We start from the raw sequence: 228,730 nt of genomic DNA, 5'->3' as shown, positions 1-228,730 counted from the left end.
ACTTGATGGCCTGAGGACCCCAGACCGCAGCACTCCGGCGGAAGTTCACCACCTGCTGCGAAAAAAAAATGAAAGAAGTCTTCAGATTAATCCAAATTAATCCAAAGAATCAAAGGCCTACTTGGCCAGCAAAATTTTTAAAACGCGAACAAAATATTTACTTGGCGCGATTTCCTCCGCGGGGACTTCGACTGCTGCGTCCATCACGAGACTTGCTGGCACTTTGTCGGCACTCGAAAAAAATCCTGATTGAGCAAGTTTGACATTTGCTTCAGCAGGCAACACTCACACGCTTAAAGAAAAACCGCTTCGGCGAAACGCGGCGAAATGTCATCGAGGTTCCGCCGTACACCAGCAGGTGTCGCCCTTGTGCAAAAAATGCTCAAACGGAATCGAAACGGAACCCAATCAGACAATCTGTTTAGAATATTTCGAACCAATTTTCGAAGCGGAATTCGAAGCGGAATGAACCCGTCAAGCGGAGAACGATTTGATTGGGGATTAGCTCTGCACATTTTTTACCAAAACGGTAACAAAGTGTGTCGTTCCAAATTATCGTGTTTTCGCAAATGACAGAAACTATCGCTTGTTTACATTCCCGCGAGTAACACCGAATCACAAAAAACGCCGAATTTAAGGCTTCGTCGCTGAACTGGTGCGACATCGACTTGGAGTTTGAACCGTTCGCCGCGGTTAAATTCCGTCCGTCCGACAGCATGGAAGATCCGCCGGAAAATTCGGATGGCACCTCAATCGCTGCGGTGTCATCGGAGGATGTTGGGGAAGTTCACGGAACGGAGTCTGAATCGGAGGAGGACGAACTGGCCGGCGAGTGGGAAAAAGCGGAAGAGGAATACATTGGAGTTGATCTGCAGGAAACCCGGGACAGTCCCAACTTTGAGGGTTTCGCCGATTTGCTGAGCACGGAGATTGAGGTCAAAGAGGAGGAGATTGAAATCAAGGAAGAGGAGATTGAACTCGATCCCGATCTACTTCCGGCGGAGGACGAGGAGGGAGAGGATCCGTTTGGGGGAACGATGGAAGCGATGGGAGGCACTTCGACGGACACGGCTGATGAGGGGGAAGATGAACCGGCAAGAAAGCAACAGAAAGTGGGCAGGAATGTGTTGGTTAAGCTGCGGCAACCGGAACCGAAACGTAAGCCTGCTGTCCCGAAGGTGGCGAAATATCCACAATTTGTTCCCGGTTTGATGGTCAAGCGCAACTCGAACCTGCAGTGCTTGGAATGTGGCCTCTGTTTCAATTCTCCGTATACTTTTGCAGCGCACCGGAAGCAGTTGCACGTTCAGCTGCCCGAATTTCTCCATGCGTGTTCGTACTGTAAGCGGAGGTTCAACGAGAGGGAGGATTTGCAGCGTCATTTGCTCCACCACACTCGGTTGGAAACGTTCCGCTGCTCGGTTTGCCACTTGGGCATGAACTCTTCAAAAGCCCTCGTAGATCATTTGGTGAGGCATCGTGAGCAGGACGAGAATTGTTGTAATTTGTGCTTTAAGGTTTTCACCAGCCCAGAACAGCTGGAAGCGCACAACGTGGAACTGCACACAAAGTTAGCGAAAATCAGCAAAACCGTGTTGCCCTCGGATTTTGTCTGCTTCGCGTGTGGCAAGATGGAAAAGCACGCCAAGGACCTTCGCGCTCACATGCAACGGCACAAGGGTCAGGTCCGGTGTAAGGTTTGCAGCAGCGCACAGCACAACATGGACAAACTGTACCAACACGTTACAAAGTTCCACCGAGATACCAGAAAGATGACCTACGACTGCTGTCCCAACTGCAGCGAAGTGCATCTCTCGCACCAGCAGATGATCGAACACAAAGAAAGCTGTCTCCTGCCGCCTTCCCTGTACGGTCGCTTCCGGCTCGAGTGCCACATCTGCCAGCTGTCCTACTTTGACGTGGAACATTTCGAAACCCACATGCGACTGCACGCCGCTCTCGGCCAAGAATCGGACCGCAAACCGTGCCGGCTGTGTTCCTTCTTCGCGAAAAACACCAGCGAGTACGCGCTGCACATGACCCGCATGCACGGCTTCCGTGACACGATCGACTCGCTGGAGCACGACTTTGACAACATGCCCGGACTGAAGTGTATCGCGCCAAAGTGTAAGCAAATTGCGATCAACTACTTGCCGGATGTGCGGGCGCAACCGGACCAGTGGAACCGCCTGCTGTGCACGTTTCAGCTGCCGATGTTCTTCAAGCCGGAACCGACGTACCGGATTTGCAGCAACCATTTGGCGGTTTTCAATAGGTCGGCGGATTAGTGGAATTGATTGGAAGGAAAAAATCAAATAAATACAGGATACGCATTCTCAAAGTGTGTTATTTTCCTTAAAGATTGAAAATCTGGCATCCCTGATATGATATATTCATACTAAAAATTTTGAAGGTCACATCTTCACTGATCTCATATTCACCAGTCAGTTTAAACGGTGAGAAATGTGTCTTAAAATTGAATTTCATATTTTTTGAGAAACATGAATAAAATTGATATGATTAAAGAACAAGGTTTCCATAAAAAAAATGCTAACTTTTCAAAGATAAAATTTTGCTTGAAAAATTTTTTAAAAACGTAAGCAAATTGATCATTCAGCTTAAAAAGATCTTTGCATTTATTTTTCGAAAAATAAAAAATGGTTTAAGAATTTTGCGACCAGAATACCAAACTTTTCAAAGAAATTGTATTAATAATAAATTAAAAACTGAATAAAATTTTCTACATTGTATACTTTTATGTATTTGAAATCAAGGTTTTTAAAATATTGAAATTAAGATGCACAACATCGCAAAATGTGTTTTTTTGTAAAACAAATTCAATCCAAACTAGTATTTGTTTCAATAAAACTTTAGGCTAGTACGCAGCTCGGAAGGAACGCAAGGAGTATATGTAGCAAAACAATCCAATTGGGCCAGGGTCGAAGGGTAAACAAAGAGTCTATCCTGATCGTTCCTAATGTAAAATTCAACTGACGTGAGCTGGTTAAACTTGTTGTATACACTTCTTCAACATTGGTCAATTTATGTCAACATCAAATAATTTAGATTTTCTTATTCGAATGCGGCTGAAAATTGTAAACATTTGAATAATGTTTGAGGACCTCGTGGCGCGAGGCCCTCGACAGCTTCGGCTGTCGAACCCCAAGTTGTTATGGGCGTGGTTAAAATTCCCACCACATTAAGATATGTTGAAATAAAAAAAAGGAAAAATAAAAGCATTAAATAATAATGATTCAAAAATTTTAAAACAGTTTAATTCAAAAATCAATAAATTTTAAACCTTGTTCTATGTTTAAAAAAAAGTTAGAATAAATTTAGAATAGGGTTTTTTTTCATTTTTATCGAAAAAAATGAATAAATTGACTAGACAACTTTTTTTATGGATCAACTATGGTTCCCTTAGAACGAGCTGTCAAGCAGAACCTTTTCTGTCAAGATGAGCCGGGAAGCTAAAAAACATGTTAAGTCATTTGCGGTCGTACAAAGGGTCATTGTACTTCTTTTTTTAGCTTTAGTTTAATCGTTGTGAACAATAATATCACAAATTTAAGCTGAATTTCAGGACCCAATTAGGATTTTACAAATATTTATTTGATATATCCCCCTTCAAAACCGGCCCGAATAATCAGGGGGCAAAAAATATTTTTTCGAAAAACTTCTAAATTAAAAATGCATGCTGAAAATAATTTAAAATGCATTCCCCTACGTTAAGGATCATTTTAAAAATGGTTGGGTTTATTAAAAAATCTCAATTTTTTTAAATTTCGTTGTACAGTACCGCAAAAAAAAAATTTTTTTTGCCTATATTTTTGTTTTTCTTAAATTTAACATTTTTTTGAAAACTAGGAATTGCAAAACAACTGAACTAGTGTAAAATGCATTTTAAAACATTTTTTTCATTCGTATCTTGAGACCATGGCTTCTTATTTCACTGTTTGTTTGCAAATATTTGCTTCGGCCTTATATAATTAAAAATAACATTTGAAATTTACAATTTAGTAACAAAAATAAACTAAAATTAATTGAAAAAATTAAATTTAAAAAAAATCAAAATTTTAAACAATTGAAAAAAGAAATAAACTCAATTCAAAATGTTTGAAATCTGAGAATTTATGGAAAATACAGTTCTTACTTGATTGTCCAATGTTTTCGCCTAAATTTTACCATGGATAAACTAAACGTTTATTTTCCTCTAAATTTGGGTCTCTAACCTAAAATATGAATCCAAAAAAGCTCCTATGTTATCTAATTGTCTGTATCTAATAAAGCGCAATTTTTTTTTACATTATCAAATTTTGTGAAGTAAAAATCAAGATTTTCAAAATTAAAGTTTTGAAAAATTTACGGTATTATAAATTTTAGCATGTAACGATTTATGAGCTCAAGAATTTAGAAACATTTTGACTCAAATTATTTTTTGGAAAAAAACAAGATTTTTTTTGAACTTTTGCATTCTAGATTTATTAATTTTTGTTTTCTTTTTATCCTTTTCTTCAGGTAATATTTTAAATGTTTTATAAACTAGTGAGTAATTCTCTACGGTCATTTTTTAATTTTAATTATTGTATTTTTTTAATCCGGCTGAAACTTTTTTGGTGCCTTCGGTATGTCCAAAGAAGCCATTTTGCCATCATTAGTTTGTCCATATAATTTTCCATATAAATTTGGTACCGTAAACCGGGGTGACTTTGATAGGATTTCAATTTGTTTTTAGAATATTTTCCAACAGGTAAGGTTTTTCTCAAGATTATTATTTTTAAAACATGTACTGGGGTAGGACACACAAAGTCCATGCACTATTTTGGAAAAAAAAGTTTTTTCAATGGTGTTTAGAAAAATAGTTACGTTAAAAATTCTTAGTTTTAATTCCGGGGTGACTTTGATAGTCAAAGTTTTTCTTGTTAAAATCATATTTAAGATGTTCAAACTTTATTTGTACGTTAAATGTATCATTACTAATGTAGCTGATATAATTTGTAACAAAAAAAATCAATGTTTATGTTAAGTTAACTATTGGTTAACTAAGTATATAAGCTTTTAAACAAAATACATATAAATTTCAGGTAAAATTGTTAAAAAGTTGGAATTTTGCCTGAAATTTGTTAAAACTTGTTTTGTTTATAAAATTATCGATTTTTATTGCATTTTATACTGAATTCGAAGCACGAATCACAAGTTTTCACATTTTACATGAAATTTGTTCAACTGAATTTGCCTATAAATTTGGAGATTTTTTTTGATTGTGTTTCAAAAACACATATTATGTATTATTTACAAACTTATTTAACCTTCTCCTAGTGGAAAATTGTCCAAAGAATCCAAAAATCAATTCCGTTTTCCGATTGAAAATCATGTTCATTGAGAAAATCATGACACTTTGAGAAGTTTAAAATAATGACTTCCATCAACATTTTCTTAACTATAGTTAACTTACTTTATAAAACTTTCAAAAAAATATGAAAAGTTCTTCTTGAGGTACTTTTAACACTTCTCTACCACTGTCAGTATGTTTCTGAACCATTCCTTACGTATTTTAATTGTACTCTTAATTTTGCGGAAAAATCGCAAACCTATCAAAGTCACCCTGGCTATCAAAGTCACCCCGTTTTACGGTAACTGTCCTTACAAAAATGATACATGAAAATTCAAAAATCTGTATCTTTTAAAGAAACATTTTGATCGATTTGGTGTTTTCGGTAAAGTAGGTATGGATAAGAGCTACACTGAAAAAAAAATGATGTACGGTAAACATTTTTTGGGGGATTTTTAATTTCACTTTTTGTCACTAAAACTTGATTTGTAAAAAACACTATTTTTAATTTGTTTTATTTTCTGATATTTTTTAGTGGACATCAAATGCCAATTTTTCAGAAATTTCCAGGTTGTGCAAAAAATCTTTGATCGAGTTATGGATTTCTGAATCTATACTGATTTTTTCAAAAAAATCGAAGTATTGGCGGCAAAAATTTTTCAACTTAATTTTTCGATGTAGAATTGCAAAATCGAATCAAGAAGTACTTTAATTAAATTTTTATAAAGTGTACCGTTTTCAAGTTATAGCCATTTTTAGGTAACTTTTTTGAAAATACTCGCAGCTATTAATTTTTTAAAACTAGTGCCCAAGTTTGCAAATATTTAAATGTTTACTTTGTTGATACGACCCTTAGTTGCTGAGATATTGCCATGCAAAGATTTAAAAACAGGAAAATTGATGCTTTCTAAGTCTTACCCAAACAACCCACCATTTTCTAATGTTGAAATCTCAGCAACTAATGGCTCGGTGGTAAAATGGTAAAATATGAAACATTCGTGAAATTTCCAGATCTTTTCGATAACAATATTTCCAATTTTTTTAAATTCAAGACTGACATTTCAAATGAGCGTAATATTGTTCTAGTGTTTAAATTTTTAGAATGTAGAATTTCCGAATTTTAAAACTGATGTTTTTATTTTTTTTAATGGTTTTTTTCCAAAAAGAAAATTTAAAATTAATTTGAAATAAAAAATCTTTTGCTAAGGCCGTTGCAAATGTTTTTGTCACCCTGTCCTGTTCAAAACTGTTTATTTTTTCAAGAAATTTCAAAATTTTATTGGAAAAAAACTAAAAACAAATTCGAATGCCTTTTCTGTGTTGATAATTAGTCTAGACTCGATTATCCGAAGGCCTTGGTGGAATTTCACATCGGAAAATCAAATCACAAAAAATATTTTTTTTTTTTCGTTGCCTTATTTTTGATTGTTGAGTTTAAGTAGGTATGATCCCTAAACTACTCTTAAGTTACTCAGAATTTTTAAATCCAAGATGCCGATTACACTGACCAACAAAATTTCTGTACTTTTTTTTCAACTCGAGGGGAAGCATGAAGTTTGGATTCCCCACTTTGATTTTTTCAAAATTATTTAGACAAGGAAGTGAGCAAGCAGGTCTATAAAAAAAATCTCCTAATTTTAATTTTTAATTTTATTTTGCCCTCTTTTTTGACATTATCAAAAGTCAAATTATTAGCATTGGTCTTTTATTAGGTGAAAAAAAAACCCAACAAAACATAAACACAATTACTTTTTTCTTTTTTTATTCGTTGAATTTTTATTTCACTCAAACTATTCGCACATTGTCACGTAAAATGTCGCATTTTGTCAGCGCACAATCTTCTTCTTCTTCTTCTTTGCTCTGCTTATCATCAGACTTTATTTCCACTAAAACTGAAAATATTGGACATTATTTTTGCTTCCGCACAAATCCTCCTGCCATTCGACGCTATTTGGTGAACGAACTCTTCCCTCCCTCTCTTTTGTGTCCGCTGCTCGAGGGAATGTTGTTATTCTGTGCTTAAAAACTGCTGAGATCCCGCTTACTTCTCCGTGGCTCGTCCGGCGATGGACCGCAGTAGCCGGTTCCCGCAGAAGAAGGTGACAAGGGCGAGGGGGATGAGGTAGCGCAGCGTTTCGAACATGTTCAGCTTGAGCCAGAACACACCAAACAGGGCCAGGATGGCACCGAGACCGAGGTGGAATCCGACGGCGCTAAGGGAGAACGGGAAGTTGCTGACGTTGGTGCGCAGTTTGGCCCACAGGATGAAGAGCAGGGCGAGCGGGGCGATGCAGAGCCCGGTGAAGAGATCGGACACGACGCGCGGCGGGCGCTTTTCCGGGACGCGGAACTGGTGGATGATTTCCGGGCGGGGTTTGCGGGCGGTGTTGTCGGATTCTTTCGGGGAATCGCTGGCGAACTTGATGTTGACATCGGCGACGAGCCACTTGAAGGAGTTGGAAATGAGGGCGTCGCCGACGATCAGTTCGATTGAGTAGGTGCCGCTCTTGTAGCCAAAGTCAGCGCTGCGTGCGCCGACGTCCATCTCGAATTTGTACGCCTTGGAGGAGTCCGCTTCGGCGACGAAGATAATCTCCTGGCCGGTGGCCTTGTTCCGGAGCAGGACAAACGCCTGGTGCACGTTCAGGGGCTTTCCGCTGGATTCGTCGACGAGCTGCGTGCGGAGGACGATCTTTTGCTGCGAGTCCGCGGCCAGTTCCGTGTCGAGTTTCTTCGAAAAGGTCACCGAGTGTTTCTTGACGGCCGACGTGCTGTCCGAATCGCCGACGCCAATCTCCAACGAAGCGACCTTCACCTTACCGAGGACGTTGATTTTCAGGTTCTGCTTGTAGCTGCCGGTTTCGATGTCGACCTTGTACTGACCGCGAGCCGGGTTGAGGGCCTTCAGGTTGTAGATGAACACGGTCGGGTCGGAATTTGTCGGAACCAGGTTGACCTTGCTGGCGAGTGCTTCGTTGGTGGTCTTGGATGTGATCGTGGTGCTGACGACGGCCAGAGCAGGGCTTAAAGGCTTACCGAGCAGGTCGCTAATCTTAACGCCAAGAACCGGCGATTCCGGCTGCAGCTGGCCATTTCCAGACAACGCAATGCACACGGGAGCGATCGTCTTTTCCGCGGTCAAAGTGTTCAACGCTTCCAGCAAGATGCTGACTCCTTTCGGGGTTTGAACCGACGTGCGCGACAGGAAATAGGTGGCAAACTTGACCGCCTGCTCAGCGTTGATCGGAACCGGCTTCTTCAAACTCGACGCCAGTTTAAATGCGCTGTTCACAACCAAAGCCGTAATGCTCAAACCGCCCTCAAATTGCAGCATCTTCCCATCGACCTCATCGGCCTGCACGAAAGCCTCCTCAACCCGGTCAAACGCGAACGCTCCGGAAGCTCCAATCTCCGCGGCAACCGCAAATCCATGCCCCAAGCTGTTCAGCGTATCGTCCTTCTTCAGCAACGCCTGCAGATTCTTCCCGACCTGCGTCTTAACCGCGTCATCAATCGCCAGCCCAAGCGCCTTGGCCGCAAACAGATTAAAGTAAATCTCCTGCGCCGACCCGGCGTCCTTCCCCAGCGAACCCTTAACCGCGTCCTTCACCTTACCCGCGATCGCCTCCTTGCAGGCCAGATTCTTCCACGCCCCCGCCAAATAAAAGTTCCGCTCAAAGTCGTTCAGCTTTGACTCGCCGTAAACGGTCACCAGCCGCTTGCACGCCTCCACCGTCTTATCCGCCGCGGACAATCCTCCGCTGGCCGTGGAAAAGTAAACCGCCTGCAGGTCGGTCGATTTCAGCCCCCTCGGCGAAAATCTTCCCGTACCGGTCCTGGTCCTGCGCCGTAATGTACTTGGACACGGTCCGTGCGGACAGGGCCACCGAGGCCAAACAGCCGGCCACCAGCAGCAAAAGTGCTGTGAAGAAAAAAAAAGGGAAGACATTTTTCCAAGTCACGAAGCCGGTTTTTCTTAACAACTTTTCGCAGGCATTCCCGATATAAAACGGGACAAAATCACCATCAAATCGGAACTCACCTATGGCTTTCATGTTTTTGGTAATTTTACGCCCACCAAACACTCAAATAAATTGGTAAAAAGGCTCGATTTGTCCAGAAAGATTGACCGGTTCAAGTTGTTCCTGCTCCACCGCCGCGGACACGTCAGACAGCAAACGTTGTTCGATCGGGAGGAGGACAGGGAAAGCAAGAAGAAGAAAACGAACGTTTGACAACTGCAGTGAGGAAGATGTCTGTGCTAGCAGTTTGGAAATGTCTGCGTCAGGTGTTGGTATGCAAGAAATACTTCGAGGGGAAGGACACTTGTTTTGATTTATTTAAAACTTAAAAAATAAATAGTAATTTAATGTTTTCTTGCTAATCTTTGCAAAATGTGATCAACTTCAGATTCAGTTAACACGGCTGCAAAATATTCTGTCTGTAAAATTTCTCTTGGTAAATTTATGTAAGCTCCATACTATTTGATAATAAAGTTTGGTTAAACACTAGCTTAAAATAGAACTAACGTGATTGCCTTGTCAAAACTTAAACGGATATTTAGAATGTTATTATAGTTTTGTGCGTTCCAATCTCGAGAAGGCCTCAAGCATTAGAAAAATTTACTCCAAAAATGTATCGGGAAACCTGCTTGATTCGTTCGAAACTTATAGAGTGTTTTTTTTTTAATTATTTGGTAAATCGCAGTCATCAGACAACTAATTTTTGGAAATAATAAATCGCGATTAAAGCTCAAAAATTCCGACAGATGGCGCAAAGCATCGAAGAATGACGATTAAATTTTCGCTGTTCGGTTACATAGGAATGCAAACTTAAAATTGAATTTACAGCTCTTAGAACAACTTTTGAGAAAAAATTCAAGTAGTACTGTAGCGACCTACATCTTTTTCACCTTAGATGAAATCTTCGACGCAATAAAGTGCGATTGGACATGGAGGGGATAATTACCTCACCCGCTAATTGATTGGTCAGAAGGTTTCGGCAAGTAATCCGAACACTTCTGAGTGTTTCCGAAACCTTCCGAACCCAAAGGATTCCAAAAAAGAGTCCACATTATTTAACAATTTTTTTTATTTTTTAAAGGAACTTCATACTTTTCCGTTCCAAGTTTTTCTAAGTTCTAACCAGTTGAACCTCAATTTTCAATCGATATTATCTTGAAAATTATTGATCAGATTTTCAATGTTAAAAAGTGAAACTTGTGTAACATTTTCTCAACTCGTCGAAAAAATATTTTCACACTGTTAAAAAAATGTGATCTAAGCCCTAACGATAGTAACAGCAACATTATTTTGTTCCCTGAATAACAAACATTACACTTATGATAACTTGGCGGTTTAGCACAAAATTGCGACTATTTGAAACTAATCAGAGCAAGAATTCTGACTGTGTGATTTATTAGATTTTTTTTGAGCGCGTTGATGACCTCGACAGGAAAAAGTTTATTGAAAGGAAAAATCAAAATGACACCGAACACGAAAATTTTTGTTAGTCGTAAACTCTGTGGTGAATTTGATTGGAAATTTAAAAAAATATCATTATCAAGGCAAGAAACATTTCATTTTTTTTCAGATTATTAGACTTCTGTTTTCATAAAAAAAAACTGGTTCAACAGGGTTGGGGGAGGTCGAATTAAGCTTAGAAAAGTATTACTTACGGCCTGAATTTTCATTGGAAAAACTTGTAAAATCGATTGTAAACTATTAAAGGAGTATTAAAGAGGTATTAGACTACGGCAATCAAACAAACAAACTCGCACATTTTGACAGTTTTGTGCGTTGTTTGTTCGCCAACGTTTGTTTGCAGAAATGTCAGCTTGCATACATTTTGTCTTGTTTGCGTGTTTGGCAAACTGTCAAACGCGAAAAAGCGCGAGTTTGTTTGCTTGTTTGATTGCCATAGTATAATAGCTCCTTCAGTAATATATTGTACAACGTTTATTTATGCATGTTTTATCATTTAGGGCTTTTATTTTTTTAGAGGTTTTTGTGACTACGAAATTTTTATTTCATAAAATCGTTCATTTTTTGTGATAGCAACACTGCCACACAGTGCGGACTCGATTTTCCGAAGCCTCGATAATCCAAAAGGATTTTTGCTTTTAACATTAAATTTCAGTTCTGCGACCCCATTTAAGTAAAATTTGAATGGTTGAGATTGCCTATTAAATTGATTATTTTGCAATAATTAGTTTTCAAGTAATGTAAGATTTGAATAAAATAAAAATTTTACGCTACACAAAAAATTACTCAAATTCAAAGGAATTTTTAATAAAGCCGAACATGCTAAACATGATTTTTAACGCAAAGGAACACATTTCAAATTGATTTCAACTGTTTGCACTAAAATTTTCATTGTAATTTTGAAGTGATAAACCATTTTTTCCCACGATTTGTTGAGCCGATTTTGAGGGTGACAAAAACTTTGGAAAATAATTGCAACAGGCTTAGGCCATTTCAAATTTTGTTTCAAGACTTTGTTTGATGGGGGCAAAACAAATTGGGTCCTATAATGAAGCTTAGATTGGTGATATTATTGTTTACAGCGATAAAGCTTATTTTTCTGAGTACAATTACCCTTTTTACCACCACAAAGAGTTTAAAATGGATTTTTTAAGCAATTTTGAAAAATTAACCTCGCGGTCCTTCTTGACAGAAAAGTTCCTACTTGACAGCATGGGGACCATAGTTGATCCATCGAAAAAATGTTGTCCTGTCATTTTTTTTGCGTTAAAATGAAAAAAAGTGATCAGAAATGGTTTTTGATCGTGTTTTTTTACCGTTGTACATAAAAATTGACATAGGGCTTTAGTACCCAATTATTGAACAAATTTAAAATTAACATTTAACAACCCTGGATTGTTTTTAAGGCAATTTTTGTTTAAAAAAATTAGGCAATTTTTGATTTTTTTTTTTTTGCTTTTTGGATGTTTTTGGATACCTCTGACCCAAGGCAATAGAATCAAATTTTGTTTGTTGGACATTTTTAAGAAAAAACTCTAGACTTGTTAAATCGATTGTAAACTGTTCATAATTCATTGTAAAATGCTTATTTATGTTTTTTTTAAATCAAAAAGATTTTTTAAGCTTTTATAAAATTTTAATTTTTGTACTAATGGATCGATTAAAATCGTGAAAAATTAGGAACATTATTTTTCACAGATCATTGATATTTTGTTGATTTTTGACAGTAGCTTAACTGTTGTTATTTATAACGTATTTTGTCATACTTTTTGCTAACAAATTTTGAAAATCAGGCATGTATCAGCCGTTTTTCCGTGCTCCGATTATCCGAAAAGATTTTTTTCCAAGGTCTTCGAATAATCGAGTTTGAACTGTAATGTAAAAGTTTTTTGTGATACTCTCTGCTGATTTTTTTTATTTTTTCTTCTTTTTAAGATTATTTCAAGCAATCCTGATTAAATTTACACGAAACTATCAAAAAGTCATTATCAGCCGCCACCCACTTCCTTCCCCTCCACCCAGCTATAGGGGAATCCTCTCGCAGCTCTCCCCAAACCCCATCCCACGAGTGAGTGCAATCATTCAAAAACCGCTGCCTCTTCTTCATTAGCATACGTGTTGTTGTGTGCGCCAGTGTGCGTAGTAAATAGAAAACTCTCTCACGCTCTCCCTCGCGCTCTCTCTCTCTTTCTCGATATGTGTTCTGTTTTGGCCTTATGATTCAGCGTCTGGCCTGCCAAGCCAATCATTCGAGGTTCGCCGCCCGACGAGAGCAGTCGCGTTCTGGATTTTTTGTAGCCGCTCACTTCCCCGGTCAACACTGTTTTTCCTTCTTCGTTTTTTTTTCGTTTCTGTTGCTAGCTCGAGAGAGTGAGAGAGAGAACGAGAAACCACCCTCCCCGTTTCGTTCTCGGCCGTGGTTGTTGTTGTCGTCGTTACCTCGCCTCGTCTCTCCCACCCCCGCGCGCGCTTCCTCGTTTTACTGGGTGAGTGTGTTTTGATTACAGCAGCAGCGAGTGTGTGTGAGAGTGAGATCGCCTCTGCTAGGGCAAGTGCATCGCGTGCGAGAGAAGAAGAAAGCAAGAGAGGGAATTCCTCCGTCGTCGTCGTCGTCGCTTGCTCTGTTGCTTCTGCGTTAATTTTTCGCGCTCGTGTGTGAGTGTTTTTTGGTGGTGATTTTTGAGACACAGGACGACCGGGACCAGGACTTGGTTTTGTGTGGCATGCTGCGATGGGTGGGCAAGAAGAAAGTGTAGTGTAGTCGGTTGATTAAGGACAAAGAACTGAACTGCCACGTGTGTGCGTGTGTATGTTTAGTACGCCGTTTATGCAAATGAAAGCGAGGAATTTTTCGCTCGAGCGTGAAAATCCAAATTTTGATGGAGTGGAAAACAAGTAGCAAACAGTGAAGAAATGCAGCGAAAAAATAGAGAAGAAGGAAAGACTTTGGTCGCGGCTTTGGTTCTGTTTTGTTTGTGAGGGCGGCGAGTCATCACTAGCAACAGCGCCTCCTAGGACCATCATCATCATCGTCAATAACACAAGCCAAATCATTCGACCTAGCAGCTTTTGTTCCAGTTCATAAGGTTTGTTGAAATAAATGAAGTTTGATTGTTTTACGCCTGGAGTAAAGTGATCAACTCTTCATCACAGTGTACCAAAAACTTGACCCCAGAGACAAAGATGTAAAGCATTTAAGGCAGCTGTATCAGTAACAACTGTGGTTATGTAGTGAATGTAACGAAATAAGGAAGAGTGGGGTGACTTGATGCGTCGATGTTAAGATTTTTATTAGGGTCTCCGTAACAAATATGCGAGGTTATAGACAGTTGGGCAAACCTTATTTAAACTCCGTGTACAAATCAGTCAAATATTACGCAATTTTTTGTCAGGAAATATTTCTTGGATTTTAGATTATTTTATTTATTTCAATTAAGCCGTTGCGAATATTTTTCACGTCCGCACATAGAAAGCATTTCTGTAGTTTTTTTAAAGGCCCAATAAACCATATTTGTTTTCTTTTTTGGTGTTTTTAAATACCCCTGACTCAAGGCAGATTTAAAGATGTTCTATCCAAAGCATTTTTAAATTTGATCATTCATAAATTGATCGAGATCCGCTCAAAAACCTGATTTGTAGAATATTAATCCTAGATTTAAAAAAAAGATATTTAGATTCAGCCTCCAAAAGGTGCATAAATAACACTTAAGTGCTTATAACTTTTGACAGAGTTGTCAGATTTTCATTATTTTGAACTCATTGGAAAGGTCTTTTGATGACCTATCCAACGGCATGTAGCAAGATAAATCCGGACAACGTTTTCATCAAAATATCCGAGATCCGGCTTCCAAAAATTGCATAAATAACACTTAAGTGCTTATAACATACGATAGGTCTTTTGAGCTTGTTAAAAATGTCATTTAAATACCTTTCTAAAAATGTAAAACATGGTGGGGTTTCTTTAAAAACTCCCCTTTTTAAATCTTCCGGACTTTTGTTAAAATCTTTTGTTTAGCATAACTTTTGAAGTACTTTACTAAACTTTATAATTTTCAATGGCGACTTGGGGTCCCACAACACGGATGAGACCTAAACAGACAAAATCGATAGAGCTAGCAAGAGCCGAGATAAACCAGTGCATTTTTTTATCAATATCCCACCACAAACACAGACATTTACTCAGAATTTGATTCTGAGTCGACATGTATACGTGAAGCTGGGTCAAGGTATTCAAATTAAGAATTTTATTTTTCGTGAATTTATAGCCTTTCCTCATTGAGGTGAGGAAGGCAAAAATAAAATGTTTAGCTGAAAAATTGTTCCTTTAAAAATAGCGAAAATTTTAAGATGTTGATCCTTTTTCAATAATATATAAACATATTATTTAGAAACATATTTTCATGAGCTCTCAGTGGAAATTGTCCACTTGTTTATTGAGATTGCCCCTAACATTATTATTCAACTAGTTTTCAATAATTTTCTTAAACTTTTTCTTGAAGAGATTTCACAATTTCCCAAATTTTCAAACTAAAGGTATAAATAGATGTTATCTTTTTAACAAAATAAAATCATAGAAATTTTAGAACTAATTTTAATTGTTATTACACAAAAGAGAAAACCTGTTTTAAGCCATTCTCTATCAATTTGCTTTTTGGTCCTTTCGTTTTTTTGTAATATTTGTTTAAATAAAAAAAAAAACAAATTATTGTGTAATTCCATCGAAATTCTATTCATATTCGTTTTTGTTGGTGGGTAATCGAGTTACAATGAGTTCGTATTATGCACTTAACAGAGTTTTGATATTCCCTTTGGCTGTGTGTTACACCATAACTCATGTTGGAGATATTATCTAAAAAAAAAACTATTGGATAAATTTTAGTAAAAATAAAAGGTTTAAAAAAATACTATTTATTCTATACTAATCTTCCACTAATTCAATTTACTGACTCATTTCCATCTTCACTTTTTTCATTCACAGTGACTCGGTTTGACGCAAATTCCACCGTAAAAATGCCCTTTCGTTCGAGCGGACTTTAGTTTGAGCGGGCAACTTGTTTTTGCAGCCGCTGCTACTATAGCCGAGTGCTTCCAGCCAGGCCAAGCAAAGAAACCAGCAAACTAAGTAAGAAGTAATAAAACAGCAGCACTAACAGAATGCACGAGATCTCGTCATCATCATCGCCACTATCGGCCGTCGTCACACGTCCAAAAGTGTAGAAAAAGTCTGAGGTGGTGCGGAATCTCGCGCGAGCACGCCAGACGGTTTCACCTCCCTCTCTCAGATTTCTGGCTTCTTCTAAGCATTTGCTTGAGGTGCAAAAAGAAATAAGCGGCCAAACCAGCAAACAAGCGAAAAGAGTTGCGAGGAGGAAAGTCGTAAAGTTTGGAGCCCCAGTGTGGTGTGGAGTGGAAGAAAATGAGTAGAACAAGAAGACCCCCACCTTCTGGTTAATGCTCTGGCAGCGGAGCTCCAAACTCGAATAAAAAGTTGCGTTTTTTCTGCTTTTTGTTGTTGTTTATGGGTACGACCAAGAAGCGAAGAAGGAAGAAATTGCTTAACGCGCGCGCGGACGACGACCGGAAGAAGCAAAACATATCTCGGAATTTGTACCGGCGTGAGAGTGTTCAGAAGGTGAAGGAAGAAACAAGAAAGAATCGCGCGATAACTACTGTGGAGAGTAATTTCGCGTTTGATTGAGAGAGGGGGGAAGCTACTGTTTGGGGAAATTTCGCCGAACCCAATCGAGAAGCTGAGGAGCATCATCCAGAATGGCACGCAAGAAAGGAGCTACTAAAACAAGTAAGTTGTTTTTTTTTCATTTTTTATATTGTTTTGTTTGCGAATTTTCTCCTACTGTACATATAATGCTAAAAGATTCTAAGATGGAAACAATTTTCTCATAAATTGTTTCCAAAATTTTGTTCAAAACAGTTTTTTTTAAGTTATAAGTTTTTAAGTTAATTGCGAGGATAAAACTGACACCGCGAAAATATTACACTTTATATTCACATACCAACACAACACTGTGTTCATCACATATATTGAACTTATGGCGATCGTCGAGTCTTGCTGGCCAATACTGTAAAGACATGGATTTGTTCAGTATTAGAATTCAGGATCGATTCCCGTTATTTTTTAATATTTTTTTTTTGTTTGAACGAGTAATTTAAAATCTAAGAGGAAATTGCTCTCAAACTTCAAACTTCCCAACAAAAATTTGCAAAATTTGCGATTTTCCTAAAGTTTAACGTCTTTTGCGATCTGAAAAAAAAAGAAAATTTGTAAGAAGCTGAAATGTCAATAATGGATTCAAATATAGACGTTATACAATATAATCTAAAAAGTTAACTCACTTGACTTGGAGACGGTGATTTTAGCGGATTGCAGACTGGGTTTCGCCATGTGATGCGAAGATTGTCAAAGACCAATTCCGCCCAAATCAAATTTTCGCTACGATGACAGCCGTCAATTGCCGGCCGCTCCCATCTCCACCGCGCACCCCGGGCAGACGGTAATGACAAAATTCATACCATTTCAATAACAAATACTGTTAAAATAACAGAAATTGTTATGGAATCTTCATGAAAAATCCATTTTTGCATAAGGGTATAATAACAGTTTATGTTATCATGACAAAATTTGTTATAGGTCTGATATTGGTTGAAATCCAAAACAACTTTGGAATAACATTTCTTGTTATGGAAGAATAATCTCCAATTAACAAAAAATAATAACAAAGATTTGTTCGAAGAATAACTAAAAATGTTATTGGTCTGTTATTACAATAATAATCCAATAACAACAAAATCATAACGACGAATAACAAATCTTGTTATAAATAACATATAATGTTATTGGCCTAGTATTTTCAAATAGCAAAAAAAGTTATTCCCACGTTATTTCCGTCTGCTCGGGACCGATGGACCGGTGAAAAAATAAGGATTTGAAAGACGGGAATTATTGATGCTTCACTTTTTTAAGAGGACAAGGGAACTTCTCCACTGTATCCCTAAATAAATTTCGATTAGATGTGGACAATGTTTGGGAAAGTATCGCTCTAAGACAACTTGATATAACCATGGTGGCCACCCAAATCTTTAAACCGGAAAAGTCGGGAATTCATCAAAATCCGCCAAAAATCGGGAAAAATGTGGGGATTTGGGATTTTTCGTCAATAAGTCGGAAATTCCAAGCAAAACTCTTTCAAACTCTTGAATATTTTTGTAATATTTTGTACAATTTTCAAATTGACTTCACTCAATAATTGAATTATTTTACTCAGTAATTTACTTTAAATTTAAGGTTTCCTTTACAATTTCAATCTGTTTGAGAATGCAAAGGTTTTGATTGACATTGATAATCTTATTAAATATTGGATGCATTTGACACAGATTTTCATGATTTTTCATGGATTGAAAGATTTTTATTAATTTTAGTTTATCAAACAAGAGATAACATTTAACTTAAAACAACAACAAAGTTAAAAAAAACTAGCATTAAAATAGAGCCCACAATTATGGCCAGCGTAAAGTTATGATTCTGTTTCATTTCAACACAACATAGAACAAAAGATTCAACTTGAGTTTTGCAATGGTTTTTTTGTGGTTTATTAAGTCATTTGATTTTTTTTCCAAATGTTTCCCCTGACTTTTTTGTGAGTATGGTTAAATTACTATACATAAAGTTTGATTTTTAATTATCGGTGAACATAAATATCGAATAATATTAAATCGTTTTTAGTTTTGAATGAAAGGATGAAAAAAACTGTTGTAAGTTTTGAAAACATGAAAAAATATTGACATCGAAATAAAAATAAATCTAAGAAATTTTGATTTAAGTTATTGCAAATATGTTAAAAGAATTTGTCTCTTCACCAAGCTCTTAACGCGTATTTTGTTAAATTTGTTGTTAAGTTTCGGGTTTTCTTAGAAAATTGACAATAGTTTGATTTGTTTTTAATTTATTTAAATTTTTCTTTTTGATTGTTGATATTTACTTTCTGATATTTCTTTTGTTTGGAATCATATTTAAAAAAAATGCTATTATTTGAGTTTCTAAAAAAGTCTGGAAAATGTCGGGAATTTGAAAATGGGATTTGAGTGGTCACCCTGTATAAAAACTTTTCAGATTTTTAAGCGAAGATGGCGTTGCGAATGGTGCACGCCCGAAATGTCAAAATCGAGCAGTGGTACCAACACTACAAAACAAGTGTGCCATGGCATGACAGCCACACATTTTTCCTAACGTTGGTACCACTGATCGATTTTGACATTTCAGGTGTGAACCATTCGTAGCGCCATCTTCACTTAAAAGTCTGGATAAATTTTGCATTGGCAGGGTGGTCACTAAAATCCCATTTATCCGACTTTTCTAGAACTTGAGGTTATTGATTGTAAATCTAGAATGGTCTTTAAAAAGTGAATGTCAACCAAGGAACATTTTTTTTTAAATAAATTTTAAAAATCATACTATAGACAATTACAGTAACAATAGAAACTTATCAACACAGAAAAAAAATCAATTCTCGAAATCATGAATTAAGTTCACGAATGTGAGAACCACGAAGGAATTTATTCATGAGTATGGTGCATTTGCACCATAAACGTGCATATATTCCTTCGTGGTTCTTGCATTCGTGAATTTAATTCACGATTTCGAGAATTGATTTTTTTCAGTGAACAAATGTTTAAAAAAAATGCTTAAATTTTTTTTTGAAGAAGAAAACTTAAAAAATTAATACTTGATTTTATTTGCGCTTTAAAGATGATTAAAGAGATTATTTTCTAAAGTTTCATTTTAAATTTTGTAGATTTTGATATTCTATTTAGGCCGTTTGCAAATATTTTTCAAAGTTTATGAAAATCATGCTTTGTTTTTTACACAGTCATAAAAAAATATTACGAAAATTACAAAAAATGAAAACATATTTGACTTGAGTGGCCATCCTTATACAAATGTGAGGAAGGATTTTTTCTATCATGTTCATTGAAAATTCAAAATTCCAAAACCCCAGACCTGTTAGAATGGCAAAGGATTACCTAAATTGTTATATGACCAAAAGGATTAACTCAGAAACAATGCGGGACAACACTTGAAAAGTGCACCTTTAGCCATTTACAATCACAAAAGAGGTACCCATTCTCGGTCTAGTTCAGCCCTACATCCGACCCAGACAGGCCATAAAAAATCCACTTGTCAAGCCGCTCTCGGATCCCAGTCAGACTTCTAGGAATTCCTGCCCGAAAAAGAAGAAAAAACAGCCCAAAAGCACACCTCAAGTGCCCTTCTGCCTCTGTGAAGTTTTGTGCCGCAGAACGGTCCGGGAAATCCCTGCGCTACGACGACGCACCACACGAGAAATGCCAGAGGGTTGTTGATACCTGGGGGTCCCCGGGCCGAAGACAAAGGAGGAAGTAAACACACCCTCTCTTGAATACGCTACAAAGTGAAACTTGGTTCTACCTGGGTTTTGTAATCGCGCCGAAAAGACAAAAAAAAACGACGTCATTTCTGGCCAGGGAGAGCGAAAGAGAGCGCAAAACGCCTCATAAAGCAGGGTCAAATGACTTTTACCTTCTTCGCTGGGTGCGAGAACGGCACTTCTACTCTACCTTTCTACCCCGCCGAGAGTGTAAATCCACACACAACGTTCTCATGATGATGATTCTCCCCCCCTGGTGTCCGCCCCCTCATTCTTTCACTTGCTGCTCTCTCTCTGCACTTGCATGTACGCCGGGAATCCCCTTACGTAATGTGAAAGAAAAGCTTGCTTGCTTGCTCTGTCTGTGTCTGCGGATCCCCGAACGGGCTAGGGTTTTCATCGAATTTTCATTCGCGACCGACCGACCGAGAGTCGTCGAGTCACGTTTCGCCCTTCTGTTTCAGCGCGATCTACTCCATGGGGTACTCTACATAGAGCCACACCACGCTCTCTTTCACTTGTCTACAAGTATGCGACGACGACGGAATTCCTTGTCGAAGCAGCTGAGCTAACCGAAAAAAAAACAACACAAACATACACGAGCTGCGAGAGCGCGATATGGATATTGGAAGCTCGGTCGGTATTCGTGTGACGGGGATTCCGTGCAGCGCGATATACCGGTGGGAGGACACTGTAAGAAAGAACAATGGTTGAACGCTAATATGAAGACGCCCAGCGCGCATGCTGCGATGCTTCGCGGCAGCGCAGTTGGCAAGGTCGCAGGTCATTCGTCGGCTTTACTGCTAGGTTCAACTCCCACTGTACTCGCATTTTTTTTTCAACGGTGCCACTCACTTCCACACATGCAAAGCAAGCTGTGACTGACTGACTGAGTTTTCGGTGGATGGCGGCGAAGTTGTTGTTGTCGTCGAAACCAGCCACCGCAGCACTACTAGACAACTGTCTCATGGGCAGCAGTTTCAGCTTCAGCTTCGTTCGTGTTCTCTCTGCTGTTGTAACTTGTTACACCCACAGGGCAGAAGCAGGAGCCCAGCAAAGGCAAATTGCGAACTTGCTTGCGCGTCGATAAAAATAAATCATGACATGCTGATTTGGCGGTGGATACCACCAAACAAGCCCCGTTGTTGGAGACTTTGGAGAGTGAATGCAAGTGGAAGGCATATGCATTGAAATACCGGACGGAACGAACGAGGTGACGCCGAATGACCGACCGAGCTGCGATTTATTCTCTGTTTGGTTTGAGTCATTTTGCGCACATTGCGCACCACCCCGGACTGTCGGAGTGAATATTACTTGCGGAATCATTGTTCACAGCGTTCGAAAGTGTGTTGTTCGAGTGGTGGTCCAGATTTTGTCATGTTTGGACAACGTAAACAATATGTTTTAGATTGTGAATCTAGATGAGGGATCATTTTAAACGAGTACAATTATCTGTTTCGTTTTTTTTTCTGCTTCTAAAACTTCGTATTATTTCAAAAAAAATTAACCTCGTTCAAGTAGTTTTTTTGTAGTAATATGCCCATTCTAAAACTTCCTTACACTATATTTTGCCACATTTGTGTGTTTTCAAAAGTCACTTAAGGCTGGTACAAATATTTTTAAAAGGTTTTTGAAATAGCTCCCCCCCCCCCCATAATCTATGCTTTTCTTGTTTTTGTAACATTGAACACTATTTTCCGTCAGATTAATTCCCTAAGGTAGTCTCTAGAATTTTTTTTTTAACTTTTGCAAAGTGACATGGAACCAAAGAGTTTTTTTTAATCAAGTATGTTGGGCAAATTTCTGGATTAGATTTTTTTAAATTTAAAGCAGGGTGAATTAAAATTATTTTTTAAATCTTCAGTTAAATTTACCAAAATTTGTTTTCATAAAGCTAATAAAACATGATTGTTGTTTGAATAAAACTCTATTACCCGAAGCCTAATAGAGTTATCTGAAGTTCGACCGGTTATCCGAGCTCTGCGACCCCATTTTAGTCAAATTTGAGTAGTTGATTGCATGTTACTTAACCAAATCCATTTTATCATTATTTTAAAATTTACAAACTACTTTAAAAAAATAAGAATTTCAAATTTACAAACTACTTTAGAGCCTTTTTGGGGTCATATTTGTGCTAAACGACCCAAAACGAATACGATTAAAACGATAACGGAAAAAGTGATTTGTATTTAAAAAAAAAGTTTCCAAAAAACTGTCCACATGGATTCATCACAATCAAATAAAATGAATTTTCTGATGGGATAGTAAATAAAAAATCTGGCAATATGAGGATTATCACAATCACTCAAGGGTAAATTCAGGAACATTTTCTTTAATACAATTTTATAGAAGAAGTTCATAAAATTTTGCTTAAGAGCAATTTCAGCTCAAATCAGGAATTTTTTTGGACTTTTGTACACGACCCTCTCCGATTTCATTGAAACTTTTTAGACATGTTATCCTAGGCCTATATAAGCCATTTTTTTTGTATATGGAGCCAGTTGTACTCGAAAATAACATTTGAAAATGGCGTAAGTTATTGAAATATTTTTGTATTTTGCAATTTAATAATCACTGTATCTCGAAGCCATTGCATCGTATCACAAAGTGGTAAAAAACAAACTGGTAGGAAATTGGACGGGCTTTCTGAAAAAAAAAATACACTGAAATAAAAATACACGCCACTTCTATGAGATTTTTGGATTTTTAAGTTTAAAAGTCAAACTTTAAGGTTGAGGAAATAGACTAAGATGTTACAAAAAGACTGACGAAAAATTCAGGATGGTATGTCTCTCTTAAAAAATACAAAAATCATTTACTAAAACTGTTTTTTTAAAAAGTGGTCTAGACGTCAACATTTTCAAAAACAATTTTACACAAAAGTCTCCATATTGACCTTTGTCCTATGTTAAATCCTTGTGAAAATACAGCGATTTTAAAAATAAAAATGTTGAAAAATAGGTTTTTTAGTGGTTTCTGGCAATTTCTACATGACAGACTTGATTTTTCAGTCTCGTAAATATTTTTTCTGGAAAGCTCGTCCAATTTCCCATAAGTTTGTCTTAGACAGCTTTTTAATTTGACTCGTTATAATATTTATGTAAGCTTATTTATTATCCAGGTTTCTATCACACTGAAAAAATATACTATTTTCAGTTATGAGCAATGTAATTAAGCTTGTAAATCTAATTGAAATGCTGTCAAAGACAAATTTTAAGGAAATTGGGCGAGCTTTCCGGTAAAAATATTTAAGAGACTGAAAAATTCAAGTCTGTCATAAAAAAATGTCCAAAAACCACTAAAACCCTATTTTTTCAACACTTTATTTTTAAAACCGCAGTATCTTCACAAGGATTGGACATAGGACAATGGTCAATACTTTTATGTAAAATTGTCTGGAAAATCGATTCCCACAATCGGTTTTTGAAAATTTTGACGTTTAGACCACTTTTCAAAAAAACAGTTAAAGTAAATGTTTTTTGTATTTTTTTAGAAGAGACATACCATCCTGCATTTTTCGTGAGTCTTTTTGTCACATTTTATTCATACAAAAATTTTAACGAGAAACAATGGTGACATCATTTTAAAATTTTACTTTTAAACTTAAAAATTGAAAAATCTTATAAAAGTGATGTGAATTTTTCTTTCAGTGTTTCTTTTTAGAAAGCCCGTCAAATTTCCTACAAGTTTGTCTTTGACCACTTTTTGATACGATGTAATGGCTTCGAGATAAGTAGTAGTAATTTTGGTGCAATTTATCAAAATTTCACTAAAGTACTTTTTGATTGCAAATTCGATTTTACATCGAAAAATGAAGTTGAAAATTTGTTGCGACCAGTATTTTGATTTTTTTTTAAATCAGTATTGATTCAAAAATTCATAACTCGGTAGAAGATTTTTTGCCCATTCTTTAAATTTCTGAAAAGTTGGCATTTGATGTCCCCTAAAACATATCGAAAATGAAAAAAAAAATAGTTTTTTTTTTGCAAATCAATTGACAAAAAATGAAATTAAATATCACCATAAAAAAATTTTAACGTGTATATTTTTTTTCATTGTAGTCTTTATCCATACCTACAACTTTGCCGAAGACACCAAATCGATCAAAAAATTCCTTCAAAAGATACAGATTTTTGTATTTTCCTATATCATATTTGTATGGACAGCTGCCAAATTTATATGTACAAATTTATTATGGCAAAATGGCTTCTTTAGGCATACCGAAGGCACCAAAAAAGTTTCAGCCGGATTAAAATAAAAAAAAAATCAAAATTATTAAAAAAGACCGATTTCGTAGAGAACTGCTCTGTTGTTTTTTTCTTCTAAATTTCAATTACATTTATTTTTTGAATAAAAAGTTAGAATTACTAAAAATTATGTAACAAACAGCTAAAATGACATCCAAAACTGTTTTAAGAACGTAAAATAACTGTAACTGTAACATAGTTATTCACCATTGATAATTGAAATTGAGTTATTTTTCTATAATAAATTCTTATGTTTGAAAGTTCCTCTGAAACAGGTGTTCATGCTTGTGTCTTTGTTTTGGGAAGATTAATTCCATCTTGATCGCAATTGAACCGTTTCATTATTTTTGCATTCATCCCTTAATTTAGAATAGATCTGCGCCAACGGCAATGTTAAATTCACAACCGTCTAATCTTATTGTAATCCCACCACCAAAAAAAAAATTCACCCTGCCCAAAGTAATTCCGATGACGTCGTCCCTACCTACCACCAATCCGTCACTTGATATTCCCGAGTACGTTGGCGCGGCAAACCCTTAAAATAACATCAACAAACGCGCTCTCTCGAGTGGTAATGTAATTTCAGGTTGTAAACCTGCGACTCTCTTGGTTCAAAAGACACGGCGATATTCGTTCGTTCTATATTTGGGATTGGCAAGATTTATATTTTTAAAAATGTCCCCGCTCTCTCTCTCTCTCGCTTTCCCCTATGCGAAACTGTCGCCTCTGTCAGAGGAAAATCGCCAAAGCATGCACCTTTCTTTCTGTTGCTACTATTTTCCGCGCCTCATCGGCAGAAATTTCCCGCGATGCGACCCACACAGCGCGCAGCGGCGTGGTCTATTTTTGGGATGAGAGAAAAATATCAACACAACAATAATTTCCCCTTCCCCTCTGCCGGGCGCGACTTGGCGAAAGGAATTTGCAAATGCAGAAGAAAAAAAAACGAAGAGAAAATCCTCTGTCAAGGGGTGGAAAATAGATGAAGAAGAAGAAATTTCGGAGGGTTTTCTCGTCAGGGTATTTTGGGAACGATTTGCTTTGCTTTTGAGGGGGGAAATTGTCGTGCGAAAAGGTTGGTTCTTTGACGCAAACCTGCCGCTAATCAGGTAATTGCGTAATATATCATCCCCCTCTTTTGCATGGTTTGCTTTGCAACTGAGCGTTGAAGAGGTGTCTTCTCCGTTACAGCTATTTGGTTAGGGAAGTCAGGGATGAAAAAAAACTTGTTTTAATATGAAAATAAATTTAAACTTTAGTTTCGATTCGATTCGATTTTTAATTGTCGTTTTCAAAATCGACAACATTGAGTCCAACACTGTTTCCAATTCGTAAACAGATGTTCTCTCAACCAAGTATGACGCACTTGCAATCGATGTCATCGAATGTGTTTATTTCAGGCGATGAAATATCTCCAAAAGCTGCGCAAACTGCGTTGTGGTCAATTCCCAATCCCGTTGAGGTTCCGCGAAATGCCAGCTAATTCTCCCAAGCGCGAAGAGCTGAAACCGGATGATTCATTCTCCAACTCCAACTCTGCTGTGAGAACTCCGTGCGGTGACCAAAGTCGCGTCATCGCCCAGCAAAGTCAAGCTCAACTGCCGGTGTCTCCGCGCCTTTTAATGTAGTTAATCGCTGGATGGATTTCCTGGGGACTTAAAGGTGCTGCTGCTCACTTGCCACGGTTTTGTGGACGATAGACAAACAAGTTTTCGATATATTTATTTCTTCATATACACACACGCTTTTTTTTTTACTTTGGTGGGTTCTTCTGGTCAGCGCGACACGCGGAACCGTGGTCTCCAGAGAGAGAGAAACGAAGAACGAAAATTTTGAAACGAACTCCCCAAATCGAAGGAACAACGAAAAATAACAGCTCAGCTACGTAAGCGTCGTCATCGTCGTCGTCGTCGTCGGTCTTTGCCGAGCTTGCACCACAAACAAGCGCGTGAGTCAGTCAGTAACACCCATATTTATTGTTATTGGTATTATTACTGGTTCTGGGTGTATTCCGATACCCCCTTCTGGAAAGGTGCGCCAGGGTTGCTCTTTTGTTTTAATCGTTTAGGAGTATTTAAACTATTTGTTGAAGATTTCTAGAGTTTTTTTTTCAAAGTGCAAACCTTTTCAAAAGGCAATTTTATCATAACTTAGAATAACAAATAACTTGCTAATTTATTTAAGATTTTCCTTTTTTAAAATTGAAATCAAAAGAGCGATCCAAAATAGGTTAAACATCTTTTTGAGCTGACAGTTTAGCAACATTTTGAAGTTTTAAATAATAAAAATCCCATTGCGTTATTCATAAAACAAAAATGGGGCATTCCATGTTAACTGAGTATACTTTTGGACTCGACCTTCACCGATTTGGACCAATTTGGAGGGAATGTTCATCTATCGATAGTTAACAGAAATCCCAAGTTTGGTGCTGATTGGACCATCCCTCTATTTTTGGCAGCAGTCTGTCCTATGAATTCAAATCCGAAATAAGTTTCTCACATATAAAAACCGAACCGAACTATCATCCCTTTTTGTTGAAGCATGTACTTCAAAGTGCTGCGCAAAATCAAACTTTTTTCAGTAAAATCGCTGTATCTCGCCAATAGTTCATTTTAGTTTGAGGTTCACATTGATTTTTATGTAAAATTGTCCGGGGAACACGATGGTGATAAAATAAAAAAAATAAAAATATAAGGAATTGGTCAAAACTGAATTTTAATACTTAAAACATTAAAATATAAATTACGGGGGCACTTAAGGGTTAAAATTTTATTTTTATCGAATTCCTTGTTTTTTAGAAAATCGTCAAAAAAGAGAGCGGTGCCAAAAAAGAGGGATGGTCCAATCAGCACCAAACTTGGGATTTCTGTTAACTATCGATAGATGAACGTTCCCTCCAAGTTTGCTCCAAATCGGTGAAGGTCTAGTCCAAAAGTGTACTCAGTTGACATGGAATGATCCAAATGTAATGCAGTTTTTATCTTCTAGCATTTATGAATAATTATGTAAAGTGTCAAATAAAACCATTTCCCAAAACCTTATTAATCTGCGATATAATTTAAGATGGTTATTTTTGAAATGGTTCACCTAAATCATCGAGGTCTTAAAATGGTTTTATTCTTTAAGATTAAAAATACTAAAATTTGTGTTTTAACTATATGTTTAAATTTATGTTTTCATGTATATGTTTAATCATTCAAAAAAGATCAAACAAATATCATTCCAAATTCAAAATCAAGATTTTGATCATTCTTGATCTAGATCTAAATCTTTTATTTAATTTTGCCTAAATTTCCTACGATAACAACATTCTAAGAAAGTTTAATTTTAATGACATCGACAATCGTAGCAAATATTTGGTTTGTTGAACTAAATAATTTAGGACGACGACGACTTAACTATATTTTTCTAGTCGAAATCTGATTAAGAAAACCCAAATCTTAAAAAATAATTCTTTTGAGCTTCATTTGACATTTCCTCTTTCTCGAAACATTTTATTTATTTTTCATAAAACGAATAACCTTTTTTCGGGTTAGTTTGCGAAAGGTGTTTTTATCCTTCACGACTTCCATTCCAGTGATTTTTTTCTCAAAAACAACCTTTATGTTAATTTAATATTTTTTTAACATTCAATATTACGTCCATTCAAAATGTTAGTTTCAAAAAAAATTAAAAAAAAAACATTTTCGTAAAGATCAAACAAATTTACAAATGTTTCTATTTTCAACATTGAAAATTAAACCATTAGTTGCTTGAGACTTACAAACTACAATTTTCTTGTTTTTTTTTATTCGCTGTATTTAAGCAACTAGAGATCCAATCTTCAATGTCACTAAGGCAATTTTATTGGAAATTTTCGAAAAAATATTATCAGGAATGGGCATTATTTTAAAAATTGAAAAAACGAAAAAATTTCGGTCCAAATTAAACTTTAAGTTGCTATGTCTTGAAAACGGTGCATTTTATCAAAAATGTATAATGTACTTTTTGAAGAGCAACTCTCTACAAAATCGGCCGATTTCGACCATTTTTATTTTTTGTATTTTTTTATTTGACTCAAACTTTGTGGGGGCCTTCCCTATGACCAAATAAGCTATTTTGCGTCCTTGGTTCACCCATACAAGTCTCCATACAATTTTGGCAGCTGTCCATACAAAAATGGTATGTAAATATTCAAACAGCTGTAACTTTTGAGTGAATTTTCTGATCAATTTGGTGTCTTCGGCAAAGTTGTAGGTATTGTTGAGGACTTTTGAGAAAAAAATATGTACACGGAAAAAAAATTGAGGATTGTTTTATCAACTTTTTTTTCACTAAAACTCAATTTCCCAAAATACGTATTTTTTGATTTTCGAGATTTTTTGATATGTTTTAGGGGACAAAAATCCGCAACTTTTGAGCCATAGAGAAACATGGTCAAAAAATCTGCCGCCGAGTTATGAATTTTTGAAAAAATAGTGATTTTTGGAAAAAATCGAAGTTTCATGCAGAAACAAGTTTGACATTATTTTTTAATGCAAAATTGAATTTGCAATCGAAAAGTACTGTACAGATTTTTTGATAAGAGCTCCGTTTTCAAGATATAGCCACCGAAAGTTTGATTCTAGGGAAATATTTGCAGTTTTTCAATTTTTTAAAATAGTGACCAAGAGTGACCATTTCTAAAAATATTTTTTTTGAAAAGTTCAGAAAATTTGCTATAGAATTGTCTAAGAGACATTGAAGATTGGACCTCGGGTTGCTGGGATAGAGCAGCTTTAAGAAAAAGAAACACGAAAATTTTGGTTTTGGTGTTCCTTTCAGCAGTGTTTTACATCGTAATTCAATCGAAAAATTATTACTTTTAACTATGGAACAGACAAGAGTAAGAATCTATTCTTAATTTTTATAAAATATCATTTTTTTTATTGAAAATAGCAATAAAATCACAAAAAGTTTCATGAATCGTTCTGAACATGATGTGGGCGTTTCTGCATGCAAAAATAGGCCGATGACCGAAATATGAGCGAAACCCGTGCATGGGAACCCATTGGAATATGGATTTTATGTTTTTGACTATTTATTTATTAAAACAGGCGAAATTTTTTCAACATAGCCCTGGTGAAAATTTCAGGAAAATCGGTGCAGATTTGGTGGTTTTGTAGAACAAAATGGCACTTTTTTTAAATTTAAATACATAGCATTTTTTCTTACTCTTGGTGACACCTTTGTTTACAAGCAATAACTGTTCCAAAATGGATTATGATGTAACACACAGATGTAAGGAACTCCAAAACTCTGTTATGTACCTCAAAAGAACTTATTGTATCTTGATCATTCACCAATAAAACCGAATTGAATTGAATTGAAATACATAGCATATTTTTTTGCTGTAAATCACGAAAAATTGTCAATTTTTTTCTACAAAATCCCCAAATCTGTTAGGATTTTGCTGAAATTTTCATCAGGGCCATTTTTACTCCCAAAGACGCCTACTACGATTAAAAATTGCATACCGGAGTCATTTTGTGCATGGATTTTTAACTCATTTTTTGGCAAAACAGTTTGCCCTAATGGTTACATCTCAGCAACCAAAAGCCGTTTTAACAAAGTTTCAAAAAGCAAAATGTAGGGAATTTTCTCAGCTCCTCAATTTTTTTTTATAGTGGGCAATCGTGGTCATACAAAAAAAAACTGCGACTTACTTGAAAAAAGTCACCTTAAATGGCTTTAACTTGAAAACAGCACTTTCGTTTTTGTTTTGTTTTGTTTTTTTTTTTTTTTTTTTTTTTTCAAGGGAATCAAAGATTTTTTTCCCTTTCTGGAATTACTCGAAAAGATGTCATTTTACGTTTTTTTTGGAAATCATTTTTTAGCGACAAAAAGTAATTTAAAAATCAGCAAAAAAAAGTTTAAATAAAATAAACAGGGTTTTTCATGGATTTCCTCATAATAACCCTACTCATCGGGGAACGCCGACTCGAAGAATATGATGAGGCAAGCCCAAGAAGTGGTCCCTGTTTCTTGCCCCTTGCCTTGCCCTGCCCTGGTCATGCCATGCCACTCTAAACTGCGTGGCACTCGTGTGTGCTGTGCTGATGCTCGGTGGATTCGGTCATCAAGTTCCATAACCTGTTCCAGCAGCGTGTTGTTATATTAATTCGAATGGAGAATCACGTTCATCTCATACTTCTTCCCTTCCCCCCTCGTTGCGTCTTCCTCCCTAACTTGTGGGATATGTCTCACATAATTATCAATGCCGGAGCCGATCTCGGTCTTGGGTTGTCTCTTTGGCACCGTCGCGTCGTCGTCGTCGTCGTCGTCTTTGGCGTCCGGAGTTGGAGTTGGAGTCGCTGCTCCACCGTCATCATCGTCATCGCCGCACACACACTCTTGGAGAACCACTCCAACTTTACTTTGAAGTGGCCAGGCCGGTTTGCCCCAGTCTAGCCTAAAGGTTCTTTTTTCTCGGTAAAACGGACAAAAAAGAGCTTTTCTTTCATTTTTTTTCTCTTCATTCCTTTTCCTGCAGCTCCCCCGCCCCCAACCCCACCTTCCCCCCCTTGGGTTGCCAAAACATTTCTTGTTTCTGATCTCGTTTTCGTCGTATTTCTCTCGTTCGCGCGCTGGGGAGATTCCCTGCCACCGCCGCCCCCCTTCGGACCCTCTTCAACCATATTTTTCCTCCAGCTGCGAACTTGGCTTGGCAGAAATTCCGCTCCGGGGTGGCTCAGCTTTACACACAGCGTCAGTCAGTCAGGAAAGTGGAGAGAAAGAGAGAGAGAGCGAGACGCCGAAATAAAAAGCTGCTGTTGACTGGTAAAGGTGGGGCTAGGAGTTGAGGGCGGCCAGGAGGGAGGAAGACGCCGGGGGAACACTGGGGACTGAGGCCAGGTTCGGTTCGGTGCGGTTCGATACACAAACTCACTCATTCGCGAGCTCACGCGCGCTGTTACTGCCTGTGTAAGTGAGAGCGGTGGGTTTGAAAAGTTGATGGCGATAAAAAAATACTAATATCTGCACATTACCTCACACTTTTTTGACATGAATATTATTACAGATACCACAAAGTAGAACCACAATTATTTAAAAAAAAACATTTTTTTAATATCAATAATGTTTAATCAGTATTTTTTTCGAATAAATATTTTATAAGGCTTTTAATTTCAATATCTTTTTATTATTCTAACTTAGCTTAACAAATTGTCAAACAGAAAAATTTCCGATTTTTGATTAATAACAAACAGAGCCATTTAAGCTTTTTTGCATGTATTAATTTGGATAAAACTGGATTGAAGAAAAAAAACGCTTATTTCTCATGATTCCCTGCATCAATCTTAATGAAACTGGTTGCAAGAGATGAGAAAAATTGTTTGCTTTAAAATAATGAACATCAATTTTTGGGCGCGCAAAAATTGGTGAACTTTTTCTTATAAAAATATGTTTTTCAACACGAAAAAATGAGTTTTCCCGTATATATCAATGAAATAACCAGTTATATAGTTGATAACAGATGTGTTCACGTATATTCAACAATTTTTATTGATTTATGACATACTTTCTTGCCAAATAGTCCAAATGACTATCTTTTTTCTAAATTTACAGTTTTCTCATAGAAAAAAACATACACATATTTTACAATATTGTGCGCCGAATTGTTGGAAATAATTTTTCTCATCCGAATTCGGCATAAGTTTTATAAAAATGTTGATTATTGAGGTTTTGCAGCGCGACTGTGTTTCAAATGTAGGTGGCGCCAAAATGAGGTTACTTGCCAAAAATCGTATTTCTTTCTGCTGAATTGAAGAACAAAATCGTTTATTTCTCATAATTCCCTGCATCAATCTTTATGAAACTGGTTGCAAAAGACGAGAAAATTTTTTTGCTTTAAAATAATGAACATCAATTTTTGGGCGCGCAAAAATTTGTGAACTTTTTCTTCAAAAAACATGTTTTGGAACACGAAAAAATGAGTTTCCCCGTATATATCAATGAAATAAACATCAATATAGTTGATAACAGATGTGTTTACGTATATTCAACAATTTGATGACAGACTTTCTTGCCAAATAGTCCAAATGACTATCTTTTTTTTCTAAATTTAAAGTTTTCTCAAAAAAATCATCCAAATATTTTACAATATTGTGCACCGAATTGTTGGAAATAATTTTTCTCATCCGAATTCGTCATAAGTTTTATAAAAATGTTGATTATGAAGGAAAAACACAATCATAGGTTTACACTATTTGTTCATATGTGTCTTTTAGCTGTGCTCTTTAGAGCAACTCTCTAAAATTTCAGCCATTCAAGTTTTTTTGCATGTTTTAATTTGGCTGAAACTTTTTGGATGCCTTCCTTATGTCCATAGAAGTCATTCAGCATCATCCATTTACATGTTCATATAATTTTCCATACACGTCTTGCAGCTGGTTTAAACAAAAATGGTATGTGAAAATAGAAACATCTGTATCTTTGAAAATATTTTTAACGATTTGGTGTCTTGGGCAAAATGTAGAATGTAGACCACAGCGAAAAAAATGATGCATGGATCTTTTTTTGGCTGATGTTTAAAATATTTGCCAAATAAAAGAGATTTTCTATCTTTATTTTTACAAATGCCATCTTTGCAGAAAATTCCAGAAAAGGCAAAAAAAAATAATAGGCAATCTGACATCTTTTTTGAAATGTAAAATCAAATTTGCATTAAAAAATTACTTTATTATAACTGATATAACTGCGAACCGTAAATTTTGTAAATGTGTTCTTAGAACTTGGAATTTGGGAAGAATTTAAGTCAAGAAGAAAATATGACGCTTGATTCACAAAAATTAAGATAAACATAACCAAACTTTTTTTTAAGTGTATATTTTGTATGGATTTGATACTGTACATATAAGGGTGGCCCGATATGGTCAATTTTTCAGAACAAGGTTTTTTCGGTTACTCCCCAAAATTTGGGAGCGATTGGTTTCGTCCATACTTTGCACATTGAATTTTAATTTTGTACGGGAATATGTTTGGAAAACCATTTTTACTTAATTTAATTTACTTTTAGATATTTATTATTTTTATTTACCACTAAATTTTTCAAACCAACGCATTAGCGTTGTAATTATAGTTCTCTAAAACTTTCCCGGAGAAAGTATTGTGCTACCTTGGTCCTGTCAAAAGATACAGCATGCTCAAAACGAGCAATAAACACTGTATATATTTTTCAAGTTTTTTTTTACGTATTTTTAATAGTTTTTGTCACCCCCCTTTGGAATCAGTTCTCGAAAAATCAGGGGGCAAAAAAATATTTAATGGAAATTTAATTTAAATGTATTCCCCTCCAATTTCAAATGCATTCCCCTGCGTTTAGAATCATGTTTAGCATGTTTGGGTTTATTCAAAAAATTTATTGATTTTTTTTAATGATGGTTGTGATTTTTTTTGTCGCTAAAATGTTTGTTTTTATCAAATCTTACATTTTTGAAAACTATTGATTGCAAAACAACTGAACTACCAGTGCAAAATGCATTTTAAAACAACTTTTTCATTGAAAAATTTCATGATTTTACTACTCAAAATTCCGATTTTTAAATTCCTGGCAAAAGTATCAAAACATGCTGAAAAGTTATTAAAAAAAAATAGTTATTTAAAAAATAATTGAAATAAAGCAAGTAACAGAGTAAAAAAAACTGAGCAAAATGAATTATTCCGTTACCAAATTACCGAAAGTAACTCCATCCACCAGCCCCACCGTGAGGGGCTTGCCCCGTCCATGAAACCCCGAGTGGCGGTGCCACTGATGATGATGGTGAGGCAACAACTTTTCGACGTAGTTGGCGAGGCAGCGACATTTGGGGTCTGCCGGCTGAAGGCCGCCATCGTGTCCTCCCCCACCGCTCTCCCTTTTTCTCCAACTTTCCTCCTCTCCCCCTTGTCCACTGCTTTTCCCGCCTCATTTCGCTCATTCAATCGAAAAACGACACTCGCTCAACTCCCTTCGATGGGTGGGGTGGTGGTAGAGTGGGGGACAAGTGGGGGGAAAGACAGGGTTTGCTTACGTCGCCGCTCTGAAATTGATCTTTCCAGTGTGTTGGTTCGTAGGTTGTTTGGCTTGTTGGATCGTTCGTTGGTTCGTTTCGTTCGCTTGAGACACTCACAGACAGCTCGGAGAGGGCGCGCAATGCATAATACGGAACAGCCGCCGCCGTCGCCGCCACCACACAACAACAACAACAACAACACAACAGTTTCAGTTTAGAGCGAGGACGAGGAAAAAGTAGTAGCAGCAGCAAAAAGAACCCAGAAATCACTGGAACCTGTTGATAGTGTGATGGTGGCCATCGTAAATGTGTGTGCCGGGTTGAGCTGGGCTGAACTGGAGTCACTTCCCCAATCCCCCTGCACCCCCTCGAAGTAACTGTTGTAGCCCCCTTCGCGGCAGGATTCACGGCGACGGACCGACGACGACGAATGACGAAAGTGTGTGTCTGATTGTGTGTTGGAGACTTGAAAAATAAACATACGCTGGTTGCGGCCGCGCGTGTTTTTTCGGGGGTTTCACTTACTGGAGGAGAGCTCATGTGTTTGGGCTGCTTTTTTTTGACAACATTTTAATCAGTGTTGTGACTAATTTAGACTGATGTCGTTTTATTTCCTTGAAAATCCATGCAAAGAATGTAATTTAAACTAGGGAAGGAACTTCATACAATTATTCTTGTTTTTTAATTGATTATTTTTGTCACCAACACAGCAGGTTGACCGAGCCACGTAGCCCAGTGGTAACGCTTCCGCCTCGTAAGCGGTAGATCGGGGTTCAAATCCCGGCTCGGGCCAACACAACTGGTGATCTTTTCCCTTCTGGAATTGATTACTTAGTAAAGGGAAGGTAGTGTATCGTCACAAACTGGACCTTAGCACGACACCTTAAGGAGGCGACCTATGGAATGTTAACATTAACCCTAACATGATTTACTTTTTTACTAACTCAGCAGGTTAAAGGCTGTATTATAATCGATTTATTTTTGTTTTCAACAATCAGTATAGAAAAAAAAAACAGAAAAAATATAAAAATTTAAACATTTGACTCAACTAAACATCTGGAGTTTTTTTTATTGAAAAGGTCCAATAAACCAAATTTTCAGATTTTGCTTTTTGGTTTTTTTTTAAAAACCCCTGACTCAAGGCACCCAAAAAGCAAAAACTGAAAATTTGGTTTATTGGACCTTTTCAAAAAAAAAGTCCAGACATTTGAATATAAAAAGGGTTAAAATGCATATTGCAAAATCAGTTGTTTTGCAATCACTAGTTCTTCAAAAATGTAAGATTTGACGAAAAGAATAATTTTGCGAAAAAAAAACTTGTTGCGATACTGTGAATGGGATTTTTTCTAAAATTCAAAAGATTTTTGAACAAACCCAAACATGATAAAACTCTAGAATTTTGTTAAAGGTCTTATAAGCTATTGTTTTTCATATTTTTATAGTACCTTTACAAAAAACTCTAAAACAGATTTCAGCTGATTGTATTTTTGTTTGTTTATTTTTTCAAGTTTTTGTTTTCCCCACTTCAGAAATTTCCCAAAAAAATCAGAGGCAAAAAAATATTGCTGATAATTAAAATGTAAATTTGTGTAGTAGGTACTGATTGCAAGCAATTTAAAAAAACATTGCATTACTTTTATTATTATATTTGTAATCAAATGCAGCACTTTTGTTCTTTTTCTGCATTTTGGATTTTTTGTCTACAGATCAAAAAAAAACCAACAATTTTAGGAAATAAAATCTGAAGGCAGTTTCAAAAACACCAAAAAAAGCTAAAACTAAAAAAATTGGTTTATTGGACCTTTAAAAAAAAAAAAAAACTCCAAAAATTGACCATAAATTCATTGATATTTTGCTAATTATTGGTAGCTTTTGATAGCGCTCAAAAATTTTTAAAGTTGGGCTTGAAATTATTATTTTTTAAATTTGTATCAGCCTTAGATAGGCAGGTTTTTATGCCCTCCGTAAAACGACGTTACACAATTTATTGTTATTCGAAGCTTAAAAAAACGTAAAAACTCAGTTGCTAAAAGAACCAAAAATATTCAAAAAGCCTGAAAGTGTACGTACAGTTTTACCGGTTAAAGAATTTTGAAAATCTCGGGGACTTCCAGAATGTCGGGTAAAACAAGAATGGATAATAAGTCTAACTTTTAATACACTTTATCAAGCTATAATTTTTTAATCACTTAAAATCATTTAAAATTACTCAATTCCAGTTGATTTTCAGGAAATATTTCACGAAAAGAAATTTCAAAAAAATGTGTAAAATTCGCAATACTTGAAGAACACAAAAACTAAAATTAAAACAACGCAGAAAAATTATTGATATTATTTTTTTCAGTATAAAGCACTTATATTTTCATAGACAACGTAAACGTCAGAGAATACTACAGTTCAGACTCGATTTTCCGAAGCCTCGATTGAGAAGTAAGAAGTCTTTTTGATGGAATCTTGATAGCTTTGATATTTTTTTCGCAAAATGAATCTTATTACTTTATAAATTCCAAAAATGTTTGTTAAATGTTTATTTAGTAATTAAAAACACGAAGAATAATATTTTAATGCTCATTTGAGTTAAATTCAGGATTTTTTCAAGTGTTCAGAAATGGGAGATTCTACAAATGCTTAGTTTCAACTCAACATTTTGGCCTGAAAATTTTTAAAATTGAATTTCGATACTGACCAATTTTCATCTGAAACATCCGTATCTACTGTTCCATCTATACTGTTTACAGTTCAACTTAGTAAGATTTGAATTTGAGCGTGCAAAATTCCGAAACCGTGAAAAATAATCAAAACCCCGAGGCTAGAAACTCGCCAAAAGTGTCTCGCCGACTCGGAGCTGGGTGACACGTTATCGCGACATGCGTTGTCAGCCCCGCGCGCCGCACAAAAGTCTCACTTTCCGGGGCCTGCGTTTACGTCATCACCGGCGATTGCGATTTCGAGCCGGGTGGCGGTGGCGGCAGGCAGATGAGCCAACAACAACTTTGTGGGTGCGCAAAAAAAAAACAACACACAACAAATAGAAAATGGTGTCTCGGAGGGCACACTGTAAAAAAATATTTAGTTTGATTTTTTTTAAATCACTGAAAAAATTGCAATAAATAAAACAACATTCCATATTAAAAATAATAAAAAAGTGTTTTTCGCAAAAAAACAAAATTGCACACGACAGCCGCTAGGCCAAACAAGGCGACAAACGGCGATTTGTTTAGCACCACTCACTTATCGCTTAGTCGCCTGTAAGCTAAGCCACAGCCGAATCCGAAACTCTTGGTTTACACATTTGCACTTGGCAGTCACCCACTGGTGGTGTTGGTGGAATACAAATCCGATCGAATCCGAAGTTCACATCCTCCTCCTCCTCCCTCCTTTTCCCCTTTGCGGGATTTATTTTGCCACAAATTGCGAGAGTTTGCGAGTGTGTGAGTGTGTGCAAATTACGCGATTCAAGTCGCCCTCGCGGCTGACTAAGGCTGGCAATAACAGGCCAACAGAACGTCAATTTGAATGCAGCAGCAGCTGGTGCACCGCGCGATGGAATTCCTCCGCTCTGTGGTCGTCGTCGTTGTTGTCGTTCGCGCTCATCTGGTGGACGACCGGACTATAAATAACAGGGCGAAATGAGCCGAATTTCGCTGGAATCGTTCCAAGGATTGAACCGGGGACAGTTGCCTTTGTTAGGGTGATATTTTCTGGGAATAAATATTCGTTTTTATCGATTTTTTTTTAAGATTGATTTCAAAAGTAGGGGATCAAGATATAATTCGATCGAGCACCTATGATTCGTATATCAGCTTTACGGCGTTAAATGACTGCTTTTGTTAAGTTATTTAGTATTAAAAATCGGCTAATTGGATGTAAATAGGTCTCTTACCTTCCAAATATACGAGAATTTCTCATAACTTAAATTAAGAATGTCAGGTTTTATGTTGATCTGCAAACAACAATTTTAATAGTTTTAGTTGTATTTGAAAACCCTTTTTTCCCAATATGCTTTTCCTCCAACTCTATTCTTCTACAATAGTCTCTACAGAAATAATGTACGTTTCAAATAAAATTTCTATTTCTTTTTCCAAAATATTTATATAATCAAAGAAACAACATATTTTTTAATTTATCATGCTAATTCTTCAAGCCGAATGAGTACAGAAATTAACAGTGCGAGGAAAAAGCTACCGCACATCTGGCGCGCCGGGGAATCGAACCCCGCTCTTTCGCATACCGTGCGAGCGCGTACACCACTTCGCCAACGCGCCGTGCTTGCCGAGGCTTGAAGGCTTGAAGAATTAGCATGATAAATTAAGAAATCGCGTTGCCCTTTGCTTAACCTTCACATATTTTTGTTACAATTGTTTAGATTTTATTTGGATTGATTTATTTATTATTTGTATTCGTAATTATAATAAGGAAATTTCATTCTTCAAAAATCTTTGAGCACATTCAAAACATACTAAAAAACAAAAAAATGTAAAGCTATCATAACATTGAACAGGGAAAAATATGATAAAACTCAATTTTCAATTTGAAGCTTATGCATCAAATTCCGTTGTTTTTCCAAATTCCTTTGGCATAATCACAGTTATGTTTCTGCCAAAAATCTGCAATACATCTAGGAATACATGCAAATATGTTTACGCATATTTTGCAGACTTTTTCCGTTATGTGGTTTCACATAACGAGATTTCCAAAATATTCACTTTTTCTTTTCACTTTACTATACAGTCAAGACTCGATTATCCGATTTGCCGAAGTTTAGATTATTTGAAGGTTTATATTTATATCATAGACATAAAAGTCTAGTCATATTTGAGTGGTTAATTGCCTGTTAGAATACCAAATGCATTTTCTCAATATTTCATCACCGCCATTTTGCCCGCTATCTAGAATTCGAAAATTAATTAATAATAATTTGTGAACACTCACTTGATAATTATTTCCTAATCTTCAAATGTGATTTAATCAGTTGACTTTTAATGTAACCCTCTACTGCCCGAATTTTTTTTCCATTTTTTTATTTTTCCCGTGATCAGGAGGTTATTTTGAGCAACTTTACTCTACGAAAAACTTAACTTCTCTTGTTTTTTGTTTTTCCTGTTTTATTTTTAGTATATTAATTTTTATTTATCTTGTTTAGTTGAAGTTTGTTTTTGGTAGTATTTGGCCTATTCTACCACCTAATATAATTAGATTTTTCCTACACCCAAAACTGGTAGCGCTAGTCCGAGAGAATGATGGTCTCGAGTCGAGAGAATAGTGGTACCATTCACGGACGCAGAGAACACAGCTCGAGGTGTGCGATAGAACTATTCTCTCGAGGTTCATTTGCAAAAAAAGTTCATCCGTCAAACAAAAAACCAAAAGTGTCGACAACGGGAATCGAACCAGAGATCTTTGACTAACCAATCCAATGACTTAGCTGCCTCGGCCACCACAGCTTGTGGTGACCATGGAGAAGTCAGAAGTCGATGTATGACACTTGTTGGAGATTTATGGATTCAACTAACGAATGAACTCATTTGTTATGATGGTGTGAGTTGGTACCATTATTCTATCGATTTTGGCACTGAGCCCTCAATAAATTTTGAGAGAACGATTATCTCGATTCTGAATTTTGGGTGTATCTATTTTTTCACGTTTTAATGTCACTTTTTCAATTTTTTGCTTGTTTTTCACTTTTTCTGCTATAGAATGGCTTCATCATCATTTAAATTGTAAAAAAAAAATGCGTAGAGACATAGTCAAAAATTACAGCATACTTCTTTTCACTGAAAATATAGGAAATGTTAGTAAAAAACACAGCCAAAGTTGACCCCTAAAAATTACATTTTTAAAAACATTGGCACATAAAACAAGTTAAACTTCCAACCCTAGAGTTTTTTTTTTTAATTTAAAGAGTTCTTCTTTCCAATGCTTTTTAAAGATCAAAAATTGGTTGAAAATTGATTTTTGGCGATTTTTTAGATCGAAGCCCGTCTAAATGCGGGGTTAGGTTGTAGAGGGTTAATTTCAAAAACTTACACCAAAGGTTTTAATTTATTGAACTTTTTCTGGAAAACGTTTTCTAACGTAAAAAGATTGATCCATTTTGAAAAATCGAAATTGGCTCCAAAATTGCTCATCAGTCATCACAAACATTAATCTTCTTTTTTCGTTTATTTTATTTCAGGTTTTTGTCACCCCCTCCCCCTTCAAAATTTTATTAACAAATCATTGGGAAAAAAACAAAACTTTTTTAACCTTGTGAAATCTACTGTAAACTATTCTGAATACATTGCATAATGCTTACTTATGTCTTTTAAAAAAATCACAGCTTATTTATGTATTTGTAATCAAAAAAGACTTTTTAAACTTTTTTCCAAATTTTGAATTTTGGGACCACAGGCGAAAAAGTTAAACAAAAAAAAAATATTTTCATAAATTCATTGACATCTTGATTTTTTTTATAGAAGCTTAACTGAAATGATGTATAAAAAATTTTGTGATTCTCATCGTCAAAAAATACTGCAAATCAGGCTTTGAGTTTGATTTTGTTTTGGAACCACCATTTTTGAATCACCTTTGAAGTGTAGAACATTTGTTAACAAATTTGATTTATCAAATTTGGCATTTTTATAAATTTATGTGATATTCTAGTCAATCGACCTTGAAATGCAAAAAAAGATGATACAGCAGTCCTAAACTATTGCATCACCCTAACCAAAATTTTGCAAACCAAGTGAGGTGTTGGCAACAGTCCTTTCCAGGAAACGATACATTTGGCAACTCCCACCTGAAACTCGTACAAACAAGCTGGGTCATCCACGTTTCGTGGAATGGTCGTTCTCCCCTTGTCGTCTGCTCGATCAATTTTAACGTTTGATTCAGAATCAATAAGTTGCCCCCCTCCAAGATCGCCTGCTGTATTTTTCGAACTCGTTCAAGCTTCAAACGATCTGCTTATTCGGTTTCTGCGATCCCCTCTAATAGCCGCAAGGAGATTCCTTTTGTCCTTCTACAAAGCACACACTCTTCAAACTTTGAAGGTTAATTTGGTGCGCTTGACTGCACCAGAAATAGCACATTTTCCAATCGCAGGACCTCTCTCGCTTGTTTTTGCTTTCTGGGAAGCACCACAAAATTTGTGTATTTTTTTTTCCTTCGCTTCGAACGGAGAATTTCCTGAAGCGTCAGACGAAGTCGCCAGCGCGGCGGCGGCAAGCGACACGACGCGGCTATCCCAAGAAGTGTCTTATTTTTACCTCTCTGTCCGCTCCGTACCAGCCTTACGGCAAGCGAAAAAAAAACAAGAAAAACAACTCATAGAGAGAGGATCACCCGAGATGTGTTTATATACTTTCATCTTCTTGCTCTCCCCCGTGCCCTGACGACGACGAGGACGGATTCTCCTCTGCTGCTTGATCTCTTCCTCCTGTGGTGCGAACGCATTTGCCAGCGAAGATCACCGTGATCGTCGTTTGGTTTGGTTCGGTCCGACCTTCCCATTCCGTCCTCCACTTGATCGCATGTCGAGTTCTCCTCCTACCTCTCTTCTTCTCTTTTTTTTTTTTTTTGGTCGACCTGGAAAGAATTAAAGCATCTCATGAAAACGAATCAGCAAGTCACTGCCCGCTCGGGCACCGTTTAGCTGCCGATCCTCGACGTCTTCTTGGTTTTCGTCACGGTGATCTTTGCTTAGCCCCGATGGGTTTAGAGCTCTGCTGATATGATCACGTTGAATTCGTACGTCACTTGTTGGCTCGGGCTGGGATTCCTCTTCTTCCTGTTTCGGGTGACGGCTTCTCAGGTTTTATGAGCACTCCAAGGTGTTTTCCCTTCTACGTATTAGGGGCTAACCGAATTTGGTTTATGATTCGGTGATTACTTCAAGTGGATCACGTTATGCAACCGTTGCAGAATTGGTGCATTTCGCACAAGATCAACCACTTCAGGATAATGTCGTTATTTTTGTTCAAAATTTGCAACAACATTTTAGCAACTTTTGACGTGAGATCGATTTCAGCTTGTACTCACCTTTTTTCCCACAACTCCACGACCTCGCCATTTTTGGCCGAAACCGGAAAGCAGCTCGCAAAAATTGAAGCATAAGCGAAAAACCGGCCCCAAAAAGAAAGAAAGAAAAAACCTGGTTAAATTACAGCAAAGTTTGACGGCCGAGCCGCTGCCGCCGCCATGCCGGCGAGGTTACGAAAAAGAACCGTTTTCAGGCAACCTGACCAACAGCAGCAGCAGCACAGGTAGAAGGCTGACCACGCCACACAATGAGATATCCAGCATCCAGTGCTGCTGCTGAGGCAGGCTGAAGAGAAGGAGCAAAAATTAAAGACGTGTATATGGACCGGATTGATCACCGGAGCGAGCAGCAGCAAACACCTTTCGAAACCAGTTTTCGAGGAACGTACGGGGACCTCCTCTCTACGGTGTGGTTCGTCTTGTTTTTTTTTTCATAACTTTTCGAGCTTTTTTTGCAGAAACACTATTTTTCAGAAGAAATATGGGGGAACATGAGTTGAACGTGTGTTCAAATATGGGTTGCAAAATTTGGCTTTTTTTGTTCTGATTTCATATTTTTGAAAATAACACTGTATCGAATTCGTGTCTTAGCCAAAGTTGCAGATATTTCTTAGGACTTCTCAGAAAAAGAAACTTACACATTGAAAACAAATCCTGTTTTTTTTTTTATTTATCTAAATAAATAATTCCAAATAAATTAAGTGACCATAACTGCCATTATTTAAACTATAGCACAAGATAGTCAAAATTCAATCTAATTTAAAAAAAAATAGTTTTGGGGCCACAGATTGCAAAAACACGATAAACGATTTAGATAAACAAAAATGTTATGATTCAATTATATTTTGCATCACAAACATAAGTTTTTTTTTAATATTCTCTACAACCTTTCCCGGCTTCTAGACGGGGTTTGATCTAAAAAATCGTAAAAAAAAAACAATTTTTCAACAATTTTTAATCTTTAAAAAGCATTTTAAAGAAGAACTCTAAAAATTTTAGAAAATTTTAGGGTTGGAAGTTTAACTTGTTTTTTTTTTTTGTGACTTTGCCAATGTTTAAAACAAATAAATTTTAGGGGTCAACTTCGGCTGTGTTTTTTCAAGCATTAACTATAATGAAATGTGCAGTAATTTTTGTAGTGTCCCAGGCTATGGCTCTACGCATTTTTTTTACAATTTGAATTATGATGGTGCCATTCTAAAGCAGAAAATTTGAAAACAAGCAAAATATTTAAAAAGAGACCATAAAAACGTGGAAAAAAGATAGGCAAAATCTAATTATATTTAGTGGTAGAATAGGCCAAATACTACCAAAAACAAACATAAACCAAACAAAATAAATACAGATTAAAATACTTAAAATAAAACAATAAATACATAAAACAAGAGAAGTACAGTTTTTTCGTTAAACAAAATGTGCTCAAAATGACTTCTTGAATACGGTAAAAATAAAAATTTACGAACAAAAAATGTGGGCAGTACAGGGTTCAAGCATTTTGTGATAATTTGTGTTTTTAAATTTAAAAATTATGCATTATATTGAATTAAAAATAAGTTTTTTATTCTCTTACAGATTTTTTGTTTAAGTGCATCATTTGTACGAAAAAAGTTTAAAAAATAAATACTTGAAATTTTATTTTCAGTCAAAAATTCCTGTCCATTCCTGAAAATATATGTTTAGAAAAGTTGAGAAAATTCCTAATAAAATTGCTTATGAGGCAGTGAGATTGGACTTCTGGTTGCTTAAATGTAACGATGAAAATTTAAGTTTTTTTTAAGTCTCATCCAAAGAGCCTTTTATTTTCTAGTATTAATATCTTAGAAACTAATTATGATTTTTTGAATGTTAAAAAAAGGAAACATTTTTGAAAATTTAAAATCCTTCGAAATATTATTTTTATTTTTTGGAGTCAACTCTACCATTATAAATGTGCGTGTATTGACTATTTGATCGTTTTGAAATGTTAGTCTTGATTCTTTTTTTTAATCAAATTCGAGGGGCTGTTTATTTTAAAAACGCTGCACTTTCTAAAAAAAATCTTTAAAGTACTTTATTTTAAACTAAGCCAACAAAAATTTGTTAACTGTCAACAAAAAATTGTAAGTAAAATTTCTATTTTTCCAAAAAAAATATTAATCAAAAACTCCTAACACTGCGGCTAGTTTTTTGTCAATATTTATTATGACTCAATAGTCAAATAGTAAAAAACTGTAAAATATGGATTTTGAGATTTTTTTCCGTGAACCATTTTTTATGAATAGTTCTCTTCAATACTTACAATTTTGTCGAAGACACCAAACCGATCAGGAAATTACTTCAAAAGATACAATTTTCGAATATTATTGTACCGTTTTTGTATGGACAGCTGCCAAAATTGTATGGAGCCTTGTATGGATTAACCAATGACAAAAAATTGCTTCTTTGGTCATGGAGAAGGCCACCAAAAAGTGTGAGCCAATTCAAAAAATATAAATAAAATTCATGTCCGGTGTTGTCGGACAATTGCTCAAATACAGTTAAATGTTTTGTAAATGTTTTGCTGTTTTTTTTAAATTTGCTTTATTTCTTTTGTTTTGAATTTTATGTTTAGTTTTAATTATTAATTAATCAATTATTAATGTTAAACATTATTTTAACAATTTTTGTATTTCTTGATTTGATATAAAAAAAATAACATGAAATTTACTGCTTCTGAAAAATCAAATTCGAAAATGTATAAAGTCATAGTCGAAGCATGACAAAAATGTTTGGAATGGAAGAGTCATTTTCTTAATATAATTCAAGTCAAACGTTCAAAACTGTAGATATTTCAAAACTAAAGTGTAGAATGTTATGAAAGTTTGGGTTGTGATGGGTTTAAAAATGTTAGCATGAAACATGTCAACACCCAAGTAACATTTTTTCGTAGGAGTTCTACAAGAGCTCTTCAAGATAGCTACAGCATAGCAGTTTGGACCGCGGTAGGATAAAATTCTCTTCAAGTACTCTTCCAAACTCCTGAAGAAGTTTTGAAGAGAATTTTATCCTACCGCGGTCCAAACTGCTATGCTGTAGCTATCTTGAAGAGCTCTTGTAGAACTCCTGGGAAAAAATGTTACTTGGGAAGTGAAATTGCCGATTTCGTGTGATTCTATAGAGATAATAGTTAAATAAACTTCAAAAATCAATCATAAGCTAACAGAATTACAAAAAGCTAATTTGATGTTATCAACCACGTGTTTGTAAAAATTGCGCCACAAAATTAATTCAATCTAAACTGTCCTTCAACCTTCAAAATCATAATTCGCCAACGATTACAGACTCTGCCAGGCGCACGCTTGAAGGCCGCCGCCACCGTCGTCGTCTGTCGGAGCAAATTTAGCACGACCCGCTCCAGCGAGCCTAGTTATGCCACAACAACCATCACCATCGCCATCGTCATAAACTGAAACTAAAATCAAACAAGTGGCAGAGCCGGGCCGGTCTATTTTCTCTCTCTTATCACCGCGACGATGTTTGCCCCTACTCCCCGAGTCCGACGACGACATGACTAATTCAAGAATCACGCTTATCAATTTCCTGTCCCCTTCCTCCACTACAGTCCCAGTTCAAACCGGTCCTCGAGGAGGCTCCCCCCTGTGTAAGTTTAAACCTGAGTCAGTGGTGCCTCCCTCTGGAGCCACCGCCGAAGAAGAAATTTCAGGCCTCGCAAGCAACACTTTGCATTCTGTGTACAAAAACGACGTATGATGTGCTCTTCTTTTGCCTCAACCTCAGCAGCAACATCAACACACAAATTTAATTCTGTTTCGTTGGTCGTTTTATGCGAGTGAGTCGAGATTATTCGTTTGGCGCCAACCCGACGTGCGGAGCCGCTACAGAGAGAAGGAATCTCCGACGTAAAACACACTCACTCTTATGTATTTACACATTAAAAGAGCGCTTAATAACATCGTGCTGTGTTTTGCCTGTAGTCTGGTAGGTCTCTGGCAGTAGAGGTATATAAGAAGAGGCCTCTGAGAGAGACCTGTACAAAACACAGACAGGCTCGGCATCATCATCGTCATCTGGGTGTAGAGTTGGTGTAGACCAGACTCGGGAGGAACATCCCAGAGATATGGGAAGACTCCGCGGCTGACGACGATGATGATGATGGTGACGACCGGAATGTATCTGGAGTAATATTCAAAATTGGTTAATATTATCAAATCTTCAATTTTTTGAACAAATTTCCTTAAGAAACATCTAGACAGTACTAAACTTTCTTTCAAGCCGGGGACTTCCGTCATCGTCATCGACAAATGAAATCGTCGTCAGCATCATCAAGACTTCGTCTTGTGTAAAGTCATCGGTCACTTTTGCACGTTTTTCCTCCTCTTCTCCGTGAACATCTTCGGAATAAGTTAGAAGCTGAACTTTTTTTTTCTTCGTCCGTTATTCGCACACACACAAACATCACAGAGGAGCCTTTTAAAAAGCTGTTGCTCCTTTGACTGTGTCTCTCTTCTCACCCATGCTGGGCTCAAGCAACAGGAGACAACTTTTTTTTTATTTTGGACTTTGGGCTGTTGCTTTGTTTTTGCATGTTGGCCTCTGCAGCTCAGCTGAAGGTTAAGTTTCATGCTGCTTAGCGCCAACACGAGGCGATGGTGGTGTGTCCAATGCCACTGAGTCTGCTTGGTGACGAATTTCTAATGAATTGTTGTGCATATGTTTTACACGTGAACCACTGTGGACTGTTTGGGGGTTTTGTTTATGGAAAGACTTTGGCAGAAGGTCACTTGTTGAACGTAGATTAATTCTTAGTTTTTACGGATTTACGGATTAGACGTAAATAATAAGACTAACTCTCAACAATGACTATTCTTAATTCCAGCGTCTCTTACATAATTATTTTAATAATTAATAAATCTAGCCAAATAAAACTAATGCTTAGGTACATATCTAGATTTTGTGTTTCATATGTTCATTTGACTGGAAAACCAAACCATAAAAACCGCACATATTTTATTTCATGTTTTGTCCTCTGAAAGAAAAGCAAACAGGAAAAATTAGATTTTCTCTAGACCTACAAAATAGCCTAAAATGTTTGAGTCACTCAGAGACTATGTGTCCAATTTTAAATGTCAAAAAAATGGAAACTACAGTCCAGACTCAATTATCCGAAGGCCTTGGCAAAATTTCATTTCGGATAACCGAAACTTCGAATAATCGAATCACGAAAAAAAGTTCTCGTTGTCTTACTTTTGATTGTTAAGCTTTAGTATAAAAATAAGAAAAATAAAAACAATAAAAAAAATAAAAACAAAACAAAGCATAACCCCTAAACTACTCTAAAGTGGTTAAGAATTCTTGAATCCAAGAAGGCGGCCAGAATGGCGGTGATGAAATATTGAAAAAAAAAAAAAATAATTTCATAGACAACGATTCATTCAAAATTTGACTAAAATTAAATCGCAGACCTCGAAATTGATGTTAAAGGTAAAGATTATTCGAAGTTCTATACAAACCTCCGGATAATCGAGGCCCCGGATAATCGAGTCTGGACTGTATCGTATAATTTTGAATTTTGGTTGAATTAATTCCTTTTTTTCTGAACATACGGATCAAAAATCGTCCAACTACAAGCGAAACTTATTTGGATACCATGGAGATTTTCGCTTGTCCTCTTAAAAAACATCAACACTTCCCATTTGGAAGTGGGCTTTAACAACAAAAGCAAAAAAAAAAAAAAAAACTTTCATTTGTCGTGTTCTTTTCTTATCTACAATAGCCATGAAGGATATTTTTTTAATTTAGAAAAAAAAAACATTTTATAATTTAGTGTTTTTTGTTACTGCAGTGCAGCGTTTTTTTTAGAGTGCAACTATGTCCTACAAATTTGTTAAGCATACAAATACAAAAAAATGGATGTTTGATCGTAAGGAGTTTGCTTATGTTGGTTTTTTTTTTCGTAAAATCGCGATAATTCTTGTTACAAAAAATTCATTTAAAAAAAACGACATGTTCCATTTTGTTTATACAGTAGCAAAAAAATGGCAGAGTTTTTAGAAACTATTTTGTTTTTTTTTTGTTCTATAAAAAATGTTTTTTTCGGAATTTTGAGTAAGCCATCAAATCGGGCGTATAATTGACATAAAAGCCCCTTTGGCATTAAATTTCCAAATCGTCACCAATTCAGGCTGCAAATTTATGAAAACTAGTCTTTAAATGGTCACATATGAAGGATGTTGTACAGCCCCACAGTCACGAGATATCGAAAAATGGACATAGGATTCGTGATCAGGGATCAATATCACCCCTTTGGACTAGAGCGTCCAATTTCCCGGGGTTACAAAATTCCCGGGAAACGGGAAATTTTCAACAAATTTCCCGGGAAATCCCGGGAAATTTTACATTTAACGAATATTATTCTATTACTGTTTCTGATTAATCTTATGCAACGAAATTGTATAGAACAGCAGCTTTAATGGTTAAAATGAGTGTGAGGATCAATTAATGGCTTAACTGCTTGTAAACAATCATGCAACTTTGAAAAAATATATAAACTTTCAAATTTTTAAATCTTTCAAATCGTCCCAAATGAAAGAAAATATTATTAGTATTTTTGTTGAGAAGGATTTTTTTTAATCAAAGTGTTTGGATAGTGTAAATCTATGCTCCACAACCATAACATTGCTTTTAAATTTGTATCAATAAAGCTAAAATTAAAAAAAAAAACCAAAAAAATCAACTTGTGAATAAATGAATAATCATTGAATTCACCTTAAAAATCTAATTTCTAGCGCTTTTTAACTTGAAACACTATTTCATGAAATCACAACTCTAAGTTTTCAAATATTTGGAGCGAGTTTTTGAAATATAGATGCATTCTTAGGGTAAATTTCATATGATACGAAGTTGTTTTTTGATGGTTTTTCATGGTTTTATGATATGATTTTAATTATATGGTATTCAGCCTAATAAATTAATTAGATTAAGATAATTTTGAGTATTTGAAAGTAGTTGTAATTCAACGATATTTTTTAATATATAACCCTCTTACGTCCTTGGTAGCTCACGTGCTTCATAAATTTATAACTTCAATCTGTAATTTCTCGAATACTTCGAAACCATTTTTTTCTCACACAAACCATTTTAAATAATTTAATTATATCAGTTCAATTTCCATCCAACATGTTCAAGGTAAAAAAAAAGTCAAACAAATCTCAATGCTGATCTTGGCCGAAAGATGTAAATATCTTATTTTCAAATGATATTACAAAAAACCATTAAAAAAGGTTGTCAAAACTAAAATAGTTTATATTCATTCCATAACAGCGTATGTTTTGTGGTCCAACATATAATCAAACATAGCAAGCAAACAATAGTCCTAGTGGTGAATGCTTCAGAAATATTATATTATCTGAATTAAACCTTGACATGAAATATACAGAAATAAATAAAATCAAATCAGTTTCTCCAATTACTATTATTTGTATGATTTCAAAACATTGGTGCCAAAATGGTAGGAAAATGAATACTTCTGCTTGTATTTCGGGAATTCCCGGGAAATTTACAAATTTCCCGGGAAACGGGAAATATTTTTTTCCGGGAAATCCCGGGAATTCCCGGGATTTTTTTCCCGGGACGGGAAATTGGACGCTCTACTTTGGACAAAGTTTCATGCAAACCGAAGAGGAGTCGATTTCGAGTAAATTAGCAAAGAATGGCCTATTTTCAAAAACTTCATATTAGAGCGTCGACAAATTTACCGGGAAATTTGAAATTTATCAAAAACTCTTCTGACCCTGGTTCTGATTAAAATTTTGCAACAAAAATGTGTAAAATAGCAACTTAAATGGTCAAAATAAGTGTGTGGTTCAAGTAGTGCATTGACTGCTTGTTGAAAAACATACAACTTCAAGATACTATGTTTTTTTTTATTTATAAGTTTTATAATGTTAAAACATAATGATTACAATTTTTTGTTGAAGAGTAGGTATTATTTTTTTAACAGTGTTTGGATCGTAAGCAAAATTAATCCATGTTTGAAAACCATAAAATTGCTTTTAAATTTTTCTAAGTGATCAGTTGGAGAAGATTTGATAAGGAATAATATTAATGATTAAGTTGAAATGAAAAAAAAAGTGCAGTAAATATGTTTTTCATAGCAAATATTTTTCCCATGGCAAATCTGACTGGTTTGAGCTCATAAATAAATAGATCTGCTTTCTACTTGAAATACCATTTTAATGCGATTACAACTTAAAGTTTACAAATATTGACGAGTTTTTGAAATTTGTTTGCCTTTTTCGGACCCCTTTTATAAAATAAGAAGTAGTTTTTTTTAATTAATTAGCCCGATAAATGACCGCGGTTAAAAAAAATCTTAGCTAATAAAGTTGTTTACTAGTTCCATACCTCATAAGCCCATAAATTTCCAGACGAACTGATAAATTAAACAAGAGATGTAGTTTGGATTTGGTAAAATAAAATATATTTCTTTTATTATTTTTTTGTTAATTATGAAAAATGTTTAAAAAAGTTTCGAAAATGTTTACTTCCGCTTAAATTTTGGGAATTCCCGGGGAATTTCCAATTTTCCCGGGAAACGAGAAATATATTTTTTCGGGAAATACCGGGAATTCCCGGGATTTTTTTTCGCGGGACGGGAAATTGTAAGCTCTACTTCATATCAACCGATGTGATCGAAAATTAGTGTTTTTGAACCATTGAAATTCGAAAGAATAGTTGCAGAGTTATCGTCACTCAAAAATTCAAGCTGTTTTAGTGATGTAGAGAAAACCTATTTTTTCCTGTTTACTTGACAAAATTTTAGGGAATTTTCTGGTCATGACTTCTACAGGAAAATGTGCCGCATGTTTAACAAAAAGTCATTGAGTCACTTAAAAACGGTGCAAAATATCGACGTCGATTGCAAATTGGATTTTATATCTAAAAATAAAGTCATATATATTTTTTTTCGTCATTTTTTTTTATTTGGTTAAGTTTTCGAAGAACACGATTTCTTCGAAAATTGACAACACTTCCAAATGATTTTTGACAAACTGAAACACATTCAAAAATGAGATTTTTTGATATTTTGCGCAATACATTTTTGGTGTGTAAAGTAGAATTCAAAAAATAAGTACCTATCAATTTTGCTGAAGACACCAAATCGATCAGAAAATCAAAAATGTCTAAAGATAAATAAACAAAACTGACTTTTTTGTCAATGCTATTATCATTTTTTTTTTTTTTTGCAAAACTAAGTTTCTAATATTGAGGTTTCGGTTCACCGTTGAACTCAACGCAACAATATTTCCATCATACAAAATCGTCGTCATCGAATTTGCTTTAAAATGTCTAGATCCACTCGGGTCGCTTTACTGTCAATGTTTCTTATTATTTCCAAAATAACATTACCAACTTGCCTGCATTTCGATCGACATCTGGCTGCAAATGCGTTGATAATTTATCTGTAACGCAAAAAAAACGGTGATATCGATCAACGCGATAAGCCAACCTTAACCCCCTTACTCGCTTTTCCCTGTGCCAAAAGCAACGACGTGCGTCACGACGACCGCCACACTGATAACAATGCTAAACAAACTCGAAACAACAACAACTACAACAGCTCGCGATGTTCCACAACGGTTTTATCGCCATTCCACCACGGGGCGTGTGTCTCGTACTTTGGCATCAGGTTAAGCCGCGGGGTTAATCAGCTGTCCGAAAAATACACACTTATACTAGTAGCAACACACTCACTAAACCATGCTTTGTTTGGTTTTCTCTCTTTCTCATTTCCGGCGACCTTCCAGAATCCAGCGGCGGCGGCGGCGGCAGAAAAGCGGCAACAGAGACGAAACAAACCGACAAGCGGGACGCCAAAGTGAAAGGTGAGTCAAGGGCTGCTTTGTTTTGGATTTTTTTTTTTGTGTGTGTGGTGAAAATGTGACTCGAGATTTGAACTCGGGTTCGTTGATTGCCAGTTAAGAATTTTTCTAAAGGGATTTCTCTTTCAATTTGAATATCTACACAAATGTCCACTTTATCTAGAGCAGTAAATTCCGGCAGGTCGCCATCGGCGGCGGCTACAAGTAGACAACCGCGTAATAATATGTGTACTTTACTACACGATAACGCAAAGATAACCTAATCAAACCGACTAAGTTACAGCGCAGGGTACTGGTATAGTTTCGCGCTCTCGAGAGTCCGAGCTGTTTTTCTTTTTTTTATTGTAGCCGTTATTATATCATCTGTTTGCGATTATTATCGGGGAGTCCGGAGTTCCGCTATGGTGACCAACCGGCGAGATTCTTTCCCACCACCGCGTGAGGACCGTCTTCATGCGATATGAGCTGATAAGTTTTTTTTTTTTCACTTGTGTTTCTTTGTAAACTGATTCCATAGCAAATCACATGTATGATTTTGTTACAATTTTTGAAGAAGTTATAAAGAAGAATTTGCCGAGTTGGGTAAATATGACGAGTGCTGAAAAAGTCGAGTTTCGCTACAAATTGATTCTTCAGCGGAGAAAGATATTTCTTTTTGTAATTTGCATTGGATTTCCTCAGTGAAGTAACATCGCAGCGGTTTATTTATATTTGAGTGATTGCCTGCGATTGCACCCTCATTCAGTGGTGACCAGAGAACGAGTAAATAATGTCCATTTTGGTTCTGTGATGGTTTAGTCAGGGTTCACCGCCAGCAGTGTCGCCTTTATGCGCGTAGATTGAGCTATTGTGATCGTGGTCATCTGTGTCATAATAATAAAGTTTGTGGTTGGAATAATTTTCTGTATTTTGATTTTCTGAAAAAAAATGTCAGCAATATTTTTTTTAAATAATTAATTCAACCTTGACTTGTGCCTCACAAGAATCTACAAAGTTTCAACATGAAAACTATCACATCACACCTCCCCCAACGTATTGCGAGTCGCGTGAACAAGTTGTGTCCACTCGGTACAACATTGCCAATAACACCGCGTCGGTCGGTCGGTCCGGCAAGGCAATAAAAGTGTAGAAAATTAAATTAGCGATAACGTCTCTTTTTCGCGCATTCGTCGATGACTCTATATCTGACCGCGGGCAAAATACCGTAGGGAAGCACCAGCGCCGCAACAATTTGACGTTTTACTTACTCACTGGCTGCCGCCAGTAGTGTACATCCACAGTGCACAATACACACAGCAAATCGCTCTCATTCATGGTGAATGTTTTGAGGATTTGCGAGCGGCAGTAGTTGTACATGTGTGTGCGCATACCAACGATCTTCAACAGGCAGGCAGGCACTGTGTTTGTAGAGTAGAGTTTTATTTATTCACTTGATACTACTTGGGGCCAATTCGGCAGACGATGTCTTCCTCGATGGGGAAGGGGAGGTTGGGGTGACTTATTTTGTTTCTTTTGAATTACTGTTTCTTAGATTTTTGTCATTGTTTTGCTGTTTTGGCTTTTTTAATTTTGTTTTGGATTTAGCTTTTGTTTAAAAATTCCAAAAGAAGCCACTTTTGAAAAAGTAAAATTTTGAGAGGAGAAAAATGATATATATATCTGTTGTATTCGGAAAAAAGTAATAGATATTGTCAAGAACCATCTTGTAAAAAAATCTACTCTCTCGAAAATGTCTTTTTAGACGTAACTTTATCACGAACAATTGGAGATGTGCTTATTTATTTCTAAAAAACTGTTGATTTAGCGATTTTTTCTAAGCCAGCATTTTTTACTAAGGTCGGGAAAAACTGCCGAAATTCCAAAAGTTAGGTTTTAGCTGATGTTTACTATTTTTTCGTTGGTTGCCGCTTGTTCCACCCAGGCTAACTGGGTTCAGCAGAAAATTCCGCTGTTCTGTTGGAGATTTTTGCTGATTTCTTCATGGTATCTGTTTTTTTTTCTTCTCAAAAACACGTTCAGTTCAATTAATTATTTTAATGGAAATGACAACTAAGCTACTCTCCGAGATTTCGGCAACCCAGTATTTTTGCATTTTTTAATCCGGCAAAAAATTATTTTTGGGTGTCTTTCGCATGCCCAAAGAAGCCATTTTGCGTCATCAGTTTGTCCTTATACATTTCTATACAATTTTGGCAGCTGTCCATAAAAAATTGTTTGTGAAAATTAAAAAATCTGTAGTTATATTTTGTAGGAATTTCATGATCGTCTTGGTGTCTTCGGAAAAGTTTTTTTTTATATTTTTATCCGAAAATTTCAGGATGTGCAAAAAAAACTTTAGTCAAGGTATGCTTTTTTGAGAAAAAATAATTATTTAAAAACCATAGAAAAGGTCAAACAACTTATTGAAAGGGCTAAAAACACATGTTTTTGTACTCCCTTTATATTTTAAACATTGAAAATCGGATCATCAGTTCCCGAGGTATCGGTGATCAAACCATTGTACAACACTGAGAACAATTTTTTTTCTCTTTTTTTCTTTAATTTTTTCATGGTCTTATCTCAGCAACTGTACCAAGTTCAACAAGGAATATGTAAGGAATTTTGTCAGCTTGTCGCTATTTTTTCAAAATGGGCAAACATGAGCAATATTTCAACAAAAATCACTGAAGCACTTCTTGATTTCTAATTTTTGTAAAATTAAAAAATTAAGGCAATTTTATCAAGCTTTTTTTTATTTTGTTTTTTTTTTTTCAAAAAAATGACTGTTGGAGTTTTTTTTAAATGTCCAATAAAACTTTTTTTTTGTTTTTTGAGTGTTTTTGAATACAGCCTTAATTCAGGAGTTTCAAGAACATTCAAAAGCTTTAAAAAATTGGTTTATTGGACCATTATAAAAAATCTCCAGACTATGCCTAAAATTATTAGCCTGTTTTGGAATTTTCTGAAAAGTGGCATTTAATGTTCCCTAAAACACATAAAAAATATTTTTGGAAATCGATTTTTTGTGACATAAAGTGAAATTATCAAATTTATTATTCGTATCGGTTTTTACAAAAAACAGCTTGGCTATATTAAAGATTTTCATTTGATTGACAAATTAATTAGAAAATTTTAAATTATTTTGACTTTTGACATTTAAAATGAGTTTGCGAACCATCCTGTAATTTTCATCTCATGCATTAAAAAGTTGGCAAACCATGCATAAGTTGCCAGTAATCGATTTGAAGCCTTTATCCGAATCCGAACTTCGGATAATCGAATCGTATTGACTTTTAAACATCAAATTCGAGTTCTGCGATCCCATTTTAGTAAAATTTAAATTGTAGATTGCTTATTAAATAATAAAATGCCTTTTTTCATTACTTCGTCACCGCCATATTGGCCGCCATCTTGGATTAAAAAAAATGTAAATCACTTTAGCGTAGTTTAGGGGTTATACTTAAGCTCGACAATCAAAAATAAGACAGCGAAAAAATTTTTTTTTCTTGATTCGATTATTCGAAGTTTTTTTCCGAGGCCTTCGGATAATCCAGTCTAGACTGTAAGAAAATTGCGGAATATTCAACATTTTCCTCAAATATTGTTGGAAAAGTGGCTAAAACTTTGAAACAGTTTATCAAAGTATGTTTGAGTTATAGTTTACACCGTTTATTCCCATAATCCCCTATGCTGACTTGCTTTCTTTTTATATCGAAGTATTTACCAGGGGAGTGTCAACAGTGGAAAAATTGGCATGATTTTTAAATTTTATTTGAGATTTCGTTTACTGTCAAAATAAAACTTCAATTACAAATTAGTTAAATTGAGTTTTGTTGTAATTTTTAAGCTAAAATATATTAATTTAGTTCCATAAAATTACCCACATTGACAACCCCCTGCCACCACCACCGAGTACACCACACAGCCACGAATTGAAAAATTGATATTCTTATCAAAACACGAAAAGACGACGACGACGACGACGGCCCAGCGACTCGACGGCGCACGGCTCAGCTCAGCAGTTCAGCTCGGACAGTTTCGTCGTGTGGTTGGTTGGTTGATTCGTGGTGCTGCTCCTCGCGGTTAAACTTCGTCCGATTATAATTTGAAAGTGTGTAAATTTTGGTTTTACGAACATCAGTTAATAGTTTAACAGTGGAGCGAGTTAATCAAGTGCGTTTGAGTTTATTATATTTGGGTTTGATGTTGAATTAAGTAAAATGTGTAATAATTTGGCGAAATTTGTCTGTGCAAAATTTGATTGATTCTGCGCCGTTATCGGGGCACCGTCCCGAATCGTGTGGCCTGACGTGAAATTAATCATCCAAAGTACGCTGAAATGTGTCGAAGAATCGCGAACGAATAAAAAAAATTAAATAGTAGCCTGAATCAATACGAGCTCGGGAACTTCGTCGTCGTTTGATAATGTTATCTCTGTGCGGAATTGCGAGTTGTCCCGCCCCGTCTCGCCCTGTCCCACACCGACTTGCAAGTAGCTCGCGATAAGTCGTGTGATATTTTCACGACTCGCGCATGACTACCGACTTGACGTTGAGTGTGGCGAAGATGCGCCAACCTCAACCTGATGGGACAGGGGAGGAGATGATAGAGAGTCTCGTCGGTCGAATCGCAAGTGGATCGTCGCCGATGTGGCACCATGTCATCATCAGCGCGCGGATTCGCGGACATTGTACGGCAGCAGCAACTACATCACCGTCATCATCACAACTGTGAGGCGCACTATCACAGCAGTTAGAGAGAGGGTGGAGGGACAGTGTTTGAATTATAAACACTAAACTAACAACAGACAGACTGCGGGAATGGCAAAATAACTACGTATTGGGGAGACACCCCCTTAACAATCATCAGTATGGAGATAACAAAAATTCTTTCTCTTTCGCTTAATTAAGAATCAATGCCCACATTAAAGGAATCTCCCCTATAACAATTCGGAAAACACCATGATTAAGCCACCAACTGCGATGACCAGTAGGGTAATTCGCCAATTATCGCTCAAGATTTTTCGGAAAACCCCTTTTTTTATTTCCCCAAATCAGCCACGTCAGATAACGCAGCAAAAAAAGGAAGAAATCTCTCCTCCCAGATAACACATGCAAGTCGCGGGGTGCGATAAGACCGCGACTCTTTTTTTTTGGTATCTCAAAATTAGCACTGCGCACATTCGGCGGAAGCCAAAAATTCCGAACTTGAATGTTTACCGGTGCGGTGGCGATGTGAGCGGGGGGATTCCTCGCAGGAGGTTATTTGCGGTTTTCGGTGGTCAGCTGAAAGGCAGATCCGAAGGCGCACCATCTAACTCAGTCGTTGTGATAATTTGTCTTGTCAAGAAACGGCGACGATGAAATGGGGGGGGGGGGGAGGGACCTTCCGATGATGTGTACTCACTCCTGCAAAGACGAGCGCTTATTAATGTGTGTGTGGCGTTGAGCGACATTGACTTTTGTGAACTTGATTTCTTTAATATTTGAGGGGCAGAAGTTGAGAGAAACAAGAGCATAAATCAATCAAAACGAAAACTTATTTATGAATGTAAGGAATGTTGAATTCTTGAATTTCTTGAAAACTTATAAATATAAACCGAGCCGATTGATTAAGTTTCCCTTAAATTTTCCTTTTTCATTCAATATTAATTCAACGAATCATTTTCGCTGTTAACTTCACGCAGTAGGCCTGGCCGATTAAATGTTTGTGATGTTTCTATGGCTTGCATTGCAAATATTGAAAATGACAAGAAGAATGCTGGATGGTAATCAACCTAGGGCATACTCCAGACTACAACAAAAATGTCACAAGGTTTAATGTCAATTCTACACAGTAAAAAAATATAAATTTGAGAGGTGTAATTTTGAATGGTTGAATTTTAGCTCTTTTATAATGTAATTTTACCTCAAATTAGACTAAACAAGTGACATTACACTAGAAAAGTGGTAAAATTACAAATTTTCAGAGGATAAATTACACTTTTTTTCTGACATAAAAGATGTACCCCTTCCCAGATATAATATTACCATGATTTTTTTAAATGTGTATTTTGAAACGGAATTTTTACTGTTTATTGTATTTTCATTTTATTATTTTTATTCATTGGATGGCATAAGTAGCCATTTTGCATCACTAGTTTATCCATTCAAGCTCTACATAATTTTTGGTCATGCAAAATTGGCATGTTAGTATTCGAAAATCATGAAACGGGATTTCCTGATGGACTTAGTGTCTTCGTCAAAATTGAAGGTTCTGATTAGGACTTTTAAAAAATATATATATTTAACGATTTTGTTGTCTATGAAAACTTTAAAAGTCATTTTAAAGATGCAATGAAAACGACTCTACACATTATTTGGATTTTTGAACAGGTCCAATGAAACAAATTTTCAGCAAGATATCAAAAATATAGCTTCAGATTTCTTCATGAAAATTTTATACTATTTTTGAGATTTAAAAATTATTATTTTTTTTTGAAGGACTGAAACTCTTTTATATGAATTTTAAAATGTTGAGCTTGATTTTCCTATATTAGACTGACAGTTGCTTGCTCAAGATTGGTTGAGGAAAATTGATTGAAACGGATGTTTTTTTTTATAATATATAAAACTAAAATTTAAAATTTTAGTATTAAATATTTTGAAAATCTCTATAAATCCGTTTTGTTACTACTTTTCCTACCTCTGGCATATTTATCATCTCAAAAATACCAGTGATTCAGAAGCAGTTTTGCAATTCCGTCATGAAAGGCCTTACTTTTCCTGTCGTTCTCCAACGACGAAACAGCCTACTTTTCTGTACCAAAAATAACAAAATAGAATAGAAACATTTTTCAAAACAAATTCTGAAAAGTTCTACTTTTCAGCACCAAAATGGATGCTGAAAAGTTGAACTTTTCAACACTGAATAGTTCAGTGCTGGTCCAGGTCAAGAGGGTGGCAAAAAAAAATCATACAACATTTTTTAATCGGGCTGATTTCTAAAATTTCCAAACTTTAAGTATCACACAATGCATTAACATCATTACAGTTATGTTGCTATCAAAAATTTTCTAACAAATTTTGTACCGATTTGTACCGATTTACAATTTATTCTGAATTATTCTAATTTTAGTCAATTTTATTTTGCTCATTTTTTATTTGGAGGATTTGTCCCAAATTTTTCTTTTTTATTTGAAAAAGCAGAAAATTTCACAAAAGTTGAAATTGAAAATCGAACCAATAGTTACCAAGATATCGCAAGGTGACAAATGAAGGTTAATTCGATGAAACTGAGAAAAAATATTTTTTGTTTCTTTGCTTACAAATGCACATGAAGTACATTAACAAGAAAAGCAATCCACCTAGAGTTATTTTTTTAAAAGGTCCAATGAACAAAATTTTCGATTTTTGTACGTGGTTTGAAACCGTTTCGAGTCAAGGTTATTAAAAAACGCCCAAAAAGCAAAAAAAAATTGTTTTTAGACTTAAAAAACAGTTTTGTTGTTATACTATGAAATAATACAACTTTTTTTTTAGATGTCCGGTAGAGGTAGGATTACCAGGTTGCCAGGTTTATGTCAGAAATTCAATTTAAGAGACTCTTCAAAAAAGAGTTATGACACACCGCTTCTCATCAATACTTTTAGACAAATATGAAAATATACACGGCAGAGCCTCGCTTTATAAATGTACGACTCGTGCTGAAAAAATCTATTTTTTGGGCCTTGGTGCAAAATAGTAGTTTATGCAACAAGTAGCAAAAAGATAAATACGACGAGTGCTGAAAAAATCAAGTTTTGCAACGTGTTCCATACAATATTTTCTGCAATTCCAAAAAACACCCTTTGAATAGAATTGTGAGTCAAATGTCCATGTATTCAGCCAATCAACCGTTTAAACTAAAATAATGTTGAAAAAGATTACTTTTCGAAACAATTGCTGAAAAGTTCAACTTTTCAGCATCCATTTCGGTGCTGAAAAATAGAACTTTTCAGCATTTGTTTTGAAAAATGTTTCTATTCGATTTTGTTATTTTTGGTACAGAAAAGTAGGCTGTTTCGTCGTTGGAGAACGACAGGAAAAGTAAGGCCTTTCATGACGGAATTGCAAAAACTACTTCTGAATCACTGGTATTTTTTGAGATGATAAATATGCCAGAGGTAGGAAAAAGTAATAACAAAACGGATTTATAGAGATTTTCAAAATATTTAATACTAATTTTTTGGTTTATGTATTATAAAAAAACATCCGTTTCCAATCAATTTTCCTCAACCAATCTTGAGCAAGCAACTGAAAATAACCAAATTGAAACTATTCACAGTTGGTCAGTGCCTCGATCCGTCACAAACTCGCAGATTTCGCCTGCCATATTACATTGCACCCGCTATAGTGCAACAGCAGCAGCAGGCAAATTCGCGGGAATGTCACTAGCGTCGGGGGCGTTTCGGAATGAAGGCGCGCGCAGAGAGCCAAGAACTGAGACACACTGGCGGTGTACTTGCGCGAGCGAGCAGAATGATTAGTGGGAATTGTAGGGAAGGTTGGTTTTTGTTATTGATAAATTTTAGATTGTTTCATGTTTTTTAAATTTTTTATTGAAATTCAAAAAAAAAATCTAAAAAGTTAATTAAAAGTTCTACCAACAACTAGCGATGCTCCCCTAAGCTTCCGCCAGCATCTTGGCTCAATGAGCTCTGATCTCAGCTGAGCTGCTCTCGCTGTCTCTGGGGAGTGGTGGCATCCCCCCAGTGGAGGTGGGCGGTGAGGTGAACAGTAGAAGTGGGGGGAGGTTGTAGGTATAAATATTTCGCCCACTGAGAGTGTCATTTCCTACGAATGTACGTGCCAATTCTCGGAAATACACTTCTAGGGTAGAGTGGAGGAGGAGGGTTGAGCTCAGCTCAGTTGTGGGGGCGTGGGAGGAGGGTGGGCGGCGAAGAAACAACTTGCCGCGCTGGCTTCGACTTGGGGTTCAACTTTTTGGGGTGTTTTTATTATTCTTTTTATTTCTTCGATTTGGTATTGGTACACTCTCCTCTGGTGGTTGTTGTGGTGCTACGTGTAACGTGATCGATTCAAGTTTTTTTTCTTTCAAAAACTCAAGCTGAATCGGCGGCGTACCGTTTGAATGCGCGCCTGCGAGGAGGTTCAACAGTTCTGTTTTTTTTTTCGCGTTCATATACACCTCGTTTGTTCGGTTCGATGAAAATCAGCAGGAAAGCAAAATTGGTACGAAATTCGCGGCCGCCGACCGAACATATGCGCAAGTGTTTTGGCTTTGGTGAATGTGTGTATGGGTGGGCAAGAACGTAATTCCTTTGATTGATTTTTTGAGACGATGGGAACGCTCTGGTTTTGCACCAAATAACCAAAATCATCTTCAAAATGTGGAAAAAAAAAAGTATTTTGCCTATTTTTTATGAAATTTTTTTCTGTTTACAGGACATAAAATGTGTTAATAGCCTCATTTATCTGCATTATCAATTTATTTTGCTCTACAACGAAGCCAATTTTTGGCATAATTTGAAAAATCTAATATTCCAGGAGCCCAATAAATACAAAAATGTTAACGAACTAGATTGAACAAAAATCACTTTAAATTGATTTTTGCAATTCCATCGTAAAACTACTTACTTTTCCTGTCATTCTTGAACGACAAAATAGCCTACTTTTCTGTACCAAAAATAACATAATAGAATAGCAACACTTTTCAAAATAAATGCTGAAAAGTTCTACTTTTCAGCACTCAAATGGGTGCTAAAAGGTTGAACCTTTCAGCACTTGTTTCGAAAAGTAACACTTTTCAACATTTTTTTGTTTTAAACGATTTATTGACAACAAAAGTGAAAATTTGACATAAAATTTCACTCAGTGTGTGTTTTTTGGAATTGCAAAAAAATTTGTATGGAACTCGTTGCAAAACTTGATTCTTTCAGCACTCTTCGTATTTATCTAACTCGGTGAACCTCGTTGGATAAATGTACGACTCGTGCTGAAAAAATCCTCTTTTTGCAACTTGTTGCATAAGCTACTATTATAGGTTCATATTTTTTAGTTGGAAAATTTTCTTAAGGGCACATACAAACAAAAAAGCAACAAGAACAAATTATTCGTGGATTACGAATCAATAAAAAAATGGTTGATCTAGCTACAAAGTTAGTATATTTTGCTAATTTATCAGCTGGAGAAATGCACGGCAAAAAAAGTAGAATTTTGTAATGTTGAAAATTTGGTTGGTTAAATATTACCTTTTTTTAGTAATATTACCTAAAAAATGTGTAAAAATGTGAACCTGATTCACCAGAAACTGATAAAAAATCATCATTTTCTGTTTTTTTCTAAGTGCAAAGCGCCTTGGAAAAATAGCTATATTTTTTATAGTTTTTAGTGTTAACTTAGGCCGATGCAAATATTTTTCAAAGTTTTTGTCCCTCGGCTCGGGCCGGGTTCGAGGGGGCAAAAAAATAAAAAAAATGAAAATATTGAAATAACAAGCCATAGTTTCAACATTTGCACGGAAAACTTGTTTTAAAATGCATTTTACACTAGTTCAGTTGTTTTGCAATCATTAGTTTTCAAAAAATTTAAAATTTGACGAAAACCAAAATTTTTGCGAAAAAAAACTTTTTGCGATAATAAACATCGAAACTTTTCAAAAATTCAAATGATTTTTAAATTAACCGAAACATGCTAAAAATGATTCTAAGCGTAGGGGAATGCATTCAAAATTAATTTCAACTGATTGCACTTAAATTTTCATTGAAATATTAGAGTTTTTTTAAAAAAATTTTTTTGCCCCTGATTTTTGAAGGGGGACAAAACTTAAAATAAAATTTGTACCAGCCTTAACTGGCGCAGCTAATTGTTTTAAATAATATTTGGGTTAGCTTAATTAATTTGCTCACTTAACAAACTCACAAACTTAAAAATTACATTATCCGAAAAAATACAAAAATACTGAAAATTCAATGATACACAAAAATAAAAAGACAAAACAAAAAAATTCAAATATTCAAAAATACAAACATAAAAATACCAAAAAATACCAATGGCATCAAAAATACCCAAAACTACGAAAAAAATACCAAAAATATTAAAATATTAAAAATACCAAAAATTATAAAAATGCCAAAATACCGAAAATACCACCAAAATTATAAAAATACAGAAAGTATAAAAATATAAAATACAAAACAATAAAAATACAAAAATACCAAGAATTTCGAAAATACAAATTGCATAAAGCCAATGCAAATTTTATTTAAAATAATTGCACCAAGCCCCCTCCCTCTTTTCAAAATTCTCAAAAAGGGAAAAAATAACTCGTAAAAATTTAAATTTTTATTGCAAAATCGAAATATTTAGAGACCCTAAATATTACCTAAAAATGTATAAAAATGTGAACCTGATTCACCAGAAACTGATGAAAATTCATCATTTTCTGATTTTTTTGACACGAAATCTGTCACCACTTCCACATGAATATTATGTACTATCATTTTTTTCTGTTTGGATGTCAGTTTTGAAAACTGGTTGTTTTGATTAAGTCAATTGTATCTCTTATTTTGCTTTTTTGGCTAGGGTTCATAGATGGTGCAAAGCGCCTTGGAAAAATAACTATATTTTTTATAGTTTTTAGCGTTAACTTAACTGGCGTAGCTAATTCTTTTTAATAATATTTGGATTAGCTTAATTAACTTACTCACTTAACAAACTTACAAACTTAAAAATATCATTATCTGAAAAATACAAAAATACTGAAAATTCAAAGATACAAAACATACAAAAATACAAAACAAAAAAAATCAATATTCAAAAATACAAATACAAAAATACCAAAAATACCAATGATATCAAAAACACCACAAAAAAACCAATAATATTAAAAATACCAAAAATTATAAAAGTCCCAAAATACCAAAAAAATACCAAAAATACAAAAATATTAAAATACCAAAAATTATAAAAGTGCCAAAATACCAAAAAATCAAAAATACCGAAAATACCAAAATTAAAAAAAAAAAACAGAAAATATAAAATTACAATAAATATAAAAATATAAATACTAAAAATATAAAAATACCAAGAATTCCGAAAATACAAAAAAAACAAAAAGAAATATAAAAATACATATTGCATAAAGCCAATGCAAATTTTATTTAAAATAATTGTACAAGCCCCCTCCCTCTTTTCACAATTCCCAAAAGGTCAAGGGAAAAAATAACTCGTAAAAATTTAAATTTTTTTGGAAAATTTTGTGAAATCGCTTGCAGATCAGATAAGAGCTGTTTATCTTTTTACCACAGATCGGAAAAGACTTGAAACTTAAAAAAAAAAACATAAATTCTTTCAATTTTCCAAATTTGTGACAGTAGCAAATCTGCATTGTCGTATAAGGCAGTGATTATTTATGTATTTTATTTTCGATTCAATCCGGCTTGATTTTATTTATTTATTTTAAATTTCCAAAAACCTCTTCTTTTAATGCTTTCTGCATGGACAAATCTTTTATAAAACGTTATGAAAAAGTTATGAATTTTGAAAAAAAAAATCAAGATCGTTTTAATTTTTTCTCAAAAATAGTTTGTTTTTGGTTAAACTAAATTTGTCACCCAAAAGTTTTTTTTCTAAATTTACCATTTTACCAGTTACCAGTCGCAAAGAAACTAGAAAATCAAGCTTCACTACCTTTTCTAATTGTTAACCAAATTTTGATTTTTACTGTTTTAAAAACAAGTCCAAGGAAGCCAACAATCCTGCTAGGAGTCCCACCGAAAACCACGTTTGTTGTTGTTTTTTTTTCTCCACACTTCTTTTCGCGCACATGTGTGTGGTGTATTTTGTGAGCTCCAACACACACATACACACATTAGCGCCAGGAACGAGAGCTCGCCAAAGGTATTTGCCTTTTTATTTTTGCAACTCAACGCGCGCGCGATCATTCCTCGATGCCGTCATTCTAGTTTCGCGCGCGGACTGTCTGGGGCCAATCCGCCGCCGTCGTCGTCGTCGTTGGCGATTTTTAGAAAATAGTAATTTGTTAACCGTTGGTCGTTCTGCTTCGTACAGGCGCTGCCGCTGGCGATATTATTTTATTTAGTTTCGTTTCGTGCTTTAGTAGCAGCAGCAGCAACTAGCCAGTTAGTAAGTCGAGAGTGTAGAGTGTAATGTGTGGCCGCGCAAATGTGTGACGAACGGAACGGAATTTGAACCGCCCTTTGGCCGCTGCCGCGCGATTAGACAGCTCTCTTGTGTTGTGCTTTCTGGGTTGAACGTCGGACGGGCGGGCTATCTCGCGAGCGATTAAGTGACTCGGTCTACACGAGAGGAGCTTCATTCTATTTGCATGTAAACACGCAGTAATTATATACATGTACGATCGTCGTCATTCAACGCGATGTGCTCGTTTTTTGCTGCTGCTGCTCTTCAGTGATTCCTCCTCCAAGTACTGAATGAGCGTGTGTCTTCCAGAATCCCGCTCCGAGCTTTACTCTACTCTGCTGACGTAGTTCCAGAGCAACCTCCACAGGCGGAGCGTTTGCTGTGTACATTGACGCATTCAGTCCCAGCTCGGCCCGAGCTGGTGTTGTTGATCTTCTCCCGCAAGATCACTCTGTTGACACGCGTTACGTAAGCTTCTGCTTCTGAACATCTCGCGCGATGATCGCTCAGCTGTGCAAGATCTGTAAAGCGCCGAAAGTTGTCACCTTTGTTAACGTCAAAATCGCGGTAGGGTGATGATTTCCTTCAAAAAAAAAGTTAAGATACCATGCGACTCCATCAAACAGAACAATTCCGTGGAGACGCCTGGTGACTCAACGAAGAAATCATAGCAATCAACCATTGATTGAACCACCCTAACCGGAGACAATCTGTAAAGTTCAACGAAACTTCACCGAAACATGCGAGCACACGAAAAATTGTTTCAAACAAAACAAAAAAAAGTGAAGAAAAAAAATCCGTCAACAACCGATGAATGCCAAGTGGCGACAACGACGACGACGCACCAGCCCAGAGTAGAGTGGGAGCGCTCGCCAAATTCGAGAAATTGAAAATCAAGGTCAAAGTCTGTTCACATGTCGGGCTCGGCGTTTCGACGGTGGCGGTGGCGAGCGGTTTGCTATTACTTCAGTGTGATTATTTCATAATTTGCTTGGCGCGGTTTTAGGTGGTGTTTAGGTTGGGTGGTTGGATGGGTGGACAGCATTTGCTGTGGAGTTTGTAGCGGTTTGGAGACAGTTGAATAGTGCAGGTTTTAAAAGTTATACCTGTAATTACATTTTGAACGTTTCGAGCATTTCTATACGTATTGCAGATTTTTTCAGATGTTACTATGAAGCAAACGTAAAAAATCCCAGGATGAAGATCTTTCTATAAAAATTTTATGTTTTTTATATCAATTTAACGGATTTATATTCATTTGAAGATGGCACTTAGATTGGTTAAACACACCAAAAAAGCTTTTTTTTACACGGTTTCATCAAATTATGGAGCTTTTTTTTCTCTACAGAAAGTTAATTTATTTTTTTTTCAAATTCTTTTAAATTTTTTGCAATGATTTTGCATGTTTTTTCAAAAGCTTTTAAATAAACAAATTATGTTCATGCTTTGTCATACAGTAATCCCATATATTTGAAATACCGTTGTGGTATATTGTAACTACTTTTCTTTTCAATAATTGTTCTATTTCTTTCCCATGCTATTTAAGCAGTGATCTAGATCTATAATCTAACCCAAAATTTGAAAATGTCAAAAATAAGTTTGTAGCCCGTTCAAAAAATTATTCTTGATAATTAAAAATTTCTAAGTATTTTTCATTCAAAAGATTAGAAATTTTACCATTTTTTCCTGAGATCTAGCCGATCAAAAAACAATTTTTTTATCTTCGCATGGCCATATTTCAGCAACAAAGTTTAAAAATGCCAAATGTTTTTTTAAATGGCACTATTTTTTTAATGTAGAAACTGCTTTTTGTTTCAAAGAGTTACAAAAGCACCTATAAATTGAAAAAGCAGAACTTTACCAAAATTTCATTTAAGTACATTTTGATTTCAATTTAGAGTTTACATTAAAAAAGTAAATCATGAAATTTTTTTTTGTTCAAGTTTTTTTTAATATCTCATTTTTTGTAAAAAACTCATAGTTTGATGAAAATGTTTTTGCTCTTTTTATAATTTTCTGAAAAGTGGTGTTCTATGCCCCCAAAAACATACAAAAAAATGAAAAAATTGAAATGATGTTTTTTGGATATACATTTTCAAGTGGCAAAACATACGGTTTTTGTTTAGTTTTATACCTAAAACTTTGCCGAAGTCACCAAATCGATCATAGAATTTTTTCAATAGATATTTGTATAAAACTGATATGGACAAACTGATAACGCAAAATGGCTTCTTTGGACTTACGGAAGGCACCCAAGTAGTTTCAGCCAGGTTAAAAAATTAAGATTAAAAAAAATGCCAGTTTCGTTGAAAGCCAGTTTCGTTGTTGCTCTTGTCTGTTCCGAGTTTAAGAGACAACTTATTTATTTATTTATTTTTTAATCAACCCTTTCTGGAATTTTCTAAAAATATGGCACACAAAAAAGAAACACACACACAAAATAACCTATGATATTTTTCCTGGCAATATTTTTTTTGACTGACTGAAAAACGTTTTTGATAATTGATAAGACCAAACCAAGATAAAAAAATCGAGCTCATCTGTTCCGAATGTATGGAATAACTTAATTTTAATTTAAAAAATGTTTTGATTTTTAGGATTATTTTTAATTTCCAGATATATAATTCTATTTCAAAGATTTTTCATTCTAAAATATTTAAAAAAATATCAAGGGCATTTCCCAAAATCCGAATGAACTTGTTCGAAAAAATAGACTTAAAGATTTTTTATAATATCATTTCTTTAAAATAACAAATAAAATGCTTTTTTGCAATTCCGTCGTGAAACTACTTACTTTTCCTATCATTCTTGAACGACGAAATAGCCTACTTTTCTGTACCAAAAATAACAGAATTTGCTATTCGATTCTAAAAAACCCGATTTAATCCCACCTGGGGTGAGATAGAGCCTTTCTTACTAAAGAATATAACAATGGTAGAACCTTTTTCAATTCATAACATCGACTTTGTTTATTTATAACGTCAGCACAAAAGAAAGTCTTATGATGAAAGCAATGTATTATAAATGATATGATTTCCAAAGGAAATAAAAAACGCAATTTTCACCAAAAGAATATTTTCAATCGTACAATATGTTTGTAAGTTTGTAATCAAACAAGCGTTTATGACAAACGCGATCATAGCAAGCTTCCCTTGCGCCAGTGACAACAAACACCGCGGTTTTGGTTTTTTAGCTTCGGTACGAGCACTTTTGTGTGTTGGTATTGTCCGTTTTTTTCAAAGGTACACGCCGCGCGGCATTTCAGAATGTGCCGCAGGCACTGTTGCCAGCGATGTTTTGCCCGCGAGCGAGAAGAAGCTCTAGCTGGCAACGAAAAAAAAACAACAACACAACGCTTGAAGTTATACCTCTACACCATCGCCTCTTTAGCACAAGGCGCCGTGTGCGGTGAGCGCGAGTGTGGAGAGGAAAGGAATATAAGTTCTCTCCCTCGCTCGCTTGCGATCAAAGCTTTCCTTTTTCACCCAACAACAAGAAGCAAGCCAAGAACTTTCAAAGAAGATCCCCACTTTCTAAAAAGATCCCCACTCTCTAAAAGCTCTTTCAAATTCACCTCAATGTTTCTCAAGATTTAATCTTTTGCCTCTGATCTAGATAAAATATTAGTTAGGACACAAACCTCTAGACCACCACACAACAAAAATAAATGACAGAATTTAAATCGCATAATGGTCTCATGTCGCAGGTTTCAAAACAAATACTGGACAGTTATGCATATAATGATAATACTAAAGAGCCGAAAAATATACGATGTCTATAGTAGCAAATGAAAATCGATAGGGCACCCAACACATATTAGAGTATATTGGATCCCAATAACAAGACGCGCCAGCAGTACGCGCCAGCATTAGAAGCTCAACTTGACAACTTGTCGACTTGGCGACGATGCGTCTAAAATCGATGCAGTGTGATTTTTTGACGATTTTTCCGAAGAAAATTCATGCTGAATCGACATATTTACGAAGATGAAAATGACGTCCAGCCTTAAAGTAAAACCTATACCTTTCTTTAGTAAGAAAGGCAAAAAGTAAATCGCTCTAAAAATTGATCCGGATTGCCGATAGATGTCAAATTTGTTTCAGATGCTCACTCATGGTCTGTACTATGGATGTAGAAAGAAATTTCGGATAAAATCGGAAATGAAGAGTGTTGGCAAAGGTCACCAGGTGGGCTTTTACCTTTTTTTAGGGATTTTTTTTTCTTTTGGTAGGTTAATCAAACGGCTCTAACTCCAGAACCAGATTATGGATCTGGATGAAAATTTGGGAGGTTGTAGAGCTCGAAAAATGCAATTTTTGAGATAAATAAAAGAAAAGAAAATGAAAAATTTTGACCATATTTTCATTTGAAAACTGTGTATTTTGTTGAAAAGTCTGGCCGCATCCGAAAACAGATGGGTATTTCGAAATTCGGTCTCAAAATGACCCTTGTTCAGCACACCAGCTTTCAAATGCACTTGGAACAATCAAAATCGAAAATAGGGAGCCGAGGATTACGCGACACAAAATTTGGCAAAAAATTTACCACACACGGACATCACTCGAACTCCACGGAATTTATTTTCTCAAAATTCGAGGGTTGGAGATAGGCGAGTTCTGTCAAGGTGAATCGATAGAGCGTCTAAAATCGATGCAGTGTGATTTTTTGACGATTTTTCCGAAGAAAATTCATGCTGAATCGACATATTTACGAAGATGAAAATGACGTCCAGCCTTAAAGTAAAACCTATACCTTTCTTTAGTAAGAAAGGCAAAAAAAATGATAAAAATGCTAAATGCTGAAAAGTTCTACTTTTCAGCACTCAAATGGGTGCTGAAAAGTTGAACTTTTCGGCACTTGTTTCGAAAAGTAACACTTTTCAACATTTTTTTGATTTAAACGATTTATTGACAAAATACATGAAAATTTGACATAAAATTTCACTCAGTGTGTGTTTTTTGGTATTGCAAAAAATGTTGTATGGAACTCGTTGCAAAACTTGATTTTTTCAGCACTCTTCGTATTTATCCAACTCGGTGAACCTCGTTGGATAAATGTACGACTCGTGCTGAAAAAAATCCTCTTTTTGCAACTTGTTGCATAAACTACTATTATAACATTACTGAAAATAAAAAAAAAATTGCAATCTTATTAAGAAAAATCATTTGAGATTATTTTTATACAATTTTTGTTAGACCATTTTGAATTGTTTCAAACAAATCTCCGCTTATAGTTCACTACAAAGAATACAAAAATGTAATCATTTGTCACTTTTGTGAATTTCCCATTCGTTTTTTGTTTTTACTTTCGAAAACAGATAAACTTCAGAATATTTTTGATCAATTCTTTTTTTTTTTCAATCTTTTACTAAAACGATATTTGTTACCATATTCAAAGCATTTCGATTTTTTGTGTTTAATTAATATATTTGGCAGATAATTTAAAATTTTATTTAATTTTTTTCTCATGTTTCGTGTCTGATTTTTTTCTCTGACTATGTCAGTAAATGCTTCAAGTTCATCAAGGTATGATAGATTTTGGCTCTTAAAACACGCTCCAAAAAAGTGTAGTTAACGCAACAAACTGCAAAAGAAGTATTTGTCAGCGTCATGTATCGAAGTTCTCCGAGCTAGTTGAATACGACGATTGCTGAAAAAATCAAGTTTTGCATAGCTTGGAAATCCGAAAAAAACCATTTGAACTGAATTTTAAGTCAAATGTCCATGTGATTAATCGAATTACCGTTCAAATCAAAACATTGCTGAAAAGTAATGCTTTTGTATAAAATGCTAAAAAAAAATCAACTTTTCAGCATCCATTCCTGTGCTGAAAAGTATAACTTTTTGATTCTGAAGAGAAAAGAAGGCCGTTTTTTGTTTGAGAATGATAGGAATAGGAAGTAGTTTCACGACGGATTTGTCTTGTTATGGGTCGTTAAATTAAAATATGCTCTAAAGTTATTTGGAAATTTTCAATAAAAAATGGCGCTCAGAATGGCGGTGATGAAATTTAAAAAAAAATGTCAATCAGTCACACAAATTTGACTAAAATGGACGCAGAAGTCGAATTTGATGGCATTTTTAAGCTGTTTACAAAATTTTAATGTTGGGACCACGGATCGGATGTTAGTTTTGAAAATCATGTTTTTTTTCGAACCTAATAACATTTTCATGATTCTACAAATACCGTCAACATCGTTCGCAGCTTACAAAGCTTATCACTCACGATTCCCAAGCTCAACCACCGCGCGTCTCCTCCGCAACGACTCGTTCGATTCGGTTATGGTAATTTCGTTTTTTTTTTTTTTCAAAACGCTACCGCTCTCCTCAAGGTTCTTTGCCAATTGGCACAGCCGCATTTCACGGCAAGTGTGTGTGTCCGATCGTCAAATCATTGTGTATAAATATACAGTTCGTGGGGCAGCAGGGTTGATTCCGTTTACAACGTCGTCGTCGTCCAACTGACTGACTGATGGGGAACTCTCTTTGCAAACGAAACTCTCGCGTACGAACGAATGAATTTAGAGCTTTTAGCTGCTGCTGACAAGTCTACAAGTGGGTTGTGACTGTGTGGTTGAATGTTTGTTTTGCGTCGTCACACATAGTCAAGTCAGACCAGGCCTGGCCTGATGATGGTGGCGACCCAAAGGGAGGCCCCCGTGGGCGGAATTCAGTTGCGACTGCACAGCTGGTCGGTTTGGCTTGTTTGGACCATAGTTTAGATCAAGTGTCGCACCCGACTGGTACGGAGGTTTATTTACAACTTGTTTCTCTTTCTCCCTCTTCCGCAGATGATCCGGGTGGAGGAGCACTTCCGCCCGCTATGGAAATAAGCAACAGCTGTAGCGAAAGCAAAATTACGTCAGTGAGTCAACAGCAGCAGAGCCAGAACACCAAACCTAGCACAAATTTGGCTGTCGTCAGCAGCAGTGGTGCGTCGAATTCCTCCGATTTAAAGTACCTGCACAAGAAGTTCAAGCGGATCGCCAGCGCCAGCCTAGGTGAAGTTACGTCAGCTTCTGAATCTAGCAGTAGTGGTGTGGCGGTCGTTCCTTCTACCGCTATCAGCAGCAACGCTGTCGTAGCGCCATTTGAACCTGTTCAACGGCCACCGTCGTCGTTGACGCCGTCGCCAACATGTGCCAAGCAGGGAGTAGTAGTTGGTAATTTAGTCAGAAGCTCCGTCGAAGTCTCAGAACAACAACAACAGCAACGTGTTCAGCCAATCGTCGATGAGACCAACTACAGCAGTCGCCTCCAATTAACCCCGTTGAGTAGTGTCGGCGGCGACCACCAGAACCTACAGCAGCAACACAGTAACGGTGCTTCCTTGAATTGCGCTAACCACATTAGCGACAGTAATAGTTTTATCAGCAGCAGCAACCATATTCCGCGGGAAGAAAGTGAAGAGTTCAAGCCGTACTATCCCAGTGTAAACAATAACAGTGCGTTCAACACTAGCAGTGATCCGAGCGAGAAGAACCAACCGTTATCAGTCTCGTACGAAGGTGCCAATAGTGCGGCGTTGTTCTACGCCAACGGTGGGCCAGTGGGTAGTGAAGTGGTGTCGACAAGTGCGACGGCGACGACGGCCCCCGGCCGGTATGTGTGCCCGTACTGCTCGATGAACTGTAGCAAACCGTCCGTCCTGCAGAAGCACATCCGGCGGCACACGAACGAGCGGCCGTTCCGGTGCGACCCGTGCGGCATCGCGTTCAAGACGAAGAGCAACCTGTACAAACACTGCCGGTGAGTGAGCGTTATAAGTTGAATTTCTCTTGTGTGGTCTGCGATTGTTCTGTGCATTTGCATCGCAGTTTTTGGAGTGGATTTTCGTTTAAAACTGTCGATTAGAAAAAACCTTTTTTTAAGCACCGATAAAGAGGTATTTATTATCTGAAATATTGATTCCTAATTTGATGGAATGTCTATTTTAATTATTGTTCTGGGATTTAACTTAAATTGACTTCCAACAACACGTACATGTAAGTCAGCTATAAGAAATTAATTAACAGTAAATATTTTAAAAAAAAGTATGTCCTCAAATTAAAACGATTTGTTTTGCAAAAGCTGACCATACATTAAAAAATGAGTTATTAACAGTGCCGTTTTCAGTTTAACAAAAAAATCTCAAGTTGATACGTTTCAGGAAGAATAAAATAAAGTTAATAGTAGTTTATGCAACAAGTTGCAAAAAGAGGATTTTTTCAGCACGAGTCGTACATTTATCCAATGAGGTTCACCGAGTTGGATAATTACGAAGAGTGCTGAAAAAATCAAGTTTTGCAACGAGTTCCATACAACATTTTTTGCAATTCCAAAAAACACACACTGAGTGAAATTTTATGTGAAATTTTCATGTATTTTGTCAATAAATCGTTTAAATCAAAAAAAAGTTGAAAAGTGTTACTTTTCGAAACAAGTGCTGAAAAGTTCAACTTTTCAGCACCCATTTGAGTGCTGAAAAGTAGAACTTTTCAGCATTTATTTTGAAAAGTGTTGTTATTTGATTCTGTTATTTTTGGTACAGAAAAGTAGGCTATTTCGTCGTTCAAGAACGACAGGAAAAGTAAATAGTTTCACGACGGAATTGCAAAAATAATATTACCAACTCTCACATTTTCATTGCAAATTCAATCATCTAACTTTTTTTCCTGTGTTTAGGGGAATAATTTTGAGCAAATTTTGTTCTACGAAATTCTCTTGTTTTTTTTTTATTTTTCTCAATTAATTTTTAGTGTTTTTCATTTTCATTTATCTTGTTTAGTTTTTGGTTTCTATTGGTTTTTATAGGCCTATTTTATAAACTCCAATCATTATCTTTTGTCTTATTATTTCAGACAATTTTTCGATTTTGTTGGGTGTTTTTCACATTTTTTGATATAACGTTAACATAATCGTGAAAAAAAAACTGTAGGGAGTAATAGTTTTACTTTCACAACATTGTCAAAGTCACAAAAAGCATGTAAAATCATCAAACCTAAGATGTTCTGAAAAATCAAATTTCTCCTTGCCAATGCCTTTTCAGGATCCAAAATTGGATTATTAACTGATTTTTGAAAATTATGTTTAAATCAAAGCAAAGCCCGTCGAGAGGCTTGGTTGGGTTTAAGAGGGTGAATGCTGAGCAATTCGTAATTTTTATGTATTGGTTTTGATGAAACTTTGTGTGAAGAAAATATGAGCAAAGAATTCAATTTGCATCATTATATTTATTTACTATTTTATTTACTAAAAAAATCAAAATATAAAGAAATAATATTGCGCGAAATAATCATTTTTGAAAAATCTCATTTTTAATGTTTTAGATTACAAAAAAATCCATCTTTTGAGCTATGCAACAAATCCCACTGAGAACATTGGCTCGAGCCTGGAGCCAAAATTTTCAGTGGGATTGTTCAAAATTAATTTGGCAGTGTTGCCAATTTTACGAAAAAAAAATTAAAAAGATATGGAAAAATTAAAAAAAAATAGTTTGACTTTATTTTTAAGATGTAAAATTAAATTTGCAAACGAAATATAAAGAATTAACATAGAATTTGTTATCGGGATACACTAAATATTGTTTTTAGATTTTTTTATAAAGTGAGTTTTTTTACCTGTACAAATCAATATTTTTTTCGAAAAGATCTGGAAATTTCTCATACATCTACTTAAAAGTTATTGAAGTCTAAAAAAATGGTTTTGTATTCTTTTGTTTTGCCTTTCTCACCTTACTGAGGAAAGGCTATAAAATCACTCGAAAAATGAACTTCTCAATTAGACCTCCTAGACCCACCTTCATGTATACCTATCGACTCAGAATCAAATTCTGAGCAAATGTCTGTGTTGATCAAAAAATTGTCACTCGATTATCTCGAGACAGGCTGAACCGATTTTGTCCGTTTTGGCCTCATTCGATCCGTCTTGGGGTCCCATTAGTCGCTATTAAAAATTATGCAGTAGAGTTAAGTACTTCAAAAGTTATGCTAAAAAAACAATTTTGACTTAAGTTCGGAAGATTGTAAAAAGGGTGGTTTTTGTAAGAAAACCTGTCATGTTATACATTTTCAGAAAGGTATTTGAAAGACCTTTCCAACGCGTCCAAGACATTGAAGATCTGACAACCATATCAAAAGTTATAAGCACTTAAGTGTCATTTATGCACTTTTTGGAGGCCGGATCTCAGATATGTTGATGAAACCGTTGTCCGGATCTCTCATGCGACATATCGTTGGATAGGTAATCAAAAGACCTTTTCAACAAGCTCGAATTGGATTGGGGATCTGGCTACCCTATCATAAGGTGTAAGCATATAAGTGCCCTGCAATATGAAGACTATCCAATCTAGTGGTATGAATAATGAGTCAAATTGATAAAACACTGAAAACATCGCCCTTTTGTGTCTATTTTGGAAAGCACCCTTTAAATGTGAGGAAGGCATCAACCCCCTAGGGTGGATTAAGTTACGTTTTTTTTTTAAATTATTTTATTCAAATTTGAATAGTTGATTGCATATAAAATTGAAAAAAAACGCTTTTTTAATATTTCATTACCGCCATCTTGGAATTAAGAATGCTAAACAACTTTAGCGTAGTTTGGGGTCATATTTAAAAGCTCGACAATCAAGATTTTTCGAATCGGATATCCTAAGTGATTTTTTCTAAGGCCTTAGTAAATTTTTCCAAGGCGATTAGTCATTAAATTTTACATTCTACATGACATTTTTATTTTGTTTTATCATTTGTTTTATTTTTTTAAGTGAAAAAACAATATTCAAATCAGTATTTTGTACCATTTCTTACATTGTGCATTGTCTAAAATTTGTCAAAACTAAAAGTTCTTGAAAATTGATCATTTATCATCCGTATGCATGTTTTTTTTTTAAATGAGACAAAAACAAATTTTATTTAATTATGAATTTGTGGTGGCGAATGACGTGTGATTCTTGTTTTTTTTTTTATAAATTCATTGATTTTTTGAATTCAAGAATCGTAACTGCAATAATAAGTAAAGAATTTAGTTTATTCTTTGATTAATTTTTGTTTAATTAGGTTTGTAACCTTAAACTTTTTATTTCGTATCAAGTTCGTAACGGATTTGTAATTGATCATGTTATGTTTGTTGAGTAAATCTAATGAAGGGGTTTTCAGCATTTTATATTTGTAGCTTATATGTAACTTATTTCATATTTTGCCAGTGAGTTTCAATAAATTCAAAACTTTCTAAAATAAGACAATTTTTAATCCAAGCGTATTGTCTAAAATAATTATTCGTGTTTTATAATTTGTTCACCACTTTTTTCGTCCGGTTTCTTCTGAGAAACTTATAACTGAGATAGTAAATAATTTTCAAAATTCCATCAAAGATTTTTTTTTTCATTTTCTACTGTATTGTGCTACTAAGAAAGTTGAATCAAAACAAAGAAAATTGTAATTCTAAGAATAGCATCCCAACCAACTTCTAATCACATTGGACAAAAGAAGCCCGCTCCCCAACCGCACATGCATGCTTGCTCCTCACACACGAGGATGATAACAATCGACGACCACAACCCAGCATCACCAAACACAAGCCACAACCAGCAGTTGAGTAATGCGTAACATTCTTATCAGCACCAACACATCCCATCATTCCAGATCCCGAGCGCACGCATCCAAGAGCCAGGGCGAGGACATTGGCGTGAACCTCGACGAGGACGGTTCGCTCGGCGGCTCGGACATTGACGACAAGGAGCTCAGCAACAGTGGGTCGGACATTGTGATCAACCGCGGATCTCCGATGGACGACCGGGTCCACTCGCCCCAGCTGCTGGTGGAGAAGCCGTACAAGCCCAAGTTCCACAATGCGGCACTCTACACCAAATTCGATGCCAAGCTGGCGTCCAAGTTCCAGATCACTGGCGGCGGCGGCGGCGTACTCGGACAGATCGTCGTGACCAACCACAACCTGCAGCAGCAGCACCACAACAGCATTGGATCGAGTGGGAGTGGGAGCGGCGGCGTCAGCTCCAACAGCAACAGTACAACGAATCTGAACACCAACCACAATTCGGCGCCATCGACACCTCACTATTTGGTAAGAGCTGTGTGATGATAAGGTTTTTGAACGTTAGCTAACGCTTGCTTTCCTTTGCTTTTAGAACGGCCAAAATGTGGAGTCACTGGAGCAGCACATCTCCAAGCTGATTTCGGACAACGAAGCGATCGTCGAAGTGGTGGAACCTCCGCTGCAGAAAAAGTACCACAAAATTACCGGAATTACGCGGGGCATCTCCGTGAGCAGTAGTAGTGGTAGCGGAAGCAGCAATAGTCACGATGCTGGATCTCGGCTGGCAACGGCCCTGCTTCACAAACGAAACAGCGAAGAAGAGCAGTTGCAGCAGCAGCAGCAGCAGCAGATGCTCATTCCCCAGCCGCAGTACGTGGCCACCGTGATTCCTAGCGAGCAACAAGTTGTGATAAGTAGTAAGGGTGGTAAAGTGAACGCTCCTAGGGTAATCAATCTGACCACCCACGGATATCCCGTGGTCCAGAATCATCATCATCAGCCAGTGCCGTTGATGGTCCGGCCAGTTGCTGCTTCCGGAAGTAACGAAGTGCAATACCAACAACCGTTGAACCTGTCAAAACCTGTGCCAAGTGAACCACAATACCCGCCACCGATGGAGTACGAGCAGCAGCATTCCAGGAAACGATCTGCTGAAGTTCTGCAGTACAGTCGAGAGCAGAGTCCCTCGTTTCCTGTGGCTCAACAGCAACAACAACAGCAGCAGCAGCAGCAGTATCAAGTGCAAGCACCTGCTCCACAACCGGCACCACCACCTCCACCTCAGGCTCAGCAAACGCAACCTCCGGTTACGGTGACGGACCATCCCAAAAATCCGGAGCGGTCGATCATCAAAGATCTGCTGCTCAACTCGCGTGGTTTTGGGGTGGTCCAGAATCCGGAGAATGAAAACGCCGAAAATCTGTTCACCTGCAAGTCGTGCAACATCAGCTTCCGGGACGCGGAGATTCTCAAGTACCACACCATCTGCTACTGCCAGGGAAACAGCAGCAACCTGAACAGTCCCTCGTCGAGTGCGCCCATCAGTCCGGTGGGATCGCCCTCGTCGTCGCACTTTATGCGTTCCAAATCCGCGGCCAGCGATCGGTTCAATCCGACCAGTCTGAAAACGTTGGCTCGCGTCTCGCTGAATCCACCCTCGCGGAACCCGTCGACACTGTCGAAGCTGGCCAAATCCCAGCTGAAGTTGCCCCGTGGAAGACCGGAGAACATTGCACTTCCACCGAAGGAGAGTTCCAGTTCGAGCTCGACTGCCAGCGGCTGTCCGGTTCCGGAACCGAGTAGCAGCAGCAGCAGCAATCCGATCGTGGCCAAAATTGTCGACGTGGTACAAAATCCGCTTCCTTCACCTGGTCCCTTGCTGGGCAATACCAGGCTCGTAGATTTCCAAAGCCACGACGGAGGTCGATCGATGCCGCCGGAGCCGAACGTGATCGTTTCGCACGTGGCCAACGATGTGCCGCTGCATCGGAAACATCAACCCAGCAACGAGCCGCACGTTCTTCGCCGAGTTCAGCATCCAAGCTTACAGCTGTTTGGAGGAGATGTCGAAGTGGTCCCTCGTAACGATGAACTGCGACGACCTCATCGGTACACGTCCGGCGGAACCATCACGTACTCGCCCGAGGTGCACCCGGAGATGCACGACGGTCCGGCTGGCCGAACCGGAATGCACTCTGGCGGTTCGTTCCTGCAGCTGTCGGACAGCAACCGAAGCGTATCACCCGCGCCGGTCGTCAACCACGCTACTCCAAAGCTGATCGTGACCATCACGCCCACACTGACGCCATCGTTGACCACGCCAAACTTCTTCCAGCATCATCAAAGCTCGTCGGACGGCGCGTCTCAACAACCTCAGCAACCAATCACGCACTTCCACTTCCCACCGATCAACTCCATAACGGCGTTCAACCCGCTGACCCTGCCGCAAGTGTCCCCCGGCCAAGCATCGCAGATCATGCACGGTGGCAAGTTGATTCCGTTCGTTCAGGGAATGCCCGGTCCCAACTCGATGCTGGTGAACCAGCATGATCAGCAACCAAAAAGCAGTCCTCGCATCGCGGCCAGCCCGAGTCCGAGCGTGCTGCAGTCGATCTCGATCTCCACCGGAAATTACTACACGTCGAGTGCGAAAATGCAGTCGCCTTCGCTTCTGACGACCGTAGACGACAGCAGTCGTGGCAGTGGCAAGATGGCATTTCGTGTAATGCAACCGATTAAGAATGGGATGGCCAAAGAGATCTGGTCTCCGGCCAAGCTGGAACAGAACAACCTCGCGCCGAAGAAGAGTTTCAACTTTACTCGAATCGCGGACAACATCAGTCCGAGGAAGAAGGAAATCTACGAAGTTCCTCCACCAACCGCCGTCAAGAAGGAAGAGATTCGGTACTTTAACTTTGAGAACTTGATCTCCAAGTCGGAAATTCTCATCAAAACACCCACGACACCTGCGCCGGTGGACTGCAAACCGGAACCGATGGTTGTCGACCCACTGCCACCACCGCCACAGGTTGTAACGAAACCCAAGTTCCTACGGCCCAACTCACTGCCGCTCAAGCCGGGGACCTTCACGCCCAAGCGACACCACGGAATAACGCCAACCCACAACACGATGCCGCTGATTTCACCGGAGACGCCTCGGCAGTCCAAGTCCTGTCGGGAGCTCTACTTCAACGGTCACGCGTACACCAACATCGGTCTGAAATCCAGCACGAAGCCCTTCTACTGTACAGTCAACAAGACGCAACCATTCTACGTGCAAACGCAGAAGCAACTGTCGATGTACAGCAACTGGCAAGTTCACCCCGAGAACGATCCGCACCCACTAGGTTTAAAAGCCGTCGTGGTCATGTCCCTGTACGACAGCAGCCAACAGCGCGATCATCGCTACTCGATCGCCACCAAGCAGCTTTCCCTGGCGGTGGTCAACTCGAGTTCCTCCACCAGCCTGATCATGTCCGCCGTGGAAGCCAAGACCAACTTCCCGACCTACTCCAAGCAGGTCCTGCCCCCAGTATCGGCCCAGAACTTTGTCCCCTTCGCGGGGGGTGGTTCTTCCTCCGGCTTCCATCCGGCGCACAACGACGACAGCATGCCTCCGCGCAGTGAATCGTCCGAGCGGACGCTATCCGGTGGATTCGAGAGCACCGAAGAGTACACGTACGTGCGGGGACGCGGCCGGGGCAAGTACGTGTGCAAGGAGTGTGGCATCCGGTGCAAGAAGCCATCGATGCTGAAGAAACACATCCGGACGCACACGGACGTGCGGCCGTACTCGTGCCAGTACTGTAGCTTCCAGTGAGTATTTTTTGTTTCTTTTTAAGTTTTATTTGCTATTGGGCAGTGGAGGATGTCCAAGCGGACATCGGTTCTGTGAGCGGAGTGACAAAAGTAAAACACCTTTGATTGGGCTTGCTTCGACGCTGTACGAGAGACACGCTTTGTCGCAACATCTAATTATTGCAACTAACAGACTTTTAATCACTTTCTACACGTGGTTTCGAATAAACTCGCGCACAATCATTTGCTTAACTGTCAAAACAGATTTTTCCTCCGCGATCAAACAAACGTCAAAGTCACATTACACGTCCATGTGGTTTTACCCATTTTAAACATATCTATTAGATGCACTGTTAAAAATGTTCACAGCGTAGTTATGACCGGTTTTGTTTCATTTTTTTCTTTCTTCTTTCTTTCCAGCTTCAAAACCAAAGGCAACCTGACGAAGCACATGAAGTCCAAGAGCCACTTCAAAAAGTGCACCGAGCTGGGCCTAAATCCGATTCCGACGAGCGTGGACGACGACGGCGGGGACATTGACATCGAAGGCGACCAGCAGTCGATCTCGAGCGAGCGAACGTCCACGATTCCGGGCGACTCGGATACCGGCTCGGACAGCGACGGAGACGACAGTGACTACAGCGACGAGTCCAAGAGCCGGCTACCGGAGCATGAAGCGGCGCACTGTTTGCTGTCGCTGTCGATGACTCCCCCAACTGGATCTCAGCAGCAGCAGCAGCCGACTCCTAAGAGCTATCCCAGTCCTGTGATGCAGTTTGCCGCGGTTGAGGCGTTGATGTCGCCGCAGCCAATGTTGCCAGAGCCATCGCAGCCAAGTCCGCGACGGGTGATTAGTTTTGGGAATACGCCGAAGGTGGAGTTCAGCATGCTCAAGCACGAGCAGTACTACTCAGATCCGAATCTGACCAAAAAGAAGCGCGAATTCAAGGACGACGATGGCGCGATGCCGATAGATTTGACGAAGAAGACGAAGGAACCTGTGGCGGAACCGTTGGTTTACCTGCAGCAGCGACCTCCGAGTGCGCCTCGATCGCAGGTGATTGTTCGCGTGTCGGACGTGGTGACTCCCATAACGGGTGCGGCCAACCTGCTGACCACGCTGGTTTTGAACACGGACAAAATTCCCGTTACGAGTTTGATTGTTCCGGGTGGGAAGGAGTTTGACGATAGCGTGTACTTCCAGGAGTACATTAAGCAGCGAGCGCTTCAGGACAGCCGGATGAAACAGAGTCAGATGAAAGGTTTGAACAACAATCAGTACGAGGTGGAGGCGGTTCCCAGTGCCAAACAACAACCGACGCCGCAGATAGAATTGCTGCCAACGGTCATTCCAGCCGCTAAGGTCGAGAAGTCCTACCGGATATTCAACGGTAAAAACGAGCAACCAAAGCAGGTCATCGAACCGCCGATGGTCAATAGAATTGAAATTGTGCCCATGACCACGGTTACGGAATTGGCCCCACCCCCGGTGAAACCCGTGTCCTACCCGAGTCAAGAACCGAAAGAAGCGCTCCTAGCTGATCCAGCGGAACCGAGCGTCTCTCGAATGGACACGCTGGCGGAGGTTGCTGCTGGTAGTGTGAAGCTGGACTCCGGTAGCGAACCGGCAGGCAGACCACGAAGTGACAGTTTCAAGGCCGTCAACGACACCGGCAAGGAAAGTGCCAAGAGCGTCGCGTCGGAATATCTCAAGCTGACCAAGTCGGTCACGTTGCGAAAGCGGGAAGACAGCGAGAGTGGGACGGCTTCCGACCAGGACGAGGGCAAAGCGATCGCTGCTGCCGCGCCTATTGTGGCTCCGATCGTTCCGCCGGTGGTCGTTGTTCCTCCGGCAACGGCGTTGCCTGCTACGGCGGAGATTGGGGGAATTGTCGCTCGAACGGTTGTCGTGGGTGAGGACGGCTTCAAGACAACGCCTCCGGCGAACGAATTTGCCTCGTTGAGTCACTTCCAGGAGGACGGAGGTCGGCCGGTGTGCGAAGTGTGCAACAAAAAGTTCCAGAAAATCTCCCAGCTCAAGATTCACATGAACATCCACTACATGGAGCGCAAGTTCCGGTGCGAACCGTGCGGAACCAGCTTCCGGTCGCAAGGGTTGTTCCTGAAACACGAACGATCCGCCACCCATCGGAATAAGGTCTCGATGACCACGACGTTTGGCATCGCCACCGATTCCAACCCACGGCCGTTCTACTGCAAAGACTGCGACGTCGGCTTCCGGATCCACGGACATTTGGCCAAACATTTGCGCTCCAAGATGCACGTGCTCAAGCTGGAGTGCCTCGGAAAGCTCCCGTTCGGAACGTACACCGAAATCGAACGTTCCGGCACGAACCTCACCGAGATCGACACCACGGACTGTGAAAATTCCCTCTCCAGCCTGAAGCGACTGGCCGTCCGCCTAAACGTAAAAGATCCGGCCAGAGTTCTGCCCGGCGAGGGCGGTGGGGCCGCCATCCCGAGCGGCAGTGGCAACGAAACGGACAGCTGCGACGACGGGCAGTACGAGAACGATTCCGCCGGCGAGGACGCGGACATGGACGACGAGGAGCAACCCCAAGTCAACAATAACCACTTGAACAACCACATGAAACGTAAACCTGATGACAGCAGTACAAGCAACGATTCTTCCACCGAGGAGACCAAACGGGCCCGGTTCGAGGGCGTTCCTCCGGGGGCGGCCACAACCGGTGAATCGTAGTGCCAACCACTATTTATGCTGAACAGTGCCAAGAGATTGAGAGGGAGAGAGTGTGTTGATTAATGGTCTATTGATTAACATTTTATAGTGATTTAATCTGTTTTGGATTAAGGAAACCGTTGCAAATATTAGTCTTTTAAGTCCATTTGTTCGCTTATAGTATCTAACGTTTCAGTTCTAGTTCGTCACATATTAAGCGCATTAGTGATATTTCTTTTGCCCTTTTCTGTTATACGCGTGCAGCAAAAGTCTGTGTTGTTTCGGAAATATGTTTTAGAAATTTGTTTTTTATTGTGTTACCTTATAAATATTTTCAAAAAATCTTCGATTCTTTTCGAATTGTCTTTCAAAATTTCGGATTTGCTTGAATTGTCAATTCAATTCCTATAACGACAGTGAGCAAGAGGGCAAGTCTCTTGCTTTACTTTTAGTGCTCGGGCCATTAACTGATGCACGAAGTGATTTGTTAACATTTTTCGACTCTACCAGCAAACGTCAAACCATACAAAATTATTGCCGGATCTTTTCCGGACCAGCTGCCACTTAACTCGGTTCTGGGCTGCTGCTCTGAAATTTCGCTTCGGAATTCCCGTACATTCCGGGAATCGTCTTCCTGATCTTTCCGTTTTCTCCACAACAAAAGTAATTCCGCGATGAGAGGACGGGAGAGCAAAGAGAGTTTCTCTCTTGTTTTCCTAAACCGCGCTCGAGTGTAAACAACTGCACTGTAAATTGATTTTACTCAATTTATACTTGAAGTTGGAACTTATAACAATAGAAAATGCTTCAACATATTTTCGAAACAATTAATTATTTTCGTTTGCGACGCAATTACAATTGAACATATAGCTTTAAAATATTGTTAAGTTCTAGATTCTGTGGCAATTGAAAAAAGAAAAAAAAAACTTTAAAATATAGATGTTTAAAACCGCATATGTGATCACTTTATTTGTTAAAAAAATACTCTCGATATATCTGCATTCGCGCCGCACGGAACAGGTCGAATATGATTCGGCCACAATTGTCCGTTGAATATTTTGAGAAAGAACGCAAAAGCGGGAGCAATTAGTTCTTCTGTTGCGTTTAGAGCTCGGTTAACTTTACGATTAATCAAACATAAGCAAACCATTGAGGTTTATCTGGGAGATGATTGCAACAAGATATATATTATAATGGAACAATTGCAACCACCTACTGATGTATTTTATATTCTATATATTGTACGGTAACCAAGACAGAAGAGAGTTTATAAATATTGCAACCCTTTTGTATTAGTTTACACGAAACAAGAACACCTACACACGATTAGATATGTAACTGATTTAAGCGGAATCGTCGGAATACCCAGTAAAAATTAAAGAAAAAGGTCAAAAATATTCATATTTATACACACGACACCCTGCGGAGCCAACGTAAGAATATCCATATATTTGTAAAGTTTTTTCAGAGCAACAACAAAAAAATATTCGCAGCCATTTTATAAAAGCAAAAAAATACATATTGTAAAACAACATTCTCGAGTAAATCGAAAATCTTTATGGAATGTATTCGTACTAGCGAGTGTACTTTGCATATCATTTTAAAAGTGAATCCAATGGACGTTTATCACACCCCTTTTACGTAGACAAACCGAAGTTTAAAAACAAATCCGTAGAAACCAGCGAATCATCTTCATTTTTTACATTTTGCAACAGCATCAGCATCAGCTGATTCCGCCAAATTTTGAACCAACAACTTCCCCACCCCAACGTATTTCGGAAATCTTTTTCTTTAATCGGTTCGTGTTGTGTTTAACAAAAAAAAAACTCGTGCAAGGCACGGAACAGTGGAGGTTAAGACGAGCGAAAAAGGTAAATCATACAAATATATATTTATTATATTTTTGTAATCATGTAACCACTAAACACACAACAAAACAAATGTAAGAGTCATCGTGAAGTAAACTAGAGCGTATAGGCAAATAAACGGAAAATGCATGTAAAATAATTGAATGGGCTTACTCTGTTATAATTTTAAAGATATCCGAAAATCCTAAAATATTAAAATTTTCCGAAAAAATACAATAACTACTTTTGTTTGAACGTGTACACAAAAATTATTTAACTTTTATACACGCTCAAACTAAAATATTCTAAATAAGTTGAATCTCTAGCTTTTCAATATTTGATTAGTTTTTTTAATCTAATCTAATCTAATCTAATCAGACCCTAGCGCAGTCAAATTTTCGAAGGGATCCTGGAGAGTGCCTTAGGTTAGATAACGCCTAGCACTCTTCTGGTCATTTATTAACATTTGCAGTGCGCCATGGCATTAGAATGCATTGAAACATCACAAGCGTTAAAGCGGCCAGGCCTACTGCGTAAAGCCGTATCGCAGAGATGACTCGTATTTGGGTTGAGTTTGAGCACTGAGTGTTTATTATTCTGAATCGACAGGGGAGGAAGAAGCGTGGGGACACACCACTATACGCTCCGAGATTTGGTTGTATTCGTTAGGAGCACCATGCTAAGAAGTTTTGGTACTCCGAGACCCTCTGGGATGGGACATTGTATTTCCACGAAGACCCTGGACACTATTTGCCGTGGTTATAGCGCCACAACTCGCTCAAATTTCAATATTTGATTAGTTTTTTTAGAAAAACAAACTTTTAGAAAGAAGAAAACAGTTTTTCAAGGATGACATCCACTGCACACTCTATTCCCGTTGATTTATTATCGCTTCTTGTCGCCTGATAACGCTTGTTGGCTTTGTTCCTCGAGAACTGTTTGTTTGAGCTTCGTTTGTCTCAGTCAGTACTTCTCTGGCGCAGCAATGAAGCAGTTCACGTTCAAAGGCCTTATGGCTCCCGTTTTTACGGCATATCATGGAAGCAGGTGATTAAATTGATCAATTTCCACGAAAATTTCAATAAATTTGAACGTTTTTTTCCTGAAAGTCAACAAGTAAACTGTGAAATTGTCGATCCTTACGCAAAGTTGCTCAAATCGAAAGGGGTCGCCGCGGTGCTCGTAAATGGCACAACTGGCGAAGGAATGCTGCAGACCATGCAGGAGCGAAAGCAGGTCGCCGAAGCTTGGAGTGCGGCCTGTAGCAAGCACGGGCTCGTACTGATGGTCCAAATCGGCGGCGCTCCCTTCCCGGATGTGGTCGAGCTGGCCCGGCATGCCGAAGGGCTCGGCGTGCACGGGGTGCTGTGCCTGCCGGAGCTGTACTTTAAGCCGAAAACACCGGAAAAGTTGGCGGAATACCTGAAGAACGTTGCGTCGCACTGTCCGGAGACGCCCTTTTTCTACTACCATATTCCGATGTTTACGGATGTGAATGGTGAGGATTTTGTGAAATTTATTTAGATTTCAGTGAATATCTTGAAATTTACAGTTCACATGCCAACCTTCCTGGACATGGCGGAGAAAGTAATCCCGAACTTCCGTGGCATAAAATACACCAGTGGTGATTTGGACCAGGGCTCGGCGTGTCTCAAACCGGGAAGAATTATATTTTTGGGTGCTGATGCGATTCTGTGCGGAGCCGTGGCGGCCGGATTCGATAGTTTCATTATGACCACGTTGAACATTTGCCCTGAGTTGTCGGAGAAGATTATCGCCTGCATGGCCAAAGGAGATGTTGAGGGCGGCCGCAAAACGCAGCGCGAGCTGAACGATAAAATTGCAACAATTTTGAAGGATGGTTGGTTTGATGGGAAAGATTTATGATTTTTGGTCTAGGTTAACAATTCTTTTATCACTTTTAGGTGACTGGGTTTCCGCGATGAAAAAGGCATTCAATGAAAGTTGCAATCTGAATCTCGGCAAAACGCGTGCTCCACTTAACTTTCAGTAATAATATTTGGTTTGTTGGAGATTTTATTTGTTTTGGCAAAAAACATCATTGGATTTATGAATTAAGTTAATTAATTCAAATGTATTGGAATTAATTAAGGAATTAAACGAACTTAGATTTAGGAATTAAGTTATGGAATTAAATTGCATGAGAGTTTTTGAGTTTTAAACCCATAATATTAATAAATTTAGAAAAAAAAACCTAATATTGCATTGATTTTTAGGGAAATTTCTCGTATATTTCATTAGAAAACAAATCAGTTCAGCTATTAATTACTTGATTTTAGTTGAAAACGCCGTTTAGAAGCTGTGATCAAAGTTCAAAGTGCTTATGAGTTGCCATGATGAAAATTCTTGCCGTCCCCCTAACTTTAACGTTTCGATGGAGATTTTACTTAATGTTGGTTGGTTGGGTTAAAATCATTCAAAAATTAGGTCGAAATTACTCACAGGCTAAACCAGATCCCATTTTGACCATTATGCTTTCAGCGTGTAATGTTTGTTTACACCGCAGCGAGAAACGTCACCGTTGCAGTTTTGAGTCATCGCGTCGCGGCTTGATTGTGTCGTTTTATCGCGAAATTTTGTGATTTTTAATTTGATTTTCTTTTCAACTTTCCTCCAACCATGGGCGAAGAACGTGAAGCTACCCGGACGGAGTACAAGCTGGAGATGGACTCCGAGCTGCGGTTCGAAATTGAGAACAAAAATGAGAAGGTCACCGTTACGGTAAGTTTGATGGAAGTTTTGTCGCTAGAATTACGTTATTGAAGGTTGTTACCCTCCCACAGCTGATGAACGGCCACGCCGAGCTGTTCGGAACGGAGCTGGTGATGCGCAAGCCGTACGAGTTCGGGGTCGGTGCCAAGGTGGCCATATTCACCTACCACGGTTGCACGATCGAGCTGCGCGGCAAGCCGGACGTGGCGTACGTAGCCCGCGAGACGCCGATGGTCCAATACCTGAACTCAAACTCCGCGCTGGAGCATTTGCGGGCCAAGGCCGAACAGGACGACACCCAGGGACCGGTGGTGATGATCGTGGGCCCGATGGACGTGGGCAAAACGACGCTGTGTCGAATCTTCCTGAACTACGCCGTTCGGTTGGGACGTAGACCGATCTACGTGGATTTGGACGTTGGCCAGGGAGGCATCGCCATACCGGGGACGATCGGAGCGTTACTGGTCGAACGTCCGGCACCGGTGGCCGAAGGATTCTCCCAGCAGGCTCCCCTGGTGTATCACTTTGGACATACTTCCCCGTCGGGCAACGACGTGTTTTACGGAGTTCTGATTTCGAAACTCGCCGAGACCACGCTCGAGCGGTTGGAAGCCAACAAAAAGGCCAAATACTCAGGCATGATCATCAATACGTGCGGCTGGGTCAAGGGAGGAGGTTACCGCCACATTCTGCACGCCATCAAAGCCTTCGAAGTTAACGCCGTGTTCGTGCTGGACCAGGAACGACTCTACAACGAGCTGCTCCGGGACGTGGAACGAGCCGTACAGATTGTGTTCCTGCCCAAGAGTGGTGGCGTCGTTGAACGCACCAAATCGCAACGAGCCGAAGCGCGGGACAATCGCGTCCGCGAGTACTTTTACGGGTCCAAAATGCCACTCTACCCACATTCCTTCGACGTCAAGTTTAGCGACGTCAAAATCTTCAAGGTCGGTTCGCCAGCGCTGCCCGATTCGTGTCTGCCGCTGGGCATGAAGCGGGAAGATAACTACACGAAGCTGGTGGCCGTTCAGCCGGGACCGCAGCTGCTGCACCACATTCTGGCGGTGAGCTTTGCCGAAAGTACAGACGATAACGTAATTCAGAGCAACGTGGCCGGGTTTATCTGCGTGACGAACGTCAGCATGGAGAAGGAAGTGCTGACGATTTTGTCGCCACAGCCGCGGCCGCTGCCGCAAACTATTCTGCTGGTGTCTGATTTCCAATTTATGGATAGTCATTAGAGGTAGAATTATTGCGATTTTGTTGTAAATAAAGATTTTCACACGTGAAAATTGCGTTTTACTGTAATATTTGTTTCGACTTTTGACAATTCGACGGTAACATTTCAAAAGACATCATGTACATTTTGACACTTTCTGGGTTATTGCATATTCTGAAAGTACTCCTAATAAGCTACCTCTCCACCAAAAATGAGCAAAAGTTACTTCATTAAAGTCTGTTTAATCATGATTTTAAATAAAGTAACATAAACAAAATCTCTGCCATCAGCAGTCTCTGTTTATATAGCCCTGTCAACCTGTCAAAACAAAAGACTACATGAACCTCGTGACGGAAAAAAGCAACATGAACAAAGCGCCATGTACATTCGGCGAAGAAAACCGAATCATAACAAAGCGTCCCCTCAATGCCAGCAGGGTGATATAAACGTTGGTGATTTCAAAAGAAATTATGTTTGTTTTTCTCAAATAAAATTACGGAAATAATGTTTTATTGAATTTGGATGATCAAGTATCAATAAAAGCAACGTTTTTCATCGTTTGTTATCATTAGATCATTTTATTTTGCTTTTATATTAAAATGGGAATTGAAAATGGATGCTCAACATTCAAATGCGTTTTTCTCAAAACGCATAGTTTGTACATGATGCTTTTTGAAATGTTGGCATCGAATTGACTTCAAAATTTCAATGAAACCTTAAGTCGATGCCAACATTTCAAAAAGCATCATGTACAAACCATGCGTTTTGAGAAAAACGCATTTGAATGTTGAGCATCCATTTTCAATTACCATTATCAAAATTTCTTGGAGTGTAGCTGTTATTGTTGTTTTGAATAAAACCCGTTATTTCTTTACAAATTTTACCGTTACTCAATACACACTTGAAGTGTTCTCAGATAAAGTATTGCTCCAAATTTCGATTTACAATAATAATTATTATTACAAATTTCTCAGTTTTAACTCTTTTGCTGATGGCTATTCATTGAAAACATATTTATGATTTTATGATAAATATTCAGTATATCATTTTTCTGGGGCGAACTGAAACGCACACAATCGATATTTTCGATTGATATCTCGAAAAATCTCTGCTTACTTAGATTTTTTTTGAATAAATAATAAAAATTCTTTGCTTCTGTTATAATATAACAACATTTGTGGGTTTTTTTTTAAAAAAAAAGGTCCAGTAAAGCAAATTTTCAGTTTTTGCTTTTGGGTGTTTTTGAAAACCCCTGACTCAAGGCGGTTTCAAAAACGCCCAAAAAGAAAAAAAACTGGAAATTTGGTTTATTGGACCTTTTAAAAAAACTCCAGATTTTAAAGTTACGTTCGTAAAAATGTTTGCAGAAAAAAATAATATATTTTTTTAGTGTGAATTTCCCACGCGAGTTGCCCGATGCAAACCCGCATCCAAACAAAAACTGACACCTTGCGTCACCCGAAACTCCCCTGGCAACGCTGACTCGCACACAAACACACCAGCCAAAAAATTCGCTCTCCAAAAAGTGAAAAGACTCCTCTCGTCGCGGTACGGCCATTCGAAGTCTGACGCCCTTGCGCTTAGGACGTGTACTTTTTTGTTCGGCAGCGGGTTCCTCGTTCCTCGAGAGAGTGTCCTATCCGTACGTGGTGTGTGGTGTGGTGATACGCCCCGGGTTTGTGTAGTGGCGGCCACTTTCGCAGAATTTATTCGTCGTCGGGTTTCTCCTCCACCCGGTGCAGAGTGTGCAAAGTGTCGTCTTCCCGGCCCGGATCCGGATTCCAGCCCAAATTCCGGCGGACCACTCCCTGTGGCGCGCCACTTCCGAACCAATTCCTCCGCTCCCACGAAGAGTGGGGGAGTTTCATTCCCCCCTGCTCCGTGCCGTGCCATCCACAGGACAGAGGGGCTAAAATTAGGCCTTAATGTGTGACTCCCCGAAGAAGAAAATCGTGAAAAATCAATAATTTCTCGCCGTTTTTTGCCTTCACTTTTTTTCACTGCTCGCGTTTCTCGGCGCGACACAGACAGGGACAGGTTTACTGCGTGAGTGACGGTGGTGTGTGTGAATGTGTGAGAGAGAGCGCGATAAAAAAGTGGGAGAGGAAGAGAGCAACGCAATCTGCGAGAGGAAAATATCAGCAGCAAAAGTGTTGCCAGTGTGCGAGACGTGTCGTAAACACAACAAATCGCTGTCAAAGTGGAGTGAAGTTTTGGGGCGTACGAGATTGTTGGAATGTTTGTCGAACAGTCATGTGGCAAAGTGCAACTTGAGGAAGGATTTTGTCTAACGAAATGAACCAAATGCGGGTTTAAACTGTAAATCTAATGGGAAAAGTCAAAGTAGTTATATCGCAGACATAACCAGAATAGCATAAAACTACGTAATTTGATTTGGCATATTGGTTTGCTAGGTATCCTCTGATTCATCGTAACGCCTGATTTAAATATACCTACACGCAACGAACTGAAAACGAACATCAAATTTGCTGTGTAGAATCACTAACAATTTACCAAATCAAGCTAAATACGAGGTATTTGGTAGATGTTTGGAAATGTGGATTAGATTTTTTAACATATTTAATTAGGTGGCAAATGTACCAGAGTAACGAAATTAACAGTTTTTTGTTTGAATGCCAAAATAACTTTAAAATATAATACTGTCAGTACATTTTGACGCAGCACAAATCGGCAACTTCGCAAATTTGCAACATGCAAAGTTTCTCCTGGACCCTGATGGGGACGCCAAATTGTTTAAGGAAAAAACTTGTTAGTCGACGACTAACCTACAGCTCAGCTCTAGCAAAAATAGGCCCAAAATGACGGGAATGCACATCAAACGAAGTTTACTGTAAATTACTTTATCCCTGAACATTACAATCATTAAAAATCGAGAAAATTTGAACGAATTCTCTTGCTTTCTAACATTTCGACATTCGCAATCCTGGATAATAGGATGTGCCCAGTACCTGCTTTTCCTTCAAAAAGAACTTAATTTCATTAGTTATCCTGTTATCAGATATATTTTCCTGAATTTTGTGATAAAAATTATGGCGTTTGAATAACGAAAAAAGTCTGAATTGTTCAGGCGCATTGAAAAAAATAATATAAAAAAATCAACCATGCAGAAAAAAAATGTATACTTGTTCCATAACTAAATTATTCCAGCACTTTTCATATTTATTGATATTTTTAAATAGACTGATCAGAGCGTCCAATTTTTCCGGATTTTAAATTTCTCGGGAAACTAGAAACATATTTTTTAAATTCCGGGAATTCCCGGGATCCCGAGGAAATTTTTAAAACAGTTATAAAATCTATGTTTTCATTTTTTTTGTTATGTTTTTCAAGCTTAAAATCCTATAATTAGCTCAATACTGTTAAGGCCGATGCAAATATTTTTAAAAGTTTTTAAAAGGCAGAAAAAATAAAACATAACATGCCATAGTTTCAACATTTGCATGGAAAAAGTGTTTTAACATGTATTTTACACTAGCTCAGTTGTTTTGCAATAAAAGTTTTCAAAAAATGTAAAATTTGACGAAAACAAAAATTTTAGCGAAAAAAAAACTTTAGCGATAGTAGACATCGAAAATTTTCAAAAATTCAAAAGATTTTTAAATCAACCCAAACATGCTAAAAATGATTCTAAACGCAAGGGAATTTTCATAAAAATATTGAAGATTTTTGAAAAAAAAAAATTTTGCCCCCTGATTTTTCGGGCCAACTTTAAAGTTTAAAATCATAGATCTATGATCTATGAAGGGGTTTTTCTCAAAAATTATTTTTCCTAAAAGAGCACGCAGCTAGCAAAATCTAAACATAGTAACATGTACCCTCCCTGTAAAGGCTTATGAATTGAGAACCTTTCACCAAATCTCTGAATTGCAAATGTAACATCCTGGAGCAGAACTGGTAAAATCTAATAAACACTAATTGAATTGAAATATTGAAAATGTTTAAAAAAAGGCTGGTACAAATTTTATTTAAAGTTTCTGTCTTCCCCACTTTAAAGTTGGCCCAAAAAATCAGGGGGCAAACAAAATATTTTTTTCAAAAAACTTAAAAATTTCAATGGAAGTTTAAGTACAATCAGCTGAAATCAATTTAAAATGTGTTGAGAATCACTTTTAAGATGTTTGAGTTGAGTTAAAAATCTTTTGAATTTTTGAAAATTTTCGATGTTAAAGTTTTTCTCGCTAAAACTTTTGTTTTCGTCAAAACATTCTTTTTTTGAAAATTAATGATTGCAAAACAACTGAATTAGTGTAAAATGCATTTTAAAAATATTTTTTTAGGGACAAAAATTTTGAAAAATATTTGCATCGGCCTAACAAAAAAAAAAAAAGATAAGAAATAAAAAAAACAATATACTGCCTATGATCGCATAAATGTCCCATATATGCATTTTCATCACTTTTGAGTTATTGATGCAGTTTGGTTCAAACCCGTGTGCTCTTTCTAAAGAGCCTATAACATCCAGTACTTTGTTCTAAAAATCGGGAGGAAATCCAGTTTTTTCGTGTAAACTTAACACGTAGCCTTATGTGTGGGACAAACTTAAAATGCGTTTTTCTCAGTTTGCTGTTTTTGCATATGGGACATTTATGCGAACATGGGCAGTATAGGTCATTGTAAAATTTACCGAATTACCGATGAATATACGAAGTACATAGTTGTGTTAATCATTATTCATTTTTGGCAGCTGTAAACTTCTCGGTGCTCTGTGAATATACGTAGTCTTTTCAAAATATATAATGTTAAATATTCAAAGCACTATAAATTTTGCGAATCTGTAAACTAAAATTTTAACAATTTTCCCTTTTAAGCCAAATGAATGCTGACATATTCTGAATATTTTTATTTTTTTATCGATATTTAAGTATTCAACTGCTCATCTATTTCCACAACAAAATAATCCCGGGAATTTCCGAGATGGACGCACTAAGGCTTATGAATTACAAGGAATCAGTATAAGTTTAGTTTTTCAAGCATTTGCCAAATTAAAATGTAAAATATTCAGTCATATATTATTCTATTGAGATGACACTAAAAATTCTACCTTTCACGTGGAGCTTCTCATTAGCAAATATTTTAAACAAACGCAATTTATTTATTATACTTTCTGAGTTATCTCACCAGGCCTACTGCGTTGCATTATCAGCAGAGACAGATTCTGTGAACGGATCCCATTTCAGAGAATCAACAGCGAAGAAAGAATGCGTGGACATACCGTGCCAATTATTTGAATTTGAACATTTTTAATTTTTTTTGATTAATTCAAAAATCAAACCATCCACTTCAACGACCCCCAGATCTTTTGTGGTCTCTATTGCAAGTTTCTGCTCGACCCTAGGAGTTCGAAGGCTTGAATGGGGAGAGCTTCCAAACATCTTTCTACTTCGAGGAACCTTTCATGCCAGGGTTCGAACTGACGACCTTTAGATTGCAAGTCCAACCGCCGCCAGCGTTGACTAACAACAACCAAGGTGGGAGGTTGGAGCTGATGGGAATCGAACCCATGATCATCGGTTTACAAAGCGGATTAATTGTTTTCGCCTGATGATTAAAAAAAAATCAATCTATTTTTCGATAACAGGATTTAACATTGATAACCATTGATTTTTTAAATTAATTGTTCGTTCCAAAAGGTTCTTATAAAGATTCCTAGAAAAAGACATAATAACAGGTTGAATTATTTAGCATAAAAGTGTTTCCTACATTAACGCTTCCGAGATTGTATTATCGCGCGCCGCACACAACTACAACACACCAGACTCGAGTCACACCGTGATTGTGTTTTTTGCTCTCTCCCTCGACTCCCAAAAGCCCTGTGCGCTCTGGTATTTGTTCCACGTACGTGTGCGCGACGACGTCTGTGAATGGGAGTTAACTGTACGCAAGTCCATTGTGTGACACACCATCGTCTCGTCGTCGTCGTCGTCGGCCCTCGACCGACCGAGAGTTCTGAGAGTTTCGACCCGACCCGACCAGACCAGAAGAGAGCGAACGGTGGCCACTGCTGCATAACGACGTCGTCGTCGTCGTCGTCGTCGCGTGAAGATATCGATTTTCACACACTCCAAATTCGCTGGAGAGTCGCCCCGAGAAGTGGACGGAACACCAATCTTGCGCGAATATTCGGACTGGTCGAACCCCTCGGAACAGCGGCGGTCTCACGGTGGTCCGGGTGTGTCATTGTGAGGGGCCGTGTCGTGGCGTGGCCACAGTTGAACGGTGGAGTGGTTCGTGGCCGGAAGCAGCTGGAATCCGTGTGCGTGCGCGGAACAATGTCAGTAGTGATTGATTTTTTTGCCATCTTTTGACAGATGAAAAAGTTGGGGCTTTAGGACCGCACCGACTCTTGGCACGCCAGGTGCTGAAGAATTGACCACAGTGCGAGGAATCTGGTGAAGAAGAAGCAGCAGGAAGATAAAACCGGAAGTGTGAGGTTCGAGATTCTCGGTGGTGGTCCAAACCTCCTCCTCATCCCCCCTCGGTTGGTGTGCTGGATGGGAGGTAACCCGGTGTGAATGGATCGTACGGTTTTGGCAACGCAGGAAAAAGAGCCCGGTTCCTGAGAGTGAAGAAGCTACCTGCTGGCAGCACGCGAGAGAGAGAGCGCGTGGCAGCGGCGAGAGCGAGATAGTTGTGGTGTTGTGTGAGGTGGCAAGGTGGTGGTGCAGTGAGTGTCCAGTGGAATCCTGCGGCGGAAGTGGAAGTGGTAGTAGAGGAGGCGACCAGCAGCAGCAGCAGCTAAGGCCGATCGTGTACCTTAGCGTCACCGTAGTAGAACCCAGGTCGTCGCCCAAGGTCCCCCCAACAACCCATCAAAACGACTTTCACGTTGTCTGACCTTTCTGCGCGATCGGAGTAGTGTCCCTGTCCGGGAGACTTGACCAAACGCCGCCAACATGACGAAGGACAGATTAGCAGCCCTACAGGCGGTACGTATCCTTTAATTGCGGATGATTTCTTTTTTTTTTCGTCTTTGGTTTGGTTTTAGTGAGATCATTATTAGTGTCACCCCGCGTCCCCCCACTTTAAAAAAACCCCCACCAATAACCGTTATATGTTTGTTTTGTTGTTCAATGTCCCCCGGAATTGATGATTCCCCGAGCCTCAAATTCCTCAACCTCAGTGTTGTGTTTGTTGTGTGTGTGTGTTTGTGCTGAGAGTTGGTTTCCGGTGTTCCGGTTCCGCGCGGCAAGGGGTAATTGAATGTCAAATCGAGTACACTTATTGAACGGAAGGCATCCGGTTCTGCACGGAACGAACGCCCCGCGGGTTATCGTTCTTCGAGAGTTTGTGTGTGTGTGTGTCTATGCTTCGCTGCATTTGTTGTTTGGTGGCTTGATCAACAGCTGAGCGCGCTTTTTCGATGGACGGGGTGCTGTCGAATGTTGTGTGGCGAGCTAAGCTGAGCTGAGGTCATGGATTATAATTTTTTTTTGCAAGTTTGGTTTGAAAATACTTACTTTTCTTGTCATTTTGTGGTACAGAAAAGGCCTTGTTACCGTTATCAACAGTGCTGCATTTTTTAGCACTTGTATCGAAAAGATAATACTTTTCCGACACTGCTTTGAACGAAAAACATTAGATGGGGGAACTAACGTTTCACCGAAAAATTCTATTCGTGTTTTTGGAATTTCAAAAATATGGTATGCAACTCGTTGCAAAACTTGATTACTTCCAACATCCTGCTTTTCCAAACGGCCAGGCCAACGTGAAGTGAAGTTAACCACAAAGATGATTCGTTGGAATGAATTGAGTTTGAGCACGAATGTTTAAACAGCAAATAATTGAATTATTCAGCAATCGTTGTATATCAAAATTCTCAAAATAGAACCTTTCAACAATTTCATGTCAAAGCATCACACGGAATCAATAAACATTTAGGAACAATCTTATTCAAAATAAATGTGGCTTCCATTTATCGATGTTAGAATTCATAACCAACCGAGATCGAGATTTTATTGGAAGGCAAAATCATGGATTTTGACAGTGGTTTAGCTTCACTCTTGAACTCTTAATGTTTTTCTTAGAATGTTGAAATACTCGTAACAGTTTGTGTTCCTCTGAGTATGTATAAAGAACAAATTTTATACAAATTTTACGCGTTTTTTGAATACATTAATTGAAAACATTGCTTCTACAAAAATCAAATTAAAGATCTTTCTAAATCCTAATGAAGTCAAACCAAAATTTACGGTAAAGTTTGCCTAAAAATCTGTGGTTATTATTATATTTCTCGGGTTAGTTTTCAAAAGGTCGTAAGCGCCAGTTGTCCAAAATTGAGTTTTTGGCACGGTTGCACTCTTCTAACGCACTACTAATGATCTACTCGAGCAGAATTTCCAAAAAAATAAATTTAAACAAAAATATCGCCCGCATATAAAAGGTGGAATGTGCTTTTCATACGGAGAAGTCACATACGTCCTTGGTGATGCAAGGTCGTAAGTACTGATGATTTCAAAAATGTACTTACGCTCATAGAAAAAGGACGTAAGTTCAGTTTTAATTGCTTTATGATTATGTGCACAGGAGTTTTTACTAAAAAAGATGAATATTTGTTATCCCGTTAAAAACATTGCGCTGATTATATGACTTAAAGGATGCGCGAAGAATATTTTCCAATTTGCCAGCCAGCAAAACCCAGCTTCAGTAATTTATTCCGGAAGAGAACGCTAGCTTCCCCCAAAATCATCATTTTGTGTGGCAGCCTAAACCAAAACAAAATCAAGTTGCATAATCTGTTCAAGAACAAGCAATAAGGGCCGCATCCATCTTAACACGCATAAATGCCCTCTCTAAACTCATGGAACCTCGAGTTCTTCAAGGTCCTATAGACCACTGAATGACTGAAGAAAAGATAAACAAATCAGTGGTAATTCGTCATTTTGTTCCTGCTCTCAGCTAGCGTATGAGCCAACGCGAGAGAGGGAGAATAAAATCTGTCAGTTGGACCTTTCTCCCCTGCGATGTTTTCTCCCAATCTCCTCCAAAAACACAAAACATCGACTGCCCTCTTTGCGGGGGGTGTTGAAACGATGTTCAAAATAATAATGTTTGATTTAAATGTGGTTTAGTCATAAAATAAATAAATTTTGCCAATAGTCGTATTGTCATTCTTACTCAAAAAAAGTCCCAAGTACAGGGACGTATGAAACAATTTGCTCATGTAAAAGGTCGAATCAACCTGGTGTGGTAAAAAAAGGCTAAAACACACATTAATTGTTAAAAAATTCAATTCACTTGATATGACAACCATAGCTTATAGTCAAAGCAAAGATTTTGACTAAAAATATGCCCTTGAAACCCACTTACATATAAATAAGAATTAAAATAATGGTCGAAAACTTGTTCATCGGTTTTCTCCACTTGAGGGATTTGGCTCTTACGACGTTTTGAAAACTAACCCGAGATTTCTTTACGATTTTTTACGTAGTAAAAACTGCTACTGTGATGATAGATTTATATTAAATTGTTACATTTTACTAAATTGTGACTATAAATAAATAACTATTCTAATCAATCCGATCGATAGCCGATTTTCGATTGAATTCTGTTCAACTTGAAAGACAATAAACCAATCGAAATCTGATTGGTTTCGGTTATCCAATCTTCGTATTTGTAAAATACTCAGCATAATTCATGCCATCATAAAACGTTGTTAATGCATTTATTAATTTATATTTGTACTTGTTTATTTACTAAATATTTATGAATTATAGATTTTTTTTAAATTTTATAGACGATCAAATTTGACAAAAATGGGGTCGCACCACCCGAATTTGAAATTTGGATTTTTTTTTTGTTTTTTTTTCACACAAAGCTTCGGGTAATCGAGGCTTCGAATAATCGAGTCTGGACTGTATACTACACTTTCCCTTTGCAATGAGATCAATTTTGATTCAGTTTAACACGCATTACGCTTTGTATATCTTCGATTTTTTGAAAATCAATCTGCATAAGACGTTCAAATTGCTTCTAAAAGATTGTAAAAATGTTGCATCAGTTCTGAGAAATAGACAAAATTACTTTACCTAAGATTTTTTATGTAAGATCCATAGAGATTAGAGTGTCCAGAATATTGAAAAAAAAAAAAAAAAATGAAGCCACGCTTCTTTCTTATTTCATTTTTTAAAACGTGTTTCATGTCTAATTTCTTTTTTTCCAGAGATTCGAAAGGATTTCTAGATGATCATTAAAATTTTCAGAACTCAATTTGAGAAAATCTGTATTTTTTACAATTTAATTTTGATTTTGAAGCGCCTGTCTCCGCGAAATTTTGGGCAATTTTTTTACAAGCGCAAAAAAAAGCTAGAACGAAAAAAAACCGCCCAAAATTCCACGGAGGCAGGCGCGTCTAAAAAAGTTGGAACGATGTTTTTGATCGCGAAATTTACAGATTTGATAAAAACGAGTTCTGCAAAATTTGAGAATTATCTAAAAATCCTTGCAAATCACTGGAATTAAGAATCGTCCCGATTGGTTGAATTATGCCCAGCGAGTTGAAGTTACCGTTCCAACTTTTTTAGGGGCTTGGGCGGCCGTGCAACTTTACTGAAAAAAAAATCTCGTTCCTAGAACAAATCCTAATATGTTGGCAGCTTATTGGCAGGATAGTTTGTCAATAGCATGCCAAATGTAGACCCTACTATTTTTAGAACCTTTATTTAGACAATAACTGATATTTTCACAAAAGCCACAAAAGTTCGATCCCCCGTCCTTTGGGTTGGTAAGCAAAAAAAAATGCTAACCACTAGGCCATGACGACTTGGTGAACTTAGACAGGAATTAGGAATACTGTTACAGAGAGCGAGTTGTGGCGCTATAACCACGGCAAATAGTGTCCAGGGCATTCGTGGAAATACAATGTCCCATCCCAGAGGGTCCCGGAGTACCAAACCTTCTTAGCATGGTGCTCCCAACGAATACAACCAAAATCTCGGAGCGTATGGTGGTGTGTCCCCACGCTTCTTCCTCCCCTGTCGATTCAGAATTGTGTTGTTGTTCGAACACTCAGTGCTCAAACTCAACCCAATTACGAGTCATCTCTGCGATACGGCTTTACGCAGTAGGCCTGGCCGCTTTAACGCTTGTGATGTTTCAATGCATTCCGATGCAATGGCGCACTACAAATGTTAATAAATGACAAGAAGAGTGCTAGGCGTCATCTAACCTAAGGCACTCTCCAGGATCCCTTCGAAAGATTGGCTGCGCTAGGGTCTGATTAGATTAGATTAGATTAGATTAGATATGTACTCCTGGAGCGATCCAAAGTTTATTTACATCCGTAAGAAAAAAGTGTTCCGAATTCGTGGATTTCAAGGGTCAAAGTTTTTCTTCAAAAACTTCATATAAAAGTTAAAATTTGCAGTTTTTCGATACAGCATTCGAAAGATCGCAAGAAAAGCTTTCAAATGAAGGTAAAAGCGAATCATTAGGTTCATTTATTGATTTGCTATGATTTGTTGAACTTTGGCCGATCTGTAAACTGTTCCGATTATGAGGGATGACTGTATCCTATTATTTTTTAAACTGCTTGAAAAGTACCTAAATATCAGAACATCGGGACTAACCATAAACCACATGGACACTTATTTGGGAATCTGTACTGCTCAATTTTTAACACTTTGCATCAAAATCTTGAGGATTAGATTGTGTGATTTAGCTCAAAAAAGATGCAAAAAGTGGTTTTTTTTTCAATAATCTTCAACCAATTCAGTTTTAAATTGAGCTACTAAAATTCCAGTTGATGCCCAAGGGAATCGTTTTCGTATTACTCATGCGTCTCAAACATGAACTAGCATAATGTATCCAATTCTGTCCTAATTGTGCGATGATGTATCCCAGCGCATCCCTGATTTGAACCAGAACATGCATTTTTTTATTCAAAATCATTGTAAAATACCAGTTGCCAGCTTTCCCGATTTGGCATCTGGTCGTATCCCCAAGGAAGTGTCACCGACAGTCACGCGGTTCCGCACGTTCCGCTACAGTTCCCTTTGACCGCTGCCGCGACGCGGCTCTCAGTTCCGTTTCCCACGGAGTGTCCTCCCCTCCCAGAGTGGTAGTAGCTGATTTTGTAGTAGTGCGAAGCAACACTTGTGTGTTTCGATTGCGTGTGTGTGTACCGAGTCCCGATTTTTCCTCTGCATGCCACACTCCGGGAGAGCGACGGCTTTGGGCGGAAAATGAGTTCCACCCGAGAGAGGGAGAGAGTGAGAGTCCTTGTGTTCGTGTGCGATTCCGGGAAAAATCCGTGACGCAATGACGCGTTTCATGTTTCGCACATATTATAGGGAGGAACACAAGGACGGTTTTGTGTGTGCCGTGTGGGGGTGGGATCGTTCCGTCTGTCTTTTTGGAAGGAGGCAGTTAGGTGGGGGAGGGGACACGTGGTGGGAGTGGGATGGTCTCAACATGGGAGGGTCTCGGTGCTAGCCGCGTGTTTGGAATCATGGCAGTGATTTTCATGAATGAAAAATGGTTCTGGAGCTCTCTTCTTGCCAAGAGTGTTGTTTGGATTGGCTTGGGTTTATCTACCGACAATCTCCTTTCTTTTCTTTTTTTTTTTGGAAGGTGGAAGGTACGATGAAGTGCGTACTGCCATACTGATTAAGGATGCATCTCGCTGATTGATTCCGGGAAAGGTCTCGCCATCGCACTTTTGTGGTGTGACCTTTGAAACTCCATCCAGCCTCGAGTGGGTGTTTGCAAGGAATCTGTTTCCCATGTTCTGCAAAATTGCATCGAGACAAGTGTTTTGCAATGATGAAAATTTATGTACAAACACCCCCCACACACTGTTGCATTATGATGCTGTAGGATGAGCACCAATCGACGATTTGGGCGTGGGTTTACCCTGACCATCAACCGGAACAGAGTTGATGGCTTTGGTCCTCTCAAAGCTTGACGTCATTGTCATGGGTGGTGAGCTTCACAGGAAGGGGGGACGATTTCCATACTTTCCACAAGCCAGAAGAGGTTTACATCTATAGATTTCTAAATAAGCCGCACCGTGATTTATGATCCAACGCTGACGACGTGCTTTCGGCCGTTGTCGGTGTTGTTCTGATGAGACTCACCGCGTTGAATTGTCATTCCCGTGTGCGATGATAAGTGATTCTGGTCGCGACCATGAACTATGGTCTCGTGCAAAGGTTGCAAAGTTTGGTGACAATCTGACAGAAATATTCTGTCTTGATATTGGTTTAGAAAATTTACATAAAGATCGTAAATTGTTTATAATACATTGCATAATGCGTAACAAATAAAGCCCCTTAAATGATTTTACAAATTTTGATTTTTGGACCATAGACCAGAACAAAACGTAATTTGCATATTTTGGACAAATCATAGTTGTAATGACATATAAAGCATTTAGTGATAATTTTAGTTTCAAAATTATAAGTCATGTCATGGCGGATTTTTTTCCTCAAATTGCATTCCCTAAAATTAATTTTTGCAATTCCGTCGTGAAACTACTTACTTTTCCTGTCATTCTTGAACGACGAAATAGCCTACTTTTCTGTACCAAAAATAACAGAATCGAATAGCAACACTTTTCAAAATAAATGCTGAAAAGTTCCACTTTTCAGCACTCAAATGGGTGCTGAAAAGTTGAACTTTTCAGCACTTGTTTCGAAAAGTAACACTTTTCAACATTTTTTGATTTGAACGATTTATTGACAAAATACATGAAAATTTGACATAAAATTTCACTCAGTGTGTGTTTTTTGGAATTGCAAAAAATGTTGTATGGAACTCGTTGCAAAACTTGATTTTTTCAGCACTCTTCGTATTTATCCAACTCGGTGAACCTCGTTGGATAAATGTACGACTCGTGCTGAAAAAATCCTCTTTTTGCAACTTGTTGCATAAACTACTATTTTAATCGCATTGGGACAATTTACTTCATTTTGAAATTTAAAACAACAGATCGGTAAAACATTGTAAAATCAACGTGTTCAATTCCATCAAAAATTCGAAAATTACCTGTTTTAACTGTATTCTACACTTCTATAGTTTTTTTTAAATAGAGTGCAATGTTATTTAATAACATTTTATTTTTTTGCTTTTTGGATGTTTTTGAAAAGGCCGGTGGTATGCAAAAACGCCTAAAAGCAAAACATAAAAAAAAAACAAATGTTTCTTGGTCATTTTTTTTTACAAAAAAAGAACTCCACAATTGTAGTTAACAACGTTTTCCAATGTTTCAATGATTTTTTTGGAAAGTTTTGAAGGATAGGAAACAAAAACTTAAAATATCTTTGAAACAAAACTTAAAAATATAAAAATGTAAATTTTGGCAATCCTAATTTTATGAAAAGTTAACTTACTGAATACCAAATCGATTGAAAAATCTCTTTTAAAGATAATCTCAGGATTTGTATGTAATTGTATGTTAGCGTACAAAATTGTATGGAGACTGGTGACTTACAATGAGAAACGTAAAATACAAAACGGCTTCTTTCGTCATGGATAAAATTAGCGTTCATATAAAAAAGTGCAATATTTAAACATTGTGAAGCTCTAGACAATTAGGGGAAATATACCCTTGCTCAGCCTATTCTTTTATCGGCCTATCAGCACTTTGATCATGAATTGTGGAGTTTTTTTTTTAAAAGGTCCAATACACCAAATTTTCAGTTTTTGCACTCAAAAAGCAAAAACTTAAAAATTTGGTTCATTGGACCTTTTTTTCAAAAAAAAAAAAAAAAAAAACTCCAGAATTACAGCTTTCATAAAGTGATTTAGACTGTTCCAAAGTAACAAATAGCTCAAATAAAAGTTAGCAACAACTTTCCATTATTGACGTATCCAAAAATTTTGATTTAATAACGGAAAACTGCAAAAGTGATGAGAATTGGTCGAACGGCTTGATTAAAACTAATATATTGCCCCTGTCGGAGTGATTAAAATGGGTATATTTCCCCTTTCGCTATTTTGTGTATATGTAGTGACCAATTCTCTGAGATTTCGGTCATTCGATTTTTGCCTTCCTCACTGAGGTAAGGCTATAATCCTGCTCTGAAAATGAACTTTTTATTAAAAGCTCCTAGACCCACCTTCATGTATACATATCGACTCAGAATCGAAAACTGAACATATGTCTGTGTGTATGTGTGTGTGTGTGTGTGTGTGTGTGTGTGTGTGTGTGTGTGTGTGTGTGTATGTATGTATGTGACCAAAATTCTCACTGAGTTTTCTCAGCACTGGCTGAACCGATTTTGATCGAACCAGTTGCATTCGACTTGGTTTAAGGTCCCATACATCGCTATTGAATTGTTTGAAGTTTCGATAAGTAGTTCAAAAGTTATGTATAAAAACGTGTTTTCGCAAATATCCGGATCTCAATTATATGCACGTAAACGATGTCCGGATCCATCATCCGACCCATCGTTGGTTAGGCAATTAAAAGGCCTTTCCAATGAGTCCAAAACATTGAAGATCTGGCAACCCTGTCTCGAGTTTTTACCACATAAGCTATATCTGTGTTTTTTTCTGAAACTAAAAAAAGCTGAAATGTGTGTCCAAACCACTCATTTTACTCATTTTTGGTAAAAAGTGAGGAAGGCATCAACCACATAGGTGGATTAGGTTAGTTTTTTTTGTATTTTTTAATCCGGCTGAAACTTTTTTGGTGCCTTCGGTATGCCCAAAGAAGCCATATTCCATCATTAGTTTGTCCATATAAATTTCCATACAAAAATGATATATGAAAATTCAAAAATCTGTATCTTTTGAAGGAATTTTTTGATTGATCTTTGATTGTCTTCGGCAAAGCTATAGGTATGGATAAGAACTACACTGAAAAAAATGATACATGGTAAACCAAATTTTGGTGATTTTTAATTAAACTTTTTGTCACTAAAACTTGATTTGCAAACAAAAAAACACTATTGTTATTTTTTTTATTTTTTGATATGTTTTAGGGGACATAAAATGCCAACTTTTCAGAAATTTCCAGGTTGTGAAAAAAATGTTTGACCGAGTTATGAATTTTCGAATCAATATCGATTTTTTCAAAAAATCGAAATACTGGTCGCAAAAATTTTTCAACTTCATTTTTCGATATAAAATCAAATTTGTTAAAAAAAGTACTCAAGTAAAATTTTCATCAGGTGCACCGTTTTCAAGTTATAGCCATTTTCAGGATTTTTTTGAAAATAGTCGCAGTTTTCCATTTTTTTAAATTAGTGCGCATATTTGCCCGCTTCTGTAAAACAATGTTTTTGAAAAGCTGAGAAAATTTTCTATATTTTGGTTTTTTGAACTTTGTTGATACGACCCTTAGTTGCTGAGATATTTCCATGCAAATGATTTAAAAAAATTGAAAATATTTTTTTCGGAAGATCGGAAAATTTCACGACTGTTTCATATTTTAACATTGAAAATCGGACCATTAGTTGCTGATATGTCGACATTAGAAAATGGTGGGTTGTTTGGGTGAGACTTAGAAAACATCAATTTTCCTGGTTTTCATGGAATGCATGGAAAAATTTTTGCGACCAATATTTAGATTTTTGGAAAAATCAGTAATGATTCGAAAATTCATAATTAGGTCAAAAAAATTTTACACAACCTGGAAATTTCTGAAAAGTTGGCATTTGATGTCCCCTTAAACATATCAGATTTTTGAATTTTCATATATCATTTTTGTATGGACAACGGCCAAATTTGTATGGAAATTTATATGGACAAACTTATGATGCAAAATGGCTTCTTTTGGCATATCGAAGGCACCAAAAAAGTTTCAGCCTGATTAAAAAATACAAAAATTAAAATTAAAAAAAAAACAGATCGATTTCGTAGAGCACTGCTCTAGTGCAAAATACGTCTGTTTCAAAAATAAAAACTTTTTAGATTTCAAAATGTGATATACAAAGACGACAGCTTGCTCTTGCAGCGGTCGGACGTAAACACTAGCCTGTGCTGATCTCCTTTGTTCTCTTTCTCCCCTGCCGGGGCCGTGCCGATCGAAATGTCGAAATATCGCCGGAACGCGGTCGTAATCGACTATAACGTCTTGCCGGTAAGACCGGACATCGAATCCGTTTCGAAGTTCATCTCCAACGACCTTCAACTGGATTTGAAACGAGTTAAAAACCTACAACTCAACAATTCCCGAAACCACGTCATCGTCGAGCTGGGATCGCCAGAGGAAGCTTCGGACCTAGCCGAACGCCATAACCTTAAACACAAGGTAGGATGCAGAGGCAAATTGTTCCGGATACCTATTTTCCTGGAGGACAATTCCATCCAAGTCCGCGTCCACGATTTGCCGCCGCACATGCCGAACGAAATAATCGCCACCCATCTCGAGGCCTACGGGGAAGTCAATTCCATTCGGAGAGAAGTCTGGCGAGAATATTTTCCAGGCATTCCGAACGGAGTTCGAGTTGTCCGGATGGTTCTGGAGAAGCCAATTCCTTCCTTTATAAAGGTAGAGGAAGAAGTTGGCTACATTTTGTACAACCAGCAAGTCAAAACTTGCCGCAATTGTGCGAAACCACTTCACCACGGGAAGAAGTGTGACGAAAATTTAGCGTTAACCCCAACAACAACAACAACAACAACACCAGCAGCACAACTACTAGCACCAACACTACCAGCATTATCACCACCAGTATCAACACCATCAGCAACAGCGATAGAAAATGAAATAGCACCAGAAAAAACACTGCCTGAAATAGTACCACCAACAACAACAACATTTTTGCCATCGACCTCGGTCAAAAATCACCAAACAACACCATCAGATCAGACAATGGATATTTCTCCAGAGGACGACGACGACAACGAAACAGCAAAAACGGTGAAACCCAAGAGAAGATCGCGAAGAAAAAAGCCCTGGGATCCTCACTGGAATCATCTATATGACGACTGGTAGAAGGTCGCGCGATTAATTCATCTATTTGATTTTTTCACGACTAATAAAACTATATTTTATGAAAAAAAAAAAAAAAAAATACTACAAATATTCAGGACACAATCTAATCCCGTGCTCAAGCCAGAAAAAATAACCTACGACGAGCTGCGAAATCGATAACTGCGCCACGTCCCATAAACGGGGGGCCGCGATAAGCTTTCGACCTCGTTTGGCGATGTTGCCCTTAGGCCGCATCGGGACGTATTTTATACGTGCGCTGCCTCTCTTCACGCAGATGAGAATCATAAACCACCTCGCGCCGGCATCATCATCGTTTTTGACGACACGGTGGAGGCGTATCAGGGTTGTTGTTTTGGGAGGCCAAATCGCACGAAACCAATCACGAGTTGGTCGTAAAAAATGTGAGCATAACATTTTTGCCTGGCAAAACTCTTAAAAATTTGTTGAAGGCTAAAATAAGATTTTTTTCATGTTTTTACATGATGGACAAAAATCGTTAAACTTAACATCCAAACTTCCGTAAACAGCTACGCAAATAATTGTGCTAACGAATTACCATGGAAGTGATTGCTGTTACACCTCACACGAACATTTATCACCACAGTCATAATAGACCTGAAACTCGTTATCTGAGCTCCCTGCTACAGATATCGCGTGGAATATCTAAATCATTTCGGTATCAAGTTCATTTCGCTCACCATACTGAGAGATTCAGCAATTGAAACAATTTAAACCCAAACGACGACCGTCCCGGGGTGGACTCCCAATTGATTGCCAGCAAATTGACTAATCAATTTAACCCGTTAGTTGATCCTCTTGTCTGTGGAGCAAAAAAAAAAAAAATGATCGTCTGACAAGCGTCGTCATCTCTAATCGCAGTTGATGTCGTCGAGCATGTGTCGTGAGTCGAGATTTTCGCTCTATCGTCATGCACCAGGCTGGAGTAAAACCAGCGTACTTTTTTATTAGATTAACCACTTGTGCGAGATTGTTTGTTTATTTATGTGGCCCGAGAACGAGAGCAGAACGAAACTGCGGGGGGTACGAACGAGTCCCACTCGGAAATCAACGACGACAAGTTCTCAGATGTGCAGCAGCAGCAGCAGCAGTAGAAATTCATAAATGTTTGAAGAGGCTGCGCTGACATTTATCTAATGAAAGCGGGCGGAACTTTTGTGGCTAACTAAGTGCACAATCCCACCGGAGTGCGGTGGCTTTGAAATTATTATTTTATTTTTTTGCACCGATAAGTTAAACATTGTTTCAAACAACTCGACATTTGCAGAGTGACGTTCCGTCAGGAATGTCAGAGGAAAGTTTCCCTTGGAAAAGGAATACAGATGTTTGGTTATAATTTAAATATCACTGCAAAATGAGTAAACTCGTAACTCCAGAAATCTACGAGAGACAACTGAATCCGGGAAACAATCAACACATTGTGCTAATTGATTCGTGCTAAATGGACTCTTGTTGGAGAGACAACAAACCTGTTTGTTCGACCTTTTGAACGCACGTTTGCAGCATTCTAAAGAACAGAGTCAAACTGAGTTTGTTTTATTTGAATGCTTCATTTCCCTTCAAGCTTATCAGAAAAAGCATGTGTTTGAATAATTGAAACACGAGCTTCAATGCGTTTTCTCTCGTTATTTTAGCAAGTACATTGCGATGATAAGAGGCACATTCGCTTGTTGCTTAGGTTCTGTTCCAAATGTGTAGGAAATGTCATATCATGTTGCCAGCTGCTTATCATCTCACTTTTCAAAAGTTTACAACTGGGATTTTCCGAAGGTCTACAAATAAACTTCGAGTGAATTTCTCTATAGAACAGCGGTTTTCAATGTGAGGTAAATAATGAAAAAAAAAATTGAACTTCAAATTTCAAGCCTGAATTTTGCTATGGTATTTTTTTTTTTCAAAATGTTGCCAAATGCATGAAAATATTATTTTTCCTGAAATGTTGTGGGGCAAATGATAATCAAATAAAAACAAGCCAAAATTTCTAAAATTTCAACTTTTTCGTGAAGAAATGGGAAAATTGTTATACCTCTGGAAACACAAATCGAAGAAAGATGATCCAGGACAGATTTTGAAGAAAACTGGCATAAAATTGATTTACGAAGCCCACGCGAATAAAAACATGCTGCCAAATTTTTACTTAGAGCGTTTGTTTGTTTGAATATAATTTTTGACCTCACCATCGTGTTCCAATGGAAATGTTACACATGTTCCAATTGTTTTCTCAATGTATCCTAGTTCTCGAGATATTGAATTTTGGAAATCACACAATTATTCAGAAAACTTGTACAATCGATTGTAACATATTCAAGTTGCCCAGGGTGGCCACTCTAATCGGGAAAAAGTCGGGAATTTGGTATTTTTTGTTAAAACGTCGAGAATTTCAGGTATACTTGTTCGAAAATTGTTTTATAACTCTTGAGTCATTTTGAAATATTTTGTACAATTTTCAAAATAAATTTACTCAGTTCTTCTTAAGTAACTTACTTTAAATTTAAGGTTCCTTTCACTATTTCAATTTAATTGAGAATAAAGAGGCTATTTAAGACAATAAAAAGATTATTATTATTATTTTTTACTAAGGGGTTACATACGAGTAAATCGGCAAAAATGTAAGAGGTTGGTTTGAGCACACACTTAAACTGTTAAAATCTGTTTTCAGGGCATTTAAATATATATATTTTCAACTGTTATCAAAAAAATTTTGAAGACATTTGGATGTATCGCTCCATGCTCCATGTTACGCTCCATGCAAAATTTTTAAAATTTGTATGAAAATTTTGTTACGAGGGGGGGGGGGTCTAAAAAACAGATGTTTTGCGTTACGTAATAAAAGAACGCTCCCTAAGCAGACAAACGTCAAAAAACCAAAACAAGCCGAAATCACTGAGGGGTTATTGGATGCAAAAATCATGTTCAATAAATAAAAAAAACTTTTTTCAAAATTTTATGTAATTTCATGTCACCATCAATATTATGAAAAGTAATCATTGTAAATAAATTTGAATAACTTTTTTTTATATTTCATCAAGAAAATATTATGCATCTGTAGTCCCCTCGTTATTTTTCGTTCAGCCCAGTTAGCGAGCAGCATTCGGTGACAGGGCTACGTTCTCAGCCCAGTTACCGAACAAGTACTGTAAATGTAAATTTATGTATTAAAAATAAAACAAGAAAAAAATAAAACAAGAGAAGTGAAGTTTTTCGTAGAACAAAAGTTGCTCAAAATGACCCCGAGAACGCGGGAAAAATTAAAATTTTCGAAAAGAAAATTGGGCATACAGGGTTAATTAATTTATTTTTTTTTTCCAATCGTTTCCCTTGAACTTTTTTTGTAATCATGGGTAAATTACTTGAGATAAAACTTATTTTTTAATTATCGGAAAACTTAAATATCAAATAAAATATAATCGTTGTTGTCCAATCGATCATTCTGAATGAAAAATTGAAAAAGCTTGTTACGATTTTAAAATTTGAAAAACACTTAAGTGGTTATAACTTTTGATAGGGTTGTCAGATCTTCAACGTTTTAGGCTCATTGCACAGTGGTCCGAAACCGAAATCTAGCGTGACAAAATTGATAGCGGCCACAAGTTAAGATTTAGAGCTTTGGTGTCTTCGGGACAAATGATCAGGGTCAATAGGGGCATCTTTTGGTATGGTGGGCATTAGGGTGGTCCAAATTTTAGGGCGGTTCAGATTTTTTATTTTGGCGGGATGACGAGATAGCGCTTTGGTGTCTTCAGAAAAGTTGTAGAGAACACCATTCTGAGCAACTTTGCTGAAGAGCACAAAGCTCTATCTTCAATCGGGAAGTTTCTAGAGCCATATTTGTAATTTAGGTTGAAAAGTTTATGAAAAAATGAGTTTTTTGAATTTATCAACTCAGGCTTGTGTCGTAGCGAGTTGGTGTCTTCTAGACATTTGTAGAGCTTATCAAAACACACATTTATCTTCCAAGAGAGTAAAAATCGGACCTTTAAAATGAAAGTTATAGCCAAAATACGACGAAAAAGACGCCATTTTGAAATGTGAATAACTCGAAAAGGTGGTGGAGTTTGACCTCGCTCTTAGAAGCATCTGAAAGTACACATTTTAGAGTACATTTGCTGAAAATATCTCGGAGGTCTTTTTTGTTTATCTTATTTAATCTCAATTTGAAAATGAGCATTTTTTAATCGTTTTTTGCCCATAACTTTTGATAGAATTGACCAAAATTCATTTTTCAAGAATAAATATGTTCATTTTGACAAGCTCTACAATTGTCTAGAAGGGCTCAAAAATGTACAAAGTGATCTAGTGGTTGTAAAAGAAGAAACAAGTTTTGGCTGAAATATTTCAGGAACAAATTTAATTATTTTGTTTTTTTTTTATTATTCTTAACGTGTGGCCGCTATCAATTTTGTCACGCTAGATTTTGGTTTCGGACCATTGTGCCAATGGACTGATGATTGCCTATACAAAGACAGGTCGCATGTGGATCCGGACAACGTTTTCATCAAAATATTTGAAATCCGGCCTCCAAAAAGTGCATAAATAACACTTAAGTGCTTATAACTTTTGATAGGATTGTCAAATCTTCAACGTTTTGGGCTCGTTGGAAAGGTCTTTAAAATATCTTTTTAAAAATGTATAGCGTGACGGGTTTTCTTACAAAAACCATTCTCTTTACAATCTTTCGGACTATATTCGAAATCGTTTTTTAGCATAACTTTTGAGGTACTTTTCTAAACTTCATAATATCAACTAGGGTCTTGTGGGACCCCAAGACGAATCGAATGAGACCAAAACGGTCGAAATCGGTTCAGCCAATCCGGAGATAATCGTGTGCATATTTTTCGGTACACGGACTCACATCCAGACACACGCACAGACATTTCTTCAGAATTTGATTCTGAGTCGATAGGTATACGTGAAGGCGGGTCTACGAAATCTAATAAAGCAGTTGATTTTTCGAGTGATTTTATAGCCTTTCCTCATTGAGGTGAGGAAGGCAAAAAGGCACTGTTTTACCGCAAAATGTATGCAACTCGTTGCCAAACATAAAATTTTCAGCACTAATGTTCGACTCGTGCTGAAAAAATCATCGTTTTGCAACTTGTTGCACAAACTACTATTTGAAACCTCGCCCTCTGGATGCTTTTCGGGCAATTTTCCAGCACCAACTAGCTGACCGACCTGCTTACCAAAGTAACCGCGAGCGAGCATTGCACTTTTCGCCAGCTCGCAATGTCCTCTCGGGGGAGAGGCCCACTTTCGAAACCCGAAATGACCGGCCAACACCGGTGTGCAGACACTTTCGTGTACTCTACGCTGCTAGTCCAGTGCGCGGGCGGCCCCCCGTGTATTATGCAAATGACCGCACCGCCTCTTGTGGTCGCTTGTGGACCGATTTTGTTGCAACCTGGCCCCGGTGCGGCAAATAATGCTATGATTCAGCAGTGGCATTTCGTCAAAGTGTCGTTACCTTCTTCAAGTGGCGTAAAATTGGAACAAAACTGTTGCGTCATTGGAAGTACCTGGTGCGGTGGGTTCGGAATCGATGTGCTTTGAAATTCATATCTACTCGACAAATTTGAATATTTGGAATATTTCAGCCCTACCGTGAACCCCTTTGTCACGGGGGGGTATAAGACTGCCGAAGCAATAAAAGATGTTGCACGGTGTGGTTGGTGGTGCTGCAACTGAGCGACGCCGCCAACCGCTGCGCCGACGACGTCGACTGACAATGTCGCTGTCTGGTGCAGTCCTGAGTTTTCCAACAAGTACGTCAGCAGCAGCAGCATTTTGCCCTGAACACAAGAAGAAGGCTTCGGGGTGGTTGCTTTTTTTGCTTTCTCTCGCGCAATTTTGCTTTGCAAAGAGGAAGTTTCTTCATCAAATTAAGCCTATTAAAGTTGTGTGTATTGCGTTTGTGTGTTTCGGTGTTTTTTTTTCTCGGTTTCAACAACCAACACAGGATCAAGTTTTCTGAAGGCAGTAACTCACTGATTGCGAAAAAAGGGTTCAACTTTGTTTTACAATGTAGATAATGAACGTATTTTACTGTTTTTGTGCCATTATTATAAATCGATGTCTAACTAATCAATATTGTTTTTATGTAAATGTTTTGTAACTGTGTCTTTGTTTTATATGGAACGACATGATTGCTAAAAAGTATTTGACGATTTCCAAAATACTTAAGAAACTCACTAGCCTCCCTAAAACTTCCCAAAAAGTGCATGTATTCTATGAAATTTTGAAAAGTATTTGATTGCCCATCAATTGAAATGTCAGATGGTGGAACCGGACATAATTTTTCATAAATATATTGAGCGGTCTATATGTGTTGTGTTGTTACAGTATATACCCCAATATCTGTATTAAAGGATGAATACATCAGAAGTGGTACACCCCATACATAGTATTGCCAAATGGTCCCAGGGACATTACTGAATATGAACCTCCATCGAATACTTGGTAGAATTGTGTTAATACTTTGGAATAATCCAAGATCTGTATCCCAGGATCATTTGGACTCAGGACATCTCAAAAATGGTCTCTAAGTGGACTCTAAGATCTGTATTCCAGGATACTTTGAAGGAACCAAATCACCCCAAAAGTGATCAAAAAAGTTTACAGCTATGCCAAAAAGTCCCAATGAATAACATTCCATAAACGCGAAATTTGTTAAATCATGTTTTATGGCGGTATACCCGAGCAGACGGTAAAAACAAAATTCATGCCATTTCAATTACAAATACTGTTAAAATAACAGAATGTGTTATGGAATCTTCTTGAAAAATCCATTTTTGCATAACGGTTTAATAACAGTTTATGTTATCATAACAAAATTTGTAATTGGTCTGATATTGGTTGAAAGCCAAAACAGCTTTAGAATAACATTTTTTGTTATGGAAGAACACCTCCAACTGTTATTGGGTTGATCGGACAAAGATTTGTTCGAAGAATAACTAAAAGTGTTACAATAACAACTCAATAACAAAAAAGTAATAACGACGAATAACAAATCTTGTTATAGTATTTTCCGAAAATTAAAAAAAAATATTCCCAAGTTATTTACGTAGATTTCAAGTACTGTATTCCAGGTCATTTTTATTCTGGATGACTCAGAACAACAAAAAACATCTCGACTTGACCCTAAAATCTTGAATGACTTGCCCGTAGATGTTGTGTCTCACGACCTAAACCGATCGATTCCCCCAAAAGAAGAAGTCGGTACCCTCCCCTTAAAGGAGGGGGACTCCCCGGCATCTTTCTCGGGGGTGGTTGGTTTGGGTTGGGATTTTCAAGGTAGCGGGGCAAAAAAGGCACCGGAAAAACCAGAAAACCGCTTCCTTTTCGGTGTGCGCGCGCGCTCCCCAAAATACCGCTCAATGGCCACACAGCAGCGAGATCCACCGACGACGACGGCAGTCCGACAAAACATTGCTTCTTCTTTTTAGCTTTCCTGTTCTGATTCGCCGTCGTCCTTTGCGAAGTTGGAGGGTGGGATTTTCTTGCCCCCCTCTGGCTATTCGGTGTCTGCTGTGCCTCCCCCCAACTCGATTTTCTTCTTCTTTTTCTACTGTTTTCATATTTGGTGAAGTACTGCATGTGCAGACTCCATCCGTTCGACGTTTTCCTTATAAAGAGATGCAAAGAGATGTGGATGGTGAATGTTTGCGTGAGAAGACTGAAGTCTGAGTATGTGATGGAATGTACAAAATGTACAAAAAGCAGTTTCATGAGTTTCATAAGTTAAGTTATGAGTCTAACGCGTACTACTCCGATTTGACATTCGGTTCTACCCAAAGCTCTACTAAAGGAGGCTCATTGTCTGTATCTCAGTGATTCTCCGGTATAGTAGACTACCTCCACCCCACTTTAGCTTCCCATTGTGAGTCGTGTGAGTGTGTGTATCTTATAATTTGTTCCCCAGTTTATTTCACTTTTTTCCCCGTGCTGCCTTCCAGTTCCGCATAATTTAGTCTTCACATTTTGCAACTGTTTGAATACGAGACGAGGACAGTGTTGTTGTTCTAGCAGCAGTACCTTCTTGCTCAGAGAGTACCTGACTGTGCTAAGCGGGTGGAAAACGGTGCAATCCAGAGGCCATTAGCACAAATATGTGTTTCCACTCATAAATATTTACATTTTTTTTGTACCCTCTGTCATTCTTGCTGCCTTTTGTCGATGCCTCTGGGTCTGGGTCTCGTCCCCCCTCCCCGGACACACAGACTGTCCTTGGATCGTTTTTCCACTTCGTATTCCCCGGGAATGTGTGTATTGTCGGCGTGCTGTTTTGCTGTTTTGAAATCCAAAGCATCACTCCCTCTTGCTGTGTTGTTCTTAGGTTAATATGGTGTATACGTAGTGGAAACAATGTTGCAATGTGGGCTAAACTCGTTTATGATTTGTAGAGTCATTCATTGATGAACCTCGTCACCTACCACATCCAATGCTCCCAAAAACATCTCCGATCTTCAGTTTTGCATAGATTTTTATTCTGTTTCATTTATTTATGTCATATTTAATATATCGATATAATGACCGTTGTAAATAAATGTAAAAATAAGTGTTTTTTTGTTTTCTATTTCCATAACTGTCTCTGTCTACTGTACTACTACTACTGTAACTACTACTACTGTACCACCATCACCATCACCACCTCTGCTACTACTACTGTTAAAAATCTACTACTACTGTACCACCACCAACCATCATCTCCTGCTACCAAAAAAAAACAATGCCTACCACAACATCATCTGAATGTGTAAAACGTGTTTGGTTTTGGATGTGTTTTTCGTTGTGCAATGTAAAACTGTGAATACTTGCAAAACTAACAAAAAACAGGATTTAGCGGTTAGTATATCACTCTCTATTATTCTACCATTTTTGGTTTCACTCCAAGTGAAAAGCATTACTTTGTTTCCCACTAGTTTAGATGTTTTCTGTCGCTAGATTTTTTGTGTTCCTTAGTTTCGCTTGGAAAATTTTCCACGGGTGTGCAAGAAAAAAACAAAAACAAAACAGTATACAAACTCCGAAACTAGCCAAACATTTTCTGGTATCATTATGCTAAGCACTTTGCTCTTTCCCTTGCTGCAGACTGTTGCCATTATCGGCTGTTATCTTCGCTAGATTCTGCCTTCTTTTCATTCTGTTTATTGCCATTAGATTATTTCTACTCTTCTTTCGTTGCGCCAGTTGCTGCTCTCTTTCTACCTATCTAACTATACATATATAAAAGTGCTCCAGGTGAGTTTGAGCAGTGCTTCTTTCCTTACAGTTTTTCCCTTCAAGAATTAATTTCCACGAATTTTCGCGTTCGATGCTCGACGTTTTCTTTCCTGCTTTGTTTGCTTCTTGTTGCGGGGGGTGAAATGGGCCTGCATTTTCTTTTGGTTCTCCAGCTATACGTCCGGACGCCAGCTTTCTAGGTCATTTCGGTGGCCCGACCGGTCGCAAAGGCCACTATAACGATTTCTTTTCGCCGCCGAGGGCTTGTGGAGTTCATTATGGGAACAAGGTGTGGCCCCGGATAGTCTGGGCAAATTTTCATGCTAGGGGAGGCGGTTTGTGGGGAGCCTTGAGGAAATCTTATCGTGGGGAAGAATCTCTGCTTTGATCCTGTAGAGGCTTCATGGGCTTTGATTATTGAAGGTTTCGTACCTTTTCATATATTCTTTCTAGTTATATCTCGATTAGAATTACATATGGTATTATATTGAGAACTTACTAAAATTTTTATTGTTATCCTAAAAAAGGAAAATGTGGGTTAAAGGAAAATATAAAGTGATTGGAAATGTTAATTAATATTTCCAAATATCTGAGAAAACTAAAAATTAAACATAAACATACTAAAAATCCCGATACATAATGGTTTCAGATAATCCTATGGCAACCTTGGGAAAAACCCGGGAAATCCAGGAAAATGTTGGGAAATCTTGATTTCTACGGTTTGTTAAACATTAAACATTAAAAAACAAATGTTATTTTTGGACTGTAACTTTTTTTCTAGAATGTTTCACATCAATACCTACAATTTTGCCGAAGATATCAAATAGATCACAATTAGTCGTTTTTAAAATATCAAAGTTTGAATATTTTTATAGCATTTTTTTGCCAGCTTTTTTTCCAAGAATGGGGCAGAAGCATTGAACATTTACAAAACTGTTGCAAGCAATGTACTCTTTCAATCCACCCAGTTTCAAATTTTGAATTTTTATAATTAAAAATGAAAATGATTTTCAAAACGTCTTGACAGCTATTTCCTGGTTTACAGTAATACTCTGTATGATTCTTCAAAGTTCTAGATTTTATTGATTTTAAGAATAATATGAATGATTATTTTTAAACAAAATACCAGTACCAAATGTATGCATTTAATAAGTTTTCTGATACTCGCGTCAATTAAATTAAAAAAAAGTGATTTGATGTTAACAAATTCCGGAAAAATACCATTTGATTTTGAGAGAAAATAGGAAAAAAATCGGGAATTTTAAAATCAAAATCTGGTGGTCACTCTGGATTACGGTTGAAATGTTCGATTAAAATTTCCCGAATCAAAATTTTTGCTTTGTATGTAAATGTCCTGATTATCCTAATTATTTCTATTATCAGCCTATCAGAACTTTGAACATGGATCTAAGCTTTTATTAAGTGTTTTGAGCTATTTCAAAGTAATTAATAGCTCAAATTAAAGTATTAGAATGTTGTTTGAATAGCGACAAATTGTTAAAGCGTCCAATTTCCCGGGGTTACAAAATTCCCGGGAAACGGGAAATTTTTAACAAATTTCCCGGGAAATCCCGGGAATTCCCGGGACTTTTTAAATTTATCGAAAATTGATTTCATCATGCTTCTAAATGATATTTTGCAACAAAATTTTATAGAACAGCAACTTTAATATTCAAAATGAGTGTGGGGGTCAATTGACGGCTTGACTGCTTTAAAAATCATACAACTTTATGCTGTCTTTCAACTCTTACCAAATAAAAAAAATCAACTGATTTTTTTTTGTTTAGGAGTATTATTTTTAAAATCAAATTTTGAATCAGTGAGTAAAATCCATGCTTCTCAACCATAAAAATGCTTTTAAATTTGTCTCTGTTACCATTTCAAGGGAATATGTTTAAGAATAACGTTGACTCATAAAGCCAAAAAATAAAATCATGCAGAAATTATGTTTTTCATGGCAAATAACTTGTTCTAGACCGTAATTTTATCAAAAAAACTGATTTTTACGATTTTTAGGCAAAATTTTGACATTTTATTAACCTAAAATTTATATGTATATTTTTAAAAGCTTATAAACTAAGTTAAGTAAATTTACACATTAATTATTTTTCTTCTTAAAAACTTACCAGCAACCTTAGTGATTGTGTAAAATTTGAACACTTTAAATCTGATTTTAACAACAAATACTTTGTACAAAGCCACCCCAAAATGCTGCATACAATTTTCAACGTCACTATTTTTCAAATACTATTGAAAAACATTTTTTTTTTTCCAGCAATAGTGCATGGACCTTGTGTGGCCTAACCCAGTACATATAAATTTTTATAAATTGGAACCAAAAAAGTAAGGAAAATCTATACTTCCACTTGAATTTCGGGAATTCCCGGGAAATATTATTTTTCGGGAAATCCCGGGAATTCTCGCTCTACAAATTATAGAAGTGACGAGAATAGGTCGAAACATGTCAGAATAGATTTCAAAAACTTTACACAAAGTGCCAAATTTTAGTTGTTTTTAATTGTAACGAATTTTCAACTTCAAAACGTTCTTCACTGTTCTAAAGACCTACTCGATCCCAGGGAAAACCCTTTACTATGTCAAGTAAACATTGCAAGCAAAAAAAAAAAAAAAGAAAACAAATCATAACTCAGCAAAACACGGACCGGCTCGCAACACACGGCAGTTGACACCAATTCCGTGTGGGGTCAATTACGTGTACCCCGAGATCGATTACGTAACCGTGACGAGAGAACGAACGTGGGCCATCGAACTTGGCCACGTCAACCTGAAATCGGTCATTGGTTGACGGAGGACCTCCCTGTGTCACCCCAGCAGACGCGGCAATAAAAAAAATAGCAGAAAAACATGCCAACGGAAAATTGATTGTAATTTTATTCTTACTTAAATGTGCCAGCCTTTTTGGGTTTTTGTCCTCGCATTCTGGGAATCTAATTTTGGGGCTTTTTTTCTTCTACGGCGACTCGTCGGGTTCCGAAGCACCCCCACCAAAGTCCCCTTTCCGAAAGGTAAAAATAGAGGAAAAGGGATGTAAACGACGACGACGACACACACGCGCTCGCGCGACTCCGCCAACGAACCGTAATAACTTTTTCGACTTTATTTATTCTCCTTCGATGGGTTTTTATATCCCCCCCCACCCCGTGTGCCTTGGGGCCAAGTCTGCGAAGAAGTGGTTGTCGTCGTATGTTTGGTGCGTTTCAAGGGCTTCCGTATTGGGGTGGAAGTTTGTGAACCCTTGCGGAAGCCCTTTGGAGCAGAGTCCGTCTGGTTGTTCTTGGACAATCCTATTGACGTGGCGTAACTGGCCTGGCTAAGTTTAATCTTTCCAAACGATGAACTACACACACCGTATCGACGTTTATGTCGAACAGTCAACGGCAGTCCCGACTTGTCCAAGTATGGTCATCCACCCACAATCCCGAGCAAGAGTTACGGGTTCCCACGAACTGACGGCGATGATGGCATCTGCGTTGATGAATACGTTCAATTGTGGACTAAGCTCGAGCTGCAAACTTGTGATTCACCAAACCACTCTCGCAGATCTTCGGAGAATCCCAATTGGATGCTCTTCTGAGGTAACGCCAAGATGCAGATGACATCACTGGCGGTCACGAACGAGCTCATTGTGGTTTCACGAGTAAATCGACCCAATACTCTCTGTGCTGGTTCGAGCGCTGCGTCATCAACTTATCATTCTGTTTTCATCGCTTCATCTCATTTGGACGGCGTCAGCCGTACACGGGTACAATACCTATATATCCAGCACATTATTTTATGTAACAACAACACTTGTGCCCCGTTTGTTGGTTGTGCTGATGGGAGAAGGTCGTTCCCGGACGTCGTGGTGTGAAATGAGGGAGGGCGAAGGCCACTTAATTTGTAGCTTGGAGTGGAATTGAATTACTCGAAGAAGTACGTGATCCGAGCCGATACGGACGCCGACCGAGAGTTGGCGCCGACACCGCCCGTGGACCCCGCACTGAACTGCAGGTTCAATGTCGATGACGTCATGAAAAAGTTTTTCGTGATGGGAATCTTAACCAATTGAGATCCTGGTTAGAGAATACTGTTTAACCTAATCTGAAGTTTCTGTAAATCCTCGTAATCTTAAGAAAAGCTAGTACTGTTGGCTTCTCAACAATCGAAACGTGCCACAAAAAATACCTACCAGGTGACTTACTCTTACTTCATACCGTTCCCATTATCTTGCCGAGGCAATCCTCGCGATAGCACAGTTCATTATTTCGGCTGATTCACAAATAAGGTTCCACCACGGTGTGAATCACGAAACAACAACAAACAACAGAATTACTTGGCGGTTTTTAATGCACCGCTCGTTAGACACTAAAACTGCCAGTTGGTTGGCTGACTGGCTCTGACTCACCTCACCCCGCCAAGGTCCAAAATCAACCGGCGCTGCTGGCGGTGGTGTTCGTTCGTTTGTTCAAGTGTGTGAAGGTCAAGGTATGAACTCCAAAAACACAGAGAGTAAGGTATATGGCATTCGTTGCACGCCACGGAAAATTGGGAGGGCGAGAGATCATCGCGACGACCAGCGACGAAGCCTATGCGATGGGGTTGATAAGAAGTTGTACTCAGAGAAGTACTGTTTCGAGCTTTTTTCCTGTACTGATTTTATCGACGTGTTGTATGTGTGTACGTGTCTGGGTCCAAGTATGGCCGCAGGCATGCTTGAGAAAAATTGGCACCAGTACACACACTCGTAAAAATATATACAACGATTTTCGTTGTTGGTTGCGTTTCTTCAAAGTTGAAGGTAACAACGCCTAGACGCCAACGAACTCCGCACCGATACCTGTGTGCGTTTTCTGTTTACTAAACGTGCGTCGTTCGATAACTGATTCGCTACAAGCAGTTAGTCTACCAATCGGAGCAGGCTCGTCAAGTTCAGGGTTGGTCGATGTGATAGCAGGTGGGGTCGGTGAGTTCCGCATTCTTTTGCTGGTTTTGCTCAAATTTCGTTGCAAATATCCCTTTGAATGCACAAAATATTCATATGCGCTGAATTTTGGCACACATTCCATTGCCATACTTAACTATTGTCCGCTGTCCATTTGAATCCCATCAAGATGCTGTTTGTTTACGACCTAGAAGGAGCTGTTCTGGAAACATTCTGACTCCATGTTTGTCTCGTTTCAAGAGCAAGTCATGCAAAGCAAATCTAGAGTAGCACTAGTGATGCTTTGTATAGAACTACTGTTTTTTTTATGGTTGTTTTGAATATAAGATATACGACCATTTCTTTCAATATTAGAATGAAAACTGGCAGATAGTGATAAATCTTAAAATAGTAGTTTATGCAACAAGTTGCAAAAATAGGATTTTTTCAGCACGAGTCGTACATTTATCCAACGAGGTTCACCGAGTTGGATAAATACGAAGAGTGCTGAAATTCGTCGTTCAAGAATGACAGGAAAAGTAAGTAGTTTCAAGACGGAATTCCAAAAATAAGTTTTTTTGTTGGTCAGCCATTTATTTGAGAGTTTAAGTTAGCAAAAATGCGTTTTGATAGAAAATTAATAAGCAATCTGTTCGGAGGTTTTGATTCCATGATAAATACAATCAAACTGCCAAAAATAGCCGATGCATCGATAAACAAACAACATCGATAACTTTATTGAAAGAATGACATTTTTTCTGATATGCGACAAAGTTTGATTTAACCTGTGTGCAATGCAATTATGAGGAATTTGGGCGAAAAATAATGTTGATGGTTTTCTCAACCAAATTCCGTGTTCAGGAGATCATTTTGAGCAACTTTTGTTCTACGAAAAACTTCACTTCTCTTGTTTGATTTTTTTCTTGTTTTATTTTTAAGTATATGAATTTGCATTTATCTTGTTTAGTTAAGGTTTGTTTTTGGTAGTTTTTGACCTATTCTAACACCTCCTACATTTTGCCTATCTAATTTTTTCATGTTTTTACAGATTCTTTTCCAATGTTTTACTTGGTTTTCACATTTTCTGCTATAGAATGGCATAATTTTCATTTAAATTTTGAGAAAATGTATAGAGGCATAGTCTGGGACACTATAAAAATCACTGCATACTTATTTTTACTTAAAATGTAGGAAATGATAGTAAAAAACACAGCCAAAGTTGACCGTAAAAAATGACATTTTTAAAAACATTGGCAAAGTCACATAAAACAAGTCAAACTTCTAACCCTAAAATTTTCTAAAATTTCATGAGTTCTTCTTTCCAATGCGTTTTTAAAGAACAAAAATTGGTTAAAAAATGGATTTTTGATGATTTTTCAGATCGAAGTCCGGCTAAAGGCGGGGTTGGGTTGTAGAGGGATAATGCTTCAGGTAAATTTGTTAGAAAAAAAGCTTAGAATAGCTCAGAAATAAATGTTGATATCTCCAACAAAATTGCTTCAAATGACATTGACATGGTTTAAAAGTGGAAGACAAAAATAAAAATGTGTAAAGCTAGATTTTCTTACAGTAATAAATTTGCATATGGGACATTTATGCGATCAACGGCAGTGTATAGTGCCATTTGTAATAAACTAAACCCTACCGGAAATTACCGAAATTGTAACAAAGTTGGCAAAATATAACTCGCTATTTTCCCAGCCTTTCGAAAATTTGACTGAAATAGCATGACTCTCGATTAGAGGTAAAATATGACATATTAATAAATAAAATATGAACTCCTAATTATTTTGTAAATGATATCTGTGAAAAAGAAAAGTCGGGAAATCGTTAAAATTCTCCAAGAATCTGAAAAGTCGGGAAATGTGTTTTTTTTTATAAATGTCGGGATAGTTAGGGAATCCCAAGCGCTTCATGACTGTGGTTACATGTAACGACTTTAAAGATTATATTTTTTGATCAGGTTTTCAAAAAAAGGTCCAAGTAAACTTTAAACAATAATAAAAATATGTTGAAAAACATTTTTTTTAAGTAATGCGTAATTTCATGACTGTGACCAGCATCGTGTTATTATTTTGTTTACTTTTTCCAAGTACTTAAAACATTTGAAAAATGTTTGGAATCGTCCAACTTGAGTCTGACATTTTTTTGTAGTAAATATTTAAAATTTATAAACTTGATTAATTAAGACACATCAAATATTTTTTCTAAATTTTTGATACCCGTAAATTTTTCAAGGGCATAAAATGTTGATAAAAGATACATTTCCATTAATAGAAATAAACTTAACTATCACATCCAAATGCAAATGTTTTTCGTGTCCAAATGTTTTTCGTGTTAAATGAAATTATAATTATTAACTTTTTGAATACATGACAGAAAAATATTTGGGAATGGTAAAATATATTATGAAAATTTTGAGTTTTTACCATTGTCCATTGTGTCATCCCGTTTTTGGCAAAACACAATTTGTACCATTGTGTCATCCCGTTTTTGGCAAAACACAATTTTCAAACATTTCCGCTTGCTAAAAATCAGCCCTAATACTTAAATTGATCATTATTGAGTGAAATTTTAGAGTAATTTTCGATCTACAATTCAAAAGAAAAGTTATGTTAATCTTAATCATTAGTATTTTTGTACCTAGTGTTACAAAAATGATAAATTATATACTTTTCAAGTTATAAAAATGAACAGTGTTTAAATCACGAAAAGCAAACTAAAGCTGAAGAGCCACAGCTGACCACTTATTATGTAAACCAAATGTTATTATTATAAGAAAGATTTAATAAAGTATATTTAATTAAAAAAAATCAAAATATTAGTATTTTTTTGTCGAAAGGAAATGTGTCGAAAAGTCGTGTCGTCAGATATTTGGTTTTTCGATTGTTTGAATTTTTTGCCAGAATCGAAATTATGAGTGCTTTTTGAAGCATTTTTAAAATAAATAATTTCTTGTTGTTATGTTCCCATTTGTACTTAAATTGTCAACAGCTTTTTAAAAATTATTTAGAAATTTTGTTCGATGGATGATGTTGACTATTTTTCATTATCAGTTTTTGATTATCATTCGTGTGTGGGTAAGAAATTGCCATTACTTGAGCTTCTGGAAAAGTCGGAAAAACGAGATTTGCATTCATGTTTCGAAAAATAATGTTTTTTTTTGTATTATCAAACCAATGTTACCATCTCTGACATTATAGCAGAAAAAAATATTTTTCTTTCATTTGAAGAATGCAGAAACATTAATGCAGACATAACTATTAAACTCATCAAAAGGGAAAAAATTTCAACATGCATCGTGCAAATATTCCACATTCGTGGTGTGGGTCTATCGCGTTTGAACTTTTCCCCTCGCTTTAAACACTAACCAGTGAAGCAATGTTTAATGTTTCTGTTCTGTAGGGGTGGAGAGCGCAAAATAAAAGAAAACACTCGTTTGTGATCACGATGTGAGCCATCAGGTGTATCAAGATAACCCTTTTTTCCATTTAAAGGATACACTTGCTCTCGCTTAACTCGCCCTTTTCACACAATGTTGTTTTTCTTTTGGTTCCGTACTTGAATTCCTTTCTTCCCCCTTCCCAGAAACCTCTCCACCCAAAGCAATCCGCAAAAGTGGACAACTTTTCGAAAATTTGTCTGCATCTTTGGCAAGGATCATGCGCACTCGGGGATTCGCTCTGGTCGGCATGCTGCTGCCACACTGCCGTCGAAATCCGTTAGTGAGACCCCCCTTTCAACCTCTACCACCCACCGTCGAACCGCACACCGTGACTTTTTCGTTTTGGGGATTGTCCTTCGACCCTCCCCCCTTCCCCCCTCCCACACGCAGCCACTTTCTGCCAATTTTGTGCCCAATTCGCTTCCGGAAGCGAGCGTGTGGTGGGTGGCCTCTGGCACTCACGTGGAACTCACCCTCACGCACCCTCAAAACACACAGACATTTGTCTGATAAAATCTGCGTTGTGTGTTCTTGTTGTTTTTTTTTTTGCGCGCTTTCTCCACTAGTCGTCCTCGTGTGAGAGAAAGTGACTAATGGACGTACGTCACACGTGTGTGTGGGTGTCGTCACACGACTGTATGTGTGTTTGTGCGTAAGCACACATACAACCACCGTACGCCAGCAGCCATGTGTGTGGATGTCATCTGTGCCATCAATGGTGGCTTGGTAGTAGTGACGCGAGCGGCGAGCAGGTGAGAGAGCAAAGTAAAACTCTGATCAAAAAGTCGAATCCTTGCGCGTGTGATGATCATTCTCTCGCGGCAATATATTTTCGCGGTTGTCGGTGGGTGGGTGGATGTTTTGCAAACGGAGAGAGAGAGAGAGAGAGAGGAAAACATGCAACAGCATTTTTCGCACACATACAGCCGCGCATACATACACGTGTCTGTTCATTTTTTTTTTGTTGTTTGTTGGGAGAGAAAACGACGGGAGAATCGTCGAGGGAGAGAGTGACGATAACCAGAAGAGGATATGCGATTAGTCATAAAAGCCTCAAAAACTGATTAAATCGTGGAAATTTAATTAAACTCTAGAAAATATATCGTTTCAATGGTTCCGCTGAGGGCTTGGGCGGCTTCGTTAAATAGTTTTCCGGTTGTTTCGTGCTGCCGTTTCGATGAGGAATGGGGCAATTTCAGGTCGATGTGACGAACCCACCGACAATCGAGTTTGTTTTTATTTGAGTTCGTGTTACCTTTTATCAAAACGATGTGGTTATTCAGAATTTTTCTACATGTTTTTTGGATCAAGAAACAATCTTTTAAGAAGCACTTTTTATAACTGGATCGATCTCGGTGCCCTGATTTTGGTAAGGATATAGATATTCGAGGTCCTAAAAACAATAAAAATCTTAAATGATCGAATTTTCGTGAAATTTGAAAGATTTTTTCATCATTATACGATTTTTTCTGTAATAAACATTCAACGCCATTAACGAGTAGTGCGGTGCCTGTGTGGACGCGCAGTCCTGTTTTTTCGTGTTATTTTCCGTCTCTTTTGTGTCGCTGTTCGAGAGCACGGGGTGATTGGCTATTATTATTAAATAATGGCATCAGTAGTGTTTTGCTTTTCGGGACGCGCAGTTCGTTTTTTTTACCTTCTTTTTTTTCATTGTTTTTTTTCCACTCGCGTTCGCTGGCCGATGAGTTTTTTTGTGTTGTTCTCTATTAATAGTTTCAATAAATGAAGCCCTTCCTACATCACCGTTGATCGGAAGGCACGCCGACGGAGAATTTCTGGAGAATCGCGGTCGAATTAATACTATATTTAAATCCCTAGATAGCTATCTTTCCGCAGCCGGCTGCCTAAGATTTTTAAAATTTCAACCGATAAACAAATTGCTTATGGTCGCATCACCTACCACAGTGAATCCTGACCTCATACCCATCTTACTAATCCCTCAAAACTCATGTGATACTTTGTCGGAGACGCAGTCGATTTGGCGGTCCCATCACTCAAGTATCGGACTAACATTCCCATCCACTTCCCCGTGTCTTACCTCTGGTCGTGGCCGGCGTCGGTATTGATCAGCATGATAGGGACCTTTGAAAATTGCGATGGGGTGATGATTGGTTCCTACTTTTCATCTGTGGTCCTCGGAGCAATGTTTGGGGGTCCTGGTCAATAACGAAGTAGCAGCTACGGGTAGACACCAATGCTATGCTAATAAACATTCAACGCCATTAACATTGTCCAAAACGGCATTATTTAATCTCAATTTCAACATATTTTGAACCCAATCAAATTTTCATTTATTTTTAACAAGTTTGCAGGTTTCATGAAAAATCAATTCAGGGGAGACATTTGATCTGGGTTTGGGATTAAGTCATATAAATTTCTTGCATTTTTTATGACCCAGGCTCACCCCCCAGACCCAATGACACCCCTGATAATGGTACACATTAGGGTGACAAGAAAAACTGAAAATTTGGGATAACCTTCAAATGTAAACACTGGTTTGTTTTTTTTTTTCTAAGGCAAAAATAAGTAACTGTGACAATTTTGAGCCAAATCAGTTTAAGGGTCACTAATGATCGTTCGTAAGGGAAAAATCGAAAAATATATGGGGAAAAGCTAAAATTTCAAAGTTTTACCGTTAAATGTGTTGAATCATTGTCAAGTGTGAGATTCTTTGTCGAAGACCGCAAAACGGTCCAAGTTAACCCTGACGATTTAAAGTAGACGTTTTTGTATGAAAATATTTTTTTTCACCAGCTTTAAAAGTTAATTTAGGCCTTTGCAAATATTTTTCAAAGTTTTTTTTGCCCCCTGCTTTTTTGAAGGGGAGCCTTCAAAAATGGTCCAAAAAATCAGGGGCAAAAAAGTTTTTTTTTTTCAAAAATCTTCAAAATTTTAATGAAAATAGAGGCCATATCAACTTAAAACAATCGCATTTTCCTGCATTATTAAGCATGTTTGGACTGGATTAAAAGTATTTTGAATTTTTATGAAATTCCAATGTCCAGCACCGCAAAAACTTTTTTTTTTGCAAAAAAAAATAAATTTTCGTCAATACTTAGGTATTTTGGAAACTAATGATTGCAAAACAACTGGGCAGGTGTAAAATGCATTTTTAAATACTTTGTTCATTCAAATGTTGAAACCATGGCTCGTAAATTCAATGTTTAAACTTTTTTTTGTTTCCTGTTTTATTAACTGTAGCTAAGAAATAGAGAACTTTTCAACAGATGATTAATTCCAGTTCGGAACATAATTTTCAGGTGCTTAAGGCTCTGAAAGTTATCATTCCCGATCGGCCATTTGATGGCCACGTTTTTTTTAGAAAAACATTCAAATCTTAATTCAAAATGTTTCAATCAAAATAATGTTTTTTTTTTTGTTATTTTGTAGAAGCATTTTACGTATAGTGATTATTTTGTTTCATTTCAATTTACTTTTTCTGGACCCTGAATTCAAAACCATAATTGACGACAGTCATTGCCCCAAAAGTGAAAGACACCATTTACCACCTTAAATAATCGAGTAGGAAAAATACAAAATAAGCTTTTAAAATGGAATGCATCCAATTTAAAATAATTCATAATTCATTGTTTATGTTTTTTGTATAGATATTTGGGGTCAGAATACTATAATTCTGTATTGTGTTTTTTGGAGTTTTCAAAATAATAATGATTGTTAGGGGACCATCCATAATCCACGTGGACACTTTTGGGAATCTGTAACCCCCAATTGCCCATACAAAAAAAAACTTTTTCGTATGGATCGTGGACAATCGCCATACTTCCCCCCTCCCCCCCTAAAGTGTCCACGTGGTTTATGGATGGTCCCCTAACAATCATTATTATTTTTTTAGGCAAATTTCACGATACATTCCTTTTTTTAACATTGAAAATCAAACGCATATCATCTGCTAAGTAATCGTCACAAGAAAAAAATAACGCTATTTTGGTGATGTAGTTCAATGTCTTTGAAGCAAATTTAAAGGAAATTTTCTAATCTTAAAAAAATATGTTCAGTGGTGGTCAACCTGAGCCATTAAGTTTTTTGTGTATATTACTCGAAAACGGAACACGATGTTGTAATTCGTGTTTGGTAGTTTTCGATTTGTTTTTACATCTTAAAAAAGAATCATATTTTTTCGGAATCAGATTTGCGATTCCTTTCCGTAGGGTCGTAGAATTTTCGCGTCCGCCGTCGGTGTGTTTTTCGTTTCTTTGGCGTCGTGTGTGCGTGTGAAGGTGCGGCTGGCTTTGGCTGTCCCGATGACAGCTAGCCAGTTTGATTTGACCCTATCAACACCCTATCATACCATTTCAGCTCGATACACATCGAAACTCGTCGTTCGCACCGTTAATCAGTACCTCACTAAACATCAATCATTTAAAACTCGTAAAATCATCTCAAGTTAAAAGTTACATTGTTTAATCCTTCATTCTTTAATTACAAATGATTTTTGTTCTATCTTTCCACAGCCGGCTGTCTAAGACTAGACCATTTCATTTAAAATTTAACAACCGATAAACGGGAAATGTCTCATCCGCAGCATCCGATTGTTTGCCTTGAGAATAATATATAATACCTTTCACCAAACACTATGATTTTGGGTCGCATCATCATCTTCTATGATGAATCCTGACCAAACACGCTATCCTACTAACAAGTTTTCAGGTTCCTGGCGCTCGTGGGGTGTAAGCACAGAGTAAATCAGCTGCCCTAGTAGCAACCTGCGCTAACTAACATTCCCGTCCCTTAAAATCGAGGTCTACAAACTGACATGGCGGGCGCCGTTGGTGGCCAATGACTGTTACCTATTCGCAACTGATCTAGCTTTAGCAATCATGGTGTTTTATCTTTTCAGCGCATTCATACATGCTGTTGATAAGGGAAACACCACTAGATCGTCGAAGCCTATAATCAGTAGTGCTGAAAGGATATTATGGTTCTGTTCAGCAACGGAGGGGCAACCATGGGTGATCTCTCATGCTCATGCTCATGCTCATGCTTAAAAAAGAATCATATTTTTTCGATTTTTTCCACGCTTTCCATTTTTTAAAAATTGGCAACACTGCCCTATGAATTTTAACAAACTGGTGCCATAGCCAAAACAATATATTTCTAATTTAAAAAAAAAATAAAAAATGGGTATTTTTTAAAGATACTATTTTTTCTGAAATGCAATAATTAAAACATTGGCGAAGACACCAAACTGATCCGCAAATTCGTTCTAGAGATGCAGATTTTTGAATATTTGAACAGCCAGTTGCTAAATTGTGTATGGATTTCATAGAAAATTTCGAATAAAACAAAAGAAAAAATAAATTCTCAAAAATGAAATGCTCGTTCTTGGTAGAACTTCTCGTTTGGAGCATCATGACTTGGGTTTTTTTTCTGTTCTTTTATGTTTTGTTTTCTTTTCTATTCGATCTCGACAAAAGACGAGTGACGTAAAATTCAAAATATATTTGCAAAGGAATGATTTGGAATTTTATCTCTTATGTTAGTTTTTTTTCGATTTGGGTCTATAAAACGAATTTTTATTTCGAAGCTTTTTTTCTGCGTTCTATTTTTTTAAGATCTATCATGGCAGCTTTGTCGAATGTTTAAAAGTCCAAAATTAACGAACAAGTTGTTTAACAAAATCAGGCATAAAAACTCACAAAAAAAGTATGACGTTATTCACATCTTCTTCATTTGTATGCTCAAAATAGCACTTGGAATGTATTCAAAACGTTGAAACAGTTCTAGACTCAAATCGGCTATAAAGAGAGCAAAACGGAGCAAAATAAGAACAACAAAACCCCGTTAATCGATTTAATTAATTAAATCAAATATACACCGGTGCCAACTAGTCTGTCAAAAAAGCCGACCCTTTTTGGCTGCTCTCTCTCTTTCTCCCTCTCTCTATATCTCTCCGGAGGGCCCGAACCCTGCGAGACGAGCCCAAATTTCGAGCTTTTCGAAAAGAGGAGAATGCGATGTGAGAATGCGGCCAAAAAGTATTTATAGAGCTTTAAATGGAATTCGTCGTCGTCGACGTCTTCCTCCTCCATCTCTCTGCCATGAACGTTGTGCTTGACGCTGTCGTGGCATTTATGTCGCTTCATATCAAGGTGGGGGTGGTAGGATCTTCCGACCCCTCCTCAGCACCCACCTACCTCTCACTCAGAACCGGATGGTTGGCTGACGAGACACACTGGAGTTTAAAGGTTATCGATTTTGGGGGAGCGTTTTGTGTCAGGTGTGAAGAAATGAATAATGCTACGAGTTTTGGTCGCGTTGAACTTGTTGCGTGAGTTAAATGTTTAAACGGTTTTTATTTTGCCAATCCACACTTCCTGTCGAGTTGTTCTCTTCGATTGTGGATGTAAGTGAAGCTATCGATTTGCCAGATCGTTGCATGTTGCACCTGATTGATATGCAATTTTCATTTCGAAATCAGCGCGAAACGCCTGCTTCCCTCTCACTCACTCTTGTGTAATACTTACACACGTGCTGAGTGGCGGCAATCGAAGGGGGAAGCCGGTAATGTTGCTGGAAATGATTTTATTTTCACTGCTAGTTGAAGTCACACACGTGAGGGGGCAGTCAGCGGTGTATCGAACGTCATGACTATATTAATAGATCATTATTCGAAGCCGATTGTTTTGGACGAAGCGATCGCTGGCGTGGAACGTGTACGCGGTTATCTAGCTCTAGGAAAAGCTCCGTGTCATTTGGAACTCGGCGCACGTACCTGGACTAGGTGTGCAAGCACGAGTCGTGCGTTGATCCTGATAAAGCAGTTTGGTGTGCCCCCTCAACTGTTTATAAATTCGTAATTACTTGCTTTTGGGGGGAGTCCCGTATGCATAGCAAAACACTCAAAAGCCAGAGTATCACCCCTGATATACAATGAGGTGGCGATGGGCTTTGATGTGGTGACCGGAGCGATTTGTGCCCATAGAGTGGAAAGGAAGGTCGTTGGAACTGTATATGCTTATTATGCGCTATACCACACAGCAAAAAATTGTGTAAAAATTGAAGCTTTAATATGGAATGTTTAAAAAGGGAAGTTGTAAAATTACATCTGTTTTAGACGATTTGTAACCGAAAATTGAGCCTGACACATTTTACTCTATAAATTTTAAATATTTCGCTGGAAGATGTAATTTTTCGTCTTTTTTGATGCAATATTGCAAACAACAGATTCCGCACATCAACATCGAAAGACCGGAAATTTGACAACTGTCTAATGTTGTTGTTTGGAAAAAAGTGAAAGGATGCTTTTTCTGGTTCGGCTGGAGGAAGTTGTCGGTCGCCGTGTCCGGGAGTTTGTTCCGTTCTGAATTCGTGGTGGATTACGTGGCCGTCGTCGTGTGTGTGCTTATATTGTGGTGCTTCTGGTTCCGCTGGATGAAGTTGCCGGTCGCCGCATCCGGAAGTTTAGGCCGCTCGGGATTCCGTGACCTTCGTCGTGTGTGCGTGTTTTGTTGCTGCTTTCGGTTCCGTTGGAGGAAGTTGCCTTTCTCCGGTCCAATCCGGGAGTTTGGGCCGCTCGGGATTCGTGATGAATCGTGGCCGTCGTTCGTGCATGTATGTACATGTTTTGGTGATGCTTCTGGTTCGGTTGCAGGAAGTTGCTGGGCACCGCGTCCGGGAGTTTCAGCCGCTTGGGCGTCGAACAATGAGGACTTAGATAAGTATTTGTTTTTAGTGAACATGACAATTTGTTAAAATTGTTGTAATTTTCCAGATGAATATCTCAAGTGTGATGATATCTAATGGAACTCCAATGCTCTCCAGTGAGGCATGTTAACGGATGCCGCCTCAGCGCAGCTGGCGAGAACCGTCGCCTGGGTACTGCTGATAAGTGGTGTGGTCCCCGGTGAAACACGCTATCGGCCTTTTCCACAACCCGACGATGCTTTTCGACGAGAACGATTCACAAGTGGTTCCCTAATGTCCGATGGTAAGTTTTAGATCACCCCCTAACGTCCTCTCTAATCTAGGTCGACAAGCTGATTTCATTGGACATGCCCCAGAAGACTACACCCAGCATTCAGCCGACCATTTGTGTCGGCACTCTGATGCCCAACGGTGCGGTCACGGTCCTGGATCTCAACTGCGTCGTTGGATTGGCCCACTGCTCAAGGAGAAAACAAGAAACGCTCCAGCTGCAGCCATGGTAGTCAATGGAACCTGTCCGAACGGGACCTGAATCTTCCGTCACCCGCTCGTGGACCAGATACGCCCGTCCTCACTGAAAAAGCGACGGGACGTCGTACGATAACACCCGGAGGACAGCGCGAGTGCTGGCCACACTCGTTCCGCCACCGCCGAGTCTACTCAGCACACAGCTTATCATGTCCTGTTATGAGCTACTATGGAAGGCAAAAATAAAAAAGATTGACTTGTTTATGTTTGCCACAAGCAATGACATTTCGATATGTATCCTTCCAACTCTGCAGAAAATGACTAAAATTACACATTTTTATATACAATTTTGCATATCCATCGGTAATTTTCATCATTTTCAGGGGTAAATTTTCATCTTATATGCGGTAAATTTTCATCATATCGATGCCTCTGTGCTCTGATGTACTAACTGACTTTTGGGCCAAAATGAGTTAATGATGCCATCTTTTAGCTAATTAAAATCCCTACAAAACGCTTCTAAGAGATCTGAAAAATTCGTTTCCTACGCGGAGATATCGCCCTGCAACCATTTGTACTAACTGACATTTTCGAACGCATCATGGATGTGCTCTCTTATTTTTCATCATGGCTTGACCTTTTGAAAACACGCAAATCCATAAAAATACGATTATACTATAATATTATGGTAAATTGCCAGGTGTCCTTACTAGTTTGAGCAATATTATGGAGCACTATTTTGAAGGCAATTAGCACAAGTGTGCACATTTGGATACGTGAAGAAGTTGTAAGTTAGACGAAGTGTGTCAAAAATTATTTAGTGGCAGAGTTTTTTTAATTGGATGACCCCTAAGTGTAACATTGGTAGGTGGATGTTATTGTTACGTAGTTTTTTTTAATGGACGACCCCTGCAGTTGTGCTAAGTGTGCACAACTATTTGCGGGGTTTTTGAATTGGATATTTGAGTTAGGCTAAGTGTGATATTGGTGAGTGGATGTTGTTGTTACGTAGTTTTTTTTGGATTTGACGACCCCTGCAGCTGTTTTAAGTGTGCACAACGGCTTAAAAATGTTTTAAATTGGATATTTGAGTTAGGCTAAGTGTGAGATTAATTAGTGGATGTTATTGTTACGTAGTTTTCTTTAATGGATGACCCTTGCAGTTGTGCTAAGTGTGCACAACTACTTGGGGGGTTTTTGAATTGGATATTTGAGTTAGGCTAAGTGTGTTATTGATGAATGGATGATGTTGTTACGTTTTTTTTTATTGGACGACCCCTGCAGTTGTGCTAAGTGTGCACAAAGACTTGAAAAATGTTTTAATTACGGTGTAACGAATGTCACGGTGTAAAGAATGCTACGATGCAACGAATGATGCAGTATAACAATTTTACGGTGTAACCATACTGCGGTGTAACGAATGTTACGGTGTAACGAATGTTACGGTGTAACGAATGTTACGGTGTAACGAATGTTACGGTGTAACGAATGTAACGGTGTAACGAATGTAACGGTGTAACGAATGTTACGGTGTAACGAATGTTACGGTGTAACGAATGTTACGGTGTAACGAATGATGCGGTGTAATTAAACTACGGTGTAACAAATGTTACGATGTAACGAATGATGCGGTGTAATCATACTACGGTGTAACGAATGTTACGGTGTAACGAATGTTACGGTGTAACGAATGTTACGGTGTAACAAATGTTACGGTGTAACAAATGTTACGGTGTAACGGAATGTTGCGGTTTAACGAATGTTACGGTTTAACGAATGTTACGGTGTAACGAATGTTACGGTGTAACGAATGTTACGGTGTAACGAATGTTACGGTGTAACTAATGTTACGGTGTAACAAATGTTACGGTGTAACGAATGTTACGGTGTAACGAATGTTACGGTGTAACGAATGTTACGGTGTAACGAATGTTACGGTGTAACGAATGTTACGGTGTAACGAATGTTACGGTGTAACGAATGTTACGGTGTAACGAATGTTACGGTGTAACGAATGTTACGGTGTAACGAATGTTACGGTGTAACGAATGTTACGGTGTAACGAATGTTACGGTGTAACGAATGTTACGGTGTAACGAATGTTACGGTGTAACTAATGTTACGGTGTAACTAATGTTACGGTGTAACGAATGTTACGGTGTAACGAATGTTACGGTGTAACGAATGTTACGGTGTAACGAATGTTACGGTGTAACGAATGTTACGGTGTAACGAATGTTACGGTGTAACGAATGTTACGGTGTAACGAATGTTACGGTGTAACGAATGTTACGGTGTAACGAATGTTACGGTGTAACGAATGTTACGGTGTAACGAATGTTACGGTGTAACGAATGTTACGGTGTAACGAATGTTACGGTGTAACGAATGTTACGGTGTAACGAATGTTACGGTGTAACGAATGTTACGGTGTAACGAATGTTACGGTGTAACGAATGTTACGGTGTAACGAATGTTACGGTGTAACGAATGTTACGGTGTAACGAATGTTACGGTGTAACGAATGTTACGGTGTAACGAATGTTACGGTGTAATGAATGTTACACGTAGCCTAACTCAAATATCCAATTTAAAACACTTTTAAGTAGTTTTGCACACTTACCACAACTGCAGGGATCGTCCTATCCAAAAAAAAAACGTAACAACATCATCCACTAACCAATGTCACATTTAGCCTAACCCAAATATTCAATTTAAACACCCTCCAAGTAGCTGTGCACACTTAGCACAATTGCAGGGGTCGTCCAATAAAAAAAACTACGTAACAATAACATCCACTAACCAATCTCAAACTTAGCCTTACCCAAATATCCAACTCAAACACCCTTCAAGAAGTTGTGCAAACTTAGCACAACTGCAGGGGTCGTCCAAACCAAAAAAAACCCGTAACAACATCATTCACGTAGTTGTGCACACTAAGCACAACTGTAGGGGTCGTCCATGTTCAAAGACTAAGTATTGATTTTTTTGGAGCACTTTTGTTCTATTCGATACAAACTAAGAATTCATTGCAATAGACACACTTGTTCTAACTGCAATCTACCATAACAGTTCTATGGTTTGTGCCCTGGATATCTTGCATTTCTAAAAAGGTCGTATGACATGAGGGAAATAAAATAAACTAGCTCAAAGTTTTTACAAAATCATTTTCTTCTGTTTGTAAGCGTAGAACTATTCGGTTTTCGTCATAGTTGGTCTTATTGAAGCTATTTCATGGATTATCATACTTATATTTATGAATCATCACACTTCACTAAGTTTTTCTTAATAAAATTCATGTTTTAATGGTAGTTGCTCTCAAAAACTGCAATTTTCACAATAAATTTAATGATAAACAAGTCTATTAAAAAAGTTTTGTTGAGAAAAATGTTCCTTAACTAGCAACAATTCAAAGTTACTACGCAAAAACATTGAAACAAGCAATAACTACTATTTTAACAATAAAATGACTCTGCGCACTTTTGTACCAAGTGCCACGTTGGAAGTATACACGACTCTGCCATCGAAGAAGCATTTTAGCTCAACTGCAAAAATTGCCCTGTGCACGTTTGTGCTAACTCATACAAATCACTGTTCAAGACACACTTGTGCTAATTGCAAGCATGATTTTTTTTCGTAATTTCTCTGCCAAATTTTTTTTTGAATTTCAAAAGTTTTCATATTTTACCATGTCTTTAAGTTATATCAGGAGCATACTTTAAAATTATTAGGACAATTGTTTGTCGAACAGTTTCCCAGAAACAGTAATTCAAAGTTAAAAAGTCGATTTTCTCGTAACCACCAAAATGTCAGTTAGTATAAGAGAGCACACAAGCATCGATATATGTGGTAAAATCACATATTTTTAGATGTAAAATTAAACATTTTTCCTGACATAAAAGATGTACCCCTTCCCAGATGTAATATTACCACGATTTTTTTTTCTGTGCACGCGATCGTTTAATTGCATTTAGCGAGTGCTTTCTTCACAGTCATTTTTTAACTCGATTAATTTTGCCATTAGTTTATGCAACTGGAAGTCGATTATTTCAATCATCATGGTGTTGTATCTCTAATGGATCGTGCATAAACCACGTGGCCTTCAGATTTGAAATGTTCAATCAGTTTTTGAAAGATCGTTTCGATATGATATACACATACTGATGACCCTGTAAAGGCATACACACATATAAATTTTTTACCGAATTCGGTAACGTTTATCGAATTTTCAACTGTTAAACAGTTCGGTAAACCGAAAATTACCGAATTCGGTAAAAAGTTACCGAAATTCGGCAATGAAGTTCATTTTTGTTCATCGTCCAACGGCAATTTTGTGAAATTTTGTTCATTTCGATAGATAGTTTACCGATCTAAACTTTTCCGATTTTCAACTACCGAATTCGGTAAAAACTCTCTGTGTGTAAATAAGAATAATTTGGATAAAATAATTCTAATTCTGAAAGAACCAACACTTATTTCAGCTATTGTTCACCGTTTTTGGCAACGTATTGAGCGAGGCAATTCGACAAGTCCGCACCGTAGAACCAAATGGTTATAACGAAATTAGGTAATACGACTGCCACAGTCGGAAGTCGGGGTCCGGCTGGACTAATAACACTGGAGAAGGAAGTCATCGTGGAAGCTCGTTTCCATATACCACCCACCAGTGCCTCCCAACCAACCTGCGAAGCACTCTAGAACAAAGTCGTGCTCATAAAACAAAATAGCCACGATAATCTCTATGCTAATGAGGGGGTTTCCTTAATGTCTCCCACACTACTGGCTGCCAGTAGTGACGAGTACCTACTACTACCAGTACCATCATTACGGTCCGGACTGTTGCTAGTACCGGTGACGGCTACGACGACCACGACGACTATTACGAAATCGCGACGATACTTGTCGTCTGACTAATCGTCCGACATGGAGAGACAGTATGGTTGTCGACGCCCCTGGTCGGTTGGTCGGCTAGTCAGTGCTTGGGCATAAAACTAATCGACGATTGAATTCGTGATATTCCGGCCGAGACGTGCTTCCATGCCCCCCCCAGATAATGCAGATGTCCCTAGCCTCGGCGCTTCGGTCCAAGAAGTGTGGGCGATATTATTACATTCCTCTCGGAAATTGCTTCACAGCGACCAGTTTGCATCTCCGATATCAGGCGCGTCCGTCAGAATGCGCAACCAGATGGGCAGGATTAATGATATCGGTCTATCGCACACGCACGTACTCCCTCGCGCACTGCTGCCCCAATGGAATGCATTTAATCATCGGTTTTTGCAGCGCAGTCGATTGCAATCGAATCTGTGCAAAAATAATTCAATCAGCTCGATGCGGTGGTCCAGAGGTTGGCCTTTAGACTAGTTCAAGTTCGTTGAGATTCTGCTTGCAGAAAATGTGTCTAATTCTTCAAAACGTCCTGATCATGCTATCTTGTCGCATTTCGTTTCGCTTGGAGATGGTGATTTTAGCGGATTGCAGTCTGGATTTCGCCATGTATATATGATTTCAGAACAGGAAAATCACCTGAACCCAATTCACAGCACCATGACAGCCATTCATTCTTGCATTCATTGCTAGCCGCTTCCATCTCCACCGCGCACAAGGTACAAGGAAAGGGTTTTGGAAGAGTGGATGATTTGATGCTCCACTTTTTTTAAGGGACAAGGAAAAATCTCCACGGTATCCCCAACGAATTTTAGCTTTTGGGCGTTTTGAGAATAAACAAAAAAATAAGTATGCATTTTCAAAAAACAAAAGTTTTTGCTTAGTTGACTACACTTTAGGATTATTTCTATATTGGGTTGAATTTGAATAAGAAGATTGCAGTTTCCGCATAAAATTGGATTAATGTTTGCAATTTGTATGGCGTATGGCATCAACGTACGAAATTTTAGGGTTATACTTTAGTGTTTTGAGATTAAAACCAGTGAATCTGTATGGACATTCCATTTAGTTCAAGAGCACGGTAACTTGATTCGATATGTTGAGGACTTACGTTCTTGAAACAGTCTATCCCACCGATCCAAGCTGTTGTTTTCGTGCTAGTTTGTCAGAATGCGCAAAATACCAGCCAACACAACACAACAACTTAACTTTGACTCTCTAGACGAGCAGAGCAAGGAGTTTCGGGGTGGCTCCTCACCAAATTGAATCAAAACCTTCCGTTTCAATCAAGCCCACCCCCCTCCCCCACGATGCGGCGCTATATTTAGCTACGAGAATTGATTGCTTTCGGGGGGATCTTTTTTTTCCTCTTCTAGTGTCTCTGGCATCTCAACAAACGAGGAGGTGATGTTTTGTGGCCAAATCGACAAAAAAAAACTTTCCGACTGTTGTATTGTCTCACACTCCCGAAGTCTAGTTGATGTTTGCCATGTTCACCTAGGTCATGATTCTAGAGTGGTTCGCTTGGCTTTGGATGGCGCGTGTGATTGAGTACGGCATCAACTAACAATAACGATTAGTGCTGCTTTTGCTAACATGGCTCAAAATGACCTACTTATATCTGGCTTTTGAAAGGGTTCGCCCTTTTTCGTCCCAAATGAAGACTTATAGCCCCTGCAGAGTCCTTAGTTCACGCACTGCGAACTAACTTTCCCTCTGTCTCAAGTATGAACGGTGTGATCCGGGTGTGTTCTTCTCGTGCCACACCCAGAACTGGGCATCGGCATACGAGAGGATAAAGAGCACGATTTGGTAGTAAAATGGTACTGTGTGCGGACGGAGAGGATAAATCCCGAAATTACCGAGAGTACTTTACTCATGGTTCATTTTCCAAAAAAGTTCATCTATTAAAAAAAAAAAAAAAAAACCGGTACCGAGACTCGAACCCACGACCTTCGGAATATTGAACCGTGCCTTTGCCGTATGGGCCACCATGGTTCGGTGACTAAGCGGCGGTCGTTTGTCCATATAAGCCACTCATAGGATGAACTGTTCCAATGAACGAATGAACACGCGAGAGGACTATACTCTCGCAATATAGCACTTTCCTCACGTTTCTTTTCATGAGGACTATCCCCTCGTTCTTTAACTTTGGGTGCAAGACACACGCTTCTGCGGACGAGCGGTAATGTAAAAGTTTGGTTCTCATCTTTGCGACATGCCTCCACCCTTGTGGGGATTCGGAGTATCATAACGTGGAACATTTACAACGTTCTACTGCGAGGTCCATGTTCTTTCTGTGGTACATTTCTCGTCTCAACGGTATAAGGCTTTTGAAGGTTATGTTACGCGCACCTTTATAATGTAACTTTTGATCCAGTTGTCAGATCTTAGATTTTTGAAGTAATTGTATGTATGTATATAATAACGTCTTTGCCGATCGATAGTATGCTTCAACTAAGACGGTTTAGTTAGAAATAAAAACTATTCTAATCGAAATACTCCAGCAACACTTTCAACGGATCCGGAAAATCCTTCCACAACGTGGTTCGCTCCCAGCTTCCAGCACGGGGCAAGAACTTCATCACGTATTCGTGGGTAGAGCCCCGGTCGTCATCGTCGACTTCGGGCAGCATATCGCACACTCCCACTCTGTGGTGACTCCCAACCGTTTCAACCGGTCGGCACAGCAGCTAATGAAAATCTCAAGAAGGAGACTGTGATACCTTCCGTCGTCCCACGTGGCATTTCGGGGGCCCCGAAAAGCGTCGATTTCTGGTCGTTGCGAGTGGCGCAGGGTGGCATCTGGAACACGTAGTCCGGGGTTTGGAAAGTTCGACTGACGGGAAAGGGAAAATGCTTCAGTCATGAAAAGGTCCTATTTCATTATTCGCATCTTTTGTGCCTTTCTTTGGGATTTTTTTTTCCGTTTTTCGCCGTGCCGAATAAGAGCAGTCGTTGTTGATTTTGAAGGATGTCTAAACAGTATGGAGATCTTGAGTTTTAAAACTTTTTTTGTTTAAATGTTTTATATTGCCGTTTTTCGACTATCTGTTTCAAAACATTTCAATCTCCACTGAATAACACCCCATCACCCTACATGTATGATTCACACCGTTGTAAACTATGCCCTAAGGGGGTAAACCTCGAGCGCAACACAGTAAATCATACCACACTCGGCGAATCACGTGGAACATGCCACGTGGGAGCAGGAGAAATTGGCCGGCGGCGGTAAATTTATTGATCTCTGCTCGGTCGGCGTCGTCGTCGCTAGCACGTGGCACAGCTTCATCACAGTTACATGCTCTCGTGCTGTACGTACATACACACACACACACGTTTACTATACGCGAACCGACCTTGAAATGATCAATTAGCACCAAATTACCACCATATAAAGGGAAAGCGAGGTTGTCACACTTGTTACTGCAGGCTCACACAAACACACGTGGTGGTGGCCGCCCCAGAGGGGTTCGGTTGACGTAAACCCGAAATTCGATTTCAACATCAATTATTTAGGGCAATTAAAGATGCACTTCGCACCGGGGATTACTAAAGGGTTTGGTAAACAATTAAATTATCGTATGAATGAACTATTTGATGATGATTCAAAATCAAAACATAAAACTGTTTTTCTCTCAGTAGAAAGGATACCAGATTGCAAAATGAAAACGAACCATTTTCCCATGCCAGAGAGAGATGTTCCCAAATGACAACTCACCGTCTATCATGGCACATCATCGGAGAGACTTTTCATTCACAACCGCAAAAGACACGGCCAACGAAAACTAGTTTGTCATTGTTTGCCATGGTAAATATTTGAATCGGGATGCGCCTCATCACCCAAACCGATTCCCACAGAAACCAGATATCCTGCGTCAGCATCCGTCAACCATTAGCAAGCGCGCTCTGGACCGCTTTTTTGGGTGCCAGATTTGTGCTGGAATAGAGGGCGGGAATTCCGGCACACAGTTTTACAGCCAGAGCCGTGAGAGCTATTTTTGGCCGCCGCTGGTGGCGACTTGCGACAAATCCGCAGGATATCTTTGGAGGGACGTCAACAGCGTCTTTGTTTCATCCAGTCATTGCCGTCATCAGCACTCACTGCTGTCGTCGTCTGCTTCATTCATTGGGTGAGGAACCACAAATGAGGCTATTTTTAATGCCATGCCGATCAGCCCCCACATTTGGCCAATTCGAGCTGACAATAAAGTTCGAGATGGCGAGGGCATTCATGGAATCGAGCTGGAGTGGGGATATCTCTAATCGATGACTGATAAAATTCTAACTGATAAACATTCAAGTTTGAAAAGCGACCATTAAAAGCCCATTTGAGCGTTCAAATTTACTTGCAGTCGCAGCTTTTGGCCGCACCATGCCCCAGAAAATGGGAGGAACGAGTGGGAGCCCTTCATCAAATGAGGATTTTTCAAATATTTTCCTCATCAGCAGCATGTCCGCACCATACATTCACGCTCGCCTAGCCCAGTCAGCAGTAAGCATTTGCCATCGGCAAGAAGGGGCTTGCCTTAAAAAATGCCATCAATTTATCCTGACTCCGGTCCGCGAGCCGGTTCCTTCGTTTGCATGGTGACACGGATAAACAGACGTGACAGAATTCTGTGACGTTATCTTTTTGTTTGAGCTTACCCCGTAGACAGGGTTTTGGCTAGGTCCACCATATGTCCAATTGCCATATGTTTGAACTTCGGATGAGCAACGATGTGTAGAGAGGAGACGCGTGGTGATTTATGGCTGCTGAGGAGCACGATGCGCCTTGGCTCTGAATCTAGACGAGGATCTGTTTGATATGGATGAAGGAAAAAAAAAACGTTGTTAAAGCAAATGTTTATAATAGCTGTGTTCTCGGTCCTCTTGTTTTTCACTTTTTCATGGGAGGTGATTCTTAAATATATGGGAAATTTTGTGTTTGCTGTTGTTTTCAAAAATCATACAGATGTTTTGATATTTTATTTTCACAAGTTATGTAATAGAAATAGGGTGGTAACTGAAATCCAATTTTCAAATTCAAACAAATCGTCGTAATTTAATTATCCGACGTGAAATTTCTGCAAGGACAGATTGTTTACTATCGTCCTATTTTTCGTCTGCAATCGACAAAACTTTTGTCATTTGCAGTATTCTCCTTAAGTGATCGTGTTAACTAATATATTTGTATTGTTTTTTTTTATGAATGAGATTACTAGCGTTTGTCTATTTAAACAAGCACAGATGGTAATCTCAGATATCCTCTACAAACTCCAGTTCGAATCTAGTTGATATCAAGGTTATTTTTTTTATTTGAGTTTTTAAGTTAAACATTTGCAATAAAATTCAGATATCTTCATTTGGATTGAAGCAATAAGCTTAACCCTTCATTTTGATTATTTTTTTTGCCCAGTTTTAGTTTTTAAAATTATTGAATTTTTGATTTAATTGAATATTATTTAATTGAGAATTTCATTGTAGTTGAGATTATATCGAATTTTCGATCTTAATGTATTTTGGATTTAATTGAATTGAATTTAATAGTATTTTGGGTTACGTTGAGTTTTAGATTTCATTGAATTTTGGATTTTAATCAATTTTAGATGAGGTCGAATTTTGGATTGTAATGAATTTTAGATTTTATTGAATTTTGAATTTCATTGAATTATGGATTTTAGGCCGTTGCAAATATTTTTTGAAGTTTATGTCCCTCGACTCTGATCAAAGTGTAGGGGGGGGGGGGGCGTGACAAATAATTAAAAAAAGCTAAACATACAGGCCACGGTGTCAGCATTTGAATGAAAATTGTTTTAAAATGCATCAAACACCTGTCCAGTTGTTTTGCAATCATTGATTTCCAAAATTTCTAAATACTGACGAAAATTTTATTTTTGCAATAAAAGTTTTTGCGGTGCTGTACATTGTAACTTCATAAAAGTTCAAATTATTAGATTAGTCTTCTGTTTCCATTGAAATTTTGATTTTTTTTTTGAAAAAATATTTTTATGCTCCCTGATTTTTCGGACCAATTTTGGTTAGTGACAGAGGCAATGCGTTTTAATTTAGCCAATTTGAAGAGTGGAACAGTGGTGAAATTTTAGGAGCATATTAGACAGTTAAGATGGAATTATAAAATTGCGTTTGAGAAGATTTTTGGTAGTTATTTGAACATTTGCTAGCTGCAATTTTCCTGTAATGCTTGAAATACGTAAATAAAAACCATTTAATACGAAAACAATTGAAATTTGTTGTATTTCGGATTGTATTTTGTTCTGGATTTAATTAAATGTTGGATTTAATTGCATTTTGGATTTTATTTATTTTTTGATTTTATCGAATCTTAGAATCTAATAAATTTTGGGTTTTAATGAATTTTGGGTTTCAATGAATTTTTAATTTTATGGAATTTGGATTGAATTTAATTATATTTTGAATTTAATTTGTTTTTGGATTTAATTGTTTTGTGGATTTTATTGAGTTTTGGATTTTATTGTATTTTGGATTTTATTGAATTTAAAATTTATTCGAATTTAGGATTTTATTGAATCTTAGATTTTATTGAATTTGCATTAGTAAGACCGTTGCAAATATTTTTCAAAGCTTATGTGAACACTTTACCCGATCTTGACATGAGCAACAAGTAAGGGATGACTAGGTTAATAGGAAATTTCGGAAAATTCTAGGTGACTAAATGGATGGGGAAAGGCAATGTTTTTTTATTTCTTTTCCTCGGAAGGCTTAGTTAATTTTGCGAAAATTTGTCAAGAGTAAGATTCTAATATTAAATTTAACGTTCTACAAATTTATCAAAGACTGCATAGCAATCCGAGTTGAGCCTTAAAGTTATCAACGATTTAAAAAAGATTATTTTTTACAGAGACACTTAAAGTTTTTTTGAAAAGGTCTTATAATCTGTTGTATTTCATATGTTTATAAAACTCTGAAATTGTGCTTTAGGAATCGAGCCAGAGTTTTTTTTTCCAAAATCTTTTTTGTCACCCTAGTGGCAATTCTAGTGTTTTAAAAAACAAAGCTGATATATATTGTATGTATATGTTTGCTGATTTCAATCTCAATTGGATTATTTTTTAGCAATCAATGTAAAATCAAACAATGATGTTTTAAAACATCCATGCTTAGAAATTCCTATTTGTAATTGTGTTGATAATAAGTGTTATTTTCAAACACTTGAAAGTTTTTTTTTACACCAATTCGGTAAAGTTGAGATCAAACTAGCATTTTCAATGTACGACATCTTCAGCTTTGTTGCCGATTTCGGTAAAAGTATCTAAATGTGTAGAATGTCCAAAACAACACCAAAAAAAATAAAGCTTCCGTTTTTTTCCGCCGCGCCACCAACCACTCGAGTGTCATCTATTGATTTTGCTTGCGCGAGACGCAACGGAGGCTTTTCCCTCAATATTTCCAAGACACAAACTTCAAGTGTGGTTTGTGCGAGTGTGTCTGTATGGGTGTGAGCGCGAAAATCTCCAACGCTGGAAACACGTTTTCCCCTCTCTCCCAGTTTTGCTCACGTTCTTTATGACGGTTGGCGGGAAAAAAACAACAGCAAAAAAGAGGGAAAACTTTTCGGTTGGGGGAAACTATTTAAAAGATTTTATGTGTTTCATCAGCGCTGTGCGGAAAAACAAGATTGTTTTTTTTGCCCTCCTCACACAGTATTGATCGGACAGATTTATGACTTGATTGTGCCTTGTGCGAAATTCACGTACCTTTTGCGCCGCTGAAGCAGGTGCCGCCCCTCAGGGAAGGACACTGAAGCAAAAAAGAAAAAAAGGAAGAAACGGTAGTTGCGGGTAAGGTTTCTGGTTCTCGCTTGGCTTATTTTTGTTCACCGCCAGAGTGAGCAGCTTGTTTGGCTAGTTTCCAAATTGTTTCCACTTGAAATCCATTATCCAGGTCAATGATCGAGATTCGCTCTCCACCCGTTGTAAATTTTCCGTACAGTGCTTAATTTTGCGTTTGTTTTTTGCTACTAGTCCCAGACCTTTTTTTATGAAAGTTTTTCCCCCAAAACTGGAAAATGACTAACGATTTTTTCCTCACTTTCTTTCCATCACCACAAACAAAAAAAAATGTAAATTTTTATCCTCCGCAACCGCAAACGAATGGATGGACAACAACAGGCACAAAGCGACGATGAGGACATGCCGGAAGAAGTGGCCGTGCCGGTGGAGGGCGGCAACTTCATGGAGGACTTCTTCCAGGACGTGGAACAGATCCGGGAGATGATCGACAAGATCCAGGCGAACGTGGAGGAGGTGAAGAAAAAGCACAGTGCCATCCTGTCGGCCCCACAGTCAGATGAGAGTGAGTGTTTGGCGAATGAGTTGGGTTTTTGCTGTTGGTGGTACTAATCGATGAAACGTCTTTTTTCAGAAACTAAACAAGAGCTCGAAGACCTGATGGCCGATATCAAAAAAACTGCCAACAGAGTAAGAGGGAAACTTAAGGTGAGTGTGCTCTAAGGTTTAGCAATGAAAGAATGATCACTGAAAACTTGCAATTTTTTCAGAGTATCGAACAAAACATTGAGCAGGAGGAGCAGACGAACAAGTCCAATGCCGATCTCCGGATACGGAAGACACAGCACTCGGCGCTGTCGCGTAAGTTCGTCGAGGTGATGACCGAGTACAATCGGACCCAGACTGACTACCGAGAGCGGTGCAAAGGAAGAATACAACGACAACTGGAAATTAGTGAGTTTAACCTTTTTTTTCGGTGGAGCGGCATGGTCACATATTGGACAACAACCACGAGACTCCATCGCCCCTCGAACAATTGTTGCTAATGCATGGATTTTCACTCTTGCAGCGGGTAGAGCGACGACAAACGAAGAGCTGGAGGAGATGCTGGAGCAGGGCAACTCGGCCGTCTTCACGCAGGGGGTAACGTAGCGCGTCCGAGCACGATTGCGATCGAGATGACAGCACGACACCAGTAGTGTGGTGACAATGTGGAACTAATCTGAATTTTCGTTCTGTTTCTTCCGACCCTCCTTCCCAATGACGATGACAATCGCGCAGATTATAATGGAAACCCAACAAGCTAAACAAACGCTCGCCGATATCGAGGCACGGCATGCAGATATTATAAAATTGGAGAATTCAATTAGGGAGCTACATGATATGTTCATGGATATGGCCATGCTCGTCGAGAGTCAGGTAAGGGGGAATTCAATTATTATAACACTCTCTTGACATCCTTGATGACTAGGCAGCGAACGAACGAACGAACGTGCGAGCCCCACGGCCATGGCGGCTGTGGGCACAGTGCCGTACAGAGATGGTCTCCATCGGAGACTAACGGGGTTGTGGGGCGCCAGAGCGCCAAGCTCTGGCAACTGAATGTCACAAACCTCTCGATAGTAGCGTTGTGTGTGTTCGGGAAATGCAGCAGCAAAGCGTTCCAAACAATTTAGTGTGCTTAAGATCTGTTTGTGCTTTACCTCCTTCTAGTTGTGATTATCCTGTCCCTTGAGTTGTCCCTGTTAGTTTCGTTCGTCATCGGTTGATTTCGGAACTGTCCGACAATAATTGACATTGTAAACCGCTCCCTTGGGGGTTCCTCCTCGGTTCCGAAATCAACCTTCGACGATCGAATCCGTTTTTTCGTTCCACTTTAGTCCCAGCCGGGAAAGCCCCATTTGAATATTTTATTTTTCAATTTACGTGTCCGGTCCGGATTTTCGCTCCAATCCAACCTAGTAATTCGTGCAATCGATGTTTGATTCTTTTAACACATTGTTTTCAATTAGTGTGCTCTCTGTGCCAAATTACCAATTCAAACGAGCAACCAAGACCGCGTAATGTCTCTGGCCCTGGCTCCGCACTGGGTCCACGTCCGAATCATTCAATTTATTTATGTTTCGTAAATGCTGTGAATTCGGAGGGGCACATTTCGTGCCCAGTTCCCAGTTTAATTTAATTTACCCGTTATTTATCATGCTCGTGCAGCCTGACCGGATAGTAAATTATGCTTGATTTTTATTTCGTTGTCCTTAACCCACAAACCCGGATGAGACACGTGCCAGCGTGTTGAGTTTCGTTTCAAACTATTTATATAATCTCTGCTTTTACTCGTTATTGCTTGATCTTATTGCCTATCAATTCCAGCTAGAATGTAGAATTTTATCTTGTTTATTACCTAGCCTATATAGATAGAACAACACAAAAAAAAACAAAAACCCCGAAACAAGGATACCAAAATCCAGCTGTTCCAATACCACCGACCGCGCTAACCCCGGGTCGATGGTGTTGTTCGATACAGCTGGTAAACCTCTGAGCCCCACCAAGTGAGAGGGGGGCCTCGTGAGTGTGTGTACTTGCAATCGACGACGAGCAGCTCCGCAGCTTCTGCGTTGAGTTTGCACGCGTCAGGACTTTGCGTTGATCCTCAAGCGCTACTTTGGAGGCTTACCACTGTAGAAATACCTGACCCACGACCCAAGACGATCCGACCCTCCGACGCTAGACAAATTATCGCCCGAGCAGTATCGACGGAATGTTCTGTCTGTCTGTCTGTCTTGTCCGTCTCTCTGTGTGTAAAATATACCTCTGTGTATGTGCCAAAAGCTCCTATCGTCGCCGCGGAATCGCTATCGAACCAAAAAAAGCCAGATTCATCTTTCCTTCTTCCGTAAACCAAACAAATAATAAACAGTAAACCGATCGTAGCTTTGAAACTCCTGTCTCCTCTGTAATACGTACTACCTTGTACACTATTGCTACCCCACTAAAAGCAACCAACCTGGCCAAATATGTCTCTGTCTCTGTCTCTCTTTCCTCGTTGTTGAAAGTGCCTATCTCTTCTATCTCCTGTGTATTCGTAAATTGCTCTGAAAACAAACAAAAAAACTTGTGTTGTCGGCCGCGTTTACAACGCAAATCAATGTCCTGACGGAAGTATTCAGCGATTCCACGTTAAATTAGCAGGATCCAGTTGAAATTTGGATCAAATTTTGCGTTGGCCAACACAATTAGTCTCGTATTATTTTTGTTTGGTGCGATTAGTCATCTGAAATAGAATGGCGTTTTTTGCGATTTTTGAAAACACCAGATTTTCAAAAAATCATGTCTTCGGTTAGGCTTTTATCTAAAAATTATTGAGATATTTTCAAAATATGAAATATGATGAAAACTTTGTTTGCTGATTTGATGGTCTCGGGACCAAAGATCTCGCAGTTAATTAACATGTCCAAAAATTGAGAATATTCATTAACAGGATTCTGAGATACACCTAATTAAAAAAAAACTCGGCATTCGGAACCTGTATTGACCATAAAGAGCCATGCGACTCCAGCTCGAAATGGGAACTCTTTTCGATGGTGCATGGTACTTTAAATTTGATAGTTATACCAAAATCCGATTTTTTTTTTCAAAACTTCATGTCTTAGAATCCTGATCCTGATAAAGTCCAATAAATTTTCTTACATTTAAAACCGCCAAACAGGGAATACTTGTCGAATGATTTTGGCCAATGAGCTCCCATGCCAAATTTGAACCAAATCGCAGTACTTTTCATCTGGATACTGCTGATTTGACGTGGAATCGTTGTATTACAGTCATCCCACATATTCGGAACGGTTTCCAGATCGGCCAGTGTTCAAAAAATCACAGCAAATCGATAATTGAACTTAATGATTCGCTTTTACCTTCATTTGAAAGCTTTTCTTGCGATCTTTCGAATGCTGTATCGAACATGTGCAACTTTTAACTTTTTTATGAAGTTTTTGATGAATTACTTTGACCCTTGAAATCCACAAATTCGGAACACTTTTTTCTTACGAATGTAAACAAACTTTGGATCTCTCCAGGAGTACATATTTATTACCAAATAATGATTTCACACACTGAAACCAATGAAACTCAAGCTTTGTGATGTTTTATACATGGTTTGATAACTTTTTTGTGAAAATATCAGTTAAATTCAGGTGTTCCACAATTGTGGGAGGCACAATAACATCCCACAATTATGAAACAGGCTATTTGGAGGCAGTGTTTTGCTGCCCTGGACAAAATAGTCTTGGAATGAAGTTTTTTGTTCAAAAAGTACTACTTTTACTAGTGAAATAGCAAGATAATGTCCAAATGAAGGTTCTAAAAATAGTAAGGTCGACAGAAAAGCTACTTTTGGCATGCTATTGACAAATTATCATAAAAGTGTTCCGAATTTGTGGGTGTTCCGAATATGTGGGATGACTGTACTGCTAGAGATACTTTCTGAAAAGAAAAAAACATGGATATCAAAAAAGTTTTTTTTATATTCAAAATATGCCTCAAGGGCTAAGCAATGCTTTGTTTCCTCTCAAAGACATTTTAAAAGTGATATCACTTTTTATTCAAATTTCCAGTAAAAACAAACATTGAGGTTTTTAGCTGTTTTGTATTTTTTTTTTAAATAATATATAATTCCTGGACATTCGATTTAAAAAAAAAATATTTTACAGTCCAGCGCACGCAAAAAATGTATTCAAAAATATTATTTTCATATTTCCAAAAAATGCGAAATTCTGTTTGGTATTAAAATTTTGTTTATTTTTAACGAAAAGAAAGCGGTTTCCTAAAATAAATGTGTTTATCAATTGCATGCAAGTTGCTGTAATGAAAATAAAATTATAATATAACGGCTGTATCTCTGTGATTGTGCAGCTATCCTAAACTGTAATACTAAATAATATTCTAAAAATTTTGAGTTTCTTAGATCAAATATGATTCCTAAAATGTACTACACAGTAAAAAAATCGTGGTAATATTACATGTGGGAATGAGTTTAGAGAAAATGTGTAATTTTACATTTATAAATGTTTAAATTTACCACTTTTTCGTTGAAATGAAACTATTTTAGTCTCGATTATTATTAAGGGTGGATAATTAATGGTCAAATGCTTCCTTTTTGTGTAATTTCACCTTTAACCATGTGCAAAAAAAAAAATCTACGAAAACCGATGAAAATTTTGCCAGTTCCTGATGTAAAATTATACTTTTTGTGAAACAAGTCATTAATGAAAGATTTTGTGTAAAATATGTGTAATTTTGCATCAAAAACTGGTGGTATTTTCGATGAAATTTCACTTTTTTCTCATTTTTATATGTAAAATGGCTTAAACAAAATGTGTACGGAATGTGTTTAAAAAAAAAAAAAAAATCAAGGTTTTCTGAGGTGAAATTACATTTTTCCTGAACCTTTTTGACGGATAACATGTAAACAGTAAACAAAATCATCTGTTTATGTGTGAATACATATGTACAAATATCATGAAAAAAATACATAAAAAAAATGTGTAAAATTTTTCAACCTGGGCACTCAATCCCATTTCCAAATGTTATTCTATCTTAGATAATGTGTAAAATTCCACACCTGTAATCTATAATAATGGTAGTATTACATGATAAAAGATGTAATATAATACCTTCCAAATTCTCCCCATCAACCATTTGTTTACTTTGTTCCATCCTTATTGGTTGGACAGCGTTAATAAGTCTGGACTTTGCACTTGTAATTTATTGCGTAGCCTAAATCAATAACGAAAATTTAGATGCATTTTTGCAGTTCGTAGACCTTTTTGTCGCATTTGTTGGAAACTTTGAAAGATCTTGGAAACTGATAATAAACCTTGAATACTTTTTTTTTGAATTTTTATCGGATTTGCACTTTTGAACCAGTATTTCTATTGATAGAAAAACGATACATGGTGAAAATATTTTCTAAGTGTCCCTCGTTTGTTGTGACTGTGATACGTACCTTCCTGTAAAGAATATGAGGCTGTCTAGCTGTTAGGACACCGATAAACGATTGATGATGCTGCTGCTGCAATAGGACTTTGAACCATCGTGGTCCACACATTTCGCCACAAGGCCACAATCGTCGATTCATATTTATAGCCTTTACTGTCTCGACCTCCCTGTCTTCACCCCCACCCCTCCAACACAACATCTTCTGCCCCACCACCAAAAACAAGCAAATACCGTCTCTTCTCTACGTCGCTCTTCCCTCTTCTACCACACAGGGTGAAATGATCGATCGTATAGAATATCATGTTGAACACGCAATGGATTATGTCCAAACAGCGACACAAGACACAAAGAAAGCGCTTAAATATCAAAGCAAAGCCCGCCGGGTGAGTAAAATCGACGATTTCTTAACTAATGTGTGTTTTTTTTTCTTTTTTCTTTTCATTTTATTTTTGGAAACCACCCCGACCCGCCCTTCGTCGTCCTTGTTGTTGTGGTTCACCACAACTTGTCCTGAATCCATTCCTCCCCACACATCCTCAATAAATATATCGTGCCACCTTAATCCTTTTTATTATATATCGCTTGCTTGACGAATTTCGCTTCATTTCTCTACTCTACACTCGCTCTCTCTTTCTAATATGTGTGTGTGTGTTTATTATTGTATGGTGTTATGTATTACTAAATATGAATTATTCTTTCATAACTATTTTGCTTATTGATATTAACGACACTCTTAACTTGTTAACTTGCATGATTTCTATGTAATTTGCATGTTTTGCTTTGAAACTTGATGCTGTGCGTGTTGAATGAATGAATGTGATGGACGAACGCGCGAAAATCATGATAACTGTGACAAATCTGGCGTTTGGGAACAATACTAATATCACGATCCGTTGGGAAATGGATAAACATTTATTTTCAACAACTTCTTCCGATGCACCGATGGTCCGAAATGTAATTAAATTGGTTGAAACACAACTTTCCACGATATGTACGAACGGTGATTGAATTGACATCTGCGCGTTCTTCCTCCTCACAAACCGGTGTTGTTAATCCAACTGATGATGATGATGTTTTCCGACCTGCGTGTACTAACGATATTAACAAACAATCGCTGTAAAAAAAACAACAACAAACAAACAAACAAACTGTGCTACAACTTTCTCTCTTCCTCCTTCGCCTCCCTCTTACGGGTCCTTCCGAGTTTCGCTTCGTCCGAACACGTGGCGGCCACTTCCTCGGCTTCCGGCACTGGGACTGCCTCCTCCTCTTCTGGCTGTAAATTCTCCTCCTCTCCGGTGGCCTCGAATCGCTTTCGTAACACCAACAACAACAACAACAACGCTTCTCGCCTTAACCGAACCCACTCCCGATCCCACGAACTCCTCAACCAAACCTCCTCCCCCTTCACGTCCTCCTCCGCGCCCACCCGACGGCGAAAACCGAACCTCCTCGCCGCTGCCTTGGCCCCGGGTCTTTCGCCGAAATCGCATTCGGTGTCGGATCTGCTTGGCGACGATGCTGCTGGAACCTGTGCGCCATCCGAAAGGGCGAAATGGTGGACCGAATTGAGTACCACGTGGAGCAAAGTAGGGACTATGTGGCAACGGGTCAGGAGCAACTGGTCCAGGCGAGCAAGTACATGTCCAAAGCAAGAAAGGTATTTATGACCGCGGGCGATGATGATGGTCCGAAACAGGATGATCGCTTACTTCGCCTTCGTTTTCTTTCTCTAACACGCGACTAACTAACCAAACGGAAACTTTTCTTCCACCTCCTGTCAAACTCACCACACTCGAAGTTTTGGGGTGTGGGCAGTAGTAGATTCGCTCTGAGTGTTTTCTTAACCGAAAGACTAACCTTTATTAATTTGTTGAGTGAAAGCGTGATGGCTTTGGTTGTGGGAAATTTGATTTTTAGGCCCCTTTCAACTCGGTGGAGATGGATGGTCGTTTGTCAATTGTTAAGATGCCATGCGTCTCCATTATTAGTATTTAAAAATTATCTTGGTTTGGGTCTGCTAAAATTTCAACTGTCGTTACTGTAAGTTTTATTCAACAGACTGAAAGAAATAAAATTGTTCACCAAATGTGCTTTGCTGGAAATATAACAAGCGTTTATAAATATTCTTTTTGGTTTATTATTCGAAACGTTGTTGTAGGTTATCTTAACTATTTGCAAACATAGTTTTTATTTCATTTTTATTTTTGAATCAAATTGTTGTTGCCATTTTTCATCAGTTTCGATTTCTCAATGATACATTCCCAAAAAAATAATATGTAAAGTTAAATTTGAAATCGAGAGGCTTATTTTTGTATTTGTTTTTAATGTGCATCGTTTGAAAGTAACACCCCTTTTCTGGCTATTAATTAAATTTGTTATTTTACAGATTTAAAAATAACAGTGTCCATTATTGTTCAGCCACATTTTTTTAAATGTATTTTCTTTTAATTTTTTTTTCACCAATGGAAAAAACTAAAAGAAAGTAAAAGATGGAAAAGATTAGCCTTTAAAAGTGTTTTGCATTTAGTACTCGTTTTTAAAAGATAAAAAAGCAGACAAACGTCAAAAAACAAAGACAAACCAAAATGACCGAGGGGTCATTAAGAACAAAATTAAAATGCAGTAAATACAACATTTTTTAATTTTGTAAAATTTGAAGTCACAGTTATATGAAACTTGAAAAAAATGCACTGGACAAAAAACCAAGAAACTTTTGTTTCATATTTTATTCAGAAAATATAGTAATTTGGTGGTCCCCTCGACATTTTTCGTTCAGCCTTGTTTGCGAGCAACATTCGGTAACTTGGCTACGTTCTCAACCCAGTTACCGAACAAGTACTGTAATGTATTTTCTATTGTCTGTATTGAGCAGTTCTCTATGAAATCGGTCTTTTTTTTAAATTAATTTTAACTTTTGCATTTTTTAAACCGGCTGAAATTTTTTTGGTGCCTTCGGTATGCTCAAAGAAGCCATTTTGCATAATTAGTTTGTCCATATAATTTTCCAGCTGTCCATACAAAAATGATATATGAAAATTCAAAAATCTGTATCTTTTGAAGGAATTTTTGATCGATTTGGTGTCTTGGGCAAAGTTGTAGGTATGGATAAGGACTACACTAAAAAAAAATACACGGTAAAATTTTTTGTTAAGTGCCCATGTTTGCCCACTTTTGAAAAAAAATATTTTTCCAAGCATTCAATATTATGCCCTTTTGAAATGTTAGTCTTGAATTAAAAAATTTTGTTTTCGAAAAGATCGGAAAATTTTACGAATGTTTCATATTTTTTTCGATTGAAAATCGGACCATTATTTGTTGAGATATCGACACTAGGAAATGGTAAGTTGTTTGGGTGAGACTTAGAAAATATCAATTTTCCTGTTTTAAAACCTTTGCATGGCAATATCTCAGCAACTAAGGTTCAAATCAACAAAATTCACTAAAGCAAAATTTAAAGCATTTTCTCAGCTCTTCAAAAAAAAAAAAATTTCATAGGTGGGCAAACATGAAAACTGTACACTTTATCAAAATTTCACCTCAGTACTTTTTGGTTGCAAATTTGATTTTACATCGAAACATGATGTTGAAAAGTTTTTGCGACCAATATTTTGATTTATTGAAAAAATTAGTATTGATTAAAAAATTCATAATTCGGTCAAAGATTTTGCACAACTTGGAAACAGAAAAGTTGGCACTTTGAAGTACCTTTACTAATAACTCAGAATATTCAAAAATGGATAAAAATCGGAACTTGATTTTTTCCGGAATGGAGCCTTGTTTTTAAGCCTTGGTGCAGTCTTTTAAAATAAAAAAATACTAAAACATTATTTACAGCTCCGGCGGATAGCTTTTTTTGCACGCACACAAACACTGCAGTGCTTTCAAATGGTTCATTAAATTTATTTTCCAGTGTAGTCAATATCCATACCTTTGCCGAAGACACCAAATCGATCAAAAAATTCCTTCAAAAGATACAGATTTTTAAATTTTCATACATCATTTTTGTATGGACAGCTGCCAAATTTGTATGGAAAATTATATGGACAAACTAATGATGCAAAATGGCTTCTTTGAGCATACCGAAGGCACCAAAAAAGTTTCAGTCGGATTAAAAAATACAAAAAAAATCGAATGACCGAAATTTGAGAGAACTGCTTATGTCTTTTCATCGTTAGAACAAGGAAGTTTGTGGGGACCATAAGTGAAAACTAATAATATTTAATCAGATGATTTTTTTTTCAGTTTTTAGTTATTCCAAACCCTTAGAGGTCTTTGTTAATTGATCTTTGCATAATAAAATTAATTTCATGTATTTTTAAAAATAGCAAAAAATAACTAATCAAAATAAAACGTGAATAAAAAAAACTACATTTTAAAATTATGTTGAGGCCATTTTTCCCCCTTCTCTACAAACGATTCCCCTTCTCTTGCTAAACGGTTCAAACAAAAGGGGTCACGATGAATCGTCCATCATCCTTCAAGCCCAGAAGATTGTCTCCGACGACGACGACCCGATAGAAAGTGCTGCTGCTGCTGCTAGTCCTCGAGGAACCTAGAGTTGTGTGCCAGTTTGAAGTGCGGCGCGAAATCCCAACCATCTTCGCTCTTTCCCCCCTTAGTTCCCAGAGATCCACGTTTCACATCCAACTAACAAGATCGGTGTCAGTGCTGGAGGGAATTCTGCCACACTCGGTTTTCCTCAGCAGCTTTTTCTTTTTTTTTTTTTGCTGTTGGTCTGTCCTTGCCACCGTCGTCGTCGTAGTCTGCTCCGGCCAGGCCAGGGTCGTTTCATTGCACTTGCTGCCTCTTCTGATAATGGATTCTCTTTTCTGCATCTGCGGGGGGAAGGTGGTTGCTCGTCGCGTCTGCAAAGGACGAGCGCGCGCACACACAGTGATTCCCTCCGGGGGAAGCCGACCCCGATGCCAACCCGTTTCGTCACCTCGTTCGTTCCGAAGTACCGGGATTCTCATTTCCTTGAGTTCAATCTATTGTGATTTGATGCGTGTTTGTGGGAAGGATTTTTTTCTCTTTTTTTCACGTTGCCTTCTTGTCGAAATGAACAGAAAACTGGAGAGATCTTCGCCGAGTCGGAGCAGCAGTTGCATAAACGATGTTATTTGAAACATTCCGTTGCTTGAATTTGATTTCTCGGAAGCCAATTCGGCGGCGCTGAAGATCAACTTTGAGTTTGCTAAAGGTCATACCAATGGCTCTTGCTTTCTGGAAAAGAAGCAGCAGCCTCTTTGAGGTGACCTTTAGCCGGTTGGCCTGCGGATATTTTTGGTTTGTTTAAGCAAATCTGGCGTAGTGGAAAATTCTTTGAACAGATTTTTTAAAGTAAGAATTTACCTAGTCAAACTTGGCTGGCGTTTTGATCTGCAGAAAAAAAGTCCCCCCAACTCTCTACTGTAGTAAAGCTCTAGACCATGTTGTGTGGTTCAAGGAAAGGGTGCATGTGTGAAAATGTGGCAGTAAAAACGGCTCTCTAGGCGATAATTATTTTCACAGGATTTTGCGGAGCCTGGGTAGATTCCGGTTGCGCTTACTTTGTACCTTAACATAGGCTCAGTGCCTCTGTGCTTGGAGTGATGTAGTGGTTTTTCGGTTACTGCAGTGAATTCTGCAGCAAATGTACATGACGAACATCGGTATTGTAGTTTGCCTTCTCCATTGAAAAGTGTCTCTAATAATAAGGCCCATAAAAACACTTGATTTTATTATTTTATTTATCAGTCTGTGTTATGAAAAGATACCAAAAAATACTCTCAACTATTTAACGTTAATTTTGTGATTTAGTAAGAGTGCCCCTAACTGACTTTGGCAATGGGAGTTGTTATTTATAAATGATTTCCTAGACGTTTTCACATAAGCGAAAATGGACATTCGAGAATGGATGTTTCGAGCTGAAACGCCAAATAAGGGTTAGATTGGTTGTAAGTCCCAAGCCAATCATGATTTTGTGCGGTCGAAAAATATGTCGATAAAATTATTTATTTTTGTGATTTTTGTCAACTTCATTGTTTTGTTTATGCAAGTTGATAGTAAATTGTTTAACTAAGAAAACTCAATATTTATTTCATAGCCATATTTACCAACCTACACGGACTGAAAATGGAAAAAGATTACATAATTTCAAATTATTCCATAAATCTATTTTTGTTCAATTTGATCTAATTTCTTTAAAAGGTAGCAGGTTTGAAATAACTGAAAAAAATCAAGTTATGTTATTGTCTGGAGGTCAGAACTTGTTATTACAACACCCAGATTAGCTGTTTTAATAACACAAAATAATAACAGGTTTGTTCGAAAAATAACTCATTCAAAAATTATTACAAGAAAATTCGAAAACAGAGAAAAAACATGTTCGCGATAACTCAATTTGGTATTGTTGAGATATGTTTTTGTACTACTAAAAAACTGGTTTTTGGTATTGATTTCTTATTATTAGCTTATTATATTTCTTTTAATATCATTGCTTTTTGGGTTATGGAAAATTGGTCAAAATTTCCCCATAGTTAAAGTAAATTTCAACAATAAAAAATAATAACAAATTAGGTTATGACTAGGCTTAGTGTTTTTTTACGCTCAAAAATTGCAAATTTCACAGGGGCAATAATTTTAAATCATAAAATTTCACGAAGATTCAGCGGAACGTGACAAATTTTATAATAACCTTGACGTTTACGTTTAAATCACAGAAACTACTCTATATGCTATCTATAACTGGATTTGAACGTGACACAAAAAACTTTTCCTAATTTTCAAAAATAACCTATATTTTGAAACGTATGCGTATGCGTATTCTCATTTATTGAACTGCTTTTTCCAATATTCGACTAATAAAGCCCAAAAATCGCTGATTTGCATTTATTTTAGGCTTTACATTTTATTGAACCAAAGCAAAAATTTAGCAATATTGTCCAGCTGAATCGATTGAGATAATTTGAATTTTCTGCGATATTTTGCCCAGTTAGAAATATTTTTCAAAATTTTCATCTCACTTTTCAAAAACAAAATTAAAAATCAATAGGCAAAAATAATGTTATCATTAACGAAATCTCAACAATTTTATTCATAATCAGAACACAGAACTGGTTGGTATTTTAAAATTTTATATTAAGCAGGACTCAGAAAAAACAATTTAATTCGAAAAAAACAGTGCAATCTTTGAAAAATTTATCACAATATACTTGTTCAGTCAATTATAACAAGTTTTGGATGAAAAAGCCAACATTTGTAAAAATTAACAAACTTTAACTTCACTTCGCTAGGAGACGGTGATTTTAGCGGATTGCAGACTGGATTTTCGCCATGTGATGTGATGATTGTCTAAGCCCAAGTTGCCTAGGAATCGATAATTGGGAATAGAACCAATTCTACCTGAACCAGATTCTCACCACCATGGCAGCCGTCCATTGCCGGCCGCTCCCATCTTCACCGCGCACCAGGGACAAGGAAAGAGATTTGGAAGATGGGAAGTGTTGATGCTCCACTTGTTTAAGGGGTCAAGGGATGAATTCTATCAGTCGCCCAGGCTATTTATAGCGAGGTAATGTAGGTTCATTTCAAATGCGCCTACATGCATGCAATGCAATGCATTCTTGTATGTTCTGATATTCAACTTGCATTCAATTTTATTCTCGTCCGTTTCATGGATTCAACTATATCAGTCTAAGTCCTACTCAAGCTACCAATGCTTCACGGTAAAGTGGAAAGCATTTTGCTTGCCAATCCAAAGGACAGGGGATCGAACCCCGCCGTGAGCTTCATGTTTTTTCATTAATTTCCAAATTCATTGAGTCCAAAACTTTCTCGTTTGGAGCAGATGGGTATCGAACCCAGGACCATTCGCTTATAAAGCGAATACCGTAACCATTCAGCCACGACCGCTCCCTCGTAAAAAATAACAAACTTTCTGGTATGAGAATAACTCTAATCAAATGAATAATGTTCTCGTCCTTGTGATAACTTGATGATTTCGATAATATGTTTTTTACGTTGAGTGTTTTCTGTCAACAAGATTTAAATATTCGCAGCATTCACTTCTCAGTAAATGTTCGCACAATTTTGTGTTAGTTTATGTTTGCTAACAATTCTTCAAGTGGTTCACATTACGCTTTCAATTGAAAACTAATAAAATTAACTGAAAAAGTCTTTATAGATGAAATATAATATGTTGTTATTTCGAGGAATTGATTTGAGAAAATTGATAAATTTCACTGGATTTTACGGAAATCTTCAAATTTCACTAATTTCACGCTATCCGCAAAAACGAGAAAATTCGCTTAACCTAGTTATGACTAATGATTGTTTTTTTTTAAGTTGGAAAGTTGGAATATCATATGAATAACGCGACCAATGATTGAATGATTTTCCATATCCCATACTTTAAGTTGTTATTGTCTTACTTTTTCATAAGATCTGTTCAATAACATTTTTCAGATCTGTTCAATAACAAGTGCTGGGGATGTTATTATTTTTTCTTCTCGTTACCGATGATCATCATTTTCTGTAAGCAAAATTAGATTTTTAAACAAGGTTTGTTATTGAAATGACCTCCGTTTTGTTATTCCCACCTGTCCGGAGAAAAGTAGGCTTGTCAAATATACTTTAATAATGTTTTTAATATCTATTCCTTGAAAAAAATCTTCAAAATCGAGCGAAAATTAAGGGGACAGAACTAATATTTTTTTCGAACTTAAACTTAAAAATTTCAAAGGAAATTTATGCGCAATCAGCTTAAATCAAATAACAATGCATTCCTCTGCGTTTAGATACATTTTTAGCATGTTTGGGTTTAATTAAATTTTATTGGAAAGAAAGAGTTTTTGGCAACACTGCTTGAAGTTATTAGCAGTTAAGTCAGATTTTTGTTATTACTTCCGTTGAATCATAAACTACTGCTTTTATTGTTTTTGACTGTCTTAAAGTAACGAACAGCTCAAAAAAAATGAGCAAACAGTTTCCGTATGTCGGTTAATCAAATAAAGTTACTCGGTAGTAAATCGGTATGTTTCCCCAGTTGGCAACACTGCCACTGTCTGATTTGAGTTGACATAAATTACGAGTGTGATCGAGGGTGTGGAACTCTGTGAAAAATTGTTGTTAACACTCTGTGGTCAATCGAGTGTTGAAAACTCATTTTGTTGTTTGGATTTGGGATGGTTTCGATGTTTTTCTGTGCTTTCCGTATATTGTGTCGCAAGCAGGTATGGTTAATGGGTTATATACATTTAGATGCTTCGGTTAAAAGTTTCCATTGCGAACATTACGAGTGTTGGTTGTATTTTAAGTGTTAAGTGCATCTAGCTGTTCATCCTTGCTCTCCTCCTTCACACAATTGAGGTTGTCTGACTCAGCAGCATAGCCGCGAAAGAAAGACTCTCCTCCTTCCCCGGTTGGTCTTCGTGGCTAATAACTTTTACACCAAGTCGAGCCGCCCACCCGATGATGACGCCGATGTAAATAGACTTCTTCCCAATGTACACCTCCTATCTTCCGCGGTGGATAGAGAAAAAAAAGCAGTGTCTCACTACAATGTTGTAAATGATGCTTCCTTTTGTACTTAGCTGTCGTGTGCCCCCCCCCCCCTTTTTGTCTCCGCCCTCACTCAACATTTTTTCTATTGCGCGCATTGATCGTCATCATAATCATCACGAGCCTCCCTCAATCACACACCCCCCCACCCACCCACATCGTCGTCATTCACTTTGGTTGGGTGTCCTTTCTGTCACACTCGCTCTCACTCTCTCTTTCTCTTTCCCTTTCTTTCTCTCTCTCTGTGTCAATGGTTGATGGTCGTTGACGTCGCCTTCGCGTTGTCGTGTGTCCTTTAGCGTGCGCGCCCCAACTTATCAAGCCATTAATTAAATTTTCCCTTCTTTCCTTCTTCTTTTTTTTCTTGTGTTTTCTCTTTTTTCTTTTTGCAGAAAAAAATCTTTATCATCGTGTGCGTTGCGATAACGCTCGTCATTTTGATAGTCTTGCTTGCAGTTTACTTGTCATAAGAATGAGGCAAATAGCTGGGGAAAAAAAGAATGCCGCCACTCACAACTATACTATATCTTTAGTATAAGCAAACTAAATATTAGAGCCTATCAATCCTGGCAAAAAAGTTTGGTTAAGTTTTTTTTTCCTTTCTGTTCAGTTTGTATCCCAACAGTTGGAGCAGGAAAATGTTGGAGCTATGCGCACAAGTTACTTTTCCTTTCGATAATTCTCTTCCTCGTTGATGTTGTTTACCAATAATGTAGTAGCCAAGTTCTTGGAGAAGCCCGTGGGGGGAAATGTCCAGATGAGGGGGATATTCGGAATGCAATGGAACAAAATAGGGACGCTTATAATGATATCAAAATTAATTAGAACAATACTACACTATCATCAAAATTATCGTAACTGTTAGAGGAAATAACTATTTATAAGGGACAAGTTTCACTCGTTTCGATCATAGTGCTGTTTTAAGTTGTAAATATTCAGGGGTTCTTCAAAGTCGAAGAACAGCAGGATTTTATTTAAGCATCACAAAAAAGCCAAACCCGTTTTAAATCATTGAGGAATGCGAAGCTAACATTCCTCACCCTAGTCAGCCGAACCAGTAGTTAGACCAGAGTAAACAAGTGAGCTTGAATGTGTTCAAGAAACCACTAGTTCGATCCTGTTTACGACCCTCAAATCATCGTATGTATGTGTGACCATTGTTACCAACCCGGCGTGTTGATTACAGTTTAAACAAGCATATTATAGGTGTTCCTTAAGACATAAGTATTACTTGATGTACTAACTGTATAAAGTGGGATAAATAATTTGGTATCGATTAAAAGTTTTTATTTATTCAAACCCATCTCAAAGCTCTCTTGTGTTGTTTCGTTCAACCATTCCCACCAAAGCAGTCTCTCATCCGTCGTCCTCTTATCTTTTCCCACATTCAACGAGCACAAATAACTGATTAGTGGCGGAACGTGGTTTCCCACAATTGAACCGCACCTTGGTCATATCACGTCCTCGTCCTCGTCGTCGTCGTGGTTTTGCGAACATTCCGTCTTATCGCCAGCGCTGCCAGCCCTATGGTCCTTTTCCTGTCCTTTTATGGTACGCCGGGCATGATTGGTGGTCGCGTGTGTGTCATCTCTTGTCTTTTGGTGTCCGCTTAGGTGGCGCTGCAGCGCACTGTCGGCGTCCCTTTTCCGGTGGTGCCCGTTGGAGATATTTCCTCCCGTCGTGGTTGGTCGTACAGTCGAATTTTGTGTAACTAGCTGGATATTTTGAATTATGAAATGTTGCTTCCGTCTTTGTCCAAAAATGTTAATTTACCATCTAAGAAACAACTCAGCCTAAAGAGTTGAATTACTAGATCAAAAGGCATTGTGGAAAAAATATCGGTTGAAACAATTTATTGTAAATTATAAAGGCATTGTGTAACGTTCACATTTGCATTTATAACACCGACCAACAAAATTTTTGCGCAGGCTCAACTCGAGGGGAAGCATGAACTTTAAGATCTCCAGAAACACGTGCATTTTGAATTTTTCAAAAATATTTAGTCAGGCCGGGTTTTTCTCCAAAGTTTGTATGGAGAATTAGTGTGGTTCGCTACTCCTACATATTGCATGCAATTTTTGGATTGTATGCAATAGCGACCAACCGCCCTAATTCTCCATACAAACTTTAGAGAAAAACCATTCAGCCCTGACTAAATATTTTTGAAATGGGGACTCCAAAGTTTATGCTTTCCTTCGAGTTGAGCCTGCGCAGTTTTTTTGGTAAATTTTTGTAGGTCAGTGTAAGAAAATGGACCTTATTAAACATATTTTTTTAATTTAAATATTACACTTTATCATAATTATGGCATTCGCGATCACATATTGAAAAAAGACGTAAAACTTTTTTTTTCCCAAAATTCGTTCAAATTTAGTAAATTATTCGATAAAAACATAACTGTTTATTTAATTCATTTTGTGATATTTTTTTTTTTGTTAAATTTTGCTTGAAATTTGTTTTTTCTTCTATACGAACCGAAGACAAAAACTTTGAATAAAATTGGAGTGCTAAGTTTTCGAAATTCACAAAAAAATCAACCCTAAAAATAGATTTATTTATCAAATTTACACTTAACACCACATCACTCCGGAGTCCGAAGTGTTTGGTACGGTATGTCCACGCATCCTTCCACCTTTGTGTATTCTGTGCAATGTTATCCGTACACAGAATCTGTCTATCTCTGCGGGTAATGCAACGCAGTAGGCCTGGCTGCCTCAATTTTTGCTATACATTTTCGGGACTATTTTCCAAATAAATCCGCTAGAAGTCGAAGGTTACGGTGTTGATTTACAACACAAACCCTGGTTGAGGTTGTCTAATAAAACAGTTTTGCAAATTTTAAAGAATTTTTTGACATGGATGAATTTTTGTCCATACATTCCACATGTAAAAAGAAGTCATTAACACCATTAGTTGTTCCTAAGGCTACCAACTTTACGGATGGTGCACTAGGGTGTAATATGGTTGCATGGAAAAAAATAAAGTTGTCCAAATTTAGCGAGCACAGCAATTTTTCAGTTCCTTTTAGGGTCCTTAACCACTCCCCAAAGCTTGGGAACGATTGGTTTAGTCCTCGCTTTGCGCAAAGCGATTCAATTTTCCATATAAATTTGTATGGGAAATACCATTTTTTTGGATTTTGATATTTATAAAATCTACGTTTCACGCTGTACTGAAACCGGATTCATATTCGGATGCTTTAGGAGGTGCTCTACAACTTTCCCGAAGAGAGTATGGTGCTAACTTGCTCTTTAAAAAAATACAGCGTGTTCAAAACTCGTCTAAAACGTGTTTTTTGCTCGAAAATCACGTTTTAGACGAGTTTTGAGTACGCTGTATCTTCTTTCATACTCTCTTCGAGAAAGTTGTAGAGCTCCTTCTAGAGCATCTTAATATGAATCCGGTTTTAGTACAGCGTGAAAGCTGGATTTTTTAAATATTAAAATTGAAAAATTTGATTTTTCCCATACAAATTTATATGGAAAATTGAATCGCTTTGCGCAATGCGAGGACTAAACCAATCGTTCCCAAACTTTGGGGAGTTGTTTAGGACCCCAAAAGGAACTGAAAAATTGCTGTGCTGGAAAATCGATTTTGATATCACACCCTAATGGTGCACACTCTTCGCAGATTTTTAACAGGTCGGTATTTATGTATGACATTTTTCGCATAATACGGATTTGTACAGCTTTGTTTTTAAATTGGATTATTTTTGCCAAAGCTTTTGCTAAATGGACATTTTTGTTTAGCAGTCAGTTTGATTTTAAAGGGATAATTTGGATTTTTTTTCCGGGTTTGCCTCAGTTCAAAGTTGATTATCAATAATTGTTCTTTTCAAGTTCCTTACAAAACATATGTATCCAATAAAAGATCCAAAGACTTTCTAATGCTAGTGAATACCTGTGATCATTTGTATTAACAAATCTAGAGTTGTTTTGAAATGGTTCTATAAGCTATTGTGTTTCACATGTTTATAGGATCTTTTTAATAAAAAACTCCAGAAATGTTTTCGTAAATACAGTGAGAACGTAATTATTCTAAAAGCAAACTTGACATATCGTTAAATTTTAAAAGTTTAACAAAAATAATTAAGAACATGAAGATTTAATTCAGCAAATCACAGCAAACCATTGGCCAATCCCCGCTATATTTTTCAAGTGATTCCAGAGCCTGAAATGAGATATCGATAAGAAGCAGCAGGACGATGATGACTATACGCGCGCCTGGCAGTGACGACGACGACGATGGCACTCGGGGCTCGAGTCTGGTGTCTTGCGTGGGTGCGCGTGCTTTTCTCCGGTCGTCGTCGGTTCTTCGTCCTCGAAGGATTCCTCCGCGGTGGTCCTCCTCCTCCTCCCACCGTCCCAACACACAATGCATTGTGTTGTCACCGTCGTCGTGGTGTGTCACGTGGCTGGGCGTGGGTGTCGTCGTCTCCCTCCTCCCCTCTATCCTTTGTCCGCGCTCTGTGTGGGACAATCATCTGTTCCGTGGGCGTGGGTGCGGGTGTGTGTGTGTGTGCCCCAGCAGTAGTAGCGAAATTACATTTTAAACTGGTCTCTAATCGATACCGAACGAGGCTTATCTTTCTATAGTGGTTTTCCGCCGACGACGACGACGACGCCAACGCGCGTCGCTTGCTCTCGTCTGCGAAAAGGGGGGGGGATTGATGCTGCGATCGATTGTGAATTTTCCAGGAATGATTTTCCACGTTGTTTTTGGGGGGAAGGGAAAAAGTTTTCTCCAGAATGTTTAAGGATTTGCGTGGAGATGAATGCTTGAGATTGTGCGCTAAATTATGGGAATTGTATGATGACCTGCGCAGCATGAGTAGTTTGAGATAGTTTATACAAGTTTAGCATGTAAACAGTTATTTAATAATGTTTAGATTTAGAACTACCTACTACAATAAATGAGAAGTGGGTTTTGAAAGTTGAGAATTTGATTTGATTGTTTCACCTGGAAAATTATTTCGTCAAGTCTGATTTTCAACTTCAGCCACTTTTTGTTTAAGTAGTTTTGCATGAGCTCAACGCAGTTGTTTAAAAAAATTGATTTAGTATAACCTCCCGCTTATTGGCACTCATTCATCATACTCATATAAACTGTTAAACACAAGATAAACCTCGAATCGAACAGTACCACTCACCAAAAAACACTGGCAAATCTTGAAAAATTATTCAACCTCCAAATTTAGACCAGCTTCGTATACATTCTCTTTGAACCAGATTGTATTGAAAATTTAGGAACAGGTTGACTTGTCTCGACTCCCATTTTAACAGGGCACGCGTTCTATTCTCGTTCAATACTATTTCACAGACTTTTCAAACTTTTGCATGAGTTTATTTTATCTGTTTTTAGTTGTCCTATTAATCCGATTACCTTGTGTTTAATTTCAAGAACTCTGTTTTCTAACTAAACTAATGCACGTTTTGGTTATTTATAATCAACTTTCTCTTGTTCTAAAATTAATTGTGTTACTAGTTCTAGTACAGGAATCTAGTAAAATTATCAATTGTTTCTTCTTCTAACATTAGTATTTACTAACTATTCTTTATCGTATTTTGACTAATGCCCGACACGTTTTTTTTGTGTTTTTCGTTTGTTCTTTTATCCTCCAATTTATTACTTTTCGTTTGATTCTCTGTCTCACTCTTCAACGTGCGTTTCTTTCCCCTTTTTCTCGTTGCACACCCTGCAGAAGAAGATCATGATCCTGCTCTGTCTTACTGTTCTGGGTCTCATTGCGGCCTCATACGTCAGTAGCTACTTTATGTAAGAAGAATAAGAAGAAACCCAAGACGAAGAAGAAGAAGAAAAAGGTGTGCACCACCAGCAGTAACATCACATCACAAAACAGCTACTACTACTACGACCTGATCAGATCCGGGAGGGGAAACACGTTTATTAGACGAAGCTGAAGAAAATTAGCACAACCTACAGAGCGAATCTGTAGTACAAAACACCACCATTAACCATTTATCAGACAAATACCAACAACAACAACAACAAATCAAATACTACTACTTATAGAGATACAATTACCGTCACAGCAGAAGCAGTTGAAAGCGACAAAGACATCAAAAGGAAAAAAAAAACAAAAACAAAAACGATCCTTACCCCTTAATTTGAGCAAAACATCTCGGTTACGAACGCGGGTTTCTTTCTCAACCTCATCCTTCCACGTCCCAGAGCGTTAGACATTTTGCATTACAATCGGTTCCATCTGTGCTACCAGTGAGACTTATTTCCGGCACTTCCAAACAACACAAACTCCGACAAGTTTACATCAGTTGAGAAATAATCAAAAAGTGATGTCTGTGATGGAGAAACGCTCGTGCGAGAAACAATAGAAAGAGCGTTCCATTTTGTCCCCCCGTTCCCGTCCGTGTCAAGTCAAAATCACACGTGCACCACGCAACAGACAGACAACAGAAGCAACAACAACAACAACAACCAAGTGCAACCAATCACCACCTTCAGCACCATCACCACGTGGTCTTTGCACGTGATCGAACAAAACAACCCAACCCCACAATCTGTGTGTCTCTGTCTCTGTCTCGTCCAGCAAATACAAATCAGTAACGAACAAAACAACAGCAACATCAACAAAACCATAAGTCAGCAACTTAAAACTAGCGCCACGTCCTGTAAAAGTAATAAAACAAAACAACAAAAAATCACCACCAAAACACTCACGTAACAAACAAAAAAAAAGCAAGTGTATGCCAGAGTACTAAGTAGCAAATCCCTCTTTGAGCAAAAACCGTGTAAATTAATCAGGTACATACCAACTATTTTAAACCTCCTCTTTAAATAACCATTGATCAGCCACGCCCGGAGCGAAAGTTCCGTAAATGACGCAACTTAGTTTGGAGCAATTCTGTGAGAAAACGATGTTTTTACTTTGGTGACAAATGAAAAAGTCAAATTTAACTTCCGCTAATTCCATTCTGTATTAAAATTGAAGTTTTTCTGCCATACCAAATCAGTTCAATTTTAGTAGAGAAGAAATTTGAAAAAGTTTGATTTTGTATCAAAAATGTTAAACCGGTACAGCTTTTGAATCGGTTTAGCTGAATCGGTTCAAGTTTGATGAACAAATACTTTACAAGAAATATGAACGAGTTATGTATGGTTATGGTATGTATTATGACTAAAAACATGTTTAAGTGTAGTTTGTTGAAAAGTTAAAGTACTTGAAAACTATTACAAAATACCGTTTTTTATATACAGTCCAGACTCGATTATCCAAAATTTCGATTATCCGACGGTTTGTATGGGACTTCAGATAATCGAATCACGAACAATTTTTTTCATATAATTTAATTTCCTTAGTTATAACAAAAATTTGAATTCTAGGACCCAGTTTAAGTCAAATTTGAATAGTTGACTGCTTACTATAAAACAAAATGCATTTTTTCCAATATTGCATTACCGCCGTTTTGACTTTTATATCACCGCCATTTTGTTTGCCATCTTGGATTTTAAAATTCTACATCATTTTAGCGTAGTTTAGGCGCCATAATTAAGAGGCAGTATTTGTAGATTTTGATCGGTTTGTTCTAGAGGTCGTATCGAGGTGCTCCGATTTGGATGAAACTAACAGCGTTTGTTTGTTTATACATGAGATGAACTCATGCCAAATATGAGGCCTCTACGACAAGTGGGGTAAAACGGGCATTGAATTTTGAGGTAAAAAAAAACATGAAAAATCTTAAAACTGCTCCCATTTGCGTAAAACTTGATCAATTCCAACTCTCTTAGATGCATTCGAAAGGTCTTTTAAAGCACTTCAAAAAGTGCAACAGACATCGAGGATTGGTTTTACTTTTTCTCATAGCTTTTGTAAAGTACTGCTAAAAATTATTTTTTTTAAACCTTAATATCTTTTTGCAACACCCATACTCCCATAGGTCAAAAGATAAGTAATTCAATGGAATTTAAGCCTACGGCATTAACTTTTTGGCCAATCGCAGTTTTTTTATGGTTTTTCGATTTTTCTATAACAAACATTTTACAATGTTATGTTACACACTGTTACACTCTGGTGAAAAACTCGCTCTTAAGCTCTACAATCAAAAATAAGACAAAGAAAAAATTTTTTTTGAGGCCTTCGGATAATCGAGTCTGGACTGTTTTTTTTTTTAATTTACAAGAAGAGTATATTTTTTGTTGAAAATATTATAGTTTTCACTAAATATCGTATTTTTTCAAAATACTTAAATATTTGTGAACATCGCGATTTTTTATAAATTTGGCTGTATTTGAAATGTTTTTGTGAACACTCATTTTTTAATGTAAATTATGAAAGTTTTAGTATTTTTTTAATTTTAAAAAGTATATTTTTTTAAATATGTATTTTGTTTAAACTTTATATGTAGAAAAAACTTCTATCTATTGAAGCATTTAGAAGAATTAACGTCATTTAAAACTCAAATTTCAAATTCACGGCTATTTTACTTTTGAAAAAATATTGTATTTACATAATCAAAAAATTTAAAATCATACCGTATTTTTTTGGATTGCTTCAAATTTACATAACTTGCAATATATTTATCCAAAACGCAAGTTTTTGTATAGATTTTTAATACATTAGAGTTTTAACTATAAAATACTTAAATTTTGAAAATGTACAGTACGTTTTCGAAAATACTTCATTTTTTATAATTTTTAACATGGGTATCAAACTCCGAAAAAAAGTTGGTATAAATTTTATCTGAATTATATTTTTCTAGTATAAATTTCTTTCACAAAATACCGCATTTTTGAAAGTTTGATTTTGTCCAAAAAAGTGGTCTGAAAGAATTTTTTATTAGAAAAATTTAATTTACACGAAATTTACAAAAAAAAAATCGCCGTTGATATTTATGTTGCAAATTATAAATATATATTTATATATATTTGTTAATTTTTGTAAAATTACGGTTTTTTTTAGTTATTTTTAGAGGTATAACTCTAATCCAGTGTTTTTTTTTTACAAATATTTTTTTTTTAATATATGGTAAATTATGAAAAATTTTAGCATTTAAAAAACAGTTTTATGTAAATGTTTCTGATTGCATAAATAGAAAAAAAAACCCTCAATAAAGCTATGTTCTAAAATGGCTCTGGTTTGATGGATCTGCTTAATAGGTCTTAAATCGCGTCGCTTTTTGACGTCTCAAACAATTGTTAAAATTTATTTAAATTAAAAAAAAAAGTTTTTGAAATTTAATTTGAGCATTACAATTAAAATTTGATTAAACTTAATTTTAATAATAAATTTTCTAGTTTGTTTTTCATATGTTGAAAATAAACAAAAAATATAGCACTCAATTTAAACAACAACAAACACGTTTTGTTTGGATGACCATTCTGTGCATTGTCCCAGAATTTGATTGATATTGGTTGTCGGAGTATTGAATTACATTCCAAAATGTAAACAATAGTCATGCATTGCAGTTTATTTAAATATGAGTCGTTCCTAACTAAATTTTGCCCAAAATGGACTTGCGACAAGAAGGCACACGATCCCCACAAAATAGGGATATCTGACCTAGTAAAAAAATCATTCATTTTCTTACAGAATTGCTCTTAGTTAAAATCCAACCGATCGAGTGGCTAACAAAAAGCTTTGTTTATCCACTCGTTCGATTATTGAAATAGCATTTCTCACCAAACTGTATATTTTAACGAATCTCTCCCGTTGTACTTTATTTCTATATAAATAATCATACTTATCTTATGTTTTGCATCACCCTCAATTTTGTAACTACTTATGTTGTGAATTAGATTCATGAAATTTGATATCGTAACTTATCTCAACCGAAAGTTTTAAGTTTGTATAAAATAAAACCACTTTCGAACATAAAAGCTCAAACCTCTTAAGTTTGTAAATTGTACCAATAGTTATATTTAAAAAACCTTTTCATTTAAATCGTGTAAGTGAATGACCGTGTAAAACGTAATGATGTTGTGCGAATGAATGAGGAATGCTAGATTGAACAAAACAAACAGTAACACGAAACGAGCCACGTTACGCTAAGAACAATTTATTATTTTTTATGAAAAAGGTAGTTGCACTCAACTATCGTTGCAACAATGCGTCTAGTTTGATTGTATTTATTAGTTTTAATTTTGGTTTGTCATCTCTCACAAGTGATCAAGTGATTGTTATTTATTTATTTTTTGGTAAGTTTTAAGCTATCTCTGTAGTTGAAGGCTAGTTGTGTTGGTTTGAACGGTTTAAAATTTGCACAACCAAGCCACCCACACCGTGATGGATAAGAAATACAGTTCTTTTTCTTATAATTTCATATGTTGAGTTTTAATTTATCATGTCCTTGTTTCCGCCGTTCCCAGGCTATCGAAACGTTTCGCGTGTGATTTTGCTATCAGTTTACATTCACTTTACTGTGTTACTTTACTCTCATATCTTTCTCACTATCATAGTACTTTGCTCCGAAGGAGACACTAACTGGAATTGTCTTGTTTTTCTTGTTTCTTTTCTTCACCCCTCTCTCGTTTTAACACAATCTGATTTGAAAAAAAAAATCTCCACCCGCGTCCGTCGTGCAGAAGAAGATCATAATCCTGATATGTGTGAGCATCCTCTTGATAGTGGTTGCGTCTACAGTTGCCGGATATGTCGGTTTTTAAAGAGCATCGATCGGAAACGAAAAACAACATCAAGAACAACCGTCGTCGGCGACTAATCAGCCACATGCCACACACACCCACAAACACAAACACACGCAGACACACATAGGTTACAACTTAAAACAAACAAAAAAAAAAAACAAGCGACGAACCACGGTGGCTTTACTTCTATTTCTGAGTCGCTTTCACGCGTGCGTGGTCCATACAGTATTGCCGTTTAACTATTGACGACGGCTTGCAGAGTTTCTTTTTTAGCAGCAGCCAAAATGTCGCTTGGATTTCGTTTCGCCGGAGGAAGCCAATGCATTATTTCGTACAAATTCGTAAGTATATTTTAAATTGTTAGTTTAGACATTTTCATCACAATTCATTCATCGTCAAAATTGTGGGTTTTTACATTTTATTTCAAAAGAAAAATCTAACACTATTTTTTATCCGTAGATAACGCTGTTCACTCAGCGACAGCGAGTCATCTCTGTTTGCTTCATGACATCAACACACACTCACACACACACAGCTTAGACGAGAACGACACATCGTCCGCATCCGGAGGTGGCCATCGGAAGAGCACGCGCGCGCCTCTCGGGGAGCACGAGCGTTGTTCTGTTTCACAGACAGTCATTTTAACCCGGCGAGGAATAAAGGAAGAAAACAACCAAGACAACCACAAATTTACGCTTGTTGAGTAATTATTAAGTTTGTTAGATTTAGATAGTTTGGTGTCCTCGTGACGCAGGACGTGCGGATTTAGTGCTGAGTTCGTTTTTTTTCGTTAGGTATTCTAGTCCATATTTCGGATCGCCGCGCTCTCTGTAGGTTAAAACAAGGAACAAAGTTTTTTCTGCGTTTACTTTGTGTAAATATAACCACGTGTAATTCTCTACTACTGGCTTTCGTTGATCACTAACCAAAAGCATGGAAAACATGGCGTTTAAAGAGTGTCGATGTGGGCGGGTTGCGCTAAGCGAGCTAATATTTGTAGCTGAGTTCTGGAGTTATTAGGCTAACGTGTGGCAGTTTATGCTTGCGGTATCGAACTGTTTTATCGGTTATTTGGAGCAGTGTGTTAGGCCAATGGGAAAGTGCGGGCGGATCATAGCAATAAAACTACAAGGAAAGGGTTGCCTCTTTGATTTTCGTTCTTTCTGCTGCTAGAATGAATCTTGGAGGTAGGTACTTGCGCGCAAAGCATTAGCATACGCAAGGGAGAGAAACTGTACCGGCAAATTACAGAACTAAAATGTGTGCACTAAAAATCTGAAAACAGAAAAAAAACATGACAACAAAACAACATCAAACAGAATAAGAACGAACGGCAGAAGCGGAATGAAAATCATGAAATGAACACTAAAAAGAGGAAAATTAAAGAAGAAAAAATGTTCAAGAAAATGTGTGATAATATTTAAAAGTAATAATCTCTAACATTAATTTGAGGAGAAAATGGGAAAAAATATACAAGAAAGAAAAGCCTATAGATATATTACTATTATTCACGAAAAACAAAAAAAAATCATAACAGAATGTCATATTTATAGCTCCTACATATATAGGAAACGACACGGTGGCAGTGGATCGTAGAACGGCACGAATCTTTGGCGTGAAACCTTTTTGCACACACATATACACAACTCAAGACACACACACATAAGGGTGAGGCTTTCTTGCCCGTTTCTACACTTCAAAACAGTATTTGGTTTGTCACCTAGAATTTCTAATGCTCTTTTAAAAAAAAATCAAATTGAGCGTCATTTTTTTTACTTTTTTTAGAACTTCTCACCAACTTGTACTTAGCCCTATTACCGCTGGCGTGAATAATTAGAGTTCACTCGAGTTGGTATGACCGCAGCAAAATGGTCACATGACAGTCACAGAAAAAAATTCGATACTTGTTCAAGGATGCCTTGAGTTTTCGGCTGATTTTCCAGAGAATTTTCAAAACAATTGACAGCTTACTTTCACACCGCAGTTTTTCCGCTGACAGCCAAAGGTAGTCAAAGTGCAGTTGGTGCAAATGATCAAAGCGTGCTGTGGTTGGTCGCTTGTTCTTTTCAGCTGTCACTCGCGATTTTAAAGTGCGAATGGTCAGTTTGGTGAAAAGTGCGACTGGAAGTGTAAACCAAAAATCTGGTTGCCTAGATTCAAGGCTGAAGATTAGACAAGGTAAGGTGGGTGAAATCCGAGCTACAATGTCGGGATCATTGTTTTCTGATTTTCAATTTTTGCGGAAATTTGAAAGCAAAGTTGTTATCAATCGCAGATTTCATACAATGAATTATTGCTGTAAATTTTATTTATGTCATTTAATTGCTTACGATTAATTTACTTCGCACAAAAGCTTCGTGAAGTTTTCCAACAACAAGCAAACAAAAAAATACCGTTCCCAACGAAATACCGGGCAGATACCGACTAGCTCAAAGAAGGTCACGGACAATCGCGCCTACATGGGAACGAACGACATTCACTCACAACAAATTTGAAAACAAAAATAAAACGTAAAAAACCCGTGCAGTCACAGACGGCATCACACACACTCACATAAAAACACATACACAAAAAAAAAACAAAAACATAACATGAATCGTACTATACTGCCCAGAAAATTAAACTTACGAAAGTGAGATATAAGAATTTTACAATTCTCGATAAGATTCTTCTTTAGTAGAGGAGAAGGACAACAGAAAAAGCAAATATTGTACACACTTTGCCCTGTTTAGTTTCTCTTTTTGCGATGCTTTCCAGTATTTGTTGAAATTAACAACAACAACAAAAAACTCTTCAAGTTGTGCGCCTTTTCTCTTTTGTTCTCGCAGCAATTGTTTGCGAATAGAACACTAATATCAAGTCAATTGTTTTTCGTAAAAGTCGCTCTTACTTTTTTTTTCTACCAGCGAAGAAGTTAAACTCCTCCGTCAGATGTGGGACATTTGTGGTTTGTTTTTTTCGGTGTTTAAGTTTCGATCCAAACAGGCAAAACGAACAACAGCAACAAACAAAAAAAAAACAAACAGTGTAAATTGAGATGTGAGCATAAACTAAGTCATAAGTAAATAATTAGTTAAAACTGTACTGTATGAATGGCAACCACAGCAAAAAGAAGAAGAAATGGAAACCAACCTAGTGTAATCAAAAAAAAAAACTTTTTAACATACACTGACAACTTAATTATCGCATCTTTTGCATTATTGATTGATTCATTGGTTGAGAAAAGGCGATGAAAAGTTATCATCATTAAACAGCAGCAGCAGCAAGTGAAGTCTATATATGTAGCATTTAATGAAAATAATATCTAAAAGAAATACAAAAAAGAACTAGCCTATTAATTTAAAATAGTTATTTATCTCAAAAAAGTAATAAAAAGGTGAAAAATAACAATTAAAAAAACTTATAGCCGAAAACAAAAAACCTAGACAATTAGAAAAGTCACGTATAGAACATCTAAAAGTCGCTAAGTAAAAAAAGAGCAAAATTTGAATAAGAGAATGAAAAATTGTAATTCAAAACTTCTTCCTCTCGTGGACAGCGAACACACAAGATAGAATATTACTTTGCGGATAAGATCAAAAACAAACAAAACAAAAGAAAGAGGGGAAATCACACACACACACACACAAAGAAAACCAATAATATCACGTCATCTAGGAGAAAGAGACAAAAAACTAAGAAAAGCGCTCTGTTGTACAGTAAAAATATTTTTTCTCTATATTTCTCTATATCAGTTACTAATAGTAAGGTTTAAAGACAAAAGTATTTAAATAAAAAAGAAAAATAATTAAGCTATAAGAACGCCGGGAAGTGCATATACACATGGGTAGAGTGGCGCGAAGCAAGGCCGATTCCGGCAGCCGTGAACCCCCTTTACAAAACTATACACAGTTGAAAATAGTTATGATGTAAATTTACATCTTTTTCCATGTAATTGAACTTTTTACATGTAAATTGAGGTAAAATTACAGCTCCAATTTTTACTGTGTACCCAAAACCCTGGCCATCAAAGGGTCCCTAAACCAACAAGCAATCGAATCAGACATTCTCCATATCTCTATTAACTGACAAAAAGGTAATACAAAATACTGCTTTTAACCTCCCCCGTAAAGTTCGTTGATTCGTTGCGATTTTAAGCATGCCTCCGGAATCGATCCTGCCTCGCAAAGGGTGTTTAGCAAGGACAACTGAGAGCGACAGCAAAAAATAGCAAATCGATATAAGCGCAGAAGCAGCAGCAGCAGCATCATTGTGAGATATTAAAAGCAAACCAAAAAAAAACGACACGTGTTAATTTTAATTTTTCTCCCTAACCCTTTCTCTTGTATTAGATAAGGCATTTTTTTTCTTGAAATCTTGATGTTGATAACAAAAAAAAAAAAACAAATATTACAAATCGAAGGTAAACCAACGTTGCTATTGGCAGGAAACGGGAGAAAAAAAAGCGGCGGCGTTTGCGACAGAAGTATAAGGCAAAAAAAAAAATAAACAAATGTTTAGAGCAGGATCGTGTATATTGTTACATTTAATCGTAAGTCCATTTTGAAGTTACTGACAAGTTAATGAAGAATCTCTCTCAAAATAGTGTTGAAAGAATCGTAGGAAAATCATTCATCTCTATCTACACAATGGGCGAATACAATAAAGAAAGCAAAACAAAAAAAAACTACCAATTTACCCTACCCTACAGTTTGCAAAACAACAACACGGTCACAACACTTCAACTCCGAAAGGACATCACAGCAAACCAAGAATGAAGAATCACACCAACACAATCACACATAAACACAAAACAGCACAACAACACATTCAAACATTCACACACACCAACAGCATAAGAGCAAGAGATGATGTATCAACAATACCCTATAACAGTGGAAGCAAAATAGCGACTAACGGAAAAAAAAATCAAGATGAAAAATGGACAATTGAAAATTGGTTTTCATGTTATTTAATAAAAAAAGAAACAAGTTAATAAGATTAAAGAAAACACAAGTGATGGCTTTCAAAATTATATAAAAGAAAAATCTAAAAAAATAAATAAAAGTTAATAAAAAGCTAACAATTTTTCGCCTTTTGCATTGAAAAAAAAAATACACATACACAAAGAAAAAGTGACACGCTAGCCAACAAAACCAGTGATTAGGAAACATTACAATACTGTTACAAACAAGAAAAAATCTCTTCTCTCTGTTTCTCTGATGGCAATAGGAATCGAGAAACATAGTGGACACAATTTGGAAACTACTGCACTCGTAATAAAAGAAAATACACAAAGAAAAAAAACACACACAAACACACTTTTTCTTCTTGGTAGAAAATCCCCGTCTCCTAGACAACATCCACAGACAAAAAAAAAACATTCACTCACACCAGATAACAACCACAACAAAAACAAAACTACCAAAATGGTTCATCCCAAATCATTCATCATCGTGCGCGCCAACTATGAGCGACCCCACCGGGCACCTCTCGAATACAACAACAACAACAACAACCTTGTTCCTTCTCTGGAAATGAAAAAAAAATAAGGAAAACAATTGCAAACTCTCTTCAGCTCTGAAATGCTCCTCCCCTTTTCTGCGTGAGAAACAAAACAAAACAATGCACATTCTTCACAAAACGCAAACCCTCCCTCCTCTTCTTCACGCAAACAACCAACAGCAAACAACAGCCAAACAAAACAAAAAAATCAAACTCACAAACAAACACTCACACACACACGCGCGCGCGCAGATAAAAGAACAAAGAACACAAACGAAGTGAGAGTAACCAACCGTGTGTAAAACTTGTCAATTTTCGCAAATAATAAAAAAAGACATCTACTGAAAGTCGAAGCAAAATACAATTAAAACTACAAATAAAAAAGAAATACAAAAGACAAAACAAACAACAAACAGCAACAACAGCGAACGTAACCTTCTTTCAAAGCAAACAAAAAACTCCGAGCTAGAGTTGTTTAGGAAAATAACAAAAATTCTCACAACTTCAAACAAAATAGACAACCACCTTTGAGAGCAAACAACAAAAAGTCAAAAAGGGAGAGAACAGAAACAAAAACAAAAAAAAAACTTTGCATGCAAAAACTTGAAAACAGAACATCAGACTACAGAAAAAAAGAAAAATCACTCCAAGTAGCAATAGACATGAGTTTCGAGCGCAGCAACCAAAACAAAAACAAAACAAACAACAACAAAGCAAAACGAACGAACGAAACACTCACTCACATCAGAGAAAGAAAACAACAACAAGAAATGGAAGAAAAAGTAATCAGCTGTAATCTACTTCAAAACAACAACAACAACAAAAAAAAAATGCTATTATAGTATGTAATGAAATTCCACAGAACCAGAGAAAAACAAAATCGTTGCAATAAAGATGAAAATATTAAGGATAAAAATTAAAACAAATGGCGTTTCGTTGTTTTCAATATATTGAAAGAAAATTCAAGTTTTTCATTACCTATTTCTCTGCCCGTGTTCGCATAAATGTCCCATATGCAAAAACAGCACGTTGAAAAAAAAGGCATTTGAAGTTTCTCCCACACATAAGGCTACGTGTTAAGTTTTCACGAAAAAACTCCTGATTCCAAGAACAAAGTACTTGATAATTTATGCTTTTCTGCATCAATTTGGCATCAATAGCTCAAAAAACGATGAAAATGCATATGGGATATTTATGCGATCAGGAGCAGATTCTCCTGTTTGAAAAAAATTCTTATTTTTTTCGATTTGACAAACCAAAGTCTCCATCAATTGATTAGATAAGGTAAGGCGGGAATTCCTAGCTGTCAAAATAGTTAGCACGAAACCCGGATTTTATATGAAGAATTTCAGAAAAGTGAAAATTTGACCATTTTCCGGGCAAATTTCCCCGGATTTTTTTTTTCTGTGGGGCATGGCATGGCCAACTGAACCGAAATTAGTAGAATTTATTTTTTGAAAAAATATTTGTGTTTTATTTCGGTTCAGTTTGGCATGCTTAACAACCCCACAGAAAACAAAATTCTGTGAAATTTGCACGGAAAATGGTCAAATTTTCACTTTTCTGAAATTCTCCATATAAAATCCGGTTTTCGTGACAACAAACTATTTTGACAGCTTGAAAACCCGCCTTACCATACTAATCTACATACATTTGAGTCTGCAAACAGTTTTGATAGCTGTCCATTGATTTGATGTCTTGAGTAAATTGATAGGAAAATTAAAAATTTACTCAATGAAAAAAAAAACTTTTTTCTTCAAATAGTAAAATTCACCAAAACCGTACTTTTCATAGTTTCAAAGGACCAAAAATAGCAACTTTTGAGTCACAGAGAAATATGAACAATGGCATTTTCACAACGATATTAATTTTGAAAAAAGCTTTGGGTGCCCAACCTTTCGGCCATTGTAAATATTTTTCAAAGTTAATGCCCCTTGCCTCTGGCCAAAATCAAGAATTGACAAAAAATAAAATGAAAATCTAAATTACTTGCCATGGATTCAACATTCTAATTAAAAAAAAACGTTTTAAAAGATCATATATTTTCAGTGTTGATGAAAACACTTTTTTTTTGCCAAAAAGGACTTTATGCGGTACGAAATTTCATAAAACTTTTTTTTGAGTTCAAAATATTAAAATAAAAATTCAACTGTTTCAATCATGCTCAAAATGATAATCAACACAGGAAAAAGCATTTTAGATGGTTTTCAATTAATTTCACGACTTCCTTAAAATGTTGAAGTCTTCTGAAAAAAAAAATTTTTTTTCGCCCCCCGATTTCTCGAGCCATTATTGAAGGAATATTTTTTTTATTTATAAAAAAAACGTTTTTTGAGTTGCTGTACATCTTTTTTTTAAACTTTTACAAAATTAAATTTTATTTACGCATTTGTAGCCATAAACTCTTTGAAGTATAAGGCTTAGCTGTAAAATTATAAATATATTTCTATTCGAAAAAAAATCAAGAATATTCTTTTTTTACATAGAAAGTCGGAATAGAAAATATAAATTTTCTTAATTATTATTCTTCGCAATGGTCTATTTCAGCAACTAGTTATTTGGTTTTCAAAGTCTAAAAAGGATAATTCTAAAGTTTTTTTTGAAAAGGTCATATGAAAATATAATACACAATAGCGTATAGCATCTTTTCCAAAAAAGCTCTGTAATTGTACAGAAATTTCTCAGCTCTTTGAAATAAACGTTTACAAATGGACATAACATGCACAATATTGAAAAAAAAAACAGAAATATGTTTGGTCTACCTGGAATTTTCCCTCACATAATTTGGAAACGGAACGTTTTATGAAAATAAATGTCTACATTTTTTAAGCGCACATTTTAAATATTTTTGAAAAATCATGAATTTAAAAAAATGTGTTTCTTAGTGATTTTTGGTTCCATTTTTTTAGTTGTAAAAAGTTTCTGCCAATTCAAACAATCTCTTTATCTTGAGAAGGGATTGAGTGTCCGATTAAGTATCGGTAAGGTTGTAGGTACTGATGAGGACTGAGAAGCAAAACTCATGATCTTTTTATTTCACCTTTAATCACTGAAAATTTCCAGTCAGTCCCAAGACCACAAGAAAAAGTATTTATAATTTCTAAATTAAAGCTGACGTTATTAATATTATTAAGTTTATTTTTCCCCAGAGTTTGGGCTAATGCAAATTTTTTGCGGTTCAGACACGATTGTCCAAAGTTCAATTATCCAACCGTTTCTTAAAAACTTCGGATAATCGAATCAAGGACAAAAAAATAAATTCAAGTTCTGCTACTCCATTTCAGTTAGTCGAGTGGTTGATTGTCTATTACATTACCAAATCGATTTTCCAAATATTTCATCGCTGCCTTCGTGGATTGAGATGAATGCTTTTAAAAGTTCGAAATCAAATTTGAAATCGGAACTGACTTCAAAATTAAAATAACCCCAAGAATCTTTTTAAAAAAACTCAATAACAAATACATTTTATCCCAGCTTTTATTATACACTCCTACAGGTTTATGAAAAACTATTTGTAGGTTAATCTTCAATCGATTTACAACCGAAACTGATCTTTGTTGTTGCGTCGTGTCCACTTCCGCGCGGACTACGCTCTGTCACAACGTTCCCCGTCTCATACCGTCAACGGAAATTGGCTTGGCTTGCGCATTTTTAATTGATAATGAACCCCTGAGTTGCGTGTTTTGTTTGTCGCACTGTCTATAGGGTAAACCTAGCTATTGTGAGCAGAAACGCGTTCTTCTTAATTTCACTCACGTGATGATAATGACTTGATTTCAATTCGGAGTTGAATGAGCCAAGCTGGATGGGGAGGCGTGAGTTTGCATAAATTATTGCAATATATATTTTTATTAGATCGGAAGGAACGGATGTAGGAGAGTGTATAAGTCTGGCTCGAAGAAAAAAAACTGCTGCCGCAAGGTCAAAACCCCCTGCTGTTTGCGTTCTAGCAAATACTGCAAAAAAAAAAACTGCAAACGCACTTGCGAATTGGTAATTACGGGGGTTCTATACCGGTGTAATTTGCTTGCTGATGGTGCCATATGGTCATTCGCATAGTTTGGGGGTAATTTGTTATGTGAGAGGGATTGAAGAATTGTTGTTAATAGCTTCTTGTTGAGTAATTATTAAAAAGTAGTGTTCAGCATAAGATTTTATTTTTGCATTCTTACAATTCAACAAATGTAGAATAAAATGATGAACAAAAAAAAAAACAAAATGCAACACTTTCAACTAAATGTGGCAAAATGTACTATTATTAGAAGAAAAACTGCTCACAAAGCAAGGGTGCAAACACGTGCTTTATGTGCAGGTGCTACGTGCTAGGGTAATCAAACAAGCTCTGTTTGCACGCTAGGGTGAACCTGTGTATTGTTGAAATTTACTCTTATCGACTAAACTTTAAATTTTTGTAATTTTTTCTTAAATTTGAAACAAGGTTATTCATAATGTTACTGTTTACATTTGTTTGAATTTCAAATTTAAAGAAGTATAGAAAAATATAAATCAGTTCATGAAAAAAAATGTGTAACAAAAAATGACTTAGAAAACTTTTTCAAAGAAATAATTATTTTTTAAAAGAAGTACCTAGTTTTGATAAATCCACTCCATTTAAAAAAAAAAAGATGTATATGTTCTTCCATTATCTCAATAGTACCTACTGACAAATTGCTCACACTCAATGCCATGCTAGTCCAACCACGTACAAGTTGGAAGTTCTGGTACTCTTCTTGGCGTACGCTCAGCTGCTTTTTCCACATAAAAGCATTATCTCTCGGGTTTTTTTGTAAGTTCTTTCTTGCTCACAAGCATGTAGCACAAACGCAGCAACCAGCAATTTCCGCTGCCACGATGAGGGTCAACCAACCAGCGAGCATGCTTTCATGAGCTCTCTCTCTCTGCGTGGAAAAAGGGAAAATACGAGCCGATCCAAAGGGGAACTTGGGAGCGAGCGCGAGAGAGAACCTGCACCAGCTGTGCTCACACACGCCTGCAAGCTTATACTTTTCCGAGGCGTATTCAGCGCCAATGGTCACATAACGGTTTGAGACGCGTTTGAGTGTTGAGCTTAAGCCTAGTTTCGACGTCGAGGTTTTTGAAAACTTTCTCGCGTGAGGCTTCGACGTCGTGTCGTCAGTATAGTACAGAGTTCAAGTCCACGAGAGATCGCGCGCTCTCACTCTCATACACCAGCCTGTTCCCGTTGTTCGGGGAATTGAAATTGTAATTGGTTTCGCTGCCACGGCCGTCGAAGAAAGAAGTCTTTCCTTTCCTCTCAGTGTGAACGCGTGTAATTCACCGCGAAAGCGCTTTCAAAAGTTTGGCAAAAGTGCGAATTTTCCGCGGCGATCCAAGTGTGCCAGGTGTGTGTTTGGTGGTTGGGCTAAAATGTGACGTTTGTTTGTGGCTGAAAATTGGAATGAAAAAAAGTTGATCAACTTCTCGACTCTTCAAAGCTAAATTTCAAGTGTGTACATATAAAATTCCAGCTTTTTCCTTACAAAAATTGCGTGGTGGTGTGGTTCCTGTTATCAGCGCGCTTGTTAAAATAGTGTGTGTGTGTTGCGAGTGTTTGTGCACTCTGGTGATAGATAAAAATACAGCCAATTATCACCTCGCGCAGTTCGCGGGCACTTCACCGTTCCGTTCTCGACAAGTGTTGGAGGCCACTCGCCGCGGAGAGTTTCGTACCTGGCCTGGGTCTGACGCGAGAAGCAGCAGCAGCAGTAGCAGAGAGAGAACCAGCAAATGATGAGGTGTTCGGCTTCGTTATCTGGCTAAAAATTTCCCGAAAAATCAGTGCACTGAATTTTACCGTTTTTCACCCCCGAAAAGAAAATCAAAGGAAAAAGATTAATCCACACGTAGTGTGTGCGAGTGTGTACAGTGGTTTGGTGTGTGTGTGTTTTGTGTGATTAAGTTGCGAGCAACAAAAAAAATCTGGATTAATTTGTAAAATCTTTCACATCCGGTTCCGGGATTTCCAACCAACGAACGCACCCTAATATCTTCCACGTGTGCGAGCAACAAAAAAATCTAACCAAATGCCTTTGTTCAACAAAAAGAGTGCGAAAATCTCCAACCCATCCCCCCCTATGACGAAAGATCCCCACAACCAGCACCACCAGCAGCTGGGTCACCACCACTACGACAACAACAACTACTACAACGGGAAGAACCCACCAACGGAGATGCCGACCGCTCCCCACATCGACGATCTGAGCGGAAACGGAAACGTTACCAAACCGACGCTCGTCTTCAACTGCCAGCTCGCCCATGGCAGTCCGACCGGATTCATTACGGGCTTCGCGAGCGTCAAGGAGCTGTACCAGAAAATTTCCGAATGCTACGACTTCTCCATGGACGAGGTAAGTCGCGCAGTCGCCCTTATCTTATCACCACCCACACCCTCGCGATTTGATGGTGATACTCAGGTGTCGCGGGATTTGCCGCTGAATGAACTTACCGCTCGATTGATTGCTGCAATAGCGAATGGAATGCGATTGCCGAGTTGCTGAGCGTAGCCTACCGAATTGTTTGTTTGTACAGTGGAATTGAGACGAGTTGAGATGATTTCTTGGGGCGCGCGTTTTGTTTCGAGTGTGTTTCATTTTCTGGCACAATTTTGAAATCGGGTTATTTTTTAAGGGGTTGCGCACCGTTTGAAGAGTTGATTTGTTTTGTTGTAGATATAACTTGGCTGGGGAAACTACGATCAAGTTCATTACTACTAACTCGATCATTATTGCAACATGTGTATGTGTGTGTTGAGAGGCTTTTGTGCACTGTTTTAGGTTTACCAAATCGAGTTCAAATGCAAATTGCTTAGCAATTAAGCAAAAATGCTGACAATAAAGTTCCACATTTATATAAATTTCTTCAGCATTTGGAATCAACCGTACAAACAACATAAACTTTAAATTGTATTTATATTACTTGCTTTCTTACTTCCAATTAGGCCTATGATCATTTAAAACTCAAAAAATATTAAAATGTTATGCTCTTTTTCTGTTTAAAAAAATTATATCGATTGTCAATCATTGCTCCAAAGATAATTGAGGTCTTTTATGATATACGTTGCAAAATTAGACATTATAAAACCAAAATGATGCTGTAGTATCCCTCGGTACTATAAAATAGTACCAACCTGCAGAAGTGTGATGTCAAGTAGGTAGTCGTAATTGTAGTGCTAGATTATAGCAACGAGCTTGGTTGTACAACCCAAAGAAGAGTCGCTCTCTTCTGTCGTCGTCCATTTGTCCATCTAATTGAGGCTGGAAATACTTTTATATCATCCGAGGTACACTACAGATGCTACAATACAATCATTCCTTGGCTTGACGAAAAGTACACACTTCAAGTTATCGTATCCAATATAGCAACAAATTACAAATTACAATTTAGTAAAAATAATATATTTTTAAGCAATCTACGCTAGCAAATAAAGAAATCATGTCTCCTTTTTGTTCTGCTGCGCATAAGGCGCCATCCCCAATTTTTGATTTTTTATTGTTTGATAGGGGTTTACTGCCCATGTTCGCATAAATGTCCCATATGCAAAAACAGCAAGCTGAGAAAACGCATTTGAAGTTTGTCCCATACATAAGGCTACGTGTTAAATTTTCGCGAAAAAACTGGATTTCCTCTTGATTTCTAGAGCAAAGTGCTGGATGTTATAGGCTCTTTTGAAAGAGCATACGATTTTGAACCAAACTGCATCAATAACTCGAAATCGATGAAAATGCATATGGGACATTTATGCGATCAGGGGCAGTTTAGCCCCCTCCCCTTCTTAACTTTTTTTTCGATACAAATTCCAATCACACACCCTCAGTAAAAAAGTTACAATGTTCTTCTTAAAAGTAGTATACAGTCCAGACTCTTTTATCCAATGGCCTTGGCAAAATTTCACTTCGGATAATCAAATCGCAAAAACTTCGGATAATCGAATCGCAAAAAACATGTTTTTTTTTTCATTGTCTTATTTTTGATTGTTTAGCGTTAGTATGTTTCCTAAACTACTCTAAAGTGATTTAGAATTTGTAAATCCAAGATGGTGACCAAAATGGCGGTGATGAAGTATAAGGCTTTCTAGTCAGAAATTTACCAACACATTCAAAGTATGTTTACATGACAGCTGGACGTTTGTTTGCATCAGGTTTCCTATCTCTTTCTAGCATTTTTTTTGTCAGGCGACTTCTAGCTGTTTTTTTTGACTGACTGCCCGATATGTCAGCCAACATACTTCGCAGGGCTGTGACAGCTACAGCTCGATCATTGTTTGCATCAGGACACTGTGACGAGGAGTTCGTCATTTTTGAGTTAAATTATATTTTTTTCACTGGGCCTAGAAAGCCTTATTGAAAATGCATTTTTTTAAATTTAATACGCAATCAACCATTCAAATTTTACTAAAATGAGGTCGGAGATCTCGTACTTCAAGTTAACAGTAAAAAAATAAGAAAAACATAATTTTTGTTGGTGATTCGATTATTCGAAGTTCCATATAAATCTTCGGATAATCGAAGCAAAGTATTCCACTTTAACGACCCCCGGGTCTTTTGTGAGCTCTGTTGCAAGTTTCTGCTCATTTCTGGGCGTCCGAAGGCCCCATCCGATAGTAGGCCAAGAGGATAAGGCGGGAATCGAACCCGCGCCCCATAGCAACTTAGGGATCGGCAGCCGAAGCCGCTAACCACCGCGCCACGAGGCCCTCGAACTTCGGCTAATCGAAACTTCGGATAATTAAGGCTTCAGATAATCGAGTCTGTACGGTATGGCTTACAAAAAATACTTCAAATGTCATTTTTTAAATTTTGGACAAAAGGTATCATACAATTTTTGAGACTTGACTATAATTCTATTAGAACCAATTATCTAAGAATATTGTAAGAATATATGAACATATTTTTATAGGCGACCCTAAGCACTGAGCAAAAATACCATTATCTACAAAAATATATTGCTTATACCTATCTCACCACTCGAAGCTAGAATGAGATAATGATTTAGTTTGAGTCTAAATCGTATGAACTATCAAAAAAACTAATTAAATAAAAAAGAACATTCTTAGAACAGTCATCCAACAAATTTCGTACAGTTCTGGGTTGCGACCATCCATAAACCACGTGGTCACTTTTATTGGGAATCTCAACCCTCCCTTCGTGGACAGTTGTCCATAAAAAAAATGTATGGAGCGTGGACAATTGTTTGAGACACTATGGCAAGGATGACCAATGTACCCGAGCAGGGGTAAATAACACTGGAATACCAAATTTTGGTATTACTTGGGCAAATAACAGCGACCAAAATGTGCCCTTGGTTGCCCAGTAATAGATGGTAAAATACCATGAAATCATACCAAAATCTTGTATGTGTAAGGGCACAACAATACCAAACCATGTTATTCCAAGGGTAAAATAATACCTTAAAATAAAACCATTTCAATACCAAGTTGAGGTCTTCTGGATTTTTGAACATTGCTTCAATACCAAAACTTGGTATTGTCATGGTTTTAATTTTAGGTATTCCCGCGCCCTTGGAAAATCATATTTTGGTATTTCTGTGGTCTTTCACATACATGATTTTGGTATGATTTATGGTATTTTACCATCTATTACTGGGCAACCAAGAGCACATTATGGTCGCTGGTATTTGAACAAGTAATACCAAAATTTGGTATTTTCATACCATTTTTAGTGCAGCAGTTTCAGTTAGTGAAAAAACGGAAATTATTCATATGCAACAGCCAAATCTACTCACCTGATGATTCCATGTTGTTATTAGTGATATTCTTCACCACACCGAATGCATTTGCCATTGATGAACGGCCTGTGCTTGAAGTTCTTGGAGCTTCTGAAAAATAACAAGATTGAAAAATAAGTATTATTAAAATGAAACTGAATTGAAATTCACCAAAATTCATTAATCTGTCGATTGACTCGTTTTTCAAATTATTTGGTTATCCTGACTTAGAGATATTTCAACGTTTTTGAAAAAAATATTAGTGGGTATATCACACTAATTTTTAAAATCATCTTTAGCATTTTTGGGTTTCAAGTCATTTTAGCGCAAAATTAATTAACTCGTAAATTTTTTTTAAACAAATTTCCCATAGTTTCAGAGAAAATTGATAAAACACTTAAATACCAAAATAATACCAAAATGTGCCATCCTGACTTAGAAAATTTTCCACAATTTCAAGTCATTTCTGTAGGGGGTATATCAAAAATGTTTAAAATCAAATTTGAAATTTCCGGTTTTGAATGAAAGCATTCGCTTTGAGACATCATTTTAGCGCAAAATTAATTATGTTGTCAAAATTGGTCAAAATTTTCCCATAGTTTCAGAGGAATTTGATAAAACACTTAAATACCAAAATAATACCAAAATGTGCCATCCTGACTTAGAAAATTTTCCACAATTTCAAGTCATTTCTGTAGGGGGTATATCAAAAATGTTTAAAATCAAATTTGAAATTTCCGGTTTTGAATGAAAGCATTCGCTTTGAGACATCATTTTAGCGCAAAATTAATTATTTTGTCAAAATTGGTCAAAATTTTCCCATAGTTGCAGAGGAATTTGATAAAATACTGTAATACCAAAAGAATACCAAAATGTGCCATCCTGACTTAGAAAATTTTCCACAATTTCAAGTCATTTCTGTAGGGGGTACATCAAAAATGTTTAAAATCAAGTTTGAAATTTCCGGTTTTGAATGAAAGCATTTGATTTGAGACATCATTATAGCGCAAAATTAATTATTTTGTCAAAATTGGTCAAAATTTTCCCATAGTTGCAGAGAAATTTGATAAAATACTGTAATACCAAAAGAATACCAAAATGTGGTGTTCGATCATTGACAAATTCTGCAATTTTGCAATATCAAAACAATACCTTAAATTGGTATGATACCACATTTTGCTCTTGCATAATCCTTAAGACAAATTTTAAAGGGTCCAGGAATACCAAAATTTGGCATTGATACCAGAGAAAGGTATTATTACGCATTTCCCTTGTTATTTACCCATGCTCGGGTATAAATTCCACGCGACTCCTTAAAAAAAACAAGAACACACTATAAATAAACATATTTTTTGTGAAATTTATTAAAATAAGATTGTCTTAAACCGTAAAAAGTTAGATCACCTTGACCAGACGGGAGAGATTGAAATTTCTTACTAAAATAATTTGCAGCTGCGCGGAAAAAAGTCAATTCTCGGAATCGTGAATTTAGTTCATGAAATTGAGAACCACGCAGAAATATATTCACTTTTATAGTGCAATTCCTTCATGGTTCTCAAATTCATGATCACAGTTCACGATTACGGGAATTGTTGTTAATTTGGCCCAAAAACATTGAATTTATAAAGGAATATATACAACGTAACGAATTTTTTTACAAGAATAAGATTTCAAAGCAAATGTTTATCAAAAATGCATCAAGGCAATTTGCCCTACCTCAAACATATTTTTTTACTGTATACGTTGTTGAACCTTAAATTAAAACTAGTTCAAGTTCTGTAAGAAGTACAAGTCCACGAATAACTAAAATATAGAAAAAAAAATCTTTTACTTGGATCAGTCGTCTAACGGTACTGCTATTGCTTTACGCTTACTATTGACAAATTAACCGAAATTGTTTCTGTCACTGTGTTGACATTTCTACAGAAGAAAATAAAATGAATTACTAAATCAAATAAAACATTTCTTCATCCATTGCTTCTACCATTCTTTACAACACGTGTCTAGCAGGACTTGAAACAACAGACTTGACGTTCCAACATAGATAAGAACCAATCGAAGCGAAAATGACCAAAACAGACCAAAAACGTCTTATCGTCAACTGTCACTTTGGTTCGTTCCCAATCTTTGCAACAAAGGCAATATATGTCACGAATGTTACAGATAATTGCGCTATGTTGTTCCGTTGGCATGTACCAATGTAGGACTTTACAGAAGATTCCAAATGATGGAAAACTTGACACTGTCCTTCATAATTTCATTGTCGTTTGATGATTAGATGAATCAGGCTGACACTAAAGTGAGTGTAAATGGTGAGTTATCAGTTTTGATAAGGGTGTCATTAGTGAGTGTTTGTTGATGTCACGTAACCGTCCGTGGCAGTGAATTTGATTTCGTCACATTTTTATCGTGTGGGGATTTAAAAAAACCCCAATCAATTTATTCAGTCATCTAATCGTTTTTCCACCGCAATGACCACCAGTCGGGTCCATATGTGGGATTATGGCAATAAACGCGATTGGGCTTGTTGTTTTTAAATGCAAAACACAAACAAGCTTCCTTTGCGATCAACGTGGAGCCAGCATGCACTCATGGCTTTGCTTGTAAACGCATCCAGCGGTGCATAAAAAAATAAAGCTAAAATTCACTCTCCACTTGTGCATGGCTTTTCTATATAAAATCCAAATAATAACATAAAAGTGGCCTTTTCCAAACAAGCACACAAACACACGAGTGTGGTGGTTTAAAAAAGGGGAAATGCAGACAACTACCGACCAAAATGCATAAAAATCGTTAATGTGAAAACCGCGCGCACTCAAAGAAACACATTATCTCTCGCAAAGGGTGCGGGGAGGGGAAAAAAGGGAACGAAATGTAACTTCATTTTCCGCATTGTTTGAGTTTTCACTCTCGGGCGCAGGCGGGCATCTTTCATTTTTCTTCAAAACATGGCTCCATGAGCATTCATGCACACCACCGGGATATGTGCAATGTCATGTGAAATTTGCACGTGCTGCTGCTGAGCATTTATGTTCGCGCATGGGCTAACAATTGTACCTACAACCGGTGGTTTTAACACCGAGGTCACGAGAAATGGCGGCGGCTTAGACGTTCTGGTGAATAGACTGTGTTGATTGGATGTTTTCACATGTCAGGCGGTGATTTTTTTCTAAACTCTTCGTCATTGTTACATTGTCTTCTAAGAATGAACTGCGAAGGTTGAAGCTTTCTTTGAAATAATTGCCCGATAATTTTCACACTACACAACCTTCGGGTGATAAGGGAACCATAACACGATTTTAATAAAAAAAATTGTGTGTCAACAAAATATGCATCCCACGCACAGCAATTCAAACAATTGATGAAGTTTGGATATTCATCTCTGACTGACGTCGGCTTTGTGCTGTTGTGCAAGCTTGAGTGATTAATAGCCATTGAATTTTAATTCAAGACAAAAACTATTCATTAGGTTTGGGCACTTTTTCGACACAAAATTGAAACGTTTTGCTTGTCTTGCTAACCAACTGTGAGCAAATTAATTTGCAATCAATGGTGAGTGTTTGTTTTTTTTGGCATAATCGTTTCGCCACCTGAGAAAATCAAATCACTGCCAAATTGCCATTTTGCCCAACTCTCCCTATGCAATCAAAACCTCGCGTACGTAATGAATTACAAGAAAAGTGTCCAAAATGAGAGCTTATGACGCATTTGTGTGCGGAAAAGCTCAACGCGCGCGTAAAAGCATGCAATGAAACAAAACAAAGAAAAAGCCGAAACAAAATGAAAAATGTGTTTTTTTTTATGATTGCCGCGCCGTATCTGATGTCACTTTGTTGTTTGGGAAAGTGTTGAAATAGCGACCGTGGGGAGAGAGAGAGAGAGAGAAAAGGGTAATTTTCAGTTGGCGCGTGATGTGTGTCGAATGCAGATATGGTTGGCCCGAAAGAGAGGGAAAAACGACAACTGCATCGAAATGTTTTTTTTTTATTTTGTGTGCAAACTTTTGTTTTGCTTTGCGTAACAGTTGATTTAAAATTGCAACTTTGGTTTTACTCTGAATGCATCCCAAAAAAATCTTCAGACTGTTACCCTAAAATGAATCCAGTTATAAATGATTTTTTTTCAAATAACGTCTTACGATTTGCAATTTAGAGTTTGTGCTTATTTTTATTAAATTTTTGCTCATAAAGAAAAAAACGCAAACGCAAAAAAGCTTTTTCGTGTACAGTGGACTCTCTCGTTATCGATATTGAAGGAACCGTCGAGAGCCGGATTTATCAAATTATAGAACGTAAAATCAAAGCAAGCTTCTTGAAGGGACTGCAAAATTTATTAACAGCAGGAGCAATATTGATATTGAGAAAATCGACAGCCAGAGAGTCGGTTGTATTTAAGAAACCACATCGATCAGAAAACTCCTTCTCAAAGTTCATAAAAAATACAATGAAAAGTCGATTTGCGAAAGAGAGAGGTTTGTTTCATACAACTCCATACTTTGTTGTCATACACAATTTGCGTGTGTATTTATTAGGACCATTAAAAAAAGTAACCCTCGAAAAAAACAATATTATTTCAAATTTCTCGTTTCAGTATTTCATGTTGAATTTCTGTATTTTAAGATCGTTTGCTATTTTAAAATGCTTTTTTTATTCAGCAAACAAAAAAATACACCTTTTGCCTAACAGTGCAGAATTGCAAAATGAGGCCTCAAAGTTAGGATTTTTTAAATGTATTTTTTAGGAAACATTTGAAAATGTTCTCAAATAATGATTTAAGACTGCAATAGAAAAGATTTAAGATTAATCAAAAATCAAACCATTCACTTTCACGACCCCTTGGTACTTTGTGGTCTCTATTCCAAGTTTCTGCTCGAACCTAGGAGTCCAAAGGCTTGAATGGGGAGAGCACCCAAACATATTTTTACTCCAAGGAACCTTCGAACTGACGACCTTTGGATTGCGAGTCCAACCGCCGGTTTGGTGGTTTGGTGTGTTGTTTAGGAGAGGACTCCCACACCTGGAATGACTTAACGGTCAAAAAACTATTAAGGCCGGGACCGACGTCTTACTTCCCCATCCCATGGAAGGTTGGAGCAGATGGGAATCAAACCCATGATCATTTGCTTACGAAGCGCACAGCTTACCCATTCGGCCAAGCCTGCTGATTTAGGTACCCCTGAATGAAAAATAGAGATATTTTTTTTTCAAGAATGATGCAAGGACTTTGTTGATATCTGGCTAGTGAGATAAAGCCTCTAACGAATTTCTTGAAATAAAAAAACTTTTTGCAATTCCGTCGTGAAACTACTTATTTTCCCTGTCATTCTCGAACGACGAAACAGCCTACTTTTCTCTACAAGAAATAAAAGAATGGAAAATTAATACCTTTCAATACCAGTACAAAAAAGTTCTACTTTTCAGCACTGAAATGAGAGTAGAAAAGTTTAATTTCTCAGAACTAGTATTGAAAAGCAACATTTTTCGATATTTTTGAATTTACTTGTGTATTTACTTTACACATCAATGTTTGACATCAAATTACATTTAAAAAGCGTTTTTTCAGAATTGTTAAAAATGTTTAAAGCAACTCGTTGCAAAACTTGATTTTTTCAGCACTCGTCGTAATTATCCAACTCTGTAAACCTCGTTCGATAAATTAAACCCGTGAAAAAAAATCTTCTTTTTGCAACGAGTAACATAAACTACTGTTCACCATTCTGGTGAACCAAATGCCTTCATTTCGTCGCTTGTGTGCTATCTTGTGACACGTCCTATCTTTTCACAGCAGACGTGTCACAAGATAGCACACAAGCGACGATTTATCAACTCTGTCAACTATTCGATTTACAATTAAATTGTTGTCAAATTTCAACTATTTTCAATATGATATTTCGGATAAATGGCAAGAATTTGCTGTAAATGAATACTCTCACAAACATTGCTCAATATCGAAGTGTGATCAAGGGGAGTATCTCAAAATGATTACCTTCTGGAGGAAATCTTGACAAATTTGGATTCAGTGGGATTTATTTGTGGCAGTGCGTGGCCGAATGGTTACGCTGTCCGCTTTGTAAGCGGATGATTCTGGGTTCGATTCCCATCTGCTGCAACCTTTCATCGGATGAGGAAGTAAAATGTCGGTCCCGGCCTTGGTTGTTAGGCCGTTAAGTCATTCCAGGTGTAGGAGTCGTCTCCATGCCATAAGTACAAACAACACACCAAACCAAGCCTACTCCGGTGGAATCGCTGGCGGCGGTTGGACTCACAATCCAAAGGTCGTCAGTTCAAACACTGGGGTGGAAGGTTCCTTGGAGTAGAAAGAGGTTTGGGTGCTCTCCCCATTCAAGCCTTCGGACTCCTAGGTTCGAGCAGAAACTTGCAATAGAGACCACAATAGACCCGGGGGTCGTTAATGTGGATGGTTTGATTTTGGGATTTATTTATTTTCAGACAGATCAATCTATAAAAACGATAATTTAAAAAGTTCTAAAGTTTGATGTAAAGAAGGTTCCGGTGGCATTTTTCGAGACGAGATTTGTCTGATCACGCCTTCCGTCGGACGGGGAAGTAAATGTTGGCCCCGGTCTAACCTAGAGGGTTCGGTCGATAGCTCAGTCCAGGTGCAGGAGAGTCGTCTCCCTGGGTCCTGTCTCGGTGGAGACGCTGGTAGGCAGTTGGACTAACAATCCAAAGGTCGTCAGTTCGAATCCCGGGGTGGATGGAAGCTAAGGTGTAAAAGAGGTTTGCAATTGCCTCAACAATCAAGCCTTCTGACACCCAGTTTCGTCAAAATTAAAAGAAAAGTTTCGAGAAGGAATCTCGCAATTGAGAACGCCAAGGCAATGCTGTAGAGCGAATATTATTTTTTTTTGAATGAATATCAGTTACAACATCAGACAGGTTGTCAGATATACAACAAATTAGATTGTCTTTTTAACTGCCTTCCAACAATGCAAAATTTCCAACCAAAACCCTTTTTTGTTTTTACTGAAAGAAGTGAATTTTTAGTCTAAAGTTCAAAAAGAATTTGGATATTCATCAGAAGCCTCTGGGCCCCGACGCACCCTAAACAGGTCATCACGAATCAGTAGCTCACCACACCTGACGAGTCCATCCACTTCCTTGCATGAGTTTCATCTCGGCATCATAACTGCCGCAACTGCGCTCCGCGTTCGAGTGATGTAAAAGAGATTTATTATTTTTTATGCTGCTGCGGCGTTTGATTTTGTAACACAAAAGCTGCAAAGAAGCAGACAGAAACGCATGAAACAACTAATGACGATTGTACAATTGTGGGGCAGTGTGCAACAGGCGTTTCCTGCAAGAAGTCCGCGGTGCAAAAGTGCAAAACAAGGTCAGGTCGCGACGGTTGCAAGCGAAAAATAGAAAAAAAAATAGATTCATACTAATAATTGCACTGCACCTTAAGTCATCAGTTGACGGGTGGTGTTGGTGCTAACGAGCTTAAATCGAAAGCCGCCCCTCAATGATGATGAACAAACAAAAAACAAGCAACTAATGTCTCCACGGTTGAGTGGAACGCGACTTGAAGCTCGAATCGTAATTGACACATTTGTCTGTCGTTTGTTGTGCTGGTGGTGGAAAACACCGTTTGTCGCCTTGAACTACCGCTGAAGGTCTGAGGCATGCAAGTTGCTTGCTCTTGCTTCATGGCTGTGTACTCGACTCTATGAGAAGCTGTAATTAAAGTTCTTGTGGTGGAACATCAATGTTTTACATGGTCATTTTCAGCGACGTGTCTTGTGGAGGAAACACGTTTGAACTTGACGTGAGAATAATTGAAAACATTATGTTACGATTAGTTTTAAATTAGTCAAAGAGGTTGCTCTAACTTTATAGATGCATGCCTTTTTTTATTGTTTTCAGCTTTTTAAAGTAATTTTTCAATAGTTTAAATCGGAAAAATCTACTCAACGTTCCCTGATTTATAAAATCAGGAAAATTATCTATTTGTTCACCTTTTCGAAAGTAAAGCCTGATTTTTAATATTATTTTTGTTGAAAATGTCACTAACTTTCAAAAAAAAAAAAACATTTTTTAACATTGAAAAATGGACCAATAGTTTCCGAGATAACGTCGATTGAAAATTACAGGATAATTAGGTAACCTCAGTAACTAATTGGCCGATTGTCGAAGTCTCAGAGAGAATATTGCTAGAATTTTTTTTCTGCTTTCATTTCAAAAAGAAATCAAAATTTTAATTTAAAATTAGTTACTACATCTTGGAACTTCAATTGAAAACATGATTTTTCCAAAAAATAAACATTATTTTAAAAAAAATCGTATCTCCTAAATAAAGCGTCCAATTTCCCGGGGTTACAAAATTCCCGGGAAACGGGAAATTTTTAACAAATTTCCCGGGAAAACCCGGGAATTCCCGGGATTTTTTAAATTTATCGAAAATTGATTTCATCATGCTTCTAAATGATATTTTGCAACAAAATTTTATAGAACAGCAACTTTAATATTCAAATTGAGTGTGGGGGTCAATTGACGGCTTGACTGCTTTAAAAAATCATACAACTTTATGCTGTCTTTCAACTCCTACCAAATAAAAAAAATCAACTGATTTTTTTTTGTTGAGGAGTATTATTTTTAAAATCAAATTTTGAATCAGTGAGTAAAATCCATGCTTCTCAACCATAAAAATGCTTTTAAATTTGTCTCTGTTACCATTTCAAGGGAATATGTTTAAGAATAACGTTGACTCATAAAGCCAAAAAATAAAATCATGCAGAAATTATGTTTTTCATGGCAAATAACTTGTTCTAGACCGTAATTGTATCAACAAAACTGATTTTTACGATTTTTAGGCAAAATTTTGACATTTTATTAACCTAAAATTTATATGTATATTTTTAAAAAGCTTATAAACTAAGTTAAGTAAATTTACACATTAATTATTTTTCTTCTTAAAAACTTACCAGCAACCTCAGTGATTGTGTAAAATTTGAACACTTTAAATCTGATTTTAACAACAAATACTTTGTACAAAGCCACCCCAAAATGCTGAATACAATTTTCAACGTCACTATTTTTCAAATACTATTGAAAAACATTTTTTTCCAGCAATAGTGCATGGACCTTGTGTGGCCTAACCCAGTACATATACATTTTTAAAAATTGGAACCAAAAAGTAAGGAAAATCTATACTTCCACTTTAATTTTGGGAATTCCCGGGAAATTTACAAATTTCCCGGGAAACGGGAAATATTATTTTTCGGGAAATCTCGGGAATTCCCGGGAAATTTTTTCCCGGGACGGGAAATTGGACGCTCTACTCCTGAATCAGATTTCGTATCATCACGCACTAAGGCTCAGAAGATGTCTTTTGAGTTCCCTAAAAGATATATAAAAAAATCGAAAATTAAAAAAATATGTATTTTGAGAATTTAACATTTATAATCAAAAATTAAATGACAAACCAAAAAATAGTAGTTTATGCAACAAGTTGCAAAAAGAGGATTTTTTCAGCACGAGTCGTACATTTATCCAACGAGGTTCACCGAGTTGGATAAATACGAAGAGTGCTAAAAAATCAAGTTTTGCAACGAGTTCCATACAACATTTTTTGCAATTCCAAAAAACACACACTGAGTGAAATTTTATGTCAAATTTTCATGTATTTTGTCAATAAATCGTTAAAATCAAAAAAATGTTGAAAAGTGTTACTTTTCGGAACAAGTGCTGAAAAGTTCAACTTTTCAGCATTTATTTTGAAAAGTGTTGCTTTTTGATTCTGTTATTTTTGGTACAGAAAAGTAGGCGTTTTCGTCGTTCAAGAATGACAGGAAAAGTAAGTAGTTTCACAACGGAATTGCAAAAAGGTACATTAAAAGTTCAATATTACATGTAAAATTAATTAATCCAAGGTTCCAACATGATGGCCAAACGTTCTCCAAAAGATGAATGAAAATGAAAACGTTGAACCAACGGAACTTTGTTTCCAGTAGCAGCCAGCCACAGTCTGTGTGACGACAACGGCCATCGAAAGAGAAATTTGCGCTCGACTCCTCGCCAGCCGAAGACTGGTTTGGCCGGCCATCGTCGTCGTCGAGAGCGTCTAATTTAAAGTGAAACTACCTTATAGCGACCAAACGGCCAAACAGCCAAAAGTGGCCACACTGCAGTATAGAGTAGACGACGGGCTCTCCTCCTAATCGGGGGCAGTCCGGAAGGCGGCCCCCGGACAATGACTTTTGCGCTCGTTTGGCGGCTGCAGTTTGTCGTCAGCCCGGGTAAAGTTTGCGATTGCAATCACCTTATCACAGAAGGTCCATCTTAAGCGGATGCTGCGTGGTTCGGCCACATTGGGGAGGGGGAAGGACACGCGGCAACACTGTTGTTGGGGTTCAACGACTATTTTGTTTCTGATATGGCCTCAAAGAGCCAAGTCGTGCGGTGGTCACTTTCTATCGGACTCGGAAGATCTGGTTTGTTTAGATGCTTGTTTGGATGGTGTGTTTGAAGTTTTCAACCCGCTATGGAGACTTCATTCAGACTTTGGACGACGAACGTGTGTGTGTGTGATCAAATTAATTAGACGACGTTGGCAGTCTCCTCTCGGTAGCAGCAGTGGAAGGTGAAAATTTGTACCTGTTTTCGGCTGGACTTGGGAGGTGGCTCCCCAGTTTGTTTCACGACTTGTTGGTGTTGCTGGACGGAACGGACGGACGGTTGTAAAATATAACAGCGAAATTAGCATTCCAAGCGAAAGTGAAACACTTAGACTGGCTGCTGCTGGATCTCGTTTTGAGAGGGTGTGATGGCACTAACGAGCGTTTAAACTGAGAGTGGCCTCGATAAGTTATTATTTATGGCTTGTCATTAATCTTTTAGTTGACGTTATTTCTAGTAAAGGAGCAAATTATGGACAAAGAAGAAAAAATCAACATACAGATACTCACTTTAATTTTAACGCAATTTGCTGCAACTTAAACGTAAATCAATTAATTTTATACAAAAATAGCCCGATTTAATATCACCACAGGTGAAATAGAGCCTTTCTTACAAAATGATGAAACTTGAAAAATATATTGGGGCAATTAATTTTTTCAGAAATATAATGATACCACCCAGTAAGAATTGGACCTGAAGCTTCGAATCTTTTTAGACTAAACCTCGAATGCATTTTTTTTAATTTCAGAAGAACATTATGGGTCGCAAGATAATTATATCTAGTTCAGAAAAACTTATTGGATTGACATTATTAGGAAAAAAGGGTACACAAAAAAAAACAATTCTCGTAATCGTGAATTAAGTTCACGAATGTGAGAACCACGAAGGAATTTATTCATGAGCATGGTGCATTTGCACTATAAACGTGAATATATTCCTTCGTGGTTCTCGCATTCGTGAATTTAATTCACGATTTTGAGAATTTTTTTTTCGTGTACTCAGTCTTTAATGTTAGTCTATGATTAACTTAAAGAAATATGTATCGATATTGCACATTGTCGATCTATTATGAGAAGCCAGAAAGAACACTTTCACGCGCAGCGTAAAACGCGCAATCGTAAATGTGCTGGCGTTTATGCTTCGACTTGACGACTTGTCGTTCTTCGGGCGAGAACGAGCCGGGACTTCGAATTTGATGTTCAGTATATGAATCTGTATAAAACCAAAAATTAAATAGGATAAAATAAGGTAAAAATAAGACGAAAACTAACTTAATCCACCTATGTGGTTGAAGCCTTCCTCACTCATTACCATCAATGGCTGTACAAAAATTTCATCTATTTTTTAGATCTGGATTAAAAAAGAACATAAATATCACTTAAGTGGCCATATCTCGAGACAGGGTTGCCAGATCTTCTATGTTTTGAACTCGATGGAAATGTCTTTTGATAACCTAACCAACGATGGGTCGGATAGTGGATCCGGACATAGTTTACATACATTTCAGTGAGATCCGACTTCCAAAAAGTACATCAATATCACTTCAGTGGCCATATCTCGAGACAGGGTTGCCAGATCTTCAATGTTTTGGACTCGTTGGAAAGGTCTTTTGATAACCTAACCAACAATGGGTCAGATGGTGGATCCAGACATAGTTTACATACATTTAAGTGAGATCCGGCTTCAAAAAAGTACATAAATATCACTTAAGTGGCCATATCTCGAGACAGGGTTGCCAGATCTTCAATGTTTTGGACTCGTTGGAAAGGTCTTTTGATAACCTAACCAACAATGGGTCGGATGGTGGATCCGGACATAGTTTACATACATTTAAGTGAGATCCGGCTTCAAAAAGTACATAAATATCACTTAAGTGGCCATATCTCGAGACAGGGTTGCCAGATCTTCAATGTTTTGGACTCGTTGGAAAGGTCTTTTGATAACCTAACCAACAATGGGTCGGATGGTGGATCCGGACATAGTTTACATACATTTAAGTGAGATCCGGCTTCAAAAAAGTACATAAATATCACTTAAGTGGCCATATCTCGAGACAGGGTTGCCAGATCTTCAATGTTTTGGACTCGTTGGAAAGGTTTTTTGATAACCTAACCAACAATGGGTCGGATGGTGGATCCAGACATAGTTTACATACATTTAAGTGAGATCCGGCTTCAAAAAAGTACATAAATATCACTTAAGTGGCCATATTTCGAGACAGGGTTGCCAGATCTTCAATGTTTTGGACTCGTTGGAAAGGTTTTTTGATAACCTAACCAACAATGGGTCGGATGGTGGATCCGGACATAGTTTACGTACATTTAAGTGAGATCCGGCTTCCAAAAAGTACATCAATATCACTAAAGTGGCCATATCTCGAGACAGGGTTGCCAGATCTTCAATGTTTTGGATTCGTTGGAAAGGTCTTTTGATAACCTAACCAACAATGGGTCGGATATTGGATCCGGACATAGTTTACATACATTTAAGTGAGATCCGGATATATATGAAAACACATTTTTATACATAACTTTTGAATTACTTATTGAAACTTCAATCTGTATAAAACTCGATCTATGGGACCCTAAACCAAGTCGAATGCAACAAGTTCGGGTCAAATCGGTTCAGCCAGTGCCGAGAAACATGAGCTAGTTTGTTGGTCACATACATACATACACACACACATACACACACACATACACACACACACATACACACAGACATTTGTTCAGTTTTCGATTCTGAGTCGATATGTATACATGAAGGTGGGTCTACGCTGTTTTTATACAAAGTTCATTTTTAGAGCAGGATTATAGCCTTACCTCAGTGAGGAAGGCAAAAACACTAATATGGCTATATCTCTGCAAATACATTTTGGAAAAGCTTCAAATTTTGGGCCCAAGCAGTTTATGGCGCATGATTTCGAATGGCTTTTTGTTTGAAACGAAATTCTTGTAATTAGATAGTGTTATCTGTAAAATAGTCCAAAAAATACCTCTAAAAATGGCTTTGAAAACATTTATTGATCGAAAATTGTGGATCGAAAAGTAAAATGTTCATCTCCGACCCCATGGCTACAAATCTGAAATATAAAAATTGTTGGTTTTACGAGCGGTTTTCCAATGATAAAAGACACACATTTTTAAGAGCGGATACAGACATCGCACAAGTATTTCAGAAAAAGAGCTCTCAAAAATCAGGCTTTGAGTTCCGGGTTTCGAGCCAAAATTCAATCGAAAGAGCGCATCATAACCATCAAATTAGTAATAAGATTTTTTTTAGGACGATTCCCCGCCGGGCACGATTTTTTTAAGATTTCTGAAAAAGCGTTTTTCCAAAAGCAAACCTTAAACCTTTCTTTTGTAAGAAAGGCAAAAAACATGAAAATAGAAACAATTAATCAGAAAAGGTAACTGTTAAAATAAAAAAAAAACAATCATGCAAAAAAAATTCAGTAGAAAATGTTTTGTTTTATTTTACGTGAATAATTAATATTTTGCAAAAAAGACGGTAACATAACTGTTGTAATTGTTATAGCTGTTATAGCTGCTATAAAAAAAAGAAAAGAAACTTTTTGCGGCACTGCACCTAATTTCAAAAAAAAATTAAAATGGAATGATTTAATATTAGTTTGTGCAACAAGTTGCAAAATAAGATTTTTTCAGCACGAGTCGTACATTTATCCAATGAGGTTTATCGAATTGGATAAATACGCCGAGTGCTGAAAAAATAAGTTTTGCAACGAGTTCCATACAAAATTATTTGCAATTCCGAAAAACAATCATTGAGTGGAATTGTAAGTCAAATATCAATGTGTTTAGTCAATCCACCGTTTACATCAAAACAATGTTGAAAAATATTACTTTTGAAGCAAGTGCTGAAAAGCCCAACTTTTCAGCATCCATTTCGGTGCTGAAAAGTTGAACTTTTCAGCATTTCGTTTGAAACGTGTTTCCATTTGATTCTGTTGTTTTGCCTTCCTCACTGAGGTAAGGCTATAATCCTGCTCTAAAAATGAACTTTGAATCAAAACGTCGTAGACCCACCTTCATGTATACATATCGACTCAGAATCGAAAACTGAACAAATGTCTGTGTGTATGTGTGTGTGTATGTGTGTGTGTATGTGTGTGTGTATGTATGTATGTGACCAACAAACTAGCTCATGTTTCTCGGCACTGGCTGAACCGATTTGACCCGAACCTGTTGCATTCGACTTGGTTTAGGGTCCCATAGATCGAGTTTTATACAGATTGAAGTTTTGATAAGTAGTTCAAAAGTTATGTATAAAAATGTGTTTTCACATATATCCGGATCTCACTTAAATGCATGTAAACTATGTCCGGGTCCACCATCCGACCCATCGTTGGTTAGGTTATCAAAAGAACTTTCCAACGAGTCCAAAACATTGAAGATCTGGCAACCCTGTCTCGAGATATGGCCACTTAAGTGATATTGATGTACTTTTTGGAAGCCGGATCTCACTTAAATGTATGTAAACTATGTTCGGATCCACCATCCGACCCATCGTTGGTAAGGTTATCAAAAGACCTTTCTAACGAGTTCAAAACATTAGAGATCTGGCAACCCTGTCTCGAGATATGGCCACTTAAGTGATATTGATGTACTTTTTGGAAGCCGGATCTCACTTAAATGTATGTAAACTATGTTCGGATCCACCATCCGACCCATTGTTGGTAAGGTTATCAAAAGAACTTTCCAACGAGTTCAAAACATTAGAGATCTGGCAACCCTGTCTCGAGATATGGTCACTTAAGTGACATTTATGTACTTTTTGGAAACCGGATCTCATCTAAATGTATGTAAACTATGTCCGGGTCCATCATCCGGCCCATCATTGGTTAGGTTATTAAAAGACCTTTCCAACGAGTTCAAAACATTAGAGATCTGGCAACCCTGTCTCGAGATATGGTCACTTAAGTGACATTTATGTACTTTTTGGAAACCGGATCTCATCTAAATGTATGTAAACTATGTCCTGATCCACCATCCGACCCATTGTTGGTAAGGTTATCAAAAGACCTTTCCAACGAGTCCAAAACATTGAAGATCTGGCAACCCTGTCTCGAGATATGGCCACTTAAGTGACATTTATGTACTTTTTTGAAGCTGGATCTCATTTAAATGTATGTAAACTATGTCCGGATCCACCACCCGACCCATCGTTGGTTAGGTTATCAAAAGCCCTTTCCAACGAGTTCAAATAATTGGAGATTTGGCAACCCTGTCTCGAGATATGGCCACTTAAGTGACATTTATGTACTTTTTGGAAACCGGATCTCATCTAAATGTATGTAAACTATGTCCTGATCCACCATCCGACCCATCGTTGGTTAGGTTATGAAAAGACATTTCCAACCAGTTCAAAACATTGGAGATCTGGCAACCCTGTCTTGAGATATGTACACTGATGTGATATTGATGTACTTTTTTACTCCGGATCTAAAAAAGAGATGAAATTTTTGTATCTGAAAGAGATGAAATTTCATATCAGCCATTGTTGATAATAAGTGAGGAAGGCTCCAACCACATAGGTGGATTAAGTTAGTTTTTATTAAAGAATAGTAGGCTGTTTCGTCGTTAGATACTGACAGGAAAAGTTAGTAGTTTCACGACGGAAGTGCAAAACATTTCCATTGAAATTTTAAAGTCTATTGTTTTTTTTTGCTCTCTGGTAGTGTTGATGTTTTGTTTGACAATATTTTAGATTTTTTCCAAAAATATTTCTTTTTCAAAAGTTTATGTCTCCTGAACCAGATTTTACCATCCTAACTCTAGTGCAAATCATGCCTTTTTAGCTCCCTTAATCATTAAAACATTGGGAATGTATCGACAATGTTTCATCTAAATTAAACATATACAATGTTCCTAAGAGAAAGTTATAGTTGAACATTTTTCCGCCCTCTGGAAAAAAAACTTTTTGCAGCTCCATAACTAAACTACTGTTTTCCTGTCACTGCTCCCTTCTATCTTAAATATGATACAAAGTGCTATCGTTTCTTATTAATTGAAAATTAAAATGACGAAACGGCCTATTTTGCTTCATAAAAAATAAAAGAGTCTAAAAGTATTACTTTTCTGTACAAGTGCTGCAAAGTTCTAATTTATGGAAAAACCAATGTTAAATTATTTTAATTTTGATTTTTTTTAACGATTTTTTTATTTTATGTTTTTTTTTTGAAGCGATGATGATGATGATGATGATTGCATAAATGTCCCATAGGCATTTTCATCACTTTTGGTTCAAAATCGTGTGCTCTTTCAAAAGAGCCTATAACATCCAGTACTTTTTTTTCTAGAAATCAGGAGGAAAGCCAGTTTTTTCGTGAAAACTTAACACGTAGCCTTATGTGTGGGGAAAACTCCAAATGCCTTTTTCTCAGCTTGCTGTTTTTGCATATGGGACATTTATGCAAACATGGGCACCTTATTCAAATCATTTTGCTAAAGTGATTTTCTGTGAGGTTTTTAATCATATTCTAAAAAAAAATACGATTCAGTTTTAGACTCCATCCATTAATATACCTGTCCAACATTGTTGGCTGCGTCCACCGTAACCACTACAGCATATATAAATAATAACTAATAAATTATGGGTTTGACGGACGCGCATGACCCAGACGGTAACCTTGACTGCGTGAGAGTGAGATTGAAACCCTCTAACTCATCAGCTCGTCTTGGCCACTTTCATTCGGAGACTGTTGAAGTGACACTGAATAGCCAAGACCGGATATTGCTCTGGCCATCAGGGGGGGCGCCTCAACAGCAACAGGTCGATCGCCTCAGGAGAGGGGAATTTCCCCCAAAACTTTGTTAATTTCATTAAACGACCTGCTGCTGCTGCTGCATATGGTATGGTTTGGAGTTTGGTGCGTTGGCGGAGAGTCTACTGAATTGAAGTTTGAAGTCCGCGGGTTCAGTGTTGGCTCATGTGAAACAGAGCGTGGTTCCCCTCTTTTTGGATCAGTCAACTGTGGTACCACCGCGGACCATGTGGAGAGAGAGAGAGCGAGTAGAGTCATATAATAGTCGTTGTCGTCGTCATGGCCAGCAAAGGTCGGTGAGCTCTCTTTTGCTGAGGTTGCTGAGGCTGGTGCGATTTTTGCGCACCGGTTGTTACTGAAATTTATCACCTGTGTTGTGCGGCGGCGGCGGCGGCGGCGGCGTCGTTTGGACCTAGGGTTCGCCGAGGCCGGCCAATGTAATGGACGACGAATTGTTGGATATGGAACTGGGACGAAATTTAAATGCAAATTTCCGCGTAGACATTGAATTTTGTACTTTAGGCCATGTTTACATTGGAGTTTGCATAAATTAGTGCTAGTTTTAATACTAATTAGAAGAGGTTAATTCGAAATTAAATCTTATAGTAAGCAATACGCAACAGAACATTCCTGTTTTTCATAAGCAGATTAGGTCAGATCATTTTGAATAAAAATAAACCTACTTAAGAAGTGCTTTCCCAGCAAACAGCTGAGTTTCTTACTAATCAATTTACGGTAAATATGGGTAAAATGCGTCACGCTTGGATTAGGAGGTCGACTGCTGAGCGAAAAAAAAAACGAGAAAAAAGGTAATAGGGCATGCATAACTGGATTATCTAGCACTCTTCCCTCCCCCGATACATGTCTATTTAGTGAGGCTTCGTTTGACGATGGTTGCGTGCAACAGTTGCTGTAACCTCTCTATCCCATTCCACCGCCAGTGTAGTTGTGTAGACTAACTAACTAGTACACGTAAACCGTTCTATCTGGTAGATGTTCGTACATGCAAAGTAGAGTGCTGTTTACCTGCGTTATCTTGATCAATTTTGAGACTGATCTCCAACGGGGCAACGGGAGGCGCCTCTGTGATCCAAATAGATTCAATGAGAACGAGAGGAATGCAAAAATCTTGTTTGAAATGCCTTGTAGAGTGAAAAAAAAACGCTTGAATGGTTTTACTCGAGAGTCTAGGATTTATGTAAGTCGAAAGTCATTAATCAGAAAATTATGTTGCGGGAAGGTTTCTTGAAAGTTTACACAATTTGATTTCTTCGTTGTTGCTAAATAAATGAGAGTTGAAAAAGTATAGAAAAAAATCAAAATATTCTTTATTTTTTATTACAGTTTTTATTGATCTTTAAAAAATGCGAAAAAAAAATTATAAGCAAATTTGACTCTGCAACTAAAAACTATTTTTGAAATTAGCTTAACAATATGTTCGATTTTACCAAAAAACGCCGATAATAGTACGTTTTCGCTTCGCTTGGAGTCGGTGATTTTAGCGGATTGCAGACTGGATGATATTCCAAAACAGGATGCCCAGGAGTTGATAAATGGGAATAAAACCAATTCCACCTGAATCGGATCCTCAACATCGACACAGCGGTCCATTGCCGGTCGTTCCCATCCCGCACCAGGGACAAGGAAAAGGATTTGGAAGACGGGTCGTGTTGATGCTCCATTTTTTTTAATGGGGCATGGGAAAATCTCTATGGTGTCACCAAATAAGTTCCGCTTGGAGTTGAACGGGTTTTGGGAAGGTATAAGGTCTAGGATACGCTCTAAGTAAACATAATGTTTTTAAAGTGTACAAAATAGGGTTGTTATGTGGTGTACCTCATCTGGGGCAAATTGGGACAGCTTTTTTAGCAAGGTTCTTGCACTTTATTTTTCAAATAATTTCAGTTAGAACAAATACAGATCAACTAAATAAGTTTAGATTGGATTTAGATTTCCTAAATTTAAGCTTTTAAATGAATTAAATACAACTGTCCCTATTCAGACTGTAGTCTTGATTTATCCGGTACTTAAGAAAAATATGTCAAAATCTATAAAAGAAAAGGTACAAAGGTTTGGATTACTTATTTCCATAGAAAGATAAATAACATCATTATTCAATATCATGTGGGGCTCGTAGCTTGCCTCCCTCAAATTATCGAAAATTACTCGAGATGATAGCGAAACTATCAGCTTCCCCATAACTTGGCCAATTATCTGTTACCCGAGGCCAAAAGTGGTTTTGAGTCGTCACCAGTCAGAGCATCGACGTCATTACGTGACTCAAGTCAATGCACCTCCCTCTCTATCTTCTTCTCCGAGGTGTCAGTGTCGGTGGAATCTGCGCATTCACCACCGGAGGAGTCCACGCGCCGAGCTCTTAATCTTCCTCCCAGCAGTCAGATGCCAGTCTGTCAGTCGGTGCCGCAAAAGTAAACCAAATTGAGCTTCTTTTTCTTCTGACGATCGATGGCTGGCGGTGGTGAGAGGTCTGTTAATAATGATAATAATCAACCGAAAATTGAGGTTACCCCGTCAATGCAAAACCAATTCCGACTGCGGAAAACATGTGCTCCCTGTCTCCACCTCCTCCTCCCCGACGAAGCCGGAATGAGACCCGCCGGAATCAGTTTAACCGATATTTCCTTTCTCTTTGCAAACAAACTCGGCTCGGGCTGAGGAGAATGAACGAAGAAGAAGAAGCAACTCTTGCGGGCACTTGTTGCCACGGGCTGACTTGGTTTGCTTTGCATCGACTTAATATGGATCAGTGCTACCAATTCGGCACGGCGCGCTGCTGATGTTTGCGGGCTGGGAATTGCTAATTGAGTTTTTGATACGGTGGAGTCGGGCTGGGCCGTGTCGGGGCGAACTCTATGCTTCCCTTTGAGGTTCAGATGGGCTTTTGGGATGATTTGAAAAATGTGAGAATCGCAGTTGAAATACTCATTCCCTTTGTAAAAGTTTAACTGTTATCTCAACAACTCTTATAAGGTTTTTAAGAAAAATTTCTTGCATCACTATAAAAAAATTGGAGCCTTGGAAATTTGATGGTTAAATATTACCACAATTTTATGTAATTTTACCTGTATACATGTGTTACATGAATTACAGTTTTTCAAAATGCTTAGTACATTTTAACAGTTACCAAAAATTTGCAAAATATCAATTTTTTTAAATATATTTTTTTCCTAAGTTTAATTTCTTTTTCCGTCTGTAATCCCAAAACATTAAAAATGCAAAAAGTCCATAGGTGCCCTATTTCATCAAAAATACCTAAAATAAACAATACACAATGTATTTAAAATAGAGTACAATAAGTTGTACAAGTTTGACAATCATTATATTATTGCTAAAAACTACGCAAAAAACGCAAAAAATGCATTTTTTGCAATTCCGTCGTGAAACCTGTCATTCTTGAACGACGAAATAGCCAACTTTTCTGTACCAAAAATAACGGAATCGAATAGCAACACGTTTCGAAATAAATGCTGAAAATTGATTTGAAAAGTACAATCATCCCACATATTCGGAACACCCACAAATTCGGAACACTTTTGTGATAATTTGTCAATAGCATACCAAATGCATCTTTTCTGTCGACCCTATTATTTTTAGGACCTTTATTTGGACATTCTCTTGCTATTTCACTAGTAAAAGTAGTACTTTTTGAACAAAAACCTTCATTTCAAGACTATTTTATCCCTAGCAGCAAAACACTGCCTCCAAATTGCCTGTTCCATGATTGTGGGATGTTATTGTGCCTCCCACAATTGTGGAACACCTGAATTTAACCGATATTTTCACAAAAAAAAGTTATCACACCATTCATAAAACTTAACTAAGCTTGAATTTCGTTGGTTTCAGTGCGTGAAGTCATTATTTTGTAAAAGTTGTGTACTCATGGGGAGAACCAAAGTTTGTTTACATCCGTAAGAAAAAAGTGTTCCGAATTTGTGGATTTCAAGGGTCAATGTTTTTCTTCAAAAACTTGATATAAAAGTTGAAATTTGCAGTTGTTAGATACAGCATTCGAAAGATCCCAAGAAAAGCTTTCAAATGAAGGTAACAGCGAATCCTTACGTTCAATTATCGATTTGCTATGATTTTTTGAACATTGGCCGATCTGTAAACTGTTCCGAATATGAGGGATGAGTGTAATACTTTTCAACATTTTTTTATTTAAATGATTTATTGACAAAATACTTGAACATTTGACTTGAAATTTCACTCAATGGGTGTTTTTCAGAAATGCAAAAAATGTTGCATGGAACTCGTTGCAAAACTTGATTTTTTCAGCACTCGTCGTATTTATCCAACTAGGTGAACTTCGTTGGATAAATGTACAACTAGTGCTGAAAAAATTGTCCTTTTTGAAAAGTTCTACTTTTCAACACTGAAATGGGTGCTGAAAAGTTGAACTTTTCAGCACTAGTATCGAAAAGTAACATTTTTCAATATTTTTTGTTTAGAATGATGAGTTTGCTCTAACACATGGGGGTTTGACATAGCATTCCATTCAAAAATCGCGTTTCGATATAGCTTAAAAAATATGTAAGCAACTCTTTGCAAAACTTGATTTTTTTTCAGAACTCGTCGTTTTTATCCAACTCGGTAAAACTCGTTGGGTAAATGTACGACTTGTGCTGAAAAAATCTTCTTTTTGCAACTTGTTGCATAAACTACTACTATTGAAGTTTTTATCCCTCCCCCTCAACTTCATCAAAATGAAAGGAAATAAATAAAAACCAAAAATTTAAATTTAGATTGAAAATACTATGAAAATGTATATGTATATCTGGGTGATAACGAACAGAACATTTTTTTTCTGTTTTTTAGTGGTTGTATTTCAAAATACTGAAAAAAAAATATTTTCAGGGTTGGGCACTACTGGAAAAAACGAAAAATTGCAATTTTTTGAATAAATCTAACTTTAGTTGGATTATTTATCGAAAAATCACTCATCGCCTAAAGAAAATCTTGAAACAAATTTGCCAAATAACTTGTTCGGGCATTATAAATATTTGAGTAAACTTCATACTTTAATGTTTACAATTGCTAATTTTTTTTTTTTGGTTTTTGGGTGTTTTATTTCAAAAAAAATTTATCAACTTAAAATAAATAATTATGCAAAAATGTTTTAAATTATGCTTTTGTTGTGGTGATTTGTGCACGAATTTCTAATTTGTCTGTAAATAAGGGAATAATATTTACAGACGAATTTGAAATTCGTGCACAAATCTCCACAACATTCATGTATCACACCTGTTCACACCAAATCAACGTGAATACAATTACCTTACATGCGTTCCGTCGACCCTCGATGCGAAACGAAAACAACAAGGAAAACGTGTTGCGGGGCAATCCATAAACAACGTTGCCCAATGTTGCCAATCAACATAAATCATTTTCTGTTAATTTGTGTAAAGAGCATAACAAAACTTTTCGTTGTGATGCGTGATTTGTGGACGACCCCCTCGTTCACGTGACTCTGTTCGTTATTTTCGATACACGGGTGGGCCGATTGCAATTGGAGCATCCCTAGCTCATTGTTTGATTCAATTAAGAGGTAGGCAATGACGCATGACGGTTTTTCCCACCAAACTTAAAATAAATCTCCAAAAAGTGCGGCGCGATTACATGATGCTTGGCGCACGAGTCACGTCTCGTGTCTCGAGATGCAGGCAACATGCAACCGAATAAGACTGAAAAAGACTTGAATTGCATATGCATGAAATCAAGCACATCAAACAGTAGCTCACGCAGCCAAGTTATTCAATCTTAAAAAAAAAAAAAAAAAATACAGAGGCTTCAAAAATTATTGCACAAGCTCATTTCATATCCCATCTCACCATGATCGGTATGATGATGATCCGTGGAAGCGATGTGAAAATTAAGCTATGGAATGCGATCAAGATCGTGATTGCTATCGATATGGAAACGTTATTTTCTATTATTCGATATTTAAAATCTAAAATGAGTAGCATTTATTGGAACTAAAGTCTCGATCAAGTGGAAATTAATTTCCACGAAGCAAAAAACGTCGACATTGGCCAACAACCGTCGCCGAAGACGACTTTTTTTTCGTCATTTTCTCTGAAAAATTTCCCCGCAATCCATAGTAAAGTGAAAACAGCCCCGCGGCCATTACTCAACCTAACCAACCAAAGCCCCCCTCCCCCCCTTGCTGAGATCAAGAGAGTGAGAGTAAGCCATCTTCCGCACGAGAGAGAAAAAAATGAGCTTTCGAACCCCCCTTGAACTTATGCTTCATAAATCGTGAAAAAAAAGTGTAAGCAAAAAATCTTCCGCATCAAAAGTGGCCTCGCTCTTGCTCAACCTCTCTCTCTCTCTTTTGCATCATGTGTTGATGGAGATGTTGTTGATGATGCACAAAGCCACCAGCAGATGATCGAGGGTCACGGGCGCCACCGCCATGAGCAGCCAAAGTCGAGCGGTGCGGTTAGTGTTGCTGGAAACGCCTCTCGGATGGTGCATCGAAATCGGACGGAAATCGGTCGGTAATCGCTCGAGGAAAACCCCCGCTCGTTTGCAGTGCTGTGACTATCGCGGTGGAAATAATTTAAATTGAAACATTTTGTAGAGTGATGAGTTGAAGTGTGCAAGTGTGGTTTACAAGTGAAGAAAGCGGAGAACACTGCAATGTCGCCGATTTAGATTGAGGCATGTGATTTAGTTGTAATATGTTTTTGAGAATTTTTAATTATTTAAAATTTATTATTTAAATTATTATTAAAACATTACTTAATCCACCCTTAGGTGGTTGTTGCCTTCCTCACATTTAGAGGGTAATGCTATCCAAAAGGGCGGACCTTTAAGTGTTCTATCAACTTGATTCATTATTCATACCATCAGATTGGGTAGTCAGATCTTCATAATTCAGGGCACTTATGCGCTTATAACTTTTAATAGGGTTGTCAGATCTGCAATCTATTGAACTCGTTGGAAAGATCTTTTGATCATCTATTCATCGACAGGTCGCATGATAGATCCGGACAACGTTTTCATCGAAATATATGAGATCCGGCCTCTAAAAAGTGCATAAATAACACATAAATAACAACAGTGCGCATAGCTTTTGATAGGGTTGTCAAATCTTCAAACTATTGAACTCGTTGGAAAGGTCTTTCGAATACCTTTCTAAAAATGTATAACATGACGGGGTTTCTTACAAAAACCACCCTTTTTACAATCTTCCGGATTTTTGTTAGTATCGTTTTTTAGCATAACTTTTCAATAGCGACTTATGCGACCCAAGACGGATCGAATGAAACCAATACGGTCTAAATCGGTTCAGCCAGTGCCGAGATAATCCAGTGCAAATTTTTTTGATCAACATCCCACCACACACAGACATTTGGTCAGAATGTGATTCTGAGTCGATAAGTATGCATGAAGGTGGGTCTAGGAGGTCAAATTAAGAATTTCGTTTTTCGAGTGAGGTAGGCAAAAATGTTTGTATATCAGTATAAGACATATTGATTTTAGATCTGCATTATTTCTGTAGTTTCTACGAAAACTTATTTATAAATGTTGTGATGCACCAATAATGGCACAGTACTCATTCGTGAGAAAAAATAACACGGGCAGAGAGTAATAAGGTACAATGAACGGGCTCTGATTAAAATTCAAGAGATGGCGAGAGGGCTATAACAAGTCCACCACGGTTCCATGAATATGGGATGGTCAACTTTGCTTTGAAGGGTAATTTTGGTCCCTGATTATGAATCCGAGGTCCATTTTTCGAGATCTGGCGTGAGGCTGTACGACCCCTTTCATTTTTCTGGATGTTCATTAAGACACGTTTTTCAGTGATGTGTAGCTCAAATCCGTGAGGAGATAGAAATTTTATGTCAAAGGAACCTTTCTGTAAAATCTGACGCCCGATTTGATGGCGTACTCAAAATTCCGAAAAAAGTATTCTTCATTAAAAAAATCAAAAAAATGTTTTAAAATTGCTGAAATTTCCCGTGACTCAACTGTCAGAAATCGTAGTAGTAGTTTATGCAACAAGTTGCAAAAATAGGGTTTTTTCAGCACGAGTCGTACATTTATCCAACGAGGTTCACCGAGTTGGATAAATACGAAGAGTGCTGAAAAAATCAAGTTTTGCAACGAGTTCTATACAACATTTTTTGCAATTCCAAAAAACACACACTGAGTGAAATTTTAAGTCAAATTTTCATGTATTTTGTCAATAAATCGTTTAAATCAAAAAAATGTTGAAAAGTGTTACTTTTCAAAACAAGTGCTGAAAAGTAGAACTTTTCAGCATTTACTTTGAAAAGTGTTGCTATTCGATTCTGTTATTTTTGGTACAGAAAAGTAGGCTATTTCGTCGTTCAAGAATGACAGGAAACGTAAGTAGTTTCACGACGGAATTGCAAAAATGTAATTTGAGTAAAATTTAATGTACTTTTCGAACCTGATAAAACAAAGAGAGGTCATTTCTTATTTAATAAATAATGGCGTGGCTGGAGCAAAATATTATAAATCCAGATACCCCATCGGAGATTCAAACGTAGAAAGTTATGTTTTACCGGTCTGAATCAGAATCTGTAGAAATCAAAATATTCGATCGGTGAAAATTGCGTTTTTTTTAAATTATAGGTTTTAAATTTTTCGGTACGGATTTTTGACTGACCTAGACTTATTGGTGGATCGATCTTTAAAAAATATTTGTTTTTAAAAATTTGTAGAGAAATCTCTTTTGACTATCAAAACGGATAAAAAAAACGGAATCGACGTAACACCTTATAATGTGGCCCTCTTAAACCTTGCGGTTTCGTCAACGGTTCCACAGGTGTGTATCGTTCTTTTTGCGATAAGACTCCGCCTCCCGGGTCTCCTAAGTGTGAAGGTATGGGCACGGGGAGAGGGCACCGAATACCTATATTTACACTTAGAAATCAAAACGGATAAACAAAGTTAAAAAAGGGGTAAGAGATTTCTCTACAAATTTTTAAAAAACAAATATTTTTTAAATATCGATCCACCTATAAGGCTAATTCAGTTAGAAATCCGTATCAAAAATTCAAATCCTTTGCAAAACGCAATTTTCACCGATAGCATATTTTGATTTACTTCTACGTATAAATATCTTTCTACGTATAAATATCCGATGGGGTTTCTCGGTTTATAATATTTTGCTCCAGCCACGCCGCGAAGGGGTTTGCATGTATTCTTAACGTGAAGCCGTTGATCATTTTCGAAGATAATTGATCATCACTCTAAAATAATCTGTATTAAATTCAATTTAACGAATTTCTGCACCAAAATGAATTAGCATGTGCCGGTTGTTGCCTTCTTCAAGTCACAGAAAGAATTTTTGATCAATTGTGCTTCATAATTTATACAATTTTGTGGCACAGTCATTGACGTCCTAGTTCGCAACGATTGATTAATGATGATTTCCATAACTTCGCAAGGAATGGGATAATCGTTACCAAAAAGTATCAGCATGTGTGTGGCGCTATTCTAAACAACTTGTAGAAGGAATTTTGTCTAAATATTGATAGCGCGACGCAAAATTTATATCTTTGAACGAAAAATCATGGCAACGATGGAAGTCTTCACGTTAACGAGTTATCTGAATTTTACGATAAAGTTTTTTTAAAAAAGAGAAGACCATTTTTTACCATTTATTCCTAGTTTTAACCCCTAAAACTCAATCGTGGTTTTTAAAAGAATTTTTATCGAAAAGTTCAGCAAATTTTGCATAAGGATGACCCTTTGACGTGTTTGTAGTTCATGCATTGCTAGATTGCCGGGATTTAAAAAAAAACCTGATCAACAACAGTATCTAGAATGCCAGGATTAAATAAAACCTGATAAACGACAATATCTAGTTACAAAGGTACAAAGGGACATTTTTATGCAAAATTTGCTGAACTTTTCGAAAAAAAAAATTTTGGAAGTACACAATTGAGTTATAGGGGCTAAAACTTCGGAAAACTAGTCAAAAATGCTCAAAACTATCACGTTTTCAAAAAACTCTTTCGTAAGAATTCATGCAAAGCCCTTATTTTTATACTTTTTTTGCTTTTGTCTGCTCTAAAACTGTGTACAAAATTGGTACAAAAATAGTTATGCAAAGTTACCAATAAAACTAAATTTTAAAACGATAAATTTTGTTGTAAATGCAAAAAATGATCTCTTGATGTTTTAAAAAACAATCCAGACTCCAGAAAAAATTCATTCGGATAGTCGAATCTTCGGATGATCGAATCACAAAAAAAAATATTTTCGTAGTCTTATTTTTTATTGTCGAGCTAAAATATGTTCTATGAACTACTCTAAAATAATTTAGAACTTTTAAATCCAAGATGGCAGCCAAAATGGCAGCGAAGACATATTAAAAATAACATTTTTTAATTTAAAAGGCAAAAACATATTCAAATTTGACTTATATCATTGGTAATGATAAGATTGTCCGAAGTCCCATACAAACCTTCGGAAAATCGAACTTTGAATAATCGAAACATCGGATAATCGAGGCTTCGGATAATCGAGTCTGGACTGTATCTAACTTTCCAAGAATATTTTTTGATTTTATTTCAGAAAGTTGTAAAGCATGCCAATCAATGCAACTTTGTCCAAAACAGCAACATTTTATTTCGTAATTAACGTCATCTACGAATAGTTTTCTCAATAGCATCAGAACAAACCCTCAAAAGTTATTTTTTGAGTGTAGCAATTCTGGGTTAATATTTTAAAAAAAGTGACGTTCTGAGCACAAATATTTTCATTTTTGAAATATTAATGTTGGGCAAAAAAGGTAAAAAAGATTTTTTCCGTGTAATTTTGTACGCTGAATCTGAGTTTGCCCTCAGAATTTAAGCAAAGTGTCAAAATATTGTTTTTTGGTCATAGTTTGGGTTCTATGAGTTGAAAATTATTTTCACTCGCTGTTATTTTTTCAAACTTGAATGACGTAGCTTGAATTATATGATTATTTTACATTTTTTACACGCTGCGACTTGACGACACGTCGATCTAAAGATTTTAAAGATTTTGATTTAGAATAGGAGAGCCGTTGGTCAACGGTCAGACCTACAAAATGCGTCCAAAAGATCGTTTTTAGAACGAATTGAACTCCTAAACAAAAATACGGTAAATCTCAGAAGTCGGAGTCATCGCTGAAAAATCTACTTCTTTGGAAAAGTAGTGCAATCAACTTCAAGTGTTTTTTAATTTAAAATTTTTGATTTACAAGGTCATTTAATCCGTTTAAAAATGAATAATAAATAAAATCTATTATACTTGTTAATTTATGAATAATTGAAGAAAAAATGCATTATACACTATTTTAATTCCAAATTCTATTTTTCCCACCCCCTTTTTCAGATTCTGTTCTGCACGCTGAACTCGCACAAGGTCGACATGAGCAACCTGCTGGGCGGACAGATCGGCCTGAACGATTTCATCTTTGCACACAAAAAGGGCCGCCCGAAGGAGGTGGAAATCGTCAAGTCGGAGGACGCCCTTGGGCTGACCATCACTGATAACGGCGCCGGCTACGCGTTCATCAAGCGGATCAAAAGTGGCAGCGTGATTGACCGGATTCCCCACATACAGGTTGGTTGGTCAATTTTGTCAATTTGGGATTTGGACTGATTTGTGTGTGTGCTTAGGTCGGTGACCACATCGAGAAGCTGGACGGGGTGAACGTGGTCGGCAAACGGCACTACGAGGTGGCCCGCATGCTCAAGGACATTCCGACCGGGTCGACCTTCACGATCCGGCTGGTGGAGCCCATGAAGAGTGGCTTCCAGGGCATTGCGCCACGCAACAAGGGCGGTGCCAAGCAGACGAAGCAGGGCTACGGCAGTGGCAAGGAAACGCTTAGGTTTAAGTCCAACGGGAATGCAGCCATCGAGGACGAGGTAAGAATTGGCTTTGAGATGATTTGTGCGAGTCGAAATCTAAACAGGAATGTTTCTTTAGCACGACGATGCAACTCAGTGTGGAATAGATGCCATCAATTCACTGCTAGATTCGTTTATGGGAATCAACGACACGGAACTAGCGACGCAAGTGAGTATTTCTTGACCCAAGTCTCTAAATCGGAGCAACAATTTAACACCCTCCAACTCCGTAGATCTGGGACCTCGGTAGCAATAAAACCAACTCGATGGACTTTGCCGAGGCGATCGATGCGTCCGACCTGGAGGCGTTCGGATTCACCGACGACTTTATCATCGAACTGTGGGGAGCGGTCACCGATGCCCGGCAGGGTCGTCATAAAAGATGAGACGGTGCCAATCGAAGATCGAGTCGATGAAGCCTGTTGATACTGATGCAACAACAACAATGAAAAAAAAATGGAAAGCAAAGCAAAACATTCCCCCCACACACTCCTAAGCAAACAAAAAAAAAAAGAAGCAATACCACAAACAAGCAGAGAGAGAAAATAAAATATGATAACACATAAAAAAGGCCAGAGGCACTTACAGTCAATACAGTGCACTGTGTCCAAATTAATTACCCGCAAAAAAAGAGCTATTTATGATCGATTGTTGACCCCCCTCGGCCGAGAGGCGCAAGTGCTTCTTCGCGTCTTCGATAATAGCATTTACAATTTTCGTTATGTTAATAAGTGCGTCGTGTTTGTTACGATGCGGGGATGCGGACCAAATGTGTGACGCGACGGTTCGGTCACATATGCCTTATTGGAAATTATACTTATGATGATGATCAAGCAAACGAGCAAATCAATTTTCTTTACAGTAGCAGGTAGCAAGAAGAAAGCAAAGTGGGGCAGAAACGCGCGCGCGGAAGTGATATAAGTAATTTTAACTAATCGTAATCGTAGTTTCAAGTGAAGAAAAAAACGAAAAAAAAGAAACAAGTGTACTTATGCCGAATTGTATTTAGTGAAGCAAGGAAAAAAAGAAGCAATCTTTTCATTTAAGGGGAAAATCAAGTCATTCAGAAGAGAAAGAGATATTTTAGCTAAAAAAACGGATTGAACAAAAGGCTTTTTTTGTATACTTAGGAAACCCGATAAGATAAAAATATAATATACTAAAATAAATTTAAACAAGCAGTTTTCTTTCATTCGATTTCAAGCGATTGCTTTTTATAATTTAAAACAAACATGCGCCTGGTGAGTATGCAACAAACCTGGTTGTCCAGAAGCACCGTGCTTCTCCATAAATTGTAATATTTTTGTTGTGGCTACTTCATCACAAGTTTCAAAAGATAACAGCGAGCGTAAAGTAGAAAATTTCAATTTTCAATTTGTGTATTTATTAGCATTTAGCAGTTCTGTCCCAGGATGTTTGCAATTCAGAGATTTGGAGAACCATTCAAGTGAGATCGATTCATAAGTCTTACATATTTCTACGTTTAGATTTTGCTAGCTGAGTGCTCTTTTAGCTAAAATAAATTTTGAGAAAAAAAAACCCTGGATCTATAAAGTAATAAATTTAAATATAAAGATTTGATAATTTAATTACAGTCCAGACTCGATTATCCGAAGCCTCGATTATCCGAAGGTTTATATGGAACTTCGGATAATAGAATCGACCATAAAGAAACTTTTTTAATTTTCTTACTTTAAACATCAAATTTGGGTTCTGCGACCCTATTTTAGTCAAATTAGAATGGTTAATTGCCTATTAAATTAAAAAAAAAAAAAATGCATTCTCCTCAAAATTTATCACCGTCATCTTGGTAAAAAAAAATCTAAATTCTAGAGTAGTTTCGGGGTCATACTTAAGCTCGACAATCAGAAATTAGACAAAAAATCGTTATAAATCATTATCCGAGTTTTTAAAGGCGTTGTAACTCTGCCTTATGAATCAAATCCTTCCCATGTAAAAACAACAAAGCGAGTAAAACGAAATAATCTTCATTTGTCCCGTAGCTACGCGCTACGTGTTAGGATTTCACAAAAAAATATGAAAAAAGCAACTAGAAAATTCCTTTTTCAATCATGTTTTGTTAATTTATGGTTGATCTAGGTTTATGATGATTTATTCAGTATTGAAAGATAACATTGGAAAAAAATGGCAACGGCAAAGCAATTTTTTTAATCATGTCCATTTTTATATTTTTAATCATTTATTCATTTATTTATTTTTTCATACCGCTCGAGAGTTATCAAATATGAGACTAATTTCATGGATTTTCATGTTCGGTTGATGTGTTGTTGTGAATTCACTTATTACGAGGAATAATGATAATGATGATAATGACATTGTAAGTAAAAAATTGCAATTTTCAAGGCAACCCTAATTCCAAAACCCTAAATTTCTCGGATCATAGAAAATGTGAGCACCGCCTACTTGGTTTCATTTATGATTCTATTATAACAATCTCAATGAATTTCATCATAATTTTGTATAATTTTCATGTTTCAACAATATATTATTATTTCTTGTGAAAGAAAATTAAATTCAGAAATGTTGGAGAATGTCACATTTTTTTACGAAATTGGGCATATCTCTGATTATACTAAACCAACCTTGAAATCTTTTATTTTTTTCTGGAAACTGTTCTCTACAATCTGATTGATTCGAGGCTGTTTTAAAATGTCATAGTGTAATATGGCAGATGATTGAGAAAATAATTGTGGGAATCTTTTTGGTGATAAATAACTATTTAATGAAATACTCTATGTTTTGCCGTTTTTAATGCACAAATTGGCATCCGGGAAATCTGTAGCTGTATTTCGAAGACAAAAAATTAGTCGGTAGTATTGGGGTTTCTAGTTTGGATTTTGGGGTTATTTTAAAGAAAGCTAGAAACCAGGTAAATTTGTTTCGGAAACATTTTAATGGAGGTATAATCAAGGGAGATACACAGATACACAGTTTTGTCTGTGTTTAGAATTTTTGAGGAGCAAAGACTTAAAAAAAACTTCATTAAATTAGCGTTCAGCAATTGTTCACGCTCCATACAAAAAAGATTTGTTTTATATAAAAATTCTCCACGAGGTGGGGCGCGGGGGGAAAAGGAAAAAAAGTGTCCACGTGGTTTATGGATGGTCTCAAAAATACTTTTTTTTTCGATGCGTTACATCTTTTTCCGATTTTTGATTCTACAATATTAAAAATGACAAAAATTCTAAACTGCCCAAGTTGGCATAAATGTCCCATATGCAAAACAGTATCAGATTTCTAGAACAAATATTTTTGGTTTTTCTTAAAGAGCACTCGGTTTTGAATCAAACTGCATCAATAACTCAAAAATGATGAAAATGCATATGGGACATTCATGCGAACAAGGGGCAGTATAAGGGTCCTTTTTGATCAAAAATATAAAAACAATCATTAATTTTAAAGAAAATGTTAATTGTCAGTAATAACCAATGGTCACTAGCGTTAAACCTTAACCGGTTTGGCTCAAAATTGCACATATACTTAGTTTTGCTTAAGGGGTTACATACACAATGTATTACACATGTAGAAAATCACAAAACTTCATATTACAGAAAATTTATTGAATCCACTAAAAAGGTGATTTTCAAACACTCCTGAAAGTGTCATGATTAAACTGAGTTAGATACGATTTTATGCCCAACATTTTGCCGTGCACAAAGCGGACTGTTGAACTTTTTTTTTTTTTTTTCAAGACTGTCAAACTTTCTGAGCGTTTTTCTCGACACACCAAGTTGATTTACGGGTGCCACGATATCTCGAGATGGGATGGCCCAAATAGGCCGAAATACGGGGTGAAGAGTCTCAAGACATATCCCGTGTGCAAGAGGAAGCCCGATTTTGAAATTTTGCTTTTTTAAAAAATACAAAAATCGGCCTTCGTCATGCCCACGGGATTAGTTTAACGAGTCTTCACCAAAACTTTGAGACGATTTGGTCAAGGCAGTGTTGAGATATCTTGGCACCCGTTTTTGAAACTGCTAACTTCAAATTGCTTTATCTTGGCAATGAAACCACCAAAAGTCTTCAAATTTGTTTTGATAATAGATGAAAATGTATATTTTAATGCCCTGAAAACATATTTTAAATAAAATTTAGTGACCCCTTAAGGAATAGCGTCAGAGGGTATCCCTGATGTCGATTTTTTTATTGTCATCTTAATGGCCACATACAATCAACTGAAATAGAAAGCCTTCATGTGTAGATATTTTATTCCATGAATAAATTTTATAGTTCTACAACAAAACCGCAAAAATAATCTGATTGTGATGCTTAACAATACCAGATGAATCGTTACTTTTTGAGAAAGCATATATTTTAATGTTTGTTCAGTCGATAATATTTTTATAAAAACCGTACTTCATAACTAGTCCGTTCCAAGACATCTACAACAGAAACACGATTCCGCCTTTTGGTATGCAACTCGTTTTGCCCATAGCACGGTTCGCGAAGAACAGCATGAAAAACGAAAGGCAAAAGTCTCACGGAGGAAAAATTTCATTCGAGCGTAAGAAAATGCTGGCGGAGTGGTTATTTTTATAATTTTATTTTATATACTCTGTTCATGAAGAATGATATCGGAAATGGGACACGATTGAAGTTTAATACAAACATACAAAATATTCAAGCAAGACAATCATACTTTTTAATCTGAACCGCTTTATCAATTGAGTTATTTTTGCCGGAAAACCGGCAGATATCAAGTCAGCAAAACGGAAAGCACCAAAACCGCTTCGCCAAAAACGAAAGACGACGACTTCATTGAATTTATCGACCATGAGTGAGAAGCAAACCCATCAGTGCAGCACGGAATGTATGGTGTATGATGGTGAGGACAAAACGTCTAGAAGCTTCGTCGTGCTAGAAGAAAAAAAAACTTCAACACATCGGAAAATAATAATTTGTGACCACATGTGTGCGAGTGTGTCTATAGAACATACCATGGTGAACTTTTCGCGCCGAAACTTCTAGTGCGGTATAATTAAGAATTTATCGCCGGTGAGTGGAAAGGAGTTGTGTTTTTCTTATGCTAGTATGATTTTGCTGCTTGAAACTAAATCTTATGGCACGTGGTTTTTTTCCCGCTCCGAAAAGAGCAAAATTCACTTGACCATTAGGCGATCAAAACGCAAACTCTTCTCACAAGTGCTTGTACGTAAGCCAGTTGAGATCAGCTGATGAGGTGCGAGGTGCATTCGATGGGCTGCTTGCCTTCAAGGGCATGACTTGACATTGTAATTATGATTCGATCCACATGACTTGGACACTTGAGGTGCACGGGAATGTTTGATGCTTTTTTCGAAGAATCTACTTGTCTGAAGGTTTAGTAGTCTCCTTTAGAGAACCCTCGTGCGGTTCATTGTGCTGAACCATCAAGGCGACGTAAAATAGCTTACTAATCACGCTTAGTATGATTATACAATGCAACTAAGTACTTCAAAGCTAGCCGCAGTAAAAAAAAACTGAAAAAGCGTCACAAAGTGTTGGGAAAGCTAATTGAAAGCTATTGCGTCATTCGCGTTAATTAGATGTCCACAAATAAATTAAGTAATTGTTCACACCAGGCACGAAAAACCGTGCTTGAGCTGTTTGATTTCGTTTTAGGATGAAATAATCAATTGCGATTCGATGCGGGTACAAATTTTAAGATATTTTGAATTATATCATGGTGAGTGAATACTATTGTTATACCAGCAAGGAATTCGATGAATTAATTATCAAACATTTTTTACTCTGTGTTTGAATCATTTCCTTGCTTACATCAAACTTTGTATGGGCAGCAACAAAAAAAATGTCATGTGATCCAATTCAATTTTCTTACAAAGTTTTTCTCTTACATGTATTAATTTTGAAAAATTTAAAATTTTACTCAATCTAGATTATCAGAAGTCTTCGCCAAAATTTCATTTTAGAAAATCAAATCACAAAAAAATAAAAAATTTGGAGTATTAAGTGTTACAAAAACATATAATCCAATATGATGATGATAAGATGATGAATGAGAAATAAATATGGTAATTAAATAACCACTTGATATCGGCTATGATGCGGTTCAGGAATAATTTTCGAGCTCAACGATCAAAGAACCCTCAAGCTGGGAAAAAAATAAGTCATACTTGGCCTACTTCGATTAGGGGAACAGCATCTAATTCCAGCGTGCCTCTAATGTTGGCAGGTCAGAACTTTGTTATGCAATTAAAGCTAATTAAAAGCGTTTTCAACTGAAATCGAGTGGTAAATAGCTCAATAAGAAGTGAGCAAGCAAGTTTCTATCAATAGTTTTGCAAAATTAGTTGTTTAAATAGTGGAAATCAGCAAATTGGATGGAGTTAGGAGCGAGTGCTTAACCTGCCAAACATACGAGAATTTCCCCTATTATCTCATCAGCTTGTTGAACGCTTTTTGATGCCACCAACGATGATTTCCGAAGCCTACTTGATCAACTAGACGTTTTTCTTCCGTCGTCGATCTTTCTCGACCGCAATCAATTTCTCGGAAACACGTTTCAATGTAAACAGAAAAAAAAACAGACAAAATTTTGAACCTCACTGGTCCTTGGCCTTAGCGTGCGTGTTCGCCACAATACAGCCAATGTTTGTTTTTCCGAATGCAAATCAGCAAGTTCCAAATCGGAACCTTCGCGGACAGCACGCGCCATTGGACGCTGGCAAGAAGGAAGGGTTGACTTGCCTTCACATGCGCCCAAAACTAACAAATTCAATAGACCACCACCGGCCGAGAGTGACTAGCCTGTCAATCATCGAAAGCCGATGCTCACAATCGGAATGCTAATCGCTCTGCCAACCAAAACAATAACAACATTGGGGCTGACTGATTGACTGACATTCGGTGAGTGCGTCACAATCAACGCAGCAAGCCTAGAAGTGTTCCGCGAGTGCACTTGAACATCGCCCGCCCCACTCATAACTCACGAACCGTTCACGAACACGTTCACCGAAGGTCGAGGAAATGTTTCGCAATCAACTCATTAGTGATTCGTCACTCATAATCGGCGACGGAGTGGAAGTAGTTGACAGTTGAACGGCCTGCTTGGATCACTCGGACGTGCCTCCTAGGTTGAATGCTGCTAGGTGCGCTCTAGAAAAAAAGGCGATTCTTTATCAATCGTCGCTTGATGATTGTGATTATGACGACCTTCTGGACCGGTTCTACCAAGGATTGCACGTAGATTGGTCGTGTGGATTTGGCTGGCAATAAAACAATCGGACGCTCGTTAGGTACCTTCAGGGTGATGCATAAATTTCTTCCAAGGCCGTTGCCTTGCGTGTGAGGAAACATTCTCGAGCGGTTCGCGCCCATTTATCACCTAGTTTCAAACGATTCGACGCACTGACCGCAATCCCCCAAGCGGGACGTTTCGACACTTGGAGGCAGCTGTTCCGCCGAAGGTAACACCGCAAAGCAATAGAAGGGTGTTTCGTCGTCGCACTGCCCATAACGTATGCGCATAGATCAAATTATTATCGCAGTAGGCAGAGACAACCCAGATTTTGGAGCTTTTGGCTGCACCCTGCAACATCTCACCGTGGCAGAAGCGTGGCCATCTTGGATTGCGCGAAACGCATGCGCGCGGGGAGGTCATCGGCCTTGACGTGTCAAACATTAGTCAAATATAACAATGCTCCAAACCAACCAATACAAGTACAGACACGAACCGCGCGCGAGGGCCAAAGCGATTTTCACCTTTTTGTTAGTTGTTAGTGATGGCAATTATCATCATTTGTGAAGTTTATCACACATACACTCAAGCCATGTGCCAAAGTCGCGCGATTTGGCAACGCGCGGCTGCCAGCCCAGACTTTGCGACGGTCGCGCTGATGTTGTCGATCAATTATCTCCGCAAAGTTAAACAGTCAATTGTCTTTCATTGAAGGGAGGTCGGTCGGTCGGTCGGTCTGTCTGTTTGAGCATCAAGACAGAATGAAATTTTTATGCTGTCTCGATTGATGATGCTTTTTGCATTGTTTTGAGCCACAATGTGTGTTATTAAATTGTCGCAATTGCAGTATGTGGGCTGAGGTTGAGAAGCAGTTTTTTTTTTCGAAACTAGACCCATTAGAGCCCATTAGGGGTGTGTCGATGAAATGTGCTTGCCCTAATTGGCGCAAACCTCTTCTCTAATGCAACGTGGAAAAGGGGAAAATTCTTGGGTCATGTTTCCTTGAAAAAAGACAAACTCGTAGGTTACAATTAACCTACAAATAGATACAATTTGTACAATTTTATGTGAATTTGCAATCTTTTACTTCGGGTTCGTCTCTTGAGTAGCATTCATGTTACTCTTTAGTTACAAGGGTAATTTCATCACCAGCATAACATTTATATAAAATATAGCGAGAACTATACATAAAACTGTTAGATAAAAAGTGGATCTTTTAAAAATGCTTTGGGTTTCTGCTTTAAGAAAAAAATAATAAACTGTTGAAATTACATGCCCGTACAAACTACAAATTCGGATTGATGTTATTTTTTCAAAACATTTTTTTTTTCTTTTCTTCATGCGTTTACAATACCATTTCAGAACATATAAAAATCCGAAATTATCACTGGAACACCTGTCCCATGTTTTACTTTCACGAACGTACGAGCCTTCAAATAAGTTGGAACCGAGACGAGCAATTATACGGATGTCTAGATAAGTTTATTAAGAATTTGTTTTGATCAATCCTCTGATTTGTACGACTCAAAACATTTTAGTCGTAGTAATTAAAGATTCGATCAAATAAAATTCTATCAAATTCTATAGGCTTATTAGGATATCTATATATCACCAACAGGGACAGGAACAACAGGGTTGATGTTTAGGCATTAAACCTATTTTGAAAAATTTAATTCGCAGCCATTTTTGAGAGAAAGTATCTTACTTGACAGTTCGTTCCAAGGAGACCATACAGTCATGCCCCGGTTTTGCACGCCTCGGTTTTGCAAAAAAAATTGTTATTACATTCGTAATATATGAAAAATCCTGATCGTTTTATACCCATATTGTAAAAACTGAAATTATGAGTATTTTCAAAAAATGTTGTTATTATATTTAAAATGTAAAAAAAATCTCAGTCGTTTGAAACCTTTATTGTAAAAACTGAAATTTTGAGTATTTTTTTTCGAAAATACATAGTTTTGTAAAAATTTTGAGCATTCTCGAAAAAAATGATTGAAACATTATTGTAATAACTGTAATTTTGAGTATGTTTTCGAAAATACGTAGTTTTGTGAAAATTTTGAGTATTTCCAAAAAAAATTGTTATTACATTCGTAATATATGAAAAATCCTGATCGTTTTATACCCATATTGTAAAAACTGAAATTATGAGTATTTTCAAAAAATGTTGTTATTATATTCAAAATGTAAAAAAAAATCTCAGTCGTTTGAAACCTTTATTGTAAAAACTGAAATTTTGAGTATTTTTTTTTCGAAATACATAGTTTTGTAAAAATTTTGAGCATTCTCGAAAAAATGATTTAACATTCGAAATGCATGAAAAAAAAACATGATCATTTTATTCCCAAATTGCAATAACAATATACTTTTTTTGGTTTCTTTAGGCTGGTACAAATATTTTTAAAAGTTTTTGTCACCTCCCCCCCCCCCCCCTTCAAAATTGGCCCAAAAAATCAGGGGGCAAAAAAAATATTTTTGCAATAAACTTCAAAATTTCAATGAAAATTCAAGTGCAACCAGCTGAAATCAAATTAAAATACATTCTCCTGCGTTTAAAATCATTTTTAGCATGTTTGGGTTTATTACAAAATCTTAAGATTTTTTGAAAATTTTCGATGCAAAATCTTTTTTTTTCGATACAATTTTTGTTTTTGTCAGATTTTAGATTTTTTGAAAACTAATGGTTGCAAAACAACTGAACTAGTGTAAAATGCATTTTAAAACACTTTTTTCATTTAAATGTGAAGACTATGGCTTGTTATTTAAATTTTTATATTTTTTTATTTTTTTGCCCCCCCCCTCCCCTTGACCTCGGCCAGGGCCGAGAGACAAAAACTTTTTTAAATATTTGCATCGGCCTTATAGAAAAAAATGCATTTTCAAAGTACAGGAAAAATACGTATTTTTGTGAAAATTTTCATGTAATTATAATTTTAATGGATAGCTGACATCATCCCGATTCCAAGACACTCTATTTTTCGATTTTTGCATGATTTTTCATACGATTATAGCCAATGTCTCCCATATAGCCAAAATCCCATAAGCTCTGTGCTTAAGTTATGCACACCTCGGTTTTGCATCCCCTATATGCGGTTCTAAACCGAGGCATGACTGTAGTTGATCCATTGTAAAATGTTGTCTTGTCAATTTATTTTTTTGAATAAAAATAAAAAAAAGTGATCAGAAATGGTTTTCAATCGTCTTTTTACCGTTGTACAGAAAAAATATAAAGGGATTTAAGACTCATTGTAACTCTCTCAAAGATTGTTCGTTCTAAAGTACATCAGATTACATCTGATAATAAAAATAACTAAGCGCCACCAAGCCATCGATGTCAACATTCCCGTGGTTGGTCTTACCTCCACTGAACTTATACTGGATTTTACTGATCTTTCACAACCTGCCGCCTCTGATTTCTGATCTGATACGACAACACAAGATTCCAGTAGGCCTAGCTGGGTACGTGACATAACCTTCGTGCCCCTTCTTCGCTGCCGAGCCCGGGGAGCAATCCATCCAAGTGGGCGCCGCACACGTTTCTGTCTAATGACAAATGTAACCAACGAGGTACTTGGCAGATTAAATACCACACACGTTAACCTGTTGAGGGTTGCGCTAGATATTTTTTTTATTAAATTTAAAAAAGTCACTATCTCACAGTAAATTATTATTTCAATTAACGATCAAAGTAAAACTGTGTGCACATTTCAAGGCAAAAAGACACTACAAATTGAAGAATAAGGTCATGGTAATACTTTTTTTGCGAGTCACGTTCACCGCACCTGGGTAGAGAAGCAGTCAAAACATTTTTTCGGGTATTACCAAATTCCCCAAGATCATGTCTCAAGTGAACGCGAAAACAGAAACAAAACAACACGCTGGCGGTGGCTTCTCGCCGAAATGCACGTGGTTTCGTTATGTCGTCGCCGTCGTCGATGGATGCCAAAATTGGGAAAGCTGCAGCGTGATCGAGCAAAATAAGTCAAGTAAAACCCAAAAAAAAAAAATCAAAACCAACACGCGCCAAAAATGCTTCAGAAAAAAGAGGGCAATCATTCGGGTAGGTCAGTGACTTAATGTTGTTGACGGGTTTGTTTTGGCTGCAACGAATCATTGCATTTTTTTGCGATGCAATAAGTTGACTAAAAATGGACTTTTTTATTTGCGCAGGAACAGTCCATAACTAAAGTTGTGACATTGTTTTCGAACTGCATATCGCGCAACGTAACAAACACCTGAGTCGCGTTTGCATAATGTGATGCAGCTCAGGTGCGGTCGGAATCACTCTGCCAGAGAGCGATCATGATTCTTGTCTGGCCCAATTTCTGGGAGAAAGGAATCCAAAGACGCCAACGACGGCGCGCGCGTTGTGCAACCGGCGACGACAAGTGCAGCCGGAGTCAAGAGAGACTCCAACAACACATAGTCTGTAGCCTTTTTTTCTCTTCGTCTTTGGCCTACATCCAACAACCACACGATTTTGCATACTACATGCATTGAGTGGGTCCCTGTATGCACTGTGCACTGTGGGGTTTTTTTTTTTAATAAAACATGCAAGAAGATTTTAAAATAGCTTGTTTAAAAAATACATGTTTTGTTTTCGAATTTCAAATTAACCTAATTTTGACCAAAAATTGAAGTAAAACTCACCCACAGTGCTCTCGCTTCACAGCCATGACCATTTATCAGATCAGTTCTATTTTTGAACACTGAACCTCGCGACTTGTTATGCTGTACGTGTAAATTGGGCCTTGGTAATATTTTTGCAAAGTCATAAGTGTACAGAACGTCTTTCTTACGTCGATATTTCTTAAAAGGATTGTTTTTTTTTAGGATTTTAGCTACCTTTAGTTAATTTATAAAAACTATAATCCAGTAGTTCAAAAATAGCAATCAGTCGAAGCACTTCATCAAAAATAAACAAATAAGATTTTTTATTAAATTTAGACTGAAACTCTCTGAGGGGGAGCAGACTGTAAACATTACACGACATCGCTTTCAATTAGCAATGCACCTTCTAACCTTTCACAAAATCTAACTCCAACATAGCCCACCAGCCGATTCGATCAAAGTATGCCAGAGAATCATCATGCCGTTCGTTCTCTCCGGGATCATTGGCAAAGATCACAGTTCGGTCACAGCAAGCGCTCGACGCCGTCTAGCGCCACGTGCATCTGATATAATCAACATCAAAGTAACCGTGAAGGCAGTGAAAGATGTAAAATTGGCGCTTAGACGTTAAGGGACGCCCGCATCGATATCAAGTGCGCGCCTTCGCCTCCAAGAAGCTGTTATTCAATCAAAAAAGTGCACGGTGAACTGATCAAAAACACCTTCTCCTCGTCGCACTGGGTGGCAGAGGGGGATCGGCCAGAAGGAACGTATTTTGCGAGAAGGCGAAAGTGCAACATTTGGACGTGTTTGCATAAGACCG

The 228,730-nt window shown here is 37.3% G+C and overlaps 7 protein-coding genes across 20 annotated transcripts; 6 read left to right on the top strand and 1 right to left on the bottom strand.

Annotated features, from left to right (window-relative positions):
- The first annotated feature begins 567 nt into the window (after window positions 1–567).
- On the top strand, window positions 568–2,341 carry LOC6031096 (zinc finger and SCAN domain-containing protein 10). The gene has a single exon (XM_038265139.1). The coding sequence runs from the start codon at window positions 717–719 to the stop codon at window positions 2,286–2,288; it is 1,572 nt and encodes a 523-aa protein (XP_038121067.1). The 5' UTR covers window positions 568–716; the 3' UTR covers window positions 2,289–2,341.
- Window positions 2,342–7,077: 4,736 nt separating this feature from the next.
- On the bottom strand, window positions 7,078–9,387 carry LOC6031097 (dolichyl-diphosphooligosaccharide--protein glycosyltransferase subunit 2). The gene is given in 3 exon segments (XM_001841892.2): window positions 7,078–9,140; window positions 9,142–9,254; window positions 9,375–9,387. Coding segments are annotated over 3 exon segments (1,893 nt in total). The 3' UTR covers window positions 7,078–7,373.
- Window positions 9,388–13,078: 3,691 nt separating this feature from the next.
- LOC6031099 (transcription factor HIVEP3) lies at window positions 13,079–85,536 on the top strand. 6 transcript variants are annotated; one of them, XM_038265502.1, is made up of 7 exons: window positions 13,079–13,901; window positions 15,794–16,615; window positions 52,299–52,376; window positions 72,288–73,245; window positions 77,115–77,553; window positions 77,618–80,841; window positions 81,244–85,536. In XM_038265502.1, the coding sequence occupies exons 2-7, from the start codon at window positions 16,585–16,587 to the stop codon at window positions 83,543–83,545; spliced, it is 7,032 nt and encodes a 2,343-aa protein (XP_038121430.1). In that variant the 5' UTR covers window positions 13,079–13,901; window positions 15,794–16,584; the 3' UTR covers window positions 83,546–85,536. The 6 variants fall into 6 exon arrangements, with proteins under 6 accessions (XP_038121430.1, XP_038121429.1, XP_038121431.1 ...); XM_038265501.1 differs by having other exon boundaries at window positions 77,091–77,553; XM_038265503.1 differs by lacking the exon at window positions 52,299–52,376 and having other exon boundaries at window positions 77,091–77,553.
- Window positions 85,537–86,286: 750 nt separating this feature from the next.
- On the top strand, window positions 86,287–87,578 carry LOC6031100 (N-acetylneuraminate lyase). Its single transcript, XM_001841895.2, has 4 exons — window positions 86,287–86,418; window positions 86,481–86,869; window positions 86,924–87,232; window positions 87,297–87,578. The coding sequence occupies exons 1-4, from the start codon at window positions 86,357–86,359 to the stop codon at window positions 87,383–87,385; spliced, it is 849 nt and encodes a 282-aa protein (XP_001841947.2). The 5' UTR covers window positions 86,287–86,356; the 3' UTR covers window positions 87,386–87,578.
- Window positions 87,579–87,899: 321 nt separating this feature from the next.
- LOC6031101 (protein CLP1 homolog) lies at window positions 87,900–89,396 on the top strand. The gene is made up of 2 exons (XM_001841896.2): window positions 87,900–88,113; window positions 88,176–89,396. Exons 1-2 carry the CDS (start codon window positions 88,012–88,014, stop codon window positions 89,343–89,345), a joined length of 1,272 nt encoding a protein of 423 aa, XP_001841948.2. The 5' UTR covers window positions 87,900–88,011; the 3' UTR covers window positions 89,346–89,396.
- Window positions 89,397–90,833: 1,437 nt separating this feature from the next.
- LOC6031102 (syntaxin-1A) lies at window positions 90,834–178,181 on the top strand. 8 transcript variants are annotated; one of them, XM_038261726.1, is made up of 12 exons: window positions 90,864–90,998; window positions 95,653–96,270; window positions 116,076–116,084; window positions 146,005–146,188; window positions 146,258–146,331; window positions 146,394–146,577; window positions 146,693–146,766; window positions 146,905–147,042; window positions 153,164–153,274; window positions 166,859–167,940; window positions 171,718–172,121; window positions 172,240–178,181. In XM_038261726.1, the coding sequence occupies exons 2-10, from the start codon at window positions 96,238–96,240 to the stop codon at window positions 166,934–166,936; spliced, it is 885 nt and encodes a 294-aa protein (XP_038117654.1). In that variant the 5' UTR covers window positions 90,864–90,998; window positions 95,653–96,237; the 3' UTR covers window positions 166,937–167,940; window positions 171,718–172,121; window positions 172,240–178,181. The 8 variants fall into 8 exon arrangements, with proteins under 8 accessions (XP_038117651.1, XP_038117652.1, XP_038117654.1 ...); XM_038261725.1 differs by lacking the exon at window positions 153,164–153,274 and adding an exon at window positions 151,887–151,997; XM_038261723.1 differs by lacking the exons at window positions 153,164–153,274; window positions 166,859–167,940 and adding an exon at window positions 151,887–151,997 and having other exon boundaries at window positions 90,834–90,965.
- A 4,125-nt stretch (window positions 178,182–182,306) lies between these two features.
- LOC6031105 (PDZ domain-containing protein GIPC3) lies at window positions 182,307–217,255 on the top strand. 2 transcript variants are annotated; one of them, XM_038263797.1, is made up of 6 exons: window positions 182,307–182,627; window positions 183,330–183,632; window positions 215,575–215,805; window positions 215,862–216,113; window positions 216,175–216,264; window positions 216,329–217,255. In XM_038263797.1, exons 2-6 carry the CDS (start codon window positions 183,360–183,362, stop codon window positions 216,479–216,481), a joined length of 999 nt encoding a protein of 332 aa, XP_038119725.1. In that variant the 5' UTR covers window positions 182,307–182,627; window positions 183,330–183,359; the 3' UTR covers window positions 216,482–217,255. The 2 variants fall into 2 exon arrangements, with proteins under 2 accessions (XP_038119725.1, XP_038119724.1); XM_038263796.1 differs by having other exon boundaries at window positions 182,307–183,632.
- Window positions 217,256–228,730: the final 11,475 nt, after the last annotated feature.

Source organism: Culex quinquefasciatus, chromosome 3, assembly GCF_015732765.1.
Source record: "Culex quinquefasciatus strain JHB chromosome 3, VPISU_Cqui_1.0_pri_paternal, whole genome shotgun sequence".
Taxonomy (NCBI): domain Eukaryota; kingdom Metazoa; phylum Arthropoda; class Insecta; order Diptera; family Culicidae; genus Culex; species Culex quinquefasciatus.
This window is presented reverse-complemented; position numbering and strand designations above follow the sequence as displayed.

Excerpts from the sequence above, each read along its gene's own strand:
- LOC6031096 (XM_038265139.1), top strand. The coding sequence starts at position 717 with ATGGAAGATCCGCCGGAAAATTCGGATGGCACCTCAATCGCTGCGGTG.
- LOC6031099 (XM_038265501.1), top strand. The coding sequence starts at position 16,585 with ATGGCACGCAAGAAAGGAGCTACTAAAACAA. Across the intron at positions 16,616-52,298 it reads GAAAGGAGCTACTAAAACAA|AATCCAGCGGCGGCGGCGGC; the intron begins GTAAGTTGTTTT and ends GCGACCTTCCAG. Across the intron at positions 73,246-77,090 it reads AACCTGTACAAACACTGCCG|CACCAACACATCCCATCATT; the intron begins GTGAGTGAGCGT and ends CATTCTTATCAG.
- LOC6031100 (XM_001841895.2), top strand. The coding sequence starts at position 86,357 with ATGAAGCAGTTCACGTTCAAAGGCCTTATGGCTCCCGTTTTTACGGCA. Across the intron at positions 86,419-86,480 it reads ACGGCATATCATGGAAGCAG|TCAACAAGTAAACTGTGAAA; the intron begins GTGATTAAATTG and ends TTTTCCTGAAAG. Across the intron at positions 86,870-86,923 it reads GATGTTTACGGATGTGAATG|TTCACATGCCAACCTTCCTG; the intron begins GTGAGGATTTTG and ends TGAAATTTACAG.
- LOC6031101 (XM_001841896.2), top strand. The coding sequence starts at position 88,012 with ATGGGCGAAGAACGTGAAGCTACCCGGACGGAGTACAAGCTGGAGATG. Across the intron at positions 88,114-88,175 it reads ATGAGAAGGTCACCGTTACG|CTGATGAACGGCCACGCCGA; the intron begins GTAAGTTTGATG and ends ACCCTCCCACAG.
- LOC6031102 (XM_038261723.1), top strand. The coding sequence starts at position 96,238 with ATGACGAAGGACAGATTAGCAGCCCTACAGGCG. Across the intron at positions 146,578-146,692 it reads ACAACGACAACTGGAAATTA|CGGGTAGAGCGACGACAAAC; the intron begins GTGAGTTTAACC and ends TCACTCTTGCAG. Across the intron at positions 146,767-146,904 it reads CGGCCGTCTTCACGCAGGGG|ATTATAATGGAAACCCAACA; the intron begins GTAACGTAGCGC and ends ACAATCGCGCAG.
- LOC6031105 (XM_038263796.1), top strand. The coding sequence starts at position 183,309 with ATGCCTTTGTTCAACAAAAAGAGTGCGAAAATCTCCAACCCATCCCCC. Across the intron at positions 215,806-215,861 it reads ACCGGATTCCCCACATACAG|GTCGGTGACCACATCGAGAA; the intron begins GTTGGTTGGTCA and ends GTGTGTGCTTAG. Across the intron at positions 216,114-216,174 it reads ATGCAGCCATCGAGGACGAG|CACGACGATGCAACTCAGTG; the intron begins GTAAGAATTGGC and ends ATGTTTCTTTAG.